The sequence below is a fragment of the Pholis gunnellus genome (assembly GCF_910591455.1).
Source record: "Pholis gunnellus genome assembly, chromosome: 11".
NCBI classification, from domain to species: domain Eukaryota; kingdom Metazoa; phylum Chordata; class Actinopteri; order Perciformes; family Pholidae; genus Pholis; species Pholis gunnellus.
In genome coordinates, this window is record NC_136538.1 from 5,346,058 (window position 1) to 5,614,162 (window position 268,105).

A 268,105-nucleotide genomic window follows, 5' to 3' on the forward strand; every position below is an offset into this window, starting at 1 on the left:
CCCAGATTACTTTCAGGCCAATCCAGCGTGCTGCCCAGCAAAAATACACCATACAACAAGTCAGGAACAGTGGAATTTCAGAGCGTGTAAAGGAATGCTGCGTTAGGGTGAGGGTCTGGTTGGGCCAGTCGATTAAATGAACAGAAAGGCAGATATGGGTGTGAGAGAAAGCTTAGGGATTCTACCATGGTTGTATAAACACAGGAATATACAGGGTAAGTTTAAGGCAGCCCCCGCAAATCTTTTTTCAATCTCTTTGAAACGCGTCTGCAATAATTGGCAACATTTCCTCTTAAAAATGTCAGACAGCCCTTAGAGAGAAAACTCATGCAATTGCCTCCAGTGCATTTCGGTGATTTCGTGACCATCCAACAGCAGGACAATCCGAGTACACTTGCTTGAGCAGCTTATACTGCTAAATTCTCCCTTTTCCATGCCTTAACTTATATCAATATCATAAACTAAAAAAAAAAACTAATGGCCAAAAGTATCTTTCTAAAATACTTTGGCCCTTAGTTTCACTTGAAAGAATAGTTCTTGTCTATATTTTCAGAAAATACTACCCACTCTCTTGCTGTTAATTAGACTCCACTTTAGTTTTAGTGTGAGTGAAACAAACTAGATACAACATGTTGTGTGCGTTAGGGTTGCCGCTAAGCATATTTGTTTAACCTGTAGTCAGGCTAGCTGTTTCCGACTGTTCCCAGTCTTTATGCGAAGCTAAGCTAAGCTAACCGCCTCCATGGCCTCCAACGGACAGACATGAGAGTGGCGTCGATCTTCTCGTCTAACTCTCGCCAAGAATCTGAGGCGTCTACAAGCTGCGGAGCAGTTCATCTAAAGAGCGATGTGCTCACATTTCATTTTAATGGTTCAAGATTTGGAGCCAAACCCCTGCAGCAAAGTCACAAAAATCTGGTGGAAAGCCTGAAATCAGTGGCTTCAGCATATTTACATCCAACAGTCATATATGAGTGTAATGTTTGGGTGTCCTCATACTTTTCACCATTTAATTTATTCATTAAATGCAATTATCTTCTATTTATTTATCTTTTTAAACATCTCTTTATCATCTTTTCTGAAAAGGGAAACAATAAGTAATAGAAAAACAAACAAAAACAAAGATGTAATATAGGATAATAAAGGAAAAAATAAATAAATAAAAGAAATTAGAGATTTGATTTTTTATAAATAACTAAACAAACAACCCAATAAATAAACAATACTAATACCAGCCATATCAGTTCCTTGTTTGCTCATTGAGTCGAATGTCATTATGCTCCAGTAAGTTGTAAAATACATTCAAAATTTTTAAAAATGTTATGAAGTTTGGTTGTTTATGTCAGATAGCGTCTCTTTTTCTAGAGCCTAGTAAAAACGGTAAAGATCCTTTACAGTCTCTAATCTTCCCGTGGGCTATCACCAACAAAAAGGTCAAACCCCAAATACCAGGACCATCTTCTCAAGCGTCTTCCCACGCACGGCGACATCAGGGGACCGATACTTTGGAGTCCCACCTTACTCCGTCATGTCACCAACACACACACACACAGGCACCTTCTGTTCGTCCCACCCCACGGCGACTCTAAAGCGTCAGCTCTTCAACGCGCGACACTTGACATCACGGGGCTCCCTCCTCAAACCACACCGCACACCTCTGCGCCCACTGCTTGCGCTCAAGAGCAGCTCTCCTTACACTATAGCTGCAGCTCAAGCCGCCCCCTCTCCAAACCTCACTACGGGGTTGACTGATCCACACTTGGTGACAGCCCAAAGGGGGATCCAACCCTCAAACCCAATTCACACACGTCATATAAGCCAAATCTCAGGGGCTGCAACGTCGGCAATCAAAAGAGACTGACGTAGGAAATAGTGTTGGTACCCAAATCTGACAGCAACAAGAAAAAAGCCTCAATACAGTTTGTTAGATTTATTAACAACAAGTCTCCGTCAGTGGTCTGATTGTGTGAAATAATGGGAAGAACGTGTTTGTTTCTTTCTTAGAATGGATTTAGATAATTATTTTTAAAAGAGGGAACCCTATCCTATGAAGGGGCATTTCGTAGAATGTTTAACATAGTTAACTACTGTGGGTCAGTGGTGGAGCAGGGTCTTCAATCAATCAGAGGATCGGTTGTTCGATTCCCGTGTCCGTAGGAATCCCCAAATTGCTCCCGTAGCTGTGTGCCTACGGTGTGTGAATGTGTGTGATGGGCAGGTGGCACCTTGCATGGTAGCCCCTGTCATCAGTGTGTGAATGATGAAATGTAATGTTAAAGTGTTTTGCGTGTTCGGGAGAGTAGAAAAGTGCTATAATGTTTATTCAGTTTACACTTTATATCTGAATGTCCTAGTGCAGGTTACTACATAATGATGAAGTGCATACCATAGGGCAGTGGAAATGTTTCTTTCTCTTCAGCCAAACCCAAAGGAATTTAAAATGACTGCTGTCAATGTGACTGGACATTAGTGAGAAAAATAGTCATGAAAACATGTGTTCTTCATTTAAATACGGTGTATTACAGAGGAGGGATATTCCTTTTATCCTCTTCTTTTGTGCTAGGTCACAGCGACCTCTGCTGGACAGAAGCGAGATGTGCAGTCAATCGTTTAAGCGTCTTCAGCGCAAAAAACAACAACTCAGGATTTGAGAGATAATTTAAGGGACAAAAAAAATTGAATGATAGATACTTCCAAGAATATCCAGGTCTTTTGATATATTTGGATAGATCTAGTTGTAGTGATTACATCTATATTGTGTCTGTTATTCTGGTCTGATCACAAAACTTCTGACAGCACAGATGATGCCATGGTGGCACAAAAGACAAACTGAGGACCTGTGCAGACCTGACAAGGTTGAATGAGTCTGTGTGTAGGGAGTGCAACATTCTGCTGACAGTAGGGAGTCTTCGGCACAGCAAAATGGCAAAAAAGTAGCTGAGAGACTTGAGTCACATGAGTCAGTGGTAAAGATTATCTCCATCGTTGGTCAACAGCTTTCAAGTTCATAGACATTTTGTTTAAATAAAATGAATGGTTACATGTTACCATACCATTCAGGCTTTTATTTTATATTTTATTTATGTTCCTACATTTAAAAATATTAGTTTTGTTAAACTTGTTCAAGGACTTGACATTTAATTAATTATATTTATGTAAACTTATATCCTGAATCATTATAGTTATTTATGTTCCAGGAATTGTTCCAGTTCTATTCTCAGGAGGGGAAATTGTATAGTATGTCGTAAAAATGTCATGGTATAGTATGACATTAAAAGTATCATAGTATACAATGCCAAAAATGGCTGAGTATACTATACATAAATATGTAGGCTTTACAAACTACCTGGAATGAAGACTTAACAATTGACGATGCTATAAATATGTAATTGTATAGTGTGCTAAAAATGTCCTAAAGATGTTATGGTGTAGTCTGCCAAAACAATGCCTTAAAAACCACATAGTATAAAATAACCATCATTTTTCATGAGAATTTCATAGTTTAGCCTGCCAAAAAAATATTGTAGTATAGTTTGTCATAAAAACGTTATAGCATAATATGCCATAAAATGTATCTTAAAATGTCATAGTGTGGTATCCCCAAAAAAAGTATTTGTATCCATAAAATAGCCATAAAAAATCACAATAAATATGCAATAAAAAGTATTGATCGTTTTCCTGACTTTTTGGTATACTATTGCATTTTATTCCATACAATATTAATTCGTCATGGCATACAATACGATTACATTTTTATGACATAATATACTATGACATTTTGCATAACATACTATTTTGCTTTTTATGGAATACTAGTCTACATATTCTTTCAGGGGTTACTATACTATTAAATGTTTTCATGACATTCTTTATAATATTTGAATGGCCCACTATACTAAGACATTTTTAAAAACATACTGGATTATTTTTATGGCAGGCTACACTACTATATTTTTATGGGATTTCTATGACACACGAGACTACGAAGTTTTATGACATACTATATTATATTAGTTTTTATGACATTGTATGGCATTAGTTGGACTGTGTACTGTTGCCAGTTTCCATATATTCTGTGTAAAAAAAAAAAAGAATAAAATCTCTCTCCAACATCAGAGATAGGAAATTACGAGGTGACCTGGAACGCAACAGGACAAACTCACCGGAAGGTGATATTAGGAATCCGGAAAAGAGTTTTCATTATTGGTCAAACTCTGTGGATGTATATTTAACGATGGATCCACAGCCTCCACAAAAGCCATGGGAAAGGCGGATTCCGGGGGCAATGAGTGCGCCTATAAATTACAGGTACACGGGCTGTAATAGCCGCGTTAGCTAGCTCGGTATCGTAGGACAACGTTTGTGTTTACTGACTGTAGCTGGTTCGATGTTGTTGCTGCGTTCGCTAGCTTACGCTAATGTACCTGCACAAGTGTGGCGAAATCCCCCAAACAATGGTGCTATAAACCATTGGCCTATCAAAAAGTTTCCATTCGTCAGAGTGTTTTACCGACGATAGCCATTTAAACAAAGTACCAGCTATACTTCTAGCTAACCAACTAACGTTAGCTAGGCCCAATGAGGCCCTGACATATGACTCCTACACGAGAACGGAAACCTTGCAACTGTTTTTTATAGCCCCTCACTACTTCGTGTCTCATCACCATCTTTGTTGTTCAAAGCGTTACGTAGTAATTCAAATGTGACACGATTTTACCTTATCTGAGTAAGGTTATTATCGATTACCATTGTTTTTAAGGCAGTTGAAGCTAATGTAATCACACAGAGTCATTAACCTAATGCCTTCTGTAGTTTTAGACCAGCTCCAGGCCCTTTGCTAATTTAAATCTACCCTATGCTCTCCTGTATACAAAAAACCCATCAAAAATGAATACAGATGTTTTAATCCCCATGTCGTCTTGTCACCGAACAGATCTGCAAACTTTGGACCAGCTGCAGGCCCCTCCCACTCTGCAGGCCCTCCTTTCCTGACCCGTATGGTGCCCCCGGTTCCACCCCGTCCCGTCCAGCAGGCTTACCGTCCATCCTACGGCTCCATGACCCCCTCTTACAGCCCCTATGGGAGCTCCATGTATGGGGTCTACAGCCCCTACAGCGGTGGCTACGGCGGTGGCTACAGCGGTGGCTTCGGCAGTGGCTTCGGCGCGGGAGGGTACAGCCGCCTCTCCCACACGGAAGACGTGGCCCCCAGCCGCTTCGTGCAGCAGGCGGAGGAGAGCAGCCGCGGCGCCTTCCAGTCCATCGAGAGCATCGTCCAGGCCTTCGGCTCGGTCAGCATGATGCTGGACGCCACCTTCTCGGCGGTGTATAACAGTTTCCGTGCCGTGCTGGACGTGGCCAACCACCTGACGAGGCTGCGTGCACACCTCACCAGCGTTTTTTCAACCTTAGCTCTGGTGCGCATGTTGCACTACCTCTACCGGCGGTTACAGAGGCTGCTGGGGCGAAGGTCGGACGGCGACATAGACGACTTGTGGGCCGACAGTGCCGCCGATGCCCTGGCGACAAGTGCGTCCGGAGGGGACGGAGCAGGGGTGGAGGGTCGGCCCGTGAAGTCCTGGCCAATCTTTCTGTTTTTCGCTGTAGTCTTGGGGGGACCCTACCTCATCTGGAAACTGCTGAGCTCGGGCCCTGGCTCTGAAGAGACCGGTGAGACTAACCTTCAAGATTTTTGCAATTGCAGATGAGACGTTGAACTTCCACATTTTTATACACATAACCTTCTTTAAGTTCAGGAGCCGTCCCCCCTTTTCTCTGGACTTTAGATCAGCAGCTTTCACCTTTGTGCCATCAAGTCCCAAAATAATCGCCGGTGTTCTTTCCGGCTAATCACAATTACTGCTGGCAGGGAATGAAATTAGCCTGCTTGAGTAAATGTTTCTGTATTTATTTTATTTACCCAGAATTCCCGTTCCCTACTACCAAGGTAGAAACTCCTCTTCTTGGGGTCCCTTCAAAACCACAACATCACAATGTAAACACAAATATGGGATGTAAAGCTAAAAAGGGAACGAATAACAAAAGAAAAACATGGAATCTACCACCAAAACACCGCCAAAATAAAATACAACGCTGCTAATGACAATAATAACAACTAATGCACAGAAGTCAAAAAGGGAAGCAGGTAAAGATTTCAGGTCCTCTGCCACCATGGCAGATGTATTTAGTGGCAGTTCCAAAAATAGTCAGGGATTAAGGTTACATGATGTATCCCATATTTCTACTGCCTGGTACCACAGACTCAGTGTTCCACAAAGACTTCAGAGGTGGCAGACAAAACATTTGGCCGGTAGAAAAGGTCACTGACCTACACGACGGTGGCACGGGAGGACAAAAAACTTGATTTCAGCTCCCGACTGCTGGCTTTACAAACTACCTGTCCTGGAATGAAGACGTAACAATTGACGATGTGTTTTGCGTTTCTTTCTTCAGCCACTAACTGGGCCAGCGGGGAGGACGACCACGTGGTGGCCCGAGTCGAGTATGACTTTTCAGGGGCGTCCGAGGAGGAGATTTCCGTGCGGGCCGGAGACATGCTGAACCTCGCCCCGAAAGGTGAGAGCTCTTTTAACCGCTGCGGGTTAAACACACCTTCTGAGTGGAAGTATTCTTTTAGAGATATATGTCAATGTTGCAACATAGAAATACATTTATAAGGTCATAGAGGATATTATCCTCATCAGGAAGAGGTGGGGTTACAGCTCTGGTTTTCCTGTCCATGTGGTATAATAAGTGCATGTTGTGTACTACAGAGACATCAGTCAAAAAGCCTGTAAAAGTTTGTCTTTTGAGTGACAAACAAATTGTAAATAATGGAAGAGAAAGGCCTGCTTTTGGGAAAATAGTGCTGAGATAGTTGGTGTTTACCCCGTGAGGATGACCTTTGACTCTCTTCCTGTGTTCAGAGCACCAGCCCAAGGTGCGCGGCTGGCTGCTGGCCAGCGCGGATGGCCAGACCGTGGGACTCGTCCCCGCCAACTACGTCAAGGTCCTGGGCAAGAGGCGGGGTCTAAAGCACGCGGAGATGGAGAGGCTCGCTCAGGTGCAGCAAGGGAACACTGCCGCACACCCACAGTCCAACTCCGCCCCGGGCCTCGCCCCAGGCCTCGCCCCGGGCCTCAGTTCGGCCTCCGCCTCAGTCTCCACGGAGGTGCTGTTGGAGTCGGCGTACAGAGGAGCGCCAGCCCCCTTCAGCCCGGAAACATCCAGCGCCAGCACGGTGCTTAACATCCCAGAGAAGACTGACCTCTGATGTCTGTGTGTGCCTTTCTCTGTATGCAAGTTTGTGTGTGTTCACATATTCGGTTTGCTCAGTCAGTATTCGTTTGCAGCATTTAACCCTGAAGCTTGACTCATAATCAGCTGACAGTAGGTATTTAGGGAAACACCATTGACCTCGATTGAGAATTTCTCAAAGTAGTTCCGAAGCTTATTATTGAAATCATCGAACACCACCTGGACCTTCTGATAAGGTTAAAGGTCAAAACGGGTTTCCATACACAGGTTTCCTGTTCTGTTTAGAACCAGTGTGTCTTAAATTAGGAGGTTATCTTGACATTTCTTGTGAAAGAAAGAAAGTTTAGCGGGTTCTCTAAATACGGTGCACTGCCGTTCTTTACATCATGTCTGATTTACGATGTAATATCTTGATATTGTCCAATAACAATAATTAGCTGGATGTTTAAGTTAACGAGGCACACTGATGCATCATCTGTATACTGACAGTGTGAGGACACAGTTTCATAATGTAATCATGTCTTGGCCTCACTTGTAGGCTGCTTGGTCCTTGTTGTATTTGTGAGGCAAATGTGATTGGATTCATTCAGAAGGAATGAATCAGCTGTTTGTTAGTCACAGATTGTAATTTTGTAAATATAATTATTTTGAAAATAAATATTTTAAAAATCACGTTTTGCCTTTTTTGTGTAACACCATCAGGAGGAAAGTGTGAATATGAAGTAGGTTTAATTGGTAACAGCGTCATTTTTTAAACATCAGTAACATCTCAAAGGTAAGTTCCACCCTTAAGACCAAGAGAGCTTTTTTAGATTAGTTTTAGGTTTCATTGTATTGAAATAATAGTATTTTATTTAATTTGTTCATATTAAGTCCGGGGACTGATGGCAGAAGCGCTGGTTTTACGGCAGCTGTCTCTAAGCAACAGGACGCTTAACCTGCTGCAGTGCGACAACAGGGACGACTCCGCAGATACCGACGGAAGTAACCGAAGTGTTTATTTCTCTAAAGTAGTTTAAGACTTGACCTCTGAGTTTGCATTTCGACAGTACAGCCTGTCGATAAACCCCCGTGCTCCTGGGCTTAAACGTTTACAAACGACTGTGATAAGTAGCCACTTTACGTTACTTTGCGTACATATGCTAACCTAGCTGATTGAAGCTAACGGTAATGCTGCCTTCATGGACTATTCAGAAAAACTGTTATGGGTGCAGCTGTGCTTACCGGTGAATACCTTGGATAAAGTACTTTAACAAAAGATTCACAACTCATGGTCCACTTTTTCTAAAGTACCTCTCAGAATTGACCGCTACTTAATAATAACAATAATAATACATTTTATTTATAGAGCGCTTTTCAGAATACTCAGACACTTTACATTAAAATCATCATATATAAAAGCTATACACTAAAAACATAAAACACGCAATATTGGTCACACAAAACGAACATACTAACTTGGAAGACTTGACAAGACTTGAGCAAAATTGTTTATGGAGGTGTATATTATATAATTATTTGGAAGAAAACCGCAGCATCTAACAACTGCAGTAGAGTGCTGCTGACTTCACTGGGGCGATTGTGGCCGTATTTGTCGTGACGCGTGGTATGGCGTTTCTGATTTTACGAGGATACCTGAAGGCAGCATATCCTGTCCCTCAAAGTTAGCTAGCTATCATTAGCCGCAGTAGCCCATAGGAGTGGACCGCAGCATCAGCACCATCCGTACACAATGACATAAACAGGCACCAGCTCAGTTTACTGTACGAGACGACGGAGGGGAGAATATCTCCGACACCAGCTGAGTATGTCAACGATATCTTATCCTTCTTGCGGTTTGAAGTAACCTACGTGTAGACAAGCTGCTGATTTAATTTGACCATGAACGCATCTGCAGCTGATGCAGCAGGAGGACAGAGAGGCCTCCGCTAGCATCACTACTCTACTGACACGAACTTTCTCTATTGTATAACTTGTTATGGATCTATATCGTATCAACAAATGTATGTAAAATGCTTCAATTCTCGACCTTTGGATGCTGCTGACATTAAATCAGAGTAAAGCTCTGCAGACCCTTCAGGAAGTTATGACCTGTGATGTATTTAATGTTACATTTTTATTTTTATTTTTCGTAAATGACGCATTACACAGCCACCAAACAAAAGCATTAATGTTAGTTTAGAAATATGGCTGACCTTTAAGAAGAAGAAGTGGCTAAACCAAGAGTGATGATTATCCTCTACGAGCTACATTCTCAGTTGTGACTGGAGCTGGGCGGCATACTTTAATCAGTATTGATGCAATACCTCACATATGATCATGTAATCATATTGTGTGTGTGGCTGCTTATTGCTGTCAGACCCCATTTCACTTGCCATAACAACATCCTTCATAATTGGGATGAGGGCTGCCTCTAACTATTATTTCCATTATTGATGTGGTAATTAATATCTCATTGCTAGGGCTCTAAAATATAATTTTAAAAAAAGATACCCATTGAAATTTCATAAAATTACATAAATGAGACTCAAGCGATTATTTAAATAGTTGCCGATTAATTTCATGTTAATGGACCAGTAATAAAATAGCTCTGATTTGGATATGACGACCAAGTGGCTGTAAGCGTTCATTCCTGACTCGCTGCCTGTTTGTTTCACGTCCCTCCGCCTCTCTGCCTCTCTGCCTCTCCGCCTCTCTGCCTCTCTGCCTCTCTGCCTCTGTAGAAATGAGCCGCTTCTGCTCGGACAACAACAACTTTCCCTACGACAACAACGTCCTGGTTCTGGATATGGTGCTGGGCTCTCTGTGGGGAGTGCCCCAGCCCATAAACTGGGACAACGTAGCCAAGCTAGTTCCAGGATTCACTCCCAAGGAGGTAACTGGAGGGCTGGGTAACTATGAGTGCTTCCATCCATCCATCCACCCACCCACCCCTCCCGTCTGTCCAACGATCCCATCCATCCATCATTCCACTGGTTTAGAAACATGAGGCCTGGCTCGTTGATGAGAAATAATACCGCCGCACTGATGTGATCTCACAGTGTGCCCGTCGATTCGAGGAGCTGAAGAGCACGGGGGGTTTCCCTCACGTGGATAACCAATGCAACGCCCTGACAGAAGGAAGCACCTCGCCCTCGGACGGCCTGACCGCGCTGCTGGACGCTGGGGAGGTGGTGGAGACAGGAGGCAGCCAGAGCAGCATCAACGTTACAGGTCAGGTAACATTTTCCCATCATACTTATGGCCGATACGCTCGTGAAACAGGTATTCAATTGCATTCCATGTGGTATTAAAAAGGGCTTACATTTAATTTAAAGAACCCTGTTAGAAGTTTGTCATCGCACCTATTTGCTGCTCTTAAAGCCTTTTTACTCGCATGAAACATTTTAAGTTCTATTCAGTCTAAAATGTAAATTGTTAAAACATGTTTGACACATGTGTCTAGAGCTGTGATATCGACAGTTACTGTTTGATAACTGGATTCAGAGTATATTTTAGAAAATATATATATTTTTCTGCTGGTGTCAGCAGCCACAGGAAGGGCTGGTGCTGTGGAGAAGAAAGAGAGAAGAGTCTCAGCAGAGGAGGAGGACAAACCTCAGAAGCCACGAGAGTGAGTACTGAGAGCTCAGTCTGTACAAAGTGCTGCTTCCCACGGCTGTGAACCCAAGTTAACAAAAAATGCACATTGGTTCTTTACGCATACGTACGCACTTGCTCTATCTTTTAACGGTGCAACATACGGGATTCAGAGCATTAATATAGCAGCAAACAACTATTAGCTATGTGTAGATATAGTGGAGTATGAAGTCATCTCCCTCAGTGTGTGTTGTTAATAGAGCTTCTCCTTGCTTTGATTACATAATGTCAGTGCATGTTAGTGCATGTTAGCGCGCCACACTGGTTAGCGCATGGCCGCTCTGCACTGCACTCATATGGTGGTTTACAGCACCCACTCTATGGAACCCCCATCAGGTTAACACTGTATACTCAGTCAGCAATTTGGCCGCTGTTTGCACTGTTTGCGCTGTTGGCGCTGTTTGCACTGTTTGCACTGTTAGCTGCAAGCTACCGGCTCAGCAGTCGCCATGTTGAGAGCCTTTGGAAGTCAATATAAATGCTCCCAATCTTGTATATAGCATCTTTAAATGATACTCTATCTTATATATATATATTAAAAAAAACTTTCAGTAGGAATCACTCACACCCTGAAGACTTTAAAGCCAGCTGGAAAAAGTTTGAAGTTCTGTGTTGTTTACCGTGTTTAAACTCTCTCCTCACAGTCCCAACATGGTCATCCACGTGTGCGACGAGACCAAGAACCTGAAGCAGGACTTCACTTGCCCCAGAGATCTCCTGGTGAAAGAGATGCGCTACTTCGCCGAGTACTTGTCCGTGGACACCCAGAGGTGGGAGGAGGTGGACATCTCCGTCCACTGTGACGTGCAGATCTTCGACTGGCTCATGAACTACGTGAGGAGGAACTCGGCGGGGGAGGGAAACAAGGACAAACCCCGCCTCGGTAAATCCCCGGACAAACTATTTAATAAACAACAGCAAATGTCACATTCTTACTCATGGGAGTGCCTGAGCTGTCCCTTACCTGTTTGTGTAAAACCCTCGGATGGCGCCCTGATGTACTGGTCACTAAACGCGGTGTGTGTTTGGTGTTACCGGCTGTGTGTTCTGTGTTGTTTGTCTGTTGTGGGGTTTCGCTTGGTTGGTCATGTGGTGTTTGTCGGTTACAGAGCCCAGCAATGTGATCTCAATCCTGATCTCCTCCGAGTTCTTGAAGATGGATACGTTAGTAAGTGTTGTGACGCTGGGTGTGGTGACGTACCTCGGGCCTTTTGTTTTTCATATTAAAAAATAAAATAAATGTATATTCCCAAGAATATCCACCAGCAGCTTGCAAATGTCTTTATGTTTTCACACCTGATAAGTGGTTATGTATCCCAGTCCAGGGAAAACCAGAGGCCCCCTACATAGAGCTTTGTTAAGTTGATGTTGCATGGATGTTAAAGAGTGTAGACGCTCTTTTGCCCCCAACAGTTATTCAGACCACTGCTCTGTAAGGAGAGCTAATGCTAGCGTAGCGCTTATGTGGGATCATTGAACATTTAGTGCGCCGTTGCCGTGAAAGGTCTTATAAGACCGGTTTGTGTTTGCCCACGTTCAGGTGGAGGAGTGCATCCAGTACTGCCACAAACACATGAGCGCCATCGTGGCCACGCCGTGCAACATGAACTGCATCAACAGCAACCTGGCAACGCGCATCGCCCAGCTCTTCAGCCACAACGAGGCCGACGACATCAGGGACAAAAAAGACAAGTTCAAAAGGTGACGGGGTGGGAATGCGGAATGTTTTTTTTAAGTGGTTCAGAAATCTACTTGCTCAATGTCCATTTTTACTTTAACATTTTATTTATTTAGACCACCTGGAGAAAAAGGAGACGGGTTTAAAGGGACAGTTCACCCCCAAATCAAAAACACATATTCTTCCTCTTACCTGTCGTGCTGTTTATCAATGTAGATTGTTTTGGTGTGTGTTGCAGAGTCACGGCGATTATCGGCCGCAGAGATGTCCGCCTTCTCTCCAATATAATGGAGCTACATGGCACGCGGCTTGTGGTGCTCAAAGCGGCAAAAAATACATTTTAAAAAAACTCAACAGCAAAGTCTCAGTCCAGAAATCATGACCCGGCCACTCAAGATAATCCACAGACCTTGTTGTGAGCCGTTTTTATAAAGGAACTATTTTTCTTTCAACCACAGTTCCGACATGAGACTGATTGTGGATTCTCTTGAGTAACGTCATGATTTCTGGAAACCCAGTTGCCATACAGCTGAGTCATAGTGGAGAGCAGGCAGACATCTCCACGGCCGATGTCTCCGAAACAAGACAACTCGCACTAAAAACAATCTAGATTGATAAACAGCCGCTACATGGAAGAGGAAAAAGATTTTGGGATGAACTGTTCCTTTAATTATTTTTGCCCGATCGGCAAATGAGTTGCTAGATCTACTAGCCCGACGTGGCTTTTTCCCTCACTCTGTCAATGCTTCTTAGTAAAATGTGATGTGAGGAGAGAAGTCTATGATAACAGGTCATCCTCACACGTTAATGACATATATATACACCTCTATTTTTGACAACATCAAATAATGCTAGAAATTGTGTTTTCCCGCTCAAAGCAAATTGTTTCAGAAGAAAATTGAGCGTCTCTTCGATCCCAACTACCAGGGCAGAGATTCACCGGGAAACGCCTCGACTCTCTACAGGTGAGCAGCAGCAGCTCTTTGTTCATCAACATCCGCTGCACTTTCTTCTTCTCTTATTGCTGTCGGCCTCACTATTTGTGTGTTTATTCCCAGGTGTGGTCTGTGTCTCAAGCTGCTGACCAGAGACACGGAGAGGAAGATTTCTTGCGTTCCGGGGAAAATCAACATCGATGCTCGCGGGGAGATCATCTATTCGCACACTAAGTATTACAGCGGTGTCCTGTGCACGGACAAGAGTCACAGACATGAGTCCCATTTCATTTTTTTAAGGTCTTGATCACAGTCTGTGTGTAACCGTGTGTGTGTGTGTGTGTGCACGTTTTGCAGGCAGAAGAGCTGGGATGTGCACGAATACATCACCGGTCTGTATGAGGAGCTCAAGTCCTGGGTCCTGGTCTACTGGAGAATCTGGGGTACCATCAACTACCTGACCTGCTCCCGATGCCAGCAGGTGTGTGTGTGTGTGTTTGTCTACGGCATGCAAGGTTTTTGTGTGTGAGCACTTAATGACCAAGTGTGTGTGTGTGTGTGTGTGTGTGTGTGTGTGTGTGTGTGTGTGTGTGTGTGTGTAGGTGTTTGTGTGTGCAGAGCTGACCCATTGCAAGTACCACCCAGACAGTGTGCTGTACTCTGGCATGGGTACTGAGAAAGGCTGGCATGGTGCAGGAATGTACCCCTGCTGCAACCAGAGGGTTCTCCGCTTTGACCCGTCCGGTATGCCCAAGGTATGGACACACACACACACACACACACACACACACACACACACACACACACACACACAGACAGACAGACTCTACTAATATTCCATTAAAAAACCCCGAATCCAGTTGGTTCAACGTGAACGTATAAATATTTAGTTACATAAATACAACCATGCATGCTTTCACATAATCTTTAGTTTGGTCAGTAAAGCAGCTGGATTAAGGAAAATGCTGCCGTTGTCAATGCTTAACGTGACACCATCATGTGCACTTTTCTAAGTCCTCTACTTGGCTCGTAAAGTAATCTGCTCAGAGTGCCGTCCCGCTGCATGCTGGGACTGTTACGATTAGATGCAGCTCACAGATAACGCAGAGGTCAGCAAGAGCGAACCGGCTGCACAGAGAGACTGATGGAAGATGGACTTGTGTAACCGGTATTTGTAATAGTGCGCCACGTGATCACAGGCTCTTTTATAGTGATTTCTCAGAGAGGGGGCATTGTTGTATTTACTCTAGATAGAATATAACTCATTGTTAGATGTTCTACTACAGTCTCCCCCAGACAAAAAGTGTAAAAAAGTTTGTCGCTTGTCATCCTACAGTTTTTAATGTCCCCTCTCCGACCACAATATTACCTATCACCTATATTGTGTGACTTTGGTTTGTCCGACCTTGCTGCTGAACTGACTGATGAGTCGCCGACTTCATTTCGTTGTATCTTTCTACGATGACAATAAACATCCTTATCCTTATCCTGGCCCTCACATGTCACATAATGACACAAACTAACTAACCGGTCAAGGCAGCGATAGACCAGCTGCTCCCTTGTTCTGCAAGGTCAAATTAAATGTTTTTGTCGAAAAAGTCTTGATAAGAAAGGGCTTTCTGACGGCGAGGTAAAGCCGTTCAAATATTTGGAATGTAGGGTCACTTCATAGTCTGTATATAAAAAGTGGACGTAGTCATCGGGACGTCCCCCATTGCTTTGTGGCATTTTGGCCATCGCCATCTTGGACTTTGGCTCTCGCCATTTAGTTTTTTTGCGACCAGTGAGTGAAAGTGACCATATTTAGACTGCGGAGGTGTGACTTTAAGAAACCCCCTGGTAGCGACCTGTCAATCACAAGGTAGCCCCGCCCTAAAGCATCCCCTGCTTTATGGTCTGTTTGACTCTAAATGGACCATCATTTACCAAAAGAACATCATGCTGTATTGAAGAAGACTTGAAACTAGAGATTGAGACCATAAACTCATGTTTACAATGTTTACTGAGGTAATAAATCAAGTGAGAAGTAGAGTCATTTTCCCATAGACTTCTATACAATAAGAGGATTCGCCCCCTGCTGGCCATGAGGGAGAATGCAGGTTTAAGGCACTTCTGCATTGGCTTCACTTGTCAGACCCGCTTCATACAACCCCCACTTGCCGACCGCTCCCTTTAAGTACAGATGTGTTTGTGTGTTGAGGGCTGTAAGATGCGAGACCACATAGTGAACGTCCCCGATGATGACACCTGCGACGAGGTGACCTCAGCCCAGACCAGAGTCCTCAATGACCTGCTGCTGCACAGAGACGCAGTGTGTTTGTCCAACACACCGCCTGCAGAGGGGTGAGCATCATCAGGATGTGTGTGTGTGTGTGTGTGTGTGTGTGTGTGTTTGCAGGGATTCTGATTAAAAATCTTTTTTTTCTTTGCGATCTTATGTGTTAGTACTGAGGAGAGTCCACCCAGTGCAGAGAAGGTTCAGGACTGCGACGTCCTCCTGGAGCCAACACTGCTGGGACCTCTGAGAGGAGACGGCAGCCCTGTGAGTCCTCTTCCTCTGTCTCAGGGTTTCTCTCCGTCTCCTACTTTTCTTCTACCGTGTACATTTCTTCTGGTTCTGACTTCAGCTACTTTCTTTTTTTTTTCTCCAACCAGTTTTCCCTTTTGAAAAACTGGAGTCTGCAACTGGTAGGAACTTTCCCCTCATTCCCTTCCGTCACATTTTGTTTAGCCAGCCTGTCTTTGTCAATTACCGAGATCGTCTGTGAGATAAGTCCAGTGCAAAGACGGTAAAGTGACCTTCATCTTCCCAGAGGCAGCAGACTCTCCTGTCGGAGGATGAGGAGTACACCACGGGGTCAGAGGTCACCGAGGATGAGGTGGGGGACGAAGAGGAGCTGTCCAAGAAACAAGGTGGGGAAGCTTCGTAGCGCTTTGTGATGGATCACAGCCGGATCATGTTGGTAGATGCACTTTTTTTTTCTTCATGTCTGTGCAGTGTGGCGTTAAAATGATGCCGAATGGCAGAAGTGTTTGTGGTAATCGTCCCACATTTGGTGCTTGCAGCTTTGATCTGAGCTTCACTGATACGGCTGCAACTCATCAGGGATTAGTCTGGCAGTCATGTTATTCAGTAACCACACTGAATAATTAGTCATTTTATAATATACATGTTTAAGAAGTTTTACTTTAAAGGACTGTTCACCATTTTTAAAACACAAAATAAACTCACCATTCACAAAACACTTTCTTTTCAAGAGTGAGATCTGTATGTCTGTTCAGAGCTGGAGCTCAGAACACGATTAGCTTAGCTTAGCTTAGCTTAGCTTAGCTTAGCATGAAGACTAGAAGCAGAACAAGCCATGTCACACCACCAAACACCTCTCAAGATGACGAAGTAAGTAACATGAAGTAACGAGTTACGGAAGTATTTCTTGATGAACAGCAGTTTATTGAAACGTCCTCTGACTCCGCGCTCACACATACAGCACACGTGGTCGATATGAATCTGCTTTTAGAAAGAAAGCTAACACCTACACACTCAACTGTAGCTTGAAGATTTCTTATTCATCGTATTAGCGATCGAAATGACTCGACGGTACTTCTCCGTGGTCAGCGTATTATCTACAGATAGAGTTTAGAGCATCAGCAAAGGAACGTGATGTACGGCTGTGGACGAGGGCAGCAGCGAACTATATATTAAAAATATCAATGTCGTTTTAATTGTCGGCTTCAAAACTAAACTATCCCTTTAATTTCATAGCAGCTGTTTCATAGCAGACAAGACAAGACAACTTAATACAAAAGTATAGCTAAGATTATAAATATTTATTTTTGTAAAATAGAACTTGTTTTGTTTATGTTAAATATCGTTTTAGTTGTATGATTATATATAAGTTTAACACCAAAGTATGGTTTACAGTCTGTTCTTCCTTCATCATTTCAAGTGTTGATTGTAAAAAGAAATATGATTCACTATAACTTGAACTAATTGAGCGATCAACTAGTTGTTTCAGTGCTAATAACAAACTTTATTTTTGAATATCGTAACAATGGCACATGCATACGTCGTGGAAGTGTTTCTTTTTCATAATCATACTCTCTACTTGTGTATTTTCTCTAGTAGCAGATGATTATTTGCACCGTGTCATGTTCTCTGAATAAGAGACGCAAACCATTCGTCATCACTCAGAGTGCCACACACGATGCCTTCAGGTGTTCATTTACTGTGACTTATCGGCCCCCCGGACGTCATAATAAACGTCATAATAAACGTCATAATAAACGCATCTTCAGGACGTTTTTCAGTGAATCTGATTTCCTTTAACCGTGGTGGTGCTGGTAGCAGCTTCCCTTTAACGCTGAGTTTAAATGATTAAAGCAAAATGAGGACGCGTAGTGAAACATGTCTCTATATTTAGCACCTCATCACACTCGTTTTCATCTCGTCTATTTTTATCCTGTCACTCTTGGTACTTTCAGCCCTTTTTTTTTAATAAGGATGGGAAATAAAACAGTTGCTCTCTTTGGCCAGCAGATGGCGTCTTGTGCCGTCCCAGCATATTCACCATGCTCTTTCCTTTTATGTGTGTGTGTGTTGTTTCTCTGTTTCCAGCTGCTAAGAAGGCCAAGAAGGCCCACAGACCTCTGAAAAAACAAATGTCCTCTCCGAACTTCCAGCGCAAAGACAAAGCAGAGAAAGTGAGTCAGCGACTTCATTCATATTCATTTCCTCAGAGCAGTGAAACACTGAAGACACTTCTAGTTGTGCTCTTATGGTGCAATGCGTTGCAAAGCTGCAGCGTAGTAAATGATGTGCTGTGGCAGGGTGTATTGTTTACAGCTGGAAATTGAATTTAACTTTATTTTATTTTGATGAATGTATTGCATTGTATACCCACTAGAAGTTGTTTATCATTTTTTTCTATCAATACATAATAATTCAGCTTTGAGGGATTAGTACGTACAGTTCACACTGCTTATTTATGCATTTTTAAATGTATTATTGTTTATTTATGTTAATTCAACCAGAAGCTCTGTAGGCTGTTTGTTGTTACACTCTGTATTCATTCTGTATTTAGTTTCACAGTTGCATTAGATTTAAAGACATGGTTAATAGTTTGTTCGTAACTGTGTTACTACTCTAATAACACAGTGCAGTACATATTTACACCCCGACTGTAACTTTAAAAGTTTTAAAGTTTTCTAAACCTGGCTTTCATTCCCTCAGACACTGTCCAGGGACAACACACCTTTCACGTGAGTTAACCTGCAAACACACACACACTCGTGCTCACACGTTTATGTATCCTCAGTATCAGATGAGGATGGAAGGAGGATGTTTGTTCTTATATATTCTTATGTACTTGATTTTACTTAAATGTCTTAAATGTCTTGATTTCATATCTGACTTTTTATTGTGCGTTATGTGGTTATATGGTGTGTTTTGTAGAGTGAGTGTCCAGAAGAATAAGTGGGACAGTTCTCGCTCCATGAGATACAACCAGGACGCTCAGAGGGAAGAAGGTAAATTATTATTCATACTTTTATATTTTTAAATGCTTTTACTTTACTCTTTCAAACTTACATCTGTATGGAATCCAATAGGGGACTTTATTTAAATGTTGGTGTAAACTTGAAATTGAGACAAACAAGGAAGTGACGTCCTAACTGACGAGAGGGCCGACAGACGACATTTACGTTTTAGTGACGTTTAAATGTAAATGAAATAGACTGTGAGCGCGGTTTCACTTATTATCTTTAAATATTGTCCACTGTACAGCAGGGTGTGTCATTACAAATGAAATATCAAATGCCATTTTCATTTAGAAATTGTTCAAACATTTTGATTTGAATTGTGACTCAAAGAATGCTCGTATCTGGCTGCATTTTGTTTCTATTGCGTTAATTCTCAAATTTGAATCGGAATATGATTTTGAAAATCTAATTTCAATAACGGTCGAAGTACGCCCATAAGAGTTCATCATTTCTTATTTTCATTTTTACTCAAACATCACATTTACAGGTGGAAAATGACAATGCTATTGTGGAGTTACTTTATCATTTGAATAAAGTCCCCTCTAGGCTTCCATACATTCCCGCTAAGTCAACATCAACTTGTTTCCTGCTGTGCTTTTATTCCCTGTGAACCAGACCAGCGTCGCATGGTGGAGATCATCGGCTACCTGACGAAGATGAGGTTTGGAGACCAGGAGCAGAGCAAATCCAAGGACACGAAAGAGGCAAGCATCTGTTCACGTACACGCAGAAATGTCATTTAGCATCAGGACGCCGGAAACGTAGCTTTCACCGCCGCGTTTAGTCTCATCTCACATCACGTGGTCATGATCAGGGTGCTGAGCAGTCAGCCCTGCTGTCCTAGTTTTTGCAGCTGCCTGATGTCGGATTGTTTTTGTTCTGGACAATGTGTGTGTTTGTGTGTGTGTGTGTTTGTGTTTGTGGTTGCTGCAGCCTACAGGAGGCGTCTACTCCAGACTGGAAGCACAATTTAAGAGTGTCGCTCAAGCCAGACAGAGTTCAGAGAAGACACCCAGGTACTATTTATTTTATACACACACACACACACACATTATCATCATCATCATGTCCCATTCAATACCTCTTCTTTCTCTGTAGATCTAAAATACGCTACGCTCAGATCCGGACCACATAAAGGACCCGATGGGGAAAAGGCCGCTGAGCCGTCTAAGAGACGGACATGAAAACTGAGAGAGCGAAGAGGAAGAGGCGAGATCCTTCCACGAGGGCTCAGTGCAACAAAAGAACTTCCCGCTGGCACCCCCCCACTCCCCCCCCCCCTCAAAGCACGGCCTCCACTCATATAACCCAGCTGTGGACCCCTCACCCCCCCGCTCCCTCCCTCTGGGCTTCACTCAGGTGACTTCGTTATTGATCACCATCAGCTAGCTCCTTATTTGTGCAGCTGTGGTCAGTCCTGGAAAAAAACAAACAAGATGTCTGGATCCAGCTCAGCATGAATGGAAATGCACTCGATCAACCTTCTCCGTGTGTGTGTAGGATTTAGTGTTGGAGCTGGACCAGTTTCTGCAAAAGGACAACAGGAGAAATGATAGTTTATTGTTCTCTGTCGTCTTCCTGGAAGATCTGAATGATTCGGATCCAGTAAACACCAACAGTGATGCTGAAGGCCGGATAGGGAACGACACGTTCACCGCTTCGACGCGGCTCGTTTCGGTTAAGACGCCGATCACGACACATACGAGTTAACTCTGCACTAGCATTTAAAGGTCTTCTGGGCAGATGACAGGCGCTGCGGTGTGTTTAGTTCTGGTAGAGCTAGAGAGTCCTTCCTGTCTGTATTGGAGCGTGACTGCACTGTACATACACTGGGACCAATAAAACGTGAATGAAGTGTTTCTGCTTACGTTCCACTGGGTGGCAGTGTATCACTTTCTCAACTATCAACTTTGCCCCAGTTTGACCCGCAACCTGTCAGTCGACCCTTTGCTGCAACTTAGATGATGTCGAAGAATTTAACGGGAGTGGAATAAAAAAATGTAAACGCTGATTATACTCCTTTCACTGTTTATTTACTTATTTATTTTTTTCAGACCATAGAGGGCCTGTTAGGTCTTCCCTGAAAGACTGAAAGCCTGTTTGGTGGAAACGGTGTGAGCGTCCTGTGCAGAGGGGCTGGTATGCACCACTGGGTAGAGGGTCAGCCGCTGACCAGTGGGTGTGCTAACCTGGCTCTTCCTGTCCGACTTACTCACAGGGGTATTAATAACCCGGCCTGCCCACAGCGAACAGGGCAGGAGGAGGCGTGGAGTGGGCTTTATTTTTTTATTGGGTGGTGGTGGAGGGGGGGGGCTGCACTACCCCAGCTGTCCCCTCTTCTCCTCGACAGCAAATGCCGAGAATGGCTGAGGATCTGGGTCAGGAAGCGTGTGCGAGTGTGTGTGTGTGTCCAGTTACAGCCGGTCCCAGAGGGTTCAGATATTGGAGCATCAAGACAAACACGTGAACTAATAATTACCAGGAGAAAGAGACGCCGACTCCACGAAACCATGCAGAAAATAAAAGTTGTGTCCCTAATATGAGCGGAAGGCTTCTTTTAAAAAAGGGGCGTGCAGCCGGGACAACTGTTCAGAGTTATCACCCTAAAAACACCAGAAGGTTTCACAGCAAACTAAACGTGCATAGATGCAGTGCCTCGTAGTGGGAACAGCTCCCTCTCCGGTTGCATCAGATGGGCGTTCCAATGCCTCGAGGCGTCATCACAACCTTTAATGTAATACCAGCGTGTTAACGGGGATTAGTGGCGGGGTCGGTTCACACAGCGCTGACCGCGGCCAAAGACGCCGCGAGCGGAAATGTCCCGGGAACAACTGCGCTGGACGACAGATGACATCCACCGCCAACATCATCATCATCATCATCATCATCATCATCATCATCAGCTGCTGCCTTTCCTTTTAGGATTTCAGGTCAAATTAAGAATTTTACCAATTTCTGTCAGATGCAGCAAACAATACAAATGGTTCATTCTCAATGTGGATAAATGCCTGAAATATAAACACTTCGAAATCAAAAGTAAAAAAAAAAAATGTAACAAAAGAATACATTTGTGTTGCCTGACAGAAATACCATCTTATAAAAATGAAACAAAATCTGAGCAAAGGCAGGGTTATAAAATTCTCAGCTTTAATCAGTTCAAAAAGTTCACAACAAATGTAACACCTTGAGAAGGGGAATTTGCCATTAGAGATCGAGTGCTTATTTGCATTTATACATTCTTTTCCTAATTAAACCTAATTTCCTAATTTGCTCTCCGGACAGAAAAAAAAAAAAAAAAAAAATAACTTTTTGTTTTATTCAAACTGAACTCAAACAAGATACGACTGCAAAATGCAAAAATACAAAATGAAATGTAAACCCAGTTTTGTTGGTTTTCATTTTGCTCTAAAGGTAGCGTCGTGGAGCACTACCGCGTGGTAAACAATCTAAATTAGTACAATTCAAAAAATCTCAAAAGCCATCTGAGTTAAACAGGAGTTGTTATAAAGATGCAACCAACTAAGAACCCATAAATACCTCCGACCACTTCCTTAAAACATCCCGTTGATGAAGGCTCACGCATGAGCACCGATCCTCTTAGAGGAAAACAAAACGCTGATGTCGACTAGGCGACAGCACACACGCGCACACACCCACAACAAAAAAAGAAACAATAGAATAAAAAGAAGAAAAAAAAAATGTTCCCATGGTATTAAAGATACTATACAATTGGGATGATATGCACATATTTCGGTTTTGCTTTCCCTAAAAAGAAAAAACCTGCCGGCAGCAGTCGCTCACGGGCGGGACTCGTGAGCGACCGATGCCGGAGCAGCATCTCTCCGCCTTCATTCATTAATCCTTTAGATTCACATTCTCCCACGATGCAGTGGGGCACCGGACGGTGCGTCCGCCGCTGAAAGACCACTTCCTGTCCGTCAACACCACGGGTCCAGAAACCTGCTCAGACTGTATATATAATATATTTATATATAAAACAGATACATCAGAAAAAGGGAAGAGCTGGGGTAAAGAAAAGAACGTGGCAGGTCGAGGGAACAGAAGGGAAACAAGATGGTTTAGTCTAATCGTTAGAACCTCTTCATGCAGGTCTTGGGATGGGCCAGAGACCGACAAAACGTAAGCTTCGAGTAACAGTTCTGGAAAGATATTACACAAAAAAGTCTCCATAGAAAACGCAGATTATGTAAAAAGGGCCACAGGGTGACGCGGTAATCATGTACACGTTTGTTGGCATTGTTTTGGTCAACAAACACCCGGTGGGACGGCCCCGCGGCCTCCTGCCACACTCAAGTGCCTCTCTTGGGTTCCCGTTGTGTTTGCTGTGGTTAGGGGGTGATTCGTTTGTTTGGACTACTGTACAGTCTGGCGGCGCTGGGGCTCAGTCACACATCTCCTCGGGGATCTCGTGCGGGTTGAGGATGCCCGGGACGGACATCTGGATCTTGTGTTTCTCCTCCTGGGCCTGACGAAGCGACGCCTCCCTCTCCTCCAGGAACAGGTCCGAGGTGTCCTCGCCGGCAAACTCCTGGAACGGCAGAACAAGCAGACGCTGCTGTTAGATCTCAGAACGCCGGACTACAGTACTACACCGCCATGGATTCATCGTCTCTATCCACTGATCCTAGAGCAGGATCCAGCCAATGACTACTTGTATTCATCAATTCACTTTACAATTAACGGATTGTTCTCTTTTAGTTTAAAACGTATGCCTTCGACGACCAGACAAGTTGCAAACTTTCCGGACTCCGAGGTGACAAAGTGTCCGAAAACAAATGTCAGGCTCGACTTACACACAGCTTTGTGAACTTTTTACAACAAAAATGTATCAAATGAATACAAATAGACATAAATGTATATCCGACAACTCTGAAACCAGATCCAGCTATTTGAGTCAGTATTGGACCTCTACTCATAAGCCATTAACTATCCTGATCACGTCTCAAAGCTCAGTTTTAGCGCTAATTAAACAGAATCATAGGCGGGAAAATAACCACAGAAAAATAATCCATGGAGCCCGACAGCTGAAGAAACACATCGCGGTCGCCATCGTACACAGTTTTATTCCAGCGACGAGCTGGCGCGGCCGCACACACCTTCAGTCTACTTCGCAGAAGAACCTGAACTATGTTATTTCTGGAAACCGGCAGCCGAGCGGCTCACTATGAAGACAAAGACGGAGGCATTGCAGGGCCTTGTTCCGTTTAGTTCAGCTCATCAGCAAACAAAACACGCACGGACATACAGCACATGAAATCAGCACCGAGTGTAACTACTGGTGTTCGTCTTTGTGGTGACACTTAAGAGGAGCGGACGCCGTCCAAAGCGACTCTCGAACGAGCACGTTGAGCTCACCTTTATCTGCACCAGGAAGTCCCGAAGGTGCTCCTTGAAGGCAGGAATATCCTGGTTTAAGCTGAACAGCCCGGTCACAAACACCTTCACCTGAGCACTGATACACACACACACACACACACACACACACACACACACACACACACACAGGGATGTTAATAAAAAGTGTTTGACCACAGCAGAGGTTGTGTGTGTGTGTGTGTGCGGGGCGGCGTACTCACTCTTGTAGGTGAGGGAAGGCGGTCTTGAGCAGGTTGGCCACGTACTCCTGGATGAAGCCCTGGTTGTTGGTGGGGCTGGACGGGTTCAGCACCGTGGTGATCTTCCCCTCCTCCACCAGGTTGAACATGTAGGCCAGGATGGAGGCGTGCATCGTCAGGCCTGCAGGACACACACACACACACAATTACTGAAGGAACTTCATTTAAGCCTCATTTAGATATCATGTCACACACATGAAGTTCAGTTTCTACGACAGAAACAAATGCTGTTTTTCTTTTGCTGCTCAGAAGACTGATCATGGTGATATTCTATCTTTGCGTGCTAGATGCAGTATTTCGTGCGTCGATATGATTTATCTCTGATTGGGGTTTCCGCACACATCTCTGCTGTCTGAATGAGAAAGCTGGTTTGTCCTCTTTATAGATCCGTAGAATGGACCACCGCTACATATTTCTGTATATTACATCAAGTGGCTCCTTATTTCTGCTGACGTTGACAACCATCAGTACATAATGCAGACAAAACATAATTTATCATTCCTGGAACCGGCATCGTTTTTGGTGAAAGTGCTTTTTAAAATTCCTGCTCCCTCATGTTGGTGTGAGCTGCAGAGACACTTAAAGACGGATGATTTGATCACTGAAGGAAAATCATTTGACCGTTACAATTCGCTTTTAGTCCGTCGTGTCTTTTATGTGAAGTTTATTTGTTATTTTTTAACTTCCGTTTGTGTCGCTTATCTGTGTTTTTATGATGCGCTTGTGTGGAACTTTTACGCAGCCATGTTCTAAATCCAAATCTCAATGGGATCATCCCGGCTTAAATAAAGGTTAATCCTTAAAAGAGAGCGTTCAGGTGTCCCCACAGCTCGTGTGTGTGTGTGTGTGGACTCACCAGCAGTATGCGATGTGTCGGTGACCACAGAGAAGATGTGTTGTAGGATATCGCAGAAGTACGTCTGGTAGAAGCTCTGCGCGGCTGCTTCCTCCTGGGCCACGTTCTGCAGCAGCGTGTAGAGAATCTGCAGACCTGGACGAGCACAAACACGAGCGCTTCCTCACATCACGTCCTCACAAAAAGGCACATTAAACCCGTACACTACTGCATCAGAGGGCACCTGCTGAGTCAGACCTCTATGGAAGCCCATTGCCGCACGTAAAAGAAAAAAAATATGAAAACTTCATCTCAAGTCAGAATTATGAGGGAAGTGATGAGAAACTCAAAGTTCTGAGATGAAAAAGCCATACTTATGATACAAAATCATAATTAAGAGATAGAAAGTCATAAATATGAGTCAAAATGATGCGATATGGGCTTTCATAGCTTTTAAACAAATAGCTTTTATCGTGTGATACCTTCTGTCCTCCCGACATGATACAACACAACACCTGGATGCTTCTATAACATTTAGTATTCACGCTCCAGGCACTGCTGCTCAATATCAACATGAAATAACTGTAGTGAAATATGTGTGTGTGTGTGTGTGTGTGTGTGTGTGTGTGTGTGTGTGTGTGTGCAGCCCTACCAGTATCAGCCACGTTCCTCATGGTGTGTTTGAAGGCCCAGATGATGGAGTCCAGCACCAGCTTGAACTGGGCGGGGGGGATGGCGAGGAACGCAGGGAAGCAGTGAGAGTTCACCGCTTGCAGTAAGTAGAAGAAGTGAGTCCGGTGCTCGGGGAACTCCTCGAAGTTCTAGCAGAAAAAAAACACAAGTTTGTTCAGCACTTGATTCTCACATGTTGCTCTGAAAGAACATTTGCATTAAATAACTGCAAGTGTGACAATATTATTCATATTTTACTGTAGAGTTACATTTCTTTAAACTACATTGGAGTTTTAACCCTTGAATGCCAGTTTGTGTACAACACAGAATTATATAATAATATATTAGAACATAATAGAATGCGGGATCAAACATTGTTCTTTTAATGGGGTTCAACGGAGACATTTCTCTTCTTCTCTTCTGCAGAGTTCACTCTGCGAGCGCCACGGCAACAGGATACGAGTCACTTTCAAAGGAAGCCGGTGACGTGAAGCTACGAACTGAGGCCCGACGATCACTGTGTGACGCGGCACAAAATCAAAGTTCAGCTGGTCTCAGTGGTGAAGCGTCAACCAATCATCTGCTTCTGTTCCGCTCCGTCCTCCCAGTGATATTTCACCAACATCCAGAAATAAAATAAAAAGCTCACAGCCGTGCCACATGCATCGACACAGCCAGTGATCCAAAACTTAAAAAAAGCTCCCTACACACAAGGGTTAAACCCTAATATATAACTCCTTTATATAACACAGTCTGTGGTTGTTTACGAGCCTGAACTTGCACTTCGGGGTGAGGTTTATATCGTTATTCAAATGAATTGGTGCGGAACTTTTCTCTCATGTGAAGTATCACCTGTTCGACTTGTCTGAAAGTGGAAAGCTGTGTCTGACTGTACCAAGTACAACTTAATACATATTTTAGATGCACACATTAAGGCTCAAAGGGTGGGTTGCTAAAAAGGGAAAAGCAACAATTGCCCCGGGGTCCAAAGCACAGTCCGGCCCCGGGCTCCCCTAGTGGATGAATCCGGCCCTGAATAGGTAAAGCTTTTTATTTCTAACATGAGAAATAAAGCATGGGATCGTTCTCTGCAGGCTCGGACTGGTCCGCCTCCAACGAGCGGTTGAGTACGCTGAATGACAATTTCTCAGCCAGCAACTTATTCTATAATTAATAGTTTTTCATGGTTCCATACAAACATCAGATATCCTCTCTCTAGGTTTATCTGAAAGTTGAAAGCAAAGACTGGAACCTCCGACCGAGAACGACTGGACTGCCCATGCCCTTTACTTTGAGAGTCCGATATATGTAGACATGAAATACATTTGATTTACTCAAATGGTTCACTGATAAAATGACTATGAACATGATGAGGATTTCACAAAGGCCAATACGTTTTTTAGATGCTTTAGAAACCGGAGATCTTACAAATAAATGTATTACTTGACTTGTTTTTTGTACAAAGGCAATATAGTCGTGCATGAATAAGAGTTAACAGTTCATCACAATCCCTCCTCTGCATTGTGGAGGTTGGTTTATGGCGTTTATGTCACACATTTTGTTCGTTTGCATCAATCAAAACTTTCAATCAGCAAAACCCACGAATCCTACAGGGAACCAAAAACCGTCCGAGCTGTGACCCGGTTGATCTTACCTTGTTGATCATGTTGAGGGTGCACTCGAAGACGGCGTCGAAGATCTGGGGGATCTCGCTGGTGATGTGTCCCCCCAGCTTGTTGACGATGGTCGCCATGGTGCTGAGGACCTCGGGCTCGCGGGCGGCGGGGACGTTGCGTTGATAGTCGATGAGGACGGCGTCCAGCAGCGGCGGGACAAAGTTCTCCCCGACCTGAGAGACGACAGCAGGGATCAGCAGAGAGCAACGCGGCAACAACGGGAGCATCCACCGGGAGAGCGAGACCTTAGACCCGGGAATGAGTCAGCATGTTTGCACTTCCTGTTCCCGAGTCTCGAGGTCGATTTGTTTTTTTTTAATGAGTTTTTGGTTAAATGCCTAAATTAAGGTCTTTGGTTAAAACAAGCTGAAAAGAGGAGGAGGGACGTAGAGACAGCGAATACGGCTCTGGTAGAGGCAGCGACCTGTCAATCACGAGGCAGCCCCGCCCTAAAGCATACCCTGCTTTATGGTCTGTTTGACTCTATGGACCATCTAATGGACCATCATTTACTAAATAAACATCATGCTGTGTTGAAGAACACTTGAAACTAGAGATTGAGGTCATAAACTCATGTTTACAATGTTTGCTGAGAAGTAGAGTACATTTCTCTGGTACATAGTTGCTGGAGTACAATTTATTATATAATGATAAATAGCAACGTGTTACATTTTGTCTTCCATAGTTAGGGAAGCAATGTTTAAGTCTAGGCTGATCTTGCCTTACACACAGTGAGGTTACAGCTTATTCATTAAACACGGGTATCAGATCGGTACCCAAAGCTGGAGCATCCCTAGATCGTGAAAATGATCTTGCTGAAGATAAACGTTTGTTTGCCACATCAGAGCTTATTTTCTGTGATACTACAGAACCAGTACGGTGCCAACTCCGGGGTTGGCCTACAAAGATGCGTCTTCCCTGTAGCACTCTACAAAGACGGGCGCCGTAAAGACTTTGAAGAAAGACTTCGAAAAAAGACTCACTTTTGAAATCATTTTTTATAAATTGACACACGATGGATGTTAATTGTGATGCAGATTAAAACGCGGCTGAGGGCACAAACATCCAAGTCTGCCACAAGGAAATGAAATCCAAAAATACCAACTGGATTAGTTCCACTGTCAACCGTTTCATGCACTGCCACAGAGTGCAGCATCTCCCTCGAGGACACGACAGTAAAACTACAGCGCTGCCGTTTGCGCATTAAAGTACGTTTAGAGCGCTGCGTTTCTGTTTGTGAGTGTAGAGAGGGATTCCTCACCATCTGTGGGTCGTTTGATCGGCTGACCCAGCCTGAGATCAGTTTCAGCGTCTCTCGTTTCACCGTTCTCATACTCCGGATCAGGGGCTGCTTCGTCACCATCTCACCTGCAACGCAAAGAGGAGACACACATTGAAAGGTTTCACATGAGGAAGGGCGCAGAGCCATGACAGCATTTAGGCTATTGTAGGCAATGTTCAAAATCATTGAGCAAGACTGCTTTAAGGCAATGTTAACACAGTGATGTGAATTGGGGGCACGTGCCCAATAAAAAGGTTTGAATAGATTTGGCCAGGACTACCAGGATCCTACTGACCCATAGCAGAGTCGGAGCTCCTGTAAGCTGCTTCATTCGGTTTCCTCTTTAGTAAAATGCTTTGATTGAATTTGAGTTCCTTCTGGTTTACAGTTAGGCAGTGAATATGTCTAGGGCTTTTATTGTGAAAGGGAAAACAATAAGGAGTGGATCTGGTCTTGACTAGTTTTGTCAAGGATGAAAGAAGTAATAAAGTTTGAAAAATGATAAATAATACTGCTTTTTTGTAGCATAACATTCATGTTCTGTGTGAAAGTACAACAAACAAAAACAATTGAAAAACAACTTTTTTTGAAGATTTCTTTGCATCAATGTGATGAATTTTCTAGATTTGTCATCAGGTATAAAATTCAATGGATCATCTCTCCCTCTTGTTACTTAATCCACACATTGTTTCTCAAAGGAATTTCTACAACAGAAAGCACTGATCTGCACTCGCTGTCCGATAACGACGGATCAAAGTCGAGCAGACGTTATCCTGATGCGAGCGCAGAGATCCTTGATCATCGCCGGCAGACCTCATACGTTCACTCGACTCACATTCAAGCACAGAAAGACTCAGAGATGAGTCACCAAAACAGGCGCATGCGAGAAGAAAAAAAAAAAAAAAAGAGGATGCAGCATCGCCGACCTACAAACCAAAATGCCACCACTGAATGACAAAATACTAAAATGCAACAGCGTGACAAGAACATAAGTAAAGGCCAGAATATGCGTGGTATTTACTGACGCAGGCTGTAACGAGTGAAACGTAACTAAGAGCGTCTGTCGCCACTGTGTTTGTTTCTCAGCAGTTACGTTCTAATGACAATCAGAGAATAACTTTCTCTCGTTCTCCTTTTCCCTGCTCCTCCTCTCAGCTCGCTCACGTGACCTCTTTAAATGAGTTTCACTTTTAATGTCGTCAAACAAAGACAAATGCTCTCCTCTCGTCCTAAATCGATAATAGAACGCTTCCTTGTTTGATGAATGAAGCGGTACATGAGTAGTAGCAGCAGCGCTGTGTGGGTTTGTGTGTGTGTGAACAATCAGTGACGGTCATCTCTGCAAACCACACCCCTCAGGTTCCCGGACTATAGAAAGAAGGACCAGAGCCTAATGTCCCCAGACCTGGTTTCTAGTCCACGTGGAGACTTCCTGGGGTTAAGTGACTAATAGGTAATAACTAATAAGTATTGAGCACCTCGTCTCGCACGAGGAGAAGTCTCGCTCCGAAATCTGGCGAGAGAGTTAGGCCTCATTCCACCTCGTCCAAATCAGATAAATGTTCAGCCACGAGAAATGGTAGTGCTACGCTTTCTGTACTCAAACACAAGAAACTTCGCTGCACTCGTCTCTCCAACTCTTACTGAGAGCTCCAACGTTGTGTTCAGGCAACAAGTCAGAACGAGACTTCTCAAGACAAAAAACTGTTTTACTTCACTTTTTGATCCCGTTAAGAAAATCACTTTTAGTGGACATCCATTGCAGAATTGTCTGGAACAATTACACTGCAGCCCTCTCCTTTAATACCGGACCAATTTAAAGAGGGTCCAGGTTGAAAAGTGCCACGGTTAGCCTTTTACGGACATGTATGTGACATCATGGTGTGAAAAAAACAAAGCGATGAACCTACAGACGCGTTATCGGCATGGTGACAAACACACACCTCCCTTACCATTTGTCTGAATGGCAGCAGAGATGTTCTCGCTGAGGCACTTGTAGACGTTGAGCATGTCCAGGTAAATCCGGCCCAGCTGGATGACGAAGGGGTGTCCCACGGCCTTGCAGGCTCGGACGTTGGTCTTCAGGATGCTGCCCAGCTGCTTCACTGTCTCCGGGTCCTTCAAGATGTCCACGTTCTGAGGGGAGGGGGGGGGGGGGGCGTGCCGTGCCGCAGCAGAGGTAACGGATTAACACACGTATAGACTGGTAAATTGGGTGAACGTCTGCAGTATGTGGTAGTACACCGGGCTCTTACCTTGGTGGCCTGCTGGATGATGCTGTCCCACACTTGGTTGGGCAGCAGCATGTATTTTTCTATCAGGTGCTCTTGAACAGCCTGATCTGTCTGAGCGCCGATCATATAACCTACTGCCTCATAGAACGTGTGCACCTGGACACAAACAGAGAAATAAGAGAAATCACTTTTAGATCTTTAGGTCTGTGTGTGTGTGTGTGTGTGTGTGTGTGTGTGTGTGTGTGTGTGTGAGAATTGGCTGACCTGCTGAGGTTGAAGGTCACAGATGATGGTGTTGATGTTGTTGAGGATCTCGTCGATGAAGGGCATCACCTCGCCCACCTGCACCTGGATGAAGTGGCGCCGGCACTTCTGGGCGATCTTGATGAACGTGTCACAGGCCATGTCCTGAACACCGTCGTGGGTCTCTGATGAAGGACGATGTTAATAAGTCAAGAGGCATCCAAATTGACAAAATATTGATATTTATAGATCCAACATTTTTTTAAACCAAATGCATTACGCTTTTCCAAAACCGCCTCTCACCGTGCATGAACTCAAAGAGTTTGTTGACGACGGTTTTGAGGAACTTCCAGTGGGCTCTGAGAAACCGTGGATACTGGCCGACGATGTACATGATGTTGGAGGCTATGATGGCCTTGTTGTCCTTTCCTCTCTTCTGCTCGCACAGACCCAGCAGATCCTGAGACACACAAGGGTTTTCAGAATCAGACACAAAACCTGGGGGGGGGGGGGTCAATGTTTGTTTTATAACCCCAGGGTTCTGTAGCAGCAGCAAACGAAGTTACACAGTAAAATAAACATTAAGTATGGAAAATGCACAATATATACAGTAAATAACAGAGCAGAACCTATTCATTTAAAGAACAATTTGAATCATCATTTTTTAGAAGTATCCAATTTAGGAATTATACTGACGTAAACGTGGCTCGACAGTGAGGGTGGTCCAGGCTGGCAAACATTTTGAGGAACTGGCAACAAATTCTTGGGCTTTGTTTTGTTTTTTTACGTACAAAAGTAAGGAAACAGCAAAACCTGTATCCCCAAAATAAATATATGTTTTATATTTGTTGCATTAGTGATGTTGAAATACTGCTGTTACAGTCAGAACCAGAACCAGTCGAGGCTGCGTGTGCATTGGTGCGTTTACTCGCGTGAGCAGAGGCAGGAAACGACGATTCAGCAAATTGATTCAACTGAGAAAGAACCAGATGAAGCCGAAACGAAAAACAAAACAGAGATTTTTGGGAGGCAAAGTATCGCAGCATCTTTGAGCTGGATGGAAAATGATACTGCAAAGCATGTACAACATGCACACGACATGTATGCACGTCCCATTTCCTTCATTATAATTACTCAAAATATCAGGTGATAAAAAGGGCAATCGTATTTTCTGTTTCGGCAACCAAAAGCTGATGCCTGGTTGCCTTTTAAAAAAAGTGTAGCTTCTGCAACAACTAGCACGTCGGTCCTCATTATAAAACAAGTTTTGTTTTTTTCATACCTTGATGACAGTGACCAGGAACCTCTTCTCGTCCTCCTCGTGCATGGCCCCGCTGATGGAGCCGATGGCCCAGCACAACGTGTTGAGGTTCTTCCAGGACCACTCGGTGCCGTTCACCTGGTTGTGAAGCTTTTCCGTCATTATGCGTTCTGTGTCCGCGTAGTCCAAGTGAGTCAGGTACACTGCAGGGTGGCGGAGGACAAAGGACATCTGCACTATGAGTATGTGTACAATGTACATCCCTGTTCAGTTGAGAACCAGGACAAGAACTATTGTTCTCTGACACTGGAGTCAAACTCCACACAGAAAGGCCCCAGATGTATGTAGGAAGCTTCACTATCAATGACAAAGTTACAAATGGATGTATGAATAAGAAGCCATATGGAAATCATATCAGTCTTTGTGGCTGTGAGGATTTAAAAACTGCATTTTTCTGGAATTTCTTGAGAAAAACAACGCCGAGGCTGAAGGCCGTGGATGTGTTATTACTGAGTCGTACCGAGGGTTTCCCTCATGTTCTTGTAGAGGTTGATGGAGTCGGTGTCCTTCATGAACTCTCGGACCACCTCTCCCTGGTCATTCTCCACCACCAGCACCTCCTCCGGCTTGGCCATCCGACTCACCATGAGCAGACGCACCTGATGCAAGAGATAAACACCTGTCAGCATGTACACACAGCGGAGAACACACACACACATATATATACACTGTATATGTGTGTATCAGTGGGCATGAATGTTAACGGTTAATATACAGTGAGTCTCATGGCTTTATACTCCAGGGCTGGGTGAGATGGAGAAAATCAAATATGATTTTCTTTTGACCAAATACCTCAATATCCATATTGTCGGAGCTTGCATTGACTAAGTGGGTAAAGGCAAACAATAGAGAGCTGCACGGATGACGTATTTCTGTAGGCCAAACAGGAAGTTAGCATTGCACAGGTTCCCTTAACAAGAAGCCAATGGGATTTGGATTATAGCAGAAGAAAAGCTCTGCGGCAAACAAACGTTTATGATACTTCAGAAAGAGCATCTTCACAAATGAACACAAACGTTTAAGATTATTGAAAGTGTAAATGCCATCTTAAAAAGTCAAAAGCAAACGGCTATGATTGAACCACGACGGTCACACGACTTCACGTCACCACGACTCAGCTAAAGGTGAACTAGTCGACATGATGATGTTTTGTAGTCTTATTAAGCCACTTTTTAAAGACACATTAAATCTTCGAGGGGTATTTACTGACCTATTTGATGTCGTAGAACAAAACGTTAAAAATCTCTTCCGCTTGTGTTAAACCAGATGTTATTTCAGGCATCTAACCAAAAACCCATTCAAATAACTCAAGACTTGAGACGAGGGAATCGGAAGTGCAAAAATGCTGACTCATGTCCAGGTTTTAGGACTCATTCCTGCAGCATCTATAGAACAGCTTGAATACGTGCAAGTTCAGAAAAAAACAAACAGGAAAAGACACTTATGCAATATCACAATATCAATATATTGACCTAATATACATGCACCACACACTGCTATGGAATGGAAAAAAGACAAAAACTGTTATTTTTGCTTTACTGGCTGCTGATTTTCAGTAACGCTGTAACTAGCAAATCTTTTGGCAGCAGTTTGGCAGCCACCTGTTGCTTGACCAGCGCCAACTGATTCTTGTATGACTACGAGCTAAGACTCTACTGAACCCCTAAACTCTTCACTGCTTCCAAGTAAGAAAAGGTTCCTTAAAGAAACAAAATTCAACTACAGCAGTGCAAATTCAAAATACTTGGATGTTGAGTTTGTCAGCTTATCACCATGTTGTTGTTGGTGTGTGTGTGTGTGTGTGTGTGTGTGTGTGTGTGTGTGTGTGTGTGTGTGTGTGTGTGTGTGTGTGTGTGTGTGTGTGTGTGTGTGTGTGTGTGTGTGGTACCTTGGAGAGTACGGGCAGGTAGAGCTGTCTGCGCGGTGGAACGTCAAAGTGCTGGTTGCCGGAGAGCAGCGGGGACGTGGACGTAGAGAAGGGACTCTCTCTGTAGAGCTCAGCAGCCAAGTGGTTCCAATACTCCAGACAAATTTTGAAGATCTCCGTCTCCTCCACCTCGGACACCAGCAGCATGTAGTGGAGGGCCTGTGGGGGGAGGATGTGACATTGATCTAAATGGAACTCCCTTTTTGTCGGACGGACACATCCGTACATTTCCCATCCCACTGCCCTGACTGACGGCATCCTCTCGTACCTCCATTAATGTTTCTCTGAGGTTGAGCCGCTTCTCAATGAGCTGCCCGTGCTCTTTGAGGAAAGTGCAGAGGAACAGACTGAGGTTCTGGATGAAGTTCTGCTCGTCGTCTTTCCCGTTGGCGTAGGCCAGCCGGATGTTGGTGTTCAGGGGCAGCATCTGCGCGGACGTGGAGAACACGGAGATCTCGGTTAGTATCTGGACGATGACGACGACGAACGGGAATCTGGGAATGTGAGCCTAACCCACCTGTTTGAGCTGACACATGGTCAGGGTGAAGAGCGTGACGAACTGCTCCTCGTACTGGCTGACACTCACACCGGCGATCTCGGTGAGGCACTTCAGTGTCACATTGCGAAACATGGGCACGTTCAAGAACTGCAAACAGTGGAAGCGGATGTTTAGTTGACGACTAAACGGACACCTAAACGAATCAATGTCAGTTTAAGCGTATGCTTAAATTTCAATATTTTATTATGCAGAACTGAACTGAAAGTGAAAATGATCTATGCTCTCTTAAAAGCCACAAGACTCCGTTGACAAAAACAGTATATTTAAGTTTCAATTTCAGTCCCCTGTAAATTTAGCATACACTCAAAATGATATAAATTCTTTTAGGCGTCTGAAACACTCCACAGCACCTCATAAATCCCCACTTCAAAACACATGAAATATCCTTTAAGATTTGTGTGTGTAACTAGCAATAATTTGGAGTGTTTTTACGCTTGCTTAACAATTCGATGGTTCAGAATCCCAACAATTCCAAGTCAACGTTGTTGCGCGACGCCGCGTGCATCTGTGTACACACCTTATACACCAATGTGCTGATCAGTTTGGTTTCAAAGATGTACCCCAGAGGAATCCAGTTGAGAAAACGTAGGAGGGTCTCCAGAGTGGCGTGGACCAGTGGGGCATTCTGGGAGTTTTCCTACGGTGCGACCAATGAGACGACAAACAGCTGAAGGACAAACCCTGTTGTGTGTGTGACCGGCGATGAATTATTGCACAACAATGCCAAAAACAAAGAGATGAGGAGTCGCATACCATGACGAACTGGCAAAGCTGGAAAATCTGGGAGAATTCATTGCACATGCTGAAAGAAAAAAATAAGACACATTATGGAACGTACTGTACGGCACTTAAATGTGCCAATCCTCAGTCAAGAAGACGTTCTGTCGTGCTTTGATACAGACGCATCAACAGTTGCACCCGTCAGACTCATGTGACACACGAGAGGCAAACAACAGTGTGTAAAGCCAGAGTCAAAGTTAGTGGTTGAACTACTTCGGCGTAACACCGTTTCAGCTATGCAGGCATAGATCAACAGCTACAAACAGCTGTTGTATATGATATCAAACTGAATATCTTTGGGTTTTTGGACAAAACAAGATATCAATTTGGACTTTGAGAAACACTTTTTCCTATTTTCCGACACTTTACAGACCAAACAATTAATCTAGATAATAATCGTTATTAGTTGCTGCCTTAGGTCGTATCACAGTTGCTTACACAACTGTGCGGTCAGGCAGAACAAGTGAATCATTCATACTGTCTGAGCAAAATAGAGAGCACAACTGCTTGCAATTCAGGCAACAGCGACATTGAAAATAGATTGCACAATACTTGTAATAATACTGATTGACGTGTCAAATGTAGTGGAAATAAAAGTGTCAACAAGAGGCAAAGATCCAGTGCACAGCAAAGGCCGTTTGTCTGCAAGTCTGTTACAGATCACAGTGTTACATCATTGGATTAATTGCCAGCCGCGATATTTTCAAATGCCAACACCCTGAGATTATATTTCACGATGTTCTGAAAGTATTGGACTCTTAAATCTGGTAAAAAAACAACTATGAATTATCATATTTTGGTGCTACACTCAGACATTGATTTCGCTGTAGCTTTTCCCGCCAATGCCATCGAAACTAATTCCTCGACCCTTTCTACCAAGAACACGATGGTGCTCCCGGAGGTGCGTGAAGACGCAGCATGCTGACCTGTCCTTTAGGTGCTTGGCCTTGACCTGGGTCATCTGGCCGCTGGAGAAATCGAAGACCTCCTCGCTGAGCAGCTTGAGAATGATCATGTTGTTCTGACAAAGGCTCTCGCTGGTGCGACTTGCACCGACAATGTCGCTGATGAAGGTGGGCCAGTGCTTGGGCCACTCCTGCTTCAGGATCTACGGACACAGGACACGGACACGGGTTACCGTTACACTGATCAGCCGGGCGATTTTGGAGAATATCACCATGTCTTTGAACCAAATACCACGTTATTGAGAGATATTTTTGATAAATAACCTTCAGTAATGTGGAGGCAATGAGTAAGTGAGGAAAGGCAAATTATAGAGAGCTGGAGGGATGAAGTGGTTTTGTAGGCCAACCAGGAAGTTAGCGTCAAACTGGTTCGCTCGACAAAAAATGAAATGGAATTTTTCCATTGCATCTCATTCATCATAATTCTCCTACGCTCATGTTAACCACAGACCTTATTCTCCAGGCATCGAACAAAAACCCATAAAAAAAAAAACATTGACTTCAAGACGAGGGAACTGGGAAGTGCAGAAATGCTGACTCATTAACGGGTTTAAGGACTCATTCCTGCAGCTCGCTGTAGACTAGCTAGAAAAGTCTGGCAAGGTCAGAAGATGACATCACTTTACTGTAATGCAGCCTTTCAAACCAGGAAATGACAACATTTATGCCATATTACAATATCCCAAACATCTAGTCTCGTATCATAATATCGATATACTGTTCAGCACTAGTTCAACGGTGACAGATTCCACGGCGACTAACGTGTGATCTGAAAATGAGAAACAAAGGCGATGACTGCTGCTAAAAATAACGATCCGTCCTTTCAATCTCAAGCCAGGCATGTGGCCCCCTTTCTCTGTTTGACTTTGATCACGCAGTAAAGTGTGTTAATGAAAGTCCCATGAACCAAAAGATGACCCCCATAAACACTACATACATGTGCACAAACATGAGGACCCGTGTGGAATCTGGAGCTCTACTTTCCCCGAGGGCCAGAGCGACGTTCGCTCTGCTGACGCAGGCAGTGACTCAAGTCTCACTGGCATTAATGCAAAGTCACCCGTGTGCCCAGCGAGCCAATCGAGGTCTACCTCGAGCGGATGTACAAACGCACAACGAGGTCGAATCAAATTGTTACACGTTCAGGAGCAAAGATTCACTAATCAGTCAGCGTAGTCGGATCATTCAGGATCAAAACCTTTCTGATACAAAGTCTCGATGACTCCGAACGGCGTCCTGAAGTGACCACTTCAGGGTTCCACACGTTCCCGCTCTTTTCCAGGCCATTTCTAGCGATGATCTCGCTGCTATGACGGAAAGGAAATGCGCCATGCACTAAAAACATCCCGCTTTATGAAAATCATCTCTTACATGCTTAGATATTGTGACGCTACTGCTGCAAAAGTTAAACACGTCACGGCTCATTTTACCGTAACAATGCAGCATTGCGTTTGAAGAGGCAATGCTAGCATAGCAAAGAAAAAAGTAGGAAAAAGAGAAAAAACCCAAAGAGAAAATGTTCCTGGACGTAACTTTCAGGTGGCAGAGTTATACGTTCGGAGGGGGTGCCGATAAATTAGGAGAATATTGAAATTATTTTCCAGGACATTTGACCTTTTTCTCTCATTTCCATGTGTTCTCAATGACTGGAAACTGTTCTCCAGGACGCCCGTAGTTTCTACAGCCTGGTGTTTACATGACTCAGCACTTTTCTGAAGTAAGTATACAATCAACACAGACACTACTAACCGAAAACCTCTTTGCTGCTAAATCACACTAATGCTTCCGTGCAAACAAATACTGCCGCTCTCTCTTTAAGTTGATCCTCTTTTCAAACGACAATTTATGAACCGCCGGCTGTCTCGCCTCAGACATTCAAGAAAAATGAATATGTGATCACTGCAAAACATAAGGCAGCAGAAAGATGCCCAAACACACTAATCTAGAGCGCTGTGTTTCACATGCAGATGTGCTAAACTACTGTCCAACATCGAGAGGTAATGTGTGGTGAAAAGATTATTTGTTAATCACTGGATTGCTGACTGCAGCTACAGATGTGAATCCACACCAATGAACATGAAACTACTGGTTTAGAGCCTTTAGTTTATGTATTACCTCCAGTATCAGAGGGCTTCATCTGTTTTCTAGAATTTATTCAAAATTATTCTGACTAAAAAAAACATCCCTCTCCAGTTGGACCTCAGATGTGGTTCTGTACATCAGCTCTGCATCAGTCCGTGCCTCAGCACTCGTCGGTGGCTTTCGGGGGTCCGAGGCTAGAGCCGAGTTTCCTGCTCCAGTGGGCTCTGCTGCTGTCAGTGTGGATAACTTCATCGAAACCGTTCTTTGTGCCGCTCACATGCAACACTGTGGGTTTGGGGAAACCGTTGTAGTGTCTTAACGGGAGCACAACAAGGTGGTTCTAACAGCTGGGGCTCCCATGATGGACTACATTAATGGTGATAAAGGCGATACGGATTCTTTCTTTTTTTGTAAATGCGGATGAATGTGATTTTTGGTATCTTGTTTGCATTTTAGCAGCAAAAGAGGATCTAAGCTATAAAAACAGCTGACATGTGATTCTAAAAGCAGTTGTGAAGGTGATTGTCGTGAGGTTTGAAGGCTTACCTGAACAAGGATCATGTTCAACTTCCCGATGTACACCTTTTCTTTCTGAAAGTACAAACAGATACAGAAGTGAATGTTAGTCATACAGTTTGCATTAAAAATGTAATGCAACAAAACCAAAGGTTAGAGGTCACAAACAGTTAAGGGAGGTGTTGCTAGAAAGTAGATCCATAATGTTACGCTTTGTCATTAGAGAGTAATAATAATATAATAGAACATAATAATCTATTACACTGCAGCAAATGATGTGCCGTTTTGGGTAACAGACCATTTAGAGACAGCCTGGTCAACTTTGTTGGTTCACTAATAGATAACCTGGGACCGATTGGGTTTTATGTGTTATGCTTACTCGGCATCATTGAATACCAAAAGCCAAGTGGCGGTAGCAGTGAGAGATAGTCATTTTTATTTCTTCCATTCATCAGACCAGACCCTGATCCACAGCTGAGCTCCGGTTACAAGCAAACATGTTTGTCTCCACTAACAGCTTCGTTTGCAAAGTTTCCTTCTCCTTCAGTTTCACTTTTTTGACACGTCAACACATATCTCTGTGCTCGTGTTCAGTAACAGTTCTGCTAATATTAGGTGCTAAAGGGAAAGACACAGATTGAGTTATAACTTCAGTAAGGCGTGGCGACTCCACACACAACCAACCTGTGTCGGGATCCTACAGTTGGGTTAAACAGCTGAGTGAGAGCCAACCAAAGTGACACGATTTACTTTTTACTGGAGCGGACTCCAAACAGTTTAGCGTGTGTGTGTGCGTGTGTGTGTTTAATGCAGATAACCAAGCACTGCGATCTCTGGAAGACTAAATTGCCGTCGGTGAAGGTGGAACACGGCTGTACCGGCTCAACCCTCCGGTTGTTTGCGGTCTAGTAAAACTAAAAACACTTTGAAAAGCAGCCCGGTTCACCATCTTTGGCCTGGACGACCCGGCGCCATGGTTACCAGCATTACTCATGGCTGCTGTGATGTCACATCGACACAAAACAGACTGAGATCCACTCGGATTTCTTAATATGGCCGTCGATGTCAAATGCCAACAGAACGACCGCAGCTGATGTGGCACGTTAAGCTTCAGCACGCATCAGTGCAGATAAGTGTTACCTTGACAACGAGTTTGTCCTATTCTTCTTAATCACTATGGAGGATCACAGTACAGACAAACCTAAATATCAACCGAACATTTAGTCAGAATAATAGGTCATTCTATTGTATTTATGAAGTACAACCCATACGATTACCCCAAAAGTGATGTCATTTGAATTCACTCACCTCCACATTTGATGCATCGGATGAAGTCTTGATAATGAGACCGACAACATACTTTTTTATACCTGGCGAACACACAGAGATATCAGGAGGACACTGTGAGCATGCATAACAAGCGATTACACATCCTGACATGACGGGCTACCTGGAGCACGATACTCAACACACTGACCCCCCCCCCCCAATTTACATTGTTGGTAAACACAAAGGATTTGGGCTGCAACTGCCGTTTTGGTTAGTTCAGTGGAAGTTAAACTTTCCCCAGGTATCTTATAGACAGTAGAGATTGTCAACGTGAGCAGAGCACCTTCAAAAAAAAAAAAAATCAAAAAAAAAAATGAAGTTTTCATCTCCCTCGCATTTCTTACTAGACTATGTCTGTGTTTCTAAACAATGGTGTGCTGGGGTGTGGTGGGCGGAGCCGAGAACAAGGCAATACTCTGACACAAGGGGGGGAAAAGACATACTTGCCGGTCGCCCCTGCACTGGGTTTGCCACTTGAACAAAATTCAGGCATCTACGGTCAGAAGTAGGGAAGTCTTAGGTCAATAGAAAAAAAGTGAATTTTGAGCAAAATTATAGAAGAATGGAGGGAGGCAGAATCAACTGATTTACACATGGCTATTAAATTAATTGCATAATCATTGCTTTTTGCTCTTTTTTTTTAACGATATCTTGAGCAGTAGTTTGTAACAAAGGACAATATGTTTTGTTGTGAAAACTAAGAAAACAGAGAACTGATAACTTAAAAAAGGCAACAATTAGAGGCAGGGGAGGTAATCTTCACATTTTTTTTTAAGGATTTTAACGATAAAATTTTCATCCTGACAGCAGTCCATGAGTCAAAAGCTCTGACAAATAGAAAAGACATGATACCACTGGCATCTGTGTCTGTCGCAGCGCTGAAATAAGCCCGTCCAATCATTTCATTCGGCCCCAATGTAATGATTGGACAGAAAACCTTTTTGTTAATATACCGTATTCTGCCTGTGCTCTCATTGCTCGTCACCGGAGTCTTCTACAAACTGCTAGCTTGACGGCTGTGAGTGCTAGCAATAGCCATGTTTCTTCGTTTAAGTTCATGATGATCGTTTTGGGGGAGTGGCTTTGGGGGGAGGCCTTAAAGCGACGGGTTGTCAGTGTTTTCCAGACTTTGACAGAATTAGCAACCTTTGGAGCTAGTGCTGCTAGCTACTTTCATTGAAAAAGAGTTGGCAACACTGGGCTGGGTTTTTCAAGTTTCATAATTTTCTTTTAATCTAGTGTACTCTAGCTAGAACCTAAAGATTACCAACCCTGCCTTTAAAGTCTGAACATAATGTATAATTTATCTGGTAAACAACTTCCCGTTCATGATAATTATTAATGAAAATCTGGAATGTTTCCAAAGACTTTAGATTAGCAGCCACTATGTGTAAGATTAGAAAACTCCTAACATTGGCAACTTCCATAAAGACACTGTGTCAGAGATTAATCCATGACCGTTCACTCTTTCAGGGACAATAAAAAAAATAAAAAAAACTTAACTTCCTACAAACAAAGACATATGCAATCAGAGTCATTTCAAAGATATACAAACCCTTTAACATATTAGAAGCAATGTAAGACAGCACAGTAATATCTTCAACTACTTCTTTAAAGATGCCCCTTCACATTTCACAAAGCTTTAAAAAAAAAAAAAAACAGCGCTACGTGTTGCTCTTTTCTTTTTGTCGTTTCCTCTCTAAAGCAACCGCTACGCTGCAGAATCAAACCCGGCTCTCCGCTGCCAGAGCAGGCCAGTCGAGCAGAAAACAAACCGGCATGCTTAGCGGGGGAACACTCCTCGACTTGGCAACCGCACGTCACTGCAGTGCAAAAGGCACCGGCGCTGACGGAGTTAAAAGACATTTTGTGAATTGTACCACAGAAGTTGGTTTTTTACCTTCACACTGATTCCTGGGGAGAATCTTCCATCTTGTTTTGATAACCGTTTCCAGAATCTGAAGAGCATAGTACTGGAACATGCCAGGAGAGGAGAAGCATTAGGACGAAGCCATTATGACAAGACATTATTATTACTACATTATAACAGTATGAAGTGGACCAGCCTGTAATAACTTGCACTCTTAATTGAACTGGGCTGAACCAAAAGTCATTTTTCATGCAGATTTTCCCTTGTAGGTTTGTTTTATGTCTACAAGCAGCATTAAGCTGGAACACTGCAGAAGTCCTGCTGTTTCTCCCAGCATCACACCAGACAGAAAAAGACAGCAGAAAAAGGCAACAATGCGCTAACCAGCTTTGGCTCTGACTGCTCTGAGGGGAGACATGACGAGGTCTGTGTTAAGGGCTCCGTTAGCGAGGATACAGACACTGTGTAGGGTTGGGAATCAACAATTGGTTTTTGACGTCGCACATTCCTTGTAGATTAGTTTTCAATGCGAATGCCCCGTTTCTAAAGATCGCTGCGACGAAAAACAAAAATGATTGCAGAGAGCTGCAATCCTCACTTGTAAAATTATAAAGCGCAGTCTGATAAGCCTTTAAACTCATGGAGGTATTCCTCAAACTAGACCTCCTGGATTGTATTTTATTGTCTCACTGTAACAACCCTCGCATCGCCATGCTGCTTTTCTTTTTTAATACACGCAGGGGGGTTTTTGGTCTGAACACCGACTTAAAAATGTTCAACGTTTGTAGCAACGCTACCGTGGACAAACACAATAAAACCAAGTATATTATATAAATATGAATCAATTAGTTTTTTATTTTTACAACTTTTACTTACTTTTTATTCTAGCTTAAATAAAGGTGTTTTATAAATCCAACAAATAAAACCGGGATAATATTATGGAAATGTTCATCTCATTTTCTCTTCCTAAAAATATATTTATTAACAAAATACTCTGTCGTTTATGACAAATGATTTTTAATTGTAGCCTAAATAAAGGCTTTTTTTTGCTTTCACTATTCGGTTACTTATATTTATCAGATGCCAAAAACGAACACTTTAGAATTGACGAGCAGAATCCAAACCAAGAAAATGTCATCGATACCCAACCCTAAACCCCGCGAGTGAGTCAATCAACTAAAATATAGATTATGGATAAAGTCTGAAGCGAGCCTCAATCAGATCCCTTTAACTGGTGTGTCATAAAGGAACAGCAAGACCAACCACAGGTTATGCCCTGTATTCATTTCTGCTTAATAGTGAAGCATGATGGGGGAAAAAAAAACAAAAAAGACATTTTATTTACAAGTTAGTTTTTGTTTTTTTACTTCAAATGACGGTTTCAACTGTAGGGATCATCATTTCCAGCAAAGAATAATAAAAGCAAAGAATAAATGGCATGTAAAAACAGGGTGTTATTAAAGCGGGACGATGGTTGCCGGAAGATTAAAGGTGAAATCTCATCACAGGCGCAGCGACTGTGCACCGGTGACCGTTGTTTCACCTTTAACTGCCACACTTAGAACAAAACCACCACAAGATGCAGGACGGGGCAAATTATCAGCAGCGAACTGCACCGAATGCTCTGAGACTTTTTTTTTTTTTCGCCGGGCGATTGCTCGTTTAGTCAAAAGGGTCTCGGCTGAACAGAGGGGTTGAAGAGGAAGCGGATGCACCGTAAAGAGGAGAGAGGGGTGCCATGATCCCTACAGGTGAAATTAAGCCGTCGACAGATGTGTGTGTGTGTGTCTCTCTACTGACTGCAGCCTGCACCCTCCCTCTGTCCAATGAAACAGATGCAATAGATGAACAGAATTCAGTCAAAGGGAATTCAAAAAAGGGTAGACCTTGTGGAGGCCTGCCGTCAAAGCCTAGCTGTGTCATGACGCACAGGATGACACACCCCTTTTCTTCCTATTACAAGCCATAAACATAATGGAACATTGGGATTAATATCAAATAGTCACAGCTGGAATTCAGTAAAAAACTGTTGTTGTTATTGTAACTAGTACTGCAGTTGCTAAGAAAAGCCAAATGTTGAAATGTGCTTCGAAATGATGCACTTTTTTTTATAAAAGAGTTAAAGAGGTGTTTACCGTTTGTTTCCTCTTTTCCTCTCATGCCCCTATTTCTTGGCAAATTACAAATTTAAAACTAGGACTCAACTTAGACATTAGTAATGAATGTCAGTGTTAAAAGCACTCTTACAGGCAAGCAAAAAAATGAAAAAAAAAAAAAAAAAAAAGCAAATGTCAAGATGTGTACTTTGAGGAAGCCGTGGACGCATTGCACTTCACTTCACACTCGGTACATGGATTCATTTCGCATTATGGACATGACATCTATGGATTAGGCTTGATTGTTTTAAAAAGAACAGCCAATTTTTTGTAAATACAATTGTGAATCCCAGAATGTGTCTGGAAAGTGAATCACTGGGTTCACTATTCACAGGCAGTTTGCTTAATCAGCTGTATCAGTGCACAGAAGGGGGATGAGTGTGCACTTATCTGTGGACATATTGTGAGGAACAACATGGATCTAAGATCTTCAAATAACAGATGAGGGGAGCTAGAGGTGTTGATGATCGACCTGATGCGGTTATTCATTTGAAAAATCAAGACACATGCGCTCTAAATCGCATACTTTTTACTTTCAGTACGCGACTGCGGCCTCCCTTACAAAGTGCGTACTGTTGCACGCAGTGTGCACTCAATTGGGACCTTGAACTTTGACCCTCTTGCTCATAAATCCGCTCTGCAGAAGATTGGAATAGCTGGTTTGCATACTGCAAAATGCGTCCGGATGCAGTTAGACATCCTGGTATTTTTTTTTTGGCATACTGCATTTGACATGCTATGTATTGGGATCGCCATTGCTAATCAGAGGTCATGTTGTGTGTTGTACAACACCCTTTACTCTTAAGGGTTAAGGGTGTCGCTGACCTTGATGGCATGCTGGAAGTCAGAGTTCACTCAAACTAACACGTTATTGCCTGCAGATGTTTCTTAACTGTTCTACTTTTCCCTGATGAACCAGACCTTGGGAGTTACAGTAACAACCCTGCACATACAGCTGACCCCTGGCCATGCAGATGTGCCCATACATCTAACTAGTTAGGGGACTGGGGCAGCTCATTTTCTTCTTGACGTTAACATTTGTAAGCTACCTGCACTTTTAGTCTCATCTAATCCATGTGCCATAAAGCATGCAAGTTGTATATTATGTATATTTTGCAACATTTCTTGATTAATAATAATAAATAAGATGTTGCAGCGAAATACAGACATGACAGGCATGACTCCTGCACCATATTATACAATGATTGAGAAAGACGGGGCTCATTCCCATTCAGGCCCAAACTGGGCAGAATGTTAAAAGGCTTATTTTGTACTGTATTATATTATCACCAGGCGCTGATGGGCAAAGTCAATTGATCATCTGGAAGGTTCAGAACCAGCATTCCTTTAATCAGAGGGACAGAGGTCCTGCATGGCTCACGAGCTCGGGCACGGTGCCAACACAGCCAGGAATACTCATTCGACCTCTGCTGGGGCCATGTGCTCCTAACAATATGCACTCACAGCGCATAAAACTGCTTTAAAAAAAGCTAATTTTATATCATTTAAAAGCATGCTGTCAGCAAACCACTGTGACCTAGTGTTTTTGTTGTATTTTTTTTTAATTCAACGATTTTGTATTTGTGATAGATTACACTTCCTCAAAGCACAGGTAAGTGTCTGTCCACCAGTGTTTTCTGAACCGCAGCGTGCTTACTTTGGTGTTCATGTTCTGGGAGAACTCGAGGATGGTGTCCACTCTCGTCCAGGCGTCCGGGTGCTCTTTTAAGTGCGTCAACACTTCCTGTGCCATCCTTTGCTGCAATACAAAAAAATGTGAGCGACACATTAGCTGCAACACCGAGACAATTGCAAAATGGGCAACAGCAATCTCTAGACACGTCTGCGCTGCAGCCATCATGTGAATAGAACCGCAGAGGAATTATTAACATAGTGTGTTTTGTGTTAAAGAGAACAATAAAAAGCCGCCGCATAATTATACATTTGAGACAAACCATCAGATGTTGTATTAGATGGATTATAAAGCAGTTGTAAATGCTTCACAACGTACCTGTGGGCCCACCCCGTGATATAGACAGTTCACCACATTATCCAGCAGGTTGATATCCAGTTTCTGGTTGAAGTCCAGCAGCTGCTGTGCTGCATGGTCTGCTAACATTGTCATAATTGCTGGCATAGAGCTCTGCAACAAGGACAGCGGAGGGAGGGGTCATGAGTGCACAGAACACATTCAACAGGCAAAGTCATGTGAACTGTGTGTTTAGAAACAATTCCAAACAGCTGACTGACTACTAAACAAACATCCCCCAGACCCACCAGCTTAAAGCTCACTGTGTCACAAGTCTGTCACTGATCTAATAGTATGCAAAGGGAGGAAAGCGTCGTAAGTTCTTCGAAAACTGCAATATGGATATAAACTGTTACCATAACAATGAAAACAGCAGGGAAATGTTATTGGATTGGTGATGGGAGGGGTTTAAGGAGACTGGCAACACACTATTTTGCCAACAATGGGTTAATATTGATTTATAAAGGACTGAGTGCACCATTCTTAAAAGTCAAAGACATTTCCTCGATGGTTTAACAGTTAAACAGATTGAAACTTCTAGATAAGCCGGTAGTTAATACGCAGTGCTTCAACTGTGCCTCTACCAATCAAGCGCTCCTTTCTACGACCATATTAAGAAGGTTAACCGAGCCACGTGCCGGATATACTGGGCGACGTCACGTTGTTTACATCTGTAAGAGTTCACTCCTCCAAACACCAACCGCAACACAAGCAGCAGATCATGTGATCCCAAATAATAATAAATAACGCAGCAGCTGACTACAATGTTCACAATGACTAGCATAACCCATAACGCAGGCAACGTAAACAACGTGCACGCGGCACTAGCGCACTCCACACCAAGTGCTAGCATTTACGCTGTATTTACAGCTAGCTATTAGCAGTGTGTCGCACAAACAGTTCACATGTGGTCCTACAACCACTCCCACCGAGGATGCCAGAGACGGAGGGCGCCCATACATTCACGTTACTCGGTGACATTTAACAACACTGTTCAGGGAAGTTGGCGGTTCGTGCTGTGGCTACACTCCAGGAGGACTGGCAACGGTTTGTCCTAATAGTCCCGTTTTCAGACGCTTTAACAGTTACATTACGTAGAGGCTGAAGTTAACGTTGGCTACCACCAAGTGCCCTCACCTAGCAGCATCAACTTGACATCATAGACACGCGAGGGATGCTGCTGTGGTGGGAGAGGCACGGATTTCATTTGAACGTATTCATCTGCGGTGTCGCGCGTAACGTTACGAGAGACCGCCTCGGTCAGTTGTGCTTTTAGTTAAGTTGCAGCACTTTCTATGACAGCCAACGTTAGCTAATCCTCCTAAAGTGGTAACGTTGAACGCTAGCTAGCGGGCAGTCGGTGGCTATTTGGCTATCCCCACTGATGCTATTGCATTCTGAATTAGCATGTCTCTTCTAGGCGCATTATGACGGGCTACGTAAACTATAATACCGCACAACTTAATAACCAAAACCAAAATGCATTTTATTCGTTGTACAGGTAAAGCCAAGACACGTTAATCACGGCGTGGCAGGTTTTCACTTCACCCCAGTTACCTACCTAAAGTCCGAGGCTCTGACTGAAAAGAGTGGTGTTTGCCAGAGAAGCTACAAGGTATAGTGAGTACTTCAGTATCACTGTTGATTAGAAAATATTTCCTATTTCTGCAGCGTTGACTATGCCCAGCTCCAGCAGTGGGTGATGTCTGGCTGGTAAGGACCACTGGTGTGGCTTCAAAAACTACTATAACGGCAAACCCAGCAATATGTTACTCCGAAACATTTTACGAAACAAAGTAAACCTTGATTCACTAATTAATTCGTTACTCTTAACAATTTTCCAGCGGGGCGGTGTAGAGGTTGTGTGCCTGCGCCTCCTATCCTCTCCCAAGCAACTAACTCGCAACCGGTTGAAACCGGTTCAGACTGGGAGATTCCATCTCGGTTTAGTTTTCAGCCGATGGCGCCGCGTAAAGTTTGGACTGGGTTGACGCCCACATCGCGCCGCGATTGGCCGCGGCTCCGGCCGAGACTTCCTAGTCGGCGTTCCATTGCGTGACGGACCTGTCAGTTTATTTCAATTCGCTTAAGCGCCCACGCGACTACTCCGCCCGAAGAGAAAAAGAGGGCAGACTCCCATGCAGAATGGACTTGTACATGACTCCGTTTATGAGAATAGGGAATAAATAAGCGGCCACTGTTTATCGCTACTACCGAGGGGTCAAGTTAAATATTACCTCCATTCATGTAAACGCCGCACAACAATACCACACGTGCGTGTAAACATTATTGCCATTTAATGATTTTTAATCCACTTAAGACTCCGTGTGAAGGCTCTGCCACTTTTAAACGCAATATATGTCCCGAGAGGAAAGTGCCTGCCTCGTGCAGGTACACTGTTAGGTTGAACGATGTGACAAAACCCGCAAGTACCATTCATATGCCTGTTGCTTGTAAGCTGGTAATTTTCCACCAGCCACGAGTGGGAGTGGTTACACGATCACGAAACGCACGGGGTTAGAACAGCGACCTGGAGGAGACGTTTGTTTCCCCCGAATGGGCAACAATACGAAAGTGGAGCGGCGGACTCGATACATAAACGTTGTCATTAAGCAGCAGAAGACAGAGAAATGTAGTGCCGCCGTTTGAATGTCGCTGATTGAGAACCGTACACGGCGTGCACCGCTGTCAATTGAGGATGCAAACATGACAGCGTTTCTTTTCTCTTTTTTTTTTTCCTCCTTTATGGTCACGTGGTCCAGCGCGCTACTTGATGGAAAAATACTGGATTTGGTGTGTAGTGGAGACAGTACACAAGCCTGTAAAGTCATTCAGGGGAGGCTTTTTTTTCTTTCCGAAGGGCGTTTGAGTCTTTACCCAGCAACACTGTCTCCCTCTCTCGTGTCTGTCATGTCTCTGCTAACCCCACAGAAACATGTACACATCATTTAATGCTGATAAAAGTAGCCTCGGTGCTGATTTGCAGTGTGTGCTAAGTCACCTCGTTTCAGTGTTTGTGAAAGTGCACGTCGGAATTGGGGGGAAAACAACAAATGTAATTTTGCCCTTTCGGTGCTTTAGATGCATCGGTTTGTGGAAGTGTGCGATTGCTAAACCCCCGTTATCAGCTTTGTTGTGTTGTTTCATAGTTGCACATTTATCACTGTGACAAAGTGCATCATCACGTCGTGCCCACAATGCACATCCATAATATGCATTACATGACAAGTGGACGGCCATCATCACAGCCATCATTTTATTTATTGTATATCAAGAAAAAAAAAAGTTCAATGTCCCACCTGAGACGACGGTGATGTGTTATCTCACCTAGAGCATCTATGCACCGTTGGGCCCGTCAAGTGTCCTTGGATCAGTCACTCCAGACACTTGGCCTAGATCCGAGCCCTTGTTGCTAACAAACAAGATTTCAAAGCCTTATTGTCTGTGTGTCTATCCGTGAACGCCATTCGGTTTTCGGACTCGGGTCAGTGTCTGGATTTCAACTTTCCAAGACATCTGAGCTCAGACGTGCTCCTATAGGTGTGTGTGTGTGTGTGTGTGTGTGTGTGTGAGACACTCTGTCCCGTGGTGATAAACTGTCGCGGTTTAATATTTACACATGTGATCTCGACTGTGATATCACATGTGCAAACAAATAAACCTGTCTTCCATTATGTATTTGATCCAATCCGTTGTATCAATATGGAATGTTGCAGTGAAGTCCCAGTTTTTTTTTTTTTAAGGAGTTTTTTCATAAGGCAAAAAAACCCCAATATTCCCCAAAACCACCAGCTCTGTTTTTAGAGGAGTAGTATTTATATTTTCTCTTTGTCAAAGTAGGCCTTGCTCCATAAAGTTCACATTAGATATAATTAGAAATAAATGTTGCACTATGAGAATCTAACGTGATTTCATTCAGAGAATCAGAGAGTCGAGGGTCCTCTCCGTCAACACATCCGAGCTCCTCTGTTGGCGCGCGGCTGGAATCTGTCGTTACACACGTGTGAGGTTTGGAGGTAAGCGAGTCGGAGTCAGGCGCAGGCTGGTTAAATCTCGTTCTGTCTGGTCAGGGCACGGTAGGCCATTTACATATATTCTCATTGCACCACACTAGGGGGCTGACCTCCCATGTGGCAATAGGGCTTAAAAAAACAAAACAAAAAAACCTTGTGGTTTGTTGTGCTGGCTCATGCTGGTGTTGACCCCAGCATAAAAGGAGAAGTGAAAACTGTCAGAAAACTCTTTCGTTCAGAGGAGAGGATGGACAAGTGTGACAGCAACAAGTGAACGCGTCAGTTGTGTTTGAGGTCTCCTGGACTGTTTAAACCCGCAGAAGGATTCCACGTGCTTGTCCTTGATGACGTAGGTAGTTAGTGCAGGATATGATATGTGTTAACACAAGAGAATAATTCTCTCCCTTTTGATACGCCTGCTACTCCAGTCCATGCTTTACTCAGGACGTTAGATAAACAGATAACAGCGCCATCCTCTGGAGTGTTCAATAATGAACGCACTTGACATGTAATCCTGCAGCGCCCTCTGCTGGGCAGATCGGAAATGACGTATTTTAGAATTGAAAGCTATAATAGCAGTTATAGCGATAAAAACGCGTGAAATAAAATGTACATAAACAAAACAGAATGAAATAAGACAATTTAAAAATAATGAATAAGTGAATGAGTAAAATAACAATCACATTTTCCAACTTCAATAGATTCAAAATAAGTGAATAGATGAATGGAAAAAAGCCTTTTGTTTCCTTTGTGATAGGTGGACGAGAGGACGAGAATGCGGGAGGAAGGAAGGAAGGAGAGGACGAGGAAGAAGGAGGGAGGATTGAAGGAAGGAGGTCGGAAGAGGATACCCACCCAGCAATAACCATTAAGCCCAAGGACTGACATTTTTGGATATATTTGGATGTTTGGTCTTGGTGATCATCCCTCTGTTAAGAGGTTATGATTTTGGGTTGTTTGTCTGTTTGTCAGAGGGATTACAGCAACAACATATTGGAAGGGTCTTTACTTTTAGGAAAAGATATGAATCACGACACACATGATAAAAAATGTTATAATTTAGAATTACAAGCTATAATAACAGTAATCGTAAAACAGTGTAAAATAGAAGCTGAATTAATAAAATAGCTTAAAATTATACAATGTAATTACCATAAAATAATACATATCTAATATCATAGAATTGAAAGCAATGATAACAGAAATAATAGTAAAAAAGTATGACTAAACATTGAGAAAATAAACGATTTCAATTATTGCTGTAAATTATAAAACTGTGCTGTATCATTTATCAGTTCTTTCTTTTAAACGGTTGTGATGTCACAACTATACTCTACATATAGACCGTTTCACAGTTTTCTAAATGTTTCCCAGTTTTTCTTCTTGTTGCAGTTTAGGTGAATGACATCAGCAGACCGGAAGTAAACATGAACCCAAGCTGTAGCCTGGTAACGTAATTCTGTTAAAGCGCGCTTCAGACAGACAACAAAAAAGAAAATTGAAGCGTGCATACATCCTCTAGAAACACAAAGTACACGTGTGAGCCTAGAAGTGAGCGTGATGTGTCTCCTTTAACATGATGACATCTGGCCTTGGCAAAGGTCTGCGCTCTCTGACTGACCTTAGTTATTTAGATACAGAGCTTTCAAAATCAGATGACATGATTTTTACGAGATCTGATGGTATTATATACCACTTATTTACCGATTTCATAAAGGACTTGAATGTAACACGTATGCAGGTAAATACACATTTGCAATTACATGTAGGTCAACGTGACGAATAGTTTACATGCTTTTAAAAGTTTAAATTCTATTAAAACTCTAAGCCACCATTTATGGAACATACATTATGGTCAGTAGTTAGGATAGGATTAGTGAAGTTGGATTAAGTTTGTTTTCTTAAATGTCGTGTGTAGCGTTGAAAAATGTTTTCTTCTTTTTTTTTGCAAAACACATTGAATTATTTCGTGTAAGTGGAGTTAGTGAGTTTGTGTTTTGTGGTCCAATGAGAAGGATTTTGGGAAACAAACGCTACTTCCTGGGGCTGCAGTGCACTTCTGCACACCAGCCACTAGATGGACCTTTGGTCACTGAAGTAAGCTTCACATGTGTACGTCATGGACACATTGCATGGCTTTGCAACCATACAGAGTGTTAGTTGGGACTTTATTCTGGGCCCTCACCTTTCAGCTCTTTATAACTTCCAGGTGAGTGAAAGTCAATTCTCCTCAGACGGAAACTGCAAAATACATAAAGTGCCTTTTACAGGTAAATAAAAGATTATTAATAACACTTTCATTTTAGAGCTTACAGATCGAGAATATTATCCTTCCATATAACTTCACTTGCTTACTCTTCTCATATATTAAACTTTCCTTGCTAACATTTTTTCATTGTATTTTCATTTCATATCACATATTAAATGGAACGGAAAAGCGGTTTTGCTTTTAAAACTCCTTTATATGCTTTTATCATTTTCATAGCTATCTAAAATGCCTTACTTTTTGTGTTTCTTTGTGAACTGCAGATGCAAACACATATTTTTCTTTAGAGAAGATGTACGTCATGTACCAGGTTGTAGTTTTAGCTCTACAAATATTTCAAAGCAAAAACTCACCGGTTGCATTAATCCCACTTGGCCGATGACCTCAGGGCATGTTCACAACAAGTGTGTGTGTGTGTGTGTGTGTGTGTGTGTGTGTGTGTGTGTGTGTGTGTGTGTGTGTGTGTGTGTGTGTGTGTGTGTGTGTGTGTGTGTGTGTGTGTGGTGGCTTAGTTGAACTCTGGAGTGTTTGCGCCTTTGGTGCAGCTTATTTGGTGAGGTGAGAGCATTTGAAATGAGGCATCAAATAAACACAGAATGTGTGAGTGTCGTCTTTCCTCCCGGAGACCTGCGGTACAGCTCATTATAAGGGCGGAAACAAACGGAAGAATCCACAGGAAACAAGCTCAGGACATCGTGTTTCGTGCATGTTTTCCTCTCACATCTCACCAGACTGATGATTTGTTCATTTTACAATACATCCATTGCAGCTGTGCTGGCTACCCCGAGCGTCCGTCTCATGTTCATCTCGTGTTTGCCTATCTTGTTTAACTTTCTGCTCACGTTTCTCCTTGACTTTTCATCTGTTGTTGACTTATTTATCTTCATAATGCTGACTGAATGTCCATAGCCAAGTATGGTTTGACTGAAATCATGTTTCAGATTGGATTACTTCCAAATCATCTGATAGAGAATATTATGTATTCACCCAGTTAGAGGGACACTACATCAATTTAATATTGGACTCCCGCCAGGTTAGGAGACTTGTGAGAGACAGATTTTAAAAAAGAATGGTCAAAATCGAGGCGGCAGAAGCCAACGTATGCAGATTTTTTTTTTTATTACAAGCTCCAAAAACACTGGAGCCTACACTTCCCATAATTCAACTCAATTGCATGTTTCATTAGACTTCAGAAAGATCCCTTTTGAGCCACACAACTGTTTTCACGGGCTGAAAACATCTCTATGATGAGTGAACTGAATTTGATGGGTAACATTGGTGGAATGTACCTTTAAATTTAAATATCACCACTGCCCTGCCCAAAATTGCAAAAACAAAATATGTTAATCTTTATAATGGAGACCACAAATGACTGTGTATTTATTTAGTACACATGGGGTAACACAATAAAATACCTAGTGGGTTCTGATTGTATACTGGGACAAATACAATATATAGGTCCAAGGGAAGAACAATTTTGATTTTTTCACCTTGTTATTTTGAAATTACTGAGCACATATTTTTTTAATGGGGTAATACTGTAAACAATGCAATATTGCATAACAACACATGACAAGAGGGGGAAAGTGGGATAACAATACTGATTTATTTATTTATTTTAAATGATGATTTGTGAAATGACTTTAAATTGTTTTTTTTAAATATTGTTTATTCATTAATTACCTATGTTGTGCACTGCTTTTGGTACCTGAGTTACAAAACATTCGGCTAAGCCCAGGTAGTACCTCCTGTAAGGAGCTATTGAATAGTTCAAGATCAATCAATGGATCAATATACACATTTGAGAAAAACTACAACAGGTTTGTGTCTTGTTATATCAGCCAATCATAAACCTGCAGAAACATCTTAATCTCAAACAAATCTTCCTCAGGTTTATTGGACTGTTGGCTAATACCTTTTAGTGACAGTGCATTATGAATCAGGACAAAGCATTGAACATGTGGGAGAGAGCCCCATTGGGTATGTGGGTCGTATGAAGCTTTTTCACCCCTTTTTCACAGTTATATTCTTTTCATATGCAAAAGATTTTGAGACCTTTGATTTAAATAACACTGAAATAGTTACCATATATACTTTGGTGGATGTCAGGGCCGGATTGATGCCCTCTGGATTTCCTGGGACAACAATGTGCCGTGGGCCCAATCAACACGCCTATTTTTTCACCTTTTTAACATAATATGAACAGAAATAAAAAAAAAAGTCTAAAAAAACTAGATTTTAACTCGGGCCCCATGTAGAATATGGGGCCTCAAGTTCAGGTGTAATGCCCTTGTCACCCCTTTCATTTCAGTTTATAGATTATTTTTCAGCTGACTAAAATATGCATGTTGGCAACAGAAGTGGCATTTTTCCCCGCCCCCCAGATGAGTTCTCAAACATTGAAATGAAACTGTCACCTATCAAAATGTCTGGTTGTTGCACGTTCAGTTGTCAGATTCGATACTCCAACAACAGACTCAAGTTCTGCAGAATTCCGACAGGATGACGACTGTTTTGGAGCAACAGGTGTGAGCTTGTTAACTGGTGACTTTAAGAGAAATGCGATGTGGTTGCCTGTAGAAACCAGGCGACGACCTTCGGTTCTGCCGGGTGAAAACAATGCGGAAATGTCTTAAAACTTGCATTCTCTCTACTGACCAGCAGGGGGCGACTCCTCCGGTTGCAAAAAGAAGTCAGATTGTATGGAAGACTATGAGAAGATGACCCGACTTTTTACTTGAATTGTTACCTCAGTAAACATTGTAAACATGAGTTTATGGTATCAAACACTAGTTACAAGTCTTCTTCAATGCAGCCTGATGTTCATTTAGTAAATTATGGTAAAATAAAGCAGAGTATGCTTTAGGGCGGGCTACCCTGTGATTGACAGGTCTCTGCCGCTACCAGAGCCGTACACGGCGTCTCTACGCCACTTCTCCGCATTCCAAATATGGTAACTTCCGTTCATTGGTTGCAGAAAAACCAACACAGCGACGGCCGTATTCCAAGATGGCGACGGCGAAATAGTCAAACTCGAGGCTTCATAACGGCAGTCTACAAACCAATGGGTGACATCACGATGACTACGTCCACTTCTTATATACAGTCTGTGGTAGTATCTCACGTAAATGGTTGGTGTAGACAATAAACAACAGATGTATTTAAAATGTATTGAAGGCTTTTTCGAGAATACCTAGACTTTATTTGTGTTTTCAACAGCTGCTGTTACTACGACATCACTCGTTAATCCGGAACACTGGCATCTATGGCTGCAAGCTATTAATTGGTTGACTACCACTAGACTATTTGCAGCACCCACTTTGAAACTCAGTAAAGTCAAACCTCTGAGTCCATGTCGTGGTATTTGACGTTCTGTACACGACCACAGATAACGTCGTTGGAAGCATCTGGTGACTTGGAGCTCGTAATTTCTCCAACAAATGCATATATCTGGCCGCTAATGTGTTCTACCCACTCATTTATAGCACACTGATCTGGAAAGTCTACTTGTTTAGGTTGCATTTGCGCGCTTTGGTGGTTCATGCCCTTGCTTAGCCTGACAAACTTTTGCACACTGCCGTCCTTCCGTCGCCAAACTGCGTGTGCATACTTCCGTACGTCATCATCGTTTACGATCTGTAAAAGGGTCTATACTGCGCTTCGGTGTTGATGACCGTATTAACAAACATAGTTACAATGGATTACGTAACCACATGGTCAACTTGTAACCTGGTCTGGGGCCCCGGGGCAGTGCCCACTTTGCCCAGTTTATGGTCCAGCCTTGATGGAGGTGTTTAGTTCCCTCTCCGAATCAGTCAAGGGTATGATCTCGATACTAACTGGAGTTCAATTCTACGAATGTCTCATTTGTTGAGCTACCTTAAGACTGTCATATCTCAGCCTCTCACCACAGCCTGTTTCCACATCTGCCTGTCTGCCATCTGCTTGGCAGCTACTTCAATAATAGCTTGCAGCTGCAAAGGAAGGAGGGGGCTGGGGGTGGGGGGGGGGGGGGGGTCTGGTGGAAGGAAAAACCCAGAGGGGCTAGAGGTAAAGGGAGGGCAGGCGGGTGGGGAGGGAGGGAGGAGGAAGGAAGGACGTGGGCGGTGAAAGTAGAGCTGTGATGCAGACAGCGAATCACATGAGCAGGGATCTGTTTACAAACTGTAGACGAGAAGTGGGGAAGGGAGACGAGGGAGGAGAGAGAAGGGGAGTGAATGTGAGAAGAAGAGAACACACAGAGAGAGGAGAAGATCTCAATTCACATTAGCAGCATTGTCTTCCTGTGTCATATACCTCCCAGTGTTCTTTGTTCAGAGCGTGGAGGCAGGGGACGAGATGAGACGCTGCTTCCCACGGGGACACTGAGGCCGTCCGCCTGGCTGGCTGGCTGTGCTGCCGGGGGAAACCCATCCATGTCCTTTCCTTTTGTCTCTCCATAATTGGCCGCGGCAGGTTTTCACAGCCGGAGAAGAGGGGAAAGCGACGTGGAGATCTAAAAAGGAGAGGACAGAGGAGCGAGAGAGAGAGGAAAGGAAAGGAGGGGAGAAAAGAAGGGAGGGAAGGAGAGCCTCGTGACAATGTTTTGAAGGGGAGGCAAAACAAGAAAAGCAGGGACTGCGCTCGGCTAAAGGTACATATCCAGAGCGCTTGATGGGATTTGGAGTGTATTTCGATACTGCCAGTGACATCGGTGTGGTTTCATTCAAAAAGGCTCATCTCCAAGGCTTTTGTCTTTGTCCTTTAGTGGCAAATCACTGCTGAAGACTGCGGTTTAAATGAGCAGCTGGTTATCTTGGTAATGTCTTCTTGAGAATCTGGGAGTTTTTAATCAGATCTGCTTACTCCAGACCACAAGGATTTAACTCACTGCACATCTGTTCTACCGTCAGGGTTACGCTAGTCTGGACCTATACACGTAGTGGACGAACAGGTCAAAACTTGAGCTTTTTGTGGAAACCAGACTTTGTGATATCGGAGGTCACAACCCCAAAGATTTCCTGGGTCTGTCAACCGAACATTCGCATAATTTCATGCATCCTGTCCAATGGTGTAACGGTAAGTGTGCTGGAGGGTTTTTTCCCTGTAAGCTCAAACTTAGCCTAGAAATAAGTTTACTAGTTGGAGACTAATCAGGTGGTAGCATAGACGCCGTATAAAACACCGGCACACCTGTCGCTGTGCACTCTTTTTCAGTCAGCCACCTTGAGTCACTTGATAGTCACTGCTGGCTTTGTTGCAAGTTGTGTCTGAAACAGATGGCAGCTTGCTAGCTGTTGCTAATTAATAACTTGCACTGGTTTAGCACTAACTAGCAACAATATCCTACTTCGCTGGCCAGCCCCCCAGCGGTCATGGCAATCTATGTTCAGACTACGGAGGCCAGGTTCTTTCAAACTGTCCCAAGTATTCGCCAATCAGTGCCAAGCAGGATGTGACTTAACTGTGCCAGGCAGCTCACAAGCGGGCTCCCCACACAGGTCATTTGTGATGATTCCACAGGTCCACGATCACAGACGGTTTCAACACCAAGGCATGACTTCAATTCTCCATTACTCCATCCCTGATGGGGTAAACCAATAGTGAAGCCCGGTAGAGAGCTATGCATGCACGTGCGTCTAGTAACTACTATTTATTTTGTGAAGATTAGTTGTTACTAACTACTTACACCTAGTAAGTGTAACTGTCAACTAGCTGACAGAGCTAAAGTTGGCGTGCTAATATAATGATGTTTAACACAGATGTAAACTGGGAATATTTCAAATCGAATGTTTCCTAGCAACCATTTTAAATCTTTTTAATTTAGTGAAGCACTCATTTGAAACTTGCTAGTAGTTGAGAGCTTTGGAAGGATTTTCCACACAACCCTAACCCTAACCCTAACCCTAACCCTGGATCCATGAATAGCTTACCACAACCCAAACCTAATGTGAAATTGTTTACACAAAATCACGACGTGACCAATAATTAAACATGATCAAAATGGGTTTATTATGTGTTTTAGCACTGACATGACCTCAAATATATTCCAAACAAAACAACAACTAGGACCTCGAAACAAAGTTTTGATACAATCAGTTTCTCTAACTTACCAGCCAAAACATGTCAAACCAAAAGCTACTGTCTCTGTGTAACGGTGTTACAGGTACAGTGGTATCCAGACTGCATTCATTTGCACAGTGGCCTCCCTTTTCAGCGCTTCACCATCAATGATTTACAAACGTCGTGCTAAGATTACAGCTGCTTCGTCCTTCACCCAAATCTCCTATCAAACGCTCCCTAAAACCGCCCCCCCCCCCCTTTTGGACCAGGAGGTCACCGCCACCACTGTAGAAAATGTGCCACTTGACCTTAAGAAATAGTTAACTACTGCAGTTTAAGGCTGACGTGCACCGTGGGTGAATGAAAACTGCACGTTCGAGCCCCTCAGGCCCGAAAAAACGTATTTCTTGCTGAGCCCAAACTCCAGCGAGTAGCTGGTCTCAGGCCGAGATGCGGAGCAAGAAGTGGAACACATTCCTGTGTGACGCAAGGATGGTTGTAAAAGTTCACTTGAAAGCGGAGAGGTGTTTTTGCTTGGATTTGTATGTACTTTGTAAATAGGTTTCTCCTATTTTAAAGCCAATTGCAGTTTAAATATACCAGCAATAAAAAAAAAGAGTCAAAAGTTATTTCCCCAACCTCGGTTCTCTCCTTTTCTGCCACTTTCTCGCTTATTTAATATATATTTGGCACCTCCATAGTTGTTTATGACGCACTGCCTCTACACATGCACTCATATTTGAACTTTCACCTTCGTTGAAAAACTTGAGCGCATGCTCAAGAATCCCTACCGTGTAAGCAGTGTTACATTGCAATTTGAAATACGATGCTTCACAGATGCGGCGTGGTGCCAGAGCGCCAGAGCGCCAGGCCTTTCAGGTTACACAGATCCGTGCGCCGCATCGTCGCCAAAGGCGGTGGACACAGACAGAGTGAAGTACGATGGGATATGTTGATCATGACGACCGGTCTGGACCATGGAAACATATTGGCAAGGCTCTGATAGAGCTCAGCAACATCTCAACAAATGGACTCAAAGATGAAAATATACAGTGAGCGGCCCGGAAAGGGTTTACTGTAAGATAATAGAGATGGCTACTTGTCATACTATCCATCTGGGAACAATTAATTACAGCATTGTCTTGCACCTTAATATTATCCATCATAGAGGATGGGTATTTGTTCAACAAAGTGTTGATTTGAGAACAGGCGGCCAAAAAAACCTGCATTCTCTTTAAAGGCCAGCAGGGGGCGACTCCTCTGGTTGCAAAAAAAAGTCTGGTTGTATAGAAGTCAATGAGGAAATTACCGTACTTCTTACTTGATTTATTACCTCAGTAAACATTGTGAACTTGTTTACTCTAGTTTCAAGTCTTCTTCAATACAGCGTGATATTTTAGTAAATGATGGTCCTTAATTAAAGGCGTGTCTATCTTGTGATTGACAGGTTGCTACCAGAGCTGTACGGTATCTCTACCACGCCGTCACTGCTCCGCAGTCCAAATATGGTCACAATACAAGATGGCAAAGGCCAAAGTCTTCTCAGAGGGAAATGTCACAGCGACTGCATTCACTTCTTATATTCAAGCTATGGTTGGCAATAGCTAGCTCCAGTTAGGCACGACTTACTATATAGACCCTGATACAGACAAACCCATCACTGTCATGGTTTTCTTTTGTTGATGGTGTAAGTTAGTCAGTAGCAACCTGTGACACAATTATATGCTTGTTCTACAAAAAACTATGAATAAACTATTTAAAATTAAATTAACTATTTCTTATTTACTTTGGAATCGTAAGTGATATGCAGATATGAGATATACGGTAGCTAGCTTAGGTGCAAAATCCGTCCGGGCTGACGAGCTGTAAGGCCAGTGCGCAGCCATGCCTTTCAAACATAAAAGCAGCAGTAGGTTCTGTCATAAGATGCGTCAAAACTACCCTTCACCACCGATCAGAGCTACACCACAATCTAATTCTAACCTTAGAAATTAAGTTTCAAGGCTAATATGAAAGTTCAAAGTTGTAGGCGACCACCATTCCACCTTCACACGTGCAGTAAGTTCGTCCCCACGAACAGAGTGTGCCTTCAGGGCTGGGCCCTTTGAGAACCCAAGACAGAGAAGAAGTTCATCATTCGTAAAGAAATAAAATGTTGAAAGCTCACCCACGCTACTTCAAGCCGTTTTTGCTAAAGTGATGAACAATGCGTCTAAATCTCTCAAAGCTTTCCTTTCAAATGGATTGCCGTCTTTAAATGCCATGTGTAAAGCACTTTGTGTTGTAAGTCATACATTTTAGTCATTTCAGCTGAGTTCCTAAATGCCACATGCTGTTGGCTGCATTCCTTAGATCTGACTGTAGCTTTGTTTACTGTGGGTTTTCATGTTAAAGAAAAAAAGAAATTTTCATGTTTTCAACATGCATTTGAAAACATATGAAAATTTCTTTTTTTTATGTGTATTTGCATTACCACCAACATTAGGCTTTGTTAACGGTTGCCTTGTTCTTTGTGTTGAGTTGGTTTGGACTTGCATTCATGCCAACCTTTTATGAAAACATTTTATGTTGATAAGATGGATATGATGCAGTTTGATAAGTAGTACTATTTATTGTCGAAATGCTTAATAATTCACCATCTGTAAGAAAGGTCGCTTCAAGTATGCATGAATATTTGAACTGGTAAATACATACTCGATGGATACTTCAGAATGCTTATTTTGAAATGCATTTTCAGAGGCGTTTCTCCCTAACGAGACTACAAATCTTTATTGCATTTTGTCATTATAAAAATCTCCTATGATCGCTGTGATACTGTGCTGGTGTAACCCACATAAAAAACATTGCTTTAGCCGTGTTAATACCAGTTATTTTGCTCCTGTTTCCATTCTGTGTAATCATTTTGTTTCCGTGTGTCCCGTCCTCTCAGGGTGTCTGTGTGACCTTGGATTGCAGAACTCCGACCGCTACTGCAAGATGACATCTGAGGAGCTCTTCCACCTGCCGCTCAACGTCTACATCATTATCCTGGGCATCGGCCTCTTCATCCTCATGCTCACCCTGATCTTCTGCTGCTACATGTTCAGGTACGATGGATGGGTTAGAGCTCCCGGTACTGGATTCACACACAAACAGTCTGTCAAACGGGCAGTAATCTAGACTGTGGCTTTAGCATATTTCTAATAAATTGCATAGCATATATATTGCACATCCTTTGTTTGTGACTCGATTGTGACAAAAATGAATGAAATTAGCCGTTTTAGCCTCTAAACCAATATTTTACTATGCCTGCCTGTTCTGTTTGTTCCATCTTAATATTAGTCTAATAGACTTACATCATATAATTACATTTGCATCATAATAATTTAAGAGGGGACTTATGAAAGGAAAGCAATATTTGGCAATTTCAGACATTGTAAGTGGGCACTGAAGCTAAGCATCGTTTTAGAGTTTAAAAGTATCAAATTAATTCAAATGATATCTAAGAGCAGCAGATGCAGAAATACGTTTTGTAACATGTGGGCACGCCAATAAACTTCTGTAATCACTAACTGTTAAAAAATCCCATTTAATGCCACATGGGGCAGAAACACAGATTTTCTTGCAGTGCAGCTGGTTGAAAAAGTGCACATTCACTTTTGTTGGCCGGTGAGTCCTTATATCTTTCTGTATATGGCCCAACATCAAAAAGGTTTGGCCGCCCCTGTCTTAGAGTGTCACAGATCACTAACCTGCAGCCTTCGGTGCATACCAGAAGATGTTTTCTGATCTTCCGATAACTTTCTATCGTCCTGCCTCAACTACTTCAGTCAGTGACATTCTGTATTTTTATACTTGTTACAGACTGGGTTTCAATATTTGAACGCAGAGGCCTCTCATGGTGTTACATGGTGCGTTGGCTGTTATTTGGCAACGAACAAAGGTTTAAGAGAAAGCTGCTTCAGGCATTTGCAGACAGGTTGGTATTATGTCAGTCAGTGGGATGCTGTCTACTTCCAGGATTTCTGGGAAAACCTGCTCAAATATTTGCTTTTCCTAAAGAGGTTATGCTTTGTTGATTCATTTGGCTGAGATATCTGACAAAAACACTTTAAAAGAAGGTTGTGATTCTGTTAATTTATGTAAATGTATTTAGTGATAGCAAAGCCCTAAAATCTGTCACTTCCAATAAGGTTTCAAACGTGAAGAAGGCGTGCAACTCGAACGCATTTTTTTAAATTGTTCACTGAGCCTAAAATAACGGTGACACATTTATGCTTTCAACAATATGATCAAGTTAATAAAACAGAAATTCAGTTAGAATACCTTTATAAAGGGAAACATCTTTGAGCGTATATGTGCACAGGCTGTTACTTGAATTTGGCATTGTCTGAATTCCAGGGCTGTTTGACGCAGTATCTCAGCTGATTCGTAAGGCATGACAAAACATGCCCTGTAGAAGACACACATGGAGCACCAGGCACATAATACAATTTGTATGATACGTTTTTCTTTTTTCTTTCTGCTTCACAGACTTAGGCGACAAGGTGCAAGAGAACAGTACGGTTACAACGAGGTAATGTGTTCTTACTGCTGTGTATCTAGTTTGAGTAGTGTCAAAGTGTTACTCAGAGTATGTTCATTTTATTGTTTGATTGTTTATTTCATTGTCACAACTCAATTGTCGTCAACAGGTTGTTTTGAAAGGAGCGGGGAAGAAGCTGAGCCTAATTGGCGTAAGTTGAATACATAGTAAATGGAAATCAATCAGCTCAATGCTTACCGGCTAATGGGACGGAATTAATGTGGAAAACATGCTGTAAGCTAGCGGTTTAGTGGCCCAAGTGTTTAAAATGTAGCAAAATGAAGCAATGGCTACAATTTTCAGTAACACATTTGCTGCTGTAAATAGTTATAGTGTCGGTAATTTGATGGAAACACTTAATTTAGGCTATTTTTAAAGTAGGTTCTATTCGTTTGGCCAGTTGCTAGCTAATCCCTGGTACACTTTTGCTGTCATGTGACAGTTATTCTGGCTGTTTTATAAGCTATGTCCAAATTGCATACTATATAATAATGGTGGCCAGGTTTTGTAAAAGTGAGAACATTGAGTGTAGACCCTTTCCATTGCCTAATTGGCGTAAGATGAGTCAATGAGCTCAATGCTAACTGGCTAATAGGACGGAATTTATGTGGAAAACATGCTGTAAACTGGCGGTTTGATGTTTAAAATGTAGCCAAAAAAAAAGCGATAGCTACAATTTGTAAAGGAGGTTCTGTTAGTTTCGGTAGCTAATCTCTGGTACACTGTTGCAGTCGTGTGTAAAATTGAGCGTTGACCCTTTTCATTACCATTTTGTTGCTAGGGCAATAGCTTTAGTCCAAGTTTACTCTCTGTTAGCATATAGCCGTAACAACTAATTTGAACAGGAAATACAAAAGGCCCAAAATAAAATGTTTATGTTGTCAAGTTTTAAAACGTCTATGCTAAATTGAGTCTATAGCATATTAGCTTAATATTAGAGAGTGGTGTGGTCAGACAATATTCACACAACAGAAATAGGAGCTAGTCACAGCTAGCAGCAAACTGTAAATTGTAGGCTATGAGGCTAGTTTGGTGCACATTTCCGATCATTACCTAAATGCTAAAAATGGTAACATTTATATATTGCATGCCAAAGGCAACAACTTAATATTGTAGTACATACTGTACAATATTCACATGAATAAGGGGTTATTGCAGTAATCAAATGATAGCAGTGCAGTCGTGATAAATGAAAGAGCTTCACAGTATTAACTGCAGAATGGACGCATTATCGCTCTGACTGTTTAAACGCTGTATACTGTGGAGTGCTTGTATCAGGATACTCTGTATTAACTGAACATGGTAAACTGGTTTTAAAACCTGTTTTCCCCCTGTTCAGCAAACGTGTGCGGTGTGCTTAGAGGAGTTCCGCAGCAGGGACGAGCTCGGAGTGTGCCCGTGCTCCCATGCTTTTCACAAGAAGTAAGTCCTACAACCGTGCTTGGTGATTATCAAACTTTAATGAGAGTGGATAAGCTGACTCTGTATTTGCGAACGTGCAAACTCTATTTCAAAGTTACAGTCAAAGGAAACAGACTGGAATCATTTGTTGTTGGCTGTTTCACAAATTGGTGAAATTGAAATTTTATCAACTGATATATTATGCTCAAAACGGAAGACAATCGCCAATTGAAACCATGTGTGGAATAGCACTTTTGGAGCAGCCATTGAGTCTGCAAATTGTCCATGGCTCCATATAGGCCTCACTTTACAAAAGCATATTATTCTAGCCTTAGTTTTTCTTAACATTTTCGACTAGCCAGTTTCGAAGGAATGACTCACAAATGCCTCTTCGTCATGGATTTGTGTCTTTAAGTCAACAGCCAAAGCAGTCGGAGAAGCAGTGGAATTCAGAAAAGCGTTATCGAGCAAGTTTTTTTTTAGGATGCCCTGCAGAGACTGACGAGCAAATTCTGGAAACGTCCTTGCATGTTTGAGCATGAGCGCGCTTTTTGCCCTGCAGTGTTGGCAAGATATCGACAACTTGTCTCTCTGACTGACACTTCTCTACCTGCATTACCAGCGCCTTTGAACGGTGTACACATATCCTGCATGACTGTCTGTCTAGTCCCGTTTTACGATTCTCAATTAGGCTGTTTGAACTCCTTTTTCTCATCGTGATTGCTGAAGTTTGTGCCTGTGAAACTTTGCGCAATTTGGCTCACTTTGAAAGGACAACACGTGGTAATGTGTCTCTCATCTATCCGCGTTTCCCAGGTGTCTGCTGAAATGGTTGGAGATCCGCAGTGTCTGCCCCATGTGCAACAAGCCCATTTGCCGCCTCCAGCCTGACCCGCCTCCAGCACCTGAGCGGCCCCAGAGTCTCCTGGAGGTCTGAGATGGAAAACGGCATTACCTTACACTCTCCAGTCAGTGGACACCTGTCACTATAGACCCTGTCTCACCACCCAACAGTTTGTAGTTTTAGTAATGCAGACATTCTTTCAGGTAGGGCTACGCTGGAAGTAGAAATTATATGATTGTCTGAGTTAAACCTTAAGTGCAGAGCCAAAGAGCCTATTCCGGGTAAATTAAATGGGGGGTTGGTATATTAAGGCTAACTATCATGCCTGGCTACTGCTATTTTCAGCACATAGCCGGATGCTAAAGCTAAGTGCCTTAGAGCTGCAGATAGATGATAGACTACACTCGTCAGCATTGGCACACAACGATGAGGATTCATGCGTATGAAATCCCAATTCACTCCTCATTATAGATCGGTTATGTAGTAACTGATGACTGAAGAATTGTGGTCAATAGCCCTGAAGTGTCTGGCTCCACTTAAAGCTTGGATAGGTATCATTGGAGGAACGAGCACAAGTAAAAGCTACATTTTAAAAAATGATCCAACCGCAAAGCCCAGCCCAGTGTTGCCAACTCCTCTCCGATGACAGTAGCTGACAGCGCTAGCCCTTAAAGTCGATAAATCTAGCAAAAAAGTCAGGCCTCCCACCAAAGCCATTCCCCCAAAATGATCACTATGAGCGTAAACAACGAACATGGTCGTTGTTAGCACTGTTAGCACTGTTAGCGCTGTAGAGCCAAGCCCCAGGAAGACCGCCCGGCTTTGAAGTAACTTTTTACATAATGGGCAAACAGTGAAATTACAGCTTCCAGGTCCGTCACGTGATGCCCTGGGGCCCAAAATACTTTTACCCTATTGACTTACATTGATAAAAAAGGGTGTTTGTGAATCAGCAGATATTTTTCTCTAAAATAAATTTATTTTACTGCTCCATCCCACAGTGTGTTGCCAACCCGAGTGAAGGTAGCGAAGCCCTAAATGGCAAGACAGTCGCGTCAAATCGTATCTGATAGAAACTACAACCAAGTAAATGATATATATATAACCATGCATACATTTTTTTCTGAGGAACTGTTTTGTATCATAACTGGCTTTCAGTAAAAAGGCATTGTGTGTCAGTCATGCTATAATTTGTCAAATAGCTGGATTGTTATTGTTGCCGGTGGGACAGGTGAGCTCTGTACTGTAGTGATATAAATAGACACACTGCACTGATAAGAAGAGCATGTTTGAGCTGGTTTTCTGTCCGAGTGAGGTGCACCATACTCAATCATTCTCTGTATGTACCGTGTAATATACTATTATGAGTACTGTGTAAATTGTAAATGCTTTTCAATTTTCTGAAGTTAGAAAAAAATATATATATATGTAACCGGTGTTTTGATATGGTCATCTGGATCCAAGTCTTTTTTCTAGTTTTGCTACATGTCAACACTCAATAATGTTTATTTGTAAGCTGTCGTTATAATATATATATATGGACAGGTCATGCTATTGTGCTGTTGGTGCCCTGCCTTTGTTTTAGGTGCTTTTGGTCGATCTTACTTGCTGTGTGTGTGTACGTGACGGAAGGATTTCCACCGATATGGTGCCACCTCTTAAATGATCCTAAAGATCGACCATCCTAAATGATGTTTCACCAGAATGGATCCTTGGAGCCATCTGTGACAATAAGTTCTACTATATCTAGTAGAGGTTCTGAGAGGAAAGAGAAGAATACTTGACGACCAGAGATTTATGAGGCAGATTTATTCTCCCTTCCTGTAAATTCCCAGTAATCCCACACAAGACCCTCTGCCCCGGAGCTGTATTCCCCACTTAATTTAAACCAGGAGTGAATTCCTAATTTATCCCACCTAACTCTCAATGTCTACTCAGTCTACTGTGGAGTTCTTCATGTTGTTACCATAAGAAGTAAACACAAAGTTTAACATGCAGGTATGGAGATGCACGTGAATGCAAAAAAAAAATGTGCACCACACACAGACAACACAAAGCTACTATGCGGTGAGCAGATGTCTGGAAATTCCCTGCTCAGCCATGACAAGGGGGTATTTGCACGGTCATGAAAGGTTTTCAAGTGTGCCGATCTTCCATTATTGACATTGACTAACTGCAAGACTTGCCGAGACAATTAAGAGGCGGAAATCTCGTTTCACTCTCCCAAAACACAGCACTGTAAATGTGGTGAGTTCTGTGCTCCCACAGACATCCGTTGGCAGATAGAAAGCGGTCCGCACTCCAACGTCACAAAGAAATCTATCGAAAAGTAAATATTTAATCACAAGGAGTCCCAGATATGAGTGAGCATTTCTGCACATAAAGTGCCTGATTAAACATTGTGGAGGGAATGTTGAGAGGATGGAGAGTATTATCATGAATGGAGATGACTGATCCATCACTGCAAACATCTCTCACTAAACCTCTTAGAATTGCAGGTCGAGTCAATTTGATTTACGTAGCCCAATATCACAAATTTTACTTTACAATAAAATCAAAATAGTTTGTAAAGTTGTCATTAAGGAGTGTCTCTATTATTCCTGCCACTCCATCAGAATGCATTCAAACACATTTATGCTTTGTAGAAGGTAGAGGTGGTGTCCCCCTACTAATATTAGGGGTGTAAATGTGTTTAAAATGAAAACGCCATCCATCTATCCAATGAAAATGAACAAAATGTACCCTCAGACATGAAGCATATACTGTCAGTATCACAACAATAAGTCAGCTCAACCACATCAACTCACAGCACCTATACGGTGCAACCCATGCATTTGGTTGCAGCCTTAAGTTACATCCATTAAAAACTGCAGTTTTCATGGCAAATAAACACAACAGCAACTGTACTGTTTGGAGCCAATGACCTGCAATAACAAGAGGATGGGTTTCAGAAGCTGAAGCATAAAATCCACTCTAATGCCTGAGATGGTGGTGGGTCTCCCATCTCACATAAGCAACAGGATGTAAATTGATGTCCTGAAGGAATGTCTGTTGTGCTGAGACATGTCACTGGGGTTTTGTATTAGGGGATGTCCTTACTCTGGTGGGCATGTCACTGCAACATTTAGCACCAAATTCAGTGGGACTCTTCTTGTATTGTTACCACAGCAAAAAAAAAAAAAAGAGGGTTTAGCTCTGGAACTCTAAACCATTATATATATTCAAAACCTTTGTTCAAAATAAACAAATAAATGTATACATTTTAATTCATTTATAATAATTGTTGTCCACATTATGATGGCTGTGTTGAATGCTAAACAAAATTGAAATTATTTGATACATTTAAAAAAAAAAAAAAGATTAAATGTAATTCTATAGGGCCGCTATTTCACACAAATATTGTTTACTTGATACAGTTACTGCAATATTTGCTGTTTCCTCCCTTTTATTAAATGTCTTCTAATCTGGAGCTCTCCTGATTAAAAAAACAGTTCCTGTGACCAAATGAGGTCAGGCATGAGCACCCCTGCATTTCAAAGCAACAGTTCATTATGATACAGAAATGAGAGGTAAGGGAGGGGGGTCGGAAAAGAATCAATACAGACACATATACAGCAATAATGAGTGGCATTTTGTAAAACTTGCATAGACCGTAAGAAGGTGCTTCGAGCGCCCCCTGCTGGCAACTTCAGAGTAGACACCACTTCCTTTTTTATTTCTATTTTTATAATTACTATTATTAATAGTATTTATTTATTGTTTATTTATTATTTTATTTTTAGAATTTGAATTATTATTCTTTTTTTATTCTATTTTTTTTAGACCCTTCTTGCTCGTGTATTGCTATCACCGGAACATACGTAATTGTATCTTCAAAATAAATGTATTGGATTTGTCAATCGTGTTTGGAATTATTAGAAAAGTATTGAGTCACTGGACTTTCTTGTATTTCATGCTGTATGTGTAATTCCAGTTCAGTTCCACATTCTTTCGTTCCCACATTTCTGTTAAATTGCCTCCACCATATTTTTGAGGTATTTGTATGTGTTGTTTTTGAAAGCTTTCATGACTTATGTTGTATTTATTTTGCTACAGATTATATAATTATGTGAGAATAAAGTACATGTCAATGGGGGCATTTAGACAGAAAATGTCCGTCCGTTTTGTTTTGAATTGTGCGGAACGTTGCTTTTCTGGTCAGATCACATTTATTCTGAAGGCCGGAAAGCGTAATGTTGTTGCCGCTTGCGGAACACGCGCGAGGAAAATTGAGTCGTTAACGTGAGTGCGAAGAAGGCAACAAAGTAACTTAGATAAAGTTAGGAGGTCGTTTTATTTCGTGTTAACTGTTTTTTTGCCGCAATAGCACGCACTGGAGCAGTTGACCAACCAACGGAGGTCACATTAGCAACTAAGCTAAGTAACTTCAACCTGTAAGCGCGGAGTGTGTACGCTTGTTAGCTCGCTAGCCAAGCATAGCTAACTTCACTGGCGACTGTAAGTAACGTCGACGTTTAGAGCTAAGTTGTTCTTTAAAATAAACTATTTCACTTGCTGTTTTTTTCCTCGGGACCTAAAGACAAAAAGAGACGTTTGTTGTAGTGTCGTTAGCTGCCGTTGGGAATGTCGCCTCCTCTGTGTCTGTCGTTGTACGGCCGCAGGAGTCATGAAGGGTCAACGAACATATTAGACAGCGATTCAGAGGAAGAGGTACGTTCACCGACCGTTGTATTTAACGTTACTCACACTGACTGTCTTAAACGTCACTTAATTCATAAGTAAGACTATTTCCATTTTCTGACAACTGACAATTATATTCCCCATCTCTGCGCTGTCCTGCTTACCTGCCGGTAACATGTAACGTTAATGCCTCAACTGACCCCTAAAGTAACACGTAGTATTGCTTTAATACTAGCTAGCCTTTGAAGCCGACGTGACTTCATGCAATGCAAATGCAGCTGCGTGGCTTTTTTAAAGCTGTATAGTGAACCATTGACTGTGGATTTTGTGTCCTTTCCCACAGACCAAGCTCCCTCTCAAACAGTTCTATCCATACATCCGCTGTGCCCTTTGCTGTGGCTTCCTCATCGATGCTACCACCATCACGGAGTGCCTGCACACATGTGAGTCATATCTCAGGTCTACTTTAGCCTTGGAGCTCTCAGAGGAGCTTCAGAGTGCATATCATTGATTGGGTTTCTCCTTTGGGAATCAAACTTTTTGGGATACAGTGATGCTCACAGGAAACAAAGGGATTGATGTGCAAAAAGGATCCCGACTGGGGATGCAGTGGTTTTATATCAGGAGGCCCATACAAACATTTAATTCCCACCATGATGTCTCTGTACCACATACGTCCGATTACACAAGAGGACAGCTGATAAACCATGCAATATATTAGCCAATATTTGTTCCTCACTGATATCTGTATCAGCATACAGTGACAAGAGAAATGACCTCCAGTGTCTCCATTGTTTTTCAAGCAATGATCTTTGACAAGTTGACAAAACACACTGCTCACTAAATATCTCAAGCATGCTATAACAATCATTTTCCAAACATGTTTGGTAAAAAAATAAAGCTATTTGGTCTCAAATATTGATCTGTATATCGGACTTAATAATTCCTATTAGTCTGGCTATGCGACATACATAATTGCCCGACTGTGTCTGACATTGCGATGTGTTTTGTCTTCCCCTAGTTTGCAAAAACTGTATCGTGAAGCACTTTTTCCACAGCAACAGGTGTCCCACGTGCAGCATCGTTGTCCACCAGACACAACCACTGTACAACATCAGGTAGGTCTGGTAGTTCTCCACGTATTTGCTGATATGGATCCCCCACCATACATGTTAAATTAATAGATGGTCATCAACCAAAATATTTTTCATAGTCCAGTTTTAAGTTATTCAGGAGGAAAATGTTTTTATAGGTGTGGGGAAAACACTACATAATCATTCTGGAAATTGGAATGCATTCATTTTCTTGTACGTAGAGTTAGTTTTGTTGTCAGGACTCTGGATTTTTGACTTTGATGAATTCTGGAAATGTATGGATTTTAGGATTGATAATCTGCTGTCAATAAAGCAGTCAGTGTTGAGCTTAAAACTCGTTTCCTCTGTTTTTCCTGCAGGCCTGACAGACAGCTGCAGGATATTGTTTACAAAATGGTTCCCTTCCTGGAGGAGTGTAAGTACAGTATAAAAAGTTGGATGTAGTTTAAGGTTATTAATGTACATTATGTGTCATTTTCTGGTTGAATTCTAATGTGAACTCTTTATTTTTTTTGTTTTGCGCAACAGCCGAAAGAAAGCAAATGTGTAACTTCTACAAAGAGAGAGGGCTGGCGGTGCCAAAACCAGGTAACCGTTCACTACTAAAAGTTTAAGTACACCGGCTCGTTAGACAAACGCTTGTGATCCTCTGCTGTGAGTAATGTAACATACGATGTTTCACTGTCTTTCTGGGTTAGAAATACACACGGCTCATACGATCTCATTCTGTGTGAATCAGTTCCACACACCTGAACATATTCCACATAGAATATGCAGATCCGAGCTGAGATTTTGCTCCTTAAGTGTCAGGTTTTACTAACTGTTATTTTAGTCTGTAAGCAATCGTAAGAAACAGAATAACGGGGGGTCCAAAGATAGAGATTTTTTTAGCATAGGTTTTCGTGCTCAATGTGGCAATCACACACACCTCTCTGCTATTGGTTGAGGCTGCTACTTTGCCGGTTAAAGTTCGCCACTGGAAGCGGATGTTTTGTTCGCCACCCCTTCACTCACATAGAATGGAAGTGAACCACCCTGAGTTGTTTTCTCTCTGCTGCTCTGCAGTGGTGGTGTCCCCTCCGGGTCCTGTGGTGATAAAGAGGCAGAAGAAGGAAAACATTCCCCAGTCCATGTTCACCATTCCTCCTGAGCTGGATGTATCTCTGCTGCTGGATTTTGTTGGGTAAGGATCTAAAGCTGCTCTCCAGCATTAGTTAGCAGCTATATAGGCAACGAAAGGTACTCAGCTTCTCAGATATTCTGCATATGTAGATTTAAAGGCACGACACAAAGAAAGTCTTGTTTGCAAATGTATTTATCCCCGTTGATTGATCTTTACTGGTTTTTATTGGCTCATCTCGATAGTGAAATGTTTCAATTGGTGAATTAGACACACCTGGTGTCAGGTTGCATTCTGATTCAAATAGCATTTATCTTTTTCTTATCTCTCTGCATGCAAACAGGTTCTCACGGTCTATTTCCTGTTTCCTAGTAACTGTGTTCTGACAACAAGTCTAACCAACAACCATTTTCCCAGCCGACATTGAACTTGTCGTAGCAGTAAAAGCACAGCTGTAACTAATCACATTAACGATGCAGCTAAAGAGAAGGCATGCTCAGCACCCTGCAGCTCGCAATCTTTTTAATCACATTAGGGCTTTTGCAGCTGTGACATGTTCAAAAGTCTTTTGTGAAAAAGGTCTAGTTGTGTTCTCTATGTCCCGCATAGAAAATGCGAACTCCCAAGTTCGGTGTGAAGTAGCAGTACCGTTACAGCTAGGGTGAAACCAAAACAGGCACGCTCATTGCTGTTAATTTGCCTTGTGTTTCAGGTGTAAATCATTACCTAATTAACAAATAAGGAACCACTGCTGCTCTCTAGTCTCTTGTTGTTATAGACGATAGATAAATGAATGCCCAGCTAAAGGATCGGGATGTTTCTTTTGGCCTGTAGACATAAATATGACTCTTGGTATTTCTTCTCCTTTTGAGGAAAAAGTGGAACCCAGTTTAACTTAATGAAGTTACCATCCAGTTACATGGACCTGCCACTAGATGGTCCCATTGTCTTCAATTGAATACTTGCTATGTAACAATAAGTTGTCCTCACTGTATATTGACTCCTGTTTTGCTTTCAGGGCTGAAGAGGGCATCAATAACTACAAGGTAACAAATTAAATGACACTCCTTTATAGTTTTTGAATCGGTTCCATTCTTCTGAAGAACTTTGATTGAGTGTGTTCCACCTTGTCCCCGTTCAGCCGTTAGAGAGGCGGTACGTCCGTGTGTCGGGTGAGGCGACAGTCCGCCACGTGGAGCTGTTCATCAGGAGGAAGATGGAGCTGAGCGCCACCTGCCAGGTGAGTCTGCCAGGCTCTCAGCTGGTGACAGGACAGGACCGCTGGCTTGATCCTGACGGTTGCTTTAGACAGACTTGGAACCGGGACAGCAAAGGAAGCCGGCATTACAGCACATAGTGTAGGAGGGCACAGTGGACAGGGTCACGCTGGTGTGTGAATCAGTGGGTGCCTTTTACAGGTGTTCTACTTCCTCAATAGCCAAAAGTACCTGTCTGAAATAGAAAGTATAGACCTGTCAATAAATACATAAAACCATCAGAGATTTGGACAAAAAAATTATTTATTGTGGTAATTTACATAAAATAAAAAGGATGAGGATATCAATTATTGTACTTTTCTTTAAATATTTGCTATTTTGGGGGGTGTTAGTTGTTAAATCATGTATTATAAGCTGCTTTGAACTAGTGTTAGAAAGTTAAATAAGTCCCAATTCCATCTCTATTATATATTTTATGTTGCTGTGAAAACATCTCCTTCAAACAGCTGCTCAAGTTTCTCACAAACACTACATTTTACTAGATTACATTTGAACACGTCATAACGTTGTAATTTACCTACGCACTTGAAAGCACCATATTGTAACCGAGCTGAGCCTCAGCAGGCGATTTCTTGACTACATAAATGTACACTGATGTCCACACTTAACACGTTCGTGTTGCACGTAAATAGTTTTTACAAATTGAAAAAGGTGTTTGAAAAGATGATTATAACTTGATCACAAAAAAAGTCACATGACTAGCCGAGAACGTTGATAAATACAGCCGGGTCTGCTGCGGACACAACAGGAGTTGTGTGACGTATTAGCTATAGCTATAGCAGCACCGGACAAAGCTGTAAATCAACTTTGTCATTATATTATTAAAAGACACAGCACCCTGTCAGCATTATTACAGTGTTAGAGAAAGGAAGGAGACGACACGGCTTTGGTGAACTGGCGTTGCCACCAGGAATGGAAATAAATGTGATTATCAAATGTAATCTAACCAACTGACCAAAGAGGGACAGAGATCATGAGTGGAATAGAAAGTGCACAGCTGTCGGAAAACATATGCAAGTCTGCAGTATAAACTACACTGGACTCTCTACTAACAGTTACAGGCAAACACTTGTGTCAAAAGTGCGTTAAGTACAATAAAGTGGGTTCAGGTGACGGTGCGTTTGGTATTTAGGAACACTTAGAGGAGGATTAGCAGCTTATGTTGATTTCCTGGCCAGTCTTGATGAACCTAGAGATGACAGAGAAAGAGACTAACGAGAGGTCACCGGTCATTGTAGCAGCGGTCACAACCGTTGTATAACTGCTCCTTTTAAATCGTTATAACACCTTGTTAAAATCATTGGAACTGACTAGTTTGTCTAATCCATCACCTCCTTCCAGTTTCTCATAAATATCCAAGGCTTCTCTTGTATGTTCAGCCTTCTGGTCAGTTAGAGTTTTGTGTAGGACCGACCTGAATGCCTTGAAACTCACTGGAATAATCACGAAAACTGTTTCTCTGTGTCCTGCAGGTGGACGTGGTTTGTGGAGACCACCTCCTGGATCACTACCAGTCACTCAAAGACATACAGAACTCTGTGGGCGAAGAGGCTCTACAGGTGAGCCCCTCAAAAAAACGCACGATCGGAACCAAACCGCAAATTAAATGATGGAAACTATGGGGATACTTTTAGGTGATGCTTTTGGTGTTGTGTCCCTTCTGCTCCAGGACGGTCTGCTGGTGCTGCACTTTGGCCTGGTCCTGCCCTCCCAGTCTTAAGAACAAGAGGGGTGAACAGAACTTTTGGGTTTTGTTTCTCTTCATCAGACTCTTGTGACTATGTGCAGGAAAGTTTCTACACTGACATTCTAGGTACTCCACAGCTGCCCAGCATGTCTTGTTGGGATCGTCTCTTTCTGCCAGCAAAATGTTTGGTAGCTGGTGACCCGCGAGACATTCTTCAACCTCAACTCCTCTGCTCACGACGTAGCTTCAAATGTTCAACTCGAGACTCGTTGACTCGTATTCAGGGCGAGCCATGTGTCTGCGGTGTGCTTCCACTGACTGCTGCTGTAGCTGAAACTGTACTCTGCTTTTGTCAGTGGGTCTGTAACTTTGAAGCAGTCAGTCTGTGAAGGTAACACGACGTCTAGTCTGAAAAGATGCAAACGGTCTACTTTAGCTATCTTTTTCTATTTATGATCTCAAGGGCCGAGTGGGATTTCAGATGAACAGTTGAGATTTGAAAGGGCTTGAAACTACAACTACCAAAGGGGTGTGTGTGTGTTTGTGTGTGTGCGTTATATGGAGCTCAGATCTACACTGTTTTTAATTACAACGTGCTTCTTGTTGATTTACTCATTAATTTAAAAAGCTTTTGTACAGGCTGTCTTCTTGATTCTCACCGGATGACAAAAAGTACTTTTGTATAATCTTTGATAGAGTTTTTTAAAAATACCTCTCCTACTTGCTTTTGTCAGAATTAATTAATAAATGACTGTAGACTGGTAAACGTTTCCTGATTCATCCATGTTTCCTGTTTTTGTATTCATTTTAAGCCTACAATATTTATTACCAGCATACATAAAATGTACATAAATGCTCAACAGTGACTAAATTGTTCAGTCTACTAGCACTTATGTAGTTGTTTAATACGTTTTTACACTTAATTCATTCTTCATTTCAAAGGCCAAATATTTCCTTTCAGTAGAAGTGGTTAACGAGCGGCTCAAAGTGTTGCAAACCCTTGGATTTGATACAGAAGTCAGAAAACCAGTAGAATTATGCCCGTAAGGTTTATCATCTTTAAAAATGTTAGATCTAGTTACACAAACTGCCTCTTTATCTCTCTTCTCTGCTGATGCCTAAAACTACCAGTAGCTACAACCTCAGGTCAATCATGCAGACAAATTGTATATATACAGTATGTGTGTGTGTGTGTGTATATCTATATATATATATAGATATAGATATACACACACACACAGTATATTATTCCTAGAACCTGCACCATTTTTGGTGAAAGTGCTTTTAAAGTTTCTATACCCTCATCTTAGTGTGAGTTACAAAGACACTTTAAACTAAATTATTTTATAAGCATGCAAGCTATATAAAAAAGTATTAAGGAGCATTTTAGCACTGACTTTACTAGTCTTGACACTGAATAACACGTATTTGATTGATGCAATATGCAGTTTTTTTTTAATTCTCGATGTTTCTATCTGGTGCTTGTGTGAAACTTCAAAGAACGTCCTCCTGTAGTTGTGAATACACAGATGTGTATAATAAAAGCAGAGAAAGCCATTAGTCAGTCATGTGACTTTATTCGTCTCAACTGAAACGGCAAGTATTCTTTTTTTCAGTAGGTTATACATTGACACTGGTGGACTAACATGTACTGAATATCTTTCACAGCTAATGCTTTACAGTGTGTCACATGGTAAACCATGATGGCTATTCCTTATGCAATTACAGGCTTTTCCAACATAGAATACTGTACCGGTTATGTTAGCAACGCAAAGCACATCTAAACTTTGTAATGTCATGAAACCACAAAATGCAACGCACGGTCATCCTCCACACACCCTGAAGTGCTTTATTAATTATAAGGAGACTGTTGCTATTCACATTGCAGTTTACCTCTCTTTAAGTTCAACATCATAGCACAACATGAAAAGATGCTGCAACAACAGACACGTGGAGCTACGCTAACATTCAAGTCTCTATCTATTTTTCTTTCTCTCACATGATGTCAGTAAAACGCCACACAGCAGCAAAATGGAAATTCGTCCCCGGAACTTTCAATTTCTCATCACATATTTAATAATGTCCCAATTGGTTCAACATGATCCATTTCCTCTAGAGATGCACAGGACATTTGGTCAAAATGTTCATGTTAGATTTCTTTGTTTAGAGTTGAACATTTACAACTTTGTAATGCTGACAAATTCCTCGTTTTAGATTCCGAAGATACTGTAAAAACTGACACACATGCTCCAGGAAGAACAAGACATTGATTATCACCCCAAAAATATTGACTTTCGGCTCCAATTCCAAAATGCGTTGTCCTTAAATACAGAATGCGACTATAAACTCACTATGCAGACGCCGCACATGACCACATCTGCCTGTATATCTTCCTTCAGTTGTTGGAGTTGATGTCTGCCTCATCTTTCTCCTCGCTGCTCTCCTTGAAGATCTCCTTCATGACCCCGTCTTTCTCCCTCTGGCTGCCCCGGGAGGAGCCGGCCGAGGCCCGGGGCTGGTAGCCGTAGCCGGCAGCACCGAACGACATCCCCGAGTTAAAGTGAGTCTCCTCCCCTTCCAGCAGTTTCCTCGTTTGGGACCAAAGCAAACAAATGTCAGACCAGACACACACAGACTCAATGCACCTCACGACGCGCTACGAGAATCTGAACGAGTCTACTACATTAAAGAGATCTTTGGGTGCAGATCAGCACCTGTAGGCAGCGATCTCTATGTCCAGGGCCATCTTAACATTGAGTAGGTCTTGGTACTCCCTCAGGTGCTCGCCCATCTCGCCCTTCAGGTTCCTGAGCTCAGCATCCAGGTGGCCGATAGTGTCCTGTTAAATAGGAAATAAGAAAAGGAGGGGGGATTATCAGCAGTGCCAAACACATTCACTTACTTAGCATGTGCTGTAACCAGACTGTTTTTAATCTACTATGATACAGGCTGTGGTATAACTGTTGGCCATTTCCTTTTGGAATGCAAAACATTCGGGGATTAGCTGTAGCATCCCTAAGGCCTTCCTGTATCCGATTTAGCAGGTCAGAGGTTAATCTAATAGACACGCAGGGTCAATTCGCTAAGAACTGTTTCAGTCAGTCTCACAGGCTTGCTGAAGCGACTCCCACACAATAAAAAAGGTTGTGTTCTGACTGCAGACCTTGAACCTGAATTAGACGATCTTGACACAAAAGTGTTCTATTTCAGTTGCCTCTAAACGGCTCTCAACATGACACCGCCTGAGCCGGTGGCTCGCAGCTAATCGTGCTAACAGCACAAACTACGGCAAACATACTGACAGAGCTAACGGTGTTTACCTGAGGGGGCGCTACGCTAACACGGCGATGCTGTCGGCTGGGACGGCATTATAAGCTGTAACCTGAGGAATAGTAAAGGAAAGTTCGCCATTTTGCCAAATACATTTCTCGCCGAGGGTTAGATGAGAAGATTGATACCATTCTCATGTCTGTCGGTTGAATGTGAAGCTACGGCCAGTTAGCGTAGCTTAGCACGAAGAATGGCAACAGTGTGAAACAGTTAGCTCACTAATTAACACAATAAATCCAGCCCAGTATCATTGCAGGTCAGGACATTTTTTTTTACAAATGTAATCTTTTGGTTTCGTGTACATGGACACGAATTGTCCGTTACTTTGGTGTCGCTCAAGACGAAAACAATGCCAATGGAAAGTCAGTTAGGATACTTTTTCGTGGTGGATGCACAACTTAAATGCATCCACGTGACTATGCAACGCTCAGAGGTAGTGACGTAGAATTAAATATAAAGAAAAAACACTGTTAGTGGGCGGTACGGGAGGGGACTTTTAACCATAAAACGTATCCTCATACGCTGTTCTCATTTCACATAGCGGCCTCCTAGTGAAAGAAGGTTTTTTGTTTGACCCATCCAACTCCAGACCTGCCCACTCTATGTGGGCATTTGCAGTTCATGATTACGTGGATTACATACGATTTGGTTTTGTGGGATATCTATGAAGGCAAGGAATCCAGCGTACTGACCATCTCAGAATTCAAAGTAATCATTCATACAAGTGTTATTAGCCATGTGGGGGGAGTCACTTTTTTATAGCATATAACCCTACCCCAAAACCACAGCATTGCACGTTGGTTCTTTGAACAAATTAAATGAGATATAGCAACAGTTTATGAAATAGTCACAAAATGCAATCTAGTGGTTTCATGTACAGGAACTGAATTGTCAGGGTTTTTTGTGTCGATTGGAACTACTTTTTTTCAGGATTTTTTTTCATTACGTTACAAAAATAAAAGTTAGGTTTAGGAAACAAAACAAAATCTCTTTGGGACAAGCGGCATCTTGCACCGATCTCACGGTTAAGGCTGTTCTTATCCAGCGTTCGTAGCTATACCTGGACTCAGTCCTTGACACATGAAGGTTGTGCCCTCCTGCTGTGTGTAGTTAGCTAACAGCTTTACTCCGGCTGTGACATAATTCATGAGGAACTTGACCCCGAGATCTGTTCCCTTCCAATCCTATTATTCAGATTTGTTGACAGTAATGTCCTCCACGCAGACTGTGCCAGCAGTGCTTCAGCAGGTAAATGCACATTTTAATAGGAGGAGGTTCTACTTTGACAATTTTACAATTCTTGTGCTCGCTAAGAAAGTCTAGTATTTGTCATGTGTAATGTCTCAATTCCAAAGGACGGTATCTTTCTCTGTCTCAATGCTCAACTAGAATTACCGCCTAGAGGTTGAATGCCTCTGCCAACCGGTCAAGTTGCAGTTTACATCCATGTCTGTCCAAAAAGTCATCACTTCATCATTTTTCCCATTAGACAATTGTGTGATATTGTCATAATTATTATATCAATACTTGAGTTATGTACCAACATCGTATCAGTTCATCCTTGTGGACTTTTGAGGCAAATTTTAAGAAAAGCCCTCATGGCATTCCTGATATAACTCGTTCACAAGAATGGGACAGACAGATGGACAACCTGTAGACATAATTTACGGCCACAGCTGTTGCAGGTGAGATGGCATAAAAAACTGCATGGATTTGGTTTCACTTTAGCCACTATATGTAATCCCATACATAAATCATTACATCACTTTTTAAAAATATTATGGATGCATATAAATGGATGGTGTATTTTTACAGTATAATTCTGTCACAGCAACTTCGTACACTATGAGATTTTGGTGTATTTGTACATAAGACTATTTTGTGTTATGCTCATTTAAGTGTTAAGTCAAATATTAAAGAGTTACTTCACCCAAATTATATATATTTTGTTTTAACGACACTTTTGTTGTATTTGCTCAGGTTTATTTGCCCATGGAACTACTTTCTATCAAAGAAATAGTCCCTAAAAACTGTTGTTCGTTCGGTGGATTAGCAACAGTATGAGAAACACTGTTTCTGGGAAGAAAAAGAAAATAATTTTTCAATGCAATGAACACCCAAAGGAAGTTCCATTCACCTCTTTTGTATTGGTGTGGAGTCAGAAATCAGGTTCTCGGAAAGCACTACCACTTTCGTCCATAGGGACCGCCACAATCAACACAAAATGAACATTCCTTGTAAAAAGGACTACGATACAGTAGTGCTGATGACTATGATTGCTTACCTGCATGGCCGTGGCTTCAGTGCCGTGTGCGTCTTCCATCTCTGAGATCTGCCTCTCCAGAGACTCATTGGCGCTCCTCAGGCTCTCTATCTCAATGGTCTTGGACTGCAGCTGCCTCCTGGACTCGCTGATCTCCTCCCTGCTGGCCCTCATGGCCTCGTTGCTCCTGGTGGCCTGCTCGCTGAGGCTGACGAACTTGCCCTTGTACCAATCCTCGGCCGACTGCAGGTTTTTGGAGGCGATGGACTCGTACTGGCTGCGGATCTCCTTCAGGGCCGAGGTGAGGTCCGGCTTGGCGAGCTCCAGCTCCACGGAGACGTGCTGCTCCTCCATCATGCTGCTCAGCTCCTGGATCTCCTCGTCGTGCACTTTCCTCAGGAAGGCGATCTCGTCCATCAGCGACTCCAAGCGGCGCTCCAGGTCCAGGCGGACGGCCGTGGCATCATCCACATCCTTCCTGAAGGACCTCAGGGTCTGCTCGGCTTCTTCGCGTGCCCTCATCTCCTCATCGCACTTCACACTGAGCTTCTGAAATGAGACATGAGAGGATGGGAGATGAGAGGGGCCACCAAGGAAAAGTAACCAATCAATTTCCTCACCCTTCACTACCCCGTGGTTTTACCTGCAGCTCGTCCTCCATGTTGTTCCTTTCGATCAGGATGCGGTTCTTGTCCCTGCTCAGCTCCTCCACCTGCGTCCTCAGGTCCCTCAGCTCCTGCTGGTAGAGGTGGGCGACGCGGGACGGCTCGCCCTGCTTCTGCCGCAGCGTCACCAGCTCCATCTCCAGCATCTTGTTCTGCTGCTCCAGGTGCCGGACTTTATCGATGAACATGGCGAAGCGGTCATTCAGGCCCTGTGCAACAAGATGAATGCTTGTAATAAAAGCTCCGGCCTAACTTTGACATGTAACAACGTGTCCTCATATAACGGTTCGTATGACATCTTAATAAAAGCTATTCTTCATTTTCTGGGAGTTGTCTTACGAACGGCCAGCAACACATGTTCATTTTGTCTCTTCAAAATGAAATTTCGTCTTCACGGGAACCAACTGGGTTAGGTGTAGACAACAAAACTACTTACTTAGGTTCAGGAAAAGGTTGTGTTTTGGGTTAAAATAAGTACAGAAGTGGGGGTTACATAAGAATGGAAGTTACAAGACAAATAAATCAACGTGATTTCTGATTACACAACGGACATGAACAGTGGCCTCCTGGACAAAAGTCTAGCGTTTTACCCACCCATCCACCCGACCTCCTCTCTGCATGGTGTTTGTCGCTCTTTTTACTTTCTTAGTCACGATTACACGGAATACATACAACTTGATTTTGTGGGCTATATATACGAATAACTATTTGTTTCTTTTAGTCGGTATAGCTACGAACAGTGTACGAGAACAGCCTGCTTGTAATTACGTCTCCTTTTAGCTCTGTTTTGGGCTCCACCAACTCCTGATAGATCTAGCTTTTTAGCTGCTAAATGCTCCAATATCTTCACCGGCTAGTTGGAAACTTTGTCTGTTGTTTGGTGCTTTCAAAGAAAGTCTTAATAGTCTTCTCCTCCAGGAGGAAGTGCTCACTCAAAAATCGGATAGTAAAATCCATATCTGTTCCCAACACAGCAGCTAGCTATACCTAGTTATACCCATAGCTAGCTGCTGTGTAGGGAACTGTATACAGATCTTTCTTTCTCTCATCTATCTTGTACAGTTTGGGATGAAACATCAAACACTTACAAGCTTTAAGGCGTGAGTGTTTTTCTCAAGAGATATTTTGACTCGTCTTGCTAAATATTATAACAATGGCTCTAGTCTCACAGTCTGAAACTGAAGCCGCTAAATGGAACTCAACCATTATTACTTTTACTGTTTACACCTGTTAATATGCACTAAAACAGGTCAACTTTTGCAGGTTTCAAAATGATTGGAGCTTTCATAGTGGTAAAACAACAATGAACTCTGTCATTATATTGGTTAACGGCTTTGTAAAGTTAAGAATGAGTTAAGATTGGTAATATATCAATATCATATTGATATCATGATATGAGACTAGATATTGTCTTAGATTTTGGATATCCGGATATGGCAACAGCTTTTCTGATTTTAATGGCTGCATTAATGTAAAGTGATGTCATTGTCTGAATTTACCAGACTGTTAGCTGTTCTATTATTTGCCTTTTACTTGTTCACTTATATTCAAATTACTGATTACTTTATATATATATATAATATATATATTATACTATTTGGTTGAAAGTGCCAAGAGTCAGCTCTGTACCGTTGCAGTATTGTTATCGAGGTATTTGGTCAAATAAATATTGTGATATTATAATTTTCTCTATGTCGCCCAGCCCTGGAATGAGGCCATTCTGACACTAAGACTATTCTCCATCTAATATAAGTTGATTTAGTACTCTGTCAGGTTAATGCAATTACACTAAAGGACTGGGTCATCAGAATTGGATGCTTATTTGTCAGAAAGGGTGGCCCTGATTAGATGTTATAAAATTATAGGTTTGGGATGAAATGTCCTGTTTGCATCCGTTGAACCTGAGCTCATTAAATATATAATTTAATATTAAACACACCAATAAGTCTTTTTTGTAGTAACCCAAAACACCCACCTGCAGCTGCTCCTTCTCGTTGGTCCGGACGACTTTGAAATCACTGTTGACCACGGAGGTCTGCGTCAGGTCGAGGGAGTCGGTGGGCACCGGGGAGTAAGAGGCGGACCGGCCGAGCCGCGTGTAAAAGCCCATAGAGGACGCACCGTGGCGGGACGCAGCCATGGACCTGTGCCCCGGGGAGGACCGAGGAGAGGGGCTGCCCATGCGCGAGGAGGAGACGGCGAACTTGGGAGAATCCCCAAAGATCTTCCGGTAGGACGACGAGGTGTAACGGTCCCCGTGGCTCATCTTTTCTGTGAGTCAGAGAAAAGAAAAGAAAAACTGAGAGGCTTAAAGAGCTTTGCGGGAGTTTATAGGCTGCAGGTGGAGCGAACCATTGTTACGCACGGCGGTAAACGACTGATCTAACACGTGTGAAGATGAATGAAGATGTAAAACGACGTTATATTTTGGTTAAAGTGATTTAAACAAACACAGATACATATACATATTCTAAAAAAAAGACAATATTTCATACATGCCACATTCATTTCACGTGCGTAAAATGATGGAACCGTCCACGGAGAGGGATCTACGTGCGTCCTGTATTTCACGCTGGTGGTATAGCTGTGAACCACAAGCTGAAAGTGATTCTATGGTTAGTTGTATGTGGAAATTTGACTCTCAAATAATATAAATATCAACAAAAACAGCTTATTGATGGCATACTTGACAGGCTGATGCACCTTGAAAACGTTTCTCTATCTTTATTTGAAATATTTGAACCCCTACCGAATCCTTAAATGATGATGAAACGAGCCCTTCTCAGATTCACCTGCACCGAGCGCATCTTGACTCCACTGTGGTCCAACAGCTCCTCCTCTCTGCCACGCTGAGAGCTGCGTCTCATGCACGAAGCAGGGACATTGTACACCACCCCCACTTTTCACTTTAATACACTTGTGTCAAGGGCGTAGGTTTGGTCTCAGCATTGGTAGGGACACTGCCCCCCCCCCCCCCGCCATATAAAAAAAACTTAGTTGATATTATGTTGAACAGAACTTTATTAATAAAATATATTAACATTTGTGTAACTTTGAACTGATTTAAACATAATAACAGTAATAAAACCTTAGTTTAAATACAAAACAGTATTCTGCAGCAAATAAATAATAATAATAATAAATAATTAAATAAATGAATAAAAAACGTTCTGCTAAAATGCCAATATACAGTAACAGTATATTCTCCAAAATATATATCAAAAACGTTTCAGTTGTGCAGGCAAAAAAGACAAAAAAAATAAATCTATTCTGCAGCACTTAATAGGTTATAAATGAAGTGCTTTCCTCCTTTATGCAATTATTAGTAGTGCTGGGCAACGATTAACATTTTTAATCTCGATTAATTGCATGGATATTTTGCGATTAATCGCATTGTTATGGCAAAGTTCAATAATGAATTCAAAAGTAGTGTATTGCACACTTTTATTTGAAAAGTACTGCTATATGAACAATAACATTTGGTTTGCACACTTTAAACAAATGTATTATTATTATTATTATTATAATAATTATTCCCTTTACACAGTAGCAGTTATATTTCTTGCACTCTGTGCTCAGTGTGCTGACTGTATGTGAAACGTGTTCCACTGCTGTGCAACAGGAATAAAATGTTTCAATGTCAGAGCATGTGAATGCAGCTCTACTGTTGATCAATATAATTCTGTAACTCCGAGGTGATGAAGGTTACCCAGCGATCAAAGAATAAAGACACTTTACGCACAATTTAGATGTATTTTCCCTTTAACTCACGAGATGCAGGTAGCATGTTTTATACTTAATGTGAATATAATTCATACTTTGTTGGCATCTTATTCTGAAAACCGGATGTGTTTATTAAATGAGCCCCACCCCCGCCTGCTGAATGGCCCCCCCTCCGTCTCCTTGACCTTTGACATTGGAGGCCGAGGACCTCAGCTCCTCAGAAATCAGATATGTGACTAACTTTTCTGACTTCATGGGGTCAAAGGTCAACTGTGATCAGTTATTAGATAACACAGTGAACTTAGTAAAGCCTCATTTCCCATCAGAAAGAATAGGACACGACCAAAACAGATGCTTCGATCTCGATAACGACACAAAGAGTTCATTGTGTTCATCTTGTTCATCTGGATCAGAGCTGTAGATATTTTGATTTACAGCAAGACCAATCGCGCACTTAAACTGAAGCATAAAGTCATATTTATAGTTGTAACTAAATTATAGACTCATTCAAAGACAGCCCCCTTTAATTCATCATATAACAATTGTATAACAGTGATGATGTGACATGACATAATCAGCTGGGTGGAGACACTCAGTATTATTTAGTAATAAACTATTTAAATGAAGCCAGATTTTCTTTCAACTGAAAGTGTGAAATCTTTTAAATTTGATGCTTTTAAAACCAAAAAAAAGAAAAGCAAAAGTAGTTCACAAGAAGAAGATAAAACATAAAAGATCATTGTTCAGATTACAGAAAAATAGATATTAGTCTTAAAAAATATAAAATAAATGAAATCAAATTTAATTTAATTTAATTGATATTTCATGTAAAAACGTATTTTGTTTCATATTGTTTCAAACATATTGTCACTTTAGTGTGTTTGATTTGTAAATTTGTAAAGGGGATTATTTTATTCTACAAAAAAACGTTAATATAAGACATTTCCTACAGCACCTGAAGGGACCAGAAGAGCCCGCCTCCGAGAAGTCCTGATTGGCGGAGAGCTGGTGTCGTCAGTGGAGCAGGAAACAAGAAGTAGAGAACCAGGAGGACAGACTTTAAAGTGATGATAATAATTATAATACTATAATATCATGTATAATATTCTGCATCTTGAGTACTTTTATTTTTGCTCCTTAAAGTTTATTTTTTGTACTTTTACTTAAGTCAGATTTTGAGTAAGTAAGATTTGAATGCAGGACTTTTACTTGTAAAAGAGTATTTACACCAGCAACCGAGCCCCACATTCACGAGTGTTGTGGAAAATAATCTTTTTAACCTCCCGGTGAGAAATAATCGAGATGAGAAAACTCTTAAAATATAAAAACATATTTGTTTAACAGACACTAATGATAATTCAGCTGAATGGATAGAGCTCTTTCCCCACAGATGGTTCGGAGGTCTAACAACAAGGAATAGACAAAAACAAATATAACAAATATGTATATGCACGTTATCTTGTCTCCTCCCTTCGCAGATGTCGTCCTCCTCTATCTGCCGCTGCACACCCCAAGGCCGGTTCCAGCCTTTTCGTGGGAAGAGGGTTAGGTGGTGAAATACCTATGAGTTCATTTATCGTTAGGTTTTAAATGAGTCTGGTTGGCCTCATCTACATATATGCAGGTTTAAGCGATACAAGTTATATCTAAAAGAACGATATGATACATTTCCACAACAACGAGCACTGCAGGACCAGGATTCCACAGCCTGAGGAGCTCATCAAGAGGGTCGAGGGAGTTTTCCAGCAGTTTCACCTCGCGAGTGATCCAAATGGCGCTCCTCTCTTCAAGCCCTCAAGGCTGAAGGCATGGTGGATTCAGCGGGTGCACATCCTGCGAAGTTGCCTGAGTGATCCTGTGGTGGAAGGTGGGACTTTGTACAGGCATGGAGGAACACTGCAGCTGAACCATGTGCAGGGTGAAGGGGCCAAAGTTCCTGTTTGGATCCCCATCAGAGGCACATCCCAGCAGGAGGGCTCTCACCTCCACCAGGCTCAGTGGGTCACTGGAACACGTGTTTCCACAGAGCTGGTTCAGGCTCAGGGGATGACTGGGGGGGCACGGTGGGACTACCAGCGCCTGGTGGATTTGAAGCAGTCAGGTGTTCCCCTCCCAGCTGTCTTTGATCCGGCATTGATTGCACAGCTCAACGCGGTCTCTGAAAATGTTTTATAAATCACAATATTTGTTGGCGTATGTGCATTTCCTCATTTCAACGTAAACAAACATTCAGTGTGGATCCTACACTCTGGTTCATAAATGAGACCTCTGGTCTTCCCCGACCGTCTCCTCACCTGCAGCTCATCCTCTCATTAGTCCCTCAGTATTGTTACAAGTCTGCTTTCACTCGGTCCTTGTCAGACTGACTTGTATGTTTCTGTCAAACTCTCCAGTGTTTCCTAGTCCGTGTTATCTGATCTGCCTATTCTGACCTGCTTGTCTGGTTCTTGGACTTTGGATTTTCTACCTGAACCTTTTCAGATTTGGTATCCTGAGTGACTGATTTCCTGGTTTTGATCTCGACCGACCTGATAAGTAAACTGAGCTTTCCTTCAACTGTCTCATTGTCAGGCTTTTTGATTCAAGTCTGCCTGAACCAGTGAAGGTTACACAAAACAACTACAAAGAGACTCAAAACGACTACAAAGAGACTCAAAACAACTACAAAGAGACTCAAAACGACTACAAAGAGACTCAACATGACTACAAAGAGACTCAAGAGCTGCTGAGGTATTTTAGGGGCTGATTGTCTCATAATCCACCATATTGTAAAAAGAAGTTCCTTCTATATTATTAATAAAGTGAGTTGTGTTCACTCTGACTGATTTCACAGCTGATGGAGAATATGTGGTGACAAAGGTCAGAACGTGTGAATCTAACGGGGACAAGTTAGTTGAGATCTTCTGAATGATTTAGTGAGGAAAGACCTCTGCTGCCCTCTAGTGACCAAAGCTGAGAGTATTGTTGTTAGTTCTGATTGTTGTGAGTATAGATTGTGTGAAACCTTCCTCACTGACACTTTACCAACGCAGCATGTTTGAGCTGATGACTGGTTTTATAAAGCAGAGAGTCTGTCTACTTTGAAACACTTTAATATCAGGTTCATTAGTGTGATGGTCACGTGTTCACTTATAGGGGGGTATGGCGGGAAAAGTTCACATCCTCCTCCTCCTCCTCCTCCTCCTCCTCCTCTTCCTCTCCGGTTCCTGTCTCACGTTTCCTCCATGAATGTGTTAACACCGTTAAACCACCGTAATGAACCGGAGAGTATCGGAGCACCGACACGACAAACGGCCGCCTCAAAAAACAGACGCAGAGATAACTTCCGGTCAAGCGTTTCAAAATAAAAGCCTTTGTTCCGCCTGAAACATCCTCCGCTCAGAACGTTCCGGGATTAAACTCATAAGTTTTATCAACATGAATGTAATGATGAGTGATGACGTCATGTTTTAGTGTATTTGCACGTGAACAAACTGTAACGGTTAAACTAAAAGTTTCATGAAGATACATCCCATAATAACAATAACTGTAAAGGACAAACTAGACTAAAATAAATTATATCCAAACAAATATATAATAAACATAAATAAATAAACTATTAAATTATGATGAGTTATTATATTATTTGCATACAGTAGAGAAATAAATAGAATAATATGAAATCACAGTCACACAATAATATTGTAGCGACCCTGTTACAGTTAGTAACCTGTTGCTGTTGTTACCTGTTCTGTGTCGGGAGCTAGCAAGGTCGTTAGACCGGAACCAACGAAGAAGAGTGTGTTGTTAGACTGAAAAGACGGATAATGTTGGCTGGAGCTGCTCGACACTACTGTTACGGTTTGTGTTAATAAACCTCTTGCAAGGACTTCACTCTGTCTCCGACTCGTAAGTGGAACATTACAATATGTAGTAGAACAAAATACTCTATTATATTTATATATTAAGTCTTTATTATGGTTGTATTTGTAAGCAACAGAGTAAAGAAATGAAGGGTTAAGTTTTCTATTTATTTGTGTTAGTTTTTGTTAATTTAAAGGACAAATTGTTTTCAAACAACATGTTTTTAAGTTTAGTTTTAAAAACATCGTTTCCGGTCTTTACTGTGTAACTATGGTAACTTGATGACGCTCTAATAATAAACTGCAGTCTGAAGTTCAGCCGCTGGAGGTCGCTGCTGCTGGAAAATACATGAAATCATATTTAATCAGAATAAAGAGAAGCAGCAGTGAGCTCACCTGTGTGGGAGGACTACGGGTGAGCCTTTAACCTTTCACATCCTTCATCCACTGTGATGCTTTACTGCTGCAAACACACTGTTACAAGGCCTTTTTATCTGTCATATATATATATATATGAATAATAATGAATATATATATATAGAGTCTCACCGTCTGAGGAGAGAAGCTGCTCTGAACTCTGCTAGTTCAGCAGCTAATACTTCTGAACTGTGTTTTTCCTAAACTCAACGATCATCTCGTTGGTTTCACTGACGTTGAGCAGCAGGTTGTTCTCTGAGCTCCGCTCTGTAACGTTGTGGATTTCTTCTCCGTATGAAGTCTCCTTGTTGTTTTGTGTCGTCTGAACACTTTAAACAGAGTTCTCTTCATGTTTGAGTATCAGTCGAGGGTGTGCAGCGTGAACAGCAGGGGGCCCAGCACGCGGCCCTGGGGGGCTCCGGTGTTCATCACTAGAGTGGAGGAGGTGCTGGTCTGTTAGTGAGGAGGTCTAAGAACCTGTTACAGAGTGAGCAACTCAAGACCAGAGTGCTCAGTTTAGCAGCAGCTTCATGTTGAAGGCTGAGCTGAAACCTACCAACATGCTGATGAAGGTGGTTGTTTTCAGGATGAGTGACGGCTGAGAGGAGACGCCATTGTTGGGATCTGGCAGCAGCGTGTTTGGTTATCAGCAAGTATAAAACTACATTATTGACATGAATACAATTATTAATATCCATAAGATTATGAACAATTATTAATAATAACGGGGCACCACCCTGAGAACAGGGACCAATAACAAACTATAAACTAAGTCTCATAATGAATGTTCACTCACAATGTTTCTATTCAAAGTACTATTACACATTCAGAGTGAAAGTGAAGGTTTGATATCAGCTGTTATCACAATACACATGAACACAGTAACCACAGACAGCTGCTTTTTATGTAGAACACAGTTTATTAAGTTCAATAATAATGATCATGTCAACTCATATCTACAACTATACAATTATGAGCTTACTGTCTAACATCAACAAACAACTGTGTCTGTGTGTGTGTGTGAGTGAGTGTGAGTGTGAGTGTGAGTGTGAGTGTGTGTGTGTGTGTGTGTGTGTGTGTGTGTGTGTGTGTGTGTGTGTGGGAGAAGTGATAAAACTACCCAAAATTACAGATGTAGTCTAGTACGTGACCACACCACGCAAAACTACAAAATGGCGCGAGACTACAATAGAGGCCACGTGTGTCTGAGATGAGTAGAAAAACCTGTATGGGTGTGTGTGTGTGTGTCACTCACAGTGATGATCTAACACAACACTATTACAGCAGCATGGAACACACAGTAGTTTCTTCACAGCACTAACACAACTCGGCGGTCGGTAAACATGAACAATAACACGTTATAACAATACAGTAAAGTTGCAGCTGACCCACCGACCGAGGTGAACGACCTTGGTGTGTGTCATGTCCCTCCTCGGGATGATGTCAACAGCTCACCCGGTGGTGCGGCCGGGTCTGCTGCACATGAGAAACCTTCAGCATTGGTCTGAACGGCTGCGGTTACATAGGATTCGGGACATCTTGGTGAGATGGTACCCCTGGGGTGCGTCCCTCATCATGTCCAGGTTTTCATGAGCCGCACCCTGGCAGGTCTGGGCGGGACAATGAGGACGCCAGGGTGGCAGGCACATCGCCAAACTCCTCCCTTCACATCAACCTGTTGGAGCTTGTTGCTGTCGAGAAGGTGCTGCACCATTTCACTCCACAACTGAGGGGGAAACATGTTGAGGTGGGAGGTGGAGGTGTACCTCAACAGACAGGAGGTTCTCGGACCCCCTATCCTTCACAGGGCAGTGGTGTCCGTCCTGACGTGGGAAGATCGTCAACTTTTCTGTATTATTCAAAATTAGAGAAAACACCCAGTGTCCCCCTTTGGGCGTGGATGCACTAGCCCTCTACGACCAGGCCCTCTGGCCTGCTGGATGCCCCCTTTGTGCCTGATGATGCAACTTCAACAGGGTTCAAAGCAGCACCTGTCCATCTTACTGGTAGTTCCAGAGAGTCCAGGCACAAGGTTGTTGCTGCGCTTTGCATCACTAGCGGTGGCAGACCCGTGTCCGTTACCGCATCTGCCACCTGCTCTGTGTCAAGCAGAGGTGTTTCATCCTCTCACCACCAATTCTGGGTCAGATACGTGGGTAAGTTGCCCCAACAGGTTCAACCAGATCCACAAAGTGGAGTGAAGAATAACAACACTCTCAGGTCACTCTGTTGTCTTAGTGAATGTATTTATTCAAGATAAACTCTACACAACATTTGCTGCAAAGGTTTCTGCGTGATCATCTGTTCCCTACTAGTCTACATCTACAAGGAGACAAGGTGACAAAGAGGGGCGTGCATGGATCCTCTTAACTATCTGGTCTCAACAACACAATCCAGTCTGTTGTCAAAGCAACTCTTTACAAGTTGAAGTGATTTGTCCACAGATGCTGAGTTTGATCCTGAGAGACTCTTGTTTGAGCTGTGAGGAGGTTTGTGTTCACAATGACATTTGATCCTGTGAACGCAGCTCAGACTGAGACTCAGTCCAACCAGTCCGACTGCATCCTGTGATGGTGACGTGAGGACACACGCCCTCTCTGATGAAGCATAACAAGCTGCGTCACTTCACTTCGTCTGATGGAAGTTGAAGTTGAAGTGAAGCACGAAGCTCCTTTTCTACACAGACCTGCTGAGGACAGAAGAGAGCTGCACACGGATGAAGTTCATGCTGAAAGTTCAGTAAGTGGAGCTGTGATTGGTTGACATGACGTCATTGATTGTTGTGAAAGTGTGATTGTTTAAAGCTGCTTTCAAACACAAACGTCGGCTGGGAAACAAGATGGCCGCCCGTGTGAGCAGGCAGAGAGAAGCTGCTGTTAGTTTGAATGTTGAAGTCCAGATGAAGTGTTGCTTTGAATGATGACGCTGTGATGAAGAAGAGGAGTTCAGTCTGATCTGGGGTCTGTCAGCACTGTTACTGATGTGGAGCACTAGTGTTCACTTTGTCTCTCATTGATCACCAGGTTGTAGTCGACCTTTTACTAACTGATCAAATGTTGAAGTGAACGATCCATCAAATGAAAGCTTCCACATGTTCCCATAGTGACCACAGTGTTTTCTACAGTCTGCAGTAAAGTCTTAATTTTCACGGCGAGAAAGTTAATAACTTTGCCGTCAACAGTCTTTTAAATATCAGCTTTTATTCGAGACCGGTTAAAAGCAGGAGCGACCGAGCCTCGACGTGTGACGTCCGCTATCACGTTGTGACAAAGCACTTTTATATATATATGTATACATACATATATATATAAAAACCATGCCATTCATATGTATATATATGTATATATGTATACATACATATATATATACACATATTTATACATATGAATGGCATACCACTCTGATTCAACAGCATATACCACTAATATGAACTTTCAAGCAGCACCTGCCTTCAGGAAACGGTGTGTCGTTGGAAAAGTACCGGCATACCACTCTAGGGCTCGGTACATTCCACTGAACCACAGTAGCATACTATCGGACACTTTTTGATCTCGGCGTCACTCCCTCTGACACTGAATTAAAATAATAATCAACAGGGAAACGCTGAGTTAAAATAGTATCAAGAACAGTGTAATAGAACTGCATCACAGTCTAGCTTGTTAACAAGTCTTATACACATTTATATTTAATTTGAACTGCATGAACTCACATGAATGAAGACAATGAAGAGAGAGAACACCTTGAAGAGGACTTGACTGCAGCGTCTGGCTGGTTTCCTCAATCTCTGATGACGAGTGATTGTAAAACAAACTTTAGAAACACAATGTTCTGAACTTCTGGAAAGTTCTATGACATCCAGGATAAACACACTTAGAAGAAGCTGTGGGTGTAGAAATGTGGGTTTGTATGTGCCTCACATGTGTTAACATATCAGTGCAAGTCTTTACAAAAAGCTAACACAACAATACCATACAGTTTAAATGAACAGACTGTGATGAGCTGATTACGTTCGTGAAGAAATGAAGCTAAGACAATGGACCACAATGGACTAACGTTCAACACTAAAATGAGTTTGCTCTGGTGTTAATGTTGCTCCTGTGATAACACACATAACGTTACTGTTAGCGTTACCTCAACTGTTCATCTTCTTGAACACGTCTGTGATTTCTGGTCCGCTTTCCATTTTGATAAGCGTCCCATTTGCGGTCCTACAGTCGGTTCAGTAACAGCACAAGTAAACACAAGTTAGGTTACTAATGTTACATCTTAACACTGTAATTGGTGATTAACTTTATTTATGTTCACTTAACTTGCTATGCTGTAAGCTAGCTAACCTTTCTAAGGCTACTTGAGCTAGCTAACGTCACAGAGCTAGCTCCACTAATATTAGCAACCCAATGTAATGAAACAGACCAAGAGAAACATTATCTGAGATGTTAACAGTTCAATAATCATAAAGACAAAACAGAGCTGGAGATTTGAATTTCGGATGATAAGCTAACGTTACCTCGGCTCCTCGTTGATCTCCACATGGCTGCTGCTCAGAAGGATGAACTGAAGCTGTTGTGTCCAAAGTCACGTTCAGGAGCAGTCGGTCACGTCTTTTTAGGCAACAAGCAGTTTGAATAATAAAACTATTATATCGTCATTACAGACACATTAACCTACAATAGACAGTACGATGTAGATGGATCGTGACTCACTGAACTTGCATAGAGAAGCGTATTTCCACCACTTCACATAAAATACTGCATTATGCTGCCAAATTACAGTAGTCTGCTGTTATGGTTAATTGACGGCATTGACTGTTAATGTACATGCGAGGGATGAACATTTAACTGTATGTTACCGTTATTATGAAATACTCTAAGATACTGTTTTAAATCCTACGTAATTGTACAGCAATTTGTTACAGTGTAGTGTTACAGAGTGTATTTACAGCTATTATCTGTATTTAATGGTATTTAATTGCAGTAGAATATATTTTATTTTACTGTAATTTAATGAGAACTTCTGCTGCCAGACGTTTTACCATTTTATAAAGATTTAGTTTTCAAAGTGTGCACATTAATCAGCAGCTTGTAGTCGACTTTTTCTGAACTCAACTGTCTGAGACACTTTTTCTATTTCACTTTTCTCTTCAGACTTTTCTGAGTGAAAGAGGAGCTGAGCAGCAGAGAGAGAATGTTTCCTCGTGTTCTTTGAGTTTTCACTGTAAAAACAACTGAAGTCACGATTAACAAAAGGTTTGTTCACTTCAATGTTTAGTGTGAGCAACAAGAAGCCAAAGGGATTCAGCTGACACTGATAGGAAACAGAGAGGAGCAGCTGATACAGGAGAGATGATGTAAAGGAGGAATGAGTGCTGATGTGCTGATCAATGATTGGACGAATGCTTTCAGGTCTGCTCTCAGTGGTTCCTCTACACATGAAGGTACAAAGAGATGTGAATTCAGCAGCAGCTAACAAGGTCACATGACTGATTCTAGATCATTGGACGAGCTGCTTCATGCTCTGACTGGATGTAGTAGACGTGGAAACAGAGGAACATTTCAAATGTTGAAGAGCTTTTCAAAGTCACTCAAATAGAAGTGAAAAGTGACGTCATCCCCAAAGAAAGGCCAATAAAAAGCCACATGAAGAGTCTTCCTCTAGTCTTCAAACAAGCCAACAGACTAAAGAGCATTGTGAACGTCATTTCTTAGAGATGACTCTGCAGCTCAAAGTGACAACAACATGGAAACTGTCCCATGAGTGTCTTTAGTATTGAGGTGAATGAGCTGTGTGTGTTTGTCATGATGAAGAGAAATAATGTTGTTGTGTTTGTGTGAAGGTGTGGACTCTGCTATGAATCAGTGTGAGGACAGAGAGGAGGGAGTCCCTCCCTCTAAAACCAGCCACACCAAAGCTCAGAGGTGAGATGACCGTCTCTAACTGTCCATGACTCAAAGTCTTTCATTCACTGACTCTGTTTCTACACATGTGACCAGGACCCATCAGGGACCAGACGGACCTGGACCTGGACCTGAACCTGGACCTGAACCTGGACCTGGACCTGGACCTGAACCTGTACCCAGCTGTGTGTCCATGAAGAGTGAACGGTTTACAGGTCGTCTGATTGACTTCAAAGATGGACGCCGTTCTAATGACCCAGAGTAAGTTCTTAAGCAGATGAAACAGCTGAATAACTGTTCTGATTCTCAGTTATGAAACACATGATTGGTCGTGCATCATCTACAGTGTTGTTTTCATGATGATCAATCATGACAGAACTCAATATCTTTAACTAGCTTCAGAGGTCTGGTGACTGGTTGCAGAAAACTTGGACTACCTGCAGAGGTTTGTGCATTAGCTACAGAGGTCTAGGTACTAACCGCAGAGGTCAGTTGACTAGTCTTAAGTCTTCAGACATCTGACTAACAAAACACTGTTTCAGAAAAAGCTGCACGAAATACAAGTATCCCATGTTGACTAAACATCAGCAAGACGTGTTTCAAAGACAAACTTTAATAGAAATGAAATAACTTTTATCATCCAATAAAACCAGTTAAAGCAGAGATATGAAGATTGTATGTTCAGTAAATGTCAGTGTTTCTATCAGTTCACAGCAGCAGAGAGAAAAGTCTCCTGAACCCAGCTGTGTGTCCATGAAGAGTGATCGGTCTAAAGGTGGTCTGATTAACTTCAACGATGGACGCCGTTCTTATGACCCAGAGTAAGTTCTTGAAACAGATGACTAACTGTTACACCAGCGGTTCCCAAACTTTTTAGGCCACGCACCCTCTTCTACATCCCGACCGGGTTCATGCACCCCCAATCCCCCACACCTTAAAAAAAAAGCAACAGAGCCTATTTATAGCCGCATAAAAATCCGACCAATGAGAGAACAGGTTGCCCCACGCATGGCGTTTGTTTACAAGATTTAGTCCACTGTTAAATGTTGCAGTGTGAACACAAACCGAACAAAGGGGAAACTGCAACATTGTATCATATTAATCCCTGAATCGGAAAACAAATCAAACGAACTACAGGTGTGAAAACGCCCTGAAACACTGCAACAAAGTTTCAATACATTTCAGTTACACAAGGCGTCACTTTAAAGAGCAATAAGGATGGCGAGGACACACGCACAGGCTCAGAGGCAGATTGCATCACATTTTATTTACAATGAACCAAACATAGCGGCTACATTGGCAGCTGGCGAGCACACGTCTTCTGTGATTGTGTGAGGTAGCCCCTTTCTTCTATTCTGTAACTGACCAGATATGAAGCCCGTAGTGTTTCTTTGTAGACCCAACACATGAATGAGACTGCAGTTGTTTTGGGCTGTTTTGTAACTCCTCCAATTTCGATATAAAAGTGTAAGGGGCTTTTGACTTGCACTGGATTGGTGTTCAGGTGGTGACGTAGATAAGAGGGCTTCAGACATCTGTTAGCCAGAACCTCACTGCACACCACGCACTGTGGCTTTGGGCAATCATTGCCAATCCAAGTGAAGCCAGACCAGATCATTTATCATATTTCCTCTTTGTCTTCCCAGTCTGATGCTCACTCTCATTTCCTCTTTTTTCACCTTTACTCTGCGATGGACCTATGTGCTCCCGATCTGTCTGTGCTATCCCTTCCTCCTTTTCGGTCTCCTCCGTCTCTCCCCAACGCACCTCTCCGTTTCTCTCGCCTCCTCTCCTCCCTCTCTCTCTGTCCCTCTCCTCTTTTATGACCGATAGCTTCAGATGTCCCACAGACAGTTTCCCCGATTTCAGCGAGTTTAGCATATTTGCATGAATGTTGCTGAATGAATGACGTTGGCTGTTAGCTGACGTTAGCTGCACAAGCTAGGCTAGCTAGTGTGTACGTAAAAGACAGTCTGGCAGCAGGAGCTTTTAAATTTAAATCTTACAAAGGGAATTTTTATAATTCATGATTTTATTTTGTGAAAAATCCCACTTACATTTTTAAAAATCTTATTTAATATTAATTATTACACCATTAGACCGCCATTACATTTTTCCTCTCGTGCACCCCCTAGAGGCAGCTCGCGCACACCCAGGGGTGCACGCATCACACTTTGGGAATCCCTGTTACACAGATACACATTTGGTCTGTCTATCATTTATAATCTTTGATCTGTCATTATGATCTAATTTCTCATTATGAGCTGATTGTTCATGATTCCTCCACAGAGAGGACCAGGAGAGCTCTGAGGTTCCCAGAGGTCAGTCTGCCCAGCAGCATCAAACACACCTGGACTCCATATTTATGGTCTGTACATGTACAACTACTTTTACATCTATTCTATTCACAATCATCTCCATGCTGCACTTTGTAGACCAGTGGATTGTCAGTCTGTCCAACATGGATCTGATGTTTGGTTCCATGGTTTTAGTTTGTGTCATTTATAGAATATTCTGTTCCAGCTGCTGGAGGAGAACATCGTCACTTTTGTGAAGAACGAGCTGAAGAAGATCCAGAAAGTTGTGAGTTCAGATTACCCAGAATGCTTAGAGAGTCAGAGGGAGGATGAGGAGGTGTTGGACAGAGAGGATGAAGAGCAGAGGAGGAGCAGCAGAAAGGCATTTGTGAAGATCACACTGCACTTCCTGAGGATAATGAAGCAGGAGGAGCTGGCTGACTGTCTGCAGAGCAGTAAGAGGATTTCTCTAAAGATTTAACATGCTGGATAAACGGGACGTTTACTAAAGTCTCAAGAGATGGACCAACATGTATTCATAGACTCATTCTTTGAGGAAATGACATGTTGAAATATATTCTTTGACTCATTGATCTTCTTTGTTGTGTGTTCATTCAGGACTTCTTGCTGCAGTTTGTCAGCGTGAACTCAAATCTAACCTGAAGAAGAAGTTCCAGTGTGTGTTTGAGGGGATCGCTAAAGCAGGACACCCAACCCTTCTGAATCAGATCTACACAGAGCTCTACATCACAGAGGGAGGGACTGCAGAGATCAATGATGAACATGAGGTCAGACAGATTGAAACAGCATCCAGGAAACCACACAGACCAGAAACAACCATCAGACAAGAAGACATCTTTAAAGCCTCACCTGGAGGAGAGGAACCAATCAGAACAGTGATGACAAAGGGAGTGGCTGGCATTGGGAAAACAGTCTTAACACAGAAGTTCACTCTGGGCTGGGCTGAAGACAAAGACCACCAGGACATACAGTTCACATTTCCATTCACTTTCAGAGAGCTGAATGTGCTGAAAGAGAAAAGGTTCAGCTTGGTGGAACTTGTTCATCACTTCTTCAGTGAAACCAAAGAAGCAGGAATCTGCAGGTTTGAAGAGTTCCTGGTTCTGTTCATCTTTGACGGTCTGGATGAGTGTCGACTTCCTCTGGACTTCCTCAACAATGAGGTCCTGACTGATGTTACAGAGTCCACCTCAGTGGATGTGCTGCTGACAAACCTCTTCAGGGGGAAACTGCTTCCCTCTGCTCGCCTCTGGATAACCACACGACCTGCAGCAGCCAATCAGATCCCTCCTGAGTGTGTTGGCATGGTGACAGAGGTCAGAGGGTTCACTGACCCACAGAAGGAGGAGTACTTCAGGAAGAGATTCAGAGATGAGGAGCAGGCCAGCAGGATCATCTCACACATCAAGACCTCACGAAGCCTCCACATCATCCCAGTCTTCTGCTGGATCACTGCTGGAGTTCTGGAGGATGTGTTGAAGACCAGAGAGGGAGGAGAGCTGCCCAAGACCCTGACTGAGATGTACATCCACTTCCTGGTGGTTCAGTCCAAACTGAAGAAGGTCAAGTATGATGGAGGAGCTGAGACAGATCCACACTGGAGTCCAGAGAGCAGGAAGATGACTGAGTCTCTGGGAAAACTGGCTTATGATCAGCTGCAGAAAGGCAACCTGATCTTCTATGAATCCGACCTGACAGAGTGTGGCATCGATATCAGAGCAGCCTCAGTGTACTCAGGAGTATTCACACAGATCTTTAGAGAGGAGAGAGGACTGTACCAGAACACAGTGTTCTGCTTCATCCATCTGAGTGTTCAGGAGTTTCTGGCTGCTCTTCATGTCCATCTGATCTTCATCAACTCTGGTGTCATTCTGCTGTCAGAAGAACAAACAACCTCCCGGTGGTCTCAAGTCTTTAGAGACAAACCTAAACCAAAGCATCTCTACCAGAGTGCCGTGGACAAGGCCTTACAGAGTCCAAATGGACACCTGGACTTGTTCCTGCGCTTCCTCCTCGGTCTTTCACTGGAGACCAATCAGAGTCTTCTACGGGGTCTGCTGACACAGACAGGAAGTAGCTCACACACCAATCAGAGAACAGTCCAGTACATCAAGCAGAAGATCAGTGAGAATGTGTCTCCAGAGAAAAACATCAATCTGTTCCACTGTCTGAATGAACTGAATGATGGTTCTCTAGTGGAGGAGATCCAACAGTCCCTGAGTTCACGACGTCTCTCCACAGATGAACTGTCTCCTGCTCAGTGGTCAGCTCTGGTCTTCATCTTACTGTCATCAGAAAAAGATCTGAATGTGTTTGACCTGAAGGAATACTCTGCTTCAGAGGAGGCTCTTCTGAGGCTGCTGCCAGTGGTCAAAGCCTCCAACAAAGCTCTGTAAGTACAGAGAGTTAGATTCATAGATCATAACTTAAATACTATATATTTTCTACTTATTGCTTATTTTTTTCTTCATCATTGTCTCTTCAGACTGAGTGACTGTAACCTCTCAGAGAGAAGCTGTGAAGCTCTGTCCTCAGTTCTCAGCTCCCAGTCCTCTAGTCTGAGAGAGATAGACCTGAGTAAAAACAACCTGCATGATTCAGGAGTTAAGCTGCTGTCTGCTGGACTGGAGAGTCCACACTGTGAACTGGAAACTCTCAGGTCAGGGTTTAATTAATCTCCTTATTTATATTAATAGATAAACTTGTAACCTTCATAAGATTGTCTCTGCTTTCATGATGTCAATCAAATATTTAATTTGAATATATTTCTATGAACATGTCTAATATTGTTTTCTCACTCTGCTTTTATAACTTGAAATTTCAGAGAGTTATCAGTAATGTTCAGAGTGAGATTGTTGATAGACTTTAATGGGTGTTTGATTCATGAAAACAAAGCATCTTCAGACTGTGACATCACTCATTCACATCTCTGATGTCATCATCAAACAGATGATAGATTAATAACTGCAGCTGTGTTGTGTCTTGTTCTCTCCATCAGATTCCTGTAAACTCACACTCGACACAAACACAGTGAACAGAAACCTCATACTGTCTGACAACAACAGGATGGTGACACGTGTGGAGGAGGTTCAGTCATATCCTGATCATCCAGACAGGTTTGACTACTGGTATCAGCTGCTGTGTAGAACTGGTCTGACTGGTCGCTGTTACTGGGAGGTCGAGTGGAGAGGAGTAGTTCATATATCAGTGAGTTACAGAGGAATCAGAAGGAGAGGAGACAGTGATGACTGTGTTTTTGGAATGAATGATCAGTCCTGGAGTCTTTTCTGCTCTGATGTTAGTGGTTACTCTGTCCGTCACAATAAGACAAGAACACCCATCACCTCCTCCTCCTCCTCCTCCTCCTCCTCCTCCTCCTCCTCCTCCTCTGGTAGAGTAGCAGTGTATGTGGACTGTCCTGCTGGCTCTCTGTCCTTCTACAGAGTCTCCTCTGACACACTGATCCACCTCCACACCTTCAACACCACATTCACTGAACCTCTTTATCCTGGCTTTGGGTTCTGGTCCTGGTTAGGTCCTGGTTCCTCAGTGTCTCTGTGTTCTCTGTAGGGAGAGTCTCCTCCTGCTAGAGAAACGTTCTCTCTGCTGACCAGATAGTTCAGTGTGTACAGGATCACACACAGCTGATGTTAGTGAGGAGAATGTGGGTAGGAGTTTATCCTCAGGGTGGTGTTTGTAGTCTTCTCTTTCCAGTATGCTAGAGGTTGATGAAACAATACTCTGAACAGAGTGATGGAACTTCAACAAGCTTCCTCTCCTTCTTGAAGGTCGTTCATCTTATGTATCCAAACAGAACATCATGTGTTCCTTGTCCCCGGAGAGAGCAAGTCTCACTCTATTAGAACCCTCTCTTCTCTCTGAATGAACAGAGATGTGTTATTAGCAATACTATACATGAAGAGCAATAAAAAACGTCTCCTTATTTGAACCTCAACGTGTCCATGAGTCTTTTCTTCTTCTACTAACAATAGAAACACAAACTTCATGACACTTTGAATGTGTTGATGTTGTTTAAAGAGATTTTTCATTTTTATGAAAACACATTTATTTGAGAAAACAAATTAAAATAAAAAAAAATAAATTAAAGTGTTGAGAGTAGATATAATGTTAAAATAGATAAATGTGATATTTTACTTCATCACATGTAAATACATCTTTAATCAAAATCCTTTAAATGAGCTGTACGAGAGCTTTCAACCGCATCTCATGAGCTTCTTCACTGGAGAGAGTTTATTTTAAAGTGGTTTGAAGTAGTTTTCATTTAAACTATTTAAATATATGTTTGTGTACATGTGTTGTCTCACAGTTCACATGTGAACATGTGAGGGACTTTTCACATGTGACATGTTTTACATTTGATGCTTTTAAAAGAAAAGAACAAAAAGAAAAAGTAGTTCACAAGAAGAAGATCAAAGATCAGTGTTCAGATTACAGAACAATAGATTATAGACTTAAAACATATAAAAGTGATGTAAGTAATCAACAACAGAGTTCATTCACATTTTAACTTGATCTCATGGTGTGACGGCCTCTGGCTTTCAGCAGGGCCTGCAGTGGGCGTTCCCTTGTGTCTTGTCTGTGCTGTCTTGCAGGTCCCTTGTAGGCGGAGCCTCTCGGTCCAATTGGGAGCACCCTGCCAGGCTCCCAGGGATATGTAGGACCTGCCTGTCGCAGTTGGGGCCTCTCTGTTCCTGCAGCACCATGCCGTTGTTTTGTTGAGCAATAAATGCAAACATTTTGGTACAACAACCCGTGTGTCTCCCGTTATGTCATGGCTCAAGAGCCGGGTCGTGACACATGGGACTTGATTTTTAATGTTCTATTGATATTTCATGTAAAAACGTATTGTGTTTCATATTGTTTCAAACATTTTGTCACTTTAGTGTTTGATTTGTAAACTCGTAAAGGGGATTTTTTTATTTCACAAAATAAAAACGATAATATAAGACGTTTCCTACAGCCTGAAGGCACAACAAGAGCCCGCCCCCGAGGAGCTGTGATTGGTGGAGAGCTGGTGTCGTCAGAGGAGCAGGAAACAAGAAGCAGAGAACCAGGAGGACAGATTTTAAATAAACATTACATTACAGTTATTTAGCAGACGCTTTTATCCAAAGTGACTTAAAATTCACATTCTATCAGCGATTTTGGGGTTATGTGTCTTGCTCAAGGACACATCAATTCCATTAGTTTTCAATGGTAGTCCTAAACCACTATGGATGTAATATATATTTGGCCGCTAGTTGCGCTGTGGAGCCTAAAGGGTGTCATATATCGTTGGCCGCTAGTTGCGCTGTGGAGCCTAAAGGATGTAATATATATTTGGCCGCTAGTTGCGCTGTGGAGCCTAAAGGATGTCATACATCTTTGGCCGCTAGTTGCGCTGTGGAGCCGTTTTGTGAGTGAAAGACTTCTTCCGGATTTGTCTGTCAGAGAGAGGATCCACAGACTGGAGGTCTTCGCTGTGTGGACGCTTCGTTAAACGGTAAGTCATTAAGATGAATAACAATGAATTAAAATGTCATGATATTTGGACTGGGCTGTCTGACATTCACTAAAGCTATAAAGATAAAGTTATTATAAAGTTAATATATTATTATTATACAGTAGAGAAATAAAAAGAAAAATATGAAAACACAGTCACAATAATATGTAGTAGAATAAAATACTCTATTATATTTATATATTAAGTCTTTATTATGGTTGTATTTGTAAGCAACAGAGTAAAGAAATGAAGGGTTAAGTTTTCTATTTATTTGTGTTAGTTTTTGTTAATTTAATGGACAAATTGTTTTCAAACAACATGTTTTTAAGTTTAGTTTTATTTTGAATAAAATAAAAACATCGTTTCCGGTCTTTACTGTGTAACTATGGTAACTTGATGACGCTCTAATAATAAACTGCAGTCTGAAGTTCAGCCGCTGGAGGTCGCTGCTGCTGGAAAATACATGAAATCATATTTAATCAGAATAAAGAGAAGCAGCAGTGAGCTCACCTGTGTGGGAGGACTACAGCTGAGCCTTTAACCTTTCACATCCTTCATCCACTGTGATGCTTTACTGCTGCAAACACACTGTTACAAGGCCTTTTTATCTGTCATATATATATATGAATAATAATGAATATATATAGAGTCTCACCGTCTGAGGAGAGAAGCTGCTCTGAACTCTGCTGGTTCAGCAGCTGATACTTCTGAACTGTGTTTTTCCTAAACTCAACGATCATCTCGTTGGTTTCACTGACGTTGAGCAGCAGGTTGTTCTCTGAGCTCCGCTCTGTAACGTTGTGGATTTCTTCTCCGTATGAAGTCTCCTTGTTGTTTTGTGTCGTCTGAACACTTTAAACAGAGTTCTCTTCATGTTTGAGTATCGGTCGAGGGTGTGCAGCGTGAACAGCAGGGGGCCCAGCACGCGGCCCTGGGGGGCTCCGGTGTTCATCACTAGAGTGGAGGAGGTGCTGGTCTGTTAGTGAGGAGGTCTAAGAACCTGTTACAGAGTGAGCAACTCAAGACCAGAGTGCTCAGTTTAGCAGCAGCTTCATGTTGAAGGCTGAGCTGAAACCTACCAACATGCTGATGAAGGTGGTTGTTTTCAGGATGAGTGACGGCTGAGAGGAGACGCCATTGTTGGGATCTGGCAGCAGCGTGTTTGGTTATCAGAAAGTATAAAACTACATTATTGACATGAATACAATTATTAATATCCATAAGATTATGAACAATTATTAATAATAACGGGGCACCACCCTGAGAACAGGGACCAATAACAAACTATAAATTAAGTCTCATAATGAATGTTCACTCACAATGTTTCTATTCAAAGTACTATTACACATTCAGAGTGAAAGTGAAGGTTTGATATCAGCTGTTATCACAATACACATGAACACAGTAACCACAGACAGCTGCTCTTTATGTAGAACACAGTTTATTAAGTTCAATAATAATGATCATGTCAACTCATATCTACAACTATACAATTATGAGCTTACTGTCTAACATCAACAAACAACTGTGTCTGTGTGTGAGTGTGAGTGTGAGTGTGAGTGTGAGTGTGAGTGTGAGTGTGAGTGTGAGTGTGAGAGTGAGAGTGAGAGTGAGTGTGTGTGTGTGTGTGTGTGTGTGTGTGTGTCACTCACAGTGATGATCTAACACAACACTATTACAGCAGCATGGAACACACAGTAGTTTCTTCACAGCACTAACACAACTCGGCGGTCGGTAAACATGAACAATAACACGTTATAACAATACAGTAAAGTTGCAGCTGACCCACCGACCGAGGTCAACGACCTTGGTGTGTGTCATGTCCCTCCTCGGGATGAAGTCAACAGCTCACCCGGTGGTGCGGCCGGGTCTGCTGCACATGAGAAACCTTCAGCATTGGTCTGAACGGCTGCGGTTACATAGGATTCGGGACATCTTGGTGAGATGGTACTCCTGGGGTGCGTCCCTCATCACGTCCAGGTTTTCACGGGCCGCACCCTGGCAGGTCTGGGCGGGACAATGAGGAAGCCAGGGTGGCAGGCACATCGCCAAACTCCTCCCTTCACATCAACCTGTTGGAGCTTGTTGCTGTCGAAAAGGCGCTGCACCATTTCACTCCACAACTGAGGGGGAAGCATGTTGAGGTGGGAAGTGGAGGTGTACCTCAACAGACAGGAGGTTCTCGGACCCCCTATCCTTCACAGGGCAGTGGTGTCCGTCCTGACGTGGGAAGATCGTCAACTTTTCTGTATTATTCAAAATTAGAGAAAACACCCAGTGTCCCCCTTTGGGCGTGGATGCACTAGCCCTCTCCGACCAGGCCCTCTGGCCTGCTGGATGCCCTCCCCCCTTTGCGCCTGATGATGCAACTTCAACAGGGTTCAAAGCCGCACCTGTCCATCTTACTGGTAGTTCCAGAGAGTCCAGGCACAAGGTTGTTGCTGCGCTTTGCATCACTAGCGGTGGCAGACCCGTGTCCGTTACCGCATCTGCCCCCTGCTCTGTGTCAAGCTGAGGTGTTCCATCCTCTCACCACCAATTCTGGGTCAGATACGTGGGTAAGTTGCCCCAACAGGTTCAACCAGATCCACAAAGTGGAGTGAAGAATAACAACACTCTCAGGTCACTCTGTTGTCTTTGTGAATGTATTATTCTAGATAAACTCTACACAACATTTGCTGCAAAGGTTTCTGCTTGATCCTCTGTTCCCTACTAGTCTACATCTACAAGGAGACAAGGTGTCAAAGAGGGGCGTGCATGGATCCTCTAAACTATCTGCTCTCAACAACACAATCCAGTCTGTTGTCAAAGCAACTCATTACAAGTTGAAGTGATTTGTCCACAGATGCTGAGTTTGATCCTGAGAGACTCTTGTTTGAGCTGTGAGGAGGTTTGTGTTCACAATGACATTTGATCCTGTGAACGCAGCTCAGACTGAGACTCAGTCCAACCAGTCCGACTGCATCCTGTGATGGTGACGTGAGGACACATGCCCTCTCTGATGAAGCATAACAAGCTGCGTCACTTCACTTCGTCTGATGGAAGTTGAAGTTGAAGTGAAGCACGAAGCTCCTTTTCTACACAGACCTGCTGAGGACAGAAGAGAGCTGCACACGGATGAAGTTCATGCTGAAAGTTCAGTAAGTGGAGCTGTGATTGGTTGAAGTGACGTCATTGATTGTTGTGAACGTGTGATTGTTTAAAGCTGCTTTCAAAGACAAACGTCGGCTGGGAAACAAGATGGCCGCCTGTGTGAGCAGGCAGAGAGAAGCTGCTGTTAGTTTGAATGTTGAAGTCCAGATGAAGTGTTGCTTTGAATGATGACGCTTTGATGAAGAAGAGGAGTTCAGTCTGATCTGGGGTCTGTCAGGACTGTTACTGATGTGGAGCACTAGTGTTCACTTTGTCTCTCATTGATCACCAGGTTGTAGTCGACCTTTTACTAACTGATCAAATGTTGAAGTGAACGATCCAACTAATGAAAGCTTCCACATGTTCCCATAGTGACCACAGTGTTTTCTACAGTCTGAAGTAAAGTCTTAATTTTCACGTCGAGAAAGTTAATAACTTTGCCGTCAACAGTCTTGTAAATATCAGCTTTTATTCGAGACCGGTTAAAAGCAGGAGCGACCGAGCCTCGACGTGTGACGTCTGCTATCACGTTGTGACAAAGCACTTATATATATATATATACATACCACTGATATGAATGGCATACCACTCTGATTCAACAGCATATACCACTAATATGAACTTTCAAGCAGCACCTGCCTTCAGGAAACGGTGTGTCGTTGGAAAAGTACCGGCATACCACTCTAGGGCTCGGTACATTCCACTGAACCACAGTAGCATACTATCGGACACTTTTTGATCTCGGCGTCACTCCCTCTGACACTGAATTAAAATAATAATCAACAGGGAAACGCTGAGTTAAAATAGTATCAAGAACAGTGTAATAGAACTGCATCACAGTCTAGCTTGTTAACAAGTCTTATACACATTTATATTTAATTTGAACTGCATGAACTCACATGAATGAAGACAATGAAGAGAGAGAACACCTTGAAGAGGACTTGACTGCAGCGTCTGGCTGGTTTCCTCAATCTCTGATGACGAGTGATTGTAAAACAAACTTTAGAAACACAATGTTCTGAACTTCTGGAAAGTTCTATGACATCCAGGATAAACACACTTAGAAGAAGCTTTGGGTGTACAACTGTGGGTTTGCATGTGCCTCACATGTGTTAACATATCAGTGCAAGTCTTTACAAAAAGCTAACACAACAATACCATACAGTTTAAATGAACAGACTGTGATGAGCTGATTACGTTCGTGAAGAAATGAAGCTAAGACAATGGACCACAATGGACTAACGTTCAACACTAAAATGAGTTTGATCTGGTGTTAATGTTGCTCCTGTGATAACACACATAACGTTACTGTTAGCGTTACCTCAACTGTTCATCTTCTTGAACACGTCGGTGATTTCTGGTCCGCTCTCCATTTTGATAATTGTCCAGTTTGCGGTCCTACAGTCGGTTCAGTAACAGCACAAGTAAACACAAGTTAGGTTACTAATGTTACATCTTAACACTGTAATTGGTGATTAACTTTATTTATGTTAACTTAACTTGCTATGCTGTAAGCTAGCTAACCTTTCTAAGGCTACTTGAGCTCGAGCTAGCTAACGTCACAGAGCTAGCTCCACTAATATAAGCAACCTAATGTAATAAAACAGACCAAGAGAAACATTATCTGAGATGTGAACAGTTCAATAATCATGAAGACAAAACAATACTGGAGACTTTGAATTTTGGATGATAAGCTAACGTTACCTCGGCTCCTCGTTGATCTCCACATGGCTGCTGCTCAGAAGGATGAACTGAAGCTGTTGTGTCCAAAGTCACGTTCAGGAGCAGTCGGTCACGTCTTGTTACTCAAAAATGAAGTTTAGGCAATAAGCAGTTTGAATAATAAAACTATTATATCGTCATTACAGACACATTAACCTACAATAGACAGTACAATGTAGATGGATCATGACTCACTGAACTTGCAGAGAGAAGCGTATTTCCACCACTTCACATAAAATACTGCATTATGCTGCTAAATTACAGTAGTCTGCTGTTATGGTTAATTGACGGCATTGACTGTTAATTTACATGCGATGGATGAACATTTAACTGTATGTTACCGTTATTATGAAATACTCTAAGATACTGTTTTAAATCCTACGTAAATGTACAGCAATTTGTTACAGTGTAGTGTTACAGTGTATTTACAGCTGTTATCTGTATTTAATGGTATTTAATTGCAGTAGAATATATTTTATTTTACTGTAATTTAATGAGAACTTCTGCTGCCAGATGTTTTACCATTTTATAAAGTTTTAGTTTTCAAAGTGTGCACATTAATCAGCCGCTTGTAGTCTACCTTTTCTGAACTCAACTGTCTGAGACACTTTTTCTATTTCACTTTTCTCTTCAGACTTTTCAGAGTGAAAGAGGAGCTGAGCAGCAGAGAGAGAATGTTTCCTCGTGTGCTTTGAGTTTTCACTGTAAAAACAACTGAAGTCACGATTAACAAAAGGTTTGTTCACTTCAGTGTTTAGTGTGAGCAACAAGAAGCCAAAGGGATTCAGCTGACACTGATAGGAAACAGAGAGGAGCAGCTGATACAGGAGAGATGATGTAAAGGAGGAATGAGTGCTGATGTGCTGATCAATGATTGGACGGATGCTTTCAGCTCTGCTCTCAGTGGTTCCTCTACACATGAAGGTACAAAGTGATGTGAATTCAGCAGCAGCTAACAAGGTCACATGACTGATTCTGGATCATTGGACGAGCTGCTTCATGCTCTGACTGGATGTAGTAGACGTGGAAACAGAGGAACATTTCAAACGCTGAAGAGCTTTTCAAAGTCAGTCAAATAGAAGTGAAAAGTGACGTCATCCCCAAAAAAAGACCAATAAAAAGCCACATGAAGAGTCTTCCTCTAGTCTTCAAACAAGCCAACAGACTAAAGAGCATTGTGAACGTCATTTCTTAGAGATGACTCTGCAGCTCAAAGTGACAACAACATGGAAACTGTCCCATGAGTGTCTTTAGTATTGAGGTGAATGAGCTGTGTGTGTTTGTCATGATGAAGAGAAATAATGTTGTTGTTTGTGTGAAGGTGTGGACTCTGCTATGAATCAGTGTGAGGACAGAGAGGAGGGAGTCCCTCCCTCTAAAACCAGCCACACCAAAGCTCAGAGGTGAGATGACCGTCTCTAACTGTCCATGACTCAAAGTCTTTCATTCACTGACTCTGTTTCTACATGTGACCAGGACCCATCAGGGACCAGACTGTCCCGGACCGGGACCTGGACCTGAAACTGGACCTGGACCTAGACTTGAACCTGTACCCAGCTGTGTGTCCATGAAGATTGATCGGTTTAAAGGTCGTCTGATTGACTTCAAAGATGGACGCCGTTCTGATAACCCAGAGTAAGTTCTTAAAACAGATTAAACAGATGAATAACTGTTCTGATTCTCAGTTATGAAACACATGATTGGTCGTGCATCATCTACAGCAGTGGTCCCCAAACTACGGCCCGCGGGCCGGATGCGGCCCGCCTCCTCGTTTGGTCCGGCCCCCTGAACAATACCAGAGACGCATTATGATTTTTTTTCAGTCTGCACAATTAATCGAATTTTAATTGCGATCACGATTTTGGCTGCCACGATTAAATGAGCATGATCGTCTGCGATATTAACGTTTAAAATACGTGCTCTGCTACATATCAAATCAAACGCTTCCTGAATCAGCCAACCACCAGGGGGCGAACGAGATGAGAGCTGTCATGCGCGCACCCTGTAGAAGTAGAAGAGTAGAAGAAGAAGAAGAAGCAGAGAGACGGGAGCTTGAAGGACGAGTACTTGTGCTTAATTTATTTACACGCCGGCATGTCATGTCTGTCACTACATGGTCGCGCGTTTTCAATTCCCCTGCTCTCTGTATCGCGCACGGCGGTGTTCCGCCCCGATCCACGCGCACGATGCAACAGTCGCTCACCTGCGAGTAGCACCCCCCCCCCCATAATCGTGCGGCCCTAGGTCAAACGATATGTTCAGTGATGTGGCCCTCACAGGAAGAAGTTTGGGGACCCCTGATCTACAGTGTTGTTTTCATGATGATCAATCATGACAGAACTCAATATCTTTAACTAACTGGTCTGTATGTGTTTGTGTGTAAATCATTAACTGTAAACAGTCTCTGGTCTCCAGTCTCCGCCAGCGCAGGGTAGGGAGTGAGGGGATGAGGAGGTAAGGAAACATGAGAACACCAGGGTAGGGAGTGAGGGATGAGGAGGTAAGGAAACATGAGATCACCAGGGCACACATGAGAACTCTGTCAGCTACATATTAGGCAAAGTGAACATCTTTTCTTCTACATAGTTTCATGACAACTTGTTCTTCTACATAGTTCCTCAGTCTCATCTGAACTCGTTCATGGAGGCATCAACATTTAATTGATAGAGATGGTAAATTAACAGTGAAAACTCATCATAGCTTGTATCTATATATGTATGTGTTTTATATTATTCTGAATATTGTTATATGATATATATTATATATATATATATATATATATATATATTATACTGAATTCCCTGTGAGGGTGACTACAATAAGATGTCCTGACGTGTTTATCAAAGTGTTATTTACTGCTTTTTTCGTGTTGGAATAAATGTTAAATATTTAACTGCAAAGTAGTAATGCGTGTTTGATACCTTAATGTTTTTGCATTAAATCATGCTGGGATGTTTGGTGAAATTGATTGGATGGCCGTAGAACATGTTCCACCAGCCACCACTGAATATATACACTACCGTTCAAAAGTTTGGGGTCACTTAGAAATGTCCTTATTTCTCAAAGAAAAGCACTGTTTCTTTCAATGAAGATAACATTAAATTAATCAGAAATACACTCTATACATTGTTAATGTGGTTAATGACTATTCTAGGTGGAAACGTCTACATAGAAATACAAATATCTACATAGGTGTATAGAGGCCCATTTCCAGCAACTATCACTCCAGTGTTCTAATCGCCTTAGAAGACAAACTGATGATTAGAAAACCCTTGAAAACAGTTATGCTGGTGAGAGAAGCTATAAAACTGGCCTTCCTTTGAGCTAGTTGAGTGTCTGGAGCATCACATTTGTGGGTTCGATTATACTCTCAACATGGCCAGAAAAAGAGAACTTTCATGTGAAACTCGCCAGTCTATTCTTGTTCTTAGAAATGAAGGCTATTCCATGCGAGAAATTGCGAAGGAACTGAAAATTGACACGAAATTGTCTGGGTGACCCCAAACTTTTGAACGGTAGTGTATATATATATATATATATATATATATATATATATATATATATATATATATATATATATATATATATATATAATCACAGTGGCATATATATATATATCAGTGGCGGGCCGTGCATTTTATACCTGGGCCTTCACTGCTGAAATACCACCGTATAACCACCTGATGGCGCCACAGCTAGGGTTATTATTCGTTTCTTGGGCTGTAACTATATAACGTTACGTATTTGTATTAAACCGTTCGGTACGAGGCTTACAAACCGAACAATACGTTTGAATAATACTAGTGCATTTGGAAAATACAGAAGCTTAAATTGTAGGAAATATAATGTTTCCTGCGCTCACTAGGAGACAGCGGTCTGTGTGACCTCTAACCGGAACAAAAAGAACCACAACAAAAAACAGCTGATGCTCCGCAAGTGTTCTGGGAGGCTAGGCTAACTAGCTTAACGGAAAAACAACAGCAGTTTCAGATATTAGATGTAAAAAAACGAACCAGTTGACTTACCAAATGCAGATCACATCCTCTTTTCTTTGTTGACAAAGAGTTAAATTCCAACTCACAAATCCGTTTCTTCTCCTTCAGTCATTGAGTGTTAAAAAACAAAGCTAGGTAAAAACAAAAACAAATCTACACCAAGCAAAATGCAAAAAATATCATAATTTCATTCATATCTTTCAATATGAACTCTTAATACTCGACTAAGCCTCTGCTGTTAAGTTCCGTTTCATGACAGTCACATGCTCGCCCACTGACCAATCACAGCACAGAATCTCACTGCAGCGCTGCTGCTAAAGGTGTTCACACCAAACGCGATGAACGCGGCGAGATTACTTACAAAGTCTATGTACAGACGCGATGAACGCAAATTTGCGATGGCGCGGCGCGTTTGGCGCGGTGCGATTGACGCGTCAAAACGCCGAAACGCCGAATCGCCCCAAACGCAGAAGTTGAAATATTTGAACTTCTGCGAAAAAGTTGCGTGACGCTCCAGCGCGATAGCCTATCAGCGTTGAGTTGCTCCCCATGTCATCAGTGAAGTCCTGCTGTTGTTGAATCAGGAAATAAATGCTGTAGCCGCCATGTTCACCCAGAGCTCTACGATCCCTCATATCAGTAGAGACCAAACTATGTGTATACATGTGTGTGTGTAAACCATATGGTATGGTACGTCTATATGACGTTATCGTGAGTGTTGATGGAGCTGCTATAATGTTAGCATAGCCTAGCACCGATCGGTCCGAGCTCCATTGAGAAAACAAGTACAAATCGGCATCATTACGTAGTTATTTCGGAGTCCCTTTTTGTCAGTTTATTGCCGTTAAATCACAGCCAAGTCAGTTTATTGTGTGTTCATACAGCTGTAGTAAACAGCCGACGTGTGGCTCGCTAGACACAGTGAGCTCGATGAAATCCACGGAGCTCCTCCGGACTATGTTATGAACCAGACATGACGGCGTTTAGTTCCCCGTGATATCTGGGACTTCCACAACACGTACTGAGCAGAAATAGAGGTGATTTTTCTACGGTTGTTCTGATTCTCAGTTATGAAACACAGAATTGGTCATGCATATTTTACAGTTTTGATTTCATGATGATCAATCATGACAGAACTCTATATCTTTAACGAACTGGTCTGTATGTGTTTGCGTGTAAATCATTAACTGTAAACAGTCTCTGGTGCAAACATAATGTGAACTAATTCCTCCACAGAGTCGACCAGAAGAGGTCAGATTTTCAGATAGCTGCAGATTTCTGGAGACTAGCTGCAAATGTCTTTAGAATAGCTTCAGTGCTTTTGGGACTAGCTGAGGGAGTCTGGGGACTAGCTGAAGAAGTCTGGGGACTAGCTGACGTAGTCTGGAGAGTAGCTGACGTGGTCTGGGGACTAGCTGAAGAAGTCTGGGGACTAGCTGAAGAAGTCTGGGGACTACGTGAAGAAGTCTGGGGACTAGCTGACGTAGTCTGGGGAGTAGCTGACGTAGTCTGGGGACTCAAGTGGATTCCTGCAGAGATCAATCGACAATTAGTGAAACAGATATACAGGGCAACCAGTTATGAGTAGATGATGCATTGATGGATACAACTGTTTAATATTCTCACTGTGAATAGTGAGAAAGGGGGGAATTGTGAGGGATTTAAGTTTTAAAGCGCTCCTAGCATGGATATTATGTGTTACAATATGTTTACTTGTAGAAGGTTTAAACTAAAAGGAGTTACTGAATGTATTGTGCACTGTGAGAGAAACCAGAGAATTAATGACACCGCCATAAAGTAATAAAAATCAATGAGAGGGGGATGTATGCAGACCATGGAGTCCTCTACAGAGAGTAGGAGGACACAAGTTTTTTTTTCTGTATAAGATCCCTGTTTGCATTAATGGTTATTTTTTCTTTTTGTATTATGGGAGATTGAAGCAGCACGTAAATACTATGCCAGTAACATCACTCTGTCCGATTCCATCGACGTGACGGACACAGACGACATCACCCACAACGACTCTAGTCGACATAGACGCAGCATTATTGAAACACAACAATTGTGGTTATCTGACGGACAACAATATGTGGTGACGCTATGCAAAGCATGTTGCAAATGCAGGGAATAACTAAGGATTGACATCGATGCGTCTAATGATTATGCAGAATCGTATGGTGTTAGATCAGATGACAGAAGCACAGGGTAGGAGAACATTGTTGCACGTTCGTTACTAGACATGACTGAACTACAGGACGCAATGAGTAAAGACGAAACACCTACACCCGACTTTCTCACTCGACTCTGGATGATATAGAAAGGAACCCTTATCCAAATGGCCGGTTTATTAAATCGCATTTGTTATTTTTGAAACTTGCATTGTTCCAATGCTATGTAAGATGGTCTCCAATCTTGTGTTAAAGCACATGGTACAGTACACACCAGTGTCAGACAATGACAGCAGAGATGACCTCGATTACATGGAAGGTACTTCATCAGACTCAAACTAAAACTAAGACTAAGACTCAGACTCTAACTCGAAAACAGAATAAGATGACGATGGTGTAAAACGTGTTTATTGTTTATTCTGTATCATTTTTTATGTGTGTTCTAATAATGGGGGTTATACACATCCACAACAACAGTTGTGTTCGATATTTTAAAGCCATACACATATCTAGTTTGCTACATCACAGATGATCTTTTATCTCACAAAAAACACCTTTTTTCAGACGTCTCACATGATGATGTTTGAAACTATGTTTTGGGATAATACATTTGATGTTTTTGAAATGTCCTTGATATATATTTTTGTAATATTGTGTGATTATAATGTAATCAAAAGAGTGGAATGTAATGGTAAAATATATTCTAGTATATATATAGGAGCAGAAACAAATCAACCCATGTCCAGAGACCCTATACTCCCTTTTTACGAGGTCACTAAAGGCGTGACCTTTTGTATGCATAAAACATGATGTGCCTTGTATTTCTTTGACAGTGGTTTGCACAGTTCACTGAGATACGTGTCTGTGTGTCCGCTCTCCTGCTTGCAAGCATTAAATTGACACACTACTTTGAGCATTTATCAGACTCTGTTTATTTAATCAATTCTTATCCCGCATCTACATAGAAATATTCCACAACACTAGCTGCATAGGTCTGCGAAATGACTCCAGAGTTTTGGGGACTACCTATCGTGGTCTGGGAAGTAGTTTCAGAAGATTATGTATCAGATACAGAGGTCTATGGACTAGCTGCAGGGGTTCTGGGTCTATCTACAGAGGTCTGGTGGTAGAGTGCAGTTTGATGAAGAGTCAGTGGTTTGAAAGAGTTGCTTGTTGGAGGGTTGTCCTAAATCCTAGTCTTTGTTGGTAACTAGACTATTGCTTTGCAGACACCTCCAGAAATACCCTCCATTAAGACCCAGATTACTAATCACAATTACAATCAGGGAACGTAGTGCAGGCCCCGCCCACATATGACCAGGACAAAGGTTTTAAACTGAAACAAACTGACCTCACTTTCTGGTGTGCTGCAGCCCAAAATATTTACCAGTCAAGTGAAACCACTACAAGATGTGACTCTTGTAGTTTTAGTTATTGTGTCCAAGCAAACAAGTCACCATAAAGAAGCTGTCAATTCTTTACCATTAAAGACGTGTTTAAACTGCAGTAAAATAACTTTTATTGTCCAATAAAACCAGTGAAAGCAGAAAGAGAAACCTTGTATGTTCAATAAATGTCAGTGTTTCTATCAGTTCACAGCAGCAGAGAGAAAAGTCTCCTGAACCCAGCTGTGTATCCATGAAGAGTGATCGGTCTAAAGGTCGTCTGATTAACTTCAAAGATGGACGCCGTTCTTATGACCCAGAGTAAGTTCTTGAAACAGATGAATAACTGTTCTGATTCTCAGTTATGAAACACAGAATTGGTCATGCATCATTTACAGTTTTGATTTCATGATCAATCATGACAGAACTCTATATCTTTAACGAACTGGTCTGTATGTGTTTGTGTGTAAATCATTAACTGTAAACAGTCTCTGGTGCAAACACAATGTGAACTAATTCCTCCACAGAGTCGACCAGCAGAGGTCAGATTTTCAGATAGCTGCAGATTTCTGGAGACTAGCTGCAAATGTCTTTAGAATAGCTTCAGTGCTTTTGGGACTAGCTGAGGGAGTCTGGGGACTAGCTGACGTAGTCTGGAAAGTAGCTGACGTGGTCTGGGGACTAGCTGAAGAAGTGTGGGGACTACGTGAAGAAGTCTGGGGACTAGCTGACGAAGTCTGGGGACTAGCTGACATAGTCTGGGGACTAGCTGATGTAGTACTACTTCGAGAGGTCACAAGACTAGCTGCATAGGTCTGCGAAATGACTCCAGAGTTTTGGGGACTACCTATCGTGGTCTGGGAAGTAGTTTCAGAAGATTATGTATCAGATACAGAGGTCTATGGACTAGCTGCAGGGGTTCTGGGTCTATCTACAGAGGTCTGGTGGTAGAGTGCAGTTTGATGAAGAGTCAGTGGTTTGAAAGAGTTGCTTGTTGGAGGGTTGTCCTAAATCCTAGTCTTTGTTGGTAACTAGACTATTGCTTTGCAGACACCTCCAGAAATACCCTCCATTAAGACCCAGATTACTAATCACAATTACAATCAGGGAACGTAGTGCAGGCCCCGCCCACATATGACCAGGACAAAGGTTTTAAACTGAAACAAACTGACCTCACTTTCTGGTGTGCTGCAGCCCAAAATATTTACCGGTCAAGTGAAACCACTACAAGATGTGACTCTCGTAGTTTTAGTTATTGTGTCCAAGCAAACAAGTCACCATAAAGAAGCTGTCAATTCTTTACCATTAAAGACGTGTTTAAACTGCAGTAAAATAACTTTTATTGTCCAATAAAACCAGTGAAAGCAGAAAGAGAAACCTTGTATGTTCAATAAATGTCAGTGTTTCTATCAGTTCACAGCAGCAGAGAGAAAAGTCTCCTGAACCCAGCTGTGTGTCCATGAAGAGTGATCGGTCTAAAGGTCGTCTGATTAACTTCAAAGATGGACGCCGTTCTTATGACCCAGAGTAAGTTCTTGAAACAGATGAATAACTGTTCTGATTCTCAGTTATGAAACACAGAATTGGTCATGCATCATTTACAGTTTTGATTTCATGATCAATCATGACAGAACTCTATATCTTTAACGAACTGGTCTGTATGTGTTTGTGTGTAAATCATTAACTGTAAACAGTCTCTGGTGCAAACACAATGTGAACTAATTCCTCCACAGTCGACCAGAAGAGGTCAGATTTTCAGATAGCTGCAGATTTCTGGAGACTAGCTGCAAATGTCTTTAGAATAGCTTCAGTGCTTTTGGGACTAGCTGAGGGAGTCTGGGGACTAGCTGAGGGAGTCTGGGGACTAGCTGAAGAAGTCTGGGGACTAGCTGACGTAGTCTGGAGAGTAGCTGACGTAGTCTGGAGAGTAGCTGACCTGGTCTGGGGACCAGCTGAAGAAGTCTGGGGACTACGTGAAGAAGTCTGGGGACTAGCTGACGTGGTCTGGGGACTAGCTGACGAAGTCTGGGGACTAGCTGACATAGTCTGGGGACTAGCTGATGTAGTACTACTTCGAGAGGTCACAAGACTAGCTGCATAGGTCTGCGAAATGACTCCAGAGTTTTGGGGACTACCTATCGTGGTCGGGGAAGTAGTTTCAGAAGATTATGTATCAGATACAGAGGTCTATGGACTAGCTGCAGGGGTTCTGGGTCTATCTACAGAGGTCTGGTGGTAGAGTGCAGTTTGATGAAGAGTCAGTGGTTTGAAAGAGTTGCTTGTTGGAGGGTTGTCCTAAATCCTAGTCTTTGTTGGTAACTAGACTATTGCTTTGCAGACACCTCCAGAAATACCCTCCATTAAGACCCTGATTACTAATCACAATTACAATCAGGGAACGTAGTGCAGGCCCCGCCCACATATGACCAGGACAAAGGTTTTAAACTGAAACAAACTGACCTCACTTTCTGGTGTGCTGCAGCCCAAAATATTTACCGGTCAAGTGAAACCACTACAAGATGTGACTCTCGTAGTTTTAGTTATTGTGTCCAAGCAAACAAGTCACCATAAAGAAGCTGTCCCTTATTTACCATTAAAGACGTGTTTAAACTGCAGTAAAATAACTTTTATTGTCCAATAAAACCAGTGAAAGCAGAAAGAGAAACCTTGTATGTTCAATAAATGTCAGTGTTTCTATCAGTTCACAGCAGCAGAGAGAAAAGTCTCCTGAACCCAGCTGTGTGTCCATGAAGAGTGATCGGTCTAAAGGTCGTCTGATTAACTTCAAAGATGGACGCCGTTCTTATGACCCAGAGTAAGTTCGAAAGACAGATGAAACAGATGAATAACTGTTACACAGATATACATTTGGTCGTCTATCATTTATAGTCTTTGATCTGTCATTATGATCTCATTATGATCATGATAATTAACTACTTGTTGTAGGTTTAACATCAGACAGGAAGTAGCATTCTGGATGTAATCCTAACTCTAGTTGCAGAGGTCTGGAGACTAGAAAGACTCGGAGGAGGAAGTCTCCCCAATGGTTCTGTGGCCAAAACCAAACACAGATCCTTTGTTTCAGTGATGTGACAGATCAACAGTATTAAGTCTGGGTACATCTGACTAACAACACAATGGTAGAATAGAAACTACACCAAGTATGAAAAAGTATCACATCAGATGTGATTCTAGTTGTAGTTGTATCTAGAGGTAGAAGGTATAGAAGGTATATAAATTAAACCGGTATGAACATAATTTTTGACAAGACCGTGCTGCCAATAAAATAACTTTTACTGTCCAATAAAAGCAGAGATAAGAATTTGTTTAGCATCTGGTTTTCATTGTGATCAATCATGACAGAACACAACATCTTTAACTAATTGTTGTATTTGTGTTAATGGTACAAACCCAATGTGAGCTGATTGTTCATGATTCCTCCACAGAGAGGACCAGGAGAGCTCAGAGGTTCCCAGAGGTCAGTCTGCCCAGCAGCATCAAACACACCTGGACTCCATATTTATGGTCTGTACATGTACAACTACTTTTACATCTATTCTGTTCACAATCATCTCCATGCTGCACTTTGTAGACCAGTGGATTGTCAGTCTGTCCAACATGGATCTGATGTTTGGTTCCATGGTTTTAGTTTGTGTCATTCAGAGAATATTCTGTTCCAGCTGCTGGAGGAGAACATCGTCACTTTTGTGAAGAACGAGCTGAAGAAGATCCAGAAGGGACTGAGTTCAGATTACCCAGAATGCTTAGAGAGTGAGGAGGTGCTGGATGGTGAGGATGAAGAGAGGAGGAGGAGCAGCAGAGAGGCATTTATGAAGATCACACTGCACTTCCTGAGGACAATGAAGCAGGAGGAGCTGGCTGACTGTCTGCAGAGCAGTAAGAGGATTTCTCTAAAGATTTAACATGCTGGATAAACGGGACGTTTACTAAAGTCTCAAGAGATGGACCAACATGTATTCATAGACTCATTCTTTGAGGAAATGACATGTTGAAATCTATTCTTTGACTCATTGATCTTCTTTGATGTGTGTTCATTCAGGACTTCCTGCTGCAGTTTGTCAGCGTGAACTCAAATCTAACCTGAAGAAGAAGTTCCAGTGTGTGTTTGAGGGAATCGCTAAAGCAGGAAACCCAACCCTTCTGAATCAGATCTACACAGAGCTCTACATCACAGAGGGAGGGACTGCAGAGCTCAATGAGGAACATGAGGTCAGACAGATTGAAACAGCATCCAGGAAACCACACAGACCAGAAACAACCATCAGACAAGAAGACCTCTTTAAAGCCTCACCTGGAAGAGAGGAATCAATCAGAACAGTGATGACAAAGGGAGTGGCTGGCATTGGGAAAACAGTCTTAACACAGAAGTTCACTCTGGACTGGGCTGAAGACAAAAACCACCAGGACATACAGTTCACATTTCCATTCACTTTCAGAGAGCTGAATGTGCTGAAAGAGAAACAGTACAGCTTGGTGGAACTTGTTCATCGATTCTTCAGTGAAACCAAAGAAGCAGGAATCTGCAGCTTTGAAGAGTTCCTGGTTCTGTTCATCTTTGACGGTCTGGATGAGTGTCGACTTCCTCTGGACTTCCACAACAATGAGGTCCTGACTGATGTGACAGAGTCCACCTCAGTGGATGTGCTGCTGACAAACCTCTTCAGGGGGAACCTGCTTCCCTCTGCTCGCCTCTGGATAACCACACGACCTGCAGCAGCCAATCAGATCCCTCCTGAGTGTGTCGACATGGTGACAGAGGTCAGAGGGTTCACTGACCCACAGAAGGAGGAGTACTTCAGGAAGAGATTCAGAGATAAGAGGCATGCCAGCAGGATCATCTCCCACATCAAGACCTCACGAAGCCTCCACATCATGTGCCACATCCCAGTCTTCTGCTGGATCACTGCTACAGTTCTGGAGAAGGTGTTGAAGACCAGAGAGGGAGGAGAGCTGCCCAAGACCCTGACTGAGATGTACATCCACTTCCTGGTAGTTCAGTCCAAACTGAAGAAGGTCAAGTTTGATGGAGGAGCTGAGACAGATCTACACTGGAGTCCAGAGAGCAGGAAGATGATCGAGGCTCTGGGAACACTGGCTTTCAATCAGCTGCAGAAAGGCAACCTGATCTTCTATGAATCTGACCTGACACAGTGTGGCATCGATATCAGAGCAGCCTCAGTGTACTCAGGAGTGTTCACACAGATCTTTAGAGAGGAGAGAGGACTGTACCAGGACAAGGTCTTCTGCTTCGTCCATCTGAGTGTTCAGGAGTTTCTGGCTGCTCTTCATGTCCATCTGACCTTCATCAACTCTGGAGTCAATCTGCTGTCAGAAGAACAAACAACCTCCCGGTGGTCTCAAGTCTTTAGAGACAAACCTAAAACAAAACGTCTCTACCAGAGTGCTGTGGACAAGGCCTTACAGAGTCCAAATGGACACCTGGACTTGTTCCTCCGCTTCCTCCTGGGTCTTTCACTGCAGACCAATCGGACTCTCCTACGAGGTCTGCTGACACAGACAGGAAGTAGCTCACACACCAATCAGAGAACAGTCCAGTACATCAAGAAGAAGATCAGTGAGAATGTGTCTCCAGAGAAAAGCATCAATCTGTTCCACTGTCTGAATGAACTGAATGATGGTTCTCTAATTGAGGAGATCCAACAGTCCCTGAGTTCAAGACGTCTCTCCACAGTTGAACTGTCTCCTGCTCAGTGGTCAGCTCTGGTCTTCATCTTACTGTCATCAGAAAATGATCTGGACGTGTTTGACCTGAAGAAATACTCTGCTTCAGAGGAGGCTCTTCGGAGGCTGCTGCCAGTGGTCAAAGCCTCCAACAAAGCTCTGTAATTACAAAGAGTTAGATTCATAGATCACAACTTAATTACGCTGTTATCTTTTCTACTTTATTGTTTATTCTTTCTTCATTATTGTCTCTTCAGACTGAGTGTCTGTAACCTCTCAGAGAGAAGCTGTGAAGCTCTGTCCTCAGTTCTCAGCTCCCAGTCCTCTAGTCTGAGAGAGCTGGACCTGAGTAAAAACGACCTGCAGGATTCAGGAGTGAAGCTGCTGTCTGCTGGACTGGAGAGTCCTCACAGTGAACTGGAAACTCTCAGGTCAGATCAAGTTATTTAGTCTTCAATGTGTAAACAGCCTCTCTCTTTCTGAATCTTTGAATCTGTAGATTTCAGATTTCATGAACATCTTTTTCAGCAGGAAATTAACCAGAACTATGGAACCAGAGGAACTAATCTCAGAGACTAAACTAGGGTCCAAAGCTCTCTTTTGAATTTCCGTTTGTGTTTCCATCACTTCATCAGAACCTTGTAGAACAGATCAATTTGATCCACGGCTGATTAAAAAACAATGACAGCGTTTGAAACAGTTGTCATTCACAAAAAAACATCTCGGGGTCATCCTGTTGTTCCTCTTATTTATGCTTTGTGATGTTATGTTTGATATAATTAATGAATGAAAAGAAGAAAAGCAGAGGTGGAAAAGTGACAGAAAACTTGAATGTCTGTCTCTACAGTGACGATCTGCTGAGTTTGATGGTTGTTAATTTCTGCTTTAGAACGTATCTGACATGAAATTAGAATATGAAGTTTAATTTATCTTTTTCACTCACTTTGTTGTCTGTCTGTCTGTCTGTCTGTCTGTCTGTCTGTCTGTCTGTCTGTCTGTCTGTCTGTCTGTCTGTCTGTCTGTCTGTCTGTCTGTCTGTCTGTCTCTTTCATTGTGGTTAGAGTAGAACAGTACTGATTTTATCCACTTTCACTTAACAAATGATCTTTGTTCTTTCTGATTGTACTTTAGTCCAGACTCATTATCAGAGAGGATTTCATTTGAACACAAATGTTATTTTTCTTCTTGTTTATTGTTGTCTCTTCAGACTGAGTGGCTGTAACCTCTCGGAGAGAAGCTGTGAAGCTCTGTCCTCAGTTCTCAGCTCCCAGTCCTCTAGTCTGAGGGAGCTGGACCTGAGTAACAACAACCTGCAGGATTCAGGAGTGAAGCTGCTCTCTGCTGGACTGGAGACTCCACACTCAAAACTGGAAACTCTCAGGTCAGGATTCATCAATATGTTCCACTGATGACCACCTTAAGCCTGATTTACATTAATGGATAAACTCTTAACCTCCATAAGATTGTGTCTGTGCTTACATGGTTTTAAACCAATTGTGTTTATTTTGTATCTATTATTTTAAAAATATTAATTAAACATGTTTTATAGTCTTTTTTTCTCACTCTGGTGTTATAATTTGAAATTTCAGAGAAGAATCAAAGAGTTAGCAGTAATGTTGTCAGATTGTTGATTGACATTAGTGAGTCTTTGGTTGTGACTAGAAAACAATCAGTAACAATGTTAATGTAACCCCACAGTATCCGACAGTATCTCAGTACTGCAGTAACCTTCCAGCCCTCACAGTTCCCTCAGATTATGTGACATGTGTTGTTTTGTGTGTTTGCAGCCTGTCAGGCTGTCTGATCACAGAGGAAGGCTGTGCTTCTCTGGCCTCAGCTCTGAGCTCCAACCCCTCCCATCTGAGAGAGCTGGACCTGAGCTACAATCATCCAGGAGACTCAGGAGTGAAGCTGCTGTCTGCTGGACTGAAGGATCCACACTGGAGACTGGAAACTCTCAGGTATGAAGAGGCCTGCTGCAGCCACAGAAAATCAGTCTGATAGAGGAGGTAGAGCTGGAGACTTTTTCTCTGTCACACTGTCAGCCTGGTTAATATGACCCTGACACACCAAGCTGCCCTCAAACTATCAGAGACTCATCAAACTGTTTGTGTCCCACATCAGACCATCAATACAGACAGAAGTAGTCAGGGAACAGTAGCCAGGATGAGCCAAAACAGGGAGGGAAGGTGATGAAACTGTTGTTTTTCTGGAGTGTTATCTTATTTCAACATTAGAAAAATAGGACAGTGGTGTATTCTGACACGATGACGGCATCATGGTGGGTTGACATGCGTCAACGTCGTCACGCTGCAGGTTTGTGGACTCATATCAAACAATAGATTGTTTGTTTTGATGCTTATCATCTGCCACCAGTGTGTGTTGCCCTTTAGTCCAGACATTATTGTGGCTGTAGACGTACTTCAACTGTAATATATATAAATATATTTTCACCCCCAGATTACAGATCATAGAAACCATTGTTGACTGTTAGTAAATACAATTGAACCTTTTTAAGGATAGGAGACAGATTCATCTTCACCAGATCTTCCAGTTGGTAGGAGATATGGATTCCCAGATATTTAAAGCCATTGTAAGACAAATTAAATGGGGATATTATACCGTTATCTGGGTCTCTACTGCCTCCAAGTGGTAGGGCAGTAGATTTACCCACATTGATCTTATAGCCAGAGAGATTACTACATTCATTGATTGTTTCTAGCACAGAGGGAATTGATTGTTTAGGGTTGCAGCTAAATAGCAGTATATCATCCGCATACAACGACACAATATGCTTCATTTTCCCACTGTTAATACCGTTAATATGTGGGTGTGTTCTAATAGCCTCGGCCAGAGGTTCAATGGCAGTGGAAAACAGAAGTGGGGACAGTGGAGCACCTTGAGGAGTGCCACACCCGAGAGTGAATCGGGGTGAAGTGAGACCATTAGCCATAAGCATTGCTTGTGGAGAGGTGTACAGTCATTTTACACAACTTATAAATGTGTTACCCAGAGAGAAACTTTCCACAACGTTGAACATATATTTCCATTGGATTGGATCGATTGCTTTTGGCGTATTGAATGACCCCCAATAGACGCCTCACATTAGAATGACGACCTTGCACCAATCCTGCTTGATCAGGCCTGATGATGGTGGGTAGGATGGGGTCGAGTCTTTTAGCTTAAAGCTTAACATACTGATGCCAGCTCCACTGGTCTTGGAGCTGTGTTATATCAAGAACAAGACGGAAAAGACAGAGTCATTGCTTATGCCAGCAGAGGGCTATCTCGCAGCGAATCCCGTTTTCCTGCTCATAAGCTTGAATTCCTTGCTCTCAAATGGTCAGTGACAGAAAGGTTCAATGACTATTTGTATGGAAATCATTTTACAGTGGTAACAGACAACAACCCACTTACTTACCTCCTGACATCTGCTAAACTGGACGCAACCAGTTACAGGTGGCTTGCTGCACTATCCACTTTTTCCTTTAAAATACTGTATCGTGCTGGCAAGCAAAGTGCCGATGCAGATGGGTTCTCTCGCAGACCTCATGGTGATCTGTCGGATGATGCTAAGTCTAAGAAAGAGAGCGAGCGAATTGGGAAATTCATTAAACATCATCTGTCTGACCCTGCTGTAGTCTCTATGGATCAACACACCATTCAGGCTATCTGTGACAGACAGCTCATTTATAGTGCAACTATAGATTCTAATAACGAAAAGTTGGCCCTTGTTCAATCACTTTCAAATTCCATTGATGCACTTCCTGACAGTTTTGTGAATGACAGTCAGTTTGGAACCTCCATCATGTCTCCGCTTACAGCAGTTGAGATGGCTGTAAAACAGCGGGCAGACCAAACCATCAGACATGTCATATCGCAATTGGAAGATGGAAGGACACCACCTCCTATGTTGAGAAATGAACTTCCTGATCTGCCTCTCCTCCTTCGAGAATTAAAACGATTGGAGCTCCAGAACAACATTCTTGTTAGGAAGAGGCAAATGGGATCTTAATGCACTTATCAACTTGTGCTGCCACAGGAATTGCGACACCAAGTACTGACCAGTCTACATGATCAGTTGGGTCACATGGGAATCGAAAGAACATTGGATCTGGTTCGAACCAGATTCTATTGGCCAAGAATGTCTGCTGAAGTTTACAAGAAGATAAAAACTTGTGAAAGGTGTGTCAAAAGGAAATCCCTACCTGAGAAAGCAGCACCCCTTGTAAACATAAAAACGACAAGACCTCTGGAACTTGTTTGCATGGATTTCTTATCACTGGAACCAGAATAAAGGACATTCTTGTAATCACAGATCATTTCACAAAGTATGCAGTGGCCATTCCCACACCCAATCAAAAAGCCAAGACAGTCGCGAAATGTCTATGGGACAACTTTCTCATTCACTATGGAATTCTGGAAAAACTTCACAGTGATCAAGGACCAGACTTTGAGTCGTGGACTATAAAGGAACTGTGTGAAATGGCTGGAATGCATAAAATAAGGACTACTCCATACCACCCGAGAGGAAACCCAGTTGAGCGATTCAATCGTACACTGTTGGACATGCTTGGAATTCTAACTGATCAGGACAAAACACACTGGAAGGATTTTGTGAAACCACTTTTACATGCATACAATTGCACCAAAAAAGATGTCACAGGATTCTCTCCTTACGAACTCATGTTTGGATGCCAACCACGATTGCCAGTTGACCTAGCTTTTGGACTACCTGTCCATGGTCAACATACATCCCATTCACAGTATGTTAAAGATCTTAAATCTCATCTGAAAGAGAGCTACAGAATTGCAACAGAAAATGCTGAAAAAGTCATGCAAAGAAACAAGGCCAGATTCGACAGGCATGTCACTGCCTCTGAATTAGCTGTGGGAGATCGTGTGTTGGTCAGAAATGTTCGTCTCAGAGGCAAACATAAACTTGCCGACAAATGGGAATCTGAGCCCTACATTGTTGTAAAGAGAGCTGGTAATCTTCCGGTCTACACAGTCAGACCTGAAAATAGAGGCATTCCTCTACGAACACTACACATGATCTTTTGCTACCTTGTGGATACTTGACTGCCCCAAAAAGTACTCCATCTGTGAAGCAAACCCCAAAACCAAACCTTCGCTCGAATCATGATCCTCCTGATGATCCTATAGATATGACCACATTCTCGGATGACGAAGAATTAACTCCAAACTACTGGTACAGTGGGCCACCCAGCTCAGAACTTGCCAGATTCACAACCATAATTGGCATTCCAACAGATTCTGTCATGGCCCCTTCCAACACAGTCCCTGCAACCTTAGAGACCCCACAACGCACAGCCGCTGATGATCCAAACCAAGGGAAGGTTACTCAGCAGCTGGCTGACTTACCTGATGCAGCCAACAGCCCAGAGGGCTCAGTCGCAACAGGAGACACAGAACCCGAATTAATAACTAACGATGCTGCAGATGAAGCTGCGTATCATCCTACAGACAATGATTCAAACCTTTCACTTGACAGTAATTATGAGGTTCCTCTAAGACATTCGACTAGAACCAGGAAGCCGCCAGAGCGACTTCAGTATACAAAACTTGGACACCCAGTATTGAATACTATTCAGTCACTATTGCAGGAGTTAACTAATGTATTTACATATGCTCCAACAGCTTCCGAGGGTCCCTCCTGGGTTACACCACAGCAAGCAATTAACACCTAACCCGTTCCATGTTACGGGACGTACATGAGATTAGGGGGGGAAAGTGTAACCCTCTGATCCAGAAACTATTTTTAATTACGTAGCCAATCACGGACCGCCAGCTGCCATAAATATCCGGGTCAATATTAGGTCACTTCCTGTTTACCTTTGGTTCAGCCGGACGGCATCTGAGCAGCAGCGGCTACGATCGGTGTCGTAACTAGACCGTGTGGGTTTGCGCACTAAATCTGCAGTCAGCGGTCAGGTTTTTGTGACCGAGTTCCGGAGCACGTAAAGGTTTGGATGGCGAGCTACAAATGGAGATTTCTTTGGACCACAATTCCTTTTCCTTCCCACAAGAGGTGTGGTAGGAACAAACTAAACTGATTCGATGAACTATCTGAGAAACAAAGCTCGCCATCCAAACCTTTACGTGCTCCGGAACTCGGTCACAAAAACCTGACCGCTGACTGCAGATTTAGTGCGCAAACCCACACGGTCTAGTTACGACACCGATCGTAGCCGCTGCTGCTCAGATGCCGTCCGGCTGAACCAAAGGTAAACAGGAAGTGACCTAATATTGACCCGGATATTTATGGCAGCTGGCGGTCTGTGATTGGCTACGTAATTAAAAATAGTTTCTGGATCAGAGGGTTACACTTTCCCCCCTTAACATGTGCTTCTTCTTTTAAGGCATAAAAGGAATTTAAGGACCAGTTGTAAACAGTTATAGATTCTAGGCTTGTCTACGGAGCCCAATTCTCGCTAAAGGAACCACCACTGAGTCACAGATAAGTTTGACTAAGAGTTGTATTGTGATTATATTCCACACAAAAATTAATTACATACAAAAAAAATAAACATTTCAGAAAGGTCAGTTCATTTCATTTTCCATATAGTTCATAGAGTCTCCGTTCAGGTTGTTTCTCATATTGTTCTCCGTTCAGTTAGTTTCTCAGATAGTTCATCGAATCAGTTTAGTTTGTTCCTACCACACCTCTTGTGGGAAGGAAAAGGAATTGTGGTCCAAAGAAATCTCCATTTGTAGCTCGCCATCCAAACCTTTACGTGCTCCGGAACTCGGTCACAAAAACCTGACCTAAAAGGCCACAAGGAATGATAAATGAACATGAACTTTTAAAGGATAAATACAAATATCTGTCATGTTGAAAATCATATTAAGACATCAGTCACTTAATTATTAACAGGTTTTAACAACTGCACAGAATGAATTGAATTGCTTAAACAAAAACAAACCCAAAATAATTACAGGGCTAAAATAAACAAACCTCCATAATCAAATATTGACCCAGCTATGCTAAGCGCTAAGCGCTAAGCTAGCGGGAGCTAGCTAAATGTTAAGCCAGCTGGAGATTACATTTAGTCTTTGTTCTACTCACCGCTGACTGCAGATTTAGTGCGCAAACCCACACGGTCTAGTTACGACACCGATCGTAGCCGCTGCTGCTCAGATGCCGTCCGGCTGAACCAAAGGTAAACAGGAAGTGACCTAATATTGACCCGGATATTTATGGCAGCTGGCGGTCCGTGATTGGCTCCGTAATTAAAAATAGTTTCTGGATCAGAGGGTTACACTTGGCCAATATTTAGTTTTCCACACATTGCAAACTAGTTGGTCTGTATGAGGAAGGTTCCTCTGGGTTTGTACCTGGCTTTGGTGTTAAGACTGTTGATTCAGGTAGTTTTTGATTCAGGAAGGAATGTTCGTACATTTGACTTAAGAGTTGAATAAAACTGTCTTTGAATACTTTATATATTTCTGGGGGAAGCCATCTTTCCCAGAGGGGATGTCGTCTATAGCTTCCTCTATCTCTGTAAATGTAATGGACTTATTCAAAGCCTCTTGTTGTTGTTCATTCATTTGTGGAAGGTTTAAATGTTCTAGAAAGCTGTTTACTTGAGTCACTTTAATGTATTTCTGATGTATAAAGTGATTTGTAATAATTAGTAAATATAGCATTAATCTCCTCAGATTTCAAACGTTTTCCGCTCGAGGTTTTCAGACATGAGACAGAGTTATGACTATTTAAGTTTTGAGAGTCAATTTCCTGGTTTGTTCCCATATTCATACCTTTGTTTTTAGAAAATGATACTTTCTCAGTTTGTTGGGAGATTAAAGTATTAAGAGCAGCCCTTACAACACTCATTTGTTCATAGTTTTCTTTAGTTGGATGTTTGTGCATCTATATTATTTTCTTCTTCTTTCTGCTACTTCAGTCAGGAACACTCGTCATAGATTTTAACTATTTATTGCAACAAATGGAAATACAGTTAAACTTGGGGATGATGGCTCCGCTCTTTGAATGCTCCCCGGATTATCCAGCAGCTACCAACAGCTGGAAGACACCCATGTGAAGCATCAGTCGGACTATTGAACTCTATGTGTAGCAGCAAGCATGCTGCAGACCTCTGCAGACATTATGTTCAGAATAAAAGGAGCAAGCATGCATCCCAAAGAGGTCATACTACATACATGCTGCTGTGAAACCCAGCCAACCACTTCCAAGTACAGCATTTTATGAACTTATTATTTTCATTTATTATGGTGCATTGGGGTACTAATGGTAGTCTCCCAGGTAGCGCTCATAGCTTTTTGAACTGCAATTATATTCAATTAAATTCATTTCAGTACAGCCCAAAATCACAAATTCTCCTCAGAGTTCTTTACAATCTGTACACATACGACATCTTCTCTCCCAGGACCTTCACATCAGAACAGGAAGAACTCTCCAAAAAAAACCTTTAACGGGGAGAAAGAGGAAGAGCCCTTAGGGAGAGCAACAGAGGAGGGATCCCTCTCTCAGGATGGACAGAAATGCAATAGATGTCAGGTGAACAGAATGAACAACATCTGTGGCTCTCAGTCCGTAAGCTGCTGAGGACCAGCGACCCGTAGCTTCCAGTGTAGATGCTGGGACCAGAGCGGTTGCAGAGGTAGCTGCTCCGATGAGGAAGGGGTGCGAGGTGTATATCTGAGGAGGATGTCCACCTCATATGCAGAGGAGACGGAGTTGGTGGTAAAGAAAGACCTTGAAGTGGCTTTTCTTTGTCGGTCAGAAACAAGGGTTCGTCTTGCATCGCACCAGGACGCCGTTGCAGGTACCGGGTTATTGAAGATAGAGGATAGAATGCAGTGTTAGTGAGATAACAACATTCTAACCTTTACCTTCCCTGTCAGAGGTAGATGGAGTACATGTGAGCATCTATGATGATGTCGGAAATAGTAAGATCATGCAAAGGATCGAAAGAGTCCGAGCTGGTTGTGAATCCACCACCGAGGAACCCATAAAGCAGTGAAAACGTGGTCTCCAGTCATGAATCTATGCGTGATCTAAAACACCCCCGCCTTAAAGAGACACCAGTTTGTGCATTAAAGGTAATGAAGGGGAGACGCTCATCGTTGCTTCCTGGATGCTCTTCTTTAAGCCGTTGAACAGGAGGCGAATGAAGGAGTTCCCGAGCAGGCTACATACTGAGGGGTCTGCACATCTTAAATGAACTTGATACCTGCAACACTTGCTTTGATGGAAGAAGGTTGGATTTCTGGGATTCTTAACATTGCGCAATAAAAGCACATTTTTTGCTAGCTGTCTGCAAACCATTGATCATTGTAGATTCCCCCAAAACCAACAGAAGGAGCTACGAGAGCGACTAATGTTTCTGTATAGTTGTAGGAGAACGAGATACTGTTCCAACTATAATGCAGCGACATGAAAGAATGAAATATGTTTATCTCGCCATTTGATGCTGAAAAGGTGCCACTGAGACAGATGAATGCATGACATGAAGGTTTGAGATATTAATACTTGGAGCGCTATCATCATGAGGGGCTGAGAGTAAATCATCAGACACGTCACTTTTTATTTTATTTATATATTCAGAGTATGTTTGAAAAGCTCTACCTATGCATTATGCAGAATATGAAGGAGGAGGACGACCATGAGGCCCAGTCATGGAGCCTTCACAACACTTTGACCAACACTTGTTCACTATTTCTGGTTCTTCAGAGCAGATGAAGGTTTTTACAGACATGGAGACTTTTGGAAGAAAACCTTGAACTAGACCAGTAAATAAATAATTAACTAAAGATTGGATGTTCCACTAGTTTAGGGGCGCCTCCCTAATATAATGGTAGGGGAAACACTGTTAATGTTTTTTCATTTCTTGAACACAGCAGAATTAAATTAAACTAGAAAATTTCGCAAGAACTTTTGACAGTGTGGCTTCTACTGCCCGAAGACGTCGCAATATACATACACGCCGATGTTACCGGTAGTGTCGTTCAGGTTCAATTGAGATATCGCTTCTCTCTTTTCTGCATTTTAGATTCATACTCATGGATTGAATCTTGTATTTGTGATGGACAGTCCCGCTTAACAGCATTCCAACAATTAATAGTCCCGCAGGATTACAGTCAGTGTGGTTTTGTGCCACAAAACCACACGAACTAACATCCTCACTGAGAGGATTTGATTCCTTAGCTGAGGAGAAATTGTAGCTGCAGGTGGAAAGAATGACTCCAGTTGGAGCTGCGGGGACTGCATTACCCAGCGTTCTATGCGGCATGACGTCAATAGAGAGCGCTCCGGCTTCCGTAGTAGTGACGTGGAGCCGCAGCCACGGCCGTAGATGTCCCAGAACCGAGCGGGTTTCCAGAAGCAGGAAGCGGACATCCGTCTCGCGAGAGAGGACTGAATGTTAGTGAGGAGAGGACCGGGTCCTTCTCCTGAAGTGTGACGTAAGGATGGAGTCTTGCTCTTCTTAGCCGAGGTGCTAGCGTCAGTGAATGCATCATGCGTCATCTTCCGGCTCGAGATGAGACATGATGAGCGTGGATATGGTGAGCAGCGTGAATCTCCAGAAGCGTTGATGTGTAAGCTTTTCCAGCAGTGCGGTCTGTAACAGCGTGGTGAAGACATTCACAATAACAATATTTTCTCCATATAGATGAGCATAAATTAATACATAGCACCCGTTTGGGTCAGACTGTACTGTCTCAATGACAAAAGGTAATAGTTTCCTAATGATGATCACAACTCCTCTACTTCTGGTGGAATCAGATCAGAACACAGCTGACCTACCCAGTCTTTGTTCAGTTCATCATGCTCCTCCTTACTTAAATGGGTCTCCTGTAGTAAAGCAGTATCTGCTCTCTCTTTTTGAAGCTCCTTCAGTATTTTACTCTTTTTGATTGGGTGATTGGCACCTTTGATGTTCCAGCTGTGGATCCTCAGTTCTTCAGATCTTCGCATAACCATTATGAATATATAGTTGGGGAAAAGTAATCTGCTGAGCTGTTTTTAATTCCATATCATCAGTTTTTGGTGAATAGGCCGCGTTTTGACCCTCAGAGGCAGAAGGTTGTTGGTTCACATGTGGCTTGAAGTTAATGTGAGAGCGACGTCTCTCCACCTCCTTCATAAAGTCCTCTGCATCCTTTTCTTCTCCACACTTGATGTGAAGAACAGAGGGATAGAGAAGCGAGTAGTCCATGTTCATGTCCACAAGTTTCCTTTTGATGTGTTCAAAGTCTCTGCACTGTAGCCGGGGTACAAGTGGATCCTGGTGTTGATGATGAGGAGCTCGCCCTTTTGTCTGGAGAGGTGAAGAGTTTGAACTTTCTCCTGAAACTCAGGAATCTTACCAGGATTGGCCTTGGACCAGTTGAGCTTGTGTTGTGGTTTCTCTGTGTGGGGCTGAGTGAGCTCTCTCCATTACCGGGAGATTAGGAAAGTGTTCCTGACCCAAGAGGTGTAGGATCAGCTGCTGCACAAAGCCAATGACATCCCGGCCTTCTGCCTTTTCTGGAGCTTTAACGAGACCAATGTTGGAGCGTCTGCTGTAATTCTCCATTGAATTCTGTTTCAGCTCTTTTCTTTTTCAATGTGACTGAAGCAGGTTTTTAAGTCCTCAATGTCGTCTTCATGCAGCTGACTCTTTGTTGTGCTGCAGTGGTTTGGTGTTTACCTCTTATATTATAATATATAATAGATAATAATGAATATCAGCGCCGTATTCATGGTTCAGTGGAAGCATCAAGCCGTGATATGAAGTCTGGTTCACACTGGCTGATTGCGTCCATGAGCGACTGAAGGGAGACTTGACTTTGGTCGCCATACTTTGGGTTCAGATGTCAGAGATTTCACAGGTAATCAGCTACTTGTTCACTAGTTTAAAGGTCGTACATCCGTTGGTTTGAACTCTTAGAGGTTCTATTAACAAAGTGACTCAGCCTGTTGTAGATTTAATGTTCAAACTGGAGCCACACACCACCAGGAAACAAGTTTTCAGTCACTTTGTCATTTATTTTGACAGGACATTACTGTGAGGTGAATATGTCTGAATCCCACGGTTCTACATAAAAGAAAGAAAAGACATTACAACATATAATATGTTTTAATAATAAAGTCGTCCGTTAAATTATAACAGACAAGTTAAAACATATATAATCCGCTAATTATCGAAAATACATCGTAATATGGATCAAAAGAAATAAAGTCCTACTTACATTGGAGAACCATTCCAAAAGACACATGGAAACAGAACATACACTCATTTCAGGATAAAGAGGAAGAAGGCCTCAGCTAGGCCTCTATTTATACTGTGGGAGGTCCTACCATAAGTGGTGTAGTGAATCACCACTTGGGGCCTCCTGTGGGAAGGAGGGCGAACAGCATGCAGTTTCTAACAGCTGCCCCCGGATTTGTGCAGCAAATATGTTTTATTTAGGTTCTTCATCGGTTATTGCGGGGAGTGGTATTAATCTGTAAACGGGGCGTGTGTATTCACGACCTTGAATAGTGACCTTAGCACTGCGAACCTTTCCATCCTTTCCGGGATAGGTTTCAAATATCCTTCCAATAGGCCATGATGCTCGAAGGTATTGGGGATCAACTATCATCACAACCTGACCTACAATCAAGTTCTCCTTGTCAGTTTCCCACTTTTGCCTGGTTTGTAGGTTTGGAAGATAATAGCGGATGAAGGCTGTCCAGAAACGATCGGCCAGGATCTGACTGTGGTGCCATTTTCTTCTGCGAAGGAGCCCCTGGTGTGACTGGGTCTGGGTCAGCAAGGTCTGAAGAGATATATCCAAGAGGTTTTGAATTCAAAATGCCTTCGAACAGTTTCTGTTGTCGGTTGGTTTCCTAATGCAATGTTGAGGGCCATTTTAATTGATTTTATCTCTCGTTCCTAGCTTCCACCAAAGTGTGGGGCAGATGGAGGATTGAACTGGAAGTTCACTTGTGTGTGGGCTAATTGTTGCTTTAAGTCTGGTGCCATGGCCTCAAAGGCACCTTTCGGCTCTGCTTCTCCTCCTCTGAAATTAGTCCCACAGTTGGAGAGTAGTTCGAAGGGTTTCCCTTTGCGTGAGACAAACATTAGGAATGTATCTGTATCCATACTGTTAAGCAGCTCAAGATGAATGCAACGTGTTGTTCGGCATTTGAAGAGCATGCCCCACCTTTTCTCTGTGCGGCGGCCGACTTTCACAGTGAAGGGCCCAAAACAGTCCATGCCTGTGGACCAGAAGGGGGGCTTAAACAGTCTAAGACGGGCTGGAAGAAGGTCTGTCATTTTGGGATTTTGGGCTCTCCATCTCTGACAGTCTTGACATTGGTGTTGATGCTGGCGAATGGCTTGACGACCACGCAGAATCCAGTACCTGCGTCTGATTTCCCCTAAGGCACGCTCAGGGCCTGGGTGGAGGAGTTTCTCATCGTAATCTTTGATAATGAGTTTGGTTATGGTATGTTTCGGGTCCAATATAATTGGATGGATGTTATCCTGGTTAAGGGTCTCCGCTCTTCGAAGTTGACCTCCCTGTCTGATGAGACCAAGATCAGGGTCATACTCAGGAGACAGGGGGAGGAGTTTGCTACTCTTTGGTATTGGTTTATTACCTTTGAGGGCATTGCATTCCTCAGGGAAACACTCCGATTGGGCTCGTTGTAGAAGATGCCTTTCTGCGCTTGTATAACATTGGGCTATGTTTGAGATATGATCCGCCGCCCCATGAAGCATATTCTTTGTTTCCTTTATCAGATCATCCCAGCTGCTGAACTTGTTCAGATCAGGGACGTTGGCGTCATCCGACATCACTGCCTCACAGAACATGGATTTCCTTAGCTCCTCAACAGGCTCTGATTCAGCTGGCATGCATGGATTGGCTGGCCAATAGCTGTTGTTCAGCAAGAGGAATGGAGGGCCTTGGCTCCATCTGTGTTGCTGAGAAAGCTGTAGGAGGGTTTTGTCCCGGGTCAGGTCATCAGTTGGATTATTCTTCGAGTCAACATATCTCCAGCTCTTTGTGTTAGTCAGAGTCTGAATCTCAGCTATTCTTGTGCCAACAAACACCTTGTAGCGACAGGACTCAGATGTTAGCCATGACAGGACAGTTGTAGAATCTGTCCAGAGGATCACTGACTGTAGAGGAATAGTGAGTTCAGACTTGAGTAAGCTAGCCAACTGGGCACCCGATAGGGCTGCGCACAGTTCAAGTCGGGGGATAGATAGCTGGCGTTTAGGGACAACACGAGACCTGGACATGATGAAACTGACATGGTTGTCATTTGTCAGAAGGTAGGCAACAGCACCATACACACGCTCAGAGGCATCACAGAATACATGCAGATGGGATTCATCGGTGGCTGCATCAGTTGAGGGGGACAGATAACTGCGAGGAAAGTGAATGTCAGGGAGATTCTGCAGCTCCGACTCCCATGCTCTCCATTTCTTCAACAACCTATCTGGTTTGATTATGTTATCCCATCCTCTTTCCTGCTTCCATAGATCCTGTACTAGGATCTTTGCACGGGTTGTGAAAGGGGTCAGATTGCCCAGAGGATCATATTGGCTTGCCAGCACCTTGAATACGTTTCTCATTGTAGGCTGATGGTAAATGATGGGTCTGTTCTTGTAACCCAACATGTCTGTGAAGCAGTTCCATTGGAGGCCTAGTGTCAGCTCTTTGGGGTCTCCATTTCCTGAGAGCCACAATTCGCTGGTTTCGGACTTTGCGTCTGGTGGGAGATGGTTTATTACAGCCGGATCATTACTAGCCCATTGTCTGATGTTAAACCCACCATCAGCAAGGAGAGGTCTCATTTTGTCAATGAAGGACTTGGCTTCATGAGAAGAAGGGAAACTTTGGAGGCAGTTATCAACATAAAAACAATGTTTGACAGATTGAAGGACCTCCTCATTGCCATTAGAGTGATCTTGGACATGTTTGTGGACTGCATAGGTAGCGCAGCATGGGCTACAGGTTGTCCCAAATGGCAAGACTTGCCATTCGTAAACACTGGGCTCCTGGTTTAGCTGCATCCCTCTCCATATGAAACGCAATAGGGCATACCTGATGGAACATTCCTTTGATATCCCTGCAGATGGCAATGGCGTGTTGGCGGAATCTGAGTAGAACCTGTTGCATTTTCTCTCTTCAACAATATACTATTGGTTGTTTTCCCTCAGTGTCTCAGGCTTCCGGGGAGGCTAGGCCGGTTTTAGCAAACCCTTTGCCCCTATTTCGACACCAGAGGTACTTCCACAATAGCAATTATCACCTCCCACTCCCTAGGTTCCTTACTGTAAACAGCCTATCGGTTTACCAATGTTGGGTAACGATTTCAAGGAGGATTTTTAGTTTTTAGAACAATTCACACTGAACTACACGAATCCGGTTCTGTAGGTTCACTTGGTGGGATTTAGGCAGATGTCTTAACTACCAGGACACTTAGGCAGAACCTGTGGGTGGATTTACCCCACTGTGAACAACCTACTTTTTGGTTTCTTTAGAGACGTTTTATAAGGTTTGACCAATCACGAGTCTAAATAAGAATTCACACTCACCTCTGACGGAAGGCGCCCCTCCTGGTACGATGAAGGGGGAGAAGGAAAGAAAAAGAGGAAACTCTAGTTCTAAGTTCCTTGCAATACTATGGTAGAGCAAGTGTCTTTATTTCCAAAAACAATTTAGTACAAGTTTACATGCTAAAGCGTATATTTCCTTTTATAGGAAAAATCTGTGTGAAGGGTCTCTACATAAAGTGAGTTAAAGTGTATATGTCTAAAAGTGTTCTACAATTTTCATTCTATTTCCTCTTATAGGAAAGCTATAACATTCTTCTATTTCCACATTCAAGTTGGTACTAGTCTATTTTCTATTTGCTTCTCTACAATTTAGTTCTATTTCCTCTTTTAGGAAAGTTATTCCTCTTATAGGAAAGTTATTAAAAGGTGTTTTATAATTGAATTCTATTTCCTCTCATAGGAAAGTTATTCCTCTTTTAGGAAGGTTATTCCTCTTATAGGTAAGTTAAAAACATAATACTATTTCCTCTTATAGGAAAGTTATAAGCTATGTGTTTCTCAAGAGGGAGTACCTGAAAGATCTAATGCAGCAAGCGCTCTCCCTGGTCCGGAGAAAAACGCGCTGAAGCAAAGAGTGTGTGCTCTTTTTATAACACTTTCTGCAGGGGGGACAGGATGCCCCCACCCTCTTTTGCAGGCTTCCTATCGGGCCTCCTATGGAGGCCCTCCTCTTACATGATGTAATTCATTTACAGTAGAAGCATAGCTGTGGCTGAGATTACCTAATATGGTGTTTCAGTACATTTAACCCATTCAGTCCTGTACTGTGCATGTGAGCATAATATAGCAGGCTTCCCTAGGATACAGTTTTTTGACAGTTGTTACAACATTATTTGATATTACACAACAAACCCCAAGGAGGGAAGGGCCCAGTGTGGGTCCAGGCAGAAGACATTTGTTTAGGTTGTGTCCCATGTATTCGAAGGAGCAGTCAAACACAACTCTATGTTTGTTGTTATGTTTGACAATGTGATGTGGGAAATATCAGGTTTCCTGCTGTTGGTATACCTGCTCATTAGGAATCCTCTTAACATACCCAGGCTGCACAAGCTTAATCAATTCCTCTTGGTATTTATCAGCCAGTTTGGAGTCTATGGACAGGCGTCTTTCTGTAGCAAAGAGTCGGGGCAGGACAGCTTCCTTTGGAGCCTGAAAGGCAGGAGTGTCGGGAGCTCTTAGTAGTGGAGTAGCATAGTGCATTACGCCATCTATATCTACCCTAACCGGCCTAGAATGAAGTAGAGCGAGAGCTAGCTTGTCTTGTTTTGACCTTGTGGCTGTCTTTTCATTGACGTAGGGCAACGTGTCAATCTGCCAGAGTCTTTCAACATTACGCAGCAATTCGCTTTTGAGGCAAGTAAGATTTAAGGCGATAGTGTGCTGGGTTTGGAATAAGCTGGCTGGCCCTTAGAGGGCCCATCCTAGCCTAGTGTGTACTGCCAATGGGCCACCAGGGGGCCCCATGAGTATTGGCTCTGTGGCTGTGATGAGCGTAGTCCGAGCCAATGAGGACAAGAGGGCATGCACGATCGATAGACTGTAGTGGAATACCTCTGAGGTGTTGATACTGTTCTTGAAGCTGCTTTACGGGGTATGTGTGCTCTGACAGGCCACGATTTTCTGCAGTGAATGCTCCCTTGATAACATGCCTTTCAGTTGGCTGGTTGATAGGGGAAATTTCAAAGGACACAGATGCTCCATTAAATCGTACAATATCCTGTCTCACTGTCCGTAATGAGATCGTTTCAGGCCGAGGTGTGAGGCCCAAACGCTGAACAGCCTGGGGAAGCAGAATAGATCTATCTGCACCATCATCAAGGACTGCGTAGGTTTCAATGGTCCTCTCCCCATTGTGGAGACGTATGTTGATAACTTTCAACTTGACTTTATGGGAGCGATTGGGTTTGTCCATGTAGAGGAGCTCTGAGGGAGAGGAGGTGAACATCACAGTAGCTGATTTGTTTACATTGTCATCATGGAGGTTGGTCAGGTAAAGCTCCTTACAGATGTTACATGGCCTCTTTAAGGTGCATTTGTCCATTTTGTGTATTCTCCCACATTTTCTGCATCTCCCCTTCTCTTTGAGCCATTCCGTAATGTCTCTCTTGGATAGTTTTTTAAGTTCTGTGCATGCACCAAGGAAATGGTCTCTGACATTGCAGTAGGGACAGTAAGGCTGTGGCTTATTGAAATTTACCTTTCCTTCGGTGTAGGCTCTCGGTGTGCTATCTCTCTTGGATGTTGTTGATAAGTAGGCAGAGGATACTTGTCTGAGAGGCTGCCGTTCCTTCCAGGTTTGTGGTCGTTCCTGTTTGTGGACTTCGACAGCTCTCTCGGATATACGTTTAGCTCTTGACTTTGACTGTAGCCAGGTTGAAAGGTCGAGGAGGGAGTATGTTTGGTTTGCCTGCCCAGTCAGAATGCCACGATTAATACAGTGTTCGACAAATCCGTCTCTATACTGCACAGGGAGTTTACTGAGGAGTCTGTCAACATGAGAGCCACATTTTAGTTCAGACCCATTAGGGCCCTCCAGGGACAGCAGCATTCCCACCAGAGCATGGGCAGAAAGGGAAAAATCATCAAAGGCCTCTACATCACCTATGCGAATATTCGGGGAATTCAAAATTGCTCCAATCTGACTTTGGACCAGCAGCCTTGGTTGACCATATTTTTCTTGAAGTGCTAGGAGTGCAGTGGAATATGCTCTTGCTTCATGCATGCTGGATCTAGCCAATTTGTTTGCTCCTGGGTGCTGGAGATGTTCTAGGAGGACCTGGTATTTATATTGCTCGGTTAGATGGTGATGATTGTCAAGGAGGTTATCCAGAGCCATTTTAAGGAGGGCAAAATCGCTCTCTCTGCCACTCTTAAACACAGGGAGTGAAGGTGTTGGTATTCCATAGGCAGAGGCAATGAACAAATCGATGACATTGGGTGTTTGAGAATGTGGGTAAACAGGCTGCTGAAATGACATGGCTTGCATTAGAGGTAAACTACCAGTGAAAGTGGGCTGTGCAGAACCAGGCATCGATGATGTATAAATAGGGGCTTGGACATTGACCGGAGATGCAGGTACATGGTGAATAGACAGCGATGAAGGTATTATCTTGGCGGATGTATGGTGACTTGGAGAGTGTATAGCCTGGGCAGACACATGGTGAATGGATAACGGTGCAGCTTGAGCAGTGGCTACAGAGCGCAAATAGTGATCCTGGACGCGCCCTAAGCTTTGCTGTGTCGTTTAAGGCATGGGAAGGGTCTGGGAGGCCCTAGGTTGTTCTCCGGGAAAGCCACGTTGAGGATGCAGGGGGGTTAAAACCGAATGAGAGTGAGAGTCAGTGTACATCAGGTTTGGGGGCAGGAGTGAATATCCTAGAGGTTGGCAGATTATAAAAGGAAGAGGTGGCTGCATTTCCATGATGAGATGAGGGAGTAGGCGCAAAGGCTCCACCTTGGTCTTCATCTTCAGAGAGATTCTGTCTAATAAAACTGGAAACAAGCTGGGCTGACTCAAGCTCTTGTTCTTTAATACGAATGCGTCGGTTCATGTCAACCTGTCTAACAATTCGCTCTCTCTCCTTGTGTGCATCTTCTTGTCTTTGCTGGGCAGCTCTGGCTTTCTCGTCAATTGATTTACATTGCTCATCGAGCTCTTTGTCCTCTTGTCTTTGTCTTCTAAGCTCCTCCAGCTGATCTCTCCTTTCCTTCTCCTCCAGAATGTTGGCATGGAGAGCACTCAAATTGGAAGCATGGCTGCTCCTGGAACCCTTACTAACAAGAGAGCGTGTGGTGCTATAAGTCCTCTTACTGTACGAGCTACGTGAACCATGGGTTTGTGTAGTTGTCTTATGCTGTGATATGTGACTACCGTAGTAGTCAGGGGGGCGCCGATCACGCTTAGGTCTAGCCCCAGGGTCATGGCTGATTGGCTGTGAGAGGGGTTTAGCTAGTATATCATGAGATACTGATGGCAAAGGAACCTGGCTCTCATTGTCGGGGGAAGGCAACAATCGTTCAGGTGAAAAGCCAGGCTCCGTCTCCCGAGCAGGTGCAGATGACCGAGCCGAAGTTGGAGACAACTCTGGGGCAGCCCCTTCAATGCCGAGGTGGGCCAAGTCCACCATGCCCTGGCGCTCACCATCCATGTTCACAACACAAGGAGCCTCAGCCTCATAGGTGGCCCCATCCATAGACACACTGCCATCAGTCTCCGAATCAGCCATTCTATGTCGGGGTGTGGAGTGTGGCTCAGTTTCCGGCTTGAAGGACCATTTGTTGTAGATTTAATAGATTCAAACTCGAGCCACACACCACCAGGAAACAAGTTTTCAGTCACTTTGTCGTTTATTTTGACTGGACAATACTGTGAGGTGAATATGTCTGAATCCCACAGTTCTACATAAAAGAAAGAGAAGAGATTACAACATATAATATGTTCTAATAATAAAGTCGTCCGTTGAATTATAACAGACAAGTTAAAACATATATAATCCGCAGTGAGACTCACGCACGTGAGACCACGACCCGGAACCGACACAACTACTTTATAAGCTGATAATATGTCACATGTTGTGTTTACAGCTTGTTTTTACTGAACCACAAGTGGACAAAGAAATCAATTGATGCAGGTTTAAACATGTGATTCAATGATTCAATCAAATTGATGATTGTCAATATAATACTGATAATAATAGATCATGAACAAGTGAACATCATGAGCTGTCGTCATGGGCCAATCAGAAGAAGCTCCAGTGAAGTCAAAGAGTATGAGCTGATGAATAATAAGTGCTCCATGTGAACATGAATAACAAAGCTCTGTGTGTGAGAGCGATGTAATGTCCATGTTTCATGCTGCTCTGACCCCCCTCCTCCTTTCAGGGTGGAGCCTGCTGGAGTCCGATGGTTCAGACCAGGTCTGAGGAAGTGTAAGTGTGCTTTGAGTTTGATTCATGAAAACAAAGCATCTTCAGACTGTGACATCACTCATTCACATCTCTGATGTCATCATCAAACAGATGATAGATTAATAACTGCAGCTGTGTTGTGTCTTGTTCTCTCCATCAGATTCCTGTAAACTCACACTCGACACAAACACAGTGAACAGAAACCTCATACTGTCTGACAACAACAGGAAGGTGACACATGTGTATGGGGAGTATCAGTCATATCCTGATCATCCAGACAGGTTTGACTACTGGAAGCAGCTGCTGTGTAGAACTGGTCTGACTGGTCGCTGTTACTGGGAGGTCGAGTGGAGAGGAGACGTTTATATATCAGTGAGTTACAGAGGAATCAGGAGGAGAGGAGACAGTGGAGACTGTTTGTTTGGAATGAATGATCTGTCCTGGAGTCTGTGGTGCTCTGATGTTGGTTACTCTGTCTGTCACAATAAGACAAGAACACCCATCACCACCTCCTCCTCCTCCTCCTCCTCCTCCTCCTCCTCCTCCTCCTCCTCCTCCTCCTCCTCCTCCTCTGGTAGAGTAGCAGTGTATGTGGACTGTCCTGCTGGCTCTCTGTCCTTCTACAGAGTCTCCTCTGACACACTGATCCACCTCCACACCTTCAACACCACATTCACTGAACCTCTTTATCCTGGCTTTGGGTTTGGGTCCAGGTTCAGGTTCTGGTCCACGTCCAGTTCTGGTTCCTCGGTGTCTCTGTGTCTGTGAATTGGTGTGTTTTGTGTTATGTACAGCCGGTTTGCAGTGCGCATTGTATATGCTAGAAATCAGTGGCGGGCCGTGGATTTTATACCTGGGCCTTCAGTGCTGTTCTACACTTCTAATAACCTCATTATGACGTCACAGCTACGGGTTATTATTTGTTTCGTGTAAAAGCCGCATATTCACATAACACTGCAACATTTGACAAATGAAATAAAATGTTACGTAAAGTTCAACACCTAGCATACAAAACACGAAATGCAGAGTGCAGATATATGAATACGAGCATGACGGGACGCTGCGTCATTACCGGACAATATAGTCCAAATCAATGTAACACAATGACAAACTCACAAGAGCAGTCCCATATATTCGTATGACAACAAAGCAACAAATCAATCCAGCAGACCTGCAGCGGATCCACGCATTCCAACACACGAGCACGAGCCATTCAAATATTATTCATAAAAACGCCACGATAGACAAATGAACAGTAGAGGTCAACAAACGAACTTCACTTACCAAATGCTGTCTATTCTCCTTTCTTTGTTGACAAAGAGTTTAATCCCAGTACATCAGTTCCAGTAAGAAGTCCTTCTCCATTCATCGATGCCAGTTGAGCCTCCCCAGTTGTATTTCGCCGGTCGTCGTCGGTCTGCCGCCGCCGGTCGGTTGTCCGTAGTCCGCCACAGTTCGGTCGTCGTCTTCGGCCGTGGACCGGTGAAGGGCGGGCCGCGGTTGTGGAGCTGTTTCCCTGCGAACGTGGTCGTTGAGTTGTAGATCCACTCGAGTCTCTCCAAAAGTACCAACGCTCAGTTAAAATGAAACACATTCACAGCCATAACATGTGCAACGCTTCTCCGACGCTGCATACAAATCCTTTTCCTGGCTGGTCAGGGCTGCTAGCTGTGGGGTCGTTTCTTACTATGTCCAGTTTGTTCAGAAATGTCCTTCTTGAGAAAAGCGTTCCCAGTAACTCCGCCACTAAATCCGTTTCTCCTCCTTCCGCCATTTCATATTAAAAAAACAAAGCTAGGTAAAATGTCTTTCAAATATTTCCACTTGAACTCTGTCTGCTACAACCAATGCTAGCAAGCATTATGTTTCGCGGGCACATAGTCACGTGCCCGCCCACTGACCAATCACAGCACACTCTGCACCTTGCAGCAGAAAGGCATCTGGACTCTGAGCTGCAGTAATGCTGACGTAACTAGGCCTGCAAACCGCTCTGGTGCGTCCATGAATCTCAAACTAAAGATCTGATTGGTTGAATCAACAATATCGTCCCCATTCAACTTAAACTGCACATGGAAGCACTGGGTGAGTCTGCAGGCTGGGGCCTCTCTTCTTACCTAGAGACACAGAGGTGAACTCTGATTGGATAAAAGCTCTACTTAAAACAAGCTGCACTGAAGCGGAGCAACTGAGGAACACAGTAGCTGTGCAATGAGAACATAAGATAATGGAAAAATATTTTTATAAATTATAATACATATAAGAAAAAATTAAATGTATTTAAGAAAAAATGTTAAATTATAAAATAGCTATAACTTTGTGATTCTGTTTAGGCCCGCGGGCCGGATGCGGCCCGTCTCCACATTTGGTCCGGCCCCCTGAACAATACCAGAGACGCATTATGATTTTTTTTCAGTCTGCACATTTAATCGAATTTTAATTGCGATCACGATTTTGGCTGCCACGATTAAATGAGCATGATCGTCTGCGATATTAATAGGGCTGCAACTAACGATTATTTTAATAATCGATTAATCTGTCGATTATTTGTTCGATTAATCGATGAATCGGATTAAAAAAAAAAAGCATTAGTTTCTAACCCTTTTTTCAAAAACAGAACTGACAAAACAACAAATTCACAGTGCAAAAAATCTTCATAAAGTGCACAAACAGGTTGCTCGAACATCCCTGAGCTGTTAAAGTAATAATTAAAAAAAATAAATGGACTAATATCAGGAGTGGGGTTCAGCGGGTTACCCACGCCTCTCGGCCAAGGGTAGACACACGCTGATCCACTCAGTGTGTGCAGCCCCGGACATCTAAGGGCATCACAGACCTGTTAATGCTTAATCTCGTGGCTGAACGCCACTCGTCCCTCTGAGAAGCTGGACGCCGACCGCACGGGGCCACGTAACTAGTTAGCATGCCGGAGTCTCGTTCGTTATCGGAATTAACCAGACAAATCGCTCCACCGACTAAGAACGGCCATGCACCACCACCCACAGAATCCAGAAAGAGCATCAATCTGTCAATCCTTTCCGTGTCCGGGCCGGGTGAGGTTCCCCCGGCCGTCCCTCTTAATCATGGCCCCAGTTCAGAGAAAAACCCACAAAATAGAACCTGTAGCCACACTGGTCATAAAAGAGTCCACGCTTATTCCTGATGTTCACGTTTATTATTGTCCTCTCATGGAACACCGGGAAAACTAGAGACACAAAACAGCTTCATGTACAAACAACAAAGAAACAAATACTCTTGTCTCTCATCACCTACAAGTATAACAGCACTTTAATGAGTGAACTGAATACACGTCACCGTGTTCTGGTAGACCAGCAGTAGAATAACACGGGGAAGAAAAAGTTTGCTGTTTTCTCCCGCCATTTCTCATCTTTCTGAGCTCCGCTTAACTTCCGGTTTAATGGTCACGTTACAAAAACAAAAGCTCGTCTATCATAAGTAAAACAACGGCACGGTTACGAGTTAAACACAAGGTACCCAAAATGGCAGTAAATGTAATTATTATAATTGCAGAAATAAACTAAAAATAATACAAATCGCGTAAATCCACTTCCGGTGTTGTCACGGCAACGTTTATACGCCGGTCAGCGTCAGCTACAGAACCGGAGTCCTGTTCCGTTATTCCGAGCTGCTGTGAACACTCAAACATCTCCGCGACTTATTGAGTGGCGTAATAATCGCGCGACACAACGAATCGATAATGAAATTCGTTGCCAACTCTTTTGATAATCGATTTTTATCGATTTTATCGATTCGTTGTTGCAGCCCTAGATATTAACGTTTAAAATACGTACTCTGCTACATATCAAATAAAACGCTTCCTGAATCATCCAACCACCAGGGGGCGAACAAGATGAGAGCTGTCATGCGCGCACCCTGTAGAAGTAGAAGAGTAGAAGAAGTAGAAGAGCCGAGAGACGGGAGCTTGAAGGACGAGTACTTGTGCTTAATTTATTTACACGCCGGCATGTCATGTCTGTCACTACATGGTCGCGCGTTTTCAATTCCCCTGCTCTCTGTATCGCGCATGGCGGTGTTCCGCCCCGATCCGCGCGCACGATGCAACAGTCGCTCACCTGCGAGTAGCACGCACGTAGCACCCCCCCCCCCCCCCATAATCGGGCCCTAGGTCAAACGATAAATTCAGTGATGTGGCCCTCACAGGAAAAAGTTTGGGGACCCCTGGTAGGATGACGTGCTTTCATTGTGTATGGAGTGTGCATTCCTCCCTGTGGCCAGCAGGGGGCAGGGTGGTGATTTCTGCTTTGCTTCGTCCGGCTTTACGGCAGTAGAGATACGACCATAAGTGCGCGAAGCCGCTTCATTCTGTGGAGCAGACGAGATGAACACGCGTGGAATCTTCCTGTGTCGTCTGTGTGTCCTGTTTACAGAACATTAGCATCAGCCTACTTGGTTCCAGTCCTGGTGTAACATGTGTGTGAAGCATGCTGATATGAAATCTGAAGATATATGCAGGCTGCCATTAACAGGTGATTAAAGCTGCTCTAGTGTTCTTCTAGTCGATGTGTTCTTCAGGTGACACGAGGCTGATCTTGATCCTTCTGTTCAGGTTCAGGTCTAAATCCAGAACTACAGCGAGTTTCTGGCTTGTTTGTGGTTTCTCATAATCCACCATATTGTAAAAAGAAGTTCCTTCTATATTATTAATAAAGTGAGTTTTGTTCACTCTGACTGATTTCACAGCTGATGGAGAATATGTGGTGACAAAGGTCAGAACGTGTGAATCTAACGGGGACAAGTTAGTTGAGATCTTCTGAATGATTTCGTGAGGAAAGACCTCTGCTGCCCTCTAGTGACCAAAGCTGAGAACACACGTGTAGCTCCAATGATGAAAACCAATGAAATTAAAACCAATATCTTTCATCTCTAACTTTTGTCTTTAATGTTGAGGACGTGACTTAGTGTAAACGGTGAGGAAGACTTCCTCCTCCTCCTCCTCTCTGAGAAACATTGCTGAAGATGAACCATGTTTAACAACAATGCTTTACTGCAGACATGTTTGTATTGTAAACCGCTCAGATTATTTAACTTTATTTTTACTGGTCTTCTTAAAAACCTGTCAGACAGGAGTCTTAACTCGAGGCCACGTCATTCTGTGTGGCCCGCAAGAAAAAATAAAGAATATTAAAAGTTAGACTTGATAATAAAAAAAGTCATAATGATGAGATATAAAGTCATAATGATGCTTAAACACAGTCATAAGCAGCTCTTTGGCTGTTACTCTACATGTAACATGTACATGTGTTGTGAGTACACTGAAGACTTTAAACGAGTCTTTACAACACATGAAATACTTCATGTAGGATTGTACAAACACACCCTTGAAAGGATGTTAAGCTTTGAACAAAGTTATTGTAATAACTTGTCTTTGATATTTTCTTTAATAGTGTGATAGAGGAATGTGGGTTTAACCCTAAATTAAAAGGATTTAAGTTATAATAACAGAAATGTGTGTAAGCTATTATGTTGAGTATGTTAAGAAGCAGGGTTCCTGTATATGTGTTTGTGCTTTTATTGTGAAGGAGGAGACGGAAGGAGAGAGGGCGTGAAGAAGTGTGTTTTTGAATTAAAGTAGCTGCCGTCTTGGCGCTGAATACGGAGCTCGTGGTTCTTGTATTATTCTTATTATCCTCACATATATGCGCAACGTAAACCCTCGGCTACATTGGTGGCAGCGGTGGGATTGCTTTCCTACTGAAAAGACCCATCGTCAGATAAGTGAAGAAGACAGTTCACCGAAGTTTGAGCTAGTTAGTTAACGTAGCTAACTGCTAACACCCGCTTAGCTTAACTGTGTACAGTGTTCAGCTAGCACGAGTCGGAGAGTCAGTTCCGCGTCTGTGTGGGGCCATCTCACGTTGCATCGCCATAGTAAGCACAGCGAGTGAAAACAAAAAAAACAAACGACAGAATGTTGAAATTCGAAGACGACCTGCTGGGCTACAGTGGGCGGCGCGGAGATCAGCCTTTCGCCAGCAATGTCAGGATTGAACTTCCACCGCCCTTTGCCGGAGAGGAAAAGCAAAGTTTTCCCTGCTGGTCCAGACAGTATGAAGTAGCTGTGAAGGCGCTGGTAGGAGGCAGCGGAGGTGACTATGATTACGAACTGGCTAGGATCTTGCCAACGCAGCTGACCAAGGCTGCTTTTCTCCTGTGGGATAGCCTGCCAGCGGCCGTGCAGACCGACTATTCTGCAGTAAAGGAGAAATTACTGGAAGCTTTTGGACAAAGACATTTTCTGGACTGTTTCAGAGCGAACTTCTCTGCCCGTGTTCGTGCTCCAGGTGAGAGTTTGGAAGTGTATGCAGCAGACATAAGCAAGCTAGTTCAAGAAGCATTCCCGGGCTACGGTGATATAGCTCACAGAGAGGAGAAATTTCGCAGATTTCTGGCTGGACTCGATCCGGTTCTGAGAGCTAAATGTCACGAGCAGGGGGCCACTGAGTTGGAGGGGGCCACTGAGTTGGAGGAGGCCCTGGTCATTGCTGGCCGATGGCCAGAGAGACTCTAAAGATGGACTATGTCAACACCCATGTGAGCCAGCCTCTTACAGGAAGCGGTACAGCACCAATGGTACAGCCCATATCTGATAGTGGGGGCTTGTACAGAACGATGGACAGAATTACTGAAGAGATGAGAGAAATGAGGATAGAGATGAGGAGAATGGCAGAGGAAAACAGTCGACTGAGATCCAGTGGCTGGAAGGACGAATGGAAAACCTCTCACTCAGTGCGTGGAGGTCAGTGTCAGTGTGTGTGCGGGGAGCAGGGCTGCCAGTCACGTCGCCTGCGGGGTGAACAGAGAGGACGTTCCCCTGACCATGCCTGGCGGGAACGTGGAGCAGAAAGAGGTCCCGGGGAAAACAGGATTACCGGGCGCCTTACGATAACCGAGCCGGCTCTCCAACTTGGAGGGGCCCTAGATCTGCCAGGGGCCCCTTTAATGAGGAAACACAGAGGAAGAGAGGAGTGCGTTTTCTCTCTCCCAAGAGAGGACCCAGCCGATCAGTCGGGAAACAGAATGTAGCTGATGTTGAGGCCCAAACACCAGCTACCACACCTATGGGCTCAGCCAATAATGCATCGATACAAGACGCGACAAAGTGACAGAGTACCTCATATGTGAGGGGGAGCATTGAAGGGACTGAGATCAACATATTGGTGGACTCAGGGGCTACAGAGTCGTTTATCAGTGCTGATTTTCGCATGTCAGTTTCAGTGCTGCGCGAGCGTTCCATTAATGCTGACTTTATTGCTGCACGTGCTGTGAATGGCCAGATGCTGGACACATTGGGCGCCATAACTACCACCCTACATCTGGGTAATGAATCCTGGCAGCATGTTTTCTATGTACTTCCTGGGTCTACACAAGCAGCACTGCTGGGCCTGGACTTTCTGGTCCCTAATCATGCCCTCTTGGATTTTTCCCGTGGCAGACTGCAGTTATGGGACACTGATATTCCATTTTTGAGTGGCAAAGACTTGATTCCTGAGTGTTGTAATGTCTCAATCGCAACTGCTATGACATTGCCACCCCTCAGCGAGATGCTGGTGCCTGTGTGTGTGTCCCCGGCCGGGGCCATTGACCAGCTGCCTGACTTTGTGGGCTACTTAGCACCTAACCTCCGGAGTAAGAGTGAGTGTGTCGTTGCACACACAGTGACTTTGGTGAAGGATGGGGTTACTACCGCCCGTGTGTTAAATCCTACAGATCAAGACATGGTACTGAGAAAGGGCATGCATCTAGGGGAGTTTTTCTCTGTGAATGAGTCTGAGCTGGTGTCACTCCCTCAGATCCCAGTGGAGACAGTTTCCGCCACCTCATCCACTGAAGTGCCTTTTGTATCACTGGAGGAGTCTCCGACTAGTCAGCAGCAGAAGGCACAATTGGTTGCATTGCTAGCAGAACACCAGGAGATATTCAGCACATCCAGAGGAGTGCCTGGCAAATGCACGCTTATTCAACATCGCATCAAAACTGGCAATCATCCTCCCCAGCGACAGCGCGCTTACCGGACTTCACCAGAAAAGAGAGGAGAAATAGACCGGCAGGTGGCAGCCCTGTTGGCTGACGGGGTAATTGAAGAGAGCTGCAGCCCCTGGGCATCGCCTGTCGTCCTTGTAAAAAAGAAGAATGGTGAGTGGAGATTCTGCATTGACTACCGTCGCTTGAACAGTGTAACGGTGAAAGACTGTCATCCCCTTCCCAGGGTGGATGATACATTGGATGCGTTAGCAGGCTCCCTGTGGTTTAGCACATTAGATTTCTCTAATGGCTACTGGCAGGTTGAGGTTGCTGAGGAAGACAGAGAGAAAATGGCTTTCACGACGGGCAGGGGCCTCTACCAGTGGCAGTCGATGCCTATGGGTCTCACCAACTCGCCTGCAACGTTTCAGCGGACGATGGAGCTGGTGCTAAGAGGGCTGCCATGGCAGGTGTGTATGGTGTATCTCGATGATGTTCTGATATACAGCCCCACCTTCGAGAGTCATCTCTCCAGTCTGCGTGAAGTTTTCTCCAGGATCCAAGCAGCAGGTCTCAAACTAAACCCTAAAAAGTGCCACCTAGCTCAAGATCATGTGGTGTTCCTGGGGCATGTTGTTTCTCGCCACGGCCTACAGCCAGACCCTCGAAACACTGACAAGGTAAGAACGTGGCCTACACCACGGAATCCAACTGAAGTGAGAGCGTTTGTGGGTTTATGCTCTTACTATAGACGTTTTGTGAAGGACTTTGCCAAGCGTGCAGCACCTCTGCACCACCTGACGTGTAAAGGCACGCCGTTCCAATGGACCACTGAATGTGATGAGGCCTTTGAGTATCTTAAAGGAGTGCTCTCAGAGGCCCCGATTGTCACTATGCCTGACTTCAGCATCCCCTTTAAAGTGTACACAGATGCCTCCATGGAAGCAGTGGGGGCCGTGTTGGCTCAAGACAGGGAAGGACTAGAGAGAGTGGTGGTGTATGCTAGTCAGTCGCTCACTCCCACCGAAAGGCGCTGGTCCACGTTTGACAGAGAACTGTGGGCTATAGTGTGGGCTGTACGCCAATTCAGACATTACATCGGAGCGGCGGCCTTCACCATTATAACTGATCATAGGCCTCTGTTGGGCCTCCGCAGCATGTCTATTGACAAAGATCCCACTGGAAGAAGAGCACGGTGGATATTGGAGCTGGATCCATTCAACACAAGGATGGAAAACAGCATACTAATGCTGATGCTCTCTCACGGCGGCCACATGATCCTGTGGCTGGTACGGTGAATGACGCCTCACGAGAAATTGCCACACAGGTGAATGCAGTAGGCTCAGACAGGGAGTCAGGTGTTCCCCAAGCCGACAGTCTGTTGACACCGCCATCTGCGGTGAACCTCCCAACCTCTGACCTCATCACAGGGGGGCAACCGTTGGTACTGGACAGTGAGATAAATGACCTGTCTTTCATACATGCACTTTCTCATGATGGGACTGGACTGAGAGAACTGCAACAAGCCGACCCAGATATTGCTACGGTGTTGGATTGGAGGGATTCTCGACCACCTCGTGGGCAGATGAGAGGCAGCTCCAGGTGGCTGCGGAAGTTATGGACTGAATATCCTCGTCTTTCTGTGGTGAATGGCCTACTCTGCCGGAGAGTGACTTCCTCCCTCACAGGGGGTGCTCAGTATCAAGTGGTCGTGCCCTCATCGCTTGTCCCTGATGTGCTGCACCATCTTCATGGAGGCCCTGTGGCGGCGCATTTCTCAGTGGAACGAGTGTGGGAACGAGCAAGGCAAACTTGTTATTGGCCCTCTATGTTCAAAGACATTCGACAGTGGTGTGAGCAGTGCCTCCCATGTCAGACCTGCAGAGCCCCTGTGCCTAAGCACCGGGCACCAATGGGCGGGTCCCAAGCAACTCGACCATTCCAGAGAGTGGCAATGGACATTCTTGAATTACCAGTGACTGCTAAGGGCAACAGATATGTGTTAGTAGTAGAAGACTACTTCTCCAAGTTTGTAAACCTGTATGCTCTTCCTAATCAAACGGCACTATCAGTAGCACAGTGTCTGTTTAAGGATTACGTGCTGGTACATGGTGTTCCAGAAATTGTTCACAGTGACCAGGGCCGGCAGTTCGAAGCGGGGGTTGTTCAAAGACTGTGTCAACTTTTAGGGATTAAGAAGACACGCACCACACCGTATAATCCCAAATCCGACGGCATGGTCGAGAGATTTAATCGGACTCTCATCGATCAACTGGCCAAATCACTGCTTGCCTGCGGAGGTGAATGGGATGAGTATCTGAAACAGGTGGCTTTTGCCTATAACACCTCTGTTCATGCTTCCACTAACTACACTCCTTACTTTTTAACTCATGGGCGGGAAGCTCGTGTCCCGGTGGATGTGTTGGTGCCATCGCAAATGGTGCGCTTGGACTTGCCTCTTTCTCATGCTGACTTTGTGACCTCTCTGGCGGAAAGGCTGGAAACAGCTTTTTGTGGTGCCAGGCAGCGTGGTGCTGATGCCCATGAAAAACAGAAACTGTATTATGATGGAACGGCACGTCATCAGCCGTATCGAGAAGGGGACCTTGTATGGCTGCATAATCCTACGGAGGACCGCATGAAACTTGCTCCCCACTGGAAGGGACCCTACAGGGTCCTGGCTGTGTTGGACTCTCAAGGAGAACAGGGACTCATCTATCGCATTGGCAGTCCTCTGGACCTCCACGGACCAGAGCAGGTGGTTCATTATGACAGACTGAAACCTTACACCTTGCTACGGCCTGCTGGTTCTTCAAGTAGCCTCCCAGCTTCTCCTCACCATGCTCCTTCGCTGCAGGACGAGGGGTCACCAGAGGAGGGCTGTGGGGTGGAGGAGCCATGGGTCACTGGTGGCACAGAGACTGTTTTGGTTACGGGCACTAGTGAACCACAACAGACTGTGTCTCGTTCAAAGAGAGTTGTGAGACAACCAGCATATTTAAAGGACCTTGTCACTTATCGTTGATTTTTGAGTGATGCATGTTTCTTCATTGTAGCAGCACATGCTTTAGATGTATGGCGTGTCCAAACGCTATGGGGTATCAGCTATGTCTGGTGTCTATTGGGATTAGTGGGGCATATTTTCTGGAGGCTGTGCAGTTGGGTGATGGAAGGATGTATAATGTTCTTTACTGCCAAATGTCGTGTTATAGAGACATGTTACGGGGATTGGAAAATGTGATTATTTTTTTTTTCACTGAATGTTGAGAAACGGGGACGTTTCTTTCTGGAGGAAGGGAGGTATGTAAGCTATTATGTTGAGTATGTTAAGAAGCAGGGTTCCTGTATATGTGTTTGTGCTTTTATTGTGAAGGAGATAACGGAAGGAGAGGGCGTGAAGAAGTGGGTGAGTTGAATTAAAGTGGCTGCCCTCTTGGCGCTGAATACGGAGCTCATGGTTGTTGTATTATTATTCTTATCCTCACATATATGTGCAAAGTAAACCCTCGGCTACACTAGTTACCTAAGATAATCACTTCCTGCTGGCTTTTATTTTGTAAGTGCCTTTTACGTTTTGGGTCCTTTATTTTGTAGTCGTTCTGGTGAAACCGGAAGCAGATCCACATCTCGTCAGAGTAAAGTAACTTGACTTCACATAAAGAAAAGTGTTCATAAGATATTCCTCCACAATAAGAGCTTCTTTATTAACAGTTAAGCTCCTAGCTGGAGCGGGAACAACGTGTTGTGTGTTTGTAGTGTTCATTGTGTGTTTGATGTGTTACTGTTTGAACTAGATGCTAATGTTAGCTTAACAGCTATGGTTGAATGACTACGCTGTAGCTTTAAGCTAATGCTAGCTCTGTGTTTTAAATATGCTGTTGAGCAGTATATATGTGAGAAATGTTTGATGAACGTCCACATGTATATTTAAATGTGATGTAATGAACGTTGATGCTCGTGAGAGCTCATTGATGTCGTATCTGTTCCGTAGCTCTGACGGTGTTTTCTGGAGGTTAAAAGGAGAAAAAGTAGATTTGTGTTCATCAACATGAGGATGAGAGTTGAGCATCAATAAAGTTCTCTGGAGACATCAGTACGCGTCACCGTTGTCCGGCTGGGGTCCGCTACACCACCTTGTGCTGCGTTGGACATTTGATCTGCTGTATACTTTGATCACATCTTTATAATAATATAATGTGTCACTACCTTAGTTCCCCTGCAGTATGTTTCCCTGCTCGTATCCTCTGTTAGAGTTCACATGTTACATCTGTTACACTCATTAAATCTTTGTTAGATGAAACTTCTTTCTTTAGTTAATCCTCTTGTGTGCTCCCCTTATTCACTGAGGTCTTAGAGCCGGACCAGAACACTGAGGACTGGACATGGACCAGCAGGATACTGGTCTGAGGTCTACGGTGGGCCCGGGTCCTCAGCCTGTTCCAGACGCCAGAGCATCTTCAACACGTCTTTGTCTTTGTGTCTCTGCTTCCTCTGTTCGGCCCTCGTTAGTCGTTAGGATCTCTCCCGGCCGCTTTAGATGGTGTGCACCGAGTAACGTGTAGTCCATGTTTCTAAGTGTCTGGTGATCAGAGGGAGTGTGAACCCGAGTGGTCGGAGAGAACAAGTCTCAGAGTCGTGCAAAGAACACAAGATGTGAGCACAGTTTACCATCGTGAGAGCGTTTGGGACTAATCACCGTGATGAAGTCAAGTCATGTTAAGGCCCTTTAATCAGACCCTCCTCTTCTCACTACAGCGTCTTCACAGTGAACTGCTTCAGTAACCTCTGAGGAGCATCACAACCACAGCTCAGCTGCTTTAACCTGTGTGGGCCTGCTTTCATCTCTCAGCCTCTTCAACGCTTCTCTAACTTGTGCAGTGGACTAAGACTCCGACCTGGAGGTGAAGCTCCACTTCAACACCCAGAACCACCGACCTCACCGGCTGCTTCACAGCAGCTGCTCACTGCTCCTCAAACTAGGACGGGTTCAACGTAGAGACTCCAGTTCACAATGCTGAGGACAATGTGATGATGGATTTGGGACACAGACTGTGGTGGTGTTCATCCAGCAGGGGGCGTCCTCTCACTGCACATCAAGTCTCAGAGTCCTGAACAACTGAACACGTTTGGACCAAAGATTCAAACTAATTATTATCTTCAATTCAATTAAACAAGGAAATAAACTGAGACGCTTTCAGTTGTTACATTCAATTAGATTTTAACTTTAGTGAAAGAAATCAATGGGACAGATACAGTATATCTATAAATATATATATTTATTTATATATATATGTATTTAAACACAGTGTATACATGTATGTACACTGTCTGTAGACTGATGATTATTTACCTGCTGACTGAGTCACAGTTTTTTGAGTCACAGTTTTCATTCGTTAAGTTATCTTTTGGAGATAAAAACAGTTCTTTATTATACTCACTAAATTGAATATATATATATATATATATCTAAATATATGGCTTTGAGTGCGTTGACTGTTTTATTTTGAAGTTCCCTTCCTTCTGTGTTTGCTTTGACTTCCTGTCTCTGTGTGTTTCTGTGTATCACCTGTGTTGGATCAGTCTCATCAGCTTCGCTCTGTTCTCTTTGTTTCTTCCACCAATCAGCTTCCAGCTGCCCTCATGTCTGCACACCTGTGTCTGATTGTCTCGTTAGTTTCTCTTCTGTTGCTTCTCTCTTCTTTCATCTTTCGTTTCTCTTTGGACTTTTGTTTCCTGTCTGTTTCCTTGGACTCCTGACTTGTGAGCACTTTTCTTTATTCAAGTATTTTCTTTGAATCGAGCTGCACACACACACACACACACACACAGGAGGGAGCAGTGATGTATTCATGACTATTTAAAGGCTGAAGAACAGAGAGAGGTGAAGAAAGAAAGATGTCTAATAGTGAGAAACTGTTCCACAGTTTAGAGACTTTACACATTTTAACTGGAGTGTAGAATGAAGAGCAGTGATTGGTCAGCAGGTCTCACAGTTCAGAGATAGAACAGTGCTTTAACAACCAATAGAATCCTCTTCAGACTGGATCCAGTACTTTGCTGGTAACCAGTGCAGAGAGTCCAGTCCACCAGTAGTGAACACTTTGTCACTCCCAACTGGTGAAATCCCAACGCTGCGTTCTACGTTCCCCTCTAGCTTCAGGTGTGGACGAGTCAGGGTCGGGACTCACTTTACACTTGTTACACAGAGTTTATTTTCAAAATAAACTTCTGTGTCGACAGGAAATGAAGTGTGCTTTTTACATGCATATGGTCTCTTTTCAAAATAAAGTTCCAACGCAGGTCAACATAGTGTTTTTTTGACCTGCTACGGTTTAAAGAACAGAAGTTCTGTGTTAATATAAAACAAATCAAATGTTAAATCAAAGTCTTCTCAATACTTCATCAGTCTGTCTGTTTGCTAACTGTTGATGTTCTCATCACTGATTGAAGAAATCCAAGATTACATCACAAAGCAGTGAAGAGTTGCATCAATAGTTCTCAATAATATCTTCTCATACTATTTATCACCAAGTCTGCTTGTAGTTTTCTGATGTTTGTGTGTAGAATGTGTGCAGTGAACTGGACTGAGCTGTGAGACACACAGTGAACTGGAGACAGCGTGGAGACTGTCTCACTCTCTGCTTTCTCCACCTGCACAGAGAAACTGTGTCAGTTATCAAAGTGAGGACATGAAGCCAGAGACAGATCCAGATCCTCATCATGAGTCCTCATCATGATGCAGGTCCACCATGAGAAACCTTCAGCAGATTCATAAACTGTGTTCACATATTCAAATGATATCCAGGGTGGGGACTCCACTGATGACATCATCATTCTACCATAACAACCAGTGTGACTGCTGTAAAGATATAAATACTGAGTGTGAAGCTGCATGAGTCAGCGTAAAGAACCGTTGAGCACAACGCTCATTGTTATCAGTCTGATGTTCTTTTGGGAGCACGTACACTTTAAACACAGATCCTAGAGCTGGTTTATAAACCAGACCACTGGTCTCTGGTCTTGGTTCCAGTAAAGAGTCTCTGCTGCATCTTGAACCAGCTGCAGGTGAGATAAGACCGACTGATTACAGAGACACAGTTACAAGAATAAAAGCACGAGCTATGGTCTTCATGTCCTCAACAGAAAGGAATGATGGAAGAAGTTACTGCTGACAACACAGTTGATTTATTGATCTTCAACAAACATGAACTGACAGAAGCCAACAGTGTTGGTTTGTGTGTTGGAGGAATCTGCAGGTACGAAGGTTAAGACCTCAGTTTCATGTCTTTATCACAGCTTGTTGGATGAAGAAAAACCTACGAAACGTCTTTCTGGATCAAATTTAGCATCTGTGGAAAAATAATCACAACTTATAAAGAGTTGTTTTGATTTGAACAAACTAAATCCATTCTTTACTATGATCATTGTGTAACAATTGAACAAACTTTGATAAGTGACCTTGAAATAACAATAAATCAATATATGGACCAGGAGGTTAAAGATGCTCCAAGTAAAAAGGTAGAAATAGGAAGAGACAACGAAGAATCAGGACTTGGCTTTTTTAGGCTTCTTTTCAGGCTTCTGGTTTGGAGTCTTTTTGACGAGGCTCATTGGTGATCTTAATTTTGAGGTTTTGGGCATTTTATCTTTTCTTTTCTTTACTGTTAGAAAAATATTACACCAATTGTAAAAATCATTAAACAGGACATTTATTCTTGCAAGAAGGAACAGAGTTGAAACACAAACAGGTTATGTATCAAGGCTGCTCAAAGGTCTGTCTCTGAGTCTCTGATATATATACTGAGGATAACACACAAGTTCGTTGGAACAGAATGATTTGCATCAGGTCTGGAATATTGTTTGGACCCGTTTCTTTGATAATTCGTTCTGTCTAAGGTCATCTTATCCTAATCAGGAAACGTCATGGTTGCAAATCAGCCCTGCGTAAACACTGACATGCTCAACAGGTTTATTATCTCTTCTTTCAGACAAACAGCTGAAATGTTCATCAAATATATATCAAAAGATTTTATTTTTTGAGTTTATTGTGAATTATTGTTTTACTTAGTTTAATATTTATATTACTGTTGCTCTTGTTTTTTACTATGTATCTTGTGTGCACTGTACACTTTGCTGCTGTGATCCTGTAAATTTCCCCACTGCGGGACTAATAAAGGATTATCTTATTTTATCATAAATAGACAGCTGTGATACCTAATCACAAACCCAGCTGAGACACTAGTGTCAAAAGAAGTTCACACAAAGTTTCACATGAGGACACAGACCTTTGGAAACTCATAACATTCCATAGTTTTCCAACATTTACTTTCTGTTTTTGTAACCTTTAATCTTTTTATTATATAAAACAAATAAAACTGGTTTGTATTTTGTACATTTTAACCACAGTCCAGTCTTGCTGGTCTCTCATCTGGTCTGCGTAGTCTCCATAAGGTAAGAGAGCTCGTCTCCTGGGAGAGGCTGACAGCAGTGAATGATTGGATATGAATATGAATAACAGACCTGCTACAAGCTGAGATTAAATGATGTTCAATCTTATGTGATTTACTAACTTGGTTGGCTCAGATTGTTTTGATGCTCTGCTTGTTTATCATGCTTGGTGTTGCATGTGATTACAGGACATTAGCTGTTGTGTTTTTGGTGAAGCAATAGGGGTCAGATTGGCATCTAAATGTAGGGTGATAGGGTCAGGGTCCTGAAGGTTCCCAACCACACGGGGTTCCTCCTCCAGTGGTGGTCCTTTTAAACAGGTCCATCCTGGAGTACTTCCAGTCCTCCTCCACCTGTTAAACACACAATCTGTTGATATCTGGCTGTCGGGGAGGCCGACTTCTTAGCCTGAAATAAGTGATACAATGGCAGTCAGCTGTTTAAAATGAGTCCAGGCTACTGAGCAGAGCAGACATGTCACATTTAAAAAGTCCTCCCATCAGTACAAAATCATCTAACTGTTGATATCTGGAGGATTTCATGTAATCAGTCACTTTAACTGACAGGATTAATTCGTTTGTTACACCAGAGGGAGCCAAATCCTCCTCCATGACGAGTAGCACTCCTCCTTTAAAGGAGGTCTCAGCTCCATTATTCTCTCATTCTGCTCCAAAACAACCATCATTGTGATATCAGGGACAAACTCTTAGTAAGTCTTTCACATGAGACACATTTCTGTCTCTGTTCCAGTGTGGATACATTTACACAAGTGCATTGATGTACTTGTACTTCACTGCAATATCTCCATGTACTACTTGATACTTGGTACTTGGTACTCCACTACACCCCAGAGGTACATGTTGTACTTTTTACTGCAGTATGAGCTGACGCTAACAATAATATTGTCATAAGTGGAAGATGAAGTGACTTTCCTGAAAAGGTTGGAAGAAGAAATGCTTTGTATTGATATCCGAGGAATGAAGTGCTTTGCTCAACACGGAACAAAAGAAACATCAATGAGAACATACCTATCAACATCCAATGAGCTGAGAGAGAGAGATGTTGCCTTCAGGAGCTATGGATACTAAAAATAATTGGAGGTGAAAACTGTATATACAGCGTAAGAAGCCGTGGGATTCAGTGGATATTGATAATACATCGTTAAAGCGTTGCTTGCATTGCTGATATAATAACTTCTCTCTGCTCCTCATGCAGTCTGGAGAAAAAGACAGCAAAATATATTGTGTGTTTTTTACCACATCCCAGTGACCATTCACAAACTCCAGACGATGAAGGTCTTCATCACCAAGAGAAAAACATTTACCTGGATGCACCTGTTCAGCACAGGTACTTTGTGACTTCTGGAGAAATCCAGAGATTGGTGATCAAATATCACTGCAAAGTAGCACATTGTAGAAGAAGAAAAGACTCATGGACACTTTGAGATTAAAATAAGGAGACTTTTTTATTTCAGTTCATATATAGTATCCTACTTCCTAGGATACACTAAGCTCCTCTCTCCTCTTCTCTTTCCTTCTGTATGAATTCATGTCCCATTAATGCTCATTACTGACTTTGTTATTTTCACGGACGCTCTGTGCTTTCTCACTTCGCAGATTTCCATGGATCCTGTTTATATCTGGACCCTGGTCTAGTTACCTGGACCGTGGTCTTGCTACCTAGACCGTGGTCTTGCTACCTGGATCGTGGTCTTGCTACCTGGACCGTGGTCTTGTTACCTGGACCGTGGTTCTGGCATCGAATGTGTTGTAACTCTGTTATGTTGCTCATTCTGTACACATGACATCTATCACACTTCTTTCTATCCTGATAGAGGGATCCCTCCTCTGTTGCTCACTCTAAGCTCTCTTCCTCTTTTCTCCCGCTAAAGATTTTTTTGGGGGAGTTTTTCCTGTTCCATTGTGAGGGTCAAAGGACAGAAGATGTTGCATGTGTACAGATTGTAAAGCCCTCTGAGGAGAATTACAAAAATACATTGAATTGAAATTGAGTATTTGTGTATTTAATGTACACATGCAATCTGTGTTTATCTATTTAATCTATGTGTATATGTATTTAATGTATGCACATGTATCTGTGTTTATGTATTTATACAATGAACACATAATACACATAATACCTGTTATTCTCCAGAGCAGCTCATGAGGGACAGTACCCATAATCCCCTGCTTCAGGTGGAGAGTGAAGGTTTAAAGAAGGAGGAGAGTCGAGAGGAGGAAGGAGGTGAAGGAAAGATGGAGATAATGAAACATTTAATGAGGCTCATCGAAAGCTCTGATCAATATTTAGATATGTTGTTTTTCATGAAGCTGGCAGACTCAACATGATGAAATCTTTAGTTGTTGTTTTGTTTAGCATTTAATATTTTCAGATATTCATTTAGCAGAAATGCTGCTTCTCTAATGTGATGATGGGAAAGTCTGTCCTCTTCGTTCAGGACTGAAACATGATGAAACGTGGTTCATCATTCAGGATCAACTGTAATAACTGTATTGATCCTCCTTCATCATCAGGTGAACATGCTAATGTCTCCAACACTTTGATTTATGGCCAGATACCTGCAGATCTAAAGACATGTTAGTAGATGATGAGATATTTCACTGCATAAATCAAAACTATGATTTAATGGCATTTATAATCCAAACATGGAGGGGTTTTTTTTTCATTCATTAATGTCACTAATATTATTATACTGTCATTCATTTATCCGTGCAGATTGTTTGTGTATATTTTTATAATCTATTGTCTGTTTCAGTATTCAAAACACTGGAGTGAATCAATTGTACATTCAATCAACCGATGTGTACAATATATTTTATTAGTCGTGCATTTATTACTTTAATTTCCTGTCAGGCATTTGTCCTAACTTTTACCTTCGTTAAAGTACGTTTTTAGATATAGAAGTCATAGAAATAAGACAATAAAAAGAACTAAAAGTATTTTCGTGACCATTGAGGAGAATGTCTCCAACATCACTTGTAGTCTGACACATTCACTGGTATTATCTCGTGTTTAACAGGGATTGTGTGGACACATCGTAGAACAAAAAAGATGTAAAAAAACAGGGACACAGTTAATTAGACTACTGTCTGTGAATGTGTGGCCTGAGCGCATGCTGGGAGGAACAAACCTACCTCATGTACCAGCATAGTTTAGCAGCCGTTAGAATCCCTGGAGGTGGAATGCTCTGAAAGAAGTAAAGAAACTTGGGATGGATGTTCATAATAATGGAGGAGACGTCCATCCATTGAAAGACTTAATCACTAGATTATAGTTTGAAGGCTTGACAGATTATAATCTGTGGAGTGATCGTAATGGAAAGATATGTAAAGATTTCCAAAATGTTTTTGAAAAAGTATGTAACAGGGGTGTCATGCCCTTAGAATTATACAGAACTGGGATTGTAGCATTAATTCTACAACATGAAAAACTTTCCATATATTTCAATTCAATCTAATGAATTAGGCATTGAGTGTTTTAACACTGCAATATAAAGTACAATATCGTCAGCATACATTGATTTTCTACTATCAAAATCATTCATTTTAATACCTGTAATCTTGATGTTGTCCCTAATTCAAATAGCTAAAGGTTAAATGAGAACAAGAACAAAAAGCAATGGTAACAAGCTGGAACCTTGCCTCTGGAATAAGAAAACTGTCCAGTCATAATTAAACTGAGGAATTTACTGCCAATTCAAAAACGATTGAGCACTTCAGGTAATCATGTTCAACCAAAGACATACCACTCCTGTCACAATTCAAAAATAGCAGGTTTAGAACCAAACACAGATGAGGAGGCAGCAGGTGGTGTTCAATAAGTTTAATGACAAAAATCAACTTACAGGGTGCAGTCAGAAAACAGGGAACAGAGGCAACTCCCAAAACCAAACCAGGAACACAAAAAAACACTTGAAAGGTCAGTTTAAACACACAAGATATGTTTTTAGGTTAAAGACTTAGAGACTAATAGCCAACAATCTAACGTTAAGTATTACAATTATGCAGAAAAATAGGATTTTCTTCAAAACGTGGTGTTTGTTGTCAAATCTATGAGCCAATCAGCTCTTTGATCAGGAGACAGCCAGACGTTTCCCATCATGGTGTGGGTCAAGCAGTTGATGGAGAACTTTGACAACGTGTTCAAGATATCAGAGCAAGTTGGGATCAAGTGAGACACAAATCTACCCAGCATGCATCGCCGTTGATCGATTCTGAATATTTTGACTGGCTCATCTCAAACGAGCCTAATGATGAACGAGCCGGAGACATTATACTTCCTGTTTACATTTCCCACTAGGAACTGTAGTTCCAAAAATTAAAGATTTATTATCTACCAAGCAGAAATGAGACAAAGAATAATAAAAGGAGTAAATTGGAGTGAGGATTGATTTTGTCTGTGGGAGGGTCACAATGTCAAACCCCTGGATTATCTACAATAAATCAAATTAAGCAAAGAGGAATCAACTTTACTTTTCAGTCGCTCTTGCTGTTAAACCAGAGAGCTTCAGCCGCTCAGAGGATTACGCAGACCTTTTTGGTGGGTTTTACGGTATTTCGTCTTTCAGCCACAGATCTTGCATGAGCCTCATGTCTGAGTCTGTTATTTTCTTTTTCCATCTTCAACCTCTCCCCTTCATATTTCGCTTTCAGTTCCTCCTGCTCTTTGTTCCTCAGAGCCTCACTCTCTTTCAGAATACGTTCTTTCTCCTCTTGTATTTTTTTCTCTGCTTTCTGGTACATGTCTGTGGTGTAGTACGTCCCGCCGTTCTCCTCGACCATCTTCTCTATCTTCTCTAGAAGCTCACTGACTTGAGACGGGTTGTTTGCCTCGTTGTTGAAGACGTGGTACTGGCCATGACACTTTTGAGTGATGTCTTGCAGGGGTTTGCTCTCTGAAATAAACTTTTCAATGCTTTTTTTCTTCAGCTTGTCTCCATAAGTGAACAACACCATTGAGTATTTATCTGCATCTTCACCAAACGTGTCTTGAATCATCTTCACGGTTTGTTTCTCCTCCTCTGTGAACCTGCCCAGCGGAACAATCACCAGGAAGGCATGAGGACCAGGAGAGGACAAACCGATGCACATACTTATCTCCTTCCACACGTCATCATTGGTTAAACTGGTGTCAAACAGCCCTGGAGTGTCGACGACAGCAAGCTTTTTCTCTCCAACTTCTCCTCTCTCTTTCTTGCATTTAGAAGTCACAGAAGATGCAGACAGTTCAGACTCAAACGCTTCTCTGCCCAAGATGGTGTTTGCTGCTGAACTCTTCCCCGACCCTGTCTTCCCAATCAGGATGATCCTCCACTCATCAGAACCTGCAGACATAAAAACTGTATTTTACATGAGACAGTGTGAGGAAACACAAATGTAAAATCAGAATTCCGGATATTACAAACGGTTTCTGGAGGTCATCAAGGATTCAGTAAACTAAAGTTAAGTTTGTCTTTCTCGAAAGGAGTTGTATTTTAAAAAAGACCGAAAATAGTTGTTCGTCACTCTGAGTGAATGAGACTGTCAAGTCAAACAGGGGTTTTCTATTATGTAAGGATAAACAATATGAATAACAAAGGAGTTCAAACTAGTGTTCGGAGCAGGGCGGAACCAATCTGCCTGGAGGTTTATATAAGCAGAGACGCAGTAACACGTCGTGTCGCAAAAAATACGGTCCGGCGTCGGGCAAGCACCGGTCTGACGGGGATCACAGTGTGGAGATCTGCGATGCCACTGCATGACTGACGAGTCCGAAAGGTTTGGAGAGGCAGCCGGTAAGGAAGCTGAACTGCACAACAACTGAGACATTGGGGCTGATGTGAAGATCGGTTGGGTGGCGTTAGCATTAGCGTTATCTGCGGCAAATGCATACGCAAATAGTCTGGCCCTCTGTTGTGTAATACTGTTGTTTGTTTGTGGTTGATTGTCCGGGAGTGGGTAAATTGTAGGAGTTTAAATGGTTTAATTTGTTTACTGACTTACAGCATTAACTGTATTGATTAATATCAGGGCATGTTTAGAATAGGATGTGGTGCTTTATTAATCAAGCCATTATGAAAGCTTTGTCTGTGTACATTAATTTGTATATTTAATATGGGTTCTGTTTTCTGTTTCTTTTCTGTTTAAAGGTTTTTTACCTAGATGACTAGATGGCTGAATGGCTAAATGGCTAAATGAACTGAATGGCTAGATGGCTAGGCTGAACGGAGCTAAAACTGACTAGATGGCTAAGCTAAACTGAGCTAACTAAGTGAACTGAACTGAACTGAACTAAGCTAAACTACAATTCACTACACAACGCCACACTGTGGTTAAGTTTTGATGAACTGCAAACCTACCAAAATAAAAAGGAGGAAAAACTGTTTGGTCATTTGAGTGAAATCCAGTTGGACCCTTCGGGCGGACTCGTCGATCCCTTTCAAGTGGGGAAAATGCACACATTAAGAACATAACTTGACAGAGACCAATAAGGATTGGGCAGGTTGTCGGAGGGCATAGCCTTCTGAGGATTAGGCAGGACGTGGGAGGGCAAGACCCACTGAAGATCAGGCAGGACATCTGCGGGCACCACCTACTGAGGATTGTACAAGATGTTGGAGGGCAAGGCCGACTGAGGAACAGGCATGATGTCAGCGTGAAAGGCATACTGAGGATTGGGCAGGATGTTGGATTGCATAGCTTCTGAGTATCGTACTGGATAGTGGAGAGCATATGCCTATTGAGGATTGGGCAGGACGTCGGTAATCGTCAATTAACCAGCATCTGTTAACTCGTGAGGCAACAGCTTGAATGTAACGTACGTCATTTACATGTAAAATTCCCAAACTCTAGCTTCAAACTGCCCTGTCAAAGAGGTAAGGTGGAACCTGAGGCGTTTCAGCCGGCTTTGAAGTCTCATGGCGTCAAATACCGTTGCTTTGACACGCCCCTCAGCATCTAAGGCGAGATCCACACTACTACATCTTCGTTCTGAAATGCATATCTTTTGCTATGCTTTTGTCTAATGTGCACACTACCCCACGGTTTGAAAAACCTGCAAACGGAGATGCTTGAAAACGCTGCTGGCGCTGTCTTAGTTTGAAAACTCCAGGGTTGTGTTTTAGTCTGGATGAGCAGAAGCAGAAACGGAGACCTTAGAAAACGATAATGGAGGCATCCAAGTTTACGTCTTGATTGGATCTTATCGGTCCTTCCCTAATTAGTCACACCCCTATCACACAGTTCTTTTCAGGAAGATTACAAACTACTTTGACTTAGTGCTGGGCGGTATGACCAAAAATGTATATCACGGTATTTTGCGGTACCACGGTATATAACGGTATTCTTTTCGAAATCATACACCTCACCATGTATTGAAGTGTGGGGTAAAGAAATACTTTGATCTCACTATTTTCACAGCACTGGTTTGAGAATGCAGCCTTTTTAGCAATTTAAATTGGTAAAATCAACCACAGATATTTAACTTTCACATATAGATTCTCCTCCTCCGCGAATCGCCACCTTACCGTGGTGGAGGAGTTTGAGTGGCTCAGTGATCCTGGGAGCTATGTTGTCCGGGGCAGTAGCCCCTGGTAGGGTCTCCCAAGGCAAACAGGTCTCAGGGGAGAGCCCAGACTAAGAGCGGTTCAAAAGAACCCTGATGATAAGCAGTCCACGGACTTCAGCCACCTCGCCCGGACCAGGGAAACCGGGGCACCCTCCCGGAGCCAGACCCAGGAGGGGAGCTCGTCGGCGAGCGTCTGGTGGCCGGGCCTTCGCCCATGGGGCCCGGTCGGTCTCAGCCCGAAGAAACAACATGGAGCAGCCACCCTGTGGACCCACCACCCGCAGGGACAAGCATCGGGGTCGGGTGCAATGCAGACCGGGCGGCAGGTCAGGCCGGAGGCCTGGGCGAGCCGATCGCCGGCAGCATAGACTAGCTCTAGGGACGTGGAACGTCACCTCGCTAGCGGGGAAAGAGCCGGAGCTGGTGCAGGAGGTGGAGCGATACCAGCTAGATATAGTTGGACTCACCTCCACACACAGTACTGGCTCTGGAACCAAGCTCCTGGAGAAGGGTTGGACTTTGTCCTTTTCCGGAGTTGCCCAAGGTGAGAGGCGCCGGGCGGAAGTGGGGATACTCATGAGTCCCCGGCTGAGCGCCGCTGTGTTGGAGTTCTCCCCGGAGAACGAGAGGGTCGCCTCCATGCGCCTACGGGTTGCGGGGAGCAAGGCTCTGACTGTGGTTTGTGCTTATGCACCAAACAGCAGTTCAGAGTATCCGGCCTTCTTGGAGTCGGTGGGAGGGGTCCTGGAAAGGGCGCCGCCTGCCGACTCCATAGTTCTCCTGGGGGACTTCAACGCTCACGTGGGCAATGACGGAGAAACCTGGCGGGGGGTGATTGGGAGGAACGGCTTGCCCGATCTGAACCCGAGTGGTGTCTCGTTATTGGACTTCTGTGCTAGCCACGGTTTGGCCATAACGAACACCATGTTCGAACATAAGGTGGCTCATAAGTGTACCTGGTACCAGAACACCTTAGGCCGGAGATCAATGATCGACTTTGTAATCGTATCATCTGATCTGCGGCCGTATGTCTTGGACACTCGGGTGAAGAGAGGAGCAGAGCTGTCAACTGATCACCATCTGGTGGTGAGTTGGATCAGATGGCAGGGGAACCGGTTGGAAAGACCCGGCAAGCCCAAACGCATAGTGAGGGTGAACTGGGAACGTCTGGCGGAGGACCCTGTCTGGGAGGTCTTTAACTCCCACCTCCGGAAGAACTTCTCACACATCCCGAGGGAGGTTGGGAACATGGAATCCGAATAGACCATGTTCAAAGCCTCTATTGTGGACGCGGCCGCTAGGAGCTGTGGCCGGAAGGTCATCGGTGCCTGTCGTGGCGGCAACCCGAGAACCCGGTGGTGGACACCGGAGGTGAGGGAAGCCGTCAAGCTGAAGAAGGAGGCATTCAGGGCCTGTTTGGCCCAGGGGTCTCCTGAAGCAGCTGAGAGGTACCGGCAGGCCAGAAGGACTGCAGCTGCGGTGGTCGCGGGTGCTAAAACTCGGGCATGGGAGGAGTTCGGGGAGGCCATGGAGAAGGACTTTCGGTTGGCCTCAAGGAGGTTCTGGCAAACCATCCGACGGCTCAGGAAGGGAAAGCAGGGCCTACCCCAGGCTGTTCTCAGCAGGGGGGGGAACTGTTGACCTGGACGGGGGACATCGTCGGGCGGTGGAAAGAACACTTTGAGGAACTCCTAAACCCGACCAACATGTCCTCTGCAGAGGAGGCAGCGCCTGAAGACCTGGGGGGCTCACCCATATCCCTGGCAGAGGTCGCTAAGGTAGTCAAAAAGCTCCTTGGTGGCAAGGCGCCGGGGGTGGATGAGATCCGCCCTGAGATGCTGAAGGCGCTGGACACTGTTGGGCTGTCTTGGCTGACACGCCTCTTCAGTGTCGCATGGGGGTCGGGATCAGTGCCCATGGACTGGCAGACCGGGGTGGTGGTTCCGATTTTCAAAAAGGGGGACCGGAGAGTGTGCTCGAATTATCGGAGTATCACACTACTCAGCCTCCCGGGGAAAGCTTATGCCAGGGTGCTGGAAAGGAGGCTCCGACCGTTTGTCGAACCTCGGATTCAAGAGGAGCAGTGCGAATTCCGTCCCGGCCGTGGAACAGTGGACCAGCTCTTCACCCTCGCAAGACTACTGGAGGGATTCTGGGAGTTTGCCCAACCAGTTTACATGTGTTTTGTGGACTTGGAGAAGGCTTTCGACCAGGTCCCTCGGGGGTTCTTGTGGGGGGTGCTGCGGGAGTATGGGGTGACGGACCCGTTACAACGGGCGATCCGGTCTCTGTATGACTGCAGTAGGAGCTGTGTCCGCATTCTCGGCAATAAGTCAGACACGTTCCCGGTGGGTGTTGGCCTCCGCCAGGGCTGCCCTTTGTCACCGGTCCTGTTCGTGACTTTCATGGACTTTCTCGGGATCACCTCTCTGCTATTTACAGATGATGTGGTCCTGTTGGCCTCCTCGGATCGTGACCTCCAGCATTCATTGGGGCGGTTTGCAGCCGAGTGTGAAGCGGCGGGGATGAGAGTTAGCACCTCCAAATCCGAGGCCATGGTGCTCTGCCGGAAACCGGTGGATTGCTCCCTCCAGGTGGGGACGGAGTGCCTACCTCAAGTGAAGGAGTTTAAGTATCTCGGGGTCTTGTTCACGAGTGAGGGTAAGATGGAGCGGGAGATCGACAGGCGGATCGGTGCGGCTGCAGCAGTAAAGCAGGCGCTGCACCGGACCGTCTTGGTGAAGAGAGAGCTGAGCCGGAAGGCAAAGCTCTCAATTTACTGGTCGGTCTACGTTCCTACCCTCACCTATGGTCACGAACTCTGGGTCGTGACCGAAAGGACAAGGTTGCGGGTACAAGTGGCCGAAATGAGTTTCCTCCGTAGGGTGGCTGGGCTCAGCCTTAGAGATAGGGTAAGGAGCTCGGACATCAGGAGGGAACTTGGAGTCGAGCCGCTACTCCTTCGCATCGAAAGGAGTCAGCTGAGGTGGTTGGGCATCTAATTAGGATGCCTCCTGGACGCCTCCCACTGGAGTTTTTCCGGGCACGTCCAACTGGGAAGAGACCCCGGGGAAGACCCAGAACACGCTGGAGGGATTATATCTCCCAGCTGGCCTGGGAACGCCTCGGGATCCCCCAGTATGAGCTGGAAAATGTTGCAGGTGAGAGGGAAGTCTGGGTCAGCCTGCTTGGCCTGCTGCCACCGCGACCCGACCCCGGATAAGCGGAGGAAAATGGATGGATGGATGGATATAGATTCTCATGAGATCTGCCCTATGATGTCTTTCATTGTCTCTCCTCCCTGTGTCACGGTGTGGGTACATCTCACTGGCGTAAGGAAACGTATCAAAATACCCTTATCTGATTGGCTAAACTGCATCACGTGACGTGATTTACAACGCATTGGCCTGTGTTTTTCCTGCGCCGCTGAACAAGTGCCGTAAATGCTGGAAAGGAGCGTGAATAACTCTGCTGCTTTAAGGCAAAGGCCCACGACCCACTGAAAACGGATCCGCGACTACCCACCAGTTGAGAATCTGTTCTACAGGACCGTGACGAGCGGTGATCAGCTGTTTGTGTGGCGTGTCTTCCGTCTCTTTCGGTTTCCTTCACCTACATTCCCCTGGGTCCTAAGCCCCTCCAAGTACAGCTTCTTATCACCCTCTACGTACCAACATACATTTATAACAAACACCACACATATTACACGTAATCAGCGTTGCATATGTGTCAAACTCTATAGGTGCATCTCCGGTCTATCTATGTTTATCCTGCATCGCTGTTCTGTAATGTAACGTTACTGGAGGACGGAGCCTCTCCCAGCTGTTAGCAGACTGTTGTGCTAGCAGGCGAGTGAGCTGTACCCAGCATGCAGTTCGGCGGTGAAAGTTTATAAATGTACAATTATTAGTGTTACAAATCGTTTATGTGTCACAGACTGTTGTGTTGTGGTGTTTTGCTCTGTTAAAGAGCGTTAGTTGTGGGTTGTTAATTGTTATAAAGTTATCACCATGACTAGGGATCCGTCTCAATACAGATAAGATAACGAGCTCCACAACTATTGTCTTCGGTGGCGAACATCATCTTTAGCAGCCTGTTGAAGACTGTTAGCAATGTTCTGGCTATGCACCGGTATGACGGTATGTGGAAAATTCATATCTTATGGGAAATTGAAACCGGTTGAACCGGTATACTGCCCAGTACTCCTTTGACTCCAAGGTCTTTTGTTAGGATCGCAACCTGATCAGAGTCACACTTCTCTTCTGCTCCTCTACTTCAGAAATGGCAGATTCTTACTATTTATGACATCAATATTTCTCAAACTTGTGTTTTCATTTATAAGGGAATATTCCTGATCATTTCAAGACCTACTACACAATCAATTCACAGGTTCACTCTTACTCAACTCGTCAATCTTCACATCTTCATCCTCCTAAATAACTGACTAGCAGAGGTCAATTTTCAATAAGATTTAGGGGAACCAAATTATGGAATGACTTTTCCCACCTAACAAAAAAATGTCCCTTTATAAGATGCCTGAAAGAAAATCGAATTGCTGTTTTGTAACAGTTTTTTTATGTATTAGTGTTCATGTCTTTCTTGTCTTAGCTGTTATATTACATTTGTAGTTGTTTCACTCATAGGGACTTGTAGCATTACTATATTGCAGGTGTATAAACCAACATCCCTGAACAAACATGAGCCCATGCTTACTCTCACATGCACACATGCTCGCACACACTTGACACAATTTCATTATTTTTTTCTCTTCTTTCGTTGTTTGTTTTGTTGTAATGTAATGTCTTATGCATATTTCATTTTATGATTTTGTAAAATTTTAATATTATATAGGTGGAGGCTTCATATAAGCCCAGCTGGCTTTCTGCCTCTTCCTGCTCTGTGATATTCATTTATCTCAGTTATGTTTGTTTATTTTGAATTTTATTGTTTGAATTGTGCAAAATAAATGAATAAAATAAATAAAGGGGTTAACCTATCATGGATAAGAAATTACAAGCATTACTGAACTTGTTAAGCCAGCAGCTTCAAACAAACACAGGACCTTCATCCAAATGTTTTATGTGATTCTTGTAACTGTTTTTAATTGCTGTTTATTTTGTAAGAGTGTTGTTTCTGTGTTAGTAATCTGGTTCTTAAGAACATTTCTTGTTCTCAGGTCGCTCGTGGAAAAGATATTTGAATCTCAATGAGATTACCTGATTGAATTAAGATTAACAAAAAATTCAAAAAGGTTTTCTTTTTAGTTTCAGATGAAAGTGAAATAAAACAGATCAGCATGCTTTAGCTCAGTTAAGGAAACATGTTAGAAAAGGTATGTCTTACCAGTTGAGCTGTAGGATTCCATGTCTCTTAGCTGGGACAGATTCAGAGAGGACCAGAATCAGCTGAGCCTCCTCAGGTTGCTGAACTTGGATTGTTGACAGATGGATGTCTGATGATAAATAATGTCACAACCAGACGTCCTGATCAAAAGCTGCAACCAAAGCACAAAAACAAGATCTTCGTATTTCGTCACCAAGTTCCTCGTAACACTTTACTGAAGACATATGTACAGGTCGTCGCAATATATATATATATATACACACCAATGTTACCAGTAGTGTCATTCAGGTTCAATTGAGATAGCGCTACTCTATTTTCTACATTTTAGATTCATACTCTTGGATTGAATCTTGTATTTGTGGGGCTTTTATTTTGAAAGGGTGGGTGAGAGATGGGGAGAGGAGACAGAATCATAATGTTTGACACTAAAATGACAGAGTTCATCACAAGCATTCCAGATAGAATTCATTCTGTGGGGCTTTTATTTTGAAATGAAATAAAGTGCTCTAAAATTATCTAAGACCTGAATGACTGTATGATAGAGAGAGACACACACACACAGAGAGAGAGAGAGAGAGAGACATAAGGAGAGAGACAGACAGACAGACAGACAGACAGGAGGTCTAACAATGCCTTTGACTGAATATCTCCAAGTCGTGTGTGTGTGTGTGTGTGTAGAGCGAGAGACAGAGAGAGAGAGAGAGAGAGCGTGCGTGCGTAACTGGTGGTGAGGATGCCCCTGGTGTTAGAGGCAGACTGATTAAGAAATGTTACAGTAAACAGTGATTCTGAACCAAACTCCTGCCTCCTTTTAATAAAAAGCAGGAGTCTGAGTGCCAAAATAAGGGTCATGACAAAGATAAGACTCTGCCGAACGCGTTGATGTGGTTTTTATATGTGTGGTGTTAAAAATGTGAGCTCTAGAGCAATATACAAAACTGGTACCGTCTGCTTTGTTTGAGAAATTAGTGGTGAGATTTAACATGGAGGCTAATGGAGCAGTCGGTTGGAGTTCATGTCGCTCTGCGACTATTTGAGCCAAATGTGTAAGTCTGTTGGAATCCAATGACATCTGTGTGCGACAGCGCAACATTTCCAAGCTTTTTGGCCAAAAATGGTGTATAAAGAGTAAAAATTGAGGGACCTGGAGCAATTTCTTTGGAAAAATCACAGAATATTTTCAGAGTTATGACCTCACTCTAGCTCTTAACGAGCCATGCAATACACACCCATTATAAAATCTGAAACGGACCCAAAATGTTCCTGAAACTTAAACGTTGACTTAATGAAAACTTTGGTTGCTATGAAAATGCCCATTTGGCTCAATAAAGTGTAGCGTTTTGTCTACATTTTAAACTTTGAATCATGTTTCTACGTTAAAGTATGGCTAGTCAATATGGGCCCAAAGTTAAGTGTTTTTTTAGCTCTCTTCACGCCGAAACCCCAAGTGAATGGAGAAATTTTGCTCAGTTTTTCGAGATTTTCGGGAAAACCACTGGGCGAATCTCTGAGAAAAGTCATTGCATTGAATACGATTCCCGATCAGGCCGCATGTTTTGATGTATTTTTTGCAAACTTTCTGGATAAACATTATTATCATGATTAAATAAACCCGATGGATTATATGCAGTGTGCTTTGGCACAGGCAGTTTTACTGCCTTGTGCCACAAAGCCACACTGAATGAGGAATGTGTCTGTCTATCTCTTTTTGTATCATACACATGTATCTATATAGTGTATTTTATTGTTCATTAGTGTTGTCCTGAAACAAATATAACATGAAATAAATAAAATGGGCCTTTGTAGGAGTTAAAAATGAATCAAAAAAACTTCAAATAGATACTCAAAATACAATAACACATATCAATTGAGTTGGAATATTTTTTTAAATTAATAATGTTAATTCAACTAATTGCCTACTTATTCATTTGATTTAGGTAATGACAAATCAGATATATTATTACACAATCCCATTGTCAACGTATTAATTTAGTGGTTCATTTAACTGTCTATTTCATCTAGTCTCTATTAAAATGACTGGATAAAAACTGCAAGGTGACGATGATAATCATATAGAAAAACTCTAGCACAAGTGCATTTAATCATTATTAGAAAACATGTAAAAGGTTTAATAGAATACTGAATAAATACTGCATATTCAATTTCACATATTGAACTTTGGTTATTTCATAGAATTATTAAATGTATCTCCAACATCTGTCTGTTAAAGTGTTATAGATTTCTGGAGATAAAACAAACTTCACTTTTCCTTCTTTTAAACCTTGTTAACAACATGTCAAAAGACGTTATTTTAAATGCTCATCCTATAATTTTACAGTGTTTTACAAGTTAAATATTGTTCATCAACCTCCAACAAATGGAGCTGTGCTGTTTCTCCTCATGATCCCCCTTAAGAAGTTAGTAAAACACAGAACAGTAAAATGACATGTAATTACTGTCCTCATAGAAAACACTGTGGTCACTATAGTAACGTTGGGAATGAAAAGGAGTATGTTTGAGTTATCAGCCAGTGGTGGGCCGTCAGGGCCAGCAAGGCCTTCTCTGCTGGCCTAGACAGAATCACAAAGTTATAGCTATTTTATAATTTAATACATTTTCTTAAATACACTACATGTATTATAATTTATAAAAATATTTTTCCCATTATCTTATTTTCTCATTGCACAGCTACTGTTTTCCTCAGTTGCTCTGCTTCCAGTGCAACTTGTTTTAAGGAGAGCTTTTATCCAATCACATTTCAGCCCTGTGTCTCTAGGTAAGAAGAGAGGCCCGAGGCCTTCAGACTCACAAGTGAATCCCTTTGCAGTTTAAGTGAATGGGGACGATATTGTTGATTGTCATATTCTTCAACCAATCAACCGACTGGCACCGAGGTAGCCTTCTAAGTACGTCAGCATTAACTGCGCCGTGATTGGTCAGTGGGCCAGCGTGACTTTTGTCAAACAGAAAGCTAGCGAGCAGAGTTTTTTTTTTACCTAGCGGTGTTTTTTTAACACTCAATGGCTGAACTAGGAGAAACGGATTTCTGGAGAAGGACATTTCCAGAAAAACTGGACATCGTCGGCAAACCCCACAGCAGCCCTGACCCAGCATGGAAAAGGATTTGTACGAATGGTATTTCTGGCTGACAGCGTTGGAGAAGCGTTGCACATTTTATGGCTAAGAATGCGTTTCATTTGCAACTGAGCTCTTGGTGTTTGGAGCTGTTTGGAGCTATGCTATGCTAACCAAGGCAGCTACACGACAGGACACCACAAGCTACGTGCTTTTGAACAGCAGCTGTGGAAAGTCAACTGCTTTTGCGTTTTTACATCTGCAGTAGCAGTATCGTGTCGTTTTTATGAATAATATGAATGGCTCGTGCTCTAGCGCTGCAGTGTTGCTGGATTGATTTGTTGCTTTGTTGTCATATACATATATGTGACTGGTTCTTGTCATTGTGTTAATTACATTGCTTAGGACTATATACATTGTCCGTTAATTACGAAGCATCCCGTCATGCGAGGGGTCATTGTCCGGACAATTTTGTTCGGGCTGTTGTTTCCCCACTAAGCTAGTTATTTTAGCCCCCCTGAAGACACGTGCGGTGCCGCCGCCTCAGCTGTTTTTTGTTATTGTTCCGGTTTCAAAAGGTCACAGGCCGTTGTCTGTTCGCAGTCCACCGAAAACATTATATTTCCCACAATTTAAGCTTCTACATTTTCCAAATGCAGTAGTATTATTCAAACGTATAGTTTGGTTCGTAAGCCTCATACCGAACGGTTTAATACGAATACGTGATGTTACACCCCTAGAAACAAATAACCGTAGCTGTGGCGTCATAATGAGCTTATTAGGAGATGGCTCAAGTGTAGTCGGACAGCTCAGAAGGCCCAGGTATAAAATGCACGGCCCGCCACTGGCTGAACGAGGCTATTCGCGCGCTAGCGGTTTAGCGCCAGTGTAATGTCAGTAACCTGGCCTGATAATTGTATTGTTCATATGTAAGATTATATACAGATAAATGGTGTGTCCCGCGACAGATATAAGCAGTAGTTTGTTAGGCTGTACATTTCAGGTTGTGTGTTCACAATTCATGAAATTCTTGTATAAGATAAGCAAGCTAGACCAGCAAAGGACAGTTGAGATCGCAGAAGCAGATATTCATCTGAGACTGTCTTGTTGTATTCACAGCACAATAAATTCATCTGGAAAACTGAATGGACATTGTCATCATTCAGTGTGTAACATAATTTGGCGAGCCAGCCTAGGAGGACTGTATTGGACAACAGAGAGATGCAGTTCTTTCTTGAGAGACGAAACTAGACAAACCGAGACCAGCACAAGGTAAAGATGGAGCAACTCCAGGATGAGATCAACGCAGCGTTGTGGACACTTGAGAAGCCAGAACTCATCAAGGTGTGTCAGAATCTGAAGTGCAGTGAACCAACAGGGGAGGGATATAGAGGACAGTCCCGTCGGGCCCCGATTCGGCTAACAGAGAGCACTTTGGAGGAAAGTGAAGAGGGTGAGGAATCTCATGTGTTCTGGCAGTTTATCAGTAATCTCCATCTATTCATACAGTCTTTACAATAACATGTTATTGACAAAGTAGAAATACCTCAAACTGATCCTAGTGAAATAGAGAGACTGAAACAAGAGTATACACAGCTTCAACAGGCTCAGGCAGAGGCACGTCGTGTTCTAGAAGAGAAGATTGAAGCTTTGGGGACCACACAACAGCGGTAAGAGAGAGGGAAGTCAAGCAGTTTGCAGCCCTCACAGCACCAGAAGTCATTCTGTGAAAAGATTTCCGGATCTGGGCTCAGATAGGGGAGGCCAGACAGAAGGACAAATTATCTTTCACTAGCCTGACAAACCAAATCGAGTCTGGGCTGAAGAAGGGCTACTCAGACACTGAAATCATAGAGGCTGTGATTAAAGCAGTAAGCCCTGGCCTTCACCTTCGAAACTTGCTGGAAGTCAAGCGAGACCTCACACTTCCCAACATTAAGAACCATACTCAGAGGATATTATAGAATGGACTCATCATCAGATATGCTCCATAGACTCATGAACATATTCCAAGACACTAACGAATCTGCTCAAGGGTTTTTGTTCAGGGCAATGGAGCTCAGAGAGAAACTGCTCTGGCAGTCTAGTGATGAGGATGAAGGGGAACAGTTCAGCCCAGATTTAATCCAGCGTAAATTCCTGCGCTCATTAGAGACTGGTTTGCTTGATGAGGCAGTGAAGTTTCAGTTGAAACCTCACCTTAGCAACCCCAGAGTCACAGATGAGAAAAAGATAAATGAGGCTGCCAGTCTTGCGTTAGAATCAAAATATCAAAATAAATTTAGGAGACACATTTCAGTTAAGCCACCAAGAGTAAATGAGATACACACAGAGCTGCAATCCAACACCAGTCAGTTGCCTCTGAAAAGTGAAAGAGAAATAAATGATGAAACATGGACGAAAGGGGGTGTGGCAGTCTCCACAAAGAAAAAACAAGGACAGGGTAAAGTACCTGATCCTGAAACTGTTAAGCTTATTGAAAGCCTCAAGGCTGATGTTCTCGAAATGAAGAAAATGTTTTATAGAACATTAGAAGCAACCAAGTCAAGGCCCAGTACAGATCCCCAACCATCACCAGCAGCAAGAATGGCTAGAGGATGCCAGGTATGCAGAGAGGCTCACACCGGTGACACATGTAGACAATGCTATTGCTGTGGGCAGGAAGGCCATCTTTCTCTCGGCTGTAGACAAAACAGATTCACGCAGGGAAACGGGAGGGGGATGCTGAGTCGGGACTCACAGTAGCCCACCCACTCTCTAGGTCCCAAGTAAGATCAGTTTCTCTACAAAACACCCCCTCATCTTCACAAAACCCACCAATTGATCACACGGACACTCTCTCTGCCACCCCACAGCCAGACAGCAGCAAATCCAGAAGTGACACAATTACTGGCTATGTGCCCTCACAATGCCAAACGAAGCTTTACTATGAGTAGATTTCGTGGTGCGCGGCTCCGTTCGTTGCGCAATAAATTCTCTCTGTAGCAGAGAATTTCTTCGGCTCGTAACCTGCATGAATCGACTTGAGGAAAAAGGGAAGTTCTTTCTCTAAAGAATCCGTTTCTTCACTTCTGTAGGAAAATTGGCGGCATCCTCTTCCAGGATGCAAACAAAAACAGAACAAAGAAACAGTCCAGTAGTTACGTCCAGCGAATCTAAAACTGTTTAACCTAGGATTTTCTTTTAAAAACAGCAATGTTGCGTTCATGCCTCCGTAGTCCGTAAAAGGTTGACTACAACCTGATGATCAATGAGAGAAAAACTGAACACGAAAGAAAACACAAACACATTCAAACACTATCAAAAATGGATTACATCTGTTAAAGAGCAGATGAAGAAATAAACATGAAGATTTGTGGACATAAAGAATTGAAAGCAACAGGTGAGGGCAAACAGGGAGTCTCTCAGGTGTGTTTCAGTGCAGGAACAAAGGCCCAGGTGAGCTCTGTGGTTCCTGCTGGGTTCTAGTGCTCCACTTCAGTAACAGTCCTGACAGACCCCAGATCAGACTGAACTCAACTTCTTCATCACAGTGTCATCATTCAAAGCGACACTTCATCTGGACTTCAACATTCAAACTAACAGCAGCTTCTCTCTGCCTGCTCACACAGGCGGCAATCTTGTTGTGTTTGAAAGCAGCTTTAAAATAATCACACGTTCACACCAATCAATGACGTCATTTCAACCAATCAAAGCTCCACTTACTGAACTTTTTGGCATGAACTTCTTCAGTGTGCAGCACTCTTCTGTTCTCAGCAGGTCTGTGTAGAAAAGGAGCTTCGTGCTTCACTTCAACTTCACCTTCCCTCAGACAAAGTGAAGGGACACAGCTTCTTATCCTCCATCAGAGAGAGGGTGTGTCCTCACGTCACCATCACAGTATGCAGTCTGACTGGTTGGAGTCTGAGCTGTGTTCACAGGATCAAATGTCATTGTGAACAGAAACCTCCTCACAGCTCAAACAAGAGTCTTTTAGGATCAAATTCAGCATCTGTGGAAAATTTCAACTTGTAAAGAGTTGCTTTGACAACAGACTGGATTCTGTTGATTAGACTAGATAGTTTAAAGGATCCATGCACGCCCCTCTTTGTCACCTTGTCTTCTTGTATATGTAGACTAGGGAACAGATGATCACGCATAAACTTGTTGTGTAGGGTTTATCTTGAATAAATACATTCACTAAGACAACAGAGTCTGACTTGAGTGTTTTTATCCTTCGCTCCACTTTGTGGATCTGGTTGAACCTGTTGGGACAGGACAATTTACCCACATATCAGTCTTAAGCTGCGTTCTAAATCATTTACTTTTTACAACTGGGACATACTGCTTCCTCATTACATGGCACCTTGAACTTTTACCTTCTTGCTTATAAATCTGCTGTGCAAAGGATTGTGGGTCAGATTATCCAGGAAAGCATGCTGGCTTGCATACTGCAAAATTTGACCGAATGTAGTACACAAACTGTAATTCCTGCAGCAAACACCCTCAAAGTGGATACATCACGACGACTGTCAAAAACGACCTGCAGGAAAGACAAGATATCCTCAAGGGAGCAGGAAGGTGGAGCGAGGCCCTTCATCTGGCACCAGTCAACAAGTCGAGTAATCCCTCTAACTGTGAAGGGCCGGGGATCTGACAACCTCCTGTCTGTTGAGGTTCACCTCCACAGTGGAGTTGTCCGACCTTAACATGACGTGCTTCCCCCTCAGTTGTGGAGCGAAATGGTTCAGTATCTTCTCGACAGCAACAAGCTCAGACAAAGTGAAGGGACACAGCTTCTTATCCTCCATCAGAGAGAGAGTGTGTCCTCACGTCACCATCACAGTATGCAGTCTGACTGGTTGGAGTCTGAGCTGTGTTCACAGGATCAAATGTCATTGTGAACAGAAACCTCCTCACAGCTCAAACAAGAATCTTTTAGGATCAAATTCAGCATCTGTGGAAAATTTCAACTTGTAAAGAGTTGCTTTGACAACAGACTGGATTCTGTTGATTAGACCAGATAGTTTAGGATCCATGCACGCCCATCTTTGTCACCTTGTCTCCTTGTAGACTAGTAGGGAACAGATGATCGAGCAGAAACCTTTGCAGCAAATGTTATGTAGAGTGTATCTTGAATAAATACATGCACTAACAGTCTGACTTGAGAGTGTTTTTAATCTTCACTCCACTTTGTGGATCTGGTTGAAGCTGTTGGGGCGGGACAACTTACCCACGTATCAGTCTTTAGCTGCAATCTAAATCATTTACTTTTTACTTTTAGGACATACTGCATCTTCCTTACAAAGTACATACTGATGCATGCAGTCTGCATTCAACTGGGACAAACTGCTTCCTCAACACATGGCACCTTAAACTTTGACCCTCTTGCTCATCTATCTCCTGTGCCTGTGAAAGCATGCTGGCTTGCATACTGCAAAATTTGACTGAATGTAGTACACAAACTGTAATTCCTGCAGCAAACACCCCCAAGGTGGATACAGCACAACCACTGTCAAAACTAACCTGCAGGAAAGACAAGATATCCTCAACGGAGCAGCAAGGTGGAGCGAGGTCCTTGATCTTGCACCAGGCCACAAACGAGTAAAGTTATCCCTCTAACGGGAGGAGACATGTGCATTCTAATACGTGTAGACAACAGGGGTCGGGAGACCCAGGTCGCACAGTCTCACTCTTAAACCTCCAAGAGTGAGAGTGCTGACCCAGAATGGAGCACTCTCCTTGTCGCAAAGCTGTGGACAGGTCCGGTAACCACTAGTGATGCAAGGTGCAGGAACCACCTGGTGACTAGACTCTCCAGAGCTACCATTAACATGGACAGGTTTTGCTTTGAACCCCGTTGAAGTGCCCACTCCCAAAGGGGGACACTGGGTGTTTTCTCTAATTTGGAATAAGAGAGAAAAGGGGACGATCTGCCAGACACCGCTGACAACCTCCTGTCTGTTGAGGTTCACCTCCACAGTGGTGTTGTCCGACCTCAACATCCTTCCACCTCAGTTGTGGGGGGAATGGTGCAGCACCTTCTCAACAGCAACAAGCTCCAATAGGTTGATGTGACAGGAGGAGTGCCATGTGCCTCCCACCCTGGCTTCCTAGATGTCCCACCCCGACCTGCCGGGGTGGGCCCCGTGAAAACCAGCACGTATTGGGAGACGCACCCCAGGAGTACCAACTCGCCAAGATGTCCCGAATCCTATGTAACCGAAGCCGTGCAAACCATTGCTGAAGGTTTCTCATGTGCAGCATGATAATATGAAGTACTTTTACCGTGTACTTTTTAAATTCTACTTTAAATTTAGACAAAAATGGTTTAGATTATTCAAAAAGGAAAAGGTAAAAGTAATTCATATTATATTTGGTATATATTTTGGTATATTATATATTTACTTATATCACCAGTGGTATCAATATTCTCCCTGTAGAGTCCAAGAGCCAAAGACTCTGTCAAGACTTTATCATCACATATCATCTGGTTTTAACAAACAATTCTTCACCTGTCTTTTCTCTCCTGATTGAAATGGATGCAGTCAAACCACATTTCTGTTGCCTGACTTTGGGCTTATGTAACCTACCTACATACTTTTTCAGCATTTCTTTCATCTGTGTCTCTGATCAAATGTAAACTGTTTCTGGGGTTTACTGTTTGTTGTTGGAGGTCCCACAAGCACATGTCTCTGGTCTCCCTAGTTTGTCCTCCTTATTCTCTCTTTTTACTCAGGCTTAGATGTGCTGGCTTATCTTCAAGCCTTGTGTTTGGCAGGACTTTGAGGAAGAAGTAAGGATGAAGCAAAAAAATCTAACTATAACAAACACGCCTACAAATGTTACCTTTTAGTGTTTGTTCGGTTCTTGTTGCTGTCTCTTTTAAATATGGTTGTCTTTCTACTTCAGTACATTCATGCTGCTGTTACGCACCCCTCCACCTCCCCATCTCCGCCCAGTCTTCACAGATCCATCAGCTGTATCAACTCATCATGCTATCAGCCTTATCAGCCTCCACCACCACCAGTGTCTGGACTCCATGGGGGGTTTACCAGAGGATTACTCAAAGAGTCCGTTACATGTGGTAAGTTGGAAATGTTTAGTTTTCTGTATGATTTTTTTGGGTTAAATGCACCATAATTGTAGGTACTAGTAAAGTAAATTAGTAAAGTAATGACGTTCCTTGTTGGGTCAGAATCAGCTTTTTGTTCTTGTTGTTTAAACACCCGATGAATGCCAAAAATTAAAAGTGGTGAAATATCCTATCAAAGGTTCAAATCAATAAAAAATAGTCCACCTAATTTACTTGAATTCTACATATTGATTCAGTAAACATGTTATTCAACATGACCAAAGATAGTTTGTTTAAACATGAGGCTTGAGAAACCTAGGAGCAGAGCGCTCCGTCCTCTCACAGCCAAATCTGGGGCAGCACCTCATGGTCTGGAGCAGGGGTCTCAAACTCATTTTCACTGCAAGTGAAGCATTACGAAAGCATCACGGTCGCCCTCAAAGGGCAGGTTGTAAATGTAAGACTGTGTAAATGTAACTACTCCTAACATATTGGTAAATAACTGTCTCTGCATTTGATTATTGTTTATACAAGTGTACAAATATTGTACATGCAGTTATATAAATGTAAAAATATATTTAAGCACATTTCTGTTATTATAACTTAAATCCTTTTAATTTTAAGAAACCCACATTACTCTATCAAATTTTTAAAGAAAATAGCAAAGACAAATATCAAAGCCTCGTCTTCAATGTACTCACAATACATTTCAATGTCAAATGTAGGGTAACCAGCCAAAGAGCTGCTTCTATGACTGTGTTTAAGTATCTCATAACTTCAACTTTCTATCTCATAATTATGAGATAATAATTATGACTTTCTATCTCATAATTATGACTTTCTATCTCATAACTTTGACTTTCTATCTCAGAATTTCGACTATTGGGATATTTTTATTATCAAGTCTAACTTTTAATTATTTATTTATTTATTGAATTTTTTTGAACTTTTTCAACTTTTTTGCTGGCGGATTCGCGTGCCACATAAAATGACGTGGCGGTGAGACTAAGCGACCTGGAGCTCTGGGCCCCTGTTGTCTACACGTATCAGAATGCACATGCCCCCTCACGTTAGAGGGATTACTCGACTCGTTTGTTGACTGGTTCCAGATGAAGGGCCTCGCTCCACCTTCCTGCTCCCTTGAGGATATCTTGTCTATCCTGCAGGTTGTTTTTGACAGTCGACGTGATGTGTCCACCTTGGGGGTGTTTGCTGCAGGAATTACAGTTTGTGTACTACATTCGGTCAAATTTTGCAGTATGCAAGCCAGCATGCTTTCCTGGCTATTCTGACCCACAATCCTTTGCACAGCAGATTTATAAGCAAGAAGGTCAAAGTTCAAGGTGCCATGTGATGAGGAAGCAGTATGTCCCAGTTGAATGCAGACTGCATGCATCAGTATGTACTTTGTAAGGAAGCTGCAGTATGTCCTAAAAGTAAAAAAAAAGTAAATGATTTAGAACGCAGCTTCAGACTGATATGTGGGTAAGTTTTCCTGCCCAAACAGATTCAACCAGATCCACAAAGTGGAGTGAAGAATAAAAACACTCTCAGGTCAGACTCTGTTGTCTTAGTGAATGTATTTATTCAAGATAAACTCTACACAACAAGTTTCTGCTTGATCATCTGTTCCCTACTAGTCTACATATACAAGAAGACAAGGTGACAAAGAGGGGCGTGCATGGATCCTTTAAACTATCTAGTCTAATCAACAGAATCCAGTCTGTTGTCAAAGCAACTCTTTACAAGTTGAAAATAATTTACAACTCTGGAGGTGAATTCATGTCCTCTTTTAAAGTCAATAATAGTGTTGGAGTGTTGAAGTTGTCAGTGATGAGGAGCTTTATGTTCTCAGGTTTGTTCCAGTGCGGAAGATGCTGTGGGTTAAACTTCAACACGTATCATATAAAGTCATATAAACATGATGCAGCTGATCTTTGAACTGAGTGCTGCAGGTTCAGACTGGTTTATTAAAGTGTTGGAGTGTGACAGTAGCCCGAAGACACTGAGGATTGATGAAGAAGAGGATTTAAAAATCATAATTTCTTCATCCTTCTGCTCTCTCTCTCTCTGTGTCTCTCTGCATTTGGGTCCATGCTGCCTTTTTGCCCTAAGTTGACACACTGGTTCACTCTTTGTTTTTATTTTAATTATGTCAGAAGTAAACTCAAATACACACAGCACAAAATTGATCTGACAACAGATACTTGAAAGTTGGCTGTCTTTAAAGTCTACATGCAGAAACAGTGCTGATTTCCTGATGAGACACAAATCAAATGAGACTGAAGACTAATGATGAACCCGTCTGTCTGTCTTCATCAGGTGGCTGCAGGTTATCAGCAACATGAAAAGGTATCACACTCAACACGTCTCATTACATTTGATACTGTTTTACCCTTCAACATATTCATTCTTACTAACTTGATGTTGACTGTGTCTCTGCTCTTTCACTTGAACATTGACTCATAATAAACCTATAAATCTATAAAACAGATAGTCGTTAGATTGAATTCTGATACTGGACTAAAGTCTGGACTTTGATACTTCAGGTATTTTATGAAGCTCATATTTCATGTTTATTGAGGCATCTGTTGGTCAAAGTGCTCTCATAGATCAAATGACCAGTTCTACTCTGTTAATTAATAACTTCATCTATGAAGTAAGAACCAATGTATGCAGATAAATCTAGGGACTGGTTTTAGAGGTCTGGGGAGTTGCAAATGTCTGACTTTTGCAGATGTCTAGGGCAAGTTGCAGCAGTCTAGGGACTACTTTCAGAGGTCTAGGGACTTGTCTTTAACTAACTGCCATGAACATCTGTATGCAGATAATACAATATTGTGTTGTATTGCCCACACTAAACCTGCAAAATGTGTTTACCGCTTTCCAAATTGCACTCAATGATCTAAAACTCGTATTGACGTTCTACCTCCGTATTCAAGTAGATGATAATAGTATTAGTTTGTCTATAAAGCCCTCATTGGTAAACTACTAGCTTACATCACGATGAATCAGACATTAGTGTCTGAAGCAGCAGACTGAACATTTTAAATAAAGTTGTCGATAAAAATGCTGACTGGAGCTCTTTAGATAAACTGTGAGGTTAATCACAGGTTCAACATTACAATTAGCAGACGCTTTTATCCACAGCAACTTACAATTCAGATTCTATCATATTTCTACACCGGGAGCAATTTTGGGGTTAAGTGTGTTGCTCAAGGACACATCGACATGCAACAAGCACAGCCAGGTATCGAACCACCAATCCTCTGCTTGAGGCACTGCTCTGCTCGCCACTTAGCCACCGTCGCAGCTGTATCTTTGTCAACGATTGAAGTCCTAGTGTTCACCCTGTGGACCCAGCAGTGTGACGGTCTTATTAACAGAGAGCACTTGAACACATCACAGAGTGGCAGGAGGAGGGCTCAGTGTTCAGGTCCAGAGGGTGGAGGTTTATGTTTCTACCTCAGCTGCTGAGCTTCCCCTGGTGGTCAGTGAGGTTTACACTCAGTCAACATAGTTAATGTTCAGCTGGGACTCATTCAGACTAATTACATTGTTAACCTTGTTTTTCAGATGAACAGTTTAAATAATTGACTCAGACATTTTTCAAGCAAACATTGATCATCATTCAACATCGTCATCTTGAGCTCTGAGAAATTATCATGGATCATTTTTTTTTTGTGTACTTGTTAAACTGTTAATCTACAATAATAGTTTGTTGTAGATGTGCATCTCTGTGTCTGGCATCAGCTTCTTGGTGCAGTGTGAACCGTGTTGATTAAACATCATCAGCTCAAATCCCATCTGTGCTAGAAGATGCTACGTGTCACATAATTACAGCTTCTTTATTCATAAACTTCAGACTCCCAGCACTCACACATTTTTGTGAGAAAATATATTTCTAATAAAATGTGGCTGTATTGATTTATTTTAAATATGAGCTTTAAAATGTAGTATTCTGGTGTACTCTGAGAAGAAAATTAAGTGATAAGACATTTACTTTAAGAAAAAAAATAATGTATTATTTAGTTATTAATCAGTATTTCAGCTCTATTATTATTAACCTTTATTTAGACAAAATCCATTGAGACTGAGGTCTCATTTTCAAAAGTTTTAGTTTTATATAAAAACAAAGCAAGAGTAGTGAGAACCATCGCCTTTACAAAATAAAGAATTTCGACTATGGGGATATTTTTATTATCAAGTCTAACTTTTAATTATTTATTTATTTATTTAATTTTTTTGAACTTTTTCAACTTTTTTGCTGGCGGATTCGCGTGCCACATAAAATGACGTGGCGGTGAGACTAAGCGACCTGGAGCTCTGGGCCACTGTTGTCTACACGTATCAGAATGCACATGCCCCCTCACGTTAGAGGGATTACTCGACTCGTTTGTTGACTGGTTCCAGATGAAGGGTCCTCGCTCCACCTTCCTGCTCCCTTGAGGATATCTTGTCTATCCTGCAGGTTGTTTTTGACAGTCGACGTGATGTGTCCACCTTGGGGGTGTTTGCTGCAGGAATTACAGTTTGTGTACTACATTCGGTCAAACTTTGCAGCATGCAAGCCAGCATGCTTTCCTGGCTATTCTGACCCACAATCCTTTGCACAGCAGATTTATAAGCAAGAAGGTCAAAGTTCAAGGTGCCATGTAATGAGGAAGCAGTATGTCTCAGTTGAATGCAGACTGCATGCATCAGTATGTACTTTGTAAGGAAGCTGCAGTATGTCCTAAAAGTAAAAAAAAAGTAAATGATTTAGAACGCAGCTTCAGACTGATATGTGGGTAAGTTTTCCTGCCCAAACAGATTCAACCAGATCCACAAAGTGGAGTGAAGAATAAAAACACTCTCAGGTCAGACTCTGTTGTCTTAGTGAATGTATTTATTCAAGATAAACTCTACACAACAAGTTTCTGCTTGATCATCTGTTCCCTACTAGTCTACATATACAAGAAGACAAGGTGACAAAGAGGGGCGTGCATGGATCCTCTAAACTATCTGGTCTAAACAACAGAATCTAGTCTGTTGTCAAAGCAACTCTTTACAAGTTGAAATTAATTTACAACTCTGGAGGTGAATTCATGTCCTCTTTTAAAGTCAATAATAGTGTTGGAGTGTTGAAGTTGTCAGTGATGAGGAGCTTTATGTTCTCAGGTTTGTTCCAGTGCGGAAGATGCTGTGGGTTAAACTTCAACACGAATCATATAAAGTCATATAAACATGATGCAGCTGATCTTTGAACTGAGTGCTGCAGGTTCAGACTGGTTTATTAAAGTGTTGGAGTGTGACAGTAGCCCGAAGACACTGAGGATTGATGAAGAAGAGGATTTAAAAATCATAATTTCTTCACCCTTCTGCTCTCTCTCTCTCTGTGTCTCTCTGCATTTGGGTCCATGCTGCCTTTTTGCCCTAAGTTGACACACTGGTTCACTCTTTGTTTTTATTTTAATTATGTCAGAAGTAAACTCAAATACACACAGCACAAAATTGATCTGACAACAGATACTTGAAAGTTGGCTGTCTTTAAAGTCTACACGCAGAAACAGATCAGATTTCCTGATGAGACACAAATCAAATGAGACTGAAGACTAATGATGAACCCGTCTGTCTGTCTTCATCAGGTGGCTGCAGGTTATCAGCAACATGAAAAGGTATCACACTCAACACGTCTCATTACATTTGATACTGTTTTACCCTTCAACATATTCATTCTTACTAACTTGATGTTGACTGTGTCTCTGCTCTTTCACTTGAACATTGACTCATAATAAACCTATAAACCTATAAAACAGATAGTCGTTAGATTGAATTCTGATACTGGACTAAAGTCTGGACTTTGATACTTCAGGTATTTTATGAAGCTCATATTTCATGTTTATTGAGGCATCTGTTGGTCAAAGTGCTCTCATAGATCAAATGACCATTTATACTCTGTTAATTAATAACTTCATCTATGAAGTAAGAACCAATGTATGCAGAGAAATCTAGGGACTGGTTTTAGAGGTCTGGGGAGTTGCAAATGTCTGACTTTTGCAGATGTCTAGGGCAAGTTGCAGCAGTCTAGGGACTACTTTCAGAGGTCTAGGGACTTGTCTTTAACTAACTGCCATGAACATCTGTATGCAGATAATACAATATTGTGTTGTATTGCCCACACTAAACCTGCAAAATGTGTTTACCGCTTTCCAAATTGCACTCAATGATCTAAAACTCGTATTGACGTACTACCTCCGTATTCAAATAGATGATAATAGTATTAGTTTGTCTATAAAGCCCTCATTGGTAAACTACCAGCTTTCATCACGATGAATCTGGATCAGAACTTTGGACCTAATGTAACACGCTCCAATGCTTAAGGTCCCATGAACAACTTCTGCTCTTGGAAAGTGTTAGAAAAATTCAAGCAAGACCGATGGAAAATCATTAATCAATTGGCCATTTATTCTTGCAAGAAGGAGACAGAGTTGATTCACATACAGTATACATGGATCGAGGCTGCTCAGAGGTCTGACTCTGAGCCTCGGATATTTATACCAAGTAAACAATACAGTGTCACAGGCAATACGTCACGAAAGCATAACACACACACAAAATGGCTTCCACGCCATGTAGTAGTCAGGAGGCTATGTTCTCATAACATAGCTCTGTACCCATCTTAACGCTCCCACAGTCCTTATTATCATTTCAATCCAGGACATGCTGCTGAGTGTTCTTTCGCATAGACTAAACAACTGTGGTGAGGCAGTTCACACAACAAGGACACATAAGGACACCAAGCTTTTAAAGCACACCTTATAATTAATCATTTAGATTTTCCCCAACAGAAAGTCAGCCTTTCCAGTCAGTGCTTCCATGTCATGGAAAGACCTCCAACACACATTGAGGATCAGTACTCTTCCAAATAGTCAGAGCCACGATCATGGGTCACTGTGGGTCAGTGTGTACTTGTTCTAGCTGATTCTGTTGATCACTCTTAGGGACTATTTACAGAGGTTTAGGGACTAGTTGCAGAGATCTGTTTCTCTGCTTTCACTTGAACATTGACTTAATTCCATAAATCCATAAAACAGTTACAGTCATTAGATTAAATTCTGATACTGGATTTCAGTTTAGACTTCAATACTTCACTGATTTTCGAACCAAGAACCAATGTAGTTATTTTTTATTGCTGTATTGATACATTTAGGTTTATCATTTAGATTTCTATGTTATCTGCAGTCAGAGAGTTTTTTTCACATTGAATCCAACAGAAACAAATCGGAGCATCTGTGAGTGTGAAGAGGATCAGCTGAGGGTTTCATGTCACAATAATATGAGCTGTGTGAAGAGTTTATTTATTTGTATTCTATATTTACTGTAAATTACATCATGTGTCTCTTTTACTGTCTGAAGCAGCAGACTGAGCATTTTAGATAAAGTTGTTGATACAAATGCTGACTGGAACTCTTTTTAGACAAACTGTGAGATGGATCACATGTTCAACATAACACATGTCATAATGTATCCATGATAACGATCGAAGTCCTAGTGTTCACCCTCTGGACCCAGCAGTGTGACGGTCTTATTACCAGAGAGCACTTGAACACATCACAGAGCGACAAGAGTCTGGGAGGGCTCAGTGTTCAGGTCCAGAGGGTGGAGGTTTATGTTTCGACATCAGCTACTGAGCTCCCCCTGGTGGTCAATGAGGTTTACACTCAGTCAACATAGTTCATGTTCAGCTGGGATTTTTTAAAATGTTGTTTTACAGATGAACAGCTTATTAAATAATTGACTCAGACTTCAGATATTTTTCAAGCAAACATTCATTAATTCCATCTCTTCCAATGTTATGAGTTGATCTTTCTCCATTTAGCATTTTCTCTTCATTGCATTATTGTAAACTGAATATATTGGGGTTTTAAACTGTTCCAAGACGTCATCTTGAGCTCTGAGAAATCATCATGGATCCGTTTTTGTTTGTACGTTAAACTGTTAATCTACAATAATAAAGTAGTTTGTTGTAGATGTGCATCTCTGTGTCTGGCATTAGCTTCTTGGTGCAGTGTGAACCTTGTTGATTAAACATCATCAGCTCAAATCCCAGCTGTGCTAGAAGATGCTACGTGTCACATAATTACAGCTTCTTTATTCATAATCTTCAGATTCCCAGCACTCACACACATTTTTATGAGAAAATATATTTCTAATAAAACGTTGCTGTATTGATCCTTTTCTTGTTGATAGCTGCTAGTTTTTCCAACAGCTGCTGAGACTGAAGACTAAAAACTGAATTACCTTCCCTGCTGGTCTTCCTCTGTGTGTCAGGATCCATCAGAGACCAGAGTCCCCTGGACCTGAACCTGAACCCAGCTGTGTGTCCCCTGAGACTAACCAGTCACAGAAACATGGCATCGATTTTAAAAGACGAAAAGTCTCTTCTGCAGAGTAAGTAGAAATTCAATTTAAAATGTACCTGACAGCTTCCCAGTATAGCTGGTCTTCTACTGCTGATATTAAAGTACTAAAGTCGACAGGTGATGATACTGCTATTTGTCCTGCTTTCCGAAAAGTAACGAGAATTAGTAAAACCAGAACTACATCAGTGATCAGTCACTTCCTGGATAAAACATGAAGTGGTTTATTATGTGTCCAAACTACAACCAGGACAGTGTGTTTGAGTTTAGACAATCAATGAGGGACAGAGTTCATTACAGTCCACAGTGATTTACAATCAGAGCAGTCAAACTGAGAACTTCAGGTAGTTGTCATGAAAAAAATGAAAGTACATCCTTCTCAAATAAACGACTGAAAGTGAGTTAGAGAGCTACGTTTTTATATTTTAAAGAAATTAGATCTATGTCGAGATGTACCTGTATGTGTGAAGGTGTCGTGTGACAGATCGTGGTGGAAGATGTTCAGAGACTCTGCTGTCCTGACTTCAGTAGTTCATTCCACCACTGTGGGACCAGAACAGAAAAGAGTGATGATCGAGATGAGAGACCACAGGTTCCTCTGAGGGAGAGGCCGGCCAAACGTCCAGAGGTAGAGGAGGATAGTAGGGTTGGGCTATGGCTAGTAAGTAGGAAGGACCAGTTCCCTTCACTTCCCCCGCAGACCAGCACCAGAGTCTTGAGATGGATGTGAGCTGAGGCTGGGAGCCAGTTTAGAGAACAGACTAGAGAAGTGGTGTTTGAGAACTTGGGGAGGTTTTACATCAGACAGGAAAAAGCTTTCTGGACATAAACCAAACTATCTACAGGGGTCTGGGGACTAGAAGGACTAGGAGGAGGTCTCCTCAAGTGTGCTGTGGACCAAACCAAATCAAATAAGTGATGTGACAGGTCAACAGTCTTAAGACATGTGACTAACAACACATTGGTTAAAAAATAAAAAGTTTCGCCAAATACAACAAGTATCCCATCTGATGTGATTCTAGTTGTTTTAGTCATTGTATCCAATTTTCGAGACATAACTTTTACTGTCCAACAAAACCAGTGAAAGCAGAAAAAGAAATCTTCAGTCAGTGTTTCTATCAGTTCACAGCAGCAGAAAGAAAAGTCTCCTGTACCCAGCTGTGTGTCCATGAAGAGTGATGGGTCTAAAGGTTGGCTGATTTTCAAAGATGGACGCCGTTCTTATGACCCAGAGTAAGTTCTTAAAACAGATGAAACAGATGACTAGCTGTTACACAGATACAACTTTGGTCGTCTATCATTTATAGTCTTTGATCTGTCATTATGATCTCATTCCTCATTATGATCATAACATGACACAATATCTTTATCTACTTGTTGTAAATTTTACATCAGACAGGAAGTAGCATTCTGGATATAATCCTAACTCTAGTTGCAGAGGTCTGGAGACTAGAAAAACTAGGAGGAGGAAGTCTCCCCAGGGGTGCTGTGGCCAAAACCAAATAGAGACCCTTTGTTTCAAGTGATGTGGCAGATCAACAGTATTAAGTATTTGACTATACTGTGTTGCCAATAAAATAGCTTTTACTGTCCAATAAAAGCAGTAAAAGCAGAGATATAAATCTCTGGTTTTCAATGTGATCAGTCATGACAGGACACAACATCTTAAACTAACTGTTGTATTTGTGTTAATGATACAAACACAATGTGAGCTGATTCTTCATGATTCCTCCACAGCGATGACCAGGAGAGCTCAGAGGTTCCCAGAGGTCAGTCTGCCCAGCAGCATCAAACACAGCTGGACTCCATATCTATGGTCTGTAAATGTACAACTACTTTTACATCTATTCTGTTCCAAATCATCTCTATGCTGCACTTTGTAGACCAGTGGATTGTCAGTCTGTCCAACATGGATCTGATGTTTGGTTCCATGGTTTTAGTTTGTATCATTCATAGAATATTCTGTTGCAGCTGTTGGAGGAGAACATCGTCACTTTTGTGAAGAATGAGCTGAAGAAGATCCAGAAGGTTGTGAGTTCAGATTACCCAGAATGCTTAGAGAGTCAGAGGGAGGATGAGGAGGTGTTGGACGGTGAGGATGAAGAGCAGAGGAGGAGCAGCAGAGAGGCATTTCTGAAGATCACACTGCACTTCCTGAGGAGAATGAAGCAGGAGGAGCTGGCTGACTGTCTGCAGAGCAGTAAGAGGATTTCTCTAAAGATTTAACATGCTGGATAAATGGGACGTTTACTAATGTCTCAAGAGATGGACCAAAATATATTCATAGACTAATTGTTTTAGGAAATGATATGTTGAAATCTATTCTTTGACTTATTGATCTTCTTTGTTGTCTGTTCATTCAGGACTTCTTACTGCAGTTTGTCAGCGTGAACTCAAATCTAACCTGAAGAAGAAGTTCCAGTGTGTGTTTGAGGGGATCGCTAAAGCAGGAAACCCAACCCTGCTGAATCAGATCTACACAGAGCTCTTCATCACAGAGGGAGGGACTGCAGAGGTCAATGATGAACATGAGGTCAGACAGATTGAAACAGCATCCAGGAAACCACACAGACCAGAAAAAAACATTAGACAAGAAGACATCTTTAAAGCCTCACCTGGAAGAGAGGAACCAATCAGAACAGTGATGACAAAGGGAGTGGCTGGCATTGGGAAAACAGTCTTAACACAGAAGTTTGCTCTGGACTGGGCTGAAGACAAAGCCAACCAGGACATACAGTTCACATTTCCATTCACTTTCAGAGAGCTGAATGTGCTGAAAGAGAAAAAGTACAGCTTGGTGGAACTTGTTCATTACTTCTTCACTGAAACCAAAGAAGCAGGAATCTGCAGGTTTGAAGAGTTCCTGGTCCTGTTCATCTTTGACGGTCTGGATGAATGTCGACTTCCTCTGGACTTCCACAACAATGAGATCCTGACTGATGTTACAGAGTCCACCTCAGTGGATGTGCTGCTGACAAACCTCATCATGGGGAAACTGCTTCCCTCTGCTCGCCTCTGGATAACCACACGACCTGCAGCAGCCAATCAGATCCCTCCTGAGTGTGTTGGAATAGTGACAGAGGTCAGAGGGTTCACCGACCCACAGAAGGAGGAGTACTTCAGGAAGAGATTCCGAGATGAGGAGCAGGCCAGCAGGATCATCTCCCACATCAAGACCTCACGAAGCCTCCACATCATGTGCCACATCCCAGTCTTCTGCTGGATCACTGCTACAGTTCTGGAGGATGTGTTGAAGACCAGAGAGGGAGGAGAGCTGCCCAAGACCCTGACTGAGATGTACATCCACTTCCTGGTGGTTCAGTCCAAACTGAAGAAGGTCAAGTATGATGGAGGAGTTGAGAAAGATCCACACTGGAGTCCAGAGAGCAGGAAGATGACTGAGTCCTTGGGAAAACTGGCTTTTGATCAGCTGCAGAAAGGCAACCTGATCTTCTATGAATCCGACCTGACAGAGTGCGGCATCGATATCAGAGCAGCCTCAGTGTACTCAGGAGTGTTCACACAGATCTTTAGAGAAGAGAAAGGACTGTACCAAGACAAGGTGTTCTGCTTCGTCCATCTGAGTGTTCACGAGTTTCTGGCTGCTCTTCATGTCCATCTGATCTTCATCAACTCTGGTGTCAATCTACTGTCAGAAGACCAAACGACCTCTTGGTTGTCTAAAGTCCTTAGAGACAAACCTGAACCAAAACGTTTCTACCAGAGTGCTGTGGACAAGGCCTTACAGAGTCCAAATGGACACCTGGACTTGTTCCTCCGCTTCCTCCTGGGTCTTTCACTGCAGACCAATCAGACTCTCCTACGAGGTCTACTGACACAGACAGGAAGTAGCTCACAGACCAATCAGAGAACAGTCCAGTACATCAAGAAGAAGATCAGTGAGAATGTGTCTCCAGAGAAAAGCATCAATCTGTTCCACTGTCTAAATGAAGTGAATGATCATTCTCTAGTGAAGGAGATCCAACAATCCCTGAGTTCAGGACGTCTTTCCACAGATAAACTGTCTCCTGCTCAGTGGTCAGCTCTGGTCTTCATCTTACTGTCATCAGAAAAAGATCTGGACGTATTTGACCTGAAGAAATACTCTGCTTCAGAGGAGGCTCTTCTGAGGCTGTTGCCAGTGGTCAAAGCCTCCAACAAAGCTCTGTAAGTACAGAGAGAGTTAGATATGAATATCATATCTTAATTACGTTCCTATCTTTTCAACTTATTGCTTATTTTTTGCTCATCCTTGTCTCTTCAGACTGAGTGACTGTAACCTCTCAGAGAGAAGCTGTGAAGGTCTGTCCTCAGTTCTCAGCTCCCAGTCCTCTAGTCTGAGAGAACTAGACTTGAGTAACAACAACCAGCAGGATTCAGAAGTGAAGCTGCTGTCTGCTGGACTGGAGAGTCCACACTGTAAACTGAAAACTCTCAGGTCAGTTCAAGTTTATTTGTCTGATATGATTTAAACGTGTCTCTAAACTATCAGCTCCAAGCAGTATAAACAGCCTCTCTCTTTCTGAATTTGTTCATCAGGATTTCAGATTTCATGAATCCCTTTTTCACCAGGAAATAACCAGAACTATGGAACCAGAGGAACTAATCTCAGAGACTAATCTAGGGTCCAAAAGTCCTTTTTTAAATTTCCGTTTATGTTTCCATCGCATCGTAAGAACCTTGTAGAACAAGCAAATTTGATCCACAGCGGATTAGAAAACAATGGCGGCGCTTGAAACACAATTTTCATTCACAATTAAATATCACAGGGTCATCTGTTGTTCCTCTTATTTATACTTTGTGTTGTTGTGTTTGATATAATCAATGAATGAAAAGAAGTAAAGCAGAGGTAAAACATAAACAAAAAACTTGAATGTATGTCTCGACAGTGACAATCTGCTGAGAGATTGATGGTTGTATATTTCTGCTTTAGAACGTAACAAACAGGAAATCAGAATATGAAGTTTAATTTGTCTTTTTCACTCACTTTGTCCTCTCTCTTTCTCTCATTCAGTCATTAGCTCTCTCGTCCCCTACGCTTGTTTACAACCACTTTTTCTGTCTTTTTAAAAAGAAAACAAAAGTCAGGTAGACAACAGAAAAGCCTAACTTTGTATTTAACACTAATGAACCAACATTAAGTATTCACCCCTCATCCTGATATAGATACTACAGTACTTACTGTAAACAGTTGAGAACAATTAGCTGGTTTTGTATCTTCTTTAGAGTAGAACAGCAAGAATTGTATCCACTTTCACTGAACAAATTATCTTTGTTCTTTCTGATTGTACTTTAGTCCATACTCATTATTAAAGAGGATTTCATTTGAACAGAAATTTTATTTTTCTTCTTGTTTATTGTTGTCTCTTCAGTCTCAGTGGCTGTAACCTCTCAGAGGGAAGCTGTGAAGCTTTGTCCTCAGTTCTCAGCTCCCAGTCCTCTAGTCTGAGAGACCTGGACCTGAGTAACAATGACCTGCAGGATTCAGGTGTGAAGCTTCTGTCTGCTGGACTGGAGAGTCCACACTGGACATTGGAAACGCTCAGGTCAGATCAAGTTAATTTGTCTGAAATTATTGAAATGTGTCTCTAAACTATCAGCTCCATGCAGTGTAAACAGCCTCTCTCTTTCTGAATTTGTTCATCAGGATCTCAGATTTCATGAAACCCTTTTTAACCAGGAAAGTAACCAGAACTATGGAACAGGGGATCTAATCTCAGAGACCAAACTAGTGTCCAAAAGTCCTTTTTGTGAATTGCTGTTTGTGTTTCCACTGCATCGTAGAAACCTTGTAGAACACACAAATTTGATCCACAGCCGATAAAAAAATGATGGTGCCATTTAAAACACAATTTTCATTCACAATGAAAAGAGAAAGAAACTTGTATCAAACAATAGTTTGATGTTTTGATGCTCGCCATCTGCCACCAGTGTGTGTTGCCCTTCAGTCCAGACATGATTGTGAAAAGACAAACAGACAAACAATCTGTTTAAACCGTCTTGATAAATCATCACAATAGGAATGTTTTGCTGTTTTAAATAAGTTTAGCTTTACCTGGTTTTGGTTTGTTTTGCACTGAGAGCCAGTTCCCTGGATGATAAGAGTCGACTTGTTAAAACTACAGGTGGCAGTCGGCCACAGACGCTCAGTGAAGAACCAACAGCTGATTGTGGACATGGTTTGTCGGAGCCCAAAGAGATTTATTTAGGACTGGACTAAAGTTGTAGGGGGACACAGGCAGTGCTCTGTGGCTGCAGACGGACTTGAACTGTAATATTTTCACCCTCAGATTACAAATAACAGAAACCAATGTTGACTGTTGCTAGGAGACGGGATGTGAACATCAGTGTCAAAGTCAGACACTTTGTACATCCAACCATCCACACCGACCTCCTCCATCAGTGGGTTTGTGGTGCTGTAGTGATTACAGGCTACTTTCTCCTTTACTTCTGAGAGACAACAGTCATTGTTACACAAACACAGGAGGTCACTAGTTAGGACCAAAACGTCCAGATTTGGACACAACCAGTGTTGACTGTTGCTATGAGACGGGATGTGAACAGCAATGTCACATCTTTCTCCTTTACTTCTGTCAGGACCAAAACATCCAAAAATCAATACTACTATATTGACAACGGATCAGCTGACTCTGTAATAGTGAAGAGTCGTGTGTTGGTGATGAACCCACAGAGAATTGTCTCCGTCCCTGCAGCTCTAACAAACTTTTTTGCATCTTTTAGCTCCTAGTTTTGGTTCTGCAGCACATTTCCTGTTTGGATCAGTCTCAGTGTTTCCAGCAGCAGCTGTTTTCATCCAACAAGCTGTGATGAAGCCACTGTTCACTACCTGCTAAGCAGCAAACAGCAGACAGACTCAGTTAAAGACTAGCTGGTGAACATAGTGGAGCATTTAGCAGCTAAAGAGACAGATATTTCCCTCAGGAGGTGGTGGAGACCAAAAACAGAGCAAAAAGGGAGAGAATATTGGACTTCCATTCATCAGGTGACACAAACACAAAGACTACTGATGAATCATCATGTTGATGTGTAACTGCTGGATGTGGAAGCTGAACCACAAGTGGACAAAGAAATCAATTGATGCAGGTTTAAACATTTGATTTACTGACTGACTGGTAGAGGAAACTGAGTCTGAAATGGATGATGATTGTCAATATAATACTGATAATAATATATCATGAATAAGTGAACATAATGAGCTGATTAATAAGTGCTCCATGTGAACATGAATAACAAAGCTCTGTGGATGAGAGCGATGTAATGTCCATGTTTCATGCTACTCTGACCCCCCTCCTCCTTTCAGGGTGGAGCCTGCTGGAGTCCGATGGTTCAGACCAGGTCTGAGGAAGTGTAAGTGTGCTTTGAATTTAATTTATGAAAACAAAGCAGCACACATTCAACCATCTTCCAACTGTGACATCACTCATTCAGATCTCTGATGTCATCATCAAACAGATGATAGATTAATAACTGCCGCTGTATTGTGTCTTGTTCTCTCCATCAGATTCCTGTGAACTCACACTTGACACAAACACAGTACACAGAAACCTCAAACTGTCTGACAACAACAGGAAGGTGACACATGTGGAGGAGGATCAGTCATATCCTGAACATCCAGACAGATTTGATTACTGGTCACAGCTGCTGTGTAGCACTGGTCTGACTGGTCGTTGTTACTGGGAGGTTGAGTGGAGCGGAAGAGTTTCTATATCAGTGAGTTACAGAGGAATCAGAAGGAGAGGAGACAGTAATGACTGTTGGTTTGGAAGGAATCATCAGTCCTGGTGTCTGGAGTGCTCTGATGATGGTTACTCTGTCTATCACAATAAGACAAGAACATCCATCACCACCTCGTCCTCCTCCTCTGGTAGAGTAGCAGTGTATGTGGACTGTCCTGCTGGCTCTCTGTCCTTCTACAGAGTCTCCTCTGACACACTGATCCACCTCCACACCTTCAACACCACATTCACTGAACCTCTTTATCCTGGATTCTGGTTCAGGTCCTGGTCTGGTTCCTCAGTGTCTCTGTGTTCTCTGTAGGAGGGAGAGCCTCCTCCTGGTAGAGAAACTTTCTCTCTGCTGACCAGATAGTTCAGTCTCTACAGGATCACACACAGCTGATGTTAGTTAGTACCAACCTGATCTCTCAGTGGTTGTAAATGCAGTTGGAGCAGGTGAGGGGTACCTGAGCTGGTCTGGACTCTGGGGGGTTGAGAGCTCTCTGGGACTTGTGGTGTTGCAGATGGATGTCTGAAAGAGCTGAACGAGGTCCATGTAATTACCTGAAATGATCTGTTGTCTGAGAGAAACTGTGAAACATGTTTGACTTTGTGTATAAAACTGAACTTTGTTATCTTAAAAAATTTGTTTGTGTGAAGAAAAACCTACGAAACGTCTTTCTGGATCAAATTTAGCATCTGTGGAAAAATAATCACAACTTATAAAGAGTTGTTTTGATTTGAACAAACTAAATCCATTGTTTACTATGATCATTGTGTAACAAATGAACAAACTTTGATAAGTGACCTTGAAATAACAATAAATCAATATATGGACCAGGAGGTTAAAGATGCTCCAAATAAAAAGGTAGAAATAGGAAGAGACAACAAAGAAATCAGCACTTGGCTTTTTAAGGCTTCTTCTCAGGCTTCTGGTTTGGAGTCTTTTTGACGAAGCTGATTGGTGAACTTAACTTTTGAGGTTAAAAACCAAATAAAACTGGTTTGTATTTTGTACATTCCAACCAAAGTCCAGTCTGGCGTGTAGATTATGGTGGTACGTTTGATACCAAGGTCAGATGAACAAGCCGTCTTCCGGTGCCTTACCCACACTGGGGGGGGTATCGGTTACGCAGCGAAGTACACCTTTTCATTGCCGTTAGTATAGTAGAGATAGTGTCACATTAGTCTTACGTCAAACAGATAAAACACTCAATGATATGCAGCATTTCAAGCTGAACTAAATTAATCTTTTGTTTTCTGCTCAACTGTTTTTCCTCTTTCTTTTCGTGTAAAGTTTTAATTTCACTTCATCCTCCCTCCAAAGTTTTCCTCCAGTGGTCACAGGGAGTAACTGCAGCAATCTCAACACTGTTCATAACAGCATACTAGCGTTTTCTGTGAATCCTTTCCTGTCTGTGTTGTCTGTGTGTGTGTGTGTGTGTGTGTGTGTGTGTGTGTGTGTGTGTGTGTGTGTGTGTGTGTGTGTGTGTGTGTGTGTGTGTGTGTACATGTCTTTACACAGTGCTGTGTGCAGGAGTTATATATGACATGATTTGTACATGTTTAAACTGTCTCATTTAAACTGTAGGTATACAGGACTGTCTCAGAAAATTAGAATATTGTGATAATCCCCATACGTGTGATTTAGTTTACTGAACCAAGCTGAGTGTTTTTCAAGGCTCAGGAAACCCTTGCAGGTGTTTCGAGTTAATTAGACGATTCAAGTGATTAGTTGAATACCCTACTAGTATACTTTTTCATGATATTCTAATATTTAGAGATAGGATATTTGAGTTTTCTTAAGCTGTAAGCCATAATCAGCAATATTAAAAGAATAAAAGGCTTGCAATATTTCAGTTGATTTGTAATGAATCCAGAATGCATGACATTTTTGTTTTTTTAATTGCATTACACAAAATAAAGAACTTTATCACAATATTCTAATTTTCTGAGACAGTCCTGTATAATCGACAGGTTCAGAGGCTGTTTAGGGTTATTGACTCTGTCACTGGTGTTCAGTGTTCATCAGTGGAAAGAAACTGATCTTGTGTCTGGTGGTTTTGGTGAACAGTGTTCTGTGGCGTCTACCAGAGGGGAGAAGTCTGAACAGGGTGGTTCAGGGTGTGAAGGGTCTACACTGTTTTCTACCTGTTTCCTGACTCTGGAGGTGTAGAAGTCCTGAATGGAGGCGAGACTGGCACCAATGGTTCTTTCTGCAGTCCTAACTGTCCGCTGAAGTCTGTTCCTGTCCTGTTTGGTGACAGCGATGGACGTGCAGAGAACAGACTGGATTATTGCAAAGTAGAACGGGATCAGCAGCTACTGAGGCAGGTTGAACTTCCTGAGCTGGTGCAGGAAGTTCATCCTCTGCTGGGCCTTTTTGCTGATGGTGTCTATGGGTACATCCCAAGTCTCTTAATTGTCATTTCCCCGCTCCTCGCTTAAACCGGAAGTTGTTCTGCGCCGCCATATTGACGGCTGGCCCAAAGCTCTTATTTAGCTCGGAGGAGCAAGGAACGAGGAGGGATCTCCGAGGAGCCATGAGCGAGGACTCATGAGAACAGCCTTCCAGGAAGTGTTTTAACGGCTGACACAGCCCCTCATTGTTCATCAGTTATGTGATTGGACGCTGCAGCCGATCGGACTGATACGATTTTTTTCAACATGTAAACAGTGAAGACAGATCGCAGATTAAACTCAAGCTTTATATTTGATTAGTTTTCTGATTCACCATCTTGTTTAAATATATGTTCATTGTAGACTGAACAGAAAAAACAACTTTCTTCATTTATTAGAAAGATTTGTCTTTTCATGATCTGATATTTCCCTCAATAACTTTTATTATGGAAATAATTAAAGTCAGAGAGCTGGAGAGACGAAACCCTTTTTACATCATTTATCATAATTCAGTCATTCATTCAGTCATTCAGTCATTCAGTCATTCGTTCAGTCAGGTGGGGCTAGTCATTCCTGAGTGTCTGGTTTGATGAGTTATATAATTTAAGAGAAACCATAATCATATTCTGGGTTAATTAATATTGACGTCTAAATCTGAATTTCAAAACGTACCGACGCAAATACTTCATAAATAAGACGATCGCATTCCGCTGGTAGAAATCGATCCTGCGCTTATAAACAGGACACAGTTTGTTAACAGGCTACAGAGACACAACATCTCTACAGTGATGATAACTGTCTTTATTAGTATTAATAGTTACTGTTATTAAGTACAGTGATCATGTGAACAGACACAAACTTCTAAAAAGTCTCTCCAGCTGTCAAAGCCGACTGATCCAGCGGTGGTCAGCTGATCCTCCGTCATCAGAAACAGACGTCGCTTCACGTGACGCAGCTGAGGACGTCTCATGTGTCTTAAAACATATTTCCTCGTTCCTCTCTCCTCGCATGGTTTCCTCCATGCATCCCTGGTGGGAGGGACTAAGACGCAAGGAAAGGACCCAAGTGAGGGAAACGGTGATGCAATTAAGAGACTTGGGATGTGCCCACAGTAAGCATGTGTGGCTGTGTATAGATGAGGTTTTACATTTTCAGTAGATAAGACAAAGACAATGTTCTTTAAAAGGAAACAAATTGGTAGTGAAGTAAAACTATATAATCATGAATTGGAGAGAGTAAAACACTTAAAATGTTTAGGTTTGTGGTTTGACGAAAGGGTCACATGGGCTCTTCATATTAAAAAAATAGAAGATAAATGTAAGAAAGTATTAAATATAATGAGTTGTTTGATGGGAAGTGAATGGGGGGCAGAACTGCTTTGAAAGCCATATACAGTGGATTAATTAGATCTATATTAGATTATGGTTGTGTGGTGTATGGATCAGCAGCAAGCACACACATATCTCAAAAAACTGGATAAGATTCAGTATCAAGCAATGAGAATATGCACCGGTGCTTTTAAAACAACCCCAATGGCTGCATTACAGGTGTAAATGGGTGAAATGCCACTAGAATTAAGAAGAGCACAGTAAGCATTGGGCTATCAGGGGCACAGTAAAGAGCATTCAACACAGGAAACTTTAAAACCTTGCTAAAAGGAGTAGAGGGATACAAGAAACGTTGGATGGACAGTAGCACAAAGAGCAACAGAACTTAACATAGATAAAGTAAACTTCAGTCCAACTGTCCCATTGCCAGCAATAGCAACGTGGATACTTCCTCATGATGCAACAGTAGACTTTGCATTATTAAAAAAATAACAAGGGTAGAGCGGTTAATTTCAAATTACATATAATACAGGCACATATCGACAGTTACCACAGTTATATCCAGGTTTTCACAGATGCATCAAAGAGTTTAGGAAACAAGGTAGGAGTATCATTCATTGTTCCAGAATTGAATGGTAAAATTGGTCAAATTATCACTAAGGGACTATCAGTGTACACAGGGCAAATGTTGGCAATAATGTTAACACTACAGTGGATAGAGGACACAAGACCATTGAGGGCAATAATTTTTTCAGATTCATCATTAGCCAGCTTACAGAACATTGCAAACCAAGTCTACCTACGGGTACAAATAAAAGTAACCTGAACCTGAACCCGAAACCTGAACCTGAACAGCCATTCAGACAGTAGACCAGGCATCAAACGACAAACATTATACAGAATTCAAATGATGGGTCTGACAGTCGTATTCCTATGGGTACCAGCGCATATTGGGGTCAACGGTAATGTAATTGCAGATAAAGCTGCAAAAGAGTCCACAAAAAATAGCTGCATTAATGTTACAGTCAGATTCAGTAAATCAGAAACCAAAAGTATTAAGCAGAGGTTGAAGGAAAGGCGGCAGAAGCAATGGGAGGAAGACAGAAAAGGACGATGGTTTCACCGAGTTCAGAGGAAAGTGGGAGAAATGAAATGTGCAGGAAGGAACAGGAGAGATGAAACAGTGATATCAAGGCTTAGATTTGGACACACTGGCCTTAACAATATGCTTAAAAAAATAGGTAAACATGAAACAGGCAAATGCGACTATTGTGGGCAAGAGGAAACAATAGAACACGTTATTGTTCAATGACAGAAACATGAACAGGAAAGAGGGCAGCTGATTGGAGACCTCGGCAAGATGGAGGTACGGTTTGATGTAATAGATATTCTGCAAAATAACTCAAAAAGTGAATATCAAATATTATTTTAATATCTTAAACTAACTAATATTATTAAGAAAATATGAGCCCGTTGTTTTGTTTCTTTTTTTCTTTCTTGTTTTATACTGAACTAGTACTAGACATCCTAATCCACACTCCATACCAGCTGGTGGCGGTAATGCACCAATTCATTGTTTGCCAACCGCCAATAAACCTCCAAAGAGAAAGAAAGAGAAAGAAAGATGGCGTCTGTCAGAAACACGTATGTTAGCAGAGTGTCTTTGTTGTGTTCACAACGTGTGTGTGAGCTCCATCTTGGTCTCCCTTTGTCCGGATAAACCTTCTGAATGGACTTTTCGCTCAATGTTTTTCCTCTGACTACACAGCTATTGAAGTTAGCTTAGCATGCTAGTCAGAGTGACTGTTGGATGAAGAGTTTGTGTGGAGAAAAAGTTGGTGTTGTGTGAAAATGTGTAAAGTCCAAATGCTGAGAGCGTTGGTGCAGCAGCGACTAACTGCAGCTGCTGAAGAGATATTTGGTCTGTTTGAAAGAACGATAGCAGAGTACGAGGAGGAACTTTCTCGTTCTAAAGAGGAGAACGAGCGACAACGGAAACTACTGGACGCTGTTTTCAACCCTCAGCTTCGGTTACACAGAGCAGGAGGTTAGTTCTCTTTACTTATTCTTCTCTCTCTGTTCTCTCTGTTTAAACTGACATCAGATGAGCCACCAGTACAACAGGAGAGCGGCTGTATTCTACACTGAATGCTCGTCTATTCGTGGTCTTACGGTATGAGTGCTTGGATAGCACAAAAAACACATAAGCAATAATTTGTCTAATTTGATACAAGTCAAAAACCTTATGTTGGACATATGAAATTTAATATTACTAAAATCTGAAGTTATACTGTTTTTTTAATTAATAAAGGGAGCTTGGAAGTTGAAATATGATCAAATATAAAAATGTGATCTGTCATAACAATTACTTTGTTGGTCAGTTAAACTTTACACTGGATTTGTGTTCATGATGACCCCGGTGTCAAATTCCATGTACTTTACTGTACAGTTTTTGAGAAAATTAAAGGCAATCACAATCTCTTAAGCTGCAGAAGGTCAGTCAAACTTTGAAAACACTCCATTATTTTCCCAATAACCAAAAGTAAAATTTCTTAAGTGTGAAATGATTTCAGGCCAGTAGCCTTGACTTCTTTAGTTATAATGTCATTTGAGAAACTTATGGAGAACGATGTTTTAATTCAGATCGAGGATCGACTATTATCCTCGAAACAAATCCATTATTCGTGTGTAGCTTGTTTGCAATCACGTGACTATTATGATGAGCGAAATTTCAGACGGAGGGCAGGACGTGAAGAACCTTTATACTGCACAAATTGGAAATGGAGCGAAGTGAAAACATAAAATGGTTGGTTGAGCCTGCAGCAGTTATCGCCAGAAAATAGAAACACATATTGGATGTGAACCCTACCAAATGATGAAGAGTGATTTTTCCCACAACTTGACCGATTAGCCCGGTGTGGAGGAGATCGACATCATAAATGACCTCGTCCTCCAGACCTCCTCTTACATGGCTCACCAGATGAAGGCGTACAAGTCTAGAGGCTGACAACTATTTCATGAGCGGTTGAGTCCACAGCCTCCGAACCAAAGTAGCATTGAACGACTGCCGACTTGTTTTCGCCCGGGTAGCTAGCATCGCTAAAATCAAATCTCCCAGTAGATGGCTAACTAGCTTTCTCCCGCATAAAATTAATGACAAAAAACACAGACCATGGTGGTGATATCGCCGGAAACATAGCCATTCACATTGTTAGATCTGGGAGTTTAATCCCCGTTACAGGACTATACAATAAATCAGCTCTGTGTTTAAAGGGTCACGATCACCAAGCCCGTTGGGTTTTCACCAACCCCACGGCGTACCTGGTGATCTGTTTAAGCTGGTGTTCGAGGAAACTCGCCTGGCTCGCTCACTACCGTCTCTACTGACGTCTACTCTGCTTCCTCAGACATCTGAAACGTCTCCAGACAGCAGCAGAGTCACTTGCTGAGAGCTGGTGTTTTGCAGTTTCTCAGAGTAAAGTCATTTAATGTCTCTCACCGCTTTGCTAAACCATTTTGACTCATTTTAAACCCGTCCTTGTCCCAACTCCTAAATGCCTGTTCCTTTTGCAACCTTAGCTGTCTGAGTTTAGCTGTACCAGGGTTTGTCGTTGTTCTCACTCACCCTGATGGTACACAGCTGTGTTCACAGTAGCTGATCCACTGGTTTGATCTCCTCACAGCAGGTTTACAGAGCTTTCATTTCTGCTTGTATGCAGGATTCAAATGGACCACGACGTGGTCAGAGTGTCCCAGTGCAGCGCGAGGGACGGCATGATAGGCCCCGCTTATTGCGGCGTTACAGTGATCTAAAGTGTTCTCCTCTCTGGTTGGGCATTTAATAAACTGTCTGTATTTGGGGAGTTCAAGGCTGAAGTTTCCTTTGTTAAAGCCGCTATGGACAATAACTAAAGAGTCAGGTTTTGTCTGCTCCACAGAAACAGTAACTTGGCTGCGAGCATACGCTCTGATTCATACTGGTTGGTGTTTACATCCCACCACAGGCAGACTCTTATTTATTGATTTTTCTTCTGCATTCAACACCATCCATCCACTGCAGAGAGGCTGATCTGTCCCTTTTTTAAACTGGATCCTAACCTAACAATGAGTTAGCAGTGTTCTCTCCAAACAGCTCGACTCATCCACCGGTTTTCCCTCAATGTTACTGTCTCTCCGCCCGTCTTTACATCTTGTACACTGAGTGTCGCATCAGCTATAAGAATAGACGCATCTAAAAGTTTGCTGATGAGTCTGGTATTGCTAGCTTTCTTGAAAGGGAGCTACAGGGTCATGAGCCGGCGGTGGAGGACTTCATCAAAATGTGTCAGAAACTAAAGACATGATTATTGACTTCAAGAAGTCATCACCAAGCCCACTGCCAACTGTTGTTGAAGATGTTTACATTGACTTCGGCAAAAAATGAACTCTTTAGGTTTATTCTGAGATGAGTCTCGTTTACAGGTGTTTCATTGAATCTATTCTGACACTTTGTATGACAGCTTGGTTTGGTCATCAAAATCTGTCTAATAACAGTCGACTTGTTAAAATGGCCAATGAGATTTCAGGGAGGCATCAAGCTCTTTGACAATAACAACAGGCAGGTCCTTGGAAGGGGTAATGCAGTATTACCACCAGGACCATCCTCTCCTGAAGGACTTTAAGGTTTTGAAGTTGTTTCTGGGCACCCGTTAGTCTCCTTCCTCAAGGGTTATTAATGTGCATATAGCACTCTGATTTCACGCTTTGTAACTTCCTTTGCATACTTGCCCTATTACACATGTGTACCTGGTTTGACTTTCCATTTCCCTGCTCTAGCTCTGGTTTTTATTGTGTTGAAGTTGTCATTTTGTACTCTGCTTTTGTGTGAGCCCTGGCTGCAAAACCAATTTCCGCTAGCGGGACAGTAAAGATAACTATGAGCCGTTTGTTTCCTGTTTCCTGCAGAAGTCCAGCAGCTGTTGGTGGTTAAAGAAGAGGTTTCCCCTGAGCAGCAGGAGTGGAGCTCCAGTCTGGACCAGGAGGACCCAGAGCCCCCAGACATTAAAGAGGAACAGGAGGAACTCCAGACCAGTCAGGAGGGAGAGCAGCTTCAAGGGCTGGAGGAGGCTGATACCACCAAGTTCCCATTCACTCCTGTCCCTGTGAAGAGTGAAGTTGATGAAGAGAAACCTCAATCCTCACAGCTTCATCAAAGACAAACTGAAGAGATGGAAGCTGATGGAGAGGACTGTGGAGGACCAGAACCAGACAGGGACCCGGGTACAGATGGACATCCAGAATCAAACAGGAATTCCGATCATCCAGAACCAGACCCTGATGACAAGACTGGAGACTCTTCTGAGACTGATAACAGTGATGATTGGAATGAGACCAGAGAACCTCAGTCAGGTTTAAAATCTCTGAAAAATACAGTTTCTGTAAGTGATTCCAGATGTAGTGCTGATGAGAAACCATTCAGCTGCTCTGAGTGTGATAAAAGATTTAACTTTAAGAGGGGTCTGAAGAAACACATGGTAACTCATACAGGAGAGAAACCATTCAGCTGTTCAGTTTGTAAGAAATCCTTTACAGATGGAGGGAATGTGCTGAGACACATGAAAATCCACACAGGACTGAAACCTTACATTTGCTCAGTTTGTAAGAAATCTTTTGTACGAAGTGGGAATTTACAGATCCACATGGCACTCCACACAACAGAGAAACCATTTAGCTGCACAATTTGTGAGAAGTCTTTTGCACTGAATTTGTATTTACAGAGACACATGAAAATCCACAAAGCAAAAGTTCCTGATTCCAAAGGTAGTGCTGTAGAGAAACCATTTAAGTGCTCAGAGTGTGGACAAAGATTAAGAAGCAAGAGAAATCTGAAGAGACACATGGTAATTCACAAAGGAGAAAAACCATTCAGCTGCACAGTTTGTAAGAAAAGATTTCAATTTAAGGAAAATGTGCTGGCACATATGAGAACTCATACAGGAGAGAAACCTTTTTCCTGCTCACTTTGTAAGAAATACTTTGCAGATAGAGGAAATATGCTGAGACACATGAAAGTCCACACAGGAGAGAGAGCCTTCAGCTGCTCGGTTTGTAAAACATCTTTTGCACGACGTGAACAATTGCAGAAGCACATGACGATCCACACAGGATAGAAACCAAACAGTTGCTCAGTTTACGATAAAAGATTTGAGTGACTCATTTAAAGAGACACATGATGGTCCATACAGAGGAGAAAAGATTCAGTGTTGCTCCGGTAACGTTGGCTTCCACACACACACACACACACACACACACACACACACACACACACACACACACACACACACACACACACACAGTGTGGATGTGTAGAGGATTCTCATGAGCTGGACAAACTCCTCAGCCTTATGGAAGTCCTCATCCTTCAGTGTTGTGTTGAATGTGTAATGGAAATGTTACCAGTCCTCCTCACTACAGAAACTTAACATGAAGCCACTGTTACTGCTTCTGCTATTGTTTCCACTCTTCTCCAGTTCCTGGACTTTTCCACCAGTTTGTGCTGTTTTTCATTTGTTTGGGCAGATTGTGATGATTTCAGCTACTTTTTGTACCTTTTGGATTTTGGTTACTTTAGAGTGAAAGTAAATGTATTTGAATATTTGATGTTTTATTTACTTGTTTGTTTTTCTGGTGATGAGTTGATGTTGGAAGAGATTGATTTGATTTGATAATGTGTTTCCAAACTGAGAGGACTTTAATAAAGATGAAACCAGAACTGAAAGAGCTGCTTGATGATTATTTTTCTCTACTCCTTGAAAATATATCGCACCACAGTTTACCACAACATGAATTACATTTTAACAGGTAATTTAATGACATCTGAGCAATAGATTCCCTGAAAAGGCCCAGTTTGTGGTTGAACGTTATTAAAGAAGTTCCTGGCCCAATCCCAATGTCCCCCCTAAAGCCTCAAACCCTGAACCCTCAAGGACTTACTGACGTCACCGGGTAAGTGGTTGTGTGTGAGAGACTGTGAGGACTTGAAATGGTGTGAATATGAATGGGACAGCACTTTGCTGCAAAATATTACGTTGCCATGACAATGACAAAAAATAAGAAGTACAATTGTGGGTATTTATTTTATACTTTGTACTTCATGATTTGAACGTCTTCCAGGCTCTTTCCTCACAAGATGAGAGTGAACTTTCCTTGCAACTGTCTCATTGTTGGGCTTTTTTGTTATTCAAGTCTGCCTGAACCAGTGAAAGTTACTCAAAACGACTACAAAGAGATAAAAAAACAACAAAAAGAGGCTGAACAACTGTCTTGCTCCTATGAAGGAGAGGTGGTGGGCTATTTTAGGGGCTGATTGTCTCATCATCCTACCATATTGTAAAAAAGGAGTTCCTCCTGTATTATTTTCAAAGTTTGTTTTGTTCACTCTGACTGATTTCACAGCTGATGGAGAATATGTAGTGACAAATGTCTGAATGGCTGAATCTAACGTGCCCAAGTTTGAAGAAATATGCTGAAGAAGTTTCAAAGGAAACACATCTGCAGCCCTCTAGTGACCAAAACTGAGAATATTGTTCTGAGTTCTGATTGTTATAGTAGTATAGATTCTGTGAAACCTTACTAACTGACACTTTACCAACCCAGCATGTTTGTGGTGATGACTGGTTTTATAGCAGAGTGTCTGTCTCCTTGAGAAACACTTTTCAGGGTTAATAGTATGATGGAAATATGTTACCTTTTAGGTGGTGGAGGCTTGAAATACAGTGTTGGGCTTCACCCGGATTCTGAAATGATAAAATAAACACTGTATATTAATGTAGGACTCCAATGAAATGTAAGCAAAATACCTTTCTATCTCAAACATTTGTTTATTTTGATTATATAATCTTTAAAATATATATTTACTCATATTTTCTAAACTTTGAAGCTTAAGATTTCTACTCAGTAATTGTTCATCTGGAATGTAGCACCAAAACACAATTTGTGACAAATATCAGTTTAAATAATATTTTCTGTATTTGTGATTACTATTATTATATTATATATACTATATATTAATAATAGACCTGTCCTTCCTGTCCTTCTAATTTGGCTTTTAATCATGGTTAACTTAAACGGTATCCTTGTTTAACCTGCCAGGGTGCTTTTTGTTCTAAAGCACCCTGGCAGGTCGGGGCGGGACCATCGAGCAAGCCAGGGTGGGAGGCACACGGCCGGACTCCTCCCATCACATCAACCTGCTGGAGCTTGTTGCTGTGAAGAAGATACTGAACCATTTCGCTCCACAACTGAGGGGGAAGCACGTCATGTTGAGGTCGGACAACACCACTGTGGAGGTGAACCTCAACAGACAGGAGGTTGTCAGATCCCCGGCCCTTCACAGTGAAGCCGTGTCGGTTCTGATGTGGGCAGCTCATCACCTTTTCTCTCTTATTCACAAATAGAGAAAACACCCAGTGTCCCCCGTTCAACAGGGTTCAAAGCAGCACCTGTCCATGTTACTGGTAGCTCTGGAGAGTCTGGGCACCAGGTGGTTCCTGCACCTTGCATCACTAGTGGAGGCAGACCTGTGATCAGACCTGCCCACGGCTCTGCGTCAAGCAGTGTCCTCCGTCCTCTCACAGCCAAATCTGGGGCAGCACCTCATGGTCTGGAGGTTTAAGAGGTGAGACTAAGCCACCTGGATCTCTGGGCCCCTGTTGTCTACACGTATCAGAATGCACATGCCCCCTCCCGTTAGAGGGATTATTCGACTCGTTGACTGGTGCCAGATGAAGGGCCTCGCTCCACCTTGCTGCTCCCTTGAGGATATCTTGTCTATCCTGCAGGTTGTTTTTGACAGTCGTCGTGATGTATCCACCTTGGGGGTGGTTGCTGCAGGAATTAGAGTTTGTGTACTACATTCGGTCAAATTTTGCAGCATGCAAGCTAGCATGCTTTCCTGGCTATTCTGACCCACAATCCTTTGCACAGCAGATTTATAAGCAAGAAGGTCAAAGTTCAAGGTCCCATGTAATGAGGAAGCAGTATGTCCCAGTTGAATGCAGACTGCATGCATTAGTATACTTTGTAAGGAGGCTGCAGTGTGTCCTAAAAGTAAAAAAAAAGAAAAAGTAAATGATTTAGAACTCAGCTTAAGACTGATACGTGGGTAAATTGTCCCGCCCCAACAGGTTCAACCAGATCCACAAAGTGGAGTGAAGAATAAAAACACTCTCAAGTCAGACTCTGTTGTCTTAGTGAATGTATTTATTCAAGATAAACTCTACACAACAAGTTTCTGCGTGATCATCTGTTCCCTACTAGTCTACATATACAAGAAGACAAAGTGACAAAGAGGGGCGTGCATGGATCCTCTTAACTATCTGGTCCAAACAACAGAATCCAGTCTGTTGTCAAAGCAACTCTTTACAAGTTAAAATTAATTTTTCACAGATGCTGAGTTTGATCTTGAAAGACTTGTGTTTGAGCTGTGAGGAGGTTTCTGTTCACAATATTTGATTATGTGAACGCAGCTCAGACTGAGACTCATTCCAACCAGTCAGACTGGATACTTCGATGGTGATGTGAGGACACACCCTCTCTCTGATGAAGAATAATAAGCTGCGTCACATCACTTCGTCTAATAGAAGTTGAAGTTGAAGTGAAGCACGAAGCTCCTTTTCTACACAGACCTGCTGAGGACCGAAGAGAGCTGCACGCTGATGAAGTTCATGGCTAAAAGTTCAGTAAGTGGAGCTGTGATTGGTTGAAATGACGTGGCTGATTGTTGTGAACGTGTGATTGTTTATAGCTGCTTTCAAACACAAACGTCAGCTGGGAAACAAGATGGCTGCCTGTGTGAGCAGGTGGAGAGAAGCTGCTGTTAGTTTGAATGTTGAAGTCCAGATGAAGAGTTGCTTTGAATGATGACACTGTGATGAAGAAGATGAGTTCAGTCTGATCTATCTGGGGTCTGTCAGGACTGTACTGTTGTGGAGCACTAGGACCCAGCAGGGACCAGAGAGCTCACCTGGGCCTTTGTTCCTGCACTGAAACACACCTGAGAGACTCTCTGTTTGCTCTCACCTGCTGCTTTCAATCCTTTAAGTCCTCAAAGCTTCATTTTCATTTCTTCATCTGCTTTGCAACAGATTTTGTCCCATTTTGATAGTTTGAATGTGTTTGTGTTTTCTTTAGTGTTCAGTTTTTCTCTCATTGATCACCAGGTTGTAGTCAACCTGTTACTAACTGATCAAATGGTGATGTGAACAATCCATTAAATGAAAGCTTCCACATGTTCCCATATAGCCATAGTGACCACAGTGTTTTCTATGAGGACACTGACATGTAATTTACTGTCCTTTGTTTTACTGACTTCTGGACACTGAAGGGAGATCATGAGGAGAAACAGCACAGCTCCATTTGTTGGAGGTTGATGAACAATATTCAACTTGTAAAACACTGTAAATGTATAGGATGAGCATTATTTAAAATGAAGTATTTTGAGATTGTTAACGGGGTTTAAAAGAAGGTAAAGTGAAGTTTGTTTTATCTTCAGAAATCTAAACTTTAACAGACAGATGTTGGAGATAACAAATAACCAAAGTTCAGTTTGTGAAATTCAATATGTAGTATTCTCTTACATCTTTACATGTTTTCTAATATTGGCCAAATTAATTTGGTCCAGAATTGGGTTGTAGATTAACAGAGTAGGTATTTACAACCAATATCTGTATTTAATGGTATTTTATTGTTGAAGAATATAATATCTTTAATGGGAACTGTTTGAAAACGTTTGCAAAATTTTATTTTTCAAAGTGTGCACATTTATCAGCAGGTTGTAGTCGGCCTTTTATTGATTTGTAGTCGGCCTGTTATTGATTTAAATCTGAGACACTTTTTTTCTTTCTATATAGTTCCTGAGCAGTCATTTTGATAGCAAGTTTCCTCCTGTGCTTAAAGTTTTCACTGTAAAAACAACTCAAGTCACAATTATATTGAGTTACTTTCCTGTCTTTATTTGAGAGCATTTATTTTGCAATTTGAGAGCATGTTCAAGGTGACAGTTTCCCTTTGAGCCACCAGAGGGCGACAGAATGTTCTGACTAAATATTAAGCTGATGTGATTCATTCTCTAGGGGGAGTTCACTAAAGTTCAACACCTAGAAATAGCAACAAAAAAACCCACAAGAAATGTATACATTAAAAATGGCCGACTTCCGGTTGGGTTTAGAGCAGGGGTCTTCAACGTTTTTTAGGCCAAGGACCCCCAAACTGATAGAGGGATGGAGCAGAGAACCCTGACTATATATATTGTATACAATTTTGTTTTATATTAAACTGGGCTTAGTGCCATGTAGAAACATACCTTGTTATTGTGCATTCAATACTAAGCTTTTCAAATAATACACAGGTTCATATATTCATGTTTTTATTTTAAACATGTGCAAGGTACAGTGAGTAGGGTGGCCGTGCCACTGACATTTTGAAACATATCTTGTCAACCGATACCAATGCCAATATCAACATTGCCTGTCAATTGCATGATAATCATGCATACAAGCTATTCAAATTGACGTTTTTATTTTAAACATAATTGTGGAAAAATGAGTGACGGCCTATTAGTGCCACTGCCATGAATAAACATACCTGTTATCTTGCATACAATACAGAACTATTAAAATAATGGAAAGATTCATGTTTTTTGGTCGAGTTACAAAACGATCCATTTTCGTTCATAACAATGTCCATACACTTGGCATAATATACTGGCCACAGTAGTTGGCTGTTGTGGATAGGAGCTGCAGTGTTTTAGCCAGGAATATCTTGCAAACATGATTGCACAAGGATTCGTGGGTGAAGTAAGTGTCTTTCTTTTCAAATATATATTGCAGTGTCTGGGATCTTAGGGTACATGCCAAGTCTCTTAATTGTCATTTCCTCGCTCGAACCGGAAGTTGTTCTGCGCCGCCATATTGACGGCCGCCCCAAAGCTCTTATTTAGTTCTGAGTAGCGAGGATCGAGGATGGGGGAGGGATCTCCGAGGAGCCATGAGCGAGGAACCACGAGAACAGACTTCCAGGAAGTGTTTTAACGGCCGACACGCCCCCTCATTGTGCATCAGTTATGTGATTGGACGCTGCAGCCGATCGGACTGACTGACGGAGTTTAACACCAGATTGAAGACAGATCAGATTAAACTCTAGTTTATATTTGATTAGTTTTCTAATTCATCGTCTGGTTTAAATATATATTCATTGTAGTCCGAACAACAAAAGGACCACAAACAACTTTCTTCATTTATTAGAAAGATTTGTCTTTTCATGATCTGATATTTCCCTCAATAACTTTTATTATGGAAACAATTAAAGTCAGAGAGCTGGAGAGACGAAACACTTTTTACATCATTTATCATCATTTCATTCAGTCACGTGAGGCTGATCATTCCTGAGTATTTGATGAGTTATATAATTGAAGAGAAACAATAATCATATTCTGGGTTATGTAATAATGACGCCAGTCACAATTTCAAAACGTACCGATGCAAATAAGTCATAAATAAGACGATCGCATTCCGCCGGTAGAAATCGATGCTGTGCTTATAAACATTACACAGACACAGTGTGTTAACACTACAGAGAGAAAACACCTATACAGTCATTATTACTGTGTGTCTTTATTAGTTATTAGTATTATTAGTTACTAATATTAATTACAGTGATCATGTGAACAGACACAAACTTCTCAAAAGTCTCTCCAGCTGTTAAAGCCGACTGACAGCTGATCGGCCGCCGTCATCAGAAACAGACGTCGCTTCACATGACGCAACTGAGGAAAGGACATCTCATGTCTCTTAAAATATATTTCCCCGTTTCGTCTCTCCTCGCATGGTTTCCTTGCGTCTCTCCATGCATCCCTGGTGGGAGGGACTAAGACGCAAGGAAAGGAGCCAAGTGAGGGAAACGGGGATGCAATTAAGAGACTTGGCATGTACCCTGTGTCCAGGCTAGTCTCCAGCTGTGAGTGAACCAGTGCCCAGCTTGAGAGACCTCCTGTGTTTCGCTGAATGTGTGCATTTTTGACTGAAAGATAACATCTTCTGCCTCCATTTATCCATTCGCTACAATATGTTGGATTCATGTTAATGTGTATTTAAAGACATTGAAATTTGTGGGGAAAAAAAGAAATGAAAAGAATAATAATTCATGACCCCCCTGTTGAAGACCTCTGATATTGTAGAAGATGAGTGAGTGCTGATGTGCTGATCAATGATTGGACTGATGCTTTCAGCTCTCATTGGTTCCTCTGCACATGAAGGTACAAAGAGATGTGAATTCAGCATCAGCTAACAAGGTGACATGACTGATTTTGGATTGTTGGACGAGCTGCTTCATGCTCTGACTGGATGTAGTAGACTTGGAAACAGAGGAACATTTCAAACGTTGAAGAGCTTTTCAAAGTCAGTCAAATAGAAGTGATAAGTGACGTCATCCCCGAAGACAGGCCAATAAAAAGCCACTTGAAGTGTCTTCCTCTAGTCTTCAAACAAGCCAAAAGACTAAAGAGCATTGTGAATGTCATTTCTTAGATATGACTTGGCAGCTCAAAGTGACAACAACATGGAAACTGTCCCATGAGTGTATTTAGTATAGAGGTGAATGAGCTGTGTGTGTTTGTCATGATGAAGAGAAATAATGTTGTTATGTTTGGGAGAAGGTGTGGACTCTGCTATGAATCAGTGTGAGGACAGAGAGGAGGGAGTCCCTCCTTCTAAAACCAGCCAGACCAAGGCTCAGAGGTGAGATGACCATCTCTAACTGTTCACACTTTTTACTGACACCGTCACAGAGGAGTTCACTCAGTTCATTATGTTTTATCACTGAGGTCAAAGTTACTGATGGTGTTGTACCAGACTTCAATATATTCAGAGGGGTTCCTAATATTCTGACCCTCAAACACAGCTCTCAGTAGAATGTAGTCCAATACAACAGCACCTTTAACTGAGTCAGTCTAATGTAGTCCAGTACAACAGCACCTTTAACTGAGTCAGTAGAATGTAGTCCATTACAACAACACCTTTAACTGAGTCAGTAGAATGTAGTCCAATACAACACCACCTTTAACTGAGTCAGTCTAATGTAGTCCATTACAACACCACCTTTAACTGAGTCAGTAGAATGTAGTCCATTACAACAACACCTTTAACTGAGTCAGTAGAATGTAGTCCAGTACAACACCACCTTTAACTGAGTCAGTCTAATGTAGTCCAGTACAACACCACCTTTAACTGAGTCAGTCTAATGTAGTCCAGTACAACACCACCTTTAACTGAGTCAGTCTAATGTAGTCCATTACAACACCACCTTTAACTGAGTCAGTCTAATGTAGTCCATTACAACACCACCTTTAACTGAGTCAGTAGAATGTAGTCCAGTACAACACCACCTTTAACTGTTACTTCAGTAATACACATAGAACTGATTTAACATATTTCTGATACAAAAAACGGAACATTATCATCTTTGTAAAGGTAGAATTTAGTGCAGCACTGCTTTATTGAATTGTTTTACAGATGTACCTAATAAAGTGGACACATGACATGTTTTTCTTCATTATTTTGTCAAGGACAAAGTTTATTCAATATGTACTAGTGTCAATACTGTCTTCGTTTCAGGATCCATCAGAGATCAGAATCTCCTGAACCTGGACCTGAACCCAGCTGTGTGTCCTTGAAGAGTAATGCATCCATGGAGCAGCCTCTTAATTTAAAAAAATCTTCTGATGGAAGGTAAGAATTTATAACTGACAATAAGGCATTTCTAACTTCTAACCATTCTAGTTATTGTCTGTGTTTAAAGATTTAAAATATATCTTCAGTTTTTCTACAACATGCACATTTTTCTGTGCTGTTTTTAACTTCTCACATGTTCAGACAGTCTCTCCTGAAGAAATTCATAGTGTCGACCACAGCTGTTCACATAAAAAGTGGCGTTAAGGGAATAAAACATAAAGAGAGCTGAGAGACAAGTTCAAACTCCGCCTACTTTCTCATCTGTGATGATTCATGTTTGAACTGAGACATTTTACTGGTTAGTGTCATTCTTTCATACTGGGAGCTGCCCAGTACAAACACTGACACTGAGACGCTCCACTGGAGCAGCTGGAGGTTCTGGGTGCCTTGCTCCAGTGCACTTCAGCAGTGTACAGTGAGGGAGGGAGAGCTACATGGAGGACTTGGGTAGAGCTGTTGGGACTAAACCAAACTGACTGGTGAAGAAAACAGTGAGCTGAAAGACTGAGCTGTTGATTCTCAGTGGGATCAGCAGGACTAGTAAACCTTTACCACTACAGGGACTCATCTCATCCACATCCAGATATCACTTCATGGACCTTTACCTTGTTTGTCTCTGTGTGGACGAACACAATGTGAGCTGATTCTTCATGATTCCTCCACAGAGAGGACCAAGAGAGCTCAGAGGTTCCCAGAGGTCAGTCTGCCCAGCAGCATCAAACACAGCTGGACTCCATATTTATGGTCTGTACATGGACAACTACTTTTACAGCTATTCTGTTCACAATCATCTCCATGCTGCACTTTTTAGACCAGTGGATTGTCAGTCTGTCCAACATCTGATGTTTGGTTCCATGGTTTTAGTTTGTGTCATTCATAGAATATTCTGTTGCAGCTGTTGGAGGAGAACATCTTCTCCTTTGTGAAGAACGAGCTGAAGAAGATCCAAAAGGTTGTGAGTTCAGATTACCCAGAATGCTTGGAGAGTCAGAAGGAGGACGATGAGCTGTTGGACGGTGAGGATGAAGAGCAGAGGAGGACCAGCAGAGAGGCATTTGTGAAGATCACACTGCACTTCCTGAGGAGAATGAAGCAGGAGGAGCTGGCTGACTGTCTGCAGAGCAGTAAGAGGATTTCTCTCAAGATTTAACATGCTGGATAAATGGGACGTTTAGTAATGTCTCAAGAGATGGACCAAAATATATTCATAGACTCATTCTTTGAGGAAATGACATGTTGAATTATATTCTTTGACTTATTGATCTTCTTTATTGTGTGTTCATTCAGGACTTGTTGCTGCAGTTTGTCAGCGTGAACTCAAATCTAACCTGAAGAAGAAGTTCCAGTGTGTGTTTGAGGGGATCGCTAAAGCAGGAAACCCAACCCTGCTGAATCAGATCTACACAGAGCTCTACATCACAGAGGGAGGGACTGCAGAGGTCAATGATGAACATGAGGTCAGACAGATTGAAACCGCATCCAGGAAACCACACAGACCAGAAACAACCATCAGGCAAGAAGACATCTTTAAACCGTTACCTGGAAGACAGGAACCAATCAGAACAGTGATGACAAAGGGAGTGGCTGGCATTGGAAAAACAGTCTTAACACAGAAGTTCACTCTGGACTGGGCTGAAGACAAAGCCAACCAGGACATACAATTCACATTTCCATTCACTTTCAGAGAGCTGAATGTGGTGAAAGAGAAAAAGTACAGCTTGGTGGAACTTGTTCATTACTTCTTCACTGAAACCAAAGAAGCAGGAATCTGCAGGTTTGAAGAGTTCCTGGTTTTGTTCATCTTTGACGGTCTGGATGAGTGTCGACTTCCTCTGGACTTCCACAACAATAAGATCCTGACTGATGTTACAGAATCCACCTCAGTGGATGTGCTGCTGACAAACCTCTTCAGGGGGAAACTGCTTCCCTCCGCTCGCCTCTGGATAACCACACGACCTGCAGCAGCCAATCAGATCCCTCCTGAGTGTGATGGCATGGTGACAGAGGTCAGAGGGTTCACTGACCCACAAAAGGAGGAGTACTTCAGGAAGAGATTCAAAGATGAGGAGCAGGCCAGCAGGATCATCTCCCACATCAAGACCTCACGAAGCCTCCACATCATGTGCCACATCCCAGTCTTCTGCTGGATCACTGCTACAGTTCTGGAGGATGTGTTGAAGACCAGAGAGGGAGGAGAGCTGCCCAAGACCCTGACTGAGATGTACATCCACTTCCTGGTGGTTCAGTCCAAACTGAAGAAGGTCAAGTATGATGGAGGAGCTGAGACAGATCCACACTGGAGTCCAGAGAGCAGGAAGACGACTGAGTCTCTGGGAAAACTGGCTTTTGATCAGCTGCAGAAAGGCAACCTGATCTTCTATGAATCCGACCTGACAGAGTGTGGCATCGACATCATAGCAGCCTCAGTGTACTCAGGAGTGTTCACACAGATCTTTAGAGAAGAGAAAGGACTGTACCAGGACAAGGTGTTCTGCTTCGTCCATCTGAGTGTTCAGGAGTTTCTGGCTGCTCTTCATGTCCATCTGACCTTCATTAACTCTGGTGTCAATCTACTGTCAGAAGACCAAACGACCTCCTGGTTTTCTAAAGTCCTTAGAGACAAACCTAAACCAAAGCATCTCTACCAGAGTGCCGTGGACAAGGCCTTACAGAGTCCAAATGGACACCTGGACTTGTTGCTCCGTTTCCTCCTGGGTCTTTCACTGCAGACCAATCAGACTCTCCTACGAGGTCTGCTGACACAGACAGAAAGTAGCTCACATACCAATAAGAGAACAGTCCAGTACATCAAGGAGAAGATCAGTGAGAATGTGGCTCCAGAAAAAAGCATCAATCTGTTCCACTGTCTGAATGAAGTGAATGATCGTTCTCTAGAGGAGGAGATCCAACAGTCCCTGAGTTCAGGACGTCTCTCCACAGATGAACTTTCTCCTGCTCAGTGGTCAGCTCTGGTCTTCATCTTACTGTCATCAGAAAAAGATCTGGACGTGTTTGACCTGAAGAAATACTCTGCTTCAGAGGAGGCTCTTCTGAGGCTGCTGCCAGTGGTCAAAGCCTCCAACAAAGCTCTGTAAGTACAGAGAGAGTTAGATTCATATATCATTACTTAAATTCTATCTTTTCTACTTATTGCTCATTTTTTCTTCATCATTTTCTCTTCAGACTGAGTGGCTGTAACCTTTCAGAGAGAAGCTGTGAAGCTCTGTCCTCAGTTCTCAGCTCCCAGTCCTCTAGTCTGAGAGAGCTGGACCTGAGTAACAACGACCTGCGGGATTCAGGAGTGAAGCTGCTGTCTCCTGGACTAGAGAGTCCAAAGAGTAAATTGGAAATTCTCAGGTCAGATCATGTTAGTTTGTCTGAAATGATTTAAATATGTTTCTAAACTATCAGCTCCATGCAGTGTAAACAGCCTCTCTCTTTCTCAATCTTTGAATTTGTTCATCAGGATTTCAGATTTCATGAACCCCTTTTTACCAGGAAATTAACCAGAACTATGGAACCAGAGGAACTAAACTAGTGACCAAAAGTCCTCTTTTGAATTTCTGTCAAATCATAAGAACCTTGTAGAACAGACACATTTTATTCACAGTGGATTAAATAACAATAACAGCGCTTGAAACACAATAAAACATCAGAGGGTCATCCTGTTGTTCCTCTTATTATTGCTATGTGATGTTATGTTTGATATAGTTAATGAATGAAAAGGAGAAAAGCAGAGGTGGAAAAGAGACTGAAAACTTGAATGTCTGTCTCTACAGTGACGATCTGCTGAAAGTTTGATGGTTGTTTATTTCTGCTTTAGAACCTAACCGACATGAAATAAGATTATGAAGTTCAATTTCTCTCCCTCACTCACTCACTCACTCACTCACTCACACACACAAACGAGTAAGGAAGACAACAGAAAAGTCCAACTTTGTATTTAACACTAATAAACAATGTTAAATATCCACCCCTCATCCTGATATTGATACTACAGTAGTTCCTGTCTACAGTAGAGTACAATGAACTGAATATTTATCTTGCTTTGAGTAGAAGAGCAAGAATTGTATTCACTTTCACTGAACAAATTATCTTTCTGATTGTACTTTAGTCCAGATTCATTATCAAAGAGAATTTCATTTGAACACAAATGTTATTTTTATTCTTGCTGATTGTTGTCTTTTCAGAATGAGTGTCTGTAACCTCTCAAAGAGAAGCTGTGAAGCTCTGTCCTCAGTTCTCAGCTCTCAGTCCTCTAGTCTGAGAGAGCTGGACCTGAGTAACAACGACCTGCGGGATTCAGGAGTACAGCTGCTGTCTGTTGGACTGGAGAGTCCAAACTGGACAATGGAAAATCTCAGGTCAGATCAAGTTAGTTTGTCTGAAATGATTTAAATGTGTTTCTAAACTATCAGCTCCATGCAGTGTAAACAGCCTCTCTCTTTCTCAATCTTTGAATTTGTTCATCAGGATTTCAGATTTCATGAACCCTTTTTTCACCAGGAAATTAACAACTATGGAACCAGAAGAACTAAACTCAGAGACTAAACTAGGGTCCAAAAGTCCTCTTTTGAATTTCCATCACATCATATGAACCTTGTAGAACAGACAAATTTCATACACAGTGGATTAATAAACAATGACAGCATTTGAAACACAGTTTTCATTCACGATACAACATCACAGGGTCATCCTATTCCTTTTATTTATGCTTTGTGATGTTATGTTTTATATAATTAATGAATGAAAAGGAGAAAAACAGAGGTGGAAAAGAGACTGAAAACTTGAATGTCTGTCTCTAAAGTGACGATCTGCTGAGAGTTTGATGGTTGTTTATTTATGCTTTAGAACGTAACCAACATGAAATTAGAATATGAAGTTTAATCTCTCTCTCTCTCTCTCCCTTAGAGAAGAACAGAAATAATTGTATCCACTTTCATTTAACAAATGATCTTTGTTCTTTCTGATTGTACTTTAGTCAAGACTCATAATTTTAAAACAAATGTTATTTTTCTTCTTGTTGATTGTTCTCTTCAGACTGAGTGGCTGTAACCTCTCAAAGAGAAGCTGTGAAGCTCTGTCCTCAGTTCTCAGCTCCCAGTCCTCTAGTCTGAGAGAGCTGGACCTGAGTAACAACGACCTGAAGGATTCAGGAGTAAAACTGCTGTCTCCTGGACTGGAGAGTCAACACTGTGAAATGAAAACTCTCAGGTCAGGATTCATCAATATTTTCCACTGATGACCACCTTAATCCTGATTTAGATTAATGGATAAACTCTTAACCTTCATATGATTGTGTCTCTGCTTGCATGCTTTTAAACCAATTGCGTTTATTTAGTTTCTAATATTTTCAAAGTATAAATTAAACAAATTTCAGTCTTTTTTTCTCACTCTGCTGTCACAACTTGAAATATCAGAGAGTTATCATTAATGCTGTCAGATTGTTGATGGACATTAGTGGGTGCTTGGTTGTGACTAGAAAACAATCAGTAACCATATTAATGTAACCCCACAGTATCTGACAGTATTGCAGTTAACTTCCAGCCCTCACAGTTCCCTTAGATTATGTGACATGTGTGTTGTTTTTTGTGTTTGTAGGCTGTCAGGCTGTCTGATCAAAGAGGAAGGCTGTGCTTCTCTGGCCTCAGCTCTGAGCTCCAACCCCTCCCATCTGAGAGAGCTGGACCTGAGCTACAATCATCCAGGAGACTCAGGAGTGAAGCTGCTGTCTGCTGGACTGAAGGATCCACACTGGAGACTGGAAACTCTCAGGTACAGCTCATTGAAGCACCAACAGCTGATTGTGGACATGGTGTGTCAGAGCCCAAAGAGGTTCATTTAGGACTGGACCAAAGTTATGGGGGGACACAGGCAGTGCTCTGTGGCTGCAGACAGACTTGAACTGTAATAATCCTGGGACAGAGGATGACAGAGCTAAAATAGAGAGAATATTCGACTTCCATTCATCAGGTGACACAAACACAAAGGCTCCTGATGAATCATCATGTTGATGTGTAACTGCTGGATGTGGAAGCAGCTGGTTGATATCATGTTAGACACAACTACTTTATAAGCTGATAATATTTCAGTGTTTACAGTTTGTTTTCACTGAACCACAAGTGGACAAAGAAATCAATTGATGCAGGTTTAAACATTTGATTTACTGACTGACTGGTAGAGGAAACTAAATGAATGATGATTGTCAATATAATACTGATAATAATATAATCAGTAAGTGAACATAATGAGCTGTCGTCATCTGCCAATCAGAAGAAGCTCCACTGAAGTAAAAGAGTATGAGCTGATCATGCTCCATGTGAACATGAATAACGAAGCTCTGTGTATGAGAGCGATGTAATGTCCATGTTTCCATGCTGTTCTGACCCCCCTCCTCCTTTCAGGCTGGAGCCTGCTGGAGTCCGATGGTTCAGACCAGGTCTGAGGAAGTGTAAGTGTGCTTTGAATTTGATTCATGAAAACAAAGCATCTTCAAACTGTGACATCACTCATTCACATCTCTGATGTCATCAAACAGATGATAGATTAATATCTGCAGCTGTATTGTGTCTTTTTCTCTCCATCAGATTCCTGTGAACTCACACTCAACACAAACACAGTACACAGAAAACTCAAACTGTCTGACAACAACAGGAAGGTGACATATGTGGAGGAGGATCAGTCGTATCCTGATCATCCAGACAGATTTGATGAGTGTGCTCAGCTGCTGTGTAGCACTGGTCTGACTAGTCGCTGTTACTGGGAGGTCGAGTGGAGCGGAGAGGTTGATATATCGGTGAGTTACAGAGGAATCAGAAGGAGAGGAGACAGTGAAGACTGTTGGTTTGGAATGAATGATCTGTCCTGGAGTCTGTTGTGCTCTGATGGTGGTTACTATGTCTATCATAATAAGACAAGAACATCCATCACCACCTCCTCCTCCTCTGGTAGAGTAGCAGTGTATGTGGACTGTCCTGCTGGCTCTCTGTCCTTCTACAGAGTCTCCTCTGACACACTGATCCACCTCCACACCTTCAACACCACATTCACTGAACCTCTTTATCCTGGGTTTGGGTTGAGGTTCTGGTCTGGTTCCTCAGTGTCTCTGTGTTCCTGCTAGAGAAACTTTCTCTCTGTTAAGTCTCTACAGGATCACACACAGCTGATGTTAGTTAGTACCAACCTGATCTCTCAGTGGTTGTAAATGCAGTTGGAGCAGGTGAGGGGTACCTGAGCTGGTCTGGACTCTGGGGGGGTTGAGAGCTCTCTGGGACTTGTGGTGTTGCAGATGGATGTCTGAAAGAGCTGAACGAGGTCCATGTAATTACCTGAAATGATCTGTTGTCTGAGAGAAGCTGTGTAACATGTTTTAGTGCGTGTATAAAACTGAACTTTGTTGTCTTGAAAAATGTGTTTGTGTGAAGAAAAACCTACGAATGTCAAACAAGAGTCTTTCTGGATCAAATTCAGCACCTGTGGAAAAAGAATCACAACTTGTAAAGAGTTGTTTTGATTTGAACAAACTAAATTCATCATTTTTGATCATCTTGTAACAAATTAACAAACTTTGATTAGTGACGTTTTGGATGATTCTAGATAATAAACCACATCATGTCAAAGCAAAAATTTCCAAATCCATCACAACACTGCAGAAAATGAAGCATTTGTTAAATCCAGCTTCATTCTTCACATTATATTGTTCACTTTTACTTCATTCATCACTGGCTGTGTGCTATTTTGGGGAAACTCATAGAAACAAATCAAAAGAGAGACAAAGGAAGTTTGAACCAAACTACTGATCAAGAACCAACTCATCTGTTTATTCAATGAAAATATATTATAATTTGTAATCTTTCATGATTTTACTTTTCATTCTTTGATTAGTATTTTTACTGATCATGTGTTCATTTAATGATGATAATGTTTAAGTGATTTTCATTCATGTATTAATGTGTGATCATATATCCTTTTATAATCACGAATGGTTAAGATGAGTAAATGAGATAATCTTGGTTTAACATACTTTGCTCTGATCTTTGTCAGACTCAGCATAGGAAACAGGATGTAAGTGCAGATGCTGTAACCATGGTAACTGTTTAGGAGACATCCTGACTGATGTTCCACCAGGAAGACCAGACAGGAACCTGAGAAATACGTGTTAACTTAAAGAAGTCTGTCATGAATTATAAGACTACGTAAACAGCTTCATCCAATGATTTACTTATGTTTAGTTGTCGACCATATATGGACCAGGAGGTTAAAGATGCTCCAAGTAAAAAGGTAGAAATAGGAGGAGACAACGAAAAATCAGGACTTGGCTTTTTTAGGCTTCTTTTCAGGCTTCTGGTTTGGAGTCTTTTTGACAAGGCTTATTGTTGATCTTCACTTTTGATGTTTTTGACATTTTATCTTTTATTTTATTTACTTTTTACATCATTTGTTTTTGTCACCTTTAATCTTTTTATTGTATGAACCAAATAAAACCGGTTTGTATTTTGTACATTCCAACCTAAGTCCAGTCTGAGGGTGTCTGTGTAGTCTCCATAAGGTAAGAGAGCTCTTCTCTTGGTAGAGGCTGACAGCAGTGAATGATTGGATATGAATATGAATAACAGATCTGCTACAAACTTAGGTTAAATTGTGTTGTTCAATATTATGTGATTTATTAACTGGGTTGGCTCAGATTGTTTTGATGCCTTGCTGGTTGATGATGCTTGGTGTTGCATGTGATTACAGGATTTAGACATTAGCTGTTGTGTTTTTGGTGAAACACTAGGGGTCAGACTTGCATCTAATCGTTTATCAGGGTATCGTTTAGGCAGTGAGACTGTACACCTTTTCATTGGCTTTAGTATAGTAGAGATAGTGTCACATTAGTCTGACGTCAAACAGATAAAAGATTCAATAATCTGCAGCTTTTCACTCTGAACGAAATAACTCTTGTTTTCTGCTCAACTCCACTCTCCACTCAACACTGTTCATATTAATACATACAACAGCATACTAGCGTTTCCTTTGAATCCTTTCAGAATAAAGCTCCCCACTTCCTGTCTGTTTTTAGTGTGTAGCAGCAGAATGCAACAGGGAAGAACAGACAGAATCCATATCTGGATCAAAGTGTAGTTCCAGATGTTCCACTTCTTCAAAGTCCAGATGTGAAGCTGCTTTCACTCCCAAAGACAACTACTTCTTGTACTTTACTGCAGTATCTCCATGTTGTACTACTTGATACTTGTACTCCACTACATCCCAGAGGTACATGCTGTACTTTTTACTGCACTACATGTATCTGACAGCAGTTACTTTACAAATGAAAGTTGCTGCACAGCCACACAGCTGTTTTCAATCACGCAGGCTGATTAGACCTCTAGTCAGGTGGAAGTTGGGTGGAGCTGTGCTGGGAATTATGGGATGTCATTAAACTATCTGCATTGATAAGTGGGTAAATTGCCCCGCCCCCAACAGGTAGAACAAGGGAGCTGTCAATCAAGCTCCACACTGATGAGACAACAGCAGTTAACTCACCTGAGTGGGTGGACTACAGGTGAGCCTTTAACATTTCACATCCATCATCAGATCTGATGCATTACTGCTGATTCAACTAGCAAACAGTAGAAGAAGTAGTTAGCGTTAGCTCCATCTGCAGCAGCTACAACATTCACATGACAATAATATAATAATAGAAATATATGATAATAGAACAGGGTCCACTCTGCATCAGGACTACTTTGACTCTTCATACTTCTGATAATACTTCACTACTCTGTCGAAACATAGTATTTAACCATTGCTCTTAAATATGTCATTGTTAGTGTTTGATTTAGTTGTGTGTGTGTGTGTTATTGGGAAGGGTCAGAGGAAGTGTCTTTGACATTTGGACTCCTAAAGGAAAACTAATAAACCAAGTTTACGACAAAGAAAAGTGTGGGCCTGTTTCCCCAGAGGTTTTTCCATAAGTTCAGATCTGAAGTGGACCCTGGTACCTTTTGGAATGTGACACACCAACATGTCCTGTGTCATAAAGTTTTTCACAATCATTATACTGAGGATACAAGTCTCTTAATTGTCATTTCCTCGCTCCTCGATCCTCGCTCGAACCGGAAGTTGTTCTGCTCCGCCATATTGACGGCCGTCCCAAAGCTCTTATTTAACTCTGAGGAGCGAGGATCGAGGAGGGAGGAGGGATCTCCGAGGAGCCATGAGCGAGGAACCACGAGAACAGACTTCCAGGAAGTGTTTTAAGGGCCGACACATCAGATTAAAGTTTATATTTGATATGTTTTCTGATTCACTGTCTGGTTTAAATAGATGTTCATTGTAGTCTGAACAACAAAAGAACCACAAACAACTTTCTTCATTCATTAGAAAGATTTGTGTTTTCGTGATCTGATGTTTCCCTCAATAACTTTTATTATGGAAACAATTAAAATCAGAGAGCTTTTTACATCATTAATCATCATTTCATTCAGTCACGTGAGGCTGTTCATTCAGAGTGTTTGATGAGTTTTATCATTTAAGAGAAACAATAATCATATTCTGGGTTATTTAATAATGACGTCCCAGTCACAATTTCAAAACGTACCGATGCAAATAAGTCATCAATAAGACGAAAACATTCTGCCGGTAGAAATCGATCCTGATCTTATAAACAGAACACAGACACAGTTTGATAACACTACAGAGAGAAACACCTCTACAGTGATGATAACTGTGTCTTTATTAGTTATTAGTATATTAGTTACTATTATTAAGTACAGTGATCATGTGAACAGACTCAAACTTCCCTAAAGTCTCTCCAGCTGTTAAAGCCGACTGACAGCTGATCCAGTTGTGATCAGCTGATCCTCTGTCATCAGAAACAGACGTTGCTTCATGTGACGCAACTGAGGAAAGGACATCTCATGTCTCTTAAAATATATTTCCTCGTTTCCTCTCTCCTCGCATGGTTTCCTTGCGTCTCTCCATGCATCCCTGGTGGGAGGGACTAAGACGCAAGGAAAGGAGCCAAGTGAGGGAAACGGGGATGCAATTAAGATACTTGTACCCTGAGCCCTCCTTTGTTTGCGTCATCAACCATTTATAATAGTTTTTCTCATCACATCAGAAATGGTCTTTAGTCAAACAGCAGAAAGATTTGTGGGGAAATATCTGCTTTATTTCTGCTTTCTTTCTTCTTCTCGATGCCTCGTGATTCACACTGTTTATTTTTATATTTCTACACATGGATTCATATTTGGAACCTTATTGAATGATCGCTGATGTGGATATTGTTTGATATTAATTTAAATGCAAAGCAACATGTCGAACTGGCTCCGGTGTCCTCATGACGGTCCCTCCCTTCCTGTCCCACTTTAGTTTCACTTTGGGAGATCGTAGTGTCGCAGCTTCTTCTTCTCTGCATCTGAAGACTGCGGTCAAGTGGTCCGTCATCTGCGGAACCTCGGTCACGTCAGCCGGCGTTTGAAATGTAATGCTCGTCTATTCGTGGTGTTACGGTACGGGTGCTTGGATAGCCCAAAAAGCCCAGAAATACATCAAAATTCATCAATAATTTGTCAAATTTGATATAACAAGTCAAAAACAACGTCATTTTGTACATTAAGTGAAATACAACAATAACATAATCTGAAATTACACTGCGGTATAATCTTTAATTGAAAAAAGGTTAGAAAATTATAATATTACATTGGTTAGCTAAAGTTCTGTTCATGATGACCCCATATATCTCCATGTCAAATGTAATGTAATCTTACTGTATAGTTTTTGAGAGAAGTACATGTAAAGTTAGCTCAAATGACATTCAGATATTAATAATTTCCCCATATTTGCCATTTTATTAAAATGAATCCTTAAGAGGTTATGTCAATATTTCACTGGATTCTCGTTTATGACGACCCTTGCTATGCCCATGTATAATTTAAAGAGATATTACTGTACAGTTTTTGAAAAAAGTACATGTAAAGTTAGCTCAAATGACATTCTGATATTAGTCTGTTCCTGTCAGCTGTCAAGATGCTCCTGCCCCAGCAGACCACTCCATAAAAGATGGCTGATGCCACCACAGAGTCAAAGAAGGTTCTCAGGAGTGCTCCCTGTACTCCAAAAGACCTCAAGATATCCTCAGCAGATAGAGTCTGCTCTGACCCTTTTTGTAAAGTAAAGTGTAGGGGTCTGTAAGGGTCCAGATATGACTTCTTTTAATTTAAATTTTCAATCCCCAACAAAAAAAATAAAATAATAGTGATTTTTTTTTAATGCTTTATGAATGTATAATGAATGCCTCTTTTGTTCTTTGCGTATCCAGGTAATATAATAAATAACGAGGCAAGACTAAGATAAAAGGTTTTTTTTGTTTTACAATTTGTTGCTTCTCTGCGGTTTGCATATGCAGTCGGATCAGCATCTATTTTATGTTCCTTGTGTAAGAAAGCATTTTCAAAGAAAGTGATATCTCATGAAATTATACATGGGCATAGCAAGGGTCGATATAAACAAGAATCCAGTGAAATATTGACATAACCTCTAAAGGATTAATTTTAATAAAATGTCAAATATAGGGAAATTATTAATATCAGAATGTCATTTGAGCTAACTTTACATGTACTTCTCTCAAAAACTATACAGTAAGATTACATTACATTTGACATGGAGATATATGGGGTCATCATGAACAGAATTTTAGCTAACCAATGAAGGAAATTTTTTTTACAGATCAAAGATTATTATTAGGTAATATTATAGTTTTCGAACCCTTTTTCAATTAAAGATTATACAGCAGTGTAATTTCAGATCATTTTATTGTTGTATTTCACTTAATTTACAAAATGACGTTGTTTTTTACTTGTTATATCAAATTAGACAAATTATTGATGAAATATTGATCTATTTCCGGGCTTTTTGGGCTATCCAAGCACCCGTACCGTAACACCACGAATAGAAAAGCATTACATTTCAAACGCCGGCTGACGTGACCGAGGGTCCGCAGATGACGGACCACTTGACCGCAGTATCTGAAGGTTAGTAAGCGACTCTTTCCACTGTGGGACTCTTGGAGGACTCTTTGGTCCTTCAGGTCCAGCAGAAACTAGTTCAAGTGGACTTCAGAGGAGGACCAGTGAAGAAGAACAGATTGAGCAACACGTACGTCAGAAAGTCTTCAGTCCGCGAGTCGCTCCTTCTTTCCTCGTGGAAGGAACCAAAGTGACTTTTGAATTCAGTCTCGCGAGAAGAAGTTACAGACATACTTGATGATTTTCTTCAGTCAGCTGAATACAAATAGATTTAAAGTGAAGTTTAGTATGTACAGTATGATGTCATCGTCCACTCTAAAGCTACTGCACATCCCTCCAAGGAGTACCTCCGGTCTGGATTTCAAAGTAAAGAATCACGTAAATTATTTGGGATTAAGGAACAGAAGAGAAATTTACGATCCTATTATTTATTATTATGACTAAAGTCAGATATAATATGAAGTATTTTACTGTGTACTATTTGAAGAATCTAATGTCAAATTCCTTCCACAGATCAAGATTCGTTCTTTTTGTCTAACTTTAATGTGGGATTCAATAAATACACAGTAAAAGTACTTTATTTTAGTACTGACTGTAGTCTAAATAATACTGAGACCAAATAGGCTCTTAAATTACTGTTCTATTCCTTAATCCCAAATAACATAAACTAAAAGACGCGCGATCCTTTACTTTGAAATCCGGACTGGAAGTACTCTTAAGGGATGTGCGTTAGCTTTAGAGCAGACAATGACGTAATACTGTACAAATGAAACTCCATTTTGATTTAGAGGAGCTATTGTTCTGTTTATTATTATTATTATTCTTCTGTTTATTATCATTATTATGATTATGAATATTATTGTTATTCTAATGTTTTAATAGTGTTGTTATAATTCACATTTTATTAATTATGATTATTAGTATCATCATCATTATTGTTAATATTGATTATTATTAAGGTACGTTAACTCCTAGAAATGTAACCTGATCAATCTGCTCTTGTGACCTTTTATAGTGAAAAGTGATCAAAAGATCATAAAGTTATGAATTAAGAACTACGAAGGTGTTTCCGAGGCTAAAGATGCTCCAAACAGAACCCAACTGGTCTCACATTTAAAGTCCTGAATGTTTTTATCTGATGTGGTTTTAATGCTTCAAAGTTAAGTCGGCTCTATAGCCCCCCTTACTAAACTTAGACCATGCAGCCCTTGCAGTATGTTTCACATAGATGTATCAGTGGCGGGCTGTGCATTTTATACCTGGGCCTTCACTGCTGAAATACCACCTTATAACCACATGATGGCGCCACAGCTAGGGTTATTATTCGTTTCTTGGGCTGTAACTATATAACGTTACGTATTCGTATTATACCTTTCGGTACGAGGCTTACAAACCGAACAATACGTTTGAATAATACTAGTGCATTTGGAAAATGCAGAAGCTTAAATTTGAGGAAATATAATGTTTTCTGCGCTCACGTAGGAGACAACGGTCTGTGTGACCTCTGAACCAGAACAACAACAACTGGGTCTCCGCAAGTGTTCTGGGAGGCTAGGCTAACTAGCTTAACGGAAAAACAACAGCAGCCAACATGCATTCTGCTACACACTCAAGGGCCATTCAGATATTAGATGTAAAAAAACGAACCAGTTGACTTACCAAATGGTGATCACATCCTCCTTTCTTTGTTGACAAAGAGTTTAATCCCACGGTTAAATGCCAACTCACAAATCCGTTTCTCTTCCAATTTCAGCCATTGAGTGTAAAAAAGTAAAGCTAGGTAAAAAAAAGAAAAAATCTACACCAAGCTAAATGCAAAAAATATAATTTCTTCCATATCTTTCAATTTGAACTCTTACTACTCCGACTAAACCTCTGCTGTAAATTTCGTTTCACAATAGTCACATACTCGCCCACTGACCAATCGCAGCACAGAATCTTACTGCAGAGCTGCTCCAGCTGCACTTAATGCTGACGTGTTTATAGGCCAGCTAGCAGGCTCTGGCACATCAAAGAATACGCCCAACTTGTCAAACTAAAGATCTGATTGGTTGAACACCATGACAATCAACAATATCGTCCCCATTCACTCAGACTGCACATGGAGGCACTTGTGAGTCTGCAGGCCTGGGGCCTCTCTTCTTACCTAGAGACACAGAGGTGAAATCTGATTGGATAAAAGCTCTACTAAGCTGCACTGGAAGCAGAGCAACTGAGGAAGACAGTAGCTGTGCAATGAGAAAATAAGATAATGGGAAAAATATTTGTATAAATTGATAGATGTAGTGTATTTAAGAAAAAATATAAATTAGCTATAACTTTCCAAACATGAATCTTACCATTATTTTAATAGTTCTGTATTGTATGCAAGATAACAGGTATGTTTATGCATGGCAGTGGCACTAATAGGCCATCACTCATTTTCGTTTCCACATTTATGTTTAAAATAAAAATGTCAATTTGAATAACTTGTGTGCATGATTATCATGCAGTTGACAGACAATGTTGATATTGGCATTGTTATCAGCTGACAAGGTATGTTTATAAATGGCAGTGGCACGGCCACCCTACTCACTGAATATGAGTATATGAACCTGTGTATTATTTGAATAGCTTAGTATTGAATGCACAATAACAAGGTATGTTTATACATTGCACTAGGCCCAGTTTAATATAAAACACAATTTTATACAATATATATATAGTCGGGTGTCCCTGCTCCATCTCTCTATCAGTTTGGGGATCCTTGGCCTGAAAAACATTGAAGACCCCTGCTCTAAACCCAGTGGTGGGCCGTCAGGGCCTGCAAAGCCTTCTCTGCTGGCCTTAACAGAATCACAAAGTTATAGCTATTTTATAATTTAATATTTTTTCTTAAATACACTACATGTATCATAATTTCTAAAAATATTTTTCCCACTATCTTATTTTCTCATTGCACAGCTACTGTGCTCCTCAGTTGCTCTGCTTCCAGTGCAGCTTGTTTTAAGTAGAGCTTTTATCCAATCAGATTTCACCTCTGTGTCTCTAGGTAAGAAGAGAGGCCCCAGGCCTGCAGACTCACCAGTGCCTCCATGTGCAGTTTATGTAAATGGGGACGATATTGTTGATTGGCATAGTCTTCAACCAATCAGATTTTTAGTTTGAGATTCTTAGACGCAGCAGAGCGGCCTGTAGGCCTACAGCTACGTCAGCATTAGCAGCAGCGCTGCAGTGAGATTCTGTGCTGTGATTGGTCAGTGGGCGAGCATGTGACTGTCGTGAAACGAAACTTAACAGCAGAGGCTTAGTCGGAGTAGTGAGAGTTCATATTGAAAGATATGAATGAAATTATGATATTTTTTGCATTTTGCTTGGTGTAGATTTGTAATTTTTTTTTACCTAGCTTTGTTTTTTAACATTCAATGGCTGAAGGAGGAGAAACGGATTTGTCAGTTGGGATTTAACCGTGGGATTAATCTTTGTCAACAAAGAATAGAGGATGTGATCACCATTTGGTAAGTCAACTGGTTCGTTTTTTACATCTAATATCTAAATGGCCCTTGAGTGTGTAGCAGAATGCGTGTTACTGCTGTTGTTTTTCCGTTAAGCTAGTTAGCCTAGCCTCCCGGAACACTCCCGGAGCATCAGCTGTTTTTTGTAGTGGTTCTTTTTGTTCCGGTTCAGAGGTCACACAGACCGCTGTCTCCTACTGAGCGCAGAAAACATTATATTTCCTACAATTTAAGCTTCTGTATTTTCCAAATGCACTAGTATTATTCAAACGTATTGTTCAGTTTGTAAGCCTCGTACCAAACGGTTTAATACAAATACGTAACGTTATATAGTTACAGCCCAAGAAACTAATAACCCTAGCTGTGGCGCCATCATGTGGTTATAAGGTGGTATTTCAGCAGTGAAGGCCCAGGTATAAAATGCACGGCCCGCCACTGTCTAAACCCAACTGGAAGTCGGCCATTTTTCATGTATACATTTCTTGTGGGTTTTTTTGTTGCTATTTCCAGGTGCTGAACGTCAGTGAACTCCCCCTAGAGAATGAATCACATCAGCTTAATATTTAATCAGAACATTCAAAAGACCTTAGTGATTAAAAGTTATCAAAAGCTTAAGTTTCATGAACGGTGAGGACGAGGTGTGGCGGCCATTTTACATGGTTCACCATCAGTCATCAATTTGCTGTACCTCGAATGTACTTTGTCAAAACTATCCCAAACTTGCCATGCTTGATGAGAGTCATGGCTTGAGCACTTCTGCATGCCAATATTAACTCATAGTCACAGCGCCACCTACTGGCAACCGTTATGAGGGTTTCAGAAGTACAGAGGTCCAAACACAGAGCGAACCCTCTGAAAAACATGTTTCCTTTAAAGATATCGATTTTAAAGTGTTTGGAGAAATTAGCTTTTTAAAGTCATGTCGGTAGGCATCAGTATAAAAGACCTGTAAAGTAGTAAATGGTGAGATTCAGGTTACATGTCACAATAAATGATACACACTACATTCTGACAACACATCACTAAACATCTGCAGATGAAAGCTCAGTGTTTCATTGAAGGGTTCAACTAACAGCAAAGTTGAGCCCACTTTTGTCTCTCAGCCTCTGGATTCACTGCCAGTCCTTTTCTCTGGACTCCTCTGCCAACGTATTCTACTACTTACTGGAGATCTGATTACTGTCAGACCTCCAGGAGAAACACAGATAGTTTAGAGAGCTGCTTTTACTTTGACAGTCTGTTATGTTACAAACACTGAAGCGCATTCACAGCTTACGTTTATTCTTCCATCTTTACGGGCTCACATTTAATATTGTATTCAGAGATAAACTCCAAACATTGGAGGTTTAAGCCGACGACACCGCTGCTCCACGCAGGAAATACCATCTGACTTGTTCACGCAGCGACTGATAGACGAGGAAGTGCAACGTCTTCTGAACTAGCATCCAGACAGAACTCTCCACATGCACACGGGTGGGAGGGTCCATCAATGCTGCTTCCAGCTTTAACTCCATTTCTATTCACTTCATTGAAGACAAACATCAAGTATTTCTGGAACTTCTTGTTGTGAGACTGAATTCAAAAGTCCCTTTGGTTCCTTCTAAGCCAAAAGACTAAAGAGCATTGTGAATGTCATTTCTTAGATATGACTCTGCAGCTCAAAGTGACAACAACATGGAAACTGTCCCATGAGTGTATTTAGTATTGAGGTGAATGAGCTGTGTGTGTTTGTCATGATGAAGATAAATAATGTTGTTATGTTTGGGAGAAGGTGTGGACTCTGCTATGAATCAGTGTGAGGACAGAGAGGAGGGAGTCGCTCCTTCTAAAACCAGCCAGACCAAGGCTCAGAGGTGAGATGACCATCTCTAACTGTTCACACTTTTTACTGACACCGTCACAGAGGAGTTCACTCAGTTCATTATGTTTTATCACTGAGGTCAAAGTTACTGATGGTGTTGTACCAGACTTCATTATATTCAGAGGGGTTCCTAATATTCTGACCCTCAAACACAGCTCTCAGTATAATGTAGTCCAATACAACACCACCTTTAACTGAGTCAGATGTAGTCCAATACAACACCACCTTTAACTGAGTCAGTCTAATGTAGTCCATTACAACTAGGGTTGGGTACCGAAACCCGGTGCCAATATGGAACCGGTACTTATACGACCGATACCTACCGGACCGAAACGCAACGCAGATTTCGGTGCTTCTTTTCGGTGCCTGAGCCGATTGAAATACTTTTTTTTAACACTACTCTGATGACTCCGTCCTGGCAGCAGGTAACGATAGCTACCGTTTGTATAGCTACAGCAGCTAGCTAGCCATCAACCTTTTAACAGAGAAAATGCCGAAAGGTAAACGGTCAAAAGTGTGGCTGTTTTTATTTTGAAAGTCCGTTGCTCACTGGCAGCGGTGGAGGAATGGAGACTACTGGACATCGCTGCGGTAAAGTTAGCAGACACTCAGGTCTCCGTGGTCAACTCAGCAGACACTTAGATGTTAGTGACCTATACGCTGAAATTCACGGTAAACGCATTCAAACGGCACAGATCGGGAGCGAGCGAAGGACTTTGAAAGTTAGCGGAAAGATTTAACGTGAGACAACATCCGGTTTCTTCAGAGGAACATCCGATTTTCAGAATAAGATGCCAACAAAGTATGAATTAAATTCACATTAAGTATAAAACATGCTACCTGCATCTCGTGAGTTAAAGGGAAAATACACCTACATTGTGCGTAAGTGTGTCTTTATTCTTTGATCGCTGGGTAACCATCATCACCTCTGAGTTACAGCATTATATTGATGAACAGTAGAGCTGCATTCACATGCTCTGTCATGAAGACGACACACATTTAGATGAAACGTGCTGAAACATTGTATTCCTGTTGCACAGCAGTGGAACGTTTCACATGAAGTCACACACTGAGCACAGATAGTGAAGAGATATAACTGCTACTGTGTAAAGGGAATACTGCTGTTAAAAAGAACCTTATTTGTTTAAAGTGTTTGCAAACCAAATGTTATTGCACTTTTGTTCATATAGCAGTACTTTTAAAATAAAAGTGCACAATACACTACCTTTGAATTAATTATTGAACTTTGCCATAACAATGAGATTAATCGCAAAAATTCCATGCGATTAAAAATTGTAATCGTTGCCCAGCACTAATATGTATAGTATACTTTAAACAGTTAAATATATTGTTAAATTTGACTTGGCAATAAAAAAAGTATCGGTTCAGGCACCGTTTAGGCACCGGTATCGTTTTAAAAGTATCGTTTTAGCACCGGTATCGGAAAAAACCCAAACGATGCCCATCCCTAATTACAACACCACCTTTAACTGAGTCAGTCTAATGTAGTCCATTACAACACCACCTTTAACTGAGTCAGTCTAATGTAGTCCATTACAACACCACCTTTAACTGAGTCAGTCTAATGTAGTCCAATACAACACCACCTTTAACTGAGTCAGTCTAATGTAGTCCATTACAACACCACCTTTAACTGAGTCAGTCTAATGTAGTCCAGTACAACACCACCTTTAACTGAGTCAGTAGAATGTAGTCCAGTACAACACCACCTTTAACTGTTACTTCAGTAATACACATAGAACTGATTTAACACATTTCTGACACAAAAAACTGAACATTATCATCTTTATAAAGGTAGAATTTAGTGCAGCACTGCTTTATTGAATTGTTTTAGACTTCACAGATGTACCTAATAAAGTGGACACATGACATGTTTTTCTTCATTATTTTGTCAAGGACAAAGTTTATTCAATATGTACTAATGTTAATACTGTCTTCGTTTCAGGATCCATCAGAGACCAGAATCTCCTGAACCTGGACCTGAACCCAGTTGTGTGTCCTTGAAGTGGGTTGCGTCCATGGAGCGTCCTCTTGATTTTAGAAAATCTTCTGATGGAAGGTAAGAATTTATAACTGACAATAAGGCATTTCTAACTTCTAACAATTCTAGTTATTATCTGTGTTTTAAAGATTTAAAATGTATCTTCAGTCTTTCTACAACATGCACATTTTTCTGTGCTGTTTTCCTTTTTCAGGGTCCAGCAGCAGAGACTAGACTGTCCCGAGCCCAGCTGTCTGTCCTTCAAGAGCGACCAGTCAAAGCAACATTTCATTGACTTTAAAGGACAACCTCCATGTACTGATCAGATGTAAGCTGTAACTGACAGTAAGAGTCAGGTTAAGCTAGAAAATAACTTTATACGACATCTGAAATCTAAAGTTTTTCTATTTGTTGGGAAAAGCCGTCTATCATAGAGAGAGGGAGACGTGATATTGTTGGAATATATATGGAGATAACTTCTCACATGTTCAGACAGTCTCTCCTGAAGAAATTCATAGTGTCGACCACAGCTGTTCACATAAAAAGTGGCGTTAAGGGAATAAAACATAAAGAGAGCTGAGAGACAAGTTCAAACTCCGCCTACTTTCTCATCTGTGATGATTCATGTTTGAACTGAGACATTTTACTGGTTTAGTGTCATTCTTTCATACTGGGAGCTGCCCAGTACAAACACTGACACTGAGACGCTCCACTGGAGCAGCTGGAGGTTCTGGGTGCCTTGCTCCAGTGCACTTCAGCAGTGTACAGTGAGGGAGGGAGAGCTACATGGAGGGCTTGGGTAGAGCTGTTGGGACTAAACCAAACTGACTGGTGAAGAAAACAGTGAGCTGAAAGACTGAGCTGTTGATTCTCAGTGGGATCAGCAGGACTAGTAAACCTTTACCACTACAGGGACTCATCTCATCCACATCCAGATATCACTTCATGGACCTTTACCTTGTTTGTCTCTGTGTGGACGAACACAATGTGAGTTGATTCTTTATGATTTCTCCACAGAGAGGACCAGGAGAGCTCAGAGGTTCCCAGAGGTCAGTCTGCCCAGCAGCATCAAACACACCTGGACTCCATATTTATGGTCTGTAAATGTACAACTACTTTTACAGCTATTCTGTTCACAATCATCTCCATGCTGCACTTTTTAGACCAGTGGATTGTCAGTCTGTCCGACATCTGATGTTTGGTTCCATGGTTTTAGTTTGTGTCATTCATAGAATATTCTGTTGCAGCTGCTGGAGGAGAACATCGTCACTTTTGTGAAAAACGAGCTGAAGAAGATCCAGAAGGGACTGAGTTCAGATTACCCAGAATGCTTAGAAAGTCAGAGGCAGGATGAGGAGGTGCTGGACGGTGAGGATGAAGAACAGAGGAGGAGCAGCAGAGAGGCATTTGTGAAGATCACACTGCACTTCCTGAGGAGAATGAAGCAGGAGGAGGTGGCTGACTGTCTGCAGAGCAGTAAGAGGATTTCTCTAAAGATTTAACATGCTGGATAAATGGGACGTTTAATAAAGTCTCAAGAGATGGACCAGAATATATTCAGATATGTTGATATATTTGTCTAATAATTTATTCATTGATGTTCTTTGTTTTTATTCAGGAAGTCATTCAGGACTTCTTGCTCCAGTTGGTCAGCGTGAACTCAAATCTAACCTGAAGAAGAAGTTCCAGTGTGTGTTTGAGGGGATCGCTAAAGCAGGAAACCCAACCCTTCTGAATCAGATCTACACAGAGCTCTACATCACAGAGGGAGGGACTGCAGAGGTCAATGATGAACATGAGGTCAGATAGATTGAAACAGCATCCAGGAAACCACACAGACCAGAAACAACCATCAGACAAGAAGACATCTTTAAACCGTTACCTGGAAGAGAGGAACCAATCAGAACAGTGATGACAAAGGGAGTGGCTGGCATTGGGAAAACAGTCTTAACACAGAAATTCACTCTGGACTGGGCTGAAGACAAAGCCAACCAGGACATACAGTTTACATTTCCATTCACTTTCAGAGAGCTGAATGTGCTGAAAGAGAAAAAGTACAGCTTGGTGGAACTTGTTCATCACTTCTTCACTGAAACCAAAGAAGCAGGAATCTGCAGGTTTGAAGAGTTCCTGGTTTTGTTCATCTTTGATGGTCTGGATGAGTGTCGACTTCCTCTGGACTTCCACAACAATAAGATCCTGACTGATGTTACAGAGTCCACCTCAGTGGATGTGCTGCTGACAAACCTCTTCAGGGGGAAACTGCTTCCCTCTGCTCGCCTCTGGATAACCACACGACCTGCAGCAGCCAATCAGATCCCTCCTGAGTGTGTTGGCATGGTGACAGAGGTCAGAGGGTTCACTGACCCACAGAAGGAGGAGTACTTCAGGAAGAGATTCAAAGATGAGGAGCAGGCCAGCAGGATCATCTCCCACATCAAGACCTCACGAAGCCTCCACATCATGTGCCACATCCCAGTCTTCTGCTGGATCACTGCTACAGTTCTGGAGGATGTGTTGAAGACCAGAGAGGGAGGAGAGCTGCCCAAGACCCTGACTGAGATGTACATCCACTTCCTGGTGGTTCAATCCAAACTGAAGAACGTCAAGTATGATGAAGGAGCTGAGACAGATCCACACTGGAGTCCAGAGAGCAGGAAGATGACTGAGTCTCTGGGAAAACTGGCTTTTGATCAGCTGCAGAAAGGCAACCTGATCTTCTATGAATCCGACCTGACAGAGTGTGGCATCGATATCAGAGCAGCCTCAGTGTACTCAGGAGTGTTCACACAGATCTTTAGAGAAGAGAAAGGACTGTACCAGGACAAGGTGTTCTGCTTCGTCCATCTGAGTGTTCAAGAGTTTCTGGCTGCTCTTCATGTCCATCTGATCTTCATCAACTCTGGTGTCAATCTGCTGTCAGAAGAACAAACAACCTCGCGGTTGTCTGAAGTCCTTAGAGACAAACCTGAACTAACACATCTCTACCAGAGTGCCGTGGACAAGGCCTTACAGAGTCCAAATGGACACCTGGACTTGTTCCTCCGCTTCCTCCTGGGTCTTTCACTGGAGACCAATCAGACTCTCCTACAAGGTCTGCTGACACAGACAGGAAGTAGCTCAAAGACCAATCAGGAAACAGTCCAGTACATCAAGAAGAAGATCAGTGAGGATGTGTCTCCAGAGAAAAGCATCAATCTGTTCCACTGTCTGAATGAACTGAATGATGGTTCTCTAATTGAGGAGATCCAACAGTCCCTGAGTTCAGGACGTATTTCCACAGATAAACTGTCTCCTGCTCAGTGGTCAGCTCTGGTCTTCATCTTTCTGTCATCAGAAAAAGATCTGGACGTGTTTGACCTGAAGAAATACTCTGCTTCAGAGGAGGCTCTTGTAAGGCTGCTGCCAGTGGTCAAAGCCTCCAACAAAGCTCTGTAAGTACAGAGAGAGTTAGATTCATAGATCATAACATAAATACTCTATCTTTTCTAATTATTGTTTATTTTCTCTTCATCATTGTCTCTTCAGACTGAGTGACTGTAACCTCTCAGAGAGAAGCTGTGAAGCTCTGTCCTCAGTTCTCAACTCCAAGTCCTCTAGTCTGAGAGAGCTGGACCTGAGTAACAACAACCTGCAGGATTCAGGAGTGAAGCTGCTGTCTGCTGGACTAGAGAGTCCACAATGTGATCTGGAAACTCTCAGGTGACCCTATGAATTACTTTTCTTGGACTAAGTACTAAGTTTAAAGTGTACACACAAACAGATTGGTGATGACAGTAATAAACATAAACCTTCCAGCGCTCACAGTTCCCTCAGATCATGTGACTTGTGTGTTGTTTTGCGTGTTTGTAGCCTGTCAGGCTGTCTGATCACAGAGGAAGGTTGTGCTTCTCTGATCTCAGCTCTGAGCTCCAACCCCTCCCATCTGAGAGAGCTGGACCTGAGCTACAATCATCCAGGAGACTCAGGAGTGAAGCTGTTGTGTACTGGACTGGAGGATCCACACTTGAGACTGGAAACTCTCAGGTATGAAGAGGCTTGCTGCAGCCACAGACAATCAGTCTGATAGAGGAGGTAGAGCTGGAGACCTTTTCTCTGTTACACTGTCAGCCTGGTTAATATGACCCTGACACACCAAGCTGACCTCAAACTACCAGAGACTCATCAAACTGTTTGTGTCCCACATCAGACCATCAATACAGACAGAAGTAGTCAGGGAACAGAAGCCAGAATGAGCCAAAACAGGGAGGGAAGGTGATGAAACTGATGTTTTTCTGGAGCGTTGTCTTGTTTCAACATTAGAAAATAGGACAGTGGTGTATCCAGACACGTTAACGGGCATCATGGTGGGTTGACATGCGTCAACGTCAGTCTTTCCCCTAGGTTTGCAGCTTTTTCTTTTTTTTGGGGGGGAGGTGTGTTAATGACAGCAGTGTGTGTTTGTGTGTTTACGCACGTGTGTGTGTGTGTGTGTGTGTGTGTGTGTGTGTGCGCGCGCATCGGGGCGGAACTCTGCTGTGTGCGATACAGAGAGCAAAGGAGAATTTTAAACGCGCAACCATGTAAAGACAGAAATGACATGCCGTTGTGTAAATAAGATAAATAACAAGGCTATTTAGTTTGTTTAATAAAAGAACAAGTTATAGACCTGTTCTATAGGAAAGGTAACCTTAAATGACTTCTGTTGTGATCTGGCGCTATATAGAAAATAAAATTTAAAAAACATTATTATAGGGGGGCGCGCTCCTAATATAATGGTAGGGGAAACACTGAACGTCGTCACGCTGCAGGTTTGTGGGCTCATATCAAACAATAGACAATAGATGATGTTTTGATGCTGGTGTGTGCCCTTTAGTCCAGACATTATTGTGAAAAGACAAACAGACAGAAATAATCTGTTTGAACCGTCTTGATAAATCATCACGATAGGAATGTTTTTCTGTTCCTGGTTTTGGTTTGTTTTGCACTGAGAGCCAGTTCCCTGGCTGATAAGAGTCGACTTGTTAAAACTACAGGTGACAGTCGGCCACAGACGCTCAGTGAAGAACCAACAGCTTTGTGGACATGGTGTGTCAGAGGCCAAAGAGGTTTATTTAGGACTGGACCAAAGTTATAGGGGGACACAGGCAGTGCTCTGTGGCTGCAGACGGACTTGAACTGTAATGTTTTCACCCTCAGATTACAGATAATAGAAACCAGTGTTGACTGTTGCTATAGGAGACGGGATGTGAACAGCTTTGTATATCCAACCATCCACACCAACCTCCTCCATCAGAGAGTTTGTGGTGTTGTAGTGATTTCAAGCTACTTTCTCCTTTACGTCTGAGAGACAACAGTCATTATTACACAAACGCAAGAGGTCACTTGTCAGAACCAAAACATCCAACAATCAATACTTCTATATTGACAACGGATCAGCTGACTCTGTGTAATGGTGAAGAGTCGTGTAGTGGTGTTGAACCCACAGATAATTGTCTCCATCTCTGCAGCTCTACAGAGCTTTTTAGCCTCCTTTAGCTCCTAGTTTTGGTTCTGCAGCACATTTCCTGTTTGGATCAGTCTGTGTTTCCAGCAGCAGCTGTTTTCATCCAACAAGCTGTAATGAAGCCACTGTTCACTACCTGCTAAGCAGCAAACAGCAGACAGACTCAATTAAAGACTAGCTGGTGAACATAGTGGAGCATTTAGCAGCTACAGAGACAGATGTTTCCCTCAGGAGGTGGTGGAGACCAAAAACAGAGCAAAAATAGAGAGAATATTGGACTTCCATTCATCAGGTGACACAAAGACTACTGATGAATCATCATGTTGATGTGGAACTGCTGGATGAGGAAGCAGCTGGTTGGTACACAACTACTTTATAAGCTAATAATATGTCAGATGTTGTGTTTACAGCTTGTTTTCACTGAACCACAAGTGGACAAATAAATCAATTGATGCAGGTTTAAACATTTGATTTACTGACTGACTGGTAGAGGAAACTGAGTCTGAAATGGATGATGATTGTCAATATAATACTGATAATAATATATCATGATGACGTGAACATAATGAGCTGTTTTCATTGGCCAATCAGAAGAAGCTCCACTGAAGTAAAAGAATATGAGCTGATTAATAAGTGCTCCATGTGAACATGAATAACAAAGCTCTGTGTATGAGAGCGATGTAATGTCCAAGTTTCCATGCTGCTCTGACCCCCCTCCTCCTTTCAGGGTGGAGCCTGCTGGAGTCCGATGGTTCAGACCAGGTCTGAGGAAGTGTAAGTGTGCTTTGAATTTGATGCATGAAAACAAAGCAGCACACATTCAACCATCTTCCAACTGTGACATCACTCATTCACATCTCTGATGTCATCATCAAACAGATGATAGATTAATAACTGCAGCTGTATTGTGTCTTGTTCTCTCCATCAGATTCCTGTGAACTCACACTCGACACAATCACAGTAAACAGAAAACTCAAACTGTCTGACAACAACAGGAAGGTGACACATGTGGAGGAGGATCAGCCATATCCTGAACATCCAGACAGATTTGATGTCTGTCATCAGCTGCTGTGTAGAACTGGTCTGACTGGTCGCTGTTACTGGGAGGTTGAGTGGAGCGGAAGAGTTTCTATATCAGTGAGTTACAGAGGAATCAGGAGGAGAGGAGGCAGTAGAGATTGTAGGTTTGGATGGAATGATCAGTCCTGGAGACTGGATTGCTCTGATGATGGTTGCTCTGTCTGTCACAATAAGACAGCAACACTCATCACCGCCTCCTCCTTCTCCTCCTCCTCTGGTAGAGTAGCAGTGTATGTGGACTGTCCTGCTGGCTCTCTGTCCTTCTACAGAGTCTCCTCTGACACACTGATCCACCTCCACACCTTCAACACCACATTCACTGAACCTCTTTATCCTGGGATTGGGTTTGGGTCCTGGTCTGTTTCCTCAGTGTCTCTGTGTTCTCTGTAGGAGGGAAAGTCTCCTCCTGGTAGAGAAACTTTCTCTCTGCTGAGCAGATAGTTCAGTCTCTACAGGATCACACACAGCTGATGTTAGTTAGTACCAACCTGATCTCTCAGTGGTTGTAAATGCAGTTGGAGCAGGTGAGGGGTACCTGAGCTGGTCTGGACTCTGGGGGGTTGAGAGCTCTCTGGGACTTGTGGTGTTGCAGATGGATGTCTGAAAGAGCTGAACGAGGTCCATGTAATTACCTGAAATTATCTGTTGTCTGAGAGAAACTGTGAAACATATTTTACTTTGTGTATAAAACTGAACTTTGTTGTCTTCAAACATTTGTTTGTGTGAAGAAAAACCTACGAATGTCAAACAAGAGTCTTTCTGGATGAAATTCAGCATCTGTTAAAAAAGAATCACAACTTGTAAAGAGTTGTAATGATTTGAACAAACTAAATTCATCATTTTTGATCATCGTGTAACAAATTAACAAACTTTGATAAGTGACGTTCAAATAAAAAGAAATCAAAGTTTTGGATGATTCTAGAAAATGAATGATTTGTTAAATCCAGCTTCATTCTTCACGTTATATTGTTCACTTTTACTTCATTCATCACTGGCTGTGTGCTATTTTGGGGAAACTCATAGAAACAAATCAAAAGAGAGACAAAGGAAGTTTGAACTAAACTACTGAACAAGAACCAACTCATCTGTTTATTCAATGAAAATATATTATAATTTGTAATCTTTCATGATTTTACTTTTCATTCTTTGATTTGTATTTTTACTGATCATGTGTTCATTTAATGATGATAATGTTTAAGTGATTTTCATTCATGTATTAATGTGTGATCATATATACTTTTATCATCACGAATGGTTAAGATGAGTAAATGAGATAATCTTGGTTTAACATACTTTGCTCTGATCTTTGTCAGACTCAGCATAGGAAACAGGATGTAAGTGCAGATGCTGTAACCATGGTAACTGTTTAGGAGACATCCTGACTGATGTTCCACCAGGAAGACCAGACAGGAACCTGAGAAATACGTGTTAACTTAAAGAAGTCTGTCATGAATTATAAGACTACGTAAACGGCTTCATCCAATGATTTACTAATGTTTAGTTGTCGACCATATATGGACCAGGAGGTTAAAGATGCTCCAAGTAAAAAGGTAGAAATAGGAGGAGACAACGAAGAATCAGGACTTGGCTTTTTTAGGCTTCTTTTCAGGCTTCTGGTTTGGAGTCTTTTTGACGAGGCTTATTGTTGATCTTCACTTTTGATGTTTTTGACATTTTATCTTTTCTTTTGTTTACTTTTTACATTAAATGTTTTGGACAACTTTAATCTCTTTATTGTATAAACCAAATAAAACTGGTTTGTATTTTGTGCATTCCAACCTAAGTCCAGTCTTGCTGGTCTCTGAGGGTGTCTGCGTAGTCTTCATAAGGTAGAGAGCTCTTCTCTTGGTAGAGGCTGACAGCAGTGAATGATTGTATATGAATATGAATAACAGATCTGCTACAAGCTGAGATTAAATGATGTTGTTCAATCTTATGTGATTTACTAACTTGGTTGGCTCAGATTGTTTTGATGCTCTGCTGGTTTATCATGCTTGGTGTTGCATGTGATTACAGGACTTAGACATTAGCTGTTGTGTGTTTGGTGAAGCAATAGGGGTCAGATTGGCATCCAAATGTAGGGTGATAGGGTCAGGGTCCTGAAGGTTCCCAACCACACAGGGTTCCTCCTCCAGTGGTGGTCCTTTTTAAACAGGTCCATCCTGGAGTACTTCCAGTCCTCCTCCACCTGTTGCACACACAATCTGTTGATATCTGCATGGCTGTCGGAGAGGCCGACTTCTTAGCCTGAAATAAGTGATACAATGGCAGCTAGTGTTAAGCTATGCTGACTTCGCCCCCTAAGCAGGCTGAGACGGTCTTGCGTCCTTTTTCCCGACAAAATATACTATGACTATTTTAGACATATTTAAGTATGTCTACTACCATTTATAACATACTATGACCTTTTTTATGGTATACTATCTTGTTTTTAATGACTAATATGACCAACTATATGATTATTTTATATGCATACTATTTCACAACATAGTATATTATTTTTATGGCAAACTATACTATGCCTTTTTTCATGACGTACTATACTTTGAGATTTGTTATGACTTTTTATAAATACTCCTTTTTACGGCATATTATATTACGACATTTTTATGATAAATAAATATATGTTTTCATGGCATATAGTATACAATTACCTTATTTTACATTATTATGGTATACTATACTACAATATTTCTTAATGCCACTTTTTAAAGACGAGCTATATTATGCTTTCTTGATGACAGTCTGTACCTACTGAAACAATAATAGTATCAAGACAATATATTGCTTCACTGGTGTTTCCTTACTCTGAGTTCTGCATCCTCTGCTCTTAGATCTCGTCTCGGAGGCGGCTGAGCTGCTTCTGATGAGCCTCCCTGTGGTTCTCCAGCTGCTCTTCCATACACACAATCAAATATAAAAATCATGTCGTTTTGACAGTTTCCAGCTTTATAGAGACGGGTGCTTTTCATGTCCACCTCTCCTCACGCTGATGTCCTGGTCTCCTGATGTTGTCTCATGTTACTACTTGTAAACTAAACCTACCAGTTCTTCGCACTAGATGGCGACATAGTGCATCTTTTCTCTGCCTCAGCAAGAAGGGAAACTCATGTTAACACCTTACATACAGCTATGATGTAATGTCCTCTACCGCATGCTGACTTGTTTGTCTTTGCAGTGATGAGCTAAGGGAAGCATGGAGGATCTTCACACCTCTTCTTCATCACATAGACAGACAGAAGCCCAAACCTATTTCTTACAAATATGGAAGGTAGGAAATGTTGTTCACTATGCCCTCAAATGGAAAAAGGGGTTTAATACAGAGTGTTGATTGTGATTGTTTCACTTTTTTCACAGAAGCAGACGACCTGGCAAAGTAAGTTGAATTTCGCTATGAAGGCACTTACAAATGGGTCAACCCTCACAGGTTGTGAATTGTGATGAGATGAGGGAGGAGTAGAGGTAGGATAGCAGGAGGGGGTGAGTGAGCCGTGTCATGTTTCACTGCTGGAGTGTGTTTTGGGGAAGGAGGAGTTTCCACTCTGTGGATCCATCGCTGTAGCAGAAACAAGCTATCATTTCTCAGGGATGGCAATTATTCCTTGGAACCAGTTCATCAGACATTCAAAAGATAATGATCTATTTATGCTGTCATCATGGGCTTATACTGCACTTCTTCTTGGTTGTTTTTAAAAAAAATATTTTTCCTCATACATTCACAGCAACATTCCATGTTATATTTGAGAGGTGGGACCAATTCTGTTGGAGAGGGAACAAAAGAAATCAGTGAACAAAAAACAAAGAACAAACACAACATGTCTGATGAACTAGCTCCATGTCAGGATGTCTGAATAACAATAGCAGAGCAACAACACAACACTCAGCTGAGTCATGCTCAGTCATCGTACCAAAGACGGTAACTGAACACAGCGGAGACGAGGAACAACAGGACTGATTGTTCACCAGCTGTCACTCTTAATAACATTGTGATTGTAATACCATTATGCTTTGACTGCAGTTATTAATCACACTTAGTGGAATTTCTTTTTACAACGTGCGTGCTCTCTTTCGGCCTCTTTAAGCTAGATAGACGATGTGGTTTAAAAAGGGCAATGCGGGCACTTTTATCTTCACAGCATTCATACTGGAATAGTCTTAAGAGTCCTGATGGACAAACCAAACGAGCACTCTGTCTTGTTTAGTAGCCTTCGTCTGAGCTTCATTCCCTTTTTTTTACATGTTTTTTAGGTTTATTTAAGTTGCTGATGTTTCAAAATATTCAGACAGCAGTGGTGTCTACCACAGGGCAACCGTGAATGTCTGTAATGACGTACTGAATACTGCTGTTAACTGCACAATGTAAAGCTAGCTACATTTCCACTACTTGTAATAAATAAACTAGCTTCTCTGTAAACGTGTTTCATGCTCTGTGGTTTTTATTGCTTTAAGCACAATATGTTGTACCTTCTTTCATTTTTACAAAGTTAACTAGATTTACCGCCTCACGGTTGCATTATTTTTAAAAAGTCCAAACAGTGCGTTGTGAAAAATGTCATAAACTAGTATAAGTATAATATGTGATAGAAATGCCTAAAACACACCAAACCTTTTGAAGAATGCTTTTTATTCAACACATAACAATATGAACAACAAAGCTGTAAAATAACAGAATCCTTAAAAATAAGACACACGTTGCAGCACCATATGGGGTCAGATCAGTCTCAATAATTGCAAATGCAACAGAAAGACTCACAAATGCAAACAGAAAGATTCACAAATGCGCACAGAACAATCCACAAATATTCGAGTTACAAATGCACGCAGAACGATTCACAAATACATTCCAATGCACACATAAATAAATTACGATTTATATAAATGTAAAAAAACAAATTGTCACAATTTTCACAAATATATTTCTGCATTTGTATGTATTTGTGTGTGGATTTTTCTATTTGTTTGTGGATTTGTATGGATTTGTTTGTGGATCGCACTGCATTTATTTGTAAATCGCTACACATTTGTGGGTTTATTGAGACTCTCCTGACGCCGCTGGATTCACAAATGCGTTTTTTTCAACATAGACCTGTCTGTAGCCAATCAGATGTCAGCCTCATTTTCAATCAATCACATGAGCGCAGCTCCCCCTCCCCTCCCCACGTGTCTGCCAGCGTTGTAGAATCAGGAAATAAATACTGTAGCCGTCTGTGTTCACCCAGAGCTCTACGATACCTCATATCAGTAGAGAACGGACCAAACTATGTGTATAAATGCGTGTATGTACAATATTTTAACACTTCAATAAACAATAATCAAATGCAGAGACAGTTATTTAACAATATGTTAGGAGTAGTTACATTTACACAGTGTTACATTTACAACCGGCCCTTTGAGGGCGACCGTAATGCTGATGTGGCCCAGAGTGAAAATGAGTTTGAGACCCCTGGTTTAGAGACTTTACACATTTTAACTGGAGTGTAGAATGAAGAGCAGTGATTGGTCAGCAGATCTCAGAGTTCAGAGATAGAACAGTGCTTTAACAACAAATAGAATCATCTTCAAACTGGATGCAGTACTTTGCTGGTAACCAGTGAAGAGAGTCCAGTACACCAGTGGAACACATTGTCACTCCCAACTGGTGAAATCCCAACGCTCTGTTCTGCGTTCCCCTCTAGCTTCAGGTGTGGACGTCTCAGGGTCGGCGGGTCAGTTTCCACTTGTTACATGCAGAGTTTCTTTTCAAAACAAACTTCTGTGTCGACAGGAAATTAAGTGTGTGCTTTTTACATGCATGGTCTCTTTTTTAAATAAAGTTCCAACGTAGGTCAACATAGTTTTTTTTTTCTGCTACGGTTTAACAAGAGTACTGTGTTAATATAAAACAAATCGAATGTTAAATCAAAGTCTTCTCAATAATTCATCAGTCTGTCTGTTTGGGAACTAACTGTTGATATTATCATCATTGATTGAAGAAATCCAAGATTACATCACAAAGCAGTGAAGAGTTGCAGTCAATAGTTTTAAATAACACCTTCTAATACTATTTATCACCAAGTCTGATTTTAGTTTTCAAACAGTTTGTGTGTGTAAAATGTGTGCAGTGAACTCGACTGTGCTGTGAGACACAGTGAACTGGAGACACCATGGAGACTCTCTCACTCTCTGCTTTCTCCATCTGCACCACCTGCACATATAAACTTTGTAAGTTATCAAAGTGAGGACATGAAGCCAGTGACAGCTCCAATACCTCATTATGAGTCCTCATCATAATGCAGGTCCACCATGAGAAACCTTCAATAGATTCATAAACTGTGTTCACATATTCAAATGATATCTAGGGTGGGGGACACCACTGATGACATCATCATTTTACCATAACAACCAGTGTGACTGCTGTAAAGATATAAATACTGAGGAGTGTAAAGCTGCATGAGTCAGCGTAAAGATCCATGGATCACAACGCTCATTTGTATGAGTCAATATTCATGAGGTGCTTTGCATTGACCATTTATGGATGAATGTGGGCGTGTGGAGGGATATGAAGCTGATCCATGTCAACATTTCCAGTTGGACTGTGATTTATGAAGGGAACATTGTCTGCAGGTGTACGTGTGCACGGTTTTATAAGTCTGATGTTCTTTTGGGAGCACATACACTTTTAGTACAGATCCTAGCACTGGTTTATAAACCAGACCACTGGTCTCTGTTCTTGGTACCAGTAAAGAGTCTCTGCTGCATCTTGAACCAGCTGCAGGTGAGATAAGACTGACTGATTACAGAGACACAGTTACAATAATAAAAGCATGAGCTATGGTCTCTATATCCTCAACAGACAGGAATGATGGAAGAACTTACTGCTGACAACAGCAGTGATTTATTCATCTTTAAAAAACATGAAATGAGAGAAGCCAACAGTGTTAGTTGGTGTTTTGGAGGAATCTGTAGATACAAAGGTTAAGACCTCAGTTTCATTCTGCTTTAGCTTTTGGGAGCATTTTGACATCTTTTAATCACCAGGTTTCAGCTACAGCTGGGTATCAACGGTATAGGAAATATGATATTTCCCACAAAAACACCCCAAAGGAACAGACAGATATATAGATATGTGGCTAGATAGATAGGGATAGATGGATACTTCACGTCACACTATCACTACATTGATGAAGCACACAGTACAAATACAACAATGTATGGCTCTGTAACTAAAGTTCAGGAAATATAAAATGAAAGAGGGCCTAATATGGAAACTGAAGTCGCAGAGGAAGAGGACACATTATCAACAGAGGCTGAGAAAACAGATCATTTAACTCACTCTTGTTCTCTCTCTCATTGAGTCTCTTTCCATAAATGTTCATGTCTGAATGAAGCTGGAAGGTCCATGTAAAAGTCTCCTCTGTCTGAATGACTAAATGTTATCACTTTAACAAATACATGAAGACAGCAATGGTCCATATTTCTGTGGTTTAAATGGAGCAGAACCACTGATGGATTTGATCTCTAACAGGTCTACAACATGGAACCTTCCTGCTGGCTTCATTTACAACTGGTGAATTAATGTCCTCTTTTAAAGCCAATAACAGTGTTGGAGTGTTGATGTTGTCAGTGATGAGGAGCTTTATGTTCTCAGGTTTGTTCCAGTGCGGAAGACGCTGTGGGTTAAACTTTAACATGTATCATATAAAGTCATATAAACATGATGCAGCTGATCTTTGAACTGAGTGCTGCAGGTTCAGACTGGTTTATTAAAGTGTTGGAGTGTGACAGCAGCCTGAAGACACTGAGGACTGATGAAGAAGAAGAAGAGGAGTTATTCCTGATGGAGCTCATCGTCCCACTCACATCAACAGGAAACTATTTTTCCACACAGACGTGGTCCAGACAGCAGAGAGCTGCAGAGTGTTGAGGTTCATGAAAAGAAACTGAGTAAGTGGAACTTTAATTCATGACAAACTAGCTGCTCTTTGTTGGTTCATGTGTTGACCTCCTGTCTTTGATAATGAGTCCACAGCACAAAGTTTATCTGACAACAGATTCTTGAAACTACAGCTGGCTGTCTTTAAAGTCTACACGCAGAAACAGATCAGATTTCCTGATGAGACACAAATCAAATGAGACTGAAGACTAATGATGAACCCGTCTGTCTGTCTTCATCAGGTGGCTGCAGGTTATCAGCAACATGAAAAGGTATCACACTCAACACGTCTCATTACATTTGATACTGTTTTACCCTTCAACATATTCATTCTTACTAACTTGATGTTGACTGTGTCTCTGCTCTTTCACTTGAACATTGACTCATAATAAACCTATAAACCTATAAAACAGATACAGTCGTTAGATTGAATTCTGATACTGGACTAAACTCTGGACTTTGATACTTCAGGTATTTTATGAAGCTCATATTTCATGTTTATTGAGGCATCTGTTGGTCAAAGTGCTCTCATAGATCAAATGACCATTTATACTCTGTTAATTAATAACTTCATCTATGAAGTAAGAACCAATGTATGCAGAGAAATCTAGGGACTGGTTTTAGAGGTCTGGGGAGTTGCAAATGTCTGACTTTTGCAGATGTCTAGGGCAAGTTGCAGCAGTCTAGGGACTACTTTCAGAGGTCTAGGGACTTGTCTTTAACTAACTGCCATGAACATCTGTATACAGATAATACAATATTGTATTGTATTGCCCACACTAAACCTGCAAAATGTGTTTAACGCTTTCCAAATTGCACTCAATGATCTAAAACTCGTATTGACGTACTACCACCGTATTCAAGTAGATGATAATAGTATTAGTTTGTCTATAAAGCCCACATTGGTAAACTACCAGCTTACATCACGATGAATCAGACATTAGTGTCTGAAGCAGCAAACTGAACATTTTAAATAAAGTTGTTGATACAAATGCTTCTTTCATCCAAAGCAACTTACAATTCAGATTCTATCATATTTCTACACCAGGAGCAATTTTGGGGTTAAGTGTGTTGCTCAAGGACACATCGACATGCAACAAGCACAGGGATCGAACCACCAATCCTCTGCTTGAGGCATTGCCCTGCTCTGCTCTCCACTTAGCCACCGTCGCAGCTGTATCTTTGTCAACGATTGAAGTCCTAGTGTTCACCCTGTGGACCCAGCAGTATGACGGTCTTATTAACAGAGAGCACTTGAACACATCACAGAGTGACAGGAGGAGGGCTCAGTGTTCAGGTCCAGAGGGTGGAGGTTTATGTTTCTACCTCAGCTGCTGAGCTCCCCCTGGTGGTCCGTGAGGTTTACACTCAGTCAACATAGTTAATGTTTAGCTGGGTTTCATTCAGACTAATTACATTGTTAACCTTGTTTTACAGATGAATAGTTTAAATAATTGACTCAGACATTTTTCAAGCAAACATTCATCATCATTCAACATCGTCATCTTGAGCTCTGAGAAATTATCATGGATAATTCTTTTTTTTTATACTTGTTAAACTGTTAATCTACAATAATAGTTTGTTGTAGATGTGCATCTCTGTGTCTGGCATCAGCAAAATCCATTGAGACTGAGGTTTCATTTTCAAAAGTTTTAGTTTTATATAAAAACAAAGCAAGAGTAGTGAGAACCATCACCTTTACAAAATAAAGTGATTTGTTTTCATCAAACCCTGTTACTGTATGGCTTCATATTAACTTCTACTGTTACTGTACAACTGTTAGAATTGTAGCCTATCTTCTATTTGCAATTAATTTGCATTAAATCCAGTTCAATTATTTAAATTAAAAAGATAATCTACTCTGGCTAAGGTACCTTATCAAGAGTAAAATAATAGCTGTGATCTATACACACCTCTGCATTAGCAACCCGCTGGAATGAAGGTACAGGCACATTAACACTCTCTCTCATTACTTCAGGGCCCTTGAGAGCAACTGCACTTGGGTCTGTTGGGACTGGAAGTACACTGTCTGTGGTCATTACAGTGAACAGTGTCTGGCAGTGTGATGAGAGGGCATGTGAGCCCTTGTTGCTGTAGTTTATCTCCTTGGAGCAGAGGCTGCATTTAGCATACCCTGCCCTATCAATGTATTTAAAATACTGTGACAGTGGGAAGCTGTACTCACGTCTGTTTAGACCTCCACCTTTATCCAGGCCCAGCTCCACTCACATCTCAGCCCTGCGTGAAGCTGCGCTACACAAATAGATCCACTTCCTGAAGCTCTTTGACCACATCATCTCATCAGTATCTGGGCCTCATTTTTGGTGGTCATAAAAGTTATTATGACCACGAAATTGCCTCATTCTACTATGAGTTAAAACAAAAACCTGCAACCAGATGCGCCAGTGGGGGGGCATCATTTTTTTCCTCCAGAATCACGATGAAGAACGTTAACAGTTGACAAAGTTCCGCATGCAGTGGACGTTAATGGCCCAATCCCAATGTCCCCCCTAAACCCTCAAACCCTGAACCCTCAAGGACTTACTGACGTCACCTGGGAAGTGGTTGAGTATGAGAGGCTGTGAGGGCTTGAAATGGTGTAAATAGGAATGGGACAGCCCTTTGCTGCGACATATCAAGTTACCATGAAAACAACAAAACTATGATGTATAATTATGTGTATTTATTTTATACTTTGTACTCCCTGATTTGAAAGTCTTCCTGGCTCTTTCCTCACAAAATGAGAGGTAATTTCATATAATCTATTTGTCAAAACAGCTTCAATGACAAAATCAAATATTTAATGAATAAATAAATAAATAAATATCCTCTGATTTCAAGTTTATTTTTGTTCCATTTTTAACATTTAATGTTTCTGTGTAAATGTAATACTCCAGTCTGAACACACGTGAGCCGTCCTCTTTGTTTACCTTTTTTTTTTACGTCTCCATACGTATACTGGTTACCCCGTGTTTAACGTCACATTGCAATGATTTGTGGGTAATTTCCTTAGGCAAAGTTACGGTAATGGTTCATAAAGGGCTCAAAGGCCCAATCCTAATTAAGTTAAACAGGGGGTAACCAGTGGATGCATGGAGATGTAAAAAAAAGGTAAACAAAGAGGATGGCTCACGTGTGTTCAGCCTGGTGTATTACATTTACACAGAAACATTAAGGGTTAAAGATGCAACAAAAAATAAACTTGAAATCAGAAAATATTTATTTATTTATTCATCAAATATTTGATTTTGTCATTGAATCTGTTTTGACAAAAACGAGTAAATAGATTAAATGAAATTACTTCTCATCTTGTGAGGAAAGAGCCTGGAAGACGTTCAAATCAGGGAGTACAAAATAAATACACATAATTACATCATATTATTTGTCGTTTTCATGATAAATGTGGTATGTTGCAGCAAAGTACTGTCCCGTTCCTATTTACACCATTTGAAGGCCTCACAGCCTCTCACACTCAACCACTTACCAGGTGACGTCAGTAAGTCCTTGAGGGTTTAGGGTTTGAGGCTGTAGGGGGGACATTGGGATTGGGCCATAGCCTTAAGTGTGAACTGTAACGGAACATAACGAAACATAACGTAAACTTTAACGGAGGGAAATGAAGACGGTGTAGACATCTGAACGCTGATTGGCCAAGACTCGACACGTCACATCAAAGATGTTCTATCGCGAAGATCACTCCAATCTGAGAAACGCTGGCTGGCCAGTTGATATATATCACATGTATATATGTATATATAGTATATATACTGTATATATTAGGTATGTAGTTAGGTTACGTAAGCCATCACGATGTTACAGAAATGTGTTATGACTGCATCAATTTGTGGTTATTCCTGGGCAGATAACAGAAGTCCCTGTTTGAGAGAACCGTTCATTCAGTATCGTTCAGCCAGCGTAGCGACCAGGCCATCTCCATGACACTCCATGGTGTCTTTGTTCAAGACAATGATTCCCGCTCACTCATTGGTTGTCCCGCTTCCTATGTTTCAAGCGACTGCACCACCAGCGCCCCCAATTTTCCACTCCCAGCAATCACATCAGCCAGCCTTAGCAGGGGAATCTGGACTAGGTGCCAGGATCGGACTAGCCTTCTGACTCATCACTCTTGGAATCTTTCTCACTTGAACTATGTCTCTGGCTCAACCTTCTCACTAACTGGAACTGGATCACCTTCTTCTAAGATGATCAACCCACTTACCCACTCACCTTCTGTTGGTTTTTGGGGGGCTTGCATGATGGAAGATGGATCGAAGCAGAACGGCTCCCGGAGCTTTGAAATGAATGCCAAGTCGTTTCCTCTTTGCTCTTTGAAATCTATCCCATACAGCAGCCATTCTATGGGGCCATGAATGGTCCAGCAAGTCCATCATTGTTACACTGAAAACCTTCCAGTTGTTTACTTAATCAACAAAGGACGCTGCTACGCCCCACCTATCATGCTGTTCATGTGCTGCCTAATCTGGCACTCTATTACACACCGATATGTTCTCCACACAGTCCTCATGGCCGGGTAACTCCAACACTTTCTCGTTTCTCGTTCCAGAAGTTCAGAAGCTCTTGCAGACACACATCCACCATTGGTTCCTCCATCCGGTTCAACTTGTAATTCCCGCCCTAATTCCGTTGATCATCGTTTCCCAGAACTTCATCATGGATTCCCCATCTCCGTCAACCCTTTCATTTTACTGGTCAGCTTGGAAGAGCGTCCACTACTTCCACCACATGCATCATGACCTTTCCACTGTTCAATCTTGTCACCATGACCTGTTTTCGTTACCTTTGCTCATTTCATGATGGCCATCTAAAAATTCATGCCATCAAAGTTCACCTTAGTGGAATAAGCTTCTTCTCTAAACTCTTGTCCGGTAACCCGAGCCTGTAACTTCACTTCCCAAAGGTCTTCTACGCATCCCAGAACTCTCAAAACAAACAAGACTTTGGTCCTCTTAAGCATATCTCCACTACATTCACTCAGCTCTTGAAGATCTCAATTCCACTCAATCTAGTTTCAAGTAACTGTTTTTTTTGAGGGGGGGTTATTGTGCTACAGCGGATTCCCTATCAAAACTTCGCCTCAACGTATTTGGCAGAGTGGATGAGCTACAAACAGTTCAACTCTGGCATATAAATCATGTTTTCTTTAAAATGCTGCTACGTCGGTTCCTCAAATTTCCTAAAACCACTCTGTGTGGGGAACATGACAGCCAGACCAAAGCTCAGAGGTGAGATGACCATCTCTAACTGTCCAAGCCTTTTATTCACTGACTCTGTTTCAAAAAATTTGACCAGGATCCATCAGAGACCAGACTATCCTGGACCTGAACCTGGACCTGGACCTGGACCCAGCTGTGTGTCCATTAAGAGTGACCCGTCTATGGATCATCTTATACTCTTCAAAGATGGACATCACTTTGTTGATCAAAGGTGAAGATTTCAAACTGATGATTAAAACAAAGTGGTAATGATGATGATGATGATGATGAGGTCATAAGGACACTCAGGTAAAACTATCTGCTTTTACGGCGCATGGTTGCTCTCTTCATCCTGATTGGACAGCATTACTCTTCAACCATTATGGTCACCTCACTGCATCATTTCCTGCCTTTGATGCTCTGAATACAGCTTCAACATCAACATTGAAACATTTCTAAATTAAACATTGATTTCATACGAAATGTCTCTTAAAACTACCAGGATACAAATACACTGAGTACAGTAGGTTTAGTACATCACTCACAGGTTTTATGAATTTATCTGTTGTTTCTATCAGGAGGAAGCTGAAACAACCTGGACCTGGACCTGAACCTGGACGTGGACCTGAACCAAGCTGTGTGTCCATGAAGAGTGACCGGTCTATGCGTCGTCCTGTAGTCTTCAAAGATGGAAGCCACTCTCTTTATCAAAGGTGAGGATTTCAAACTGATGATGAAAACAAAGTGATGATGTGTTTCTATCAGATTATCTGTTGTGAGATCTTCAGTTAAACCTTTACTGACTCAGATGAAGTTCTCTGAGCACTCTCCTTCATTAAAACACATACACACGGGAGCTGCCCAGTACAACCAGTCTGACACTGAGACGCTCCACTGGAGCAGCTGGTTCTGGGTGCCTTGCTCCAGGGCACTTCAGCAGTGTACAGTGAGGGAGGGAGAGCTACATGGAGGGCTTGGTGAGAGCTGTTGGGACTAAACCAAACTGACTGGTGAAGAAAACAGTGAGCTGAAAGACTGAGCTGTTGATTGTCAGTGGGATCAGCAGAACTAGTAAACCTTTACCACTACAGGGACTCATCTGATCCACATCCAGATATCACTTCATGGACCTTTACCTTATGTTTGTCTCTGTGGACAGACAAAATGAGAGCTGATTCTTCATGATTCCTCCACAGAGAGGACCAGGAGAGCTCAGAGGTTCCCAGAGGTCAGTCTGCCGAGCAGCATCAAACACACCTGGACTCCATATTCATGGTCTGTACATGTACAACTACTTTTACATCTATTCTGTTCACAATCATCTCCATGCTGCACTTTTTAGAACAGTGGATTCTGTTCCAGCTGCTGGAGGAGAACATCGTCACTTTTGTGAAGAACGAGCTGAAGAAGATCCAGAAGGTTGTGAGTTCAGATTACCCAGAATGCTCAGAGAGTCAGAGGGAGGATGAGGAGGTGCTGGACGGTGAGGACGAAGAGCAGAGGTCGAGCAGCAGAGAGGCATTTGTGAAGATCACACTGCACTTCTTGAGGAGAATGAAGCAGGAGGAGTTGGCTGACTGTCTGCAGAGCAGTAAGAGGATTTCTCTAAAGATTTAACATGCTGGATGAGACATTTACTAAGGTCTCAAGAGATGGACCTGAATACTGTATATTCATAGACTCATCCTTTGAGGAAATGACGTGTTGAAATCTATAGACTTATTGATCTTCTTTGTTGTGTCTTCATTCAGGACTTCTTGCTGCAGTTTGTCAGCGTGAACTCAAATCTAACCTGAAGAAGAAGTTCCAGTGTGTGTTTGAGGGGATCGCTAAAGCAGGAAACCCAACCCTTCTGAATCAGATCTACACAGAGCTCTACATCACAGAGGGAGGGACTGCAGAGGTCAACAATGAACACGAGGTCAGACAAATTGAAACAGCATCCAAGAAATCACACAGACCAGAAACAACCATCAGACAAGAAGACATCTTTAAAGCCTCACCGGGAAGAGAGGAACCAATCAGAACAGTGATGACAAAGGGAGTGGCTGGCATTGGGAAAACAGTCTTTACACAGAAGTTCACTCTGGACTGGGCTGAAGAGAAAGACAACCAGGACATACAGTTCACATTTCCATTCACTTTCAGAGAATTGAATGTGCTGACAGAGAAAAAGTACAGCTTGGTGGAACTTGTTCATCACTTCTACACTGAAACCAAAGATGCAGGAATCTGCAGGTTTGAAGAGTTCCTAGTTCTGTTCATCTTTGACGGTCTGGATGAGTGTCGACTTCCTCTGGACTTCCACAACAATGAGATCCTGACTGATGTTACAGAGTCCACCTCAGTGGATGTGCTGCTGACAAACCTCTTCAGGGGGAAACTGCTTCCCTCTGCTCGCCTCTGGATAACCACACGACCTGCAGCAGCCAATCAGATCCCTCCTGAGTATGTTGACATGGTGACAGAGGTCAGAGGGTTCACTGACCCACAAAAGGAGGAGTACTTCAGGAAGAGATTCCGAGATGAGGAGAAGGCCAACAGGATCATCTCCCACATCAAGACCTCACGAAGCCTCCACATCATGTGCCACATCCCAGTCTTCTGCTGGATCACTGCTACAGTTCTGGAGGATGTGTTGAAGACCAGAGAGGGAGGAGGGCTGCCCAAGACCCTGACTGAGATGTACATCCACTTCCTGGTGGTTCAGTCCAAACTGAAGAAGGTCAAGTATGATGGAAGAGCTGAGAAAGATCCACACTGGAGTCCAGAGAGCAGGAAGATGACTGAGTCTTTGGGAAAACTGGCTTTCGATCAGCTGCAGAAAGGCAACCTGATCTTCTATGAATCCGACCTGACAGAGTGTGGCATCGATATCAGAGCAGCCTCAGTGTACTCAGGAGTGTTCACACAGTACTTTAGAGAGGAGAGAGGACTGTACCAGGACAAGGTGTTCTGCTTCGTCCATCTGAGTGTTCAAGAGTTTCTAGCTGCTCTTCATGTCCATCTGACCTTCATCAACTCTGGTGTCAATCTGCTGTCAGAAGAACAAACAACCTCTTGGTTGTCTAAAGTCCTTAGAGACAAACCTGAACCAAAACGTCTCTACCAGAGTGCCGTGGACAAGGCCTTACAGAGTCCAAATGGACACCTGGACTTGTTCCTCCGCTTCCTCCTGGGTCTTTCACTCCAGACCAATCAGACTCTCCTACGAGGTCTGCTGACACAGACAGGAAGTAGCTCAAAAACCAATCAGAGAACCGTCCAGTACATAAAGGAGAAGATCAGTGAGAATGTGGCTCCAGAGAAAAGCATCAATCTGTTCCACTGTCTGAATGAACTGAATGATCGTTCTCTAGTGGAGGAGATCCAACAGTCCCTGAGTTCAGGACGTCTCTCCACAGATAAACTGTCTCCTGCTCAGTGGTCAGCTCTGGTCTTCATCTTACTGTCATCAGAAAAAGATCTGGACATGTTTGACCTGAAGAAATACTCTGCTTCAGAGGAGGCTCTTGTAAGGCTGCTGCCAGTGGTCAAAGCCTCCAACAAAGCTCTGTAAGTACAGAGAGAGTTAGATTCATAGATCATAACTTAAATATGCTGCTATCTTTTCTACTTATTGTTTATTTTCTCTTCATCATTGTCTCTTCAGACTGAGTGACTGTAACCTCTCAGAGAGAAGCTGTGAAGCTCTGTCCTCAGTTCTCAGCTCCCAGTCCTCTAGTCTGAGAGAGCTGGACCTGAGGAACAACGACCTGCAGGATTCAGGAGTGAAGCTGCTGTCTGCTGGATTGAAGATTCCACAATGTGAACTGGAAGCTCTCAGGTCAGGATTCAATAAATGTCCTTATTCATATTAATGGGTTACCTTCACAAACATGTTTCTACTTTCATGTTTTCGATCAAATACTTAATTTAAATATATTTCTATAAATATATCTTATATTGTTTTTTTCTCGCTCTGCAATCGCTCTGAAATATCAGAGAAGAATCAAAGAGTTACCAGTAATATTGTCAGATTGCTGATTGACATTAGTGGGTGTTTGTTTGTGACTAGAAAAGAATCAGTAACAATGTTAATGTAACCCCACATTAGCCAACAGTATCTCAGTACTACAGGACCTTCCAGCCCTCACAGTTCCCTCAGATTATGTGACGTGTGTTTTCTTTGTGTGATTGCAGGCTTTCAGGCTGTCTGATCACAGAGGAAGGCTGTGCTTCTCTGGCCTCAGCTCTGAGCTCCAACCCCTCCCATCTGAGAGAGCTGGACCTGAGCTACAATCATCCAGGAGACTCAGGAGTGAAGCTGCTGTCTGCTGGACTGAAGGATCCACACTGGAGACTGGAAACTCTCAGGTATGAAGAGGCCTCTTGCAACCACAGACAATCAGTCTGATAGAGGAGGTAGATCTGGGAAAGTTTTCTCTGTCACACTGTCAGCCTGGTTAATATGACCCTGACACACCAAGCTGACCTCAAATTACCAGAGACTCATAGAACTGTTTGTGTCCCACATCAGACCATCAATACAGACAGAAGTAGTCAGGGAACAGTAGCCAAGATGAGCCAAAACAGGGAGGGAAGGTGATGAAACTGATGTTTTTCTGGAGCGTTTTCTTGTTTCAACATTATAAAATAGAACAGTGGTGTATCCTGACACGTTGACGGCCATCATGGTGGGTTGACATGCATCAACGTCATCACGCTGCAGGTTTGTGGACTCATATGAAACAATAGTTGGATGTTTTGATGCTCGTCATCTGCCACCAGTGTGCGTTGCCCTTTAGTCCAGACATTATTGTGAAAAGACAAACAAAGAAACAATTTGTTCAAACCATCTTGATAAGTCATCACAATAGGAATGTTTTCCTGTTTTAAAGGAGTTTAGCTTTACCTGTTTTTGTTTTGTTTTGCACTGAGAGCCAGTTCCCTGGCTGATAAGAATCAACTTGTTGAAACTACAGGTGACAGTCGGCCACAGACACTCAGTGAAGAACCAACAGCTGATTGTGGACATGGTGTGTCAGAGGCCAATGAAGTTTATTTAGGACTGGACCAAAGTTATAGGGGGACACAGGCAGTGCTCTGTGGCTGCAGACGGACTTGAACTGTAATATTTTCACCCTCAGATTACAGATAATAGAAACCAGTGTTGACTGTTGCTATAGGAGACGGGATGTGAACAGCAGTGTCAAAGTCAGACACTTTGTACATCCAACCATCCACCCCGACCTCCTACATCAGAGGTTTTGTAGCGATGTAGTGATTTCAGGCTACTTTCTTCTTTATTTCTGAGAGACAACAGTCATTATTACACAAACAGGACCAAAACATCCAAAAATCAATACTTCTATATTGACAATGGATCAGCTGACTCTGTGTAATGGTGAAGAGTCGTGTGGTGGTGATGAACCCACAGAGAATTGTCTCCGTCTCTGCAGCTCTACAGAGCGTTTTAGCATCTTTTAGCTCCTAGTTTTGGTTCTGCAGCACATTTCCTGTTTGGATCAGTCTCTGTGTTTCCAGCAGCAGCTGTTTTCATCCAACAAGCTGATGAAGCCACTGTTCACTACCTGCTCAGCAGCAAACAGCAGATAGACTCAGTTAGAGACTTGCTGGTGAACATAGTGGAGCATTTAGCAGCTAAAGAGACAGATGTTTCCCTCAGGAGGTGGTGGAGACCAAAAACAGAGCTAAAATAGAGAGAATATTGGACTTCCATTCATCAGGTGACACAAACACAAAGACTCCTGATGAATCATCACGATGATGTGCAACTGCTGGATGTGGAACTGCTGGTTGGTATCATGTTCGACACAACTACTTTATAAGCTGATAATATGATTTTGTGATTACAGCTTGTTTTCACTGAACCACAAGTGGACAAAGAAATCAATTGATGCAGGTTTAAACATTTGATTTACTGACTGACTGGTAGAGGAAACTGAGTCTGAAATGGATGATGATTGTCAATATAATACTGATGATAATATATCATGAATAAGTGAACATAATGAGCTGTTGTCATTGGCCAATCAGAAGAAGCTCCACTGAAGTAAAAGAATATGAGCTGATTAATAATAAGTGCTCCATGTGAACATGAATAACAAAGCTCTGTGTATGAGAGCGATGTAATGTCCATGTTTCATGCTGCTCTGACCCCCCTCCTCCTTTCAGGGTGGAGCCTGCTGGAGTCCGATGGTTCAGACCAGGTCTGAGGAAGTGTAAGTGTGCTTTGAATTTGATACATGAAAACAAAGCAATACACATTCAACCATCTTCAAACTGTGACATCACTCATTCACATCTCTGATGTCATCATCAAACAGATGATAGATTAGTAACTACACCTGTATTGTGTCTTGTTCTCTCCATCAGATTCCTGTGAACTCACACTCGACACAAACACAGTAAACGGAAACCTCAAACTGTCTGACAACAACAGGAAGGTGACATATGTGGAGGAGGATCAGTCATATCCTGAACATCCAGACAGATTTGATTACTGGTCTCAGCTGCTGTGTAGATCTGGTCTGACTGGTCGCTGTTACTGGGAGGTCGAGTGGAGCGGAAGAGTTTCTATATCAGTGAGTTACAGAGGAATCAGAAGGAGAGGAGGCAGTGAAGACTGTTTGTTTGGAAGGAATGATCAGTCCTGGAGACTGGATTGCTCTGATCGGGATTACTATGTCTATCACAATAAGACGGTAACACCCATCATTTCCTCCTCCTCTTCTTCCTCCTCCTCGTCTTCCTCCTTCTCGTCTTCCTCCTCCTCTGGTAGAGTAGCAGTGTATGTGGACTATCCTGCTGGCTCTCTGTCCTTCTACAGAGTCTCCTCTGACACACTGATCCACCTCCACACCTTCAACACCACATTCACTGAACCTCTTTATCCTGGGTTTGGGTTTGGGTTCAGGTTTGGTTCCTCAGTTTCTCTGTGTTCTCTGTAGGAGGGAAAGTCTCCTCCTGCTAGAGAAACTTTCTCTCTGCTGAGCAGATAGTTCAGTCTCTACAGGATCACACACAGCTGATGTTAGTTAGTACCAACCTGATCTCTCAGTGGTTGTAAATGCAGTTGGAGCAGGTGAGGGGTACCTGAGCTGGTCTGGACTCTGGGGGGTTGAGAGCTCTCTGGGACTTGTGGTGTTGCAGATGGATGTCTGAAAGAGCTGAACGAGGTCCAAGTAATTACCTGAAATGATGTGTTGTCTGAGAGAAACTGTGAAACATGTTTTACTGTGTGTATAGAACTGAACTTTGTTGTCTTGAAACATTTGTTTGTGTGAAGAAAAACCTACGAATGTCAAACAAGAGTCTTTCTGGATCAAATTCAGCATCTGTTGAAAAAGAATCACAACTTGTAAAGAGTTGTAATGATTTCAACAAACTAAATTCATCATTTTTGATCATCGTGTAACAAATGAACAAACTTTGATAAGTGACGTTCAAATAAAAAGAAATCAAAGTTTTGGATGATTCTAGATAATAAACCACGTAAACATCATGTCAAATTCATCACACCACTGCATAAAATGAAGGATTTGTTCATATCAGAAATCACTTGTGTTAAAGAGGTGAACTTGTGGAGCAGCTGTAGTGAGGAAATCAATCAGGAAGTGAGACCCTAAAGCTCAGCCATAAAGCGTTCTGTGGTTTGATCACCTGACTGACTTTTATGCAGCTTGGCTCTTCTAACCTTTAGCCATAGAGCCTCGTAAGCAGTATTTCTAAGTGTTGTTTACTTTTATTCGAGTTCAGAGTCTTATAGTCTTGATGCATTTAAGTTTGTTGAACTCAATAAGTTTCTGTTGATTTCTTACCTGTTACTGAGCTCAGAGTCATTTGGAATCTGTCATGATTTTACTTTTCATTCTTTGATTTGTATTTTTACTGATCATGTGTTCATTTAATGATGATAATGTTTAAGTGATTTTCATTCATGTATTAATGTGTGATCATATATACTTTTATAATCACGAATGGTTAAGATGAGTAAAATAGATAATCTTGGTTTTACATACTTTGCTCTGATCTTTGTCAGACTCAGCATAGGAAACAGGATGTAAGTGCAGATGCTGTAACCATGGTAACTGTTTAGGAGACATCCTGACTGATGTTTCACCAGGAAGACCAGACAGGAACCTATGAAATACGTGTTAACTTAAAGAAGTCTGTCATGAATTGTAAGACTACGTAAACAGCTCCATCCAATGATTTACTAATGTTTAGTTGTCGACCATATATGGACCAGGAGGTTAAAGATGCTCCAAGTAAAAAGGTAGAAATAGGAGAAAGTCTCAGGACTTGGCTTTTTTGGCTTATTTTCAGGCTTCTGGTTTGGAGTCTTTTTGACTGTTATCAAAGATTACATTAAGTAACCTAAACTCTTTTTAATAACCTTTTCCCGACATCATTTACTATGATTTTTTTGGTAACTTCTGTTCATCGAATGCAAAAAAGAGGGCGGCGGAAAAAACCCAAGATGGAGACGATGAAATTGTCGAACTCAAGGCTTCATAATGGCATAACAGTGTGCAGGATGTACGTCCACTTCTTACAATCAGTGTATGTAACGAAACGTTAAATAAATAATAAGTGTTGAAGACAGTGTGCAGGAGTTGTTTGTTTTTTTATAAATATTGTCCACCATAGGTATTCTCCTTCACACCTGTTGACTTACTGGTGTGCAAAAGTTTGCTCTTTTTGTGAAATAATATACTACAACTTTTTTTCACGTACAATATATTTTTGTTTTTAACGACTTTTTCCCGACAAAATATACTATGACGTTTGTCAGTATGTTTACTACTATTTATAACATACTATGACCTTTTTTATGGTATACTATCTTGTTTTTAGTGACTAATATGGCAAACTATACTATGACTTTTTATATTACTTTTTTCATGACGTACTATACTTTGAGATTTGTTATGACCTTTTATAAATACTCCTTTTTACGGCATATTATATTACGACATTTTTATGATAAATAAATATATGTTTTCACGGCATAGTATACAATTACCTTTTTTACATTATTATGGTATACTATACTACAATATTTCTTAATATCACTTTTTAAAGACGAGCTATATTATGCTTTCTTGATGACAGTCTGTACCTACTGAAACAATAATAGTATCAAGACAATATATTGCTTCACTGGTGTTTCCTTACTCTGAGTTCTGCATCCTCTGCTCTTAGATCTCGTCTCGGAGGCGGCTGAGCTGCTTCTGATGAGCCTCCCTGTGGTTCTCCAGCTGCTCTTCCAGTGTTTTCTGGAGGACCGTGTTACTCTAGTTACTATGTAATGATTAAATGTTTCAGGCAAAGTTCATCAGAAAATACATTACAAGGAATGTAATGCTGTCAAAGAAACAAAAGAAAAATGATAAGGACTCAATAAATCAGAGCTGCAGTCTATCGGAAGTGCAATATGCCAGAACATTAAGATTATTTAAACATGATAGTGAAGATAATGATAAACTACATCAGAATTCTTAAAACTTCCAGAAACTGTGACAAGAGAGACAAACCCTCAATTGACTTCAAGGCACAGAGGAGAGACACCTCATCTGTCAACCCAAACCGATTTATGAGATATAGACCCCCGTGAGGGCCGAGCCTACCAGGTTTTATGACAACAATCTACATTCCTGAGAAGCTAATAAGACATCCAAATGTGAATAAAAGATGTTTGAACAAACTGTAGGTGGAGGTTTGCTTTGCACTCGTCAGAATCTTCAAGTGGAGGCCATGGTGCAGGCTTCTGCAAAAGGCTGTAGGTGGAGGTTCAGGTTAGTGAATATCTTCAAGTAGAGCTGAAGGTGCAGGTTAATGACAGAGGCCATAGGTGGAGGTGCAGGCAGTACCTTTTTGCAAGTATTTGAAGGTGCAGACGAAGGATGCTGGTCGCTGGCGAAGGCTGGAGGCTGGAACTGGAAGAGGCGGAGGGGGGCAGGAGTCTGTAGATGTCGACCAGAATCGACAGGTGGAGGCGGCTGCACATTCTGGCTGAAGCTGTAGATGGAGATTTAGGCAACAGCTGTCTGCCTGAAACCTGCAGGTGGAGGCGGCAACTACAGGTTGCTAGCAGAGGCTGTAGGTCGATGTTCAGTTTGCAGCTTTCTACCAGAAAGTGCAGGTGGAGGCGGGGGCTGCTGATTCTGGCGTCAGGCTGCAGCTAACTAACTGTTAACAGTAGACTGTGTCCCAAAATATTCAATAAATTGATACATATTCCACGTGTTGTTAACTTTGTAATTCTCTTTTTCTTGAGCATTACATTGTGAACAATCTGGGACATCAACTTTTTTTTAAAATCAGAATATGGAAGTCAAAGACCTGGTCGTCCCTGCAGCATGGACACTGTCTGCAGGCTGCAGGCTTCCTGTCTCTCCTGACTCTCCTTTCTCTGCAGTAGTCGTGGTCTCGCAGGTGGATCAGCTACAGAACACTCACATGTTAGAATGAGGCATCACAAGTACAGGAAATGCAACAAACACCACTGAAGAATGTGAAATGCATGTCACAATGTTCTACAGTCAAATTAAAAATGTCCCCTGAAAGATGACGTTAGTTTCCACAACCATGTTGCCTGTTAGTCCTGTCAACACATGGAGTTCTGTTGGTTCCTAAAATGTCCCCATAAAAGGGTCACAATAACCTGCCAGGGGCCCCGGAGAAAAGAACGTGCTACTGGTCCTCTGTTAACCTCTGGTCCTCACACATTCATTTAGGAATATGCAACACGTCAGTGAAATAAAAAGTGACACAGGGGTCGTCTTCAGGACAAAGTCAGGAATTAAAGTAGAACCCACCTTAAGGCCCTTATAATGGCCGTGGTTATGTTTTAATGCTGCATATTCCTACAAAATAATCAATTCAATGAACACAAACACTAAGTTGTTGTATTTAACGTCACATATCTGCTGGGAATTAAAGGCCTCTATAGTTGAAGTATAGAGTTGTGGCTACACACCCAGCTGGGAGCTGCTGATGTACATTTGTGATATAAATGATATATAATATATATACAGTATATTAAGATGACATTATCAGTAAGGCAGCCATTATAATGATTAGCTTGGTCTCTTTTAGTGATTAGACGAAGTGATCCGGTTCAGTCCAGTTCTGACAGAAAGCTAATGACTTTCTATATTGTTTATAACAATGAGCTAATCCTGATTTCTGCTTCGATTTTAATATTAATGTGTGCACCATGTG

General features: G+C 42.3%; 13 protein-coding genes across 17 annotated transcripts; 10 read left to right on the forward strand and 3 right to left on the reverse strand.

Annotated features, from left to right (window-relative positions):
* Positions 1-4,190: 4,190 nt before the first annotated feature.
* Positions 4,191-7,919, forward strand: pex13 (peroxisomal biogenesis factor 13). The gene is made up of 4 exons (XM_079168590.1): positions 4,191-4,308; positions 4,934-5,670; positions 6,454-6,576; positions 6,927-7,919. The coding sequence occupies exons 1-4, from the start codon at positions 4,235-4,237 to the stop codon at positions 7,271-7,273; spliced, it is 1,281 nt and encodes a 426-aa protein (XP_079024716.1). The 5' UTR covers positions 4,191-4,234; the 3' UTR covers positions 7,274-7,919.
* A 2,063-nt stretch (positions 7,920-9,982) lies between these two features.
* sanbr (SANT and BTB domain regulator of CSR) lies at positions 9,983-20,182 on the forward strand (the record flags this gene model as incomplete). The annotated part of the gene is made up of 20 exons (XM_079169379.1): positions 9,983-10,132; positions 10,299-10,521; positions 10,789-10,870; positions 11,541-11,779; positions 12,006-12,064; positions 12,437-12,597; positions 13,453-13,539; positions 13,633-13,743; positions 13,867-13,990; positions 14,112-14,264; positions 15,710-15,852; positions 15,955-16,051; positions 16,165-16,197; positions 16,323-16,422; positions 18,125-18,210; positions 18,740-18,768; positions 18,962-19,035; positions 19,663-19,751; positions 19,981-20,063; positions 20,146-20,182. 20 exons carry the CDS (start codon positions 9,983-9,985, stop codon positions 20,180-20,182), a joined length of 2,160 nt encoding a protein of 719 aa, XP_079025505.1.
* A 2,015-nt stretch (positions 20,183-22,197) lies between these two features.
* Positions 22,198-48,987, reverse strand: xpo1b (exportin 1 b). 2 transcript variants are annotated; one of them, XM_079169546.1, is made up of 25 exons: positions 48,721-48,987; positions 47,142-47,273; positions 46,788-46,889; positions 43,005-43,077; positions 41,084-41,145; positions 39,806-39,850; positions 37,139-37,320; positions 36,186-36,234; positions 35,950-36,069; positions 35,391-35,519; positions 35,142-35,300; positions 34,835-35,032; positions 33,407-33,545; positions 32,908-33,089; positions 31,929-32,085; positions 31,647-31,810; positions 31,404-31,538; positions 31,101-31,284; positions 29,128-29,234; positions 27,845-28,039; positions 26,171-26,339; positions 25,540-25,674; positions 24,645-24,804; positions 24,424-24,520; positions 22,198-23,596 (listed from the first exon to the last, which is right to left on the reverse strand). In XM_079169546.1, exons 2-25 carry the CDS (start codon positions 47,265-47,267, stop codon positions 23,450-23,452), a joined length of 3,216 nt encoding a protein of 1,071 aa, XP_079025672.1. In that variant the 5' UTR covers positions 47,268-47,273; positions 48,721-48,987; the 3' UTR covers positions 22,198-23,449. The 2 variants fall into 2 exon arrangements, with proteins under 2 accessions (XP_079025672.1, XP_079025671.1); XM_079169545.1 differs by having other exon boundaries at positions 31,092-31,284.
* An 8,638-nt stretch (positions 48,988-57,625) lies between these two features.
* LOC306703402 (RING finger protein 122-like) lies at positions 57,626-69,987 on the forward strand. Of its 2 annotated transcripts, none has more exons than XM_079169369.1 (6): positions 57,626-58,496; positions 62,410-62,566; positions 63,993-64,035; positions 64,154-64,195; positions 65,384-65,466; positions 66,262-69,987. In XM_079169369.1, the coding sequence occupies exons 1-6, from the start codon at positions 58,472-58,474 to the stop codon at positions 66,380-66,382; spliced, it is 471 nt and encodes a 156-aa protein (XP_079025495.1). In that variant the 5' UTR covers positions 57,626-58,471; the 3' UTR covers positions 66,383-69,987. The 2 variants fall into 2 exon arrangements, with proteins under 2 accessions (XP_079025495.1, XP_079025496.1); XM_079169370.1 differs by having other exon boundaries at positions 57,626-58,071.
* A 563-nt stretch (positions 69,988-70,550) lies between these two features.
* pcgf6 (polycomb group ring finger 6) lies at positions 70,551-76,911 on the forward strand. Its single transcript, XM_079168672.1, has 11 exons — positions 70,551-70,786; positions 70,892-70,999; positions 71,313-71,412; positions 71,991-72,087; positions 72,423-72,478; positions 72,592-72,651; positions 73,129-73,246; positions 74,202-74,229; positions 74,325-74,423; positions 75,933-76,019; positions 76,130-76,911. Exons 2-11 carry the CDS (start codon positions 70,913-70,915, stop codon positions 76,178-76,180), a joined length of 783 nt encoding a protein of 260 aa, XP_079024798.1. The 5' UTR covers positions 70,551-70,786; positions 70,892-70,912; the 3' UTR covers positions 76,181-76,911.
* Positions 76,912-78,542: 1,631 nt separating this feature from the next.
* On the reverse strand, positions 78,543-84,671 carry inaa (internexin neuronal intermediate filament protein, alpha a; the record flags this gene model as incomplete). Its single annotated transcript, XM_079168422.1, has 5 exons — positions 78,543-78,735; positions 78,862-78,986; positions 81,762-82,289; positions 82,384-82,614; positions 84,381-84,671. The coding sequence occupies 5 exons, from the start codon at positions 84,669-84,671 to the stop codon at positions 78,543-78,545; spliced, it is 1,368 nt and encodes a 455-aa protein (XP_079024548.1).
* Positions 84,672-95,727: 11,056 nt separating this feature from the next.
* Positions 95,728-102,548, forward strand: LOC306703187 (protein NLRC3-like). Its single transcript, XM_079169059.1, is given in 10 exon segments — positions 95,728-96,302; positions 96,378-96,542; positions 96,989-97,102; positions 98,571-98,649; positions 98,805-99,033; positions 99,197-100,991; positions 101,085-101,264; positions 101,445-101,529; positions 101,533-101,597; positions 101,599-102,548. Coding segments are annotated over 10 exon segments (3,387 nt in total). The 5' UTR covers positions 95,728-96,198; the 3' UTR covers positions 102,170-102,548.
* A 4,578-nt stretch (positions 102,549-107,126) lies between these two features.
* Positions 107,127-199,302, forward strand: LOC306703177 (NACHT, LRR and PYD domains-containing protein 3-like). Of its 2 annotated transcripts, XM_079169047.1 has the most exons (15): positions 107,127-107,242; positions 110,278-110,359; positions 110,433-110,591; positions 116,712-116,825; positions 117,918-118,031; positions 119,206-119,319; positions 119,951-120,029; positions 120,185-120,401; positions 120,565-122,368; positions 122,465-122,638; positions 123,415-123,588; positions 194,852-195,025; positions 195,960-196,133; positions 197,909-197,955; positions 198,110-199,302. In XM_079169047.1, the coding sequence occupies exons 2-15, from the start codon at positions 110,292-110,294 to the stop codon at positions 198,643-198,645; spliced, it is 3,948 nt and encodes a 1,315-aa protein (XP_079025173.1). In that variant the 5' UTR covers positions 107,127-107,242; positions 110,278-110,291; the 3' UTR covers positions 198,646-199,302. The 2 variants fall into 2 exon arrangements, with proteins under 2 accessions (XP_079025173.1, XP_079025174.1); XM_079169048.1 differs by lacking the exons at positions 194,852-195,025; positions 195,960-196,133; positions 197,909-197,955; positions 198,110-199,302 and adding exons at positions 123,995-124,168; positions 142,673-142,719; positions 142,859-145,414.
* Positions 162,976-178,972, reverse strand: LOC306703185 (GTPase IMAP family member 9-like). Of its 2 annotated transcripts, none has more exons than XM_079169056.1 (3): positions 178,837-178,972; positions 172,057-172,207; positions 162,976-164,491 (listed from the first exon to the last, which is right to left on the reverse strand). In XM_079169056.1, exons 2-3 carry the CDS (start codon positions 172,076-172,078, stop codon positions 163,683-163,685), a joined length of 831 nt encoding a protein of 276 aa, XP_079025182.1. In that variant the 5' UTR covers positions 172,079-172,207; positions 178,837-178,972; the 3' UTR covers positions 162,976-163,682. The 2 variants fall into 2 exon arrangements, with proteins under 2 accessions (XP_079025182.1, XP_079025183.1); XM_079169057.1 differs by having other exon boundaries at positions 172,057-172,165; positions 178,837-178,912.
* A 4,475-nt stretch (positions 199,303-203,777) lies between the features above and the next one.
* LOC306703183 (uncharacterized protein) lies at positions 203,778-208,802 on the forward strand. Its single transcript, XM_079169054.1, has 2 exons — positions 203,778-204,098; positions 206,996-208,802. Exons 1-2 carry the CDS (start codon positions 203,903-203,905, stop codon positions 208,198-208,200), a joined length of 1,401 nt encoding a protein of 466 aa, XP_079025180.1. The 5' UTR covers positions 203,778-203,902; the 3' UTR covers positions 208,201-208,802.
* A 2,859-nt stretch (positions 208,803-211,661) lies between these two features.
* LOC306703178 (uncharacterized protein) lies at positions 211,662-225,143 on the forward strand. Its single transcript, XM_079169049.1, has 11 exons — positions 211,662-215,823; positions 216,700-216,813; positions 217,482-217,560; positions 217,712-217,940; positions 218,104-219,907; positions 220,000-220,173; positions 221,007-221,180; positions 221,857-222,030; positions 222,418-222,591; positions 223,221-223,267; positions 223,404-225,143. Exons 1-11 carry the CDS (start codon positions 215,720-215,722, stop codon positions 223,934-223,936), a joined length of 3,606 nt encoding a protein of 1,201 aa, XP_079025175.1. The 5' UTR covers positions 211,662-215,719; the 3' UTR covers positions 223,937-225,143.
* Positions 225,144-235,105: 9,962 nt separating this feature from the next.
* Positions 235,106-245,345, forward strand: LOC306703180 (protein NLRC3-like; the record flags this gene model as incomplete). The annotated part of the gene is given in 9 exon segments (XM_079169051.1): positions 235,106-235,173; positions 238,201-238,279; positions 238,431-238,659; positions 238,814-238,989; positions 238,993-240,617; positions 240,712-240,885; positions 241,036-241,209; positions 243,396-243,442; positions 243,597-245,345. Coding segments are annotated over 9 exon segments (3,114 nt in total). The 3' UTR covers positions 244,139-245,345.
* A 6,194-nt stretch (positions 245,346-251,539) lies between these two features.
* On the forward strand, positions 251,540-265,471 carry LOC306703179 (NLR family CARD domain-containing protein 3-like). Its single transcript, XM_079169050.1, has 11 exons — positions 251,540-251,671; positions 251,903-251,932; positions 256,971-257,105; positions 257,452-257,586; positions 258,070-258,148; positions 258,236-258,464; positions 258,625-260,428; positions 260,526-260,699; positions 261,056-261,229; positions 263,051-263,097; positions 263,252-265,471. The coding sequence occupies exons 2-11, from the start codon at positions 251,925-251,927 to the stop codon at positions 263,824-263,826; spliced, it is 3,360 nt and encodes a 1,119-aa protein (XP_079025176.1). The 5' UTR covers positions 251,540-251,671; positions 251,903-251,924; the 3' UTR covers positions 263,827-265,471.
* The last annotated feature ends 2,634 nt before the right edge of the window (positions 265,472-268,105 follow it).

What these genes read in the sequence shown, in the direction of transcription:
- pex13 (XM_079168590.1), top strand. Translation starts at nt 4,235, where the DNA reads ATGGATCCACAGCCTCCACAAAAGCCATGGGAAAGGCGGATTCCGGGG. An exon ending in AGTGCGCCTATAAATTACAG is followed by an intron (nt 4,309 to 4,933) that starts GTACACGGGCTG and finishes GTCACCGAACAG; the next exon opens with ATCTGCAAACTTTGGACCAG. An exon ending in GCTGAACCTCGCCCCGAAAG is followed by an intron (nt 6,577 to 6,926) that starts GTGAGAGCTCTT and finishes TCCTGTGTTCAG; the next exon opens with AGCACCAGCCCAAGGTGCGC.
- LOC306703177 (XM_079169047.1), top strand. Translation starts at nt 110,292, where the DNA reads ATGAATCAGTGTGAGGACAGAGAGGAGGGAGTCCCTCCCTCTAAAACC. An exon ending in CGCCGTTCTTATGACCCAGA is followed by an intron (nt 119,320 to 119,950) that starts GTAAGTTCGAAA and finishes ATTCCTCCACAG; the next exon opens with AGAGGACCAGGAGAGCTCAG. An exon ending in ACCTGGACTCCATATTTATG is followed by an intron (nt 120,030 to 120,184) that starts GTCTGTACATGT and finishes ATTCTGTTCCAG; the next exon opens with CTGCTGGAGGAGAACATCGT.
- xpo1b (XM_079169545.1), bottom strand. Translation starts at nt 47,267, where the DNA reads ATGCCAGCAATTATGACAATGTTAGCAGACCATGCAGCACAGCAGCTG. An exon ending in CCATGTGTCAGCTCAAACAG is followed by an intron (nt 35,301 to 35,390) that starts GTGGGTTAGGCT and finishes ACGTCCGCGCAG; the next exon opens with ATGCTGCCCCTGAACACCAA. An exon ending in GTGACCTTCAACCTCAGCAG is followed by an intron (nt 31,539 to 31,646) that starts GTCAGCCAATTC and finishes GTTTGTGTCCAG; the next exon opens with GTGCACACGTTCTATGAGGC.
- LOC306703178 (XM_079169049.1), top strand. Translation starts at nt 215,720, where the DNA reads ATGTTGTTATGTTTGGGAGAAGGTGTGGACTCTGCTATGAATCAGTGT. An exon ending in AGCTGGACTCCATATTTATG is followed by an intron (nt 217,561 to 217,711) that starts GTCTGTACATGG and finishes ATTCTGTTGCAG; the next exon opens with CTGTTGGAGGAGAACATCTT. An exon ending in TGGACAATGGAAAATCTCAG is followed by an intron (nt 221,181 to 221,856) that starts GTCAGATCAAGT and finishes TGTTCTCTTCAG; the next exon opens with ACTGAGTGGCTGTAACCTCT.
- pcgf6 (XM_079168672.1), top strand. Translation starts at nt 70,913, where the DNA reads ATGTCGCCTCCTCTGTGTCTGTCGTTGTACGGCCGCAGGAGTCATGAA. An exon ending in GCTGGCGGTGCCAAAACCAG is followed by an intron (nt 72,652 to 73,128) that starts GTAACCGTTCAC and finishes GCTGCTCTGCAG; the next exon opens with TGGTGGTGTCCCCTCCGGGT. An exon ending in AGGGCATCAATAACTACAAG is followed by an intron (nt 74,230 to 74,324) that starts GTAACAAATTAA and finishes GTCCCCGTTCAG; the next exon opens with CCGTTAGAGAGGCGGTACGT.
- LOC306703183 (XM_079169054.1), top strand. Translation starts at nt 203,903, where the DNA reads ATGTGTAAAGTCCAAATGCTGAGAGCGTTGGTGCAGCAGCGACTAACT. An exon ending in TCGGTTACACAGAGCAGGAG is followed by an intron (nt 204,099 to 206,995) that starts GTTAGTTCTCTT and finishes TGTTTCCTGCAG; the next exon opens with AAGTCCAGCAGCTGTTGGTG.
- LOC306703179 (XM_079169050.1), top strand. An exon ending in GGCTGACTGTCTGCAGAGCA is followed by an intron (nt 258,465 to 258,624) that starts GTAAGAGGATTT and finishes GTCTTCATTCAG; the next exon opens with GACTTCTTGCTGCAGTTTGT. An exon ending in AAAGCCTCCAACAAAGCTCT is followed by an intron (nt 260,429 to 260,525) that starts GTAAGTACAGAG and finishes TTGTCTCTTCAG; the next exon opens with ACTGAGTGACTGTAACCTCT.
- LOC306703185 (XM_079169056.1), bottom strand. Translation starts at nt 172,078, where the DNA reads ATGGAATCCTACAGCTCAACTG. An exon ending in GGAATCCTACAGCTCAACTG is followed by an intron (nt 164,492 to 172,056) that starts GTAAGACATACC and finishes TTATGTCTGCAG; the next exon opens with GTTCTGATGAGTGGAGGATC.
- LOC306703402 (XM_079169369.1), top strand. Translation starts at nt 58,472, where the DNA reads ATGCATCCTGTCCAATGGTGTAACG. An exon ending in TTCTGCTGCTACATGTTCAG is followed by an intron (nt 62,567 to 63,992) that starts GTACGATGGATG and finishes TCTGCTTCACAG; the next exon opens with ACTTAGGCGACAAGGTGCAA. An exon ending in TCCCATGCTTTTCACAAGAA is followed by an intron (nt 65,467 to 66,261) that starts GTAAGTCCTACA and finishes CGCGTTTCCCAG; the next exon opens with GTGTCTGCTGAAATGGTTGG.